General features: G+C 32.4%; 6 protein-coding genes across 35 annotated transcripts in view; 2 read left to right on the top strand and 4 right to left on the bottom strand.

The window, feature by feature from the left end:
• The window catches only part of LOC126749383 (UDP-N-acetylglucosamine--peptide N-acetylglucosaminyltransferase 110 kDa subunit-like), a 92,628-nt gene extending 30,500 nt beyond the window's left edge, over positions 1 to 62,128 (top strand). For 3 of the 5 annotated variants that reach the window (XM_050459051.1, XM_050459052.1, XM_050459053.1), the window contains 9 exons: positions 23,352 to 23,547; positions 33,723 to 34,002; positions 40,277 to 40,635; positions 40,871 to 41,053; positions 44,523 to 44,744; positions 50,350 to 50,937; positions 53,152 to 53,366; positions 53,819 to 53,986; positions 61,523 to 62,128. In XM_050459051.1, coding sequence (XP_050315008.1) covers positions 23,352 to 23,547; positions 33,723 to 34,002; positions 40,277 to 40,635; positions 40,871 to 41,053; positions 44,523 to 44,744; positions 50,350 to 50,937; positions 53,152 to 53,366; positions 53,819 to 53,986; positions 61,523 to 61,694 — 2,383 coding nt within the window. In that variant the 3' untranslated portion in view covers positions 61,695 to 62,128. Of the gene's footprint in view, positions 1 to 12,599; positions 12,738 to 15,535; positions 15,704 to 23,351; positions 23,548 to 33,722; positions 34,003 to 40,276; positions 40,636 to 40,870; positions 41,054 to 44,522; positions 44,745 to 50,349; positions 50,938 to 53,151; positions 53,367 to 53,818; positions 53,987 to 61,522 lie in introns of those variants that run through there. The other 2 variants (XM_050459055.1, XM_050459054.1) reach the window with 2 other exon arrangements.
• Positions 62,129 to 65,792: 3,664 nt separating this feature from the next.
• LOC126749397 (uncharacterized) lies at positions 65,793 to 67,844 on the bottom strand. The gene is made up of 5 exons (XM_050459086.1): positions 67,439 to 67,844; positions 67,261 to 67,382; positions 67,110 to 67,202; positions 66,711 to 66,768; positions 65,793 to 65,930 (listed from the first exon to the last, which is right to left on the bottom strand). Exons 1-5 carry the CDS (start codon positions 67,439 to 67,441, stop codon positions 65,865 to 65,867), a joined length of 342 nt encoding a protein of 113 aa, XP_050315043.1. The 5' UTR covers positions 67,442 to 67,844; the 3' UTR covers positions 65,793 to 65,864.
• Positions 67,845 to 84,317: 16,473 nt separating this feature from the next.
• Positions 84,318 to 195,347, bottom strand: LOC126749386 (proton channel OtopLc-like). Of its 18 annotated transcripts, none has more exons than XM_050459058.1 (17): positions 195,052 to 195,347; positions 172,604 to 172,714; positions 148,704 to 148,883; positions 145,840 to 145,970; positions 121,709 to 121,931; positions 121,505 to 121,657; positions 117,904 to 117,987; positions 110,171 to 110,263; positions 105,858 to 106,206; positions 103,146 to 103,306; positions 102,611 to 102,788; positions 96,954 to 97,208; positions 95,647 to 95,946; positions 95,257 to 95,518; positions 92,223 to 92,504; positions 90,492 to 90,708; positions 84,318 to 84,938 (listed from the first exon to the last, which is right to left on the bottom strand). In XM_050459058.1, exons 2-17 carry the CDS (start codon positions 172,688 to 172,690, stop codon positions 84,630 to 84,632), a joined length of 3,264 nt encoding a protein of 1,087 aa, XP_050315015.1. In that variant the 5' UTR covers positions 172,691 to 172,714; positions 195,052 to 195,347; the 3' UTR covers positions 84,318 to 84,629. The 18 variants fall into 18 exon arrangements, with proteins under 18 accessions (XP_050315015.1, XP_050315017.1, XP_050315023.1 ...); XM_050459060.1 differs by having other exon boundaries at positions 90,492 to 90,672; XM_050459066.1 differs by having other exon boundaries at positions 105,858 to 106,071.
• An 18,055-nt stretch (positions 195,348 to 213,402) lies between these two features.
• LOC126749389 (proton channel OtopLc-like) lies at positions 213,403 to 268,201 on the bottom strand. Of its 7 annotated transcripts, none has more exons than XR_007665047.1 (9): positions 267,815 to 268,201; positions 261,054 to 261,260; positions 259,412 to 259,531; positions 251,670 to 251,899; positions 224,661 to 224,834; positions 224,311 to 224,471; positions 224,067 to 224,254; positions 215,439 to 218,250; positions 213,403 to 215,257 (listed from the first exon to the last, which is right to left on the bottom strand). XR_007665047.1 is itself a non-coding variant. In XM_050459077.1 (8 exons), exons 1-8 carry the CDS (start codon positions 268,033 to 268,035, stop codon positions 217,272 to 217,274), a joined length of 2,280 nt encoding a protein of 759 aa, XP_050315034.1. In that variant the 5' UTR covers positions 268,036 to 268,201; the 3' UTR covers positions 215,385 to 217,271. The 7 variants fall into 7 exon arrangements, 1 of the variants encoding a protein (XP_050315034.1); XR_007665052.1 differs by lacking the exon at positions 267,815 to 268,201 and adding an exon at positions 262,412 to 262,537; XR_007665049.1 differs by having other exon boundaries at positions 213,404 to 215,078.
• LOC126749391 (neprilysin-4-like) lies at positions 233,530 to 246,207 on the top strand. Of its 3 annotated transcripts, none has more exons than XR_007665053.1 (10): positions 233,530 to 234,112; positions 234,169 to 234,607; positions 235,516 to 235,691; positions 239,163 to 239,369; positions 239,443 to 239,589; positions 239,640 to 239,778; positions 239,833 to 240,014; positions 241,029 to 241,226; positions 241,285 to 241,381; positions 245,507 to 245,606. XR_007665053.1 is itself a non-coding variant. In XM_050459079.1 (10 exons), exons 1-10 carry the CDS (start codon positions 235,568 to 235,570, stop codon positions 246,097 to 246,099), a joined length of 1,578 nt encoding a protein of 525 aa, XP_050315036.1. In that variant the 5' UTR covers positions 234,889 to 235,567; the 3' UTR covers positions 246,100 to 246,207. The 3 variants fall into 3 exon arrangements, 2 of the variants coding, with proteins under 2 accessions (XP_050315035.1, XP_050315036.1); XM_050459079.1 differs by lacking the exons at positions 233,530 to 234,112; positions 234,169 to 234,607 and adding exons at positions 245,678 to 245,826; positions 245,876 to 246,207 and having other exon boundaries at positions 234,889 to 235,691; positions 241,274 to 241,381; XM_050459078.1 differs by lacking the exons at positions 241,029 to 241,226; positions 241,285 to 241,381; positions 245,507 to 245,606 and having other exon boundaries at positions 239,647 to 239,778; positions 239,833 to 239,974.
• A 9,303-nt stretch (positions 268,202 to 277,504) lies between the features above and the next one.
• On the bottom strand, positions 277,505 to 284,790 carry LOC126749396 (vesicle-associated membrane protein 7-like). The gene is made up of 5 exons (XM_050459085.1): positions 284,557 to 284,790; positions 284,295 to 284,498; positions 278,723 to 278,951; positions 278,304 to 278,371; positions 277,505 to 278,034 (listed from the first exon to the last, which is right to left on the bottom strand). Exons 2-5 carry the CDS (start codon positions 284,496 to 284,498, stop codon positions 277,951 to 277,953), a joined length of 585 nt encoding a protein of 194 aa, XP_050315042.1. The 5' UTR covers positions 284,557 to 284,790; the 3' UTR covers positions 277,505 to 277,950.
• Positions 284,791 to 288,358: the final 3,568 nt, after the last annotated feature.

Here is a 288,358-nt window from a genome sequence, read left to right as displayed (position 1 = left end):
TTTTAATTCATACAATTTAGCTTCAACCTTAAAAGAAAAAATAAAAAATCAAATACTTCAAATAAATCCATTCTCTCTTAAAACTCGCGAGAAAAGAGGCCTTATAAATGGATTAGGCAGTATTGTCAAAAGTATAACCGGCAATTTAGATAATGAGGATGCTCAGCGCTATGATTCAGCAATAACTTTAATTATGCAAAACGAAACTAATATAAAACTTTTAATGCAAGAACAAATTACCATAATAGATAATTCTAATAAACTTTTTCAAAAACTCTCAAAAAATTTAACTTCCAATCAAAATATTTTGCAATCACAAATAAAAGAAATTCAAATAGAGGTCCAAAGACTTAACAAAATCAGTTTTGAAGATAAGCATTTCTTTCTTTTGCAAACAATTCTATCTCATGCTACCACATTCTTACAAGAAATGTATGATGTCTTAGAAGATCTTCAAATAGCAATAACTTTTTCAAAACTAAATACCTTTCATCCATCGATCATTAGTCCAAAAGACTTATTCAAGGAAATTCAATTAATTTCTACGAGTTTAACATCCGGTAAACTCCCATTTGATCCAACTTTTAAAAATGTATTTCTTTTTGAGAAAGTCCTTAATATAAAAAGTTACGCAAAGGAAAACAAAGTCATATTTATCATTGAAATGCCGATCGTAGAGAAGAACAGTTATCTACTGTACCATTTATCCTCTACCTACACCTTCAAAAACCTTCCACGATGTAATATTTCCGCAAACCAAATACCTAATCCTTAATGAGCTGAAGTATGCAAAATCCAACCAACCATGCAGGAAGATCACCACCAACGAATACGTTTGCCAAGACTTTAACCCCTTGCCTATAGACGAAGATGCATCTTGCGAAGTACAGATGCTAAAATTTAGAGAATCAATATCCCAATGCCAGCAGACGAAAATCCAAATTACCACCAACAAAGCAGAAAAACTGGAAGAAGGAAAATGGATGCTAATCGTACCTCGACCTCTTGCAGCTATCCAGACTTGTGGTTCCAATAAAGACAATATCCCATTAAATGGCACCTACATCGTAGAACTGGATTCTACTTGTGAACTTCGTGTCGGAAACATTGTCATCAAAAATTACAAGGATCCAGAAACCCATTACAAAAACATCGAACTACCTCAAATCAACCTATCACCGCCTAGCAATGAAGCTACACCAATTATCTTTAATAATTTGGAATTAAGCTCACTGGACCTAAATGAAGCCAAACATCTTCATAAATCCATCGAGATTCAGCATCAAAGACTTGACCGGGCCCTGAACCAACCTGTATACTACCACAGAACCAGCATTTATACCGTATTACTTTATATTCTGCTAGTAGCAATAATTAGCTACTTTATGGTGCAGAAATTCCTGATGCCAAGAATATCTAAGAGAAGCCTACATCCAGACGAATCTATGACGAAATCCTGTTCAGAAATCGTCATATAACCACCTCACCACTCCTGTACCATCCGTAAGCTCGTTTCTTAGGAGGGAGGAGTTATGGAACATATAACCCCTGACTATAGTATATTTTATTCCTTAGTTTATAGAATATGATCTTTTGCATTGTAATCATTTTTACTTTAGCTAAGAAGTAATTTGTATCGTTTTAACCAGATAGATTTAAGCATTAGTAGAGTTAAGTCACAACGCTGTAACGTTCTTAAAATAAATTTTTAAAAAAGCCTTTTCATCTTTCAAATCTATAACTTATTTGCTTATCCTTATTTTATGAGGAGCAAAAGTAGAGAAACATTTTTAAAGTTCTTAGTTTATGTTTGCTTATTGAAAGCAATATACAATAATATTTTGTTAATTAATAAAGAATAACCTGTAAATATGCCTCGAGGTATTACTTTGGCGTTATGTATAAAACAGTTGATAATATTATCAAAATATCAATCTGGTGTTAAGCAAGCAATAATTGCTAAGCAGTTAGGATTAAACCGCTCAGTCGTTTCCAAAACCATAAAGTTACACCGCATTAGGAACTCATTAATAAGTCCACCTAAAACTGGTAGGCCTAGAAAAACGACGCCTAGACTTGACGAGAAGATTAAATCCTTAGCTCCTAAAAATCCATTTAATACAGCAGTGGATATAAAATGTCAATTAGACGATGTAAATATTAGTGTCCACACAGTTCGAAGACGTTTAAGGGACAGTGGCTTGCCGGCAAGAAAACCATCCAAGAAACCCTTCATTTCGAAGAAGAATCGAACCGCCCGACAATTTGCACATGACCATTTAAACTGGTCAGAAGCAAGATGAAATACAGTATTATTTTCGGATGAAAGTAAGTTTAATTTATTTTCTTCTGATGGTATTTTATGGGTTAGGCGTCCTAAAAATAAAAGAGTTGATCCAAAGTATACTTTGGGCACTATTAAGCATGGAGGGGGAAATGTACAAGTGTGGGGCTGTTTCTCTGGTATGGAAATGGGCCCCATTGTCAAAATTGATGGGATTATGGATCGGTTTAAATATTTAGAAATATTAACTGATAATATGTTGCCATATGCAGAGGAAAACATGCCATTGCAATGGAGGTCACACAATGATCCGAAGCATACAGCTAAAATTATAAAAAAAAAATTTTGAGGACAAAAAAATAACTGTTGTTAAGTGGCCAGCTCAGAGTTCTGACCTTAATCCCATAGAGAATCTAGTAGACAAAAAAAAATCGTAAGGAACATCCCGAAAAATTTAAAAATGGAGACGAGTTGTTTGAAGCAGTTGAAGCTCCATGGCATTCTGTACCCAAGGAGACCTTAGGGAATCTGATTGGATCTATGAAAAGGAGATGCCTTGCAGTTATTAAAAATAAGGGATATGCAACTAAATATTAATTTGTTGTTATTATATATTTTCTTTAATTATGTGTATCTCTATTTTTGCTCCCTGTTTTTTTAAATTAATTTACATATGGCTTTATAATAAGTAGAATTATATTGTTTATGTTTTATTTTTATTATCTAGTTTGGTGTAGTATTATAGGATAAAAAAATTTTAGTTAACTTTAATAAAATAAATTTAAAAATTTAAAAAAAAAAGTTTCTTTACTTTTGCTCGGTACTGTACGTGCTAGTTGCTCTGTAGCTCTCTTCTGAAGTCCTCTCTAAATATATTTTAAATATAAAATTCCTGTTCCGAACGACTGGAACTAACTTTTGACGTCAAGCCCCAGTTGACGTTCTCGCGTGGAAATCTGAATTTTAAAAGCAATTTAATGGTTTCTATGTACAATTTAAAACAACTAATTCTGGACCATGCAAGGATCCTAATAATCCCACTTCGTATTGTATGTTGGTAAAATTTTTATTTGAAGGACCAATATAGTCGGTCACAGTATCTTCATGTCTGGTATTAAAAAATGTTCCCAAGGATATTGTTAACCTTGTTCATATGTAACAAAACAAATTAATCAAACTAGGTGTAATCAAAGCAATTTATTTTTAGAGGCTTAGCGGAGCACTTTCGGCATATGAGCCATCATCAGTGCTAACTGAAAATGAGTTGGGTATAATATGCGTAAAAAAACTAGAGATCCCCGACATTTTTAAGGTTTTTCAAAATATCTTTCAATTTATAGGTATATGAAAAAAAAAGGAACAAATATGAGTTTATTTAAAAAAAAAAACAAATACCGTCGTAACTCAAGCTCCGATCGATGAAAGACTCAAAAATAACCACTGGCGTTTGTCCAAATAATGGATTAAAATTTCCGTCAGATTTAAAAACAGAAATCGTTTTGTGTAATAATAATTGATAAACGGGTATGACGCAGTCGGCATAGGATATTCGTTTGGCAGTATTACATATTAGTGTCATCTAAGAAATATCGCAGTTGGGAAATTAATAATTTGTATAGAATTTTATGTGGCATCTTTTATTAAGTGTTATTTTAAGAATTCAGTTTTCTTATCTTAGCTTCCATATACATTTTCTGGAAAGGGTCCAAAGTCGTTTTTTAGACATAAACACTTGTCGAGTTATTTAACTAAAATTACAATTATATTTTTTTAAGATCATTTTTCCAGACTTGGCCAAGACGTGTGACGTTGTTGCTCATCCAATTCTTCTTCAAATTAAGGGAAGGGGGAGTCAAACAGACTCAAGCACTATTTGTTAAACTGTGACTTATTTCATATCCTGAACCTCATTGTCAATATGCAATCAATATATATATATATATATATATATATATATATATATATATATATATATATATATATATATATATATATATATATATATATATATATATATATATATATATATATATATATATATATATATATTATATATATATATTCAAGATGCGTGGTATAAAGATTCTCGCCTAAAGTGAAACCACTAAATATTCGATGTTTAATTTATAAATTTTACTTCCTAAAAGTCCTCTCTATTGAGGTAAAATAAATAGGATTATATGGGCTGCGTTTTTTCCTTTATCTAAACATTTAATCATTTGTAGATCTTTGAGGTTGAGTGATCTGCTTTAAATGTTCGCCAAATGTTTGTCCCAGTATAATGACGTCTTCCAGACAAACTAAGCATAGTTTCCAAGTCATTCCACATAACACAGTTTCCATAAGCAGCATTTTGAAGGTTACTGGAGCATTAAGGAGTGTAAACTGCCAAAGTCAAGCTGCAGTGGAGAATGCAGGCTTTTTCTTACCTTCTCGATGTATTTACACTTTTTTGTTGGATGTGTCGCCAACTGTCTTGGTAATATTTTCCTCTTAAACCCAAATTGGCACAGGGTATAAAAGCAATCATGGGACTTAAAGAATTAACACACTGACAACCTTTTTCTCCTGCTGTATTTGGGGTTTTCTTAAGGTTTTTTTCAATTTTTTTCCCTGTTGAATAGACCATATGATCTTGAACACTGGTAGTAGTAATAGGAGTGAGAAATTGCAACTTACTTAAAGGCATTTTAAATTTATATCTTAAAATTGATTAAATATTTACCCTAGCACTTAAAAAAAAGAGTGTATCTAAAAAAACATCCTAAAAATACCATTTTAATCCTGTCAAAGGGGATACAAAACAAAATATTCGGATGATTTTTAAATAAATGCAGAAAAAAGCAAGTGTTCTTTGAAGAAGTCCAGGCACTGAAAAACTGTGCTGTTATCTATTTGATCCAGAAACATATCGGTCCTCTTGGGAAGTAAGCCCTCTGTGGTCTTTATTTTAAATCATTTTTGAAAATTATCGTATTACTGCCTTTCCAGATAACTTTGTATTCCAAAAACTCTGGAAAAGCTTCTTGAACTCGTCTGATATTTTCCATTCTTGCCTTTACCCTTTGATGGATAAAAAATGGAAAATCTTTGATATCTCCAAGGTTTTTAACTGCCTTTCATGTAATACAAAATGATTTTTCTTCTACTACTAGGTGGAAGTTATTGCTCAGTTGACTCCCAATTGTTTTCAATTGATTCCCATGGTTTCCTAATTGATTTTCAAGTTGATTCTTAACTACCAACCACCAATTAATCCTTTACAGAAAGCATATTAAATTTATATCTTAAAATTGTTTAAATATCCTTACCCAAGCACCTAAAAAAACAGTGTATCTAAAAAACACCCTAATAATACCATTTTAATCCTGTCAAAGGGGATACGAAACAAAATATTCGGATGATTTCGAAATAACCGCAGAAAAAAGCAACATAAAACTGAAAATCATCGAAGGACAGAAAAATATAAATCACCCGAGTGTCGAGGCCATAAATCACGAGTCAGACAAAAAGGTCCTGTCTCGATACCCGTCGAGTAAACAGGCTGACGTAAAACCCACAAAAAGGACGTAAAGATACAGGAATTTAACCAGTTACATGTGTATTATCCCTTCTGGAAAATAATCGTTTAGGGGCATTTCCTCTCTATACATTTTAAGGACCTTATTTTAATTCCTTTATCCTTTAAATCCAAATAGTTTCCCTTATTGAGACCAGGGATATTCTCTGAGGATTAACTAATTAATAGTCTAGGGTTTATATTGTTCTTTCAATTGTATATCCTATGATTTGCTTTAAAAAAAGTTTGCTGGAATCTACTGCTAACACAAATCGATGTGAGAATCTCCTATACTCTCTTCGTAGATGACACAACATTCACCTTGTGTATTCCTGTGCAGGAATCTAAAAAAGGATACGAGGTTGGATTGGTGAAACTCGAAGCATGATTTTTTTCACAAGAACTATGTGTTTTTTCTCTTTCTCTTGCATATAAGCTGTCATAATGCGGGTGTCATGAAGAGTGAATGTTCCTTCTTAACTTGATCACTTAACAGGTTAAATTCTACTGATAAGATGTTATTGGATCTGTAGAGCATCTTAAATACTTGAAAGTGGATTAACTCTTTAAGCTTCTTATTGCTTTTCCAGATAATTTTGTGTTCCGAAAACTTTGGAAAAGTTTCTTGGAGGCCTTGGATTTGCTTAATTTATTTATTTTCTAGTCTTGCCTTTGTCTTTTGATTAACCTCCATTGGAGTTTCCATGATTGCAGTTGGGAATTTTGGGTTTCGAAGTGCCTTATTTGAAAGTTGCTTCCTGTAAACTATATCCGGCTTTTTGGCATTTTAACCCAATATTCGTGAAGATCTTAGAAATGTGATACAAATACTGCAGTGCATTGGGTTTAATTGTCATTGAATAATTGGAAATGCTTGATTCTTCCTTTCTTGAGAAATTTGCAATTCTGCAATCTTCTGAATAAGTCTGTCCTTTCTGACGACATCTCCAGTCAACATCCGCTTCATAATTAACGTAAATGATTTTTTTTTTGAACAAGGTAAAAGTGCATATGACATGGAGACATCGTCACTATTTTCTAAAAAAATAACTTTTATTCTTTTTAGATTATGATAGCTCCAAGAAAACAGCCATGGAGAGTTGATAATCCAGAAGTCTATTCAGAGAAAACAGTAAGAGATAATCAATGGATGTCAGATCCGAGAGCCCCAGTTCAGTTATACATTACATTCAAATGCTCTCTAACATTTCCAGAATAATATAACGAGGGATCCTATTAAAACGTAATATCCAATTTAAATTCCAATCGGTTTTGACCAATCACAAAGGGATTAATGTGCGCCCAAGTATGAAGAATACTAACTTCTTTTGTCTTTCTCATAGTTTCTGAGATCCCAACACATCATGAAAAAGGCCTCTCCTGTGTAATATCGATAGTCTATTGGGAGAAAAAATAAATTATGCGAGGCAAAGTGGCCCGAGAAGTAGGTTAGGCCAAGGGGGAATACGTGAAAAAAGAAAAGGGTCGCCTAACCCTTATCCTCTGATAAGATCTTATACAAGATTTATTACAATTAGGTTCTTATAGTGTAGACTTTGGGGGTAATGACCCACATTTTTTCCTCTGGAATAACTTAAATTTGGAATTATAGTATAAAGTCTTTTATTTGTCAATAAAATGCTTATCATTCCCATGGTTTTTGAACTGATTCTCATATATTACCAAGTGATTTGGATACTGGCTACATGAGACAAAGTGTCCTTTAAGGAAGGAAGGCCTTTATATTATGACCAGCATTTTAAAAAAGTCCAGGCAGAAGGAAAGCTTTGTTGTTCCCTATTTGATCCAGAAACACAACGGTCGTCTTGGGATGCAAGCGCTCTGTAGTGTTTAATTTCAATTTTTTTCGAAAACCGTCATCCTGTTGCCTTTCCAGATAATTTTGTATTCCAAAAACTGTGGAAAACCTTCTTGGGTGCTTCTGATCTGCTTAATTTATTTATTTTCTATTCGTGTCTTTGCCTCTCCTAGAACCAATAAGGGAAAACTTGCCAGGAAAACCGATTAGAGTTAGAAAATAGAACAGACAGTAAAAAGTCGTAAATACAAGTGACGAGTCTTAACGTTTAAAGTTTATGTTGAAATATTTTCGTATGGACCAAAGGAGTTTTTCAAATTATTCCTTAGAGAGTTCATTGCCCCTAATACCCTTAAATGGCTTGTAAGTAAGTGGTTTTATAAAGTTAAGCCCTGAAGTTATTTTTATAGAGTACTAGAAAGAATATTTCCTTGTTTTATTACAACTCTCCTTGTATCAATAATTTTTTAGTATAATGGTACTAAGACCCTGTAGAATTTTTTTACAAGTGCAACAGTCATTGAACAGGTGAAGATCAGAATGTTAATTTTTTAATGAGAAATTTGCTTTTAATCCGGATCGTTCAACTACTCATCTCCCTAACTTTAGAAAAAGAAATAGAGAATGAGTTACCCTCCTGATCTTTTAGATCTATTTATTTGTTAAAATGATAACACATTCCATAAACCTTGGGTATAACAACATAAAAACAAGACTACAAAAGAGGGTCTTTATTACAAAAGGAGACAATAAAAAAAACCTAGAAAGTCGTAGACTTTTATGGATATGAGAGACAAAAATTCCATTCAGGTTTTACACGAGAATAAACAAGTCTTTATGGACTGGAAGTGTTTTTTTCCCCTGGGAATAAAAGAACATTTTCTTGCTGTAGCCTAAGAATGGGGTTCGTTACACCAAGATAATTTTGCTCTCTTTATATGCAAATTAAATAATTATCCCAAGTTTTCAAAGAGACTCTCTAACATAAAATAATTAATTGCTTATTTTTCTGAAATGACCCAATTAAGGCTTTAAGAGCTCTGCCCTATTTTTTTTTTTTTGACTAATCATGAACCATGTCTTCTTTTAAATGGAACGTAATTAAGAATATTTTCTTACAGACTCTTTTTTTTCATTAGTTTTGTTCTTTAAATAATCGTATTAGGTTCCACTTCTTCTTAACGTTCCTTGGATGACCTTTTTGTTTCTGTGTATTCCATGTTACTTATTATGTAAGCTTTCTTTTCTTTCCAGTCCATTTTATCCCAAAAAGATTAGAACATAAGATGCATCTCTTCATCCAAGAACGACCTACAGAAATTTCGTGCATGCTAGAGATATACATGCACCTGTCTCCATGCCTTCTTCTAGATTTTATTGCCTACCTGTTCCAGTTTTCCACATCTCTCTTCCTCTTTCTGCGACTTACTCTTATTTTTTTATTTACTTTATCTTCATCTGAGTTCCTCATAGTGTCTGTTTTTTTCTTCATTGTTGGCAGTTTAATCTGAAGAAAAATCGGGATCTTTTCAATGATATAAACATTGTCGTTTTGATTGGAATCCTGAGAATTGCAGTTAAAATTCAGATTGCCTGTTTTGAATAAACAAGATTGCTCTAAATAGAAAGTACCTAAATTAGTACCTTTTTTTCTGTTAAATAAACCAAGGATTCTTAAAATTTTTGATTATATGTGGCGTACTATTTTTTTTTATTAAAAAATTACTCTAATGCCTATCTGATCTACGCCACTGGTTGAAACTAAAACATTTACTTTTTACATTTAAAGCATCTTTATTAGGTAGCTTTATTGAGAAAATTTGACACCGATATGTTAAACAGTCAAAAAACTAAAAATTAATTTATTAATTTTTTTAAAAACTTTAACCCCCTGTATTTTGCTTCTGAGGTATTTCCGACCCATAATGTCTTATATCAAAAGTTATATTTGAACGTCCCCTATCATCCCCCAAAAGCATGATCTTCTTATAAAAATCACCTTGATGTGGGGCCGAATTTGTTTCTTTGTCCTTGTGTAGGCGTATATGCTGTCAGATATTCTCTTTATTTGTTGCTGGTTGATGTGCTCTTTATAATTTATAGCGTTTATATTATTCCTATTTTGAAACTTAGTATAGTATAGATAATTAGGTTAGATGGAAGAACAGGCATTTAGATATCTGAATCTTCGTGCGCTGAATCTCGCCTTTAAACTATTTGTAATTGTATTTTTTTTCCTAAATAAAAGACTATTATTATTATTATTATTATTATTGATCCTTGCCTTGCGGCAATCACACTCCCGTTTTACGGGGAACATTCACTTATCGCAGATATCTAAGATATTAAAAGGATTAAGCTCTGAGTGTTCGGTCTTCTGTACCCATGAACTTTTTGACGACCCGTGCTGTCCCCAGTAGCACCGCTTTTTGCATGTTTTTGTAGTGGTGCTCACTTAGTCCCAGTTGTTTAAGGTTCTCTACAAGGGTTTTTGGTATAAGTCCAGTTGACGAGATTATTATCGGAATTGTTTGAACATGCTCCATCTCCCATTGCCGTCTGATTTGCCCTTCAAGATCTCGATACTTGATGATCTTTTCGTTGTATTTTCCTTGGAGGTTATTGTTATTAGGTATAGCAACGTCAATCAGCGTGGTTCTCCTTAGTCGCTTATCCATCAGGATAAGATCTGGTCTATTGTTGACAGTTCTTTGGTCGGTGAGAACAGTTCGGTCCCAGTACAATTTATACTCGCCATTTTCAAGAACTGGCTCTGGAGTATAATTGTAATATGGAACTTTGTCCGTCCTCAAGAGGTTCAGTTTAACTGCAAGTTCTTGGTGCAGTATTTTTCCCACGCAGTCATGACGTGCCTTATACTCAGTTTGGGCAAACGTTTGACATCCTCCCGTTATGTGTTGGATGGATTCTGTCACTTGGCATCCATATCGACATTTGTCAGTCTGCACTAAAGGATCCGAAATAATGCACTTCAAGTAGTTTCTAGTTGGAATAACTTGGTCTTGTATGGCCAACAGGAAACTTCCGTTTCGGGAAACAGTTGTCCTGAAGTTAACCAGTAGTTCGACGCGTTGGTGTCGACATGTCCCTGGCTAACCACGTTGACGTGTCTCCCGTGCAGTGGTTTTTGTACCCATGATCGATGTTTTTCTTCATCAGTGGCGTGGTGACTTTCGATTTCGCGATTCTTCAGTTTCAGAGGTGTAGAGTCATCAACATGAGGGTGGTGTTTTTGAGCCTTAGTCAATAATGTTCGTGCCTTCCGTTGCAAGTTCTGGATGTCCGTCTTGCTCCATCCCACAATTCCAAAGGAATATGTTAGTGCTGTACAGGCATACGTATTCAACGCCTTAAATAGATTCTTACTGTTGAGGCTCGTTTTCACTATGTGCTTTACTCTTGTTGTAAACTCAGCAGTGAGTTTATCTTTCATTGTTCGGTGATCTATTCGCGCTGCTTGCACCATTCCCAGGTATTTGTATGTATCACCCTCTTCCATGGCATCTATAGTTTGGTCATCCTGCATCTCGAAGGATCCCGGCTGCATCTTTCCTCGTACAATGTTGTTAATACGACACTTATCCAGCCCAAACCTCATTCCGATATCAGCAGAGAATTCCTCCACGATGTTCACCATCTGATCCAGTTAATTACTAGTGGCACCCATTAGCTTTAGATCGTCCATATAGAGCAAATGATTGACTCTTGCGATTTCCCTACTATTCTTCTTAATAGCAAGGCCGTAAGAGGTGGAATTGAGTCGAGATGATAGAGGATTCATGGCTAGACAGAACCAAAGTGGACTCAGAGAGTCGCCCTGGAATATACCCTTACGGATCGGTATTGTGTTTGTCTCAATACTCTCTCCAGTAGGTAGTTGTAGATGCATGGTTGTTATCCATATCGCCATTGTGCTCTCCAGTAGAGTCACAATGCGTTCATCTATTTTATATATCCTAAGGACATCAATAAGCCATTCATGTGGGATAGAATCGAAGGCCTTCTTGTAATCGACATAGGCGGTGTAGAGATATCTCTTATTACTATAGGCCTGGTTGCAAATTACGGAGTCGATGGTCAATTGCTCCTTACAACCCATGTCTCCCCTAGCACATCCCTTCTGTTGAACAGCAATAATGTTGTTGTCCTCGCAATGTTTTTATTATTATTATTATTATTATATAAGCTTCATGCATAATACCTTGCATAATAAATCCCTAGAACCTATTTTGAAGTACCAAAATGACAAATTTGACATTTTATTGCATGTTAGCTTACGAGGCTTTTATTTTTGTACACAAAAATAACGAAGAAATTACAGAGGACAAGCTTAATTCTTGAAAAAGAAATTATTTTTATTATCTTTAAACAATAACACTTTTAAAGATTTTGAGGTTTTGTCCTATAATTCTTCGTCTAAATTCACTTAACTGTCATTTTGATCCTAGATAATCCTGGACTAATTTAACCCTCAAAATCAATCCTTGTAAACAGGGCTGTACTAAATAAAAATATTCATTTATCATTTGATCCATGGACCTAATAGATCCGCATGTTGTAAACGTAGCTCATGTGGATAAAATGTCAAATGTCAGAACGGATTCAAATTGGTTAGGATCCATCAAAACGTAGCAAACCTGTTAAGTAACTTGAATATGCCAGCGATAATTTAATAAATATTTCAGTTTGTCCCAATTAAGCCCTCTCCCTTACTGATTATTAAATAATCGAATTAACCGAGTTTACGGAGCCCTCCACCTTAATATAGAGAGACATTACTGGGGTTTCAATGCGTAACCCTTAAAATCCGCAACCCCACCCCAAACCGGCCTGGCGAACAGCCGCGTCGTCAAACGCGATTCCGACGATTCTTCTCGCGGAACTTTCGGGCGTCGCGACGCTCTTTTCATCCTTTCGGTCCGCAGTCGGCGTCGGGCCAATGTCGGGAGCGTCCGCGGCGCCCAGCACCAGGTGACGGTTTCCACGCGGTGGGTCGTCGTCATGCCCACGCTCCAAGAAACGACGCTCGACGACGCTTCCTAGTCCAGGGAATAGTTAGTTTTTTTTTTTTTTTTCGTTGCAATTGGTGAGGTATAAGTCTGGTGTTTTTCTTTGAAGATCATTAGAGTATTGTTTTTTTTTTAAGTTTATAAGAGGTTATCTTGTAAGCTATTGACTTTATAGAAAAAAATGCAAAAGACCTTTTTTATAGAGAACTCATATTTCAGTCATGTTTTACTGTATAGTTAATAGTTTATGAGATATTAAGCGTCAAAGTTACATGTAGCTCTCGGTTATCATTTGTAGAGAATTAAATTCTTTACAAAAAAAGATCTCTTGCATTTTTTTCATAAAGTTAAGAGTCTGCAAAGAAAGTTGGAATATGGTACAGTAAATCTGTCGAAAAAAAGGCCGTTTTGACGAAAAGGTACCTACACACTTTTTTTTGCGGAAATCGTTAAAACAGCATACAAAAAGCTTAACTTGAAATTTGTGACCTCGACGCGTACCGGGTTTTTGAAAAAACTCAAAAGTTTTTTTTGGATTTCATTTATTTCAAGAATGGTAGGTTTTTGGAAAAATTTGTAAGAGCAAAAAATGTCGGAGACATCATTTTCATTTCATTATTTTCTACAACTCAAAAATAGATGGCGACAAAGTACAAAAAAGTACAAAAAAGCGTTTTTCACTTTTTTTGGGATAGAAAAAAATTATTTATCGCGGCATTGTCAATGAAAAAGTTGTTACAAAAACCTACAAAATTCATTTGAAAAATTTTCAAAAAATAGATTATGCACAACCGCTAATACATTGTCGAAAAATCTCGTACTCTTGGTTACTTCTTAATTACGCTGCGATTCTGCTCAATAATTGTAAGACAATTGTTGCATGTACATATGTATATGACCGACTAAGTTGATTTAATTTTATTAAGTTTTCCAACTTTGTTGCACTTACACTACCGCTCAAAAGTATTTCCTACATATGACTGTTTTAAAGTTATAACTAAAAATAATAAACCCATCAGTTATTCTTATGAAACGGTTTATTTATAACAAAATGAATATAAACAATACATTTTTCAATTAATTAAATTTAAAAAAATCAAATTTTGGATTCATCTACATGTCCGCCTCGATTTTTAATAACAGCTTCACTGAGTTTCGGTAGTCTTCTAATTAATTTGTCCAAAGTTTCCCGAGGTATCTTGTGCCACTCTTCTTGGATGGTCCTCCACAAATTTTCTTTTGATGTGGGGCATGATTTTCGCACTTGTCTATCCAGTTCATCCCACAGTAATTCGATAGGATTGAGGTCTGGTGATTGTGGGAGCCATACCATAACTTTCAGAAGATGTTGCCTTTGTAATTGACCTAAATATTGCTTGCACAATTTCGACGTGTGCTTGGGGTCATTGTCATGTTAAAAGATGAAGTTTCCTCAATTATTCGAGTACGAGAAGGAAGTACATTGTCACTTAAAATTGTTTTGTAACCCTCTTTTCGAAGAATTCCCTCTATTCTAATTAGAACGCCCACTGCAGATCCTCCAAAACAGCTCCACAGCATCATCGAACCACCACCGTGTTAAACCGAGGCCACCGTACAGTTCTCAGCGACATAACGGCGAACAAAAACTCGCCTCTTCGTTCCAAAAAGCTCGAATATTGACTCGTCACTCCAGAGAACTTTCTTCCAGTCATCAATGGTCCGTTCTTTGTGTGATTGGACCCACTCAAGGTCTTTTCTTCTTATTAACATCCTTCAGTAGCGGTTTTGATACAGCTAAACGTCCTTTAAGACCAGCATTATAAAGTCGCCGTTTTACTGTCGAAACACTGACTGCCTTTTTACGCTCCTTGTTGATTTTTGCTGTGATTTCAGGGGCGGTAAGGCGTCTATTGCGTTTGCTTGTAATTATAATATTTAAATCTTCCTTTGAACTTGTTGCCTTTGGCCTTCTCGACCGAGGTTTGTTGCTAATAGTCCCTTCTCTGGTGAATTTCCTAAGATTATAATCGACAGTCCGCCTTGGCATTCCCAAATCCGTCGAAATGGTTAGAAAAAAAATATTTAGACTTTCTTGAAAATCACTTTAGAAAATGTCACTTTAATGTAAGACGAAATATTCATTCGAAGCGTACTACTAACTACAGGGTAGACATTTTTTTTAAACCAAAACTTTTCAGTCCAGGTGGTCCGTATGATTGGCCACCCTGATCGCCAGACCTTAATCCTTTTGATTATTGCTTTTATGGTATATTCCACTAAAATAAATACAAGAGAAGCATTACTGGATCGGATCCAAATAAAAAAAAAACCTAAAACCAAATTGTGGCATTCTATAAAACCTGTTGACTATGTTTTGTTGAACATAATTTAAGGACTATTTATGTAAACTGTTTATTATTGCTTTAATAAAATCAGATGCGTGGTAATTGTTTTTTAAATCCCAATACCTCGAAAACCGTGGCTCATATCAATTTTTAACAGGTACAGCTTCTTGACGTAAAAATATTATTTAATTTACTTAAAAATGTAATACAGGGCCGTACCACAAAGTTGTAATCGCTCAAAATGGTAAAAAGACATGTAGGTGTCACCCCTTCCAAGTAACAGTGTGTGTGTACTAAGATATGTCACCAAAAAACCGCCGGATACCAATTTTAACTGCAATATTTACATTATCATAGATTTTACCAAAAAAAATAGAAGGATTAAATAAAAACTTTAACTCTTTGTATTTCGGGAGCGAACCGGAAGTATTGACATTTCCTCATGAATCACTCTGTATACAATACTCTAATGATTTAAAATAACCAGACTACGAGTACCTCATGAACTATCGAACTTTCTACTCCAAAGAGCTCTATTCCCTGGACTATCCTTAGATGAGATATTATGGACTATCAATGCGTGGTTGTTTACACGGTCATTTATATTCCGGAACCGGTACATGAGGACTGGGAACTTGCGCCCGGGTATGGGTGTGTGGGGTGGGTCAGGAAGTTTATTAAAAGGTGGGTTTTCTCTTTATTATAAATAATATAAAATAATTGACACTTTATTTATTAACGAAATACCCCGTACGAACTTTCCCGTCAGGGAAGTTAAAAACGAAAATCAAAGTTTTACAGTCGTTCAGATAAGTTCTTGCAATAATTTTCTTTCATTTGAGAATTAAATCTGATTTTGAACTTCCACAATAAAATTGAGGGAGGCATAGCAAATGCTTGAATTACATATGGAAAAGGGGGATGTTGATTTGATTTTTTTACAAACAAAACGTAAATGTTCAAAAATAATGAATAACTAGAAACAGACATTTTGTCACACCTTGAAACTTGATAAGTGTTACAAACAAGTTTTTTATCAATTTCACTTATGATTTTTTAAACTATTTAGGACTGCTGCATCCCCTGAGAAAACGAGTGTCTCTGAGATATATGGTGTATTTTATATTCTTTTCTCCATGCACCTAAATTATTTATTCTTTTACGAACATTTATAGTTTCAAAAAAATCAAATCTACACTTTCTATATGTAACTCTTCCCTATAGCTCTCCCTGTACTTTTTTCAACTTTCTTCTTTAGAAGTTTAAAATCAGATTTTATAATTTAATACGAAAGAAAATGTTTGCGGGCAGAACTTATCTGGGCGACTGTAAAAATTTGATTTTCGTTTTTGATTCCGTTGCTAACTTCTATGACGTAGGAACTTTGCGTTGCTTTTTCTTAAACTGATCGCATGTATAAATATTCGCATTATTTTTTTAGTCATTATTTTTTCGCATAATTATTTTGGACTGTGAGAATAAATTCTGCTTATTGGATATTTGAAATTGTCACAGGGAGTGTCCTGATTGCACAACTTTCTGACTTTTGTTGGCTCATAATAAACGTACCTGTACACCGATCTTTTCCAAAAACTATACAGCTTTCAAGCCTCCATTGAACTTTTAGTCCTGAATATTTCAACTCTTTTGAATGTTTTAAATTTGAGTTATAGCGTCCCAATGTACAGATTCTTGCCTTGTAGAGACTACTGAAGTATCAAAACTTAAGCAAAATTGGTTAAGAATTCTTGGAAAGCTTGGACTAAAGGTTTGTTCTCACTGCAAATTTCTTACAAGTTTGAAACTAATTCCAAACCATTCTTGATGAGCATGCGTAAAATATTACAACTTCTGATCGATCAATCATCAAATACGGGTTGATTGGAAAAGAAAAATAACCTCACTTTTTTATGCCAGTGGGAAATGGGAAAATAAATCAAACATAAACAAAAAAAATTATACTACAACCTTGAAATAGCTGTATGTTATTAATGGAGTTTAAGGTTGTGTGATTATTTGCTACTTCAAGACTTACCCTAAAATAGTCGAGAAATTCTATTCTAGTAAAGTGGGACACAGTTTCATCAAAAGAGTTTTGTTTTTTGGGCTTTATCCGTTCTTCAATTAAATTTTCTTTAAAAGTCTGTGTCGGAATCAACAAAATTCTGATCAGATCCTTCCGACGATTCAAAATCACTATTTTCTTGTTTATTTTTAGACTAATCCAACAATTTAAAATACAATTTTCAAAACGAATATCAAAGTATACAAAACGACAAAATACAAACAACAATTTAGAGGTTATGTTCATATGCCGAAGATCGGCGTTGACTGGCTACACGAATTCTCGTGACACTTTGCTTGAAATAAATCCGAAAACAAGTCTGACTATCAGATGACGATCAGAAATTTGTGTAAGAACATCAAACTTTTGATTTGAAACCGATCAGAAGTTCCTGTGCGAACGCATTTTACTCTATTGCGCATGTTTATTTGTCGAAAACTTGTTTCTTACTGCTGTGAGAACAAACCTTAAGTAAGAACATGCAAAGACTGGAAATTGCACAACTTTCTGACTTTTGTTGGGTCATATAACCCTCCCGGTACACCGATCTTCTCCAAAAACTATACAGCTCTCAAGCCTCCTTTAAACTTTTAGTCGTCAAAATTTCATTTTTTTTAAAGCTTTTGAATTTGAGTTATGACGTCCCAAAAGGATTTGGAATTTTTATTCATGTTTTAATCAGTGTACAGATTCTTATCTTGCAAAGACTTCTGAAGTATCAAAAACTCGCAGATCATGTTGGGTTACAAATCCGAAATCCTGGACCAAGAACAGTCATGGATGCATTCAAATTGTGCCCCTGAATGTACACAACTTAATGATTACTGATATACAAAAAAATGGAAATTTCCGGGAATCGTAGAATTTTTTTTTTAATATCTTAAAATATTCAAGACATTTTCCCAAAAAAGTCACTTTTTCACGCTCGATTTATTGTTCTTGCTATTAATATTACGGTTCTCCAGACCTAAACTAGGCCAATATTATGCACATAAATCCAAAATAAATTCTCATACACGTAAACGCCCGAATTTTTGGGTTACAGCTGTATAAACTGCCTTACTGAAAATCGCATATCCTGAATACCCGAGTTGTGAAATTGTATCCAGACTGGCTTGGCATACGTTTTATAAATGAAACTTTTCCAGGTTTTTTTTTTTTGAAATACAGCGTTTACGTCATGTGTCAAATATTTGTTTGAATTTCCTTTGAGAGTGGGTTTAACTTTTGTTTGCCTTTAATCTTCGAAACGGCTTTTCATGCGATAAAAGAAAATTTATAACCCGTACCTGCCAAAATTTAAATTATGTTACACGCACTCAATTGACGACGCGACTAGACTGCTTAAAACTGGCAATTTTTCAAAGTAATAAGCATATTAATTATTTTAAATTACTTCCACATGCCAATTTTTTTTTTTAACTTAGTGAACGACTTCTTTTACGAGTTTGCCAATATTGCGATAGTTTTAATGATGTAAGAAAATATTTTCGGATTGCCAATAAAACCCTCAAGGTCTCCTGATAAGTGTGTGTGTGTGTGCTTAAAGTTTTTGGCGAGTCGTAGATAAAATTAATTTGGTTTTTAACGATTTAGGTAAAATCTGGATTGGGTTTATTAAAGACGATAACGAGTTTATTTTCGAGCAGTTTGTTTATTTTGTTATTCAAATAAACAGTGGAATTCCTAAAATATCCTAAAGCAAAGGAAATTTAGGTTAAAGGAGGATATTTTAGGAGAAACCCACGGTTACGGACAGGGTTCATGACACTGTCTGTTAAGGGAATTCAGTATTACGGAATACTATATCACTTGCCACTAGATTACCTGAAATTTAAAAATTTATACAAGTTGAGTACAAAAGTATATGACAACTCTTTGACAAGTTAATGGCATAAAATTATTTAACCCACACTGCTATAAAGTGTTTATTCTAACTTAAGAGTTGTTTTGTTTAAAAAAAATGAAGATTAAATTTAAAGTTATATAGTATTAGAGTACCTGTACGTACATAACTAGATGAATTAACCATATCCTGAATTATTGTCCTGTCCCAGACCTTAATGGTAGATTGCTTTTGTTTAATCTAGATTTCCAGGTTATGAGAAATATAGATATGTCTACCTCAATTCGTTTCCTTGTTGAAACTAAAACATGAATATGAAATGCTTTACAGTATTGTTGCACTGACCCTAACTCACTGCTAGTAACAAAAATGCCTGCACCATAGATGAAAGATTTATAAGATAGGCAACTGCTTGCTCCAGCAGAGTTGTTACGTCTGCCGCGCCATCTCGCGGCCTTAGTAATAATCTCCACCAATAAAACCGCGGGAAATTTAAATGTTGAATACCGTTTTATAAAGGAGCCCTGATTCTAAATCAGATTTCGATCTATTGAAACGTTTAATGATAGCATTGAGATAATTTCGACTTCGAATCAGGGCTGTGGTTTTTTATTTCAAAATTCTTCTCCAAAATTCTGTATAGGCTTGGGCTAAAATGAATAAAGGAAAGAAATAAGAAATATTTTTTAAATTTCAAAATACGCTAAAAATAAGTATATAATAAGTTAACAAACTGATTGATCAAAAAATGCTTGATAACTTTGCTGAAGTGCAATTTTTTTTCTCAATGATGTGAATTTAGCATGCGATGTTGATGGCAACTCATTTAAACTGTTTATTTCTTGTCAGTCTCTGCTATACTCCTCTTCAAGATTTCCAAGTTTAATGAGAGCTTCTGTCAACTTCAAAGAAATAATTAAAAGTACTTACATATCTAATAAACTCAATGGAATATCTGAAGTTCTACATTAAGACACGAGAGCTCCAATATACAAAGAGCATTGACAAAAATGCTTAAAATTCAAAGAAAATTAGAAGAAGTTACTTGTCATATTTATTTTATAGAACAAAATTAATGTTAATTTTCTAAAAACACAACAATGTATGAATCTACCTTTTAATTGATTTTGGGTCAAAGGCCAATTATTTTCCTAATTTTTCTGTATAAAAACTAATCACAGAACAATCCCATGCGATCAAAAAACCAACATTTATATTAGAAAATATGGAAATTAGACCCAATGTGGAAATTTGTCAGAAAACAGTCAATTTTTTTTATCATATAAAAACGTCCGTACTAAGGTAGTTCTTATAATACGTTATTTTTTTCCTAATCTATGCGAATGTCTCCTTTCTTCCCTCTCACTTTCCTCGCCTTATATGTTCAAGTTGACCTATAATTCCTTTGCAATTAGAACCAAAAAAAATCTTCCAGTTATAATACATTTAAGAATTATTCTCAATTAAATTACAACAAAAAAAAAAAAAAACGATCTTGCCCACCCGAACTCTGCAGCTTCATTACACCCCATTATCAAGGGAATCAAAAAAAAAAAAAAAAATACCACCATCTAGTTAAACCTAATAGCCACATTAAGGTAATGAAACTTACCTGGTCGTGCGTGTGGCCCAGGTATAATTACATTAAAAACTTATTAAACTTCATTATGAATGTTTAAAATACAACTTGCATGCATAGAAATTATTCGATTTATTTAGTCTAGTCTAGTCTAGAGGAAATATGCAGATCTAAAGCATATCGACATCTGGGGTTAAATCAATTTAAATTTGAGGCCATTGGAGACACGAAAATTGGTATAATACAGATATTTTAAAGAAGCAATGGAGCTATCGGGGTTTTTATTTCTATTGTTTGAGTTATTCTTAGGATTCTGGAATAATAACTTGATTTTCTCAACTTGTTTCTCCTTATGGAGTTAATATAGAAGGAAAATTCTCTGCGCTGTTGGTTGCTCTATTTACAGATGAAATGCTGACGAGTACTGATCAAAGGATCATGTGATTTTTCAATTTGGCTTAATTAATGGAATATATCGATTTTAAAATATATTATAGCAACTCGTTAATTCATGTCTAAATTTCGTAATTGAATCTCTTGGCCAGGCACCTCTAGTTTTCTCGATTATTTATTAACGAAGGTTTTAATATTTTAAATCACAGCCAATATACCGTAGATCTGACATTTTCCAACTCTTAGAGAGAAGTTCCGTCCCCCATATGTACAGTATACAGGTCGGGTAATCAATGATTAACACGAGAAAGGAAAAATATAGCAGTGCAACACTTGCGCAACAGTAACTTTTCAGCTTCCTGGAATAAATCATAGATGACTTACTTGAACAACTTGGCATAATTCTTAAATAACTATAATTACCTCGAGAGCACCATTAAAATTATGTTCTTTTCTAAATATAGTAACTTATACGTACCACTGTTTTTAATGATTTTCGTCCATCTTATCTGTTTCTTTTATTTGCCTTATTTCTAAGAATGTCAGTATCAATAAAACTATAACATTAAAACATGATTATCTGCATAGTTAAATCGTTTGCGTAAGTCTGTACGCTATGCGCAGAATCCCAACATAACGCAGACATAAGGTTCATATACAGTATACAGGTTGGGGTATGCGTCTAAAATAGCAAAATATTCTTGGTTAACGTGTGATGATCGTCTGTAACGCAATTTTAGTTTTAAGTCACTTTTCGAAAAAGTATGCAGGATAATCGGGGAAATGTTAACCTTATTATCAGTAGCATTACAATTACACATAACAGTTTCTGTTACAAATATACACATATTTACATACAAACATTTCCATTAGACAATAAAATTCATGGATCGTAAAAGTGGCTCATATTTTATGATGCTTTTTGAAATAATGTCATAAAATTGATCTAACTGGCTTATTGCTTGATGATGACGCAAATTTCGTCATACTTTCTTACTATAATCATAAATTGAATTAAAAAAACACATTTTGTAATAGATTTTATAGTTTATTCTAACTTTGCAACCTTGAACCCTAAGGAGTAGGTTTTAAATATCAATATCCTGTAAACGAAATTGAAAATAACTACGTGTCTCATTTTGCCTTTAAATAGAAGGAAGGAAAGCTATAGGTGTCCGATTTTCAACATAAAAACCTCACTGTTGTCTCATCCCATATTATTTATAATGCTTACTCTATATTTCTATGTTCGTTCATGTCTTCTAACCATATCTTTTTAAGCAAATTGTAAACTGCTTAATCGATCATGTAAAATATCTGATTTGCAGGTACTCCAGTGAATTAACTCCAAATATTTAAAAAATTGGTTTAATTTCTCTGTAAATACCTTTTTAACCTATGGCTTGATCTTCCAGATACATTTCTAGAAGTAACTCCAATATTCAAAATATTGCGTTGGATTTTCTCAGTATCCCATCAAACTAATGTTGCAGAGAGTCGATCTTGACAACTTGGAATCCAAGTTTCTTGATGAATGTAAATGATTTTTTTTGAAAATACCTATGTAACCCAAACTTTTATCTTCCAGTAGACTCATGAATGGAAAATCTATTTCTTGACAAGAAAATTTGATATTCCATCACACTAAGGTTGCAGAGGGGTGTTCTCAACAGCTTGCAATATTAGTGAATCAAATATTCATTATAGTGACAATCTAGTAAACTTTTAATTCCTACAAGCTTCCACTAAAAATTCACCTGGAAGAATATTGATCCTGAGTATCAGTTGCATCACAACCATCTTTTGATTTCTTTTGTTCGAGAAGCAGTAGTATTGTTAAGTTCCATTACAAAAAAACCGTTATTCTTCTCATTTGCAAACTCTCACAAGCTGATACCAGAATATGATAGTGAACAAACAAAGTAACATCTATTAATCAAAAAAATTAATTTAATTTAACTACTAATTAAACTCGAAAACTTTTGGAGAATCGTTAGTAAAGTGGAAAATTAACTATGTAGCTAATCGTTGCTCTGATTTACGACCCGATTTAAGTACGTACAAATCGAATTAACCGGATTAAATTTGTTAAGCTCATATTCCCAGAGAGCTAAAAATAAAGTCGATGACAAAACTTTTCCGTTCCGGATATTATAACTGTATCCTTTAATATTCTCGCGTTGACGTCATGCGTCCCAAGAATATAGAACATGTTGACTAGTAGACATATGATAAACAATTTTTTATTATGCTGTTTTCAATTTGTAATTTTCATTTGAAGGGCTTTAGCGATAAAGGAAACATTGTATTATGCATGCAGGTCTGGATTTGAGAGCAGCAGGAATTTCTTGATTATTTGCAAGTCAAATGAACCAAAGTTATCACTAGTTTATTAGAATGAATGTTTTAATTAAATACACATGATACGATTTTTTTCTTTTTAATTTAGGGCGGTAGCGGCTTATCTTAGGGCCCTCAACCTATCCCCGAATAATGCGGTGGTACACGGAAACTTGGCATGCGTCTACTACGAGCAAGGACTCATCGATCTGGCCATCGACACATACAAGAGAGCCATTGAATTGCAGCCAAATTTCCCGGATGCCTATTGTAATTTGGCCAATGCCCTTAAGGAGAAAGGACAGGTAAAAGAATTTCATTAATTCGTTCGGTATGTGGTCAATCAAGGACCGTTAATATACAGTATTGGACAAATCACTTAATAGCCAAGGAAGGTACACATTTGAAAATTAATGACAAGTTGGATGCCTTGAAAAAGCCTACAGGAAGTGAAAGATGCTACAAATTTTCTGTCATAAGCACTTGTTTGTTAGAAAATAATACAATATCCCTTGAAAATTCCCAATGGTGGTACCTACTTATTTTGTTAGAGATTGAATGCTAAGCGAATAACAAAAATAATGGATATCTCATCTGGTATCCGGAATGACCCATTATCAGTTAAGTGTGTAGATTCAACGTTTTCTTGCCTCAAAACCCTATGCTCGTAAGTCACTTGGGTCCAAAGATATCTGGTTTGGAGTTTCGGGTCGACCCCCCGAGGCTTTACTACTGTTGATCCAATCTAAATGATTATAACGCGAATAACAAAAAAAAAAGAGAAAGGTCTTAACCACCCTGAAGGTACAATTGGGAGCCTTCCAAAAAGAATTCCTTCCTTCTCTATTTTGTCATTTTCTGTTTTATAAATCTTTACTTTCTCAACATATAAATGCAATATAATGTAACACAAGAGTACAGTTGTATTAGAACCACTCCTGATTAATGTGTAGAAAACCTGGGAAGTACCAACAACCTTCCCATTACAGCGAATAAAAAACATGGTGGATATCTATCTCAGTTGGTATCGTGCTAAGGAGGTTCATGATTAGTCGGCCTTATAGATTCAACGTTTTTCTTTCCTCGCAAATTTATTTTATGGTCGTAAGTCACTTGGGTCCAAAATCTAGTCGAGTTTGGACTTTCGATCAAATGATGTCGATTCTTTGAGGTCCTTACTTTAGTCATGCTTTACACACCTATCTGTAGAGCATGTAAGGTCACTTATCTGTAGAACCTTAATAGATATACACTCTGGCTGAATGTACTCACTCTACAAAGAATTTTTGTGCATTGGCAAAGACTGTTTTGATTAGCAATGTTTCAATGGATCATTTGTCTAAGTTCATATCTGGTACTCCTGGTAGTAATTAAATTGCCTGGAAGAATGTTCTTATTTCTTCCAGGCAGTTGGGTGTAATCCGCCCGCTATAATCAACTCAATCGCCTGTTAGATATTAATCAGTATATATCGGTAGAAGTTCTTGGGATGTTGATCTTTTTGGTTCTGGAGCTTTGAGGATTAAAGAGCTGCAATTGCTGACCCGAAGACTGTCCTGATCTTTGGCCATCATTTGTGCCTAAATTAATACTATGGCTAAGTTGAATGAATATGATTAAGTTGAATTCAATTGCTTTGAAGAATGTTTTTGTTTTTTCCAGGTACTTGATTGATATACATAGAGCATCAAATATAAAATCCTCATCCATTTTTTCTCCAAGAGACCACACAACTATTTTGTTTATTATTGTTGTTCGTTTTACAGTGTACGTGTAGGTCCTAAGGAAATTTTATTTTATTTTGCAAATGGTTGTATATTAAACACCCCTTTTAATTGTTTGTAGGGCTGATGATGCCCTGCTTATAAAATTTGCTTATGAGCCCGTGACATTGTTTTTTGTTTGTTTGTTTACATAGAGCATCCAAGTTCAATGAAATCAATTGCCTGGAATAATGTTTTTATTATTAAACGGAATAAATAGCATCTGAATGCATCACCGAAAAAAACGCTTTATTTTCCGCTAAGAAAGCATTCTAAACATGCTGAAGAATAGTCTGATCAGGAAGCAGGAGAAGCAAATAGGAGGAAGCTTTAAAGAGGGCGATTAAGGAACAATTTTTAAAATATGTGGTGACACCCCGATGAAGAACTTCCAAAAATCAGGTACATACAGCCTGCAAACAATATAACAAAGAATCCAGTCAATATGGTCTGCAGCTGCTACTGCCCTTTTTTGCTAAATAATACCAGCAGCCATGCCTTGAGGTTCTCTCCGTTCCTCAGGATAATCCCGATACTAATGTCTGAAACCTACAGGATTTGTACAGTTCCCACAGTTCTTCAGTTCTTAAACAATCAAATTTTAATCTTGAAAGTGACCAGTTCGATGTTCACACAGAAGGCGACCACCAGTTTATGGATGGTGATCGATCAAAAGAAGTACCACACCTTTTGAACAGTTGTGATCGTCGATTTGGAATGGATTCAGTTTTTCGCATGGATAAAAAACGATTAAGGACCTTTTGGTCCATGATTAAGTGCACCATCTCCTCTTCCAGATAAACGAAGAATAACTTGAGACAGAACATGAGTTCTGACAGGGGTTAAAGAGCTATCGTATCTCAGGTTGAAGATGGTGAAGAGAAACATTTCGTTCAAGCTAGATTAGAGCTCGTTATTTAGAATTCGAATGTTATAGAGTTAATGGAGTTCCTAACACTGAAAATGACTCCTTAAAACCGACAGTTCGTTACAATTCGGACCAGACTGGATTTTAACAAAGCAAAATCTCATTTGCGAAAAAAAATATTTGACATAATTTACATAACGAATGCATATCACACTAAATGGATTTTTGTGTTCAGCAAGAGAACTCAATTTATTTCTGCCGCACCGCGTGTGAATATTAAATAGTGCGAATATAATTTATTATGAAGGTGAAAGAAAATGTGTCCTCGTAAGTGCATTTGAGCTGAATATTCATTATTTAGTTTAATGAAATCGTTTGGGATACTGAAAAAAATGGGTGTATAACTACAAGTATACAATTAAATAGATTATTCCGGTTTTAATCGGGACGTATCAATTTCCTAAAACAATTACGGTTCCTCTGTTCAATCGAAATTGTAAAATTGAAACTGCATAGCATACCGATTGCGTTTCGGACGAAACACGATAATAAAAACGAAAAATTTGCAATTTATTACGTTCGGAGCAATATTTTGGATTTTCAAATATGTACTAATTTCACCAACTCTCCTGGAAACGCATAAATTCACTTACCACATTGGCTCTCGTTTCCTGAAAAGCGTGTGTGGGGGAGCAAACATAGGCATTTCCGTTGTTTTGGATATGGGTCCAAACATCCATTAGCAAATCTATTTTTAATGGTCCCCGTTTCGTTTTCATTCAACAGTCAAGGTTTCGAGGTGTTGCCATTCCTTCACGCAATATATCCACTTTTATGTTAATACCTTTTTTTATTTAGCTTATTATGTGTTCCATACAGTAGTGGAGAACAGTATGAAAACTTCTTTTAAATACCTGGAATAAAATGGAAAACGTCTTCAGAATTTCAAACAATATTTCCAATCCTTGGAAGAGGAAAATTACGTAAAATGCCTGAAAGACATCGAAAAATACATACTCCAAAAGCTTTTGTAAAACATAGAATAGTGGCAACATGTAAGAAAACTTTCGTTAGTCTATTGGTTGACTTGTTCCAAATGCCTGGAATAAAATAGAAAATTACTTTAAACATTTAAAAAAATGTGGAACAATATTGTCAATCTCTAGAAGGCCAAAGCCTGAAAAAAGTCGAAAATTACTCTAATTAATAATATAAAAAATTAATTCCTATTCATAAAAGACATGGACTCATTAAAATCCATTACTTGAGTGCCTATATTAAATATTGCTGGTGATTATGATGTCATTCATTAGAAATCCCTAAGGCTTTTTGTACATTAAAATCAATACATGTAGTAGAAGATAAAATAGTAGACTGCTGACTTAGAAAATCCTTCTCTTTTGAGGATCTTATTGATTTCTAATGCTTAGATCTTAGAATGTTAAAGAACAACAATAACCACTCTGTGACAAATATAATAAATATTAGGTGAGCACTTCATAGACAGAGAATTTGTGGTTTGCTTCAACCTTTGATTGAAAAACTACAGGGAGAGGCATTTGAATTTTTATTATAGGAAGATGTATCATATTTCTCCTAAGAATATATTTCTTGTGGAGAGAATCAAGTGTTTGGTGGAATTCCTTGATTGTTAGTACTACAACAAAAGAGACAATTGAAATTGATAAAGGGGTACTAGGAGTTGATTACAGGAGTCTACAGAGAATCTTTTGAATCTTTAATACTTTACTAAACAAATATAATAGGAGATGCGGTATTTGATATTTACAGGAACGCCTGGACTATGTAGAATCTTAAGTTTCTTAATTTTCGCTGCTTAGAGTAATGTGCATAGTAATATATGTCATTCTCTGTTGCAATTCAAGAAACCATTAAAATTATCTTGTTTTCTAATGAAAATGAAGGGAGGTATAGTCTGCGTTGACATAAAACAGCCTTCACAATATAGCTTACAACGAGAAATTGGCCAAAATGATAATAGCTGGTGATTCTTCAACCTAATAAAAATTCCTTGGTAGTTTCTAATTTGAGTCTTAGAGTCAAATGTATTGTGATTCATGGAGTGTGATTAACATTTTCCGTTATCATTGAAGAAAAAGCTAATATCTTGATTAAACTGAGGTGCTTTGTAAGATTCCCTCAAGGTTTCTTCTATTATGATTGAAATAATCATTTAAATCGATATAGAAGTTTTTTTTAATTCAAGCATTAGACATCGTCTAAGCAAACTTGCTGAAGTACTGTAAGGAAGACGGTGCCAAGCCTTTCTCTTTCATGACAAACAATTATATAAAGAAAAATCCATAGGAGTCAAATCTGGAGAATGGGAGGGAGGCCATTTATAGGGGGTTTCATTTACCTATTTACCTAGGCATTTCTACTCTAGGCCTATATGTGCAAAAAAAAATGTATATTTTTTAAAAAATTATTCGACATGTAGTTCCTTAAGACACCATTGGGCCTAATAATCTCTTCCTACTAGAAAAATTCAAAAAAGTTCCAAATCGTCTACAATAAATATCCTAAAGTTTTTTTTTATATCAAATTGGGGAAAAAATCTTGATTTTGCAATTAATGAATGGGACAAAACGTAAACAACCATTGCTATTATTAAAGAGCCCTGAAGATAAACTAAATATGATTCGAGACAAATAAAAAACAAATAAATCTCTTTTGTTGTTTGTCCCCAAACCTCATTTATGACACACACAATAGGTTGGTCACGATACTTTGATATTAATTTTTTTGGGTTCATACAACTTGTAGCCTCTGTTTTTCCAATCAGTTATGGGTAAACTTGTCCTGTCTGTTTAGAAATTCAACCCCCCAATCATAGAAATGACCGAAATATGGAACTATGTACTTTAATTAGTTGGGACATGCAACTAGCCCATTTATGTTTCTTATACATACGTCCTAAATCTAATAATGCAATAGTTTTGAATAAAAAAATAACCACTTAACTTATGGTCAAGTAAAACCAAAAATAAGAGATTAATTCCATTACAGTTTATTGATTGAAAATGTTCATATAAGCTGACGAGTCGCATAAACCTTTAAATAATAAAAATAGACACTTTTTGTACAATAAAAGCTAAAAGGTTTGACTAATGCTTTCCTGATAAATCGTCATGCATGTATTCGTACGTAGGTAAACTTTTTGCCAATTGATAAATCAAAATTTAGCTGTAACACATGTAACGGATTCGTTGTTTTGGTTTCTAACCTCGCTACGGTCAGTCTATAAATTATCTTAGTAAGTTGTATTTTAACAATTTTTTAGTGAGAGTGTTGCTTATTACAAACATGCCTAGAGTAAGCATAAATATTCTTGTTTGTTTAGATAACCCTTGGAAATAAATGTATCAGTTGAGCAAGCTATAAAAACCTTTAAGTGAGTCGATGAGATGTATTGCCTGAAAAGTTAGCCCGGAAATAGCGTGGTCCCAAATCAATACTTTCTTAGTAAATGTTTCGTCTTTCACAGCTCTCAACTTTTCCGTCTGGTCGTGATATTTCTTTTTTCTGGTAATTTAATAATTCATGCCGAAGGAAAAAGTGCACGTGCCTTTCTTTTCTGTCTGGACTGAACTTTTAATGAAAAATGCCTCGAGGAATAAAGCGGGTACTAGCAATCAGATTTGACGTATTATATCATTACTTTTTATTCAGAAAATAGTCATAAGAGTAGTAATAATTTGACTTATTTGCAATTTTTATAGTCTTATCGATTCGAAGTCTAGTAAATTGACCATTTCCCAATTTAAATTGACTTCTGTTACTAGCGAAGGCTTGAGTAGATAAGTACTTGCTACCTGTGAACAGAATATAAATAATTTAGTGCATTTAAATTGCGTGAATCTTCCAACTTGTTAAAATTTTCACTTTATTTATAAACTAGAGTATATTGATCATACCTCAGTTTGAACGTGCCTGTTACCTGTTGGTAAGAATATAGATCATTTACTGCATGTTCAGTTGAATCGCGTGAAATATCCAACCTGAGGGCGTTTTCACTTATCGTTATAAACTTTTAACAAACAAGTGAAAAACGTAATTTTCCGATATTTTCATTGGTTTCTTTACAGTTTACCCAATATAATAATTATGGTAAAACAAACACGTTATTATGGTACGGTAATTGCAGCTTATGCGATACAAGGTTAAGTAGGAAGAGGGTTATTGTCATTTTAATTGCGTCATATCTTATAATGTGCATCGTTGGATTTATTTTTAATCGTTCACCGGTGATCAGTTTGTTTCGATTCTCTAATTATGTGCTTTTTGTTTAACAATTCGGTAAGACTTAGTCGTGGTCATAAAAACAGATTGACTATATGATATAGTCCGGTATACTTGTTGCTTATCAAATGTCAATACTTTTTGAACGCCAGACTTTAAATTATTTTTATTATAAGAGTTATTATTAATATATTCAACGTTTTACCTTATCTGCTTTTTAATTTTCTTGCTGAAATATTCATTTATATCCCAGAATAAATTCAGCCACGTGATATTTTTTTGCAAATACCTTGAAGCCCTACTAAAATTAAAACACTTTTTAATTGTGCATTTTTTTTTATATTTCCATTCAATTTTAATACTGAATTTTAAATAAATACAAATATTTATGAAAATTTGGAAATGAGCTTCAACCACCAAATCAGTATCATCTGCAAAACGCTATTTCAAATACAGGGGGTATTCATTTGGACATTTTTAAAAAATTTGATTTGGTTTAAAAAAAGTACAATTTAAATTAAATATGGGTCAGATTCTAGTTATGTTAAATAAACATTAACTATTTCAGTTTGTACTGTATTGTTTTTCAATACGATTATAAACGGTTAATTTAACATAATTTTAAACGAACTTTAACGTTTTATTTATTGTTTACTAGTCCGATCTTAGACATGGTGTAGATTTTAGAATTCAATTCTGTGACAGATTTACTCCTGAATGTAGTTTTTTTCTAATGTTACAGTTAATAAACAACTGTAGATACTGATGTAACGAAAACCTCCATGTTTCCAGGAAAGAACACGCTCAGAAAAAATAAATGTATGACCAGAAATATTGGGTGATGCTACTATTAAGCTTTTATTAATGGTTAACCTTAATAGCAAAACTTACTGTCGATACCATTCATCCTCTTATAGTTGAATGAATAGAAAATCAGTGAAATCGTAATAGTAAATGAAAATCTATTACCTTTTCAAGAAATGAAGCGCCACCTCAGTATGTTCCTCTTGTAAGACAATATTTACATTTGTATATCAGTGGATTGGAAGATGTCCAATAGAATGTCCGCCAAGATCATCAGATCTAACACTCCCTCGATTTTTTTCTCTGAGTAGGTCAATTGCAAACTGTTGCATTTAAAACACAACCAGATCCCTCGATGATTTTCGACAACGAATTGCAACAGAATGCGCATCTATTGCATGAACTGGAAATTAAATCCATTTTGAGCAAGCATTTCATTTAATAAAAAAGCATTTTTACAAATTTTATTTCTTTTGACCCTACTATAGTAAAAACATATATTATTATATACTTAAAACGACTTTTAATTTAATGTATCACAAATCGAGTAGTGTCATTTAAGATTTAGGTGTTGGGAAGCATAGAGCCCAAGAGGGACTAAAATTTGGTAGTTATTCTTCTCCCTACCTCTAAAACATTTGTACAAATTTAGGTTTATTAACTGTCTTATTTTGGCAATTAAAGTTCTCAAATTGACATCCTTTATATTAAATTACATTGATCCAATAAGATCCTAAAGGGCTGTTATCTGGTTAGAAATTTGTTCCAATTTTGATTCTTTTCGCTAGGCCTGATCAATACCCAAGTAATATGTATTTGCCTTTATGTCATTTTATTATATTTTTATTAAATATTACATATATGTTTGGCAACTTATAATACCTTACAACGCAAGTATTCATTGTTGCTGCTTTGAGTTGTTTTTCTTCATACATCGCTGTAGCGTTTACTGGTTCGAATAAAAGAAAAATTTGCCACATTATAGTCATATACTGCTTTAAGTTAAGTGCCTTACCTGGGGTGCCAAAAATTTTAATTTCTCAAGGACTACTATGTGTAGATGAATGAAATAAACAGTCGGGTATTAAGAAAACGTTGCTCTACAAACTTTGTTAAGGGTTTTAAGTGATTGGAATACAACCTTGGAAGCCTTTGACCTTTATTTACCCCTAGTTCGAATAACTTGATTTTCAGGCCAAAGTTTCTTGTAAATGAATTTTTTTTTTAGAAATTACTGGTCCTAGATAAATTAAATCATCAGTAAAGTATTAAGATAATATTGTTTTATAAACTCTCTTAAGGACTTTGGAATAGAACCTCTGAAGCTATCGACCTTCATTACCCCTAGATCGAATAATTTGATTTTAAAGCCTAGGTGTCCCAAACATTCAATTTTCTCAGGAACTACTAGACGTAGATGAATGAAATCAATAGTGGGGTATTATGAAAACATTGCTTAACAAACTTTGTTAAGGGTTTTAAGTGATTGGAGTAGAACCATTGAAGATATTGACGTTTATTGACCCCTAATTCGAATAGTTGATTTTAAAGCCTAGGCGTCTCAAAAATTCAAATTTCTCAGGAACTACCGAACGTAGATAAATGAAATCAACAGTAGAGTATTACGAAAACATAGTTTCGTAAACTTTCTTAAGGATTTAAAGTTATTGGAATAGAACCTCCGAAACTATTGATCTCCATTAACCCCTAGTCTGAATAATTTAATTTTAACGCCTAGGCGTCCCAGAAGTTCAAATTTCTCGGGAACTACTATGAACGTAGATGAATGAAATCAACTATTAAAAAAACGTTGCTCTACAAGCTTTGTTAAAGGTTTTAAGTGATTGCAATAGAACCTTTGAAGCTAATGACCTTTATTGACCCTAGTTCGTAGGCTTAAAAATGCGTTTTTAACTGCTTGGAATTAAAAAAAAACTTTTTTTAGAAAATGAAGCCACCCTTAGCCTTTTCCTAGAAAGGAGTTTTTTCCAAGGTTTGTTTATCCAGTTTAAGGATCTTTTAAATTTTTCCACAGATTATTCTACTTGCACTTTTACACTTTCTGCGTTTAATTTTCTCAGTGTATTCGCCAGTATTGATTATTGCAGATCCCATCTACACAAGCTGACTTACGACGGCAATATTCGTTGTTATCTGCATATCTCAGATTTAAATCTTCCTTCCACCAATTCTTCGTATATATTGAATAGTATTGGACTCGGCATGAAGCTTTGCCTCATTGCCTTAGTAACACATAAATTCCCAGTTAGTTCCCTCCAGTTTACTCTGACCCGAGTGCAGCCATCTTTATACAGATTTCTAATAAGTAGAATCAGATGGAATGGCACTCCCATTTGAAATAGAACTCCCCTCAACTTAACCTCCATTTTACCCAGGTTAAAGGCTTTGCTATAACCGATAAAGCACAAGAATGGCGTGATGTTAAATTCCCTGGATTTTTCCCATGATATGTCTTATGCTCAATATTTGGTCTCTACTGCCGCGTCCTGGGACGAAACCTGGTTGTTCTTCCGGAATTTTAGGTAATAGAAATGCTTTTAACCTTGCTAATATGTTCCTGCAATGTGTGATCAGTGATATTGTGCGGTAGTTGCATACGGTCCTTGTCCCATATTTTTTTGGCAGATTTAATGCATTCCGATGTTATCTAGGGCCCAAATCATTATCTATAGTATTATGGCTAAAAACTGGGTAGTTTAAGATATCCCTAACTGATTTGACTTGTTGACATGATCCCTAACAATGAAATGTTCATCTTTAGGTATCAGAAGCGGAAGACTGTTACAACACGGCCCTAAGACTATGCCCGAGCCACGCGGATTCCCTGAACAATTTGGCGAACATCAAGCGGGAACAGGGCTTCATAGAAGAGGCCACTCGCCTCTACTTAAAAGCCCTCGAAGTTTTCCCGGAGTTCGCGGCCGCACACAGTAACCTGGCCTCCGTTTTACAACAGCAAGGAAAACTAAACGAGGCACTCATGCATTACAAGGAGGCCATCCGGATTCAGCCGACCTTTGCCGACGCTTATTCTAATATGGGTGAGTGAGTGTTTCGCAAGAAGTTGCTTCTACTGAGCACAAAACACAAAAATATAGAGAATTATTAACGGGAAGAAATTCTTTGGTCCTCTACTTGAGGTGCAACAATTGGAACTAATTTTGACATTTATAAGTTGTAACTCTATTGGCAACCCGTTTTACCAAGCAATTAAGCGCTGGAAAGTATAAGACAAGCTCAATTTGAGAAAACTACTAAATGTTACATACAGTCACTCCATTAAAACAGATTAGTGTTAAAAAAATTTGTTCTTTCCAATACATTTCGTTTTCCATCAAGCAGAACACCGACCAACTATGCAAACTAGTTGCCTAAATTGGGCAATTCCGACTAGGCGTTTTATAAAACGACCATGACAACTTTGCCAGAATGTCAAACGGTAATGTTTTCACCGTTTAACATTCTTGCGGGTGGAGTATTTCAGTCGGTTTGTAAAATACGAATTCTATTTAAAAGTATTTAATAAAATATAAATTATTCATATCAATATACATATTTACAGCACTAAGCAGATAAAAAATTGTCCTTGTTAGCTATAAGACAGTTGTATGAATAAAAATTTATTATTTATTAATAAAAAACACTAAACATACAAAAATAAATAAACATTTAATATTCTTATTATGTATTATGTATACATAAGCATACTTAAATTAAAAAAAAAACAAAATAAGCGTTGATGAAAAAAAAAGTTCATTTATTGGAACATGGCCCACTAAAATGGCACCTACTGGTACATTTTCGGCGAGCCTTAAAACAAAGGCATCTCTTAGTGCAGCATTGCAGTTTACTAGGTTTGCACTGACATTTCTTAAAACCTTGTCCTCCAATTTGCGAAACCTTAGAAACTGCTTCCCTTAGAGAGATATTAACATCTGGTGTGACAAACGGATTAAAGTTAGAATTGCCAACTGGATTTAATTCGTCTCTGGAAAACCATCGATTAAGGCGACCATGCTCTGTACCTATCTGGTATACCCCATTTTGTATATCCAGAATATTTCCTAGTACCCCTTTTGAGTCAAGGGGACCCCTATCAAATTTTGGAACTTCCACAGATATAGGCTCCCCCACTTGCAAATCCTTGAATTTTATTTTGTCATTTGGGCCATTTGGTCAGCTGCACGTTTTTGGCCGATTGTAAATTGTGTTCTTTGTGTTTTTATTGATTCTTCTTTTTCACAAAGATTGCATATCGCTTCGCTTTCATCACAGGATATGCACAGTTTTCGTTTTGCCCCATTTTTTTTTAATTAAAAAACATTTTCATTTTTGGTTATACAGTTAATTTGTTGATCCTGAAGTTAACCCATTACCCAAAAAACTTGGAAATTCTTCAACCTGATTTATTTCATGCGTCGTCTGTAAAATAATATTACCATCCACATAATTATTCTCTTAGACATTGTCCTGATCTATTACTACCACTTCGGAAATACTTTGATGCCCATTACAAGGCTCTTCTTCTCTCACAACAATATCCTGCAAGACAACTGGTATGTCATCAATGTTAAAGATCTCTGAATCTGGTTTTAGAATATTTTTTACCATAATGTCGCTTTTCTCGAAGCTGTTTACCGAATTTTCCTTTATCATATCTTCTAAATCCTCTTCTGTCGAAATGCTTTTAACTGTTTCATGCGGTAAGCTACTTGAATAAAGCCCAACCTGAAAATCCACACCAAACTGGCCGCCGTTTTTTAAAAGACTAAAATGGATCACTCGTCACAATGTCATAATATCGAACGATGAAATGTCTTTTTAGCGTTTAATAATCGGGCCAAGCAGTCAGCGTAGTCAGCTAACCAGATAGCAAAATAATGAGTTGACAATTAATATTTGACAATCTGGCCGCCGTTTATAAAACGACAGATTTTGTAATCTGGCTACGACATACTTATATAATATATAACCTGTAAATTTAACCATAAAACTCCTTTGTACCAATTAACCAGTTTTGCACTTTGTCTACTTCAAAAAATGTCCTCAGGTAATATTGACAGGCTAAACTACCCCACGATTGGCACTCTAAGGTAATGTTATTGATAAATGCATTTTTAAAATTATAAATTCAGCACTACGCCAATAATGTTAAATTTTTCCTAATTATTTAAGACCGGTTATTTAGATATGTTTTATTCGCCAAATTTAATAAAATCTGTTCAATATCTAAAAATTTCTAATTATTGGCACCAAATATTTTGTGGACAATAGCGAGATACCTACCTAGAACAACAATATTGTTTTCTGGTAAAAATTGCGTTAACGAAAGTTCAGGATTTTCTGGAAAAGAATTGGTTTTCAAAGTGTCTGGTACTGGAGATTTATAGAAATAGGTACTGTTCTGGTAAATTTGGTAAATCAGAGCCATTATTATCAATTAGGGTACCAAAGTTTTTACAAGGAGTGGACCCAGATTTGGCATAATATCATTAGATGTGTCTAATTTGTTAGAAAGACTGTCATATTTTAGAGTTTTTTTGATAAATTTTCAGGTTTTTTATAGGTCGTCTCTTTTGAGTCTTCTCTTTATTATTTTGTTGTTGCTTTTCTAATCTTTTTTGTTTATTCTCTTCCTTTGTCTTTTCTTTTTTTCCTTTTTTTCATTTACATTTTATAATTAGTTGATGTAAGCATAAATGACGTTCTCTCAGTTTATCTTTAGTTTCTTCGTTTAGGAGTTTTTGGATAAATAAAAAAATAGAATCTCTCTGGCTAATATACTATTGACTGTTTGAATTGCTGACAACTTGATCATAAATTGTCTAATCTTTCTGTTTGATAATTTAAATCATGCTAAATATTTATTAATGTATATCAGGTACTTTAGGTAATCTAGAGAGGTCAACAAGTGCAGAAGAGGCTTTTGTTGCAATTTTATTTTTTATTATGATAATTTTTTCTATACTTATGTTATGATCTATTGAATTATTCGTCACAAAACACAATAGGTTTATTTTTATATTAATTTGGTCTACAAACATTTCGTCTTTGTAATGTATTAGGCTGTCGTTTAGATCTTCTATTTGTATATCTATCACATGGTTATCTTCATTAGTTTCGCTCTTAACATTTTAAATACAATGTCAATTTTTGTAATAAGAAAAATTCTCACAGTTCTCATCACATCCAGTAAATGAGCCACCAGAATAATCGAGTTTTAATAATTTACTCGAAGTTTAGTCAACTTTTGATAAGTTAGGAACTTATTATTATCAGTCTCATTTCTGTCTGGAACTTGCTATTTTTTGATAGTACTTACCTAAACATTTGATATAATCCTTTTTTTTTTTAATTAATTATTTTTCATAGAAATAACCTTGCTCTTTTGTGCTTCGTGTTGGAATCTTAATTTGAATGCATACATACATTTGGTAGTAAACAGGGTGTTACAAGATTCGGTGCAAATATTTTAAGAGCATACTATTTGAGTCAAATAAAGACTTTTTGTTCCTATATACGTGTGTTCTAAAATGCACCCCTTAGAGCTACAGCCTGCGCAAATTATTTAAAGAAAGTCGATTATTTGGACCACAGACTGCAGATATGCGTCAAATCTTTTAGAAATTTGCAAGTTCCCGTTTCTTTGGGTGATCTTAAAATTTTCTCTTCCAAAAATGGCGTAAATCAAATTTTAGGGAACGATTCAGGGGGATTTACCCTTATGATGGCCCATATCTTAGGTTTCCGACAAGAAATTTGAAAATCTTGAACACCATCTAGTTAGCTATGAAAAAATCAAAATTTTTCGTTTATTGCATTTTTTACAATTTTTTTTGATACAATTAATTTGATTTAAAAAAAAATTAAAGCAATCGTGGCCCACTTGGTTTTTTCCAATTTGATAGGCTAATTGGGTTTAATAGTGTTTCCTTTTCGTTTATCAGATATTCTCGAAAACGGTTAATTGTATCGAAAAAATGCTAAAGACAAAAATTTTTTCGTGGATAACTAGATGGTGTCACTAGATTTTTAAATTTCTTATCAGAAACGTAAGACAGACTAAATCAGAAAGGCAAGTCCTCCTAATCCTCCCTTAAAATTGGACTCACACTATTTTTGGGGCAAAAAAAGAAAAGACCACCCAAAAAAACGGGCATTTGCAAGTTTTCAGAAGATTTGATGCACGTCGAATCCGGATTCCAGGGATATAATTCGCAAGCTTAAATCCCAATTTTTAATCTGTAGGATTTAATGTAAACAGAAATATGTTATTTAATCATCTGGAAAATAAAAATGCAAGATTTTAAGTAATTATCCTAATCCAATATAAATTGTGATATCATCATCTTGGACATGGTTTGTTCGTACCCCAAAGATTGAAATGAATAAATAATTACTTCCTGATAGAACGAAGTATGAAAAATCCAAAATTCTGTTTAATATCAATTTTAATATATCATTTTCTATTAGTGGTTGCTTTGTGTCACTAATATAGGAGGTTGTTTAATTCGAATACCACATCACAGCGAACGAATCTGTTTCGACGATTATAAGACCACGATGAAATTACATTTAATTTTAATAAAAACTGTTTCTGTGGTCAAAGTGTATTAGGATTAAAACGAGCCTGATCGATATTATTATTTATCTAGCGTGTGCATACATTTATGTATAATGTATGAAATAAAAATAAAATACAATATTTGAACTTAAATTCACCGCTATTTGGATTCAACTGTGCGTAAAATAGAAATCGAGAGGCGAGCGCGAAAATGGCAATTTTCTGATAAGCGAATTATTATTTGCGATTTTTGACATGCGGCGACGGTGCATAAAATGAAACCAGGGTATTTTTTTTTATTTTTAAATCTATTGACATACTCTGTAGCAGATCTGATAATATTAAAGACCATTTGCTTCCAAATTTTATGGGTTATTAGCTAAGTGGTGTCCCGCCACATGATAACATACTTTCTTTGGCTATAAATCTTCTAATTCCGGGCCTTTTTATTTTGCTTCCTAGAATGTTACGACTTCCAACAATATAGACAACGTTCTTAAACTTTGCATGTTTGTCTAATATTTAATAATTCTTTCCCAACTTTTCTTTTTTACAATATACAGGGTTCAATATAGTTCTATTTATATCTTTCTACTAGACAACAGACTCTCTTGTAAACAGACCTTTATCGGAATTAATTAATTAAACATTTTGCTGCAATATTGCAAGGGAATAATAACGATGACCTCGTTTACCAATAATGCTCAATGATTCAAAATGGATCATCCACAATTAGCGAAAATATTTTTACATTATTTGAATAAAGGCTTTGACTACAGGAAATAACTTAGCTGACCATTAAATGCCATGCGATACTTTACCTCTAAAGTCTTTAGTAATTAAAACATGCAGTATAAATATATTCAAAATTTTAAGAAGGAGATCAATATATTAATATCCTGGAATGGTTTGCCCAATGAGGAAAATAGTGCTGATGTTTAATTTATTTGTTAATTGTGTCCGGGAATCCTCGCCGTTTTCAATTAGTACGGCTTGTAGCAAGTTCGAGGAAGAAGGATTCAGAACGATATCAATAAACTATTTTTAGTATTTTCTTGGCATATGGACTGAAGTGAAGTAACTTGCCTTAATTGAGTTATATAGGCATAACCCAAATTTATGGAATTCTAAAAATTGAGATTAACGATTAACGGATTCGAGCAGAACTAAGCCAACGAGAGCACTTTGAAAATTCGGAAAATTTAATTTTTGTACCTCGTTTTGGAGCCCAAAAATAGACTCTAAAAATATTTACATACGTCCAAGCGTCTAACTTGATTTAATTTCTTATTTCGCATACTCAATACAGATACTTGTAATCGATTAAGCCTATCTGAGAATCACACCAAATAAAGTAGCTTATATTTGGCTGCACCACTACATAAATTATTTTAATGAATTGGGCCCAACATAAGAGCTCCGATAGTACGAGCCTTATTTTACGAAAATAAGTTATCTGGTCGACTGGAAATGATTTATTTTCAATTGTAATTCTCCTGACTTATATGTATACGCTTTCCGAATGAATACAAGGATATGATTGCTTTGCCTTAATGTTAAGCTCATCTCACTTTATATTTTTGTGCACCTGTTGCGTATAGTTATTTAAATATTAAAATAGCAAGAGTTACTGTTTGTTTCGTAGGCCTGTCCTTGTATTACACCTTACATTTACATATTTATCTTATATACATACCTTAAGATAGTGACTTTTTACCAACAAATCTTACAAACTCACTTATATCTCACAGGTAACACACTAAAAGAAATGCAAGACGTCGCTGGAGCTCTCCAATGCTACACGCGAGCGATTCAAATTAACCCGGCATTCGCAGACGCTCACAGCAACCTGGCGAGTATCCATAAAGATTCCGGTAACATACCGGAAGCCATCCAGTCCTACCGAACGGCACTAAAATTAAAACCGGACTTTCCCGACGCTTATTGCAATTTGGCCCACTGTTTGCAGATCGTATGCGATTGGTCCGATTACGATTCTAGGATGAAGAAGTTGGTCAGCATCGTTGCCGATCAGTTGGACAAGAATCGGCTGCCTTCGGTGCATCCGCATCACTCCATGTTGTACCCGTTGACACACGAGTTTAGAAAGGTGAGAGCGGTTGAGTATTGGTATGACGGGCAGATGCCCGTATTTAAAAAATATTTAATTAATTTTAAAGAAAGATAGTATGCACGAAAAGTTCTATAATAGTAAAAGGATTAGGTTTATCGGGATACTCACTTCCGTAAGCTGAAAAGAGAAGAAGAAGTTTAATTCTTCTGCTTTCAGTCTTACATAGTATCCCGATAAATCTGTCCTCTTACCATTTAATTAATTGTTTTAGGCTATTGCGGCAAGACACGCCAATTTATGCTTAGAAAAGATAAACGTGCTGCACAAACAGCCATACAGATTCGTTCCAGAACTTAAAGGGAGACTTAGGATCGGTTATGTAAGCAGCGATTTCGGAAATCATCCCACATCCCATTTGATGCAGTCGGTGCCTGGTTTACACGACAGAGTTAAGGTATGCCTTAGGTTAAGTTAATGTAGGTTCCATTATTTTTAATTTGACATGAAAATATGCCAAAGACACCATGCTCAATTCAATGGCGGAATGCCTATCAGTAAATGCAAAAGAAATAAATATTCTTATAGTTTCTGTACTGTTTTGCTGTATTTTGTAGTTTAAGTTGATTTATTTAGGGTTCTACTTACGTTTAGTTTATACGTTTTTATTGGTCCCCAATAGAGCTTATCGCGATTATATTGTTGTAAATCCTTGCCATTTAATTTTTCTAGAATTTGTATACTTCTAGTCATAACTTCCTAAACTGTTAATCCTATTGGAGAAATTTGAAAAGGTTCTTGTAGATGAGTAGCCATTCTTCAACTTTCTTTATGATTACTGTACATTAACTTCCAAAGAAGGTAAACGTAATTTTTGCCTCGTAACTGCTTTAAAGAATTAAAGTATTGGACTTAAAATTTTAATAGATATTACTAACATTATAGACTGAATCATTCTCAATCTAGCTAGTTTGATGTTTCAAGGGTCTACTAACATGAAGTATATAGTTAAAGCAAAAAAGGAGGACAAACAAAGCAATAAATCATAAAATCAAGGAAGTCAACAATACGTTGAAAAAGACTATTAAAATTGGAAATAATTCTCGTAGACTGTACCTTGAATTCCTTATGTAGACTATCCTGCCTTAAAAAGCTAACTCCCTAATATTAGATCCACAATTAAATATGACTGGGACCACCGAACATAAACTAGAATAGAAGGATCACTCTAAGCGCCGCCCAAAATGTTGCCTTTCTCACTCGCTTTCTGATGCTACTCTTTTTTGCTGCCCGGTGGCGACTGCGTTATACAGGGGCGTCTTCAATATTAGAACTATAATAGCGTTGTGCGGAAATTTTGTACTTTAAAAATGCCGGCGATATGTTGCGTAGATGGCTGCAGGAGTAAAAGGGGATATACTTTTTTTTTTAAATAAAAATGGATTAGTTTACAGAAAAAAATACACGCTTTTCTTCAGTATTTCTTAAATATCTCGGAAAATTGAGATCCTACAAAAAAATTCAAAAAGTGTCAGCGATTTAGAGTACATATTTTTTTTAAATCGTGATTTTAATCTAAAAAATTTTTGGTAATATTCTGTTATTAGTGGTGGTTTTTAATAGTGAAAGCTATCCGATTTATTATTAGTTGCATTGCAATCATTTGAATGATATAAATTTTAGCCACTTATACCGTCTAACCATACTTAAAACTGCATTTTTTTCGTCATTAAGGGTGGTTTTTAAGGGTTTAAGTTTCAAAATATTGATGTGTACTATAATCCCCAATGTAAAACTATATTTATTTTGAATATTTATATGAATTCTAGGTTGTAAAACACCTATTTTCGTTTTATTTGAATTTTAGTGGTTTGTCTTTCATCCCCTATTTAAAAAGCAAATAATTAGGCATTTAATAAGTTTTTTTTATTTAACTGCCTTTTTATATTTCACTCTTACCGAGTTCCATATGCTGAGTGTTGTTATCACATTATTATGTAAATTTTATTAAATATTTAAAAAATGGGCATATTAACAAAGTTATTATTAATTAAGTGTATGTAATATTAGGTAGGTAGTTTCTTGGTCAGTTAAGAAAAGAGCATGAAAGGAACGTAAAGCTAAGATTTAATTGTGTACATTCTAATAAACTTAATTTTAAAGCTATCTACCAAGTGTTTTTCTTACAGTTATTTGTTCAAAAGAGATAATTAATAATATTCTTTCAATTTCATTTTAACAATAAAACAAAGTGCCTTTAATTTCAAAAAATTCCATATATTACACGCTGCCCGCCGCGATGTACGAAAATATTCCTTATTAAAAATGTTTCAAACACCCCCCGTATCGTAAAGGATTGCCGTCGAAACTAAATAATGATTTACGACCGCGTAAAAAAAGTCGGCACTGTTTAGAAGTCCCTACTTCAAACGGCCGCAAGAGAGTGAACCTACTGTCTTGTTCTTTATACTGTGCTGGGACGTAGAAAATCAGTTTCAAATCTGATCTGAATGACTCTGAACAATTAGCTGGTACAAGAATATGTATCCTACAATCCTGATTTTGATTGAAATATCATTTGCCACCATTATCTGGGTGCTGAATTCAATGGTGGAATGTCTTACAATGAAAGCAAACTTATTAGCTCTAGTGAAGATATTTACAAAAGATCGAAATTAAAACCATAAGTAAATGTATTTTCTGATAATGTGGTGCTATATTTTAAATAACTCTACAGTTGACATACTGAAATATGCTATAGCTGATTCAATTTTCTTTGTTTAATAGTAAATACATAAATTTCTAAAAACCCTTAAATACAATAACATTTAGAGTAATATAACTACAATAATATATTAATAATAGTTTACTCTTAATTACTCCCTAAGATTTCCATAAGGATCCATGCTACTTTAACTAATTTGTTTTGATTTTATTTTATCCTCTGGATTGCTTTCATTCAACTCCATTTCATATTAACCTTAACCTTGTATTTGCAACCTAACTTTGAATATTGCCTTATATCTGTTTAATGTATGTCTAATAAGACACTTACACAAACACTGCTAGGAACAATGGTGAAATAAAAAGTGTAGATAGTGGGGATTTCCCAGATCTCATCTCGTCTCTTTTCATTGCATCTTCTACCATCTCACCTCGTCTTGCTTAGTTTTCTCTTTTTGTTTAGTCTTTTATTATACAACTTGTTATTATTTATTTATTTGTTAAATAATATAATATTTTGCTTTTAAATAATTAAGAATTTTCAAGTTAAGGTTGAAAAAAATCGTAAATTTTTATTCTTTTATAAAAAAACAAGTTATAAACACATTCTTGCTTCAACTGTATCTTTAAAAATAAAATGCTCCGGAAGAAAAAGTAGGAGTGTGTAGTATAACATATAAGGGTTCATAAGTCTTGAATATCGTACTTGAACCTATAAAGGCACAAATGCAAACTAGGGGTTTGTAGAAAAATTAGTAATAGATTATTAGCGTACTTCTAAAGTAAGTAGTCGTTTCTTCAGATATAAATAGGAGAATTTCGTACTTTAAATATGAAAGTGTATAAATAACCAAACTAAGGGTTTGTGAAAGTTACCGGTGACTCATCACACTTTAAATAAAACATTTATCGAGAAACGAACTGGCTGTTTCTGGAGATATAACTAGAGGAATTTCGTACTTTAAATGTGAATGTGTAAAAATAAACAAACTAGGGGTTTGTGAAAGTTACCATCATACATAGAAGATAATTTAAAGTGTAATGAAGGTAGAAACTAGCGGTTCCTAAAAAAATACTAGTATGTTATATTATGTTTAAAATTAAGGAAAAAAAACTAGAAATTTCTAAAAAAATTGCTATTGGGTCACTTTAACGACTCTAAATATAGACTTTTTATTTATTTTTTTTTTTGGTGTTTGTAGGTTGAGGTGTTCTGTTACGCCCTCAGTCAAGACGACGGCACCACCTTCCGTAGTAAAATCTCCCGAGAATGCGAACATTTCATAGACTTGTCGGGTGAGCCGTGTAACGGTAAAGCGGCCGATCGCATTTACTCGGATAACATTCACATCCTGGTGAACATGAACGGATACACAAAAGGAGCAAGAAACGAAATATTCGCCCTCAGGCCGGCTCCCATCCAGGTAAGCCTCACAATAAATATATAAATAACGCGTCCGTTGGTATTAGAATCTAAACTTAGTTGATGGCCCTTTATTATTAAGGGCTTTGCGGGGCGAGCATTATTATTATTATTCATAATATATAAATGCGGAACGTGACATTTCTTCTAATGTTTTCCTTTCGCGGGTATCGAGGGTCATGTGTTCTCTAAAGAATTGAGTTTAGGTGTTAATTGAATTCTCTGTTTTGCCTTTATTGTTTTTATGGTTCCTTGTTTAATTAACTTGGTGGTTTTATATACAGCGTGTTTCATTAAACTTACTTCTATACCTCGATTGGATTTAGATCCGGTGGCTAAGGAGGCCACCCATTCAAGGAGCAGAATTTTTTTATTTTCTTCCAGGAGATTTGTGGTTTGTGGCCATATCTTGTTAAAATATGCATCGAAAAGGTATGTCTTCTTTAATGTATGACAGCTGAAAAGGTTTTTATAAACAAATCGATTCATAATAGTGACAATGTTAACCAAAATCCGATGCCACAGTAAGAAAAATATCCCCATACCGTTATAATTTGAGCCGCCAAGGTTCACGGTGGTTATTTGATATTTTGGGTCATACATTGTACTGAATACAATGTATTTCTTGAAAGTACTGTCCTGGACCAGACTCTGCTGATAATGTAGTCAAATCTTAACCCAGTTTAGCGTAACAATCACTTGAAGCATCTTGATTGTAAATATACCAAATAAAAAATGTTTGAGCCCTAACATATGGACGAAGATCAGATCAGCTCTAGTTCGGACGAATTAGATTTTGCCACTTTGGATGATGTGGAAAGAAATTGAAAGGGAAGACACTGTCTGTAAATTCGATATGGCGAAGAAGTTCTGGACAATTTACCAGAATATTGGTTGAGGAATGACGGCAGTTTAATTCCTTTCTATTTGGATCCATTAGGAAGAGATACATTTAACTAAATATTTTCAAGACTGCTTTTTCTGAATACAAAAAAGAAACTTTTTAAGTAATAAAAGCCGAAACATTCATTTAGCAAATTGTTTTTATTACTTTGGCAAAAAAATTACAATTTCCTTTTGTTTTATATTTTTCTTTTTACCATTTTTAAAGCTGAGTCTCGGAAATTGTATACATTTCTTAAATGCTAACACAAACTCTCTTCGAATATCATTATTTTCGTCAAAGTTTTTTACCTTGACTAAAAAATCGCTTCTAAAATATCTTCTAGTTGCACTGTCTCGATTTCCATCATTTTTTTGCTAATCTTGTTAATGGAATATCGAATCTAATTCTAGAATTATTTTATCCAAAGAAAATTCAACATTCTTTAAATTTATACCTTGTAGTAGTACTCAATTCATCAGGATAATATTTACAAATTTGCTGAAAACCATAATCTTTAGTTAAAGGCCTCAACGCTTTGTATTATTGATTCAGTCCCATAAAATGAAATTTGCTTTGTTTCTCAGATCAATAAAAAAAATAGTATTGCCTATTTGCAGGACTAAAGCAATTATGCAAACTTAAGATCCATCTTTCAGAAAAAAACACAAAATTTTACTTATGCGATTCGTTAGTGTTAAACAATAAATAAAAGCACTATTTTGAAATTTGTATTATTATTTAATTAAATGCTAAAAATGATTTCTGTTATTTTGAAGACAATAATAAAGCCTACTTTTGAATTCTTCTCGTATATTTACAAATGTTTCTCTGTATATAGTAGTTAGGCATTAACGAACTATTCTATGCTGCAGTCATTCAGGTTGCGTTTTAAAAACCACATATTTTAGATGACCTCACAAAAAGAAGTCAAGAGGTGTCAGGTCCGGGGATCTAGGTGGCCATTCAGTAGGACTTCTTCTTCTTCCTATCTACTGGTTAGGATAATGATCATCCAACCATTGCCTAAAGGGAACTACATAATGAGGAGGTGCTTCAACCAGTAGTAAGCGTTCTTGTAAAGAAAAATTTCCATGTATGTCTCTATGATTTTCTAATTCCCGCATTATTAGTGGTTCCATAAACGTACACTCATCACTGAAGCAAATATTTTTGACTAGTCGAGGTTCTGCCATTATATCACAATACTGGACTCTTGTATCCGGGTCGTAATTATCAAGTTTTTGCAGTTTATAGAAAAGTGTAACCTTTCTTATTGATTCATGAGATAATCCAGTTGCTACAGCTGCTTGACGAGTTGATAAAGTTGAATTCATTGCAAACTGACCCAGAATTTCAATTTGCGCTGTTTCCTCGACTAATTTCGGTTAATTTCTCTTTTTATTCGTCACAGATTCAGTTTCTTTAAACTTGTTCTACTAGTTGGGCTTACATTTCGACATGGATGCCTTTAGTTAAAACTCTAAGCTGTCTTTAAGAAACATTTATTCTTGGAACCATAAAACAAAATAATGCCTACATGTTCAGCTATATAGTACATCCGTGTTAGAGATAAGAAGTGCTGCTTTTCGTTTAAACTGAAGCGAACGTCAACTGTTCTTAAAATAATATTACTAGTACAAATTATGGTTTTTTTTAATAAAACCATAGCAAATGAACCAAAAAAAATATCTATCATTTTGAACATTTAATTAAATAATAATAATAAATTTCAAAAATGCAATTTCATTTATTGTTTTCCTTGATAAACAGAAGAATTGTCTGCCTGAAATGTGGCTTTCTATGGTATCATTTGAAAACATTTTTTAATAGGTTCAAGATGATGTATCACTCAATCCCTTTTTATTTAAGATTTTAGGGGTGTACCTCATCCTGTCCAAGGGGTTGCAGATAAAAGTGAGATAATATGCTTGTTTTTGTTCTCCCTTCGTTTTATAGAAACTGTTTTCAGCGGTATTTAATTCAGTTTTTCGTAACTAATATATGACCATTTTTAAGACCAACTTTTTAAATTGCTACCGTGTACATTTCCTATGCAGTTATTTCAAGGATGCATCACACATAGCTTTTTGCTAAGGTGTTTTTGTGGAACTGTTTTCTTTTAATCCAGATGCGCTCCTATTTGCCTCGTTCATTAATTTATGTCGAATATTGTAATCTGTAACTTTTTTTTGGCACATAAACGTTTATTCTGGCTTTCTTGACAAATTTGGATTCGAACCTTTTACAATAAAATAAAACACGCCCACTTTTTTAATACTTTCCCAAATGCCGGAAAGAAGCCTTTCTCGTGCCATTGCCGAAAGTGCATAATCCGACAGATTTTAGTCAATTTTTAGATTTTAGTCAGTCCCGAACGCATTCTAGACTCTCAAATTCGTAGTTTTCTTAATAATAATGATATTTTACCACCTAAGCAATCTGGATTTAGAACAAATTATAGTTGTACTTTGGCTATGGCGGACGTTATTGATGACTTAATTCGGGATAGGGATGATGGTAAGATTTCTGCTCTGGTGTTTTTTTGATTTCGTTAGAAAATTTTTAATATCCATTCAATTTTAAAGTCTTTGTTTCTTTATATTGGTTTTTCTGATGCTGCTATTAATTTAAATGCCTCTTATTTAAATAATCGTATTCAACGTGTTAAAATAGATAACGAAATATCTGATCCTTTGGAAGTTAAAAGTGGTGTGCCTCAGGGTAGTATTTTAGGACCCTTGTTCTTTATTATTTACACGTCTAGATTTTATCTTCAATTAAAGCATTGTGCCCATCATTTTTACGCAGATGACACGCAGTTATATTATTCATTTTTACCAGAAGACTTTCAAATGGCTGAGTTTAAAATGAATCAGGATTTACAAGCTATTTGTGATGTTCCTTCAAAGTATTTATTAAAATTAAATCCTTCGAAGTCATCTATAATATTCATAGGTAATCGAACTAATTAATGTAAATAATATTTTAAATGGTGTAAACATTAAATTGGGGGACGAAAGAATTCCAGTTGTTGACAAATGTAAAAGTTTGGGCCTTATAGTAGATAATAATATTCGTTTTAAACATCACGTGTCTAATATTCTTAAAAAGGCATATCTTGCTTTAAAATTAATTTATTTGCATAGACACTATTTAAGTAACGATATTAAGAAGCTTTTATGTGATTCATTGGTCCTTTCACAATGTAATTACTGTGATGTAGTGTATGGCTAGTGTCTTGATTATGAGGATAGGGGTAGACTGCAAAAGCTCCAAAATTCTTGCATTCGACTAATGTTTGGCATTCGCAGGAGAAACCGCATTTCCCATAAACTTCACGAATTTGTATGGCTTAATATGCATAACCGAAGAATTGCTCATTCTTTAACATCTTTTATAAAATTTTAATATATCGTAGTCCGCCCTATCTCTATCAAAAAATAACTTTTAGAAATGATGTACACCATTTAAATTTAAGAAGAAAGACTATTCTCATTCCGAGACATAAAAGACAGTTATTTAAATGATCATTTTCTTACAATTTTGCTTATCAAATAAATTCTTTAAATTTGGATCCGCACCGATTATTAATTTCTTGTAATACCTTTCGTAATAGGATGATTGTACATTAGGGTTGAGCAAAATTTCACTACCTGTGAATCATTCACTGTGAATAAAAAATCACATTCACGACTTGATGACAACTTAAAAATAAACTGTGAAATGTCAAAATGTGAATGAGAAAGGCGCGTTCACATTCAGACAAACGAATGCGCGTTGAAATTTGAAAAACCGAAAGAAGTAATTTATTCATCAGCGATTAGCCATCGTTAAACAGACTATCTGACTCCCATCGTCTATCCGTCTCTCTCGTTTGTGGGGAAAAACGAGAGAACAATTATTTTTTATAAATTATTTTTATTGCACATATATTATATTTTATATTGTCATGCTTATTTAGTTTTTTTTTACTGGATTTTTATTATGATAGAATATTTTAATTTATCTATTTCTGCGGAAGGTCGAATATTAAAATATGTTTGTTTTTATCATTATTTTAAAGTTTTAAAGACAATTATTTCTTATTAAGACATCCTGATATTAGCTTTAAAAATGTCTATGAAAATATATATCTTTTCAAATGTGACAACAATGAATTCATTGTCAATGATATTGTCTCCAATTTTTATTTACTTTAGGCCCCCTTAATATTTGTATCTGGGTATGAACTATCCTTAACACAATAAACACAGAATAGTAATACTTTTCTTATTATTACGCGAATTCACTGCCATGATATTAAACTGCACGATAAGCAAACTCGCCAACCGCTCGCAACCGCAACGGCGCTCAATCGTGAATTCACGTTCACAGGTTATATTCACAGTGAATAGAAAATCGCGTTAACAGTTATACCTGTGAATTCAAATTCACGACTTAGCTCAAGCCTATTGTACATCTAATGAATCAGCAGGGTATATAATTTAGGTTCTTCTTTTTTAACTTTTTGAATGGTTGTTTTCTTGAGTAATTTATTACAATTTTTAAAGACCAGAATCTGCCATGGCAGAATTCTGAATTTGTAGGCCTTTTATTTGCGTAAATTTATTACTAGATTTTGTAAACTTGTATTTATTTTTTTTCTTTCTATGCAAATAAAAAATATTTATTATTATTTTTCATTGGCGCTGGTATATTAATAAATTAACATAATTCGCAGGTTATGTGGCTCGGATATCCGGGCACGAGCGGTGCCAGTTTCATGGACTACCTAATCACCGACGTGGTGACCTCCCCCTTGGAACTCGCGAGTCAATACAGTGAAAAGTTAGCTTACATGCCGTACACCTACTTCGTCGGCGATCACAAACAAATGTTCCCCCATTTAAAAGAACGTTTGATCGTTTCCGATAAAAGTGGACTCGGCAACGGTCTCGCCGATAACGTGGCGATAATTAACGCGGCCGATTTATCGCCCCTGGTCGAAAACACCGAAGTCAAAGAGGTGAAGGAGATCATCAAGGCGGCCAAACCGGTCGAGATCAGTCTTAAAGTGGCCGAATTGCCCACGACGACTCCGATAGAAACGATGATCGCTTCGGGACAGGTGCAAACTTCATTGAATGGAGTTATGGTCCAGAACGGACTGGCTACCACGCAGACGAACAATAAGGCGGCCACCGGCGAAGAGGTGCCTCAGAATATCGTGATCACCACCAGACAACAATACGGACTTCCTGACGATGCGGTGGTTTATTGCAATTTTAATCAGTTGTACAAGATCGATCCTTTGACCCTGCATATGTGGGTAAGTTCAATTCGTTATGTGTTTCGTTCGAGTGGTATTTTGATTAAAACGATATTAGCACTCTAGAATATTCACAAAATCGATCTTTTTTTGTATTAATAAGTATAGAAGTGGCCGATAATAAAATTAAAACAATGTGGACAATCTGGAATAAAATTTCCGGAAAATGCCTAAAAATTGTGAGTTTTCAAAACGGAAATCCTATCTAACTTGCAAATGAATACGATCATTATATATTATCAAGTGGACCAGAGTTGCTGAAAACCTTAGTTAAAAATTAGTTACAATACATATATGTTTCACAAAATAAATACATAAATGTTTCAAACACCAGTTTACTCAAAGATATACCGTTGATCTTTTGACCGCAATAAAACCCTAATTATTTGTTGGGTCATAAAAAAAACCCAATATTATCATATCTGTGGTCAGAGTCGGATTAGAAACTTAATATTTACCTGCATTTCACAATATTAAGTAGATACAATTAATGGTATATTCTACTATGTATTTTCTACTTTTTGTTTTATACTCATAGAAAAAATATATTTTTTTTATATTTTAAAATAGGGTGCCATGAATGCGTGGAAAGTTTTAATTTTTAATCAAGTTATCACGGAAAAATTATTTTATTTATTATTTATTGTAATCGTCTCTTGTTTTGCAGCATCTTTGCATTTTTCTTTTACTTTGTTGGCCTAACTCTAAAAAAACTTTAACGATTAAATATATATTGTTAATTTTAATGAATTTCTCTTCTTTGCTGTTGTCAATCTCGGATATTTCAAGAGATTCGATACACTCGGGGCGACACATTTATGATTTATATAGCGCTACCATTTTTGAATAATTGTCAGCAATAACAACTTTTTCCGCTACAAAATGTGCATTTACTGAAACAGTTTGTCCCAAAACCCATTCTAAAAGTTTTAACTTGAAGATCTTGCAAATGGGTAAAAATTGTTTCTGCATCTAAATAGCTGGGCTTCAAATTCTTTAAAAGTAGAAAATAATGTTGAAGCTGGTCATTGTTTATTACTCAACTTCAAAAAATCGTAAACTTTGAAACTTTTGAAAGATAAATATATCTGTCAATTGGGTAAACATAGAGTTCAATTTCTGTTGTTTAAACTTGTTTTTCGGAAGGATTCTGTTCATATTGAAATTTGAATTATTAATATTTCAAATTTCGTTAAAGCCAAATAGAAACCAAACCAAGTGGCTCCACATTTTTCCAGTTAATTTTTTTAAGGATAGAGAGAGAGTAGTGACATACAACTTCCTGATATTTAGTTTAAGTAGCTATAAAAAAATATAAACAACTTTCGTGTAAGTATTATAGTTACCAAATTGAACACGTTTGAATGTGGCTAACGTCAAGTTGAGACTAAACTGAGTGGACCACATATTTCGAGATAACTTTTTCCAGAATAAAGATGGAGTAGTAAAATAAAAAATTCCTGATGCCTGTCCAAGTTCCTGTGAAAAAAGTGTGAAATAAACAATATGCGAAAAGTGTGAAACAAACAACAAAGTGTGAATCAAACAACAATACCAAAGTATACATATTTAAAATATGCCTAAAGTCAGGTGTAAACCACACAGGGGGTCTCAACATTTTTTCGAATAACTTTCTTTAGAATATAAATAGAGTAGTGAAATCAAATGTTCGTGAGAGTTAGTCTTATGTACCTATTAAAAATGATTAAATAATTTTCCTCTAACTATTATAGTTATCAAATTAGACATTTTCAGGTGGAGACCAAACCGACTGCCTCCACATTTTTTTAGATAACTTTATCTAGTATAAAGATCAAGTTGTAAAATATATATATATCTGATAAAATTTGATGTGGTTTTACCAACAACGATGTTATTTAATATTGGCCCCATTCGTTCTTTTTAACCGACTAAAAGCCCTTAAAAAATAGATGTTTCGAAATAATCCTATGCTATTTACCATTTTAAACGTTACTTAGATAGAGTTTAAGCCTAAACTTAATAAAATAGTTCTATACGATTCACACGAATTACATTAATCTAGGATTAAGTACAACCTAAATAATTTAATTAAAAATTAAAAAGAACTATATTGACGTCCATGCGATTGGTCTGATTTTCCACTTTTTCAATATTACAGAAATCTGTTTACTGTTCAATCAAAAATGAAAATACAATAATGTTTCCCAAATACAAATTTTTTATTTTTTTCAGGTGAACATTCTTAAAGCGGTGCCAAATTCTGTTCTTTGGCTGTTGCGGTTCCCGGCCGTAGGCGAACCGAACTTGTTAAACACGGCGCAACAGTTGGGCCTACCGCCCGGTAAAATTCTATTCAGCAACGTGGCCGCCAAAGAGGAACACGTTAGACGAGGACAATTGGCCGACGTGTGCCTTGATACGCCTTTGTGCAACGGACACACCACAAGGTACGAATTTTTGTTTGGAAAACTGCTTTGAATTGTGTAGGTGAAAAAATTAAGTCTATTCTCTATTAGTTTTCAAAATAAGACAATGCGAAGACGTTTTAATATTTGCCATTTTAATTGTATATTGTCAAAATTACACATCTATTAACTGCTAAACTTATCGTCAAAGAGTTGATTATTGTTTTGTTTTTCAGTAAGTTCCGGAAAAAGTTATTTGACTTTTGACATTTTGTCTGTTTTTGTAAAACTGTATTTTTCCAATAAAATCTAGCAATTCCAATGGATTTTGACCTTTAATTAATGATTTCTAAAGCAACATGAATCAATGCAATTAATTACGGATTATATGACATTCCTACTATCAGTATTAAATTTGACCAACATTTCTTAAAATAACTAAATAGTTTTACCAAACAGCATTAGATTTTAATTGTTTCTTCTTTTGGATATAGTATGGACGTGTTATGGACGGGAACGCCAGTGGTGACATTCCCCGGTGAAACTTTGGCATCCAGAGTGGCCGCTAGTCAACTGAATACCCTTGGATGTCCCGAATTGATCGCCAGATCGAGACAAGAGTATCAGGATATTGCCATAAAGCTCGGAACGGACAAAGAATAGTAAGTATTTGCTACATATTGATATCGCTACAAAATTTGGAATTAAGGTAAAAGGTTTGGGTTCCACCAACATAATGGCCCAAAACGCAAAAAGTGTTGCCATCCAAGTCTGCCGTGCCAAGGCAAAAGAATGTTCTCGCAAAAAACAAGTTTTGAGAAATTAAGGTTTTCCTTATTTTCCACCTAACCTTTTTGTGCCCTGCGGTTATTAGTTGACGTATCTTTATAAAAATTTGCGAACCTATGTTTTTTTACCATACCTTTTAGACTATACTAAAATGAAGCTCTATAAATATCAATTTAATGCAGTTATGTCGCTTACATTCTTTTGCCTTGGTAATTATTTTTAAATACCTAATTTTAAAAAAATGGCAAAATAATGTGTTGGCTTGTACATCATTTTGCCATGGTTTAACATGCGTAGAAAATTCGTAAAATGTGTCAAAACAGTGTATATTTTATACATTTATATCGCACTTCTGGGATTATAAATAAAATTAAAGGTAAGATAAAAGGTTTTTATTAAGTAATATAAAATGTAGGAAAGATTAAAGGAACATAAAAGTAAAACCCTTAAAATAAAAATTAAAAAAAAAATTCTAACAAAATAAAAACATATTTGGAAAATGCATAATAAACAAAAATTTAAATAGAAAATATGCCAACAAAAACACGTTTGAAAAATACATTTAAAAAAAAACAAAAATTCTAACTTTTGCGTCTTATTAGAAGTAAAATAAAATGTAGGAACATATTAAAGAAACGTAAAAATAAAACCCTAAATATTTAAATAGAAAATTCTAAAATAATGGCACATTCTGATGCTCATGCATATAATAATATATCAGATAGTATTTTATTCTTTAGTAAAATATCACAAAGTTTGAAATAAAACGGGAAAAATAAATCTTCCGCTTCTGTTGAAGAAATATCTTCCCAAAATCTTTTGCGCGAGGGTTTCACATATAAAGCCAAATTCCTTAATTTTTTTTCTTCCAGTCAGGACAGCGAAAGTCTGTTTTATAAAAGAAGTTGTTTTCTCCTTTCATAAAGGATATTTCGACAATTTCCTTTATTAATATAGTATCGCTGGACAAAAATATTTTGAACATTAAAAAAATCTGAAAAAGTCTTTTGTTTTGGCACTAAACGTTTAGAGGACTTTTCTACGACTTGTACAAAATCATCCATATCTTCAATTGTCTAAATTTTTTTTGTCGAATGTTCTATTTTCCCATGCAAACCATCAGCCGAATTGTATGTATATCCCTTCAATAAGTATTTTATTGTTACAGAGTGTAATGAACAACATTCGTTATTAATATATAACAAAAGCATGTAAAACAAATACTAATTCTTATTTTGTGCTGTACAATTGTCTGCCCATAAGATTATATCTGTAGCATCTCTACACAAATCTAAAAACCTAACAAAGACACTGGCTACATCTTCACCTCTTCTTCCAACAATCGCCTCGTGCCACAATATGGCAAAATGTTTGGCATAATTTTTCATTAATGAAGCAAAAGTCTCAGTAAAAACAATAAGTCTTGATCTTTTATTTTGGGCATTCTTGGCAGTAAAAACACTTTCTGCATATCCACGGCATAAACCTTGACGGCTGGATTTTCTAGGAACTGCTTGGCATCTTTCTGTTATAAGGAACGACGTAGGTGATACTAAAGAAAAATAACCATAACAGTTGTTACTCGTTAATATTATGTTATTAAAATAATTATTTTATAATTAGAATCTGATGCATTACATTTTATTGAAATAAGACAAAAGGCGGAAATATTATAGGTAGATTCAGCTGCTCAAAAATAATAAAGTATTATCTGAAATTGAGGACAATAATTTATTATATTTAATTGCAGATACTGTATGTATATTTTCTAGGAACTTTTCTAATCTAGGAGTTTTTTGTTAAAGAAAAGCAAAAGTAATAGTTAAAGGGCCGGTAAAAGGGTATAAAAATTACGTCTACTATGTGCTCTTCTTTTTTAAGCTGACTATTCTCATCATTCTGAAGGTCCAGTTGAATACAAGTACCACACTTATCGGCTTCGATTTCATAAAACCCAATATTCATCTTGTCTATCTCTTTACGGTAGGTTTCGTAACAGACTTTATTTCCCGGGTGCCTTTTATTGTAATCATCGTGCATATCTTTAATTGATATTTCAGTAGAAAGGTATTTTCTATGCAGCGCGTGCTCCCTCCGGTAATGAGAAGGTTTTGGATTGCAGGAATTTATTTGATCTTTAATGGGTGTTTTGGATTTTATGTTAGATGGGGTGCGCTTTTCCCTCTGATCGTTTGAAGGGGTTGACAGCTTTATCTACTTTTTATATACAAATTCTAAACTACTACAAATTCTCGAGAAATTTTTACGGCTCTCTCGAACCTGTCGTTTAGCCTTTTTCTCAACAATGTGGCAAAAAAGCCACATATTTTGGCAATTTCTTTTCAAGTAACCAGAAGTGGTCGTGAATATTTTTTTTTCTATGTTCATTATACAAATTTGTACACCGTTTAAATTCGCAAACTGGATTTCTAAGAGGTGATCTAAAGTTCATGCACGCTTCATTTTTGTTAACTATTTTTTTTCCTCCATTATGACTTTATTTTCTTCATCAACTCTATCATCCTGTTCAGGTTCAATTTCTTCAATGTTTCTTTTGGTCGCACTAATGTTGGGTATGTAATCTGGATCCTGTTGATCGTCCGGATCGAAAAGGATCGTATCTTGATCCACTATTTCTTCCAAAGCACATTTTTCACTTGTCTGCATTTCCAAACATTGATCAACACTGCTTCTTGTCTTGACATTTTCAGAAAAAATCAATTGTTTAGATAAGTCCACTTACCTTATTTCTTAACAATTCTACCATTCTCCGTGTCCTATTTGAATACATTTTGATGTTACTAACGGCACACAGCACGAATTACGACAACGAAGACCGCACTTTGCAGAGGATTACGAAATACTGAATTAAAACAATGGCAAAGCAGGGTATATGAAACGCATGCCTTATTCTGTCTTAATTCCGTTGATAAATATTTTAAAGTGTTGCCATGAGCACATACATTATTCTGCCTTGGTACAAATCCCAAAAAAATGTCGAGTACATTCTTTGCGCATATAAGCATAATGCATGCATATACATTAATTTGACAGGACCATTACCTCCCTTATTTTTTAAGCTATAAAAATTTTAAAAATATTCACTTATGCAGGAAACAAATCCGATTCCAAATATCCAAAAAACTAATTTTCGCATTTTTTGCGAGTACATCCTTTTGCCTCGGCACGGCAGAAGTTATCGAACCTCTGGGATCATTTAAAAGTTCAAGGCAACAAAAATAATAATGTAATAATAAAATATTTGGTGAAGAAATTGTCCATACTTGCAGTGGAATCGTAGATTAAGGTAAAATGAAAATCCTGCAGTCTTCCTCCACTCACTCCACACAATCATTAAAAATGATTGAGTTTTTTAAAATTGCCGACATGTTTCGGACACACTGGTGTCCATCATCAGGGGATAAAATGTTTAAAATTGGTAACAGTTATACGCCCCAGGGTTTGATTCATTGTCAAAAATCCTCTATTTATTATTATTGTTTTTTTTTTATTTGTTTACATACTGTGGTTGACGAGGACCGAGGGGTAGAGTAGTATAATAATAATAATAAAAATAAGACGTTTATTAGTCCCCAAGCAATTAAAGCAATTAAGAACAAAGAATAAAACTAATAGGTAGATGTATTAACTTTTACAAAATTCCACTAAATATTGACTATTTCACCATTTACCAATAACAAAAAAATTTGTAACTAAATAAAAAAGCTAATAATAAGTGGAGGAAGACTGCAGCATTTTAATTTTAATAAAATAAATTAATAAAATATGTATTTTCTCCAAGGAGAAAACCCGGCAAATAAATATTTAGCTATAAATAAATATAAGCAGGTACGCGCAATAGCACCAACACTTTTCTCACCATTGGTGGGTATTGATATCGAGGTCGTACAAGGAAAATTTCGTCTTGGGAGGTGGAAATCGTATACTCATTGGTGCCAAGACGTTAAAACAACTACCGAGGGAATACTTCTAATTCATCAGGCCATGCGTTTTATGTTCCTGGTTGGTCGTGACGCAGGGACTGTACACACCTTTAAAATTGAATTGTTCTGTGCTACGTTTGAAATCACACTCATTTTGTTGTATAAACTTAAATATAAAACACTTCCTTGTCCTTTTCTCAAATGCCTGAACTGGAAATGTGAATTTACAAAGTCAGATGATTTATTTGCATAATTAAACGGTAGCAAATAGTTCTTAAAACTATTGGCCCAAATTTCATATTTATATATACCGCTGGATACGGTACTTGGCCCGGTGCTTTTCTTATTGTAGATAAATGGTTTTCTGAAAATTTAACACTATTTCATCACTTGACAGATGACAGTTATCCTGTATGAAGTGATTCGTGACAAGGTGTAAAGGAGTTGGCTCAAAATAGATTAAGTTTATTTAAAAAATGGTTTGATGCGATATCTTTAACTATAAATTTCGAAAAAATAAAATCTATAGCATTTAGGTCAATGAGGAAAAATTACCCAACTGTTAAACAATTGAAATTAAATATCAAGAAATAGTACATCTTTTCTCAAAGAGACCGGCTTACATTAAATAGTAATGAAAACAAATAATGTCTATATAATTTTAATATGTAGTAACTAGTCTCTTGAACTTAATTTCTACCCTTGATTTGTATCATGTAGTATTGTTCTCTGCTTCTTTTTTTCGTTCTTTTTATTAGTGGATCTGATGATGCCTAGTATGGGCGAAACACGTGTAATCCTCTGACTTGAATTTAATGAATTTGAGACCTGTGACTTGGGAGTTTGTTTTCATTACTATTTAATTGAAATTAAGTTGTCTCAAGGACACACAAATATTCAGGAAGCAAACTCTATAAAATATCTTGGCGTGGAAATTGATCGCCTTCTTAAGTCGAATGAACCATTACGTAAACGTCTTGGTAAAAAAAATAAGGAAGGTTCTTCACTCAAAAATATACCGTTGACTCTTACTACCCTAAATCAATTAGACCATTAAACCATATTGTGCAAGGTCCCATGTTTTTAAGAGGTGATAAAGAACACAGAGTCGGCTTGACAAGAATTCTAAAGGAAACTTACTAATTAAATAAATAATAGTTAAGAAAAAACTAAAAGAACACGCTTTTATTGTTATTCGAACTAAAAAGTAGAGAATCATTTTTAATTACAAAGTTTTTATTACAGTAATAGAAGGTCGGACGATCAATCATAATTAATGAAATAAAAATCATAATAAGTTATTAACAAAATAATTGAAGTCAAAGTAAAAAGCGTGCGGTGCATTTTACTACATTTTCATAACTCTTCTCTCATAGATAGTTGCCAATAGAATAATTATTGTCGTATTTAATACAGTGACCGCCTAAAGTTCCGCATAAATTCGATAAAAATTAGAGACATGATTTTTTGAGAAAACGCTCGGACACTTCGACCTTTATTTTAAGTTGAGCATTATTTCACAAGTAACAAGAAAACAAATAAGTACGTCTATTTACAAATTAAGTTAAAATCGAGGATATAAATAATGTCATAGACATTGCCAATTGTTTCTATTTCCATGGTTGCACTTGTAAAGAAACTCCATTTTCGAATGTCATTGTCAGTTCGAAAATTAATAGTTTTTATCAGAATAAATTATGGCTAATTTAACGGAAACCCAACGAATTCAAATTTTGATGATGCATGCGCACGCAAAAAGAAGTAAGTGAACTGTTTAATGCCAAATACCCAAACCATCCTATTTCTCAGTCAACAGTTAGTAGAATAGAGTACAAATTGATTTGCTAAGATCAGGTCGTCCAAAAATTTCTGAAGAAACAAAATTAAACGTTCTGCTCTCCGTCGAAGAAAATCCAAACAATGCAACTTCACCAATTTCAGTTGATAATAATAAATAATATAATTAAAAGCAAATGAATACCACCCTTATAAAATTAGACTAATACACGAATTAAATGAGGACGATCCTGATCGAAGAAACCAATTTTGCGAGCAAATGATGAACATTGATGATGATATGATGAACAGCAATAATAACCGTCAGTTTGTGTAACAAGTTTTGTTTTCGGATGAAGCAACTTTTTGTTTAAACGGTGTCGTAAATCGGCAAAATTGTCGGTACTGGTCAGTGTCAAATCCACACTGGGCAATTGAGGCTCATACACAGTACCGTAAATCTATGTATGTTTGGGCTGGTATTGTGGAAAATAAAGTAATAGGGCCATGCTTTTTCAAAAAAAAACTTAACAGGACAACGCTATTTAAATTTAAAGATCTTATCCCTGCTTTGGCTGCACTATACCCAGACGAACAAGACCCTGCTGTCCCGACAGATAATTTGTGGTTTCAGCAAGACGGCGCACCGCCACATTTCTTTCGAGATGTCCGTAATTACGTGGACAGAGTGTTCCCATGAAGATGGATAGGACGAAGAGGGCCAAACAACGTTAAGAAGATTTAAAAAATAGAATTAGATATAAAACTAGACATATATCACCCGAAATAATTGATAGTCTTTTACATGAGTTTGTAAACCGTCTTGCTTTCTGCCAAGAAGTAAATGGGGATCAGTTTGAACACTTGATACATTAATAGGAGTTTTCACAGTTTATAACATTTTATCCACCATTTTATCTTAATTTGTAAATAGACGTAATTACTTGCTTTCTTTTTGGTTAAATGTAAATATTTCTGAAACAGTTGAGTTTTGAGATAAGGTGTGTAATACGAAACTTGCTTGGAATCATTTAAAAAAATGACCGATGACGTCATATCTTTTTTTTTGTTCCACTATGTATACAAAAATTTATGTGAAATAATGCGCAACTTAAAATAAAGATCGACGGGTCCGAGCGTTTTCTCAAAAAACCATGTCTCTAATTTTTATCGAATTTATGCGGAACTTTAGGTAACTGTATATCGAGTACCAATCCAGGGAAGAGTCTGCTATATTTTTACCTGAAAGTAGTAGACAGTTTGGAACGAAGCCACTTTCTCAGCCTGCATTTATTATTGTTATCCTCGTCCCTTTATTTGAGTTGGTGTTACATTTTTTTGAAGCATTACTCCGTCCTTTTTGTTCAGTATTATGAGTGTCGCACCAAGTGTCATCAAGGTAAATTATTGGTCGATTTTCATCCCTGACATATACAGACCTAACATCACAAGTTTTAATTCCTTAATTTTTTGTCATTATTATAGATACTTCTTTATTGTTTATAAGAGATATTATTAAGTAAGGTTTATATTACTTGCTATATTTGTTAGGTTTGATGAAAATGTAATATTTGGCAAAGCGCTTACTTGTATTTAAATTCATAAGATATTTCGTGCTTTCCTGTTATTGAATTGCTTAGTCTCTCTGGAGGAGAGCCTTGTACTTAATATATCTTTTTTTTGTTCCAGTTTGAAGGCCATGCGACACAAAGTGTGGTCCGCCCGATCTACCTCGCCCTTATTCGATTGCAAAGTATACGCACAAGGACTGGAGCTGCTCTACTCGAAAATGTGGGAGCGGTTCTTCAACGGTCTCAGGCCCGACCATATCACCGACACGACCGTGAAAAGGTGGCCGTAGGTGACCGACGACGACGACGTTTTCCTCAACTGATTCGATCCGAAGGAGTTTTTTGGCCCGCTCACCGTCATCGCTCTACTTATCCTCTTCGTGACCGTCTCCTTGACCGGTTACTATTTTTGGTTTTAGTGGGCAATTTTTTTTGTGCCAAAAAGCTCCTTTTGACGTTTAGAAAAAATAAGTTGATTTGTATAAAGCGAGAATATTTTTTATTAATATTTATAGGTACTTTTAGTGACAATGTTGCTATTTTAAGAGGACTTTTAAGAGGACTTTAAGACCACAAGAGTTGCAAGTGATCGATGATGTGAATACTTATTAGGTTCGTTAAGTATATTAAAATGTATTATTTATTTTTAAGTTTTGAGTGCGAGCGCGTGTTGTATGCCAGGTTGTCATTGCGAGGATTAATTATTATATTCCAGTGATTTCAAGTTTGTTTTGGGTTTTTTTCTTTTTTGGTACCTCTATGAATGTTATCGTCAGATCTAAAAGAACTGTACCTCTAATTTAATATGTATGTTCCAAAATGAATTATATACAGTGTACTCCGTCTATAACGTACATGGGATGTAACGTACTTCCGGTTATTACGTACTTATAATTCGGAACCCGACCAAATAGTCTTGTCATTTTACTGGATATAACGTACTAACTAAAATTTTAACTCCGGCTATAACGTTCAATATTTTTGCCCGATTGACAGTAATTTTCCACCTCTGTCGTCGCGCGTTGGCACCGAGGCCGCCGGGGATTTCCAGTTCTCGACTCTGAGAATTTTTATAGAACATGCAAAATGAGATGACCGGTAGTTTTAGATTGGACATTGCGTGTTATTGTGCGAGTGCTAGTTTTAGTAGTTTTTTTGGTAAAATGACAGATAAGCGCATAACTATAAATTTGAAAGAAAAAATAGACATCATTAAAAGTATTGAAAGATAAATCGGAAATTGCGAGAAGGAAAAATATGTCAAAAACAACAGTTTCTACAATTTGGAGCAATCGTGAAAAAATCAAGCAAGCAAGTGAAAATAAATCGCAAGGAATTAAGAAAATTACGAATCCGGTACGCCCAGTTGTGGATCAAGCTCTTATTCGATGGTTTGAGGTGAGAAGAACCGAAACCACTTTTAAAAGCGGAAGATTTATCTAATACCCGGTTTACATGCAGCTCATTTCCACGGCAGTGAGCAGGGAAGTTGGCAACGCGAGTATGTAAACACGTCGCTCGCGCTGCCGCTGCCTATGCCTGCCACTGCCGCACGCTCCCTTCGGTGGCTGTTTTTTGGACGGAAGTCGAAGGATAGACAGCACGAGCAGCAACGTCGTGTTTACTTGATGCATGTGAATTACGCGAGGAACTAGGGGATTCACAGCATTTTGTCTGTTTTGTTCAGTTACTCAGTTGCATGGAAGGTAGAGTAGCAGCACGTGGATTTTAATTTTTATTTCAATTTTCGTGTATGTGATAAACCTATGGAGTAGATAACGAAAAAATTTTATTGTTTTTGGAGCTGTATGAAGCTGAGAGGTTGTTATGGGATGCTTTACACATTAACCATAAAAAAAACATATAGTCCACGATGCGTGGAAAAGAATCAGCAACGCGTTGGAAACTCCAATACAAGATTTAAAAACAAAAAAAAAATCGCTAATGGCAACTTTTCGGCCATTAGTAAAAAAGAAAAAAGCTTCAATGAAGACAGGAGCGGGTGCTGATGAGGTGTTTAGGCCTCTAGAAAAAATATTACATATGTAATTAAAATAAATTGAAAAAACGGCAATCTAATCTATTTTTTCAAAAAATGAAGTAATTTTTGTTTGCTTTTTTGTTTTTAGTCTTGTTTACACCATCGTATTCCTTAAGTTTTGTAAAACGAGTATACTAGAATATTCCACTTTATCTTCATTTTCTTCGGCCCATTGAAGGATGTTGTTAATCGACTTTATTGCCGAATTTGTTGTCACTCGTTCCTTATTTACTACCATTTCTTCTTGTACTCCATCATCTTGATCGTTTCCTTCACTTTCACTTTGGTCATTAGTTTCTTTTGTGTCAGGTAAGTTATCTTTATTCCAATCGTCTACATCAATAGGTTGAATATGAACTTCTGGATTAAAAGTCCGCAATAAAGTAATGATTTCTGATCTCACTGTGTCAATGTTTTCATTTCTTATTCGGCTCCGTAAAACACTTAAGGGGATGTTATCTTCCTCATCGTCAACTTCGTCGGCTAATGGTGAAAGTAAATTATACCAGCATTTTTCTATAACTTCAGGACTTAAATTTCTCCACGCCAAAGCCAAAGTCCTTTAACGAAATATGTTTTAGAGCATCTCCGATATCCTGGTTAGTTCCAATAATTTGTGATAACAAATTTTTTCGATAAAATAGTTTTGTGAGACGAATAGCGTTTTAGTCCATTGGCTGGATAAGCGGAGTAATGTTAGGTGGCACATAAACAGTGAAAATGGAACCATCATCACTTCTTAGCTATTCTGCAGGTGGATGGCTTGCTGCGTTGTCGAACAAAGACAAGACAAGAACAAATGCTAGAATAATGTGCAGTTTAAATTCTTAAAAGGAATAAAAAAAGGGCGTAAATTTGAAAAATCGTATCCAAAAGGACTGAAACCATTTTTTCTAATTCTCGAGATACAAAGATGGTAAAATTTAAAACGTCTTCCTATGACAAAACTTACCTCAGGAATAAACATTCGATGAAACCATTCTTTGAAAGTTGCTGCCGTCATCCAAGCAATTTTGGAGTTTCTATAATGGACGGGACAGTTAAAATTTCGAAACGAACGTGGATTTTTTGCTTTCCCAATAATTAATGGTTTTGTGAGTACCTGCCGCGTTTGTGCATGCTAGAAAAGTCACTCTTTGTTTCTCGGTTTTCCTACCTGTGGCAGTTTTTTCTTCGCGAGCTACATATGTCTTTCCGGGCAGAAGTTTCCAATACAAACCAGTTTCATCGGCATTGTAAATCTGTTCTTTTGTTAGCTGAAGCTCATTTATTTTTAGGCGTAAAGTTCTTTTAAAAGGATCAACAAGCTCGGGTTCTGATGATTATTTTTCTCCTGAAATCGTTAGGAAGCGTATTCCAAAACGTTTTTTATACTTTTGCATCCAACCACTGCTCGCATTAAAAGGAGATTCCTTGTATTGACTGTGAAGTAACTTGGCCTTCTCTTGGATCATTAAACCAGTTACCGGAAAATTTCTCTCCCTTGTTTTTAAGAACCACTTATATAAAGCTTTTTCCATTCTAGGACACTCCGATTATCTCAAAGTTTTCGCTTTTCCAGGTCCTGTGAAAGTACTGTTGACTCGTTTCAAAATCTTTATCTTTCTGTGACGAATCGCGCATATAGTGGATTTAGCAACACCATATTGTCTAGACAAAACGGTCACTCCGACACCTTTGTTTAATTCTTCTAATATTTTGGCTTTATCGCTTAGGGTTAAATGCTTTCTAATTTTTGCCATAATTATTCTGGCGGCGTGACGCGACCCACTGCACCCAAATACTAAAGAAGACTAATTGCCCGAAAAGAAACAAACCGTTTAACATCTATTTCTTGTCTTAACTTGTTTGTTTATTTAATAAAACTATTGGGTTTACTATTTCGAGAATCAATTTGTTCACTTGACAGAATACATTAAGGAAAAAATGCCTCTTCACTATTTAGAATAGTTCACTAGACAGTGTGTTCAGTATAACGCGAGTCTACTGTATAAAAGTACTCTTTGAAGAATATAGAACTACTTAACAATACTTTCTTACCACTCAAAAATGTATTTTTTTTTTAAATAAATATAACTAATATTAAACAAATAATTACAACGGTTTTTTAGGATTGCCTCACTAATTTTTTAATAAAAATTTACTTATACAGAATTATACGAAAACATTGATAAATGATCAAAAAGTTGCAGTTTTGTAATCCCGAACACCAATTGTGAACCAGTGAGCAGGAACTCGTATTAGAAAGTACTATTATTACTTTTTCTAACTCGTCAATCAACTTACATCAAACTTACCTGGTTTGGAAGAAAGGAAAATAAAAGTTGTAGTGCTAAGTAATATTTTTATTGACTGATAACACTTTTTATTTTTCCTATTAAAGAGTCTCCCTTGCTATCTTATTACATATTATAAGACATTAACTTGCATACTCGCCATGTTCTTCTGCTTCCATTTTCAAACGGGTCATGCTTCCAATATTTTCCTAATAAAAAAATGAAATATTAAAACACGAAGAAAGATTTTAAAAATTATAATAGTACAGTTAAAGTCTATAGTTTATTACCCTATACGGGGTGTCACAGGCAAGTCATTCCTATAAATAACTTATTTTTTTAAATTTGTTTAGACTAGTCTAGAGAACAATGAAAAACATGTAAGTAAATTAAACTTTAATTTACTTACATATTTTTTTTTAGAGGGGGCATTGTTGATCCCAGACAACGATTTTCTATTAAAATAAGTAAACACATATAAAAAGAACAATGAGATTTATCCGTACAGATGTATGTACGTATATGCAAATTTGAACATTTTCTTAGTTTTATATAGTGTTTTTTTTTCAATTACTAAATAGTTTCATTCATTGTTTACACTGCTTGAATTTGTTTACAATTTCATAAAATCTTAATATTTAAAGACAATTAGTTGGTTAATAAGGACATCGACAAACGTGAGTTAATCGGTGAGTTATTTTGAGTTTGTATAGCATTTTTTTTTAATTGAAGCCTCTTAAAGTGTATAAGCATCTTTTTATTACGATTTTAGTAGTCTCAGATAGATAATCCTATCTAAAGTGTATTGCATATCCTGTCTAAAACTGCATTTAAAGTAATTTTTTTTGGGTTCCTACTGAATTTAATTGTTCAATTATCTCCTTAAATTATGGTTTCTTTCATATTATTTTGCTTACTAATAACAATTATGAAAATATTTTTGAATCAGTTTTTTCAAAGGAAAACTTAAATAATAAGTCAGTACTTACAACTAGAGCATTTTTAAAGTCGTTGTCGCTAGCATAATCAAGATCTGCTGCGAAGAACCTGAAAATTAAAAATTAAGGATTTTTAGTATTCCATAAGAAATACTAAAATGATATAAATGTATATGGAAATTATGGTATTTCAGTAGGTGGATTTCTAACAGTTAAGATATTGTTAATGTCCTAATAGCACAATATTTTCCATAAACATTTACGTGAAAACTAACAAATATTAAATGAAAATTCTAAATATTATCCCAGGAACATGTAGAGAAAGATTAATTCCTGATCTATTTAGAGAATATAAACACCACATGGTAGCAAAATTCCTTAAAGGATTAAATATTTACAATTATGTTTTAATTTAAATTCACTTTTTAACACAAACTATCGCTTCTTTACCTTGGATCACGGATTACGTTGTCCTCTATAACTGATACAGGTAAGTTGCGTTTGGCTGCTACTCCTCTACACGCAGGCGAAAACACGAATCGCCTAAAAAAATACCGCTTAGGCACATTTTAATTTGGAATTTGACCAATAGAAAAATTACCTGCAGCACTGCGGTAGGGGTCTACAGTTAGCAACTTTCCCTTGCAGAATCGTCACTGATAGCATAAGAGATAGCAATACCAGGAGGGTGAGTTTTTGGCATGTGTTGCTGCTTTTGGTTTGCTAACAAATATTGATTGGTTAGAATTGTTTAAATAATAGTTTCTAAGTGATCTTACCATATTTGTATTTATTTATAAAGAAGATAGAGAGAAAAGGAAACGGTATCTTTAGTGAGATATTTGACTGAATGAAAGCTACCCTCAGTCGGTCCAACATTTATACTCCACAGGAAATATACGCGACATTAAACATTAAGATTGGATTACGTTCAGTAAATTTATTTCATATGGCTGAGTTCACGTTAATATTTAAAACATTATTTGCATGTTTCTTGTAATGATTTTTAGCAAATTTATCGAAGAGATTTAAACTGGGATTTCTCGGTGGTCACTCCATAAAACTCGTGAGGCAATATTTGATCCAAGAATTACTTCACTTATTGCAAAACGTCCAGGAGTTATTTTTTGTAATTTTTGTATTAAATATCCTTAGACCTTGCTGATTATTCATCATAATATATTATAAGTTTTGTTTCTAATGCAGAAATTACGGAAATCAATTACAGAATTAGAGCCCATAAACATGTATAATAATTACGTTATTAAGAGGACCTTTCCTAATGCCTCATTAAATTTCCGATGAAATTAGCATTAACTCAAGACATTTAAACTTGTAGTAATAAAATCACTTCACTTCTCTACCTCATACGATCTACACCATTAACCATTAGAGTTATTAATACGATAATAGCAAGAGGGGTTTAGGGGTTATATATGGGCTAGAGAGAGCATTATCTTAATGTCAATGTCTTAAAGTTTATATGAGCTTCTTAGGGAAATAAACTTTTATGATTTTAGTTCGAAATAATTTTAAGGTCCTTCTTGGGGTATTCGAAGCAGTTTTTATATGTTCCTAAAGAGTCCTGACGTCTTGAAATAATTTTCTATTTTATTCCATGTAATCTAATCATTAGAAATATCTTCGGGTATTCATATTCGTTTGAAGCAGTTAAAGTCGTAATTTATTACTGAACGGTATTTCAAGCATTTGAAGCGATATTAAGTTTTATTTTAAGGAATTTCTTACTTCTTCTTGTTCATTATTGGGATACTCATTCTAACCAGTGAGGATGTTTCCTTGGATATTTAAAATAGGTATTAAGAATTTCAGTTATCTGCAATTATTTTCCAAGATATTCCATATCATTGGTAGCCATTTTCACTTGTATTCCAGGCATTTGAAATTTCTTCCTAGTAATTGAACCCAGTTATTTAAAGCAAATTGAAATCAACTTATTTCTGCATTTGAAGTATTTAGTGATATTTGAATTATTTCTTTGAGGTAGCTAAAAGTATAGCAGACATTTAAAGCCATTAAATTCATAATTGTTTACCCGGAATTTAAAGATATTTCTATACGAAATATATACACTAGAAATCAAGATATTGATATTTTTCTTACTGGAGTACCTGTATGTTGCAATTATTGATTCTAGGATACTCCAAGGGCTGTTCAAGTAACTACTGAAAAAAATATTGAAATCCATTTACTAAAAATGAAGATATTGAAATTTTTCCTTCAGGAGTACCTGGAAGAAATAAAATAATTTGTCTCTTACTGGCAACTGAATATCTTGATTTCGAGTTGCTTAAATGATTCAATTATTGATTCTAGGATACTCTGAGGGCTGTTCTAAAAACTGCTGAAAAAATTATTGAAATCCATCCACTCAAAATGAAGATATTGAAATTTTTCCTACAGGAGTGCCTGGAAGAAATAAAATAATTTGGCTCTTACTGGCAACTGAATATCTTGATTTCTAGTAGCTTAGATGTTGCAATTATTGATTCTAGGATACTCTGAGGACTGTTCAAGTAACTACTGAAAAAATTATTGAAATCTATCCACTAAAAATCAAGATATTGACATCTTTTTTACAGGAGTGCCTGGAAGAAATAAAATAATTTGTCTCTTACTGGCAACTGAATATCTTGATTTCTAGTTGCTTAAATGTTCCAATTATTGATTCTAGGATACTCTGAGGGCTGTTCAAAAAACTGCTGAAAAAATGATTGAAATCCATCCATTCAAAATGAAGATATTGAAATTTTTCCTACAGGAGTGCCTGGAAGAAATAAAATAATTTGGCTCTTATTGGCAATTGAATATCTTGATTTCTAGTAGCTTAAATGTTGCAATTATTGATTCTAGAATACTCTGAGGACTGTTCAAGTAACTACTGAAAAAATTATTGAAATCTATCCACTAAAAATCAAGATATTGACATCTTTTTTACAGGAGTGCCTGGAAGAAATAAAATAATTTGTCTCTTACTGGCAACTGAATATCTTGATTTCTAGTTGCTTAAATGTTCCAATTATTGATTCTAGGATACTCTGAGGGCTGTTCAAAAAACTGCTGAAAAAATTATTGAAATCCATCCATTCAAAATGAAGATATTGAAATTTTTCCTACAGGAGTGCCTGGAAGAAATAAAATAATTTGTCTCTTACTGGCAACTGAATATCTTGATTTCTAGTTGCTTAAATGTTCCAATTATTGATTCTAGGATACTCTGAGGGCTGTTTAAAAAACTGCTGAAAAAATTATTGAAAACCATCCACTAAAAATTAAGATATTGGAATTTTTTTCACAGGAGTGCCTGGAAGAAGTAAAATAATTTGTCTGTTATTGGCAACTGAATATCTTGATTTCTAGTTGCTTAAATATTCCAATTATTAATTCTAGGATACTCTGAGGGCTGTTCAAAAAACTGCTGAAAAAATTATTAAAATCCATCCACTCAAAATGAATATATTGAAATTTTTCCTTCAGGAGTGCCTGGAAGAAATAAAATAATTTGGCTCTTACTGGCAACTGAATATCTTGATTTCTAGTTGCTTAAATGTTCCAATTATTGATTCTAGGATACTCTGAGGGCTGTTGAAAAAACTGCTGAAAAAATTATTGAAAACCATCCACTAAAAATTAAGATATTGGAATTTTTTTCACAGGAGTGCCTGGAAGAAGTAAAATAATTTGTCTGTTATTGGCAACTGAATATCTTGATTTCTAGTTCCTTAAATATTCCAATTATTGATTCTAGGATACTCTGAGGGCTGTTCAAAAAACTGCTGAAAAAATTATTAAAATCCATCCACTCAAAATGAATATATTGAAATTTTTCCTTCAGGAGTGCCTGGAAGAAATAACATAATTTGGCTCTTATTGGCAATTGAATATCTTGATTTCTAGTAGCTTAAATATTGCAATTATTGATTCTAGGATACTCTGAGGGCTGTGCAAGTAACTGCTGAAAAAATTATTAAAATCCATTAAGTAAAAATCAAGATATTGACATTTTTTTCACAGGAGTGCCTGGAAGATATATAATAACTTGTCTCTTATTGGCAACCAGATATCTTGATTTCTAGTAGCTTAAATGTTGCAACTATTGATTCTAGGATACTCTGAGGGCTGTTCAAAAAACTGCTGAAAAAATTATTAAAATCCATTAACTAAAAATCAAAATATTGACATTTTTTTCACAGGAGTGCCTGGAAGATATATAATAATTTGTCTCTTATTGGCAACCAGATATCTTGATTTCAAGTAGCTTAAATGTTGCAATTATTGATTCTAGGATACTCTGAGGGCTGTGCAAGTAACTGCTGAAAAAATTATTAAAATCCATTAACTAAAAATCAAGATATTGACATCTTTTTCACAGGAGTGCTTGGAAGAAATAAAATAATTTGTCTCTTATTGGCAACTGAATATCTTGAATTCTAGTGGCAAAATTATTGATTTCTGGAATACTGTAATAATTTATTAAGCTCTAAAATTAGCGTATGGGCAATATACTGTAAACGCGCACTCAAATAAAGAACCAAAATTTATATTGAATGCTTCACGTATGTTTGAGAGGAAAATTACTTCGGATGACGTGGAAGTGACGAGAATTTTTACGAACAAATTAATTTGCCTTTAAAAAACATTGGAATTTCAAGGGGCAGTACGCTCATAATATATATCTCTAAAAATATAATAGCTAGAGATTTTCAGCTCTAAATTGTGGGTGAGAAGCAGCTTAAAAAAGATGCAGGTAAGATAATATGAAACTTATACATACCATATAAGTCCATTAAGTGAGAAGTTATGTAACATAATATATATATTTTTTTTAAAAGTACGTTTCATATTTCACAATTGGATGTCCATTGAATTTTGTATTTGGACACACTGGATAATAATTGGATAACAACCAGTGCTTACCTGGATACATGCGCATTCCTACGGGTCATTTAATTCTATATGTTGCTATTATAGATTTTTTAGCAGGAAATGCATATCACGTTATTTATGTTCTTTTTATGAATATTAAATTGGAGAGACTCTTGTAAACACATTAAAGATTAATTAATGGGGTAAATAAATAAGACCATACACGCACAATTTTCAATATTTTATTAATCTAAATAAAATAAACAATGTAAAATTTAATAAAACGTATCTAGGTACCTGTTGAAAAGTTTATTATAAGACATCGAGTTCCTTAATACCTTATATAATTAATTTACCGAATTTTTAAACGATTCCTGCCGTATGAAAATGGTCAACTAGCACATTTGACTGGCTCTTCCCTTATGCTGGAAACACTTAAAGATTCTTCTTTTAACATTGCTGTAAGATCTTTTTAAGTAAAATAATCTACTAAACCGGGCTACACTAATGTTTTTCCTAAAGAATGACGTAAGAATTAAATCGGCAGTGTTTAAGTACGATTCACTTAAAGTCCACTTTAAGCGACAAGAACCTTCTTTTTTTTTGGACAATTATTATTTTTTGAGCTTATACAGGGGTGACCCAAGCAGCCTGATAAAATATTAAAAATTTTAATGGTTATAATTACTTTAATTCATAGTGGAAATATTCACAATACTTCAATGTACCTCTGAAGTGTTCTTTAAATATTTCTAGGGTCTAAAGATAGTAGAATCAGTAAAATGGACGTTAGTGTATGTTTGGATAATTGTAATAATTTTTTGTATTTTTCTTTAACCTTATATTAATATATCTGAAGTAATTTAAGAATTTTTCCATTTTTTTCATAGAAAATGGGAACTGTGGACATAAATTTGTTATAAAAAAATATATTAATAATTAAATATATGTCATATTTCTCCTTTTTTTAGGAGAAAATGTGATGGGAGTAGGAGGAACTAATTTAAATAAATATTTTTGATGGAAAAATGTAGAATTTGTTGTTTCTGTCTTGTTAATTTAATGTTTAAAATATTTTTCCAGTATAGATCACAACATTTCAAAAACCCTTAAGAATCTTGTATTGTGCTGATTTTTTTAAAAATTACAGATTTTTCCAATTGCAAATTCTCGTATTTCTATTTTCTTGGCACTCCTATATCGGGTGGCGCATCGAAAACGAAACAGAGCCAATTACGGGCAGTCCATTAACTTTTTAAAAAAACGCTCGGACCCGTCGATTTTATTTTCGAGGGGGGCCCTAAATAATCACAAAATCACTTTCCCACCTACAACCCCCTAAGCGGGGGTGGCACTACCCCTAGAATCTTAAATGGGAAAGGGGGTCGAGTGATATCTCATTGGAAAGGTCTTTTAATTCTCTTTACAATGGTTTGACGCAATTTAAGTAAGTACTTTCTAAAATTTTCGCATTTAAACCTTAAAAGGTAATTTTCAATATTTTTACTTTATCATAGACTACTAAAGGTACTTTTAAGAAAAACAATGGCAGGCAGTAGGACAAAACCATCAAGTATTATTAAATTATGAGACAAAAAATGGGATAGCTCTATCATATTACAGAATATTTCGATTTTAAGTCTAGTCATTCAAAAAGTTATCGCAAAAATAGATTTAAAAAGAATTTGCTTAAGTGTTAGCTTATAATAAATATTAAAAATGGCCACCTCCATTCTCCATACAATAAAAAAGATTATGCTCAAAGCGTTGTCGCACGTTCTGCAATACTTCAGGCGTGATTTAAAGACATTCATTTACAATTCTGCCATGTAAATCTTCTAACGAAGTGGGTTCAGTCTCATAAACTTTGCTTTTTAAGTGACCCCAAAGAAAAAAGTCTAGAGGTGATAAATCCGGCGATCGTAGAGGTCATTAAATAGCTCCTCTTCTTCTAATCCATCGTCCTGAAAACGTCCGATCCAAATATTCTCGCACGAATAACGTATAATGTGGTAGGGCACCATCCTGCTGAAACATCAATCTATCCTCATCGTATCTGTCATTTTGAGTTTCAATTATAGCTGTCAATGCTGGATCAATGGCCTGTTGTAATAGCTCTAAGTACATTTCACCTGTCAGATTTCCAGGTAAAAAAAATGGACCAACCAAATTATCACCAAAGATACCAGCTCAGACATTTAACTTTTGTGGGTATTGGGTGTGTACATCACGATACACTCTAGAATTATTGTCGGACCAATATCGGCAGTTATGACGATTGACCAAGCCATTCAGGAAAAAAGAGCTTTCATCAGAGAAACACGTATTAAACAAAAAATTTGGGTCATTAATAATATGTTCACTCATCGAATCGATCGAAATCATTTTCATTCAGCCCTTGCACAAGATGTATTTTGTACGGATGAAACTTATGAGCTTTTAGAGTTCTTTGGATACTACGTCGACTAATACCTGTGACAGTTTCCAATTGACGGGTACTTAATGTAGGATCTAGATTAATATGCCCTAGTACACCCACTTCCATACCTTCATTCCTTACGGGATTTTCATTATTGCGTTTGCGATTCGCTACTGATCCAGTTTCTCGAAATTTGGAAACAAGCTCCAATACATACTTTCGCTGCACCTTGCTGTTTTCATGTCGCTCATTAAATAATTCCGCCGTTCTATTAGCACATTGATTATTTCCAAAAAATAATTCAATTATTTCAACTGTTTCTACCGTTGTACGCACCATTTTTATTTTTAAAAATAGGTATTACCTAAAAAAAAACAAAGTCCCGCACTATAAATCACCTTTTTAACAGCGTACTACATTTAGAATAAATTGAGAATAATTCAATTTTTAGTAAAATTTGTTGGCTGACCCGTTCTCTAGTTCATCCGTATTATTCTAATGACATTTATTACCTGTCGTAAATAAATTAATATTAATACCAACGTGGTCTGTGATTGAGATAGTGAACTAAGGCAAATTCTTTTTAAATGTATTTTTGCCATAATTTTTTAAATGTGTAGACTTAAGGTCATAATATTCTCTAATATGATAGAGCTATCTAATTTTTTGTCTCATAATTTAATAATACTTGATGGTTTTGTCCTACTGCCTGGCATTGTTTTTTTTTTTTTTCGTTTTTTGACCTTGTGCTTGCCACATTTAGGTCCAATATAGGAACTCATTCATAATAGAACAGGTTGCTAATATAGTATTTAAATAATTATACTATTGGGTAGTATGACATTGTATCTAATAAAAAGAGTACAAAAAAAGGAATAGTGCAAGAAAGATTAATACTAGGGCACACGCTTCTCGTCCTGGAGCCAATGCAGGACATTTTTTAAAACAGAACATAGGGGGGCTCGGATAGGTAGGTAAACAATAGGGAAAGCACAAAGGGATCTCTAAGTAACTAAAATTATTAACTAGTGCATATACGTTCAAGTTATATTTTCCTTTTGGACAATTTCAAAAATTTTATGAAAATAGACTCCATTCTATCGTCGGCAATTACGTTAGCCATAAGTGAAGTATGACACATAGGAAGCAAGCCAAGCTCTTTCAATTTATTATGCAGAAACATCACTGCGTCCATTTAATTTTTACATTCAATTAAAATATGGTTCAAATCATCAATTGACTGGTTGTCACAGTCATTTATTTCTAATTTATGTAAATATTTATTAAAATTACCATGACTCACTAGAAATCTAAAGAAAGATGTCAAATATCTTCGAAAGTTACATTCGGAAACCATACTATAACTGCTAAGGGACGCTTTTATTGAAGTGTATGTACTTGGAGTATTTGCTAAAACTGCAAGATATTTTTCGGATAATTGGAACTATATCACTAAAGTGTACTTTGGAAAGAATCCTATCTGTCTTAATTGCTTCCTTGGCCTCTTTATCTGCCAATTCATTTCCTAGCAATCCTGTGTATCCTTTTAACCAAATGAATGCTACCTTAGTATTATGTTTATCAAGATTACTGGTAGCCTCTCGAATCTTAAAAATAACTGGGTGTTTAAAATTATGTCCATTTTTTAGTGATTGCAAAACTGATTAAAAAGTTTGAAATTATATTAGCATCACCAATAAATTCCAGGGCCTTTAATATTGCTAATACCTCTGCAGTAAAAATAGAAGCATAATCCTCACACTTGTATTTTCTTTTAATATTAATTTTCGGAATAATAAAGGCACAACCTGTACTTGTTTTTCTTAAAAGTACCTTTAGTAGTCTATGATAAAGTAAAAATATTGAAAATTACCTTTTAAGGTTTAAATGCGAAAATTTTAAAAAGTACTTACTTAAATTGCGTCAAACCAAGTACCCTTGTAAAGAGAATTAAAAGACCTTTCCAATGAGGTATCACTCGACCCCCCTTTTCATTTAAGGGGGGTTGTAGGTGGGAAAGTGATTTTGTGATTATTAAGTGTCCCCCTCGAAAATAAAATCGGCGGGTCCGAGCGTTTTTTTAAAAAGTTAATGGACTGCCTGTAATTGGCTCTGTTTCGTTTTTGATGCGCCACCCGGTATAAAGTCAATCTCACCTTTTTGAGAGTATAAGAATTTCTTATGTTTCTTTTGCTTACACGTTTTTGAGAAACATTTCTGTCTTTTTTACTTTTGCTCAATCTATAGACATATTTGTCATATAATTTGGAAAAATTCTTTATTCTTGATAAGGAATTATCAATTATTATATAATTTGGAAAACTTATATTTTCATTAAAAAATCCCACCGTTTCTCAAAAATATTTCCAATTTTCTTCAATTCTCTTCTCTTTAATCCTTTTCAGCTCAATGATGCCATATGGCATATTTAACTTTTGCGCATTACGTACAGAAATCTGTAATGAAGATTCATCTGTTGTCTGGTTGTTTTCCTTTATGTATAGTAAAGGTAAGTGCTGCTACTCTTGCAAAATAACCAATAAATCAATACGAGACAATTATTTTGATTTGTTCGGTCATGCCGGTAATTTTTGCAGAGTTTCTGTGAAGTTTGTGTGTATTTTCCAAGGTAAGTTTGAATGATTCTATGACAAAAAAAATATAAGTAGTTAGTGTATTTATACCAGTATCTGTCACAAATAAATTATTGATTCAATTACTTTTTTGTAAGTCTTAGTGATTTTTTTTTCTCATGATTCCATTTGGCGTCAGTGGGCTTCAAGGGTAATTATGTATTTTTATAGATGTCCAGAACCGGTTTGACAGAGGAAGATGAAAAGAGGTTACTGCTGTTACTGGAAGGTGATGAATCAGGCGCGGACTTAATAAGTGACAACCATGACCTTGATGACAATGAAATTGATGAAGTTTGCAGGTTGCAACGAATTCTCGACCCAGATAAAGAACAGCCAACCCCACAGACGTCAGAAAATGATAGTCATTTTGAATTAGAAGACCCCGAACGAGACCCTGATGAGCATACACATGAAGAACTATTCGATGAAAAAGATGACATACCATTGACTGTACTATTCTCTGTCCAAAGAAAGAACAGTGGTGTAAAAAAAAAGTCTAAGCCCATTTGGAAACAGAAGAACATAAATGAAAGTAATAACCAATGCGATGTAAATTATAGTATTTTTGAGGATGAATCATGTCCCCTTTGAGCTATTTTAAATTATTTATAAATGACGATATGATAAAAAATATCGTAGAACAAACCAATATGTATTCGTGGCAAAAAAAACGGTGTATCTTTGAAAACTACTTCTGCCGAAATTTCAATGTTTTTTGGAATGCAAATTTTCACTGGTATAGTCAAAATGCCAAACTACAGAATGTATTGGGCCAAGGAAACTAAATATCCGCTAATAGGAGATGTAATATCTAGAAATATACACCTCAATGATAATACCAAAATGAAGACTAGAGACCAAGAAGGCTACGATAAACTTTTCAAAGTCCGTCCTTTTCTTGACGATGTGCGAAGTAATTTTTCCAAGATAGAACCTGAAGAATTCAATTCTGTGGATGAGATCATGATTCCGTTCAATAAAAAACAAACCTCACAAATGGGGAATAAAAATGTTCGCCAGAGCAGGCAGCAGTGGATTTGTATATGATTTTGAGGTTTATGTAGGAAAGGGTACTATAAAAAATGAAAGTACTCTGGGTATCAGTGGTGATATTGTAGTGTGGCTGTGTAAGGAGCTGCCTAGAAATGAAAATTTTAAGGTTTTTATGGACAACTGGTTTACTTCATATGACCTTTTATGCCACCTAAAGGAATTGGGGTTTTTAGCCATAGGAACTGTGAGAGTTGCACGTATGCCTGGCTGCGAGTTTATATCAGACAAAGAATTAAAACTAAGAGGCCGAGGTTCACTTGACTATAAAATGGATACCAATCAAAATATAATAGTCGCCAAATGGTATGATAATAAACCTGTGCATGTTGCCTCAAATTACAAGGTAATCGAACCTCTGGATTGGAATGAGTGAGAAGATGGTCTGTTGCTGACAAGAAATATGTTGAAGTTGAACGGCCAGCGATAATCAAGGAATACAATAAAAATATGGGGGGTGTAGACCTAAATGACATGCTTGTGGCATTATATCGAATTAGATTCGGTGTTAGGAGATATTATTTACAAATAATATTTTGTGAATGCTTGGCTGCTGTATAGAAGACACTGTGATCAAAAGAATATATTAACCTTTAAGAGGTTACTGGTATTTAGATCCAAAATTGCACACGCCCTGATATATCAAGACCCTATAATTAGAAAAAGAGGGAGACCTGCATCATGTACATCTGCAAACTCTCCGGTACTTTTTTGGAAATCAAACTCCTGAGCCTCCTAAAAAAAGAAAGGTTAATTTTAATCCAATTGATGACCTACGGTTTGATAACATCAATCACTGGCCCACACATATTGAACCCAAAAAGAGATGTCGAAACTGTATCAAGGCTTATAGTAGAGTTCGATGTACTAAATGTCAAATTGCTTTATGTCTGACCAAAGACAAAAATTGTTTTATAGACTTTCATACAATGTAGGGTGTGCTTTTTGGTTTTTTTATTACTTTGACTAAAGAATTTAGCCTGTTACTTTTAAGAATTTTCAAGAAAGTTTCTTTTCTGAGATAACAATAAATTGCAAAAAAAATTATTGGTACTTAATTTCTACCCACTGACTCCATATGGAATCATAATTTTTTTTTCTTACCAAATATTAGAAAAAATTATTTTCACTATATTTTATCTAGATACAGTCCCTGTTACATAGTTAAACTACAAAAATTTTTTTCTTCGAAAAAATAATAATTTGGGCTGGAAAGGGCTAAGAATTCAATATTTTAGACCCTCATAGAACATTCAAAAACCATTAAAATTTTAACAATTCAATAATATCTTAAGCCACTTATCTGGGACCTTCCATTACAACTTCATCATATTTTTTAATCGTCACTTTTAGATGTTTAAGTAACAATTATTATTAATGCAATAAAAAATTTACAACTAAATAGATTTTCCCTTAAATCTACCGGGCATGTTTATTTTTAGTGAGAGAACAATGAAAACGACTTACATCTACTATGACTGATTCAGCTGCCTAAAATTAAAACCATATTTCTAAGAGATGTATATAAAATCACTTAACAATAACATTTTTATGTACAACAGTTACGGGTTTTCTGTTAATTAATTATTTTTATATATTAACACACAATGAGATATTTTTTTCACAACACTATTTTACTGTAGGGGCTTCGCATTTGACACAAAATGCAACAAATAATAAACTCTAAATAAATAAAATAGTATTAATAAATAATAATGGTTGAAGCCCATACAGCAGTTCTTATATAATTACTAGGTAATATTCTTATATTTAATAGACTTGTAACAAAATAATAATTTAAGTTTTTGTTTTGTTTGTAAAATATTCCCACATTAAATGTTCTTTTAATTTGTTTAAAAATGATTCGTTGTGTAAATGTTTCAATTAATGTCAAAATTACGGAAGAATTTCGAAAAGCATTTTATGTAGATTTATTTTACATTTTTCTACGTGTAAAGGAAATATTTAAAATAAATTTAGTCTTGGGCGTGGTCCACAATAAGTCACAATTAAATAAAAAAAACATTATATACTCGAGTTTATGATTGAATATTTACATATATATTTTTTCTTCTATCTAATGGTAAGGGATTACATGATGCGTTTGTATATATTTTTTTAAATTAATATTTCATTTTGATTTAATATCCGAAAATTCTAAAGGGTTATTCTATGTACAAAGGTATTTCATAACACATAATGTCATGTAGTTTTTTTAAAATTAATATTATAATATACCAGGAGGGCCATTTTGATGGTATTCGTTAATTTTTAACCTAAAATGACCCACCATCAAATGTTATATTGGCATTTGTTTTGTTAAACTCCATATATTTTTATTAAAATTTTTTAAATTTTCGTTTTTCTGTTAACTAATTTATGAATAATTACTTTGAAAAAAAAACAATGAGATATGTATGTATATAGACGGGTGAATTATAATAATAATAATAATAATAATAATAATCTTTATTTAGCTTTTAATCTTTATTTTTTTCTTTTTTTGAATTCATATTTAAAACAACACATTGATTATCCAATCATAAGTTTTAAAGAGTTTACGTGATACTTTTATTGAATGCAACAAATGTTTCGACTTGATTCGGCATTAAGTTGCTGGAAGAGATCTGTGACCTCTGTATAATATTATTGCATGTAAAACATGCGACATCTAGAGACCAACGCAATTCCTAAAGAATTTATAAACTGGAAAGTGTTTACTCTTGTTGCGCGACAAATCTTGCGACTTCATTGAGCATTAAGTCTCTAGAGGTAAACGTGATTTGTGTTTAAAATCTTGAACTAATTTTTACTATGTCCTGAAGAAGTCTGAACCTTAATGCATGTTCTAATAATTATTTGAAATGCATTATGTGTTGCGCAACAATAACACCATCTTTAGCACCGTGTTGCGGTACAAAAGTATCAGGTGGAAATCCAAGATACATAATACCACAGGATGTTTCATAGTCAAGATGCAATGTAATTTATAATGATTCTGAATAGAAAGTAATTATTTGTTTGCCAACAAAAATCACCCCATGACTTTCTTATTTTTGTTTTTTTAATTTTATTGTAAACCCTCTGAAGTGAGACACAAAAAAACTTTTTTTTAAAACATACTTTGGCTTACGCAACAAATGTTGCGTATTTATTGCGAATTAAGTCTGCAGAGACAAACGCGATATTTGTTTAAAATTTGAAACTGGTTCCTACATCGCATCTATGTCCTGACGAAATACGAACTTACATAAACAATCTAAGAATTATTTTAAATGCAATATGTGTTGCGCAACGAACAAGACCACGTTCTTCAGCACCGTGTTGGGCCACAAAAGTATCAAGTGGAGATCCAAGAAATATTATACAGGGTGTTTCAAAGTCAGGATACATTGCAATTTATATGATTCTAAGTAGAAAGTCAATATTTCCATTATATGGAATACACTATACTTATTTTTTACTTTTTTGTAAACCCTCTAAAGTGAGACTCACAAAAATAAAGACTTTTAAAGGGTCTATTTTTTCTGCGCAACAAACGTTGCGTATTTATTAAGAATTAAGTCTCTACAGACACACTTGGTTCTTACATCGTATCTATGTCTTGAAGAAATATGAACTTACATAAACAATCTAAGAATTATTTGAAACGCAACATATGTTGCGCAACTAAAAACCACCACGTTCCTCAGCACCGTGTGGAGCTACAAAAGTATCAAGTGGAGATCCAAGAAATATAGTACAGGGTGTTTTAAGGTGAAGATACAATCTATATTTCCATTATATGCTTGCCAAAAAATGCACGTTCTTAGAGCAATTAAAAAACTTGCTTATTTTTTACCTTTTTGTTATTATTATAAACCCTCAAAAATGGGACTCAAAAAATAATAACTTTTAAAGGGTCTACTTTTGCTGCGCAACAAATGTTTCCTATTTATTGAGAATTAAGTCTCTAGAGACAAACGCGTTATTTGTTTAAAATTTTAAACTGATTCCTACATCGTATCTGTCCTAAACAAATATATGAACTTAAGTAAACAATCTAAGAATGATTTGAAATGCAATATGTGTTGCGCACCGTTTTTTAGCACCGTATTTTGCTACAAAAGTATTAAGTGGAGATCCAAGATACATAATATAGGGAGTTTGAAACTCAAGATCCTTTTTTTTGTTTTTATTGCAAATCCCCTTAAGATACACTCTAAAAAAAACTTTTAGGTGATCTACTTTTGTTGCGCAACTACTATTACGCATTTATAAAGAATTCGATATTAGAATGAAGTAAATGACTTATAGTTCGTTTCCAAGGGTAAGATTTTTAATGGAATCATTAAATAACTTATTTACATTGTTGTACTGGAAGACCCTTTTAATTTTTTTAAGGTGCACCAGCTGTTTCGGTTTAGTTTATGTATGCCTTTTATATTTTCTTTTACACATTAATATTATGGATTTACAGGTTGTTCCAAGTAGATTTTATATTAAAGCGTAGAAAACAAACATTCCTGAAAATTTCCAAAGGTTTATTAAAATTAAATTTTTTTATCCCATGTCAAAAACCGACTTTAGTTTGTTGTTATTTAGGACACCCTGCATATACAGTTTCTCTCAATAGTCTGTCAAATGAGCCCTAGACGTTATCGGCAATGTTGCCAAGTTTTTTGGATATTGTAGGTTAACTGCTTTTGACTTGACCAAAAAAATTACACAACCTGTTAATTTGACAGCATTGTCTTGCAGACACAAATAGATTTTTAGGGGGAATTCACTTTTTTCTTCCAGGCAGTTGATAGGAAGATATAAAGTACTCCTGGACCGTTTTTAGATCAATCGTTGAGCGTAAATAGACCTTTTTCGTTCCTCAGAACAAAAAAAACAGGATTTTTTTATTTTAGGACCTCTGGATTTTCTGGACAATTTATTTCTTATTTACCTGTCTTGTAGGTCTAAGAACATCTAGGTAAAACAACGTTTCAATTGCCTGGAATAAATTAAACTATTTGAAAAGCTTGTAAGAAAATGCTTCCTTTTGGTAAAAAAAGACCCTTTTAACTGCCTAATTAAGGTCTTTTTCGGGTAATTATTGATATCCAAAAAAAGTAATTATGCCCATCTTCAGTACTGTCTCTGGATTAATCCTGGAATATTTAGTTGAAATATTTAATTGAATTATTTTTCCAACCAATTGAGTACAAAAGTACCCCGTTTTTAAACTATTACAATCTTGGAAACAGTTCAATTAAGCATCCCTTGTGACATACGATTTTTTTCCGGAATTTTATTAAAAAACCGTCTTGAAGGCTTTTAAAAAAGTCGTTGAAAAGGGAATTTTTACTTTGCTTTCTTCAGAAATTTGAGTTCTGTAGTTGCTTGGTAAGGGTGCTTAAAAAATCAATTCTTGTAAACGAAAATTTGATTTTCATTTAGTTTTATCATTAACTGCCTGGTCGAAAAGCTATATCCTGATAAGAGTGTGTAAAATCAAGGGTTGTTGTTCTGGACTTTTCAGATTTCCTGTGATATATATATTCGGTTTCTGTCCTTTGGAAAATTGCAAGGAAACCCTCCAACTATAGTTTGCTATTTATGATTTCATCTTCAACTGCCTGGAAGAAATTTTCAATTTTTGTTCTTCCAAGCAGTTCTAAAGGAAAAAGTCCCGTTTGTGTGTTTTAGGTTGATTATTTAGATCTCCTTACAGGAGCAATTCCTTCATATCAACTGCCTGTAAGGGATAATTAATATTTTTCTTACAGGCACTTGAAAAGGTCGTTGGAAACCACCTTTTCTCGATTTTTTTATTGACTTTTTACTGATTTGAATAAAAGGAAATTCTGAAAACAATCTTTCAAAATAATTAAATTTCGTCCAGACAGTTAACGAAAGGACTTTTTTGAAAAAAACGTCCCTTTAAAATATAAAAAAACAAGCATTTTAGGCAACTTAGCAACCACACAGTTAAAAAAGGTGATCAATTATCCAAAAAGTCTAGAAGAAGTTTTCTTCTTTTAATCAATTTTAAAGAAAAAAGTCCATTTTGTGTAGTTTTTTCACATTACAAATTCCTTCTTTAATTTAATATTTTTTGTCCAGGTTTTTGCAACCCCTTTCTCTAAATTTTAAATGTAATTTTTTGACTGTTTTCGGTTCAATCTTCGATATTTACATGCACCTCAACTGCCTGGAAGAATTTTTTAATTTTTCCTCGCTCGAAACCACTTAGAGCAACTACATAAACTTTCGAACGACACTGTATTATAAATCTGTTATACAACTTATTATATTGAAATTGCTCCTCTGTTTTACATGTGAAAAGAAGGGGGTGACTAGTGGGATCAGTCTTTTGTAGAACAGTATTCGAAAATATATTATTTGGTTTATAGTATACGGTAGAAATATGTAAATATAATTTCATGTAAGAATTTACTAATTGTTCAATGCTTTCCTGTCTATTTAGGGTTTAATAACAATGTTTGCGATAAAAAAATCCCTGCTAGTGGCGCGCCCTCGCGACATCTTCAGTCAGTTGTCTTGTTAATTCTATTGAAGCATTGAAGATGTTGCAAGATGCTTTAATGGCGTATGGTAATATGTAATTGTTACATAAGCTGATACAAAACTATTTTTACATAACAAACTTTAGTGCTTAAGAGGAAGAGGGAAAACGATTTTCTTGCAGCTTTATTTATATACAAAGGTGAGCAAAAATATCAGACTTGTCTTTAGGTAACGAAATTTTGAAAACGCTTGTATAATCCAAACTCTACCATCTGGTAGCAAAATATATTTCTAACGTCAGTTGTAAACGCCGATCGAAAACGTTAAAAAGATTTACAAATAACGAATATTATATTAAAATATTAATCTTTTTCTAAATTTTAGAAAAACCGCGATAATCGTAAATGAATGGTATATGTTCAATGAATCCTTTTAAGTACCATCTGCAATTCAAACCACATTGACTCAGCAGCGTTTGATTTACTCCAATCGGGCTTTGTAGCTGGTCTTCCAGATTTCGGCGAGTGTAACGGCCGAATGGAATCGATGGAAGATGCATAACGGAAGAGTGACTCTTTGCACTATGGCCCATGTCAGAAAACCATAAAATCGTTTTTGTACCGGATTCGCCTCGACTTTTTGGGTCTCGAAGGTGTAGATGATCCACATGGTGATGTTGCAAATCAGCAGGAACGTCACCACTTGACGGCCCGGTTTGGTGCGATCGTGTTCCGGAAGATGAACGCGGCGACGCGACACGTCAGCGATGAATAGAAGTTGGAGCACCACCTGAAAATTATTCAATTTAACAACTATTTTATTGAGTTTATAGTTTCATGTGAAAGCAAATCACAAAAAGTTTTCTGGTAAGTACAACTGTTTTGGATTTATGGAGTAGTTGCAAATCTTGATTCTTCGAGTCTTTTATTTAACAAATAAATAATTTACACTTGTGAGTATCATACATAGAGTAAGGATGATAAATATGGAATAGGTCAGTTAATTGCACGTTGAAAGTATCGAATTGAATTCATCTAAGGTTTTTTTTCGATCGGTCCGTCTCTAGTTTGTTGGCTCACCATGGACAGTCGTTTTTTTTACAGCATCATCAAAAGTTTTGCAGATCTTGCTGTTTCCGTATGTTAGCGATAAAATACTTATTTTTTATTCAAACTGTTGTGCATTTGTGACAGTTCAAACATCATAGTTTACAATAGTTTTTAGGTAAGTTTGTTTAACATAGAAATATTTTTTTTAGAATATTATAAGATTAGGTTATGACCGTCACTAATATGGAATTTTTTGAGCCACAAATATGGAATAGTATTCCATATTAGTATCCCATTAAGAATACTAAAATAGAGATATTTTGTTGCTATAAAAGCATTTCTAAATTTGCTTTTATACTAAATAATATATCAATAAGAATTATTGTAACTAAAAAAGGAAAAAAAAGTAATAAACAGAAGAGAGGCCATTGTAAACCTATTAAATTTTGTGCTTGTACTCTGCGTTAGAAACCTCAATTTTTATATGATGAAATAGAACTATGTGATTTTTTTTTAAATTTCAGTATGGCGTCAAAAAGTAGTCGAAAAAGAAAATGATATGATACAAGCAACTTGTGCTATTAAGGAACAGAAAATGGGGTACCTGCAGGCAGCCAAAACTTACAATGTTCCCAGAACAACCCTTTTTAGACACTGTCAGAAAAACGATGATCCAAATATCTCTGCTGAAACAAAACTAGGTCGACCAACAGTGCTTACAAAAGAACTAGAAGATGAACTTATAAGGTACTTACTTCATATGGAAAGTAAGTATTTTGGTTTAACCAGAAACGACATAAGAAATATGGCATATCAGCTTGCTGTTAAAAATAATCTGCCAAATCCTCTTGGCAAAGAAACAGCTGGAAAAGGCTGGCTTAAGCTGTTTATGAGACGGCACTTAGATACATTGTCATTTAGAAGACCTATAGGCACATCTTTTGCTAGAGCCAATGGCTTTTCCAAAGAAAACGTTCAGTCATTTTTTACTATCTTAACGAATGAATATGAAAAACATAACTATTCAACAAACCCCTTTTTAACGTTGACCAGAAGTAATTGCACGTAAAGGTAAACGACAAATTGGTAGCATGACTTCCGCAGAACGAGGCTCACTAATTACAGTAGTATTTTGTATGAGTGCAGAGGGCAATTTTGTTCCACCCTCAGTTATATTCCCCAAAAAAAAACTTACGAAGGGGGCTCCACCTGGGACAAAGTTCGAATGTCATCCATCAGGGGGTGGATAGAAAATAACATTTTTACAAAATGGTTTGAACACTTTGTAGCGACAGTAAAGCCTTCACCTGAATCTCCAGTTATGCTCGTATTAGACGGTCATAACTCGCATACTCGCAATATTGATGTCATTAATATGGCCAGAGAAAATAATGTTACGATTGTGTGCTTACCGCCACAGTCAACACATAAACGTAAAATTGACAAATCTTTTAATAGGGACCATTCAAAGTGCATTACAGTGAGGAGATAAGAACGTAGGTACGACAAAATGCCAGACCAGTAACTGCATTTGATGTGATGGAAATTTTCGGCAAGGCTTATTTAAGAGTTCAGCGTGGTGAGATTGCTGTTAATGGTTTTAAAGCCACCGGAATTTTTCCCCTTAATCCAAATGTCTTTTGTGAATCTGACTTTCTTGCCTCCGAAACTATCGAAAAAGATGAAGTTGTCCCTCTTCCAGTACCTCAAGAAACTGAAAATCCGACGCCACTAACAAATATTGTAAAACTCCTGAGATGGTCTCGCCTGTCCTAATCATTCAAGGACGAAAAGCAGGGAAAGCTGCCGTAATAACTGCGTCACCTTACAAAACAGAATTTGAATCATCCGCAAAAGCATCTGTTTCGACCACATCAAAACTTCAAGTTAAAAAACAAATTGGGCAGTTTAAAACAAGCTTGACTGATTCCGATACTCCCTACACGTCAACAGCCATCTCATCAAGAAGTCAAGCTAAGCGAAAGACAAAAAATTTGGGATACATTTCAGAAAAATCAAGTAGCTCTTCTGAAGAAGACTTTGTGGCAGATGATGACTCAGATGATTCATTATGTACTGGCGAAAATGGTGAAAAAGTTCCGGATGTTTCTGATAATCCAAAGTGCTTGTTTTGTGGTGGACAGTTTTTGGAAAGAACTTCATTGTCATTTGCAATGTACCTCATATGTATCTGGCATTTATATTTGCGATTTCTGCCAATAGATTTAGTATTTTGTTTAGTTTTCTAAGTATTCCATATTTGTGACCCTATTTTTAAAAAAGGAAATATTAATATTTTAGTTTTTTTATTACGATTTTTGAAACGTTTTTATTTTTTACAAATACAAGTTATAATAGCTTGATATACCATGTTTTTTAATTACTTTTAATATTTTTGTGTTAAAAAAATAAAAAAGTTCTTATAATCTTGCAGTTTTAAAAAAGGATTCCATATTTGTCGCCCTTACTCTACATTTATATGTGATATAATTTACAATTTCCAATAATGATAAAAAGAGGAGTGGTAATAAGTTTATATGATCGTGCAAACATTATTTGTAATAATCAATATTTAACAACTGAAAAAGATTTTATTAAAAATATCTTAATACAAAATAATTATCCCAAAGAATTTTTGGAAAATTGCTTTAAAGAGTTTGATAATCCACGTATAAAATTGAATCACCCAATTTTTAAGACAAACCTTATTTTACCATTTATTCCAGTTTTTTTTGATTTACGACCCATTCGCTTATAAAAAATTCTTTCCACTCAGACTTTTTTAAATTATTAAACTGAATAATGTCACCTAGGAGTGATCAGTGAAGTATTTTCATAAGGTGTAGTTCACTGGCAACATTTTTCGTACTCACAGTTACACTTAGCTCCATCTGTGAGCTTAGTAAATGACATACTCCTCTAGTGTTCCTTGCAGTTTTCCGAGCATTGAAAAATCTATCAGCTGACCGACAAGTGACAAATATATGCATTACTACATTATTTGTTCAATTCAATTATCAATAAGTAAGAACCTGCAATATAGTGAGTATAATATAGGAATCCAAAGGACCTAATCCACTTCTCTACGTCCACCAAATAGATGCTTAAGCTATCAATGACATTGCGATTGGTTTTTTTTGTAATGGTTTTTTAATTTTGTCTTCAATTCCAAATAGGATATGTACATCAGATTGCCAGATAATAGTTAGGCATGAGGTATCTCACGCAAATGAAAGATAAATGTATGTGAATTATTTCCTGTCAACGTGCGAGACAATGAAAGAGTTTGTTAGGCCCTTTCGATTTTTGTTGTTTAATTTAATTTACATCACCTTTTGCGAAACTGCAGTTGAAGCTTTTGTACGGACGTTACAATTTATCGACCAATCCTATTGCAAATATTATTGTCTGTTTTATGATAAATCTTCAACAATCAATTTTTCATATCGGAATATAAAGTTTTCAGTATTAATTATTTGTCCATATACTGTGACCGCTTTTACACAATTTGTCGAGCTGACTATCACACTTTGTAGGACATTATTCACTTTTGCCGTGTACATTTCCAAATTCATCAATAAAAATGTTGAGTACATTGTACTGTTGCATAGGTGAGCCTTATTCTACGATATGTTGATTCAACTGAAAATGGACCAAGCATCAGAGAAGATTTCATGACGTCTATTGATGCTTTTTTGGTGAACTGTCAAAGAATAATTCTGCAGAAAGTAGTGACTCTGACGACTCGGAAGAAGAAACTGAAGTACTCTCTACTAAAAACGCTCAAGAAGGCAGCCAACCTGATGTGGAATTATCACTTACCGGGATTGCTCTCGGGAAAATCGTCCTCGCAGAAATGAAGAAAATGAATCTCAACTCAAAACACTGCATTGCAATAGGAACTGATGCGTGTGCTGTGATGCTATCAGATCGTGGAGCTGTTAACGAAATCCGGAAAGAAGCGGAAAACGCTGTAGTAACACCCTGTTATTCTCACAAACTGAACAGCACCATATCTAAATCTACCAAAATTCGAGTGATTGAATTGGTATGCAGCACTATACGTGAGGTAAACAAGTTCTTCAAGAAGTTCTTTCCTAAACGTACGACTGCATTGCCAAAGAAACTTGGAGGACACCTGGTACAGTTATGCGAAACAAGGTGGGTTCAAGATCATGATGCTGTTGTTCAATTTGCCTCCAAAATCTCGTTGATTGTAGAAGCTTGGACAAAAATCAGTGAGTGGAAAAACAAGGAAACAGCCGGAAAAGCAACAGTCCTAATAGCAGCTTTGTGTAAATTCGAATTTATCGTTGGACTTTTCTGTCTTTGTGACACTTTATCATTGACTCATTCACTCAGCGTACTGCTCCAGAAAGAGTCCATCGATAATGCAAAAGCATCAATGATGATAGATACGCTGCTTGCAACGTTTCAAGATCGGAGAGAAAAAGCTGATGCAAATTTCAGAAGTATTTATTCAGATGCGAAAAAACTAGCACAAAAACTGGATGTTCCTGAACAAAAACCGAGAACTTGTGACCAACAAACGAAACGCGATAATTACAGCGTTAGCAGTTGCGAAGATTACTACAGGGTCTCGGTATACATTCCTTTGTTGGATACCATCTGCGAAGATCTCAAGACTCGTTTTTCGAAAGAAGTTCTAGACGGTTTTCAATTGAGTATGCTGCTGCCTACGAAAGTATGTGAGCTCAATCCAACTGAAAGCGAAAATCTTATCAGCTATTTGACAGAAAGATTCAAAGAGACTTCAGCGAATCCACTTCCAACTACTGCATTACAAGCTTTGGAGAACTGTGATGTTGAAATATTCCCTACTATCAATGCTTATCTTCATATATTTTGCACACTGCCTGTGACAAATGCAAGCTCTGAGCGCTCTTTTTCTACTCTTCGCTGCTTGAAAACGTGGCTGAGGTCAACGATGCTACAAGAAAGACTGATTGGATTGGCTTTACTATACATACACCAAGACATTGAACTCAGTCCTGAAGAAGTCATTGAACGATTCGCAAAACTGGGGTCTCGTCGTTTTGTTCTATGAAATAATTTTTCTGTAACATTTGCATCAAAAACAAGGATTTGTGGCTGAATAAATGAACATTAATACATCAATTACAATATATTATAATTATGCTGATCCACTGTGTTCAAAAAAATTTTCCCCACCCAAAAATCAGCCCTGGATCCGCCCCTATCTTAAGATCTATATACTGTATATGGATTTAAAAGGTTTCTACAAGCTGCATTGAAATGAACATGAACTTACCTGAACAACTGATAAAATCCCAGTTACCATAACGAGCATGTTGGGTTCAACGGAAAAGGCCTTAAAGTGGCCGGCGATGACGCTAAATACCGCATAAGTGAAGAGTCCAAATGCGGAAACTCTCAGCAGGATGTCGTTCAGGTCGCTCTGCTCCTCAGTCCTGAACTTCAGTCCTTGGACCCTGCAATTTACGTGGGTTGTTTTCACCGCGCGCATTCTGATGACGTTTCGCGAAAATAAGCATGTCGGGTTAGCAGGTAGGGTGAAAGCGAAGCGATGAAAACATGTAACAATTATGAATGATATACTATAGGATATAATGAGGTGCATGAGCAAAATTAAAAATAACTTAAAAAAAAAACGTGATGGTATTGACACGTCCCAAGCAACACATCATACATTATTCTCGTTAAATAAATATTTATTCAGCGATTTTTTAGGAAATTTTTGGCTTTGGTATATGGTCAAGGTGTATTTATTAGACTGTATAATATACGTACATCATATACGATTTTGTTTGCAAAAAGGAGAAAATTTCGACATTTAAAAATTGATACGTGATTTACTATCTAGTTTATAAACTTGATTACTACTACACCTCAAATATTTGTTATAAATTCTTTTGAAAAATCACTGAGTTTCGTCTATATTATCCAACTTAATAACTTTATATCAAATTTAAATAGACAATGTTGTTAAGTTAAATATTGAATATATATTTTTTGCAAAAACATTGTTTTTCATCAACACAACCCTTACCCCCCCACCCACCCCAAACATTTGTCCAGTAAGAAATTCTTTTGAAAATCACCGTTTTTCGTCCATATTATCCAACTGTTTTTGTATTAAATATTTATTAATATACATGTATATAATTATATTGAATTGAAATAAACAGTGTTATTAGATTAGATATTAACGATGAAACCAGCTGTTATGCATGCGTATTATTTTGGGAAACAATGATTTTTGAAAACAATTTCTTACTGGTAAGTTGTGTGGGGTGGGTGGGGGGGTAAGGGTCGGGTTAATGAAAAACATTTTTTTTGCAGAAAATAATTTCCATAGAAAAAAAGCTTTTAACAAAATTATAGGTGATAAAAAAATCTATACTTTTAGTTTTTAAATTAAAACTATTGGTATATTTATCAATAACCCTATATAGTCAAGGTATATTTATTCAACTATATAATATCCGTATATCATATACGATTCTGTTTACACAAGAAAGAAAACATTGGCATTTAAAAAAAATACAAAGGATTTACATAGCTTTTACGTAAGGTAATCTAATATCATTCGTTAAGTAAATATAACTTATTTTAGGAGTATGGTGACGTGTAAAGATACATACACTTGATTTTTTAATAGATATTTCAAAACCATTTATGACTGACCAGCTCCTAATAATATTAAACATATTACACAAACTGTTCATATTTTTTATCAATACTGTATATACAAAAATCATCAGCATACTGTACTAAACTATATTTACACAAAAAGGTGTGTACGTATGTTATGTGTGTATGTTAAGAATATAAACATCTTGTTAAACGTGAATAAAACATAAACATAATATTAAATTCCTCAACATACATCATGCGGACATTTTTCCCAATATTCATAGATAAAGGTCAACCAAAAATTTACATCTGATGTAAACCAAAAATAAACGTTTATTTAACCATCGAGTGTTGCTTTAGACTTTGCATACTATAAAAGACTCACCTAATAAATCCAATGATAATGGCAACGATACTAAGCACCATCAGCACACAATGTGACACGTCAGCCAAATAAATAGCCAATAATCCGAGTTCTTTATGATGTATCAGCACAAAGAACAAGATAAGGCAAATCAGGGAAGCGACAAGCATAAGCAGTCCGAAGAATAAACCTTTGGAGGCACCAACGCAATCGACCCGTCCCTGCTGAGCTTGAGCCATCGCTACAGCACGACGGCTCAGCATTATTTCTAAGCGATGTTCCAGATCTTCTTGAGTCACATATCTGCAAAAAAGAACAATTGTATTTGATTATCCAGGTCATACAGACATTGGGCACAATCTACTTTAACTAGAGAGGAGAATGTCTAGGACTTTAGTCCTCTAAATTCGGTTTACTTAGTAGCTTCTCCACTTGTCATCTTATAAGAGATAACAATAGAGGAAATAGACAGTAGATTGAAGCAAGCCCTACGCTAGCTTCAGTATTGAGCAGGTGCGGAAAAGTAAAAGGTTGCTTACACTGGTGGCAAACTTTGTGAGGCTTTAGTGAGCCATAAACTCATATGACTCATATAGATCTGCAGCAAGAACTTGAGGTTCTTTCAAACTATATATCTCACAATTAGGGTTAGTTTAGAACGTACCAACATTCTCAGATGATAGAGACAATTTAGGAAATGATGCTTGCCTAAACCTGGATTCCCTAGAGCCTTACAGGTGTAGATCCATTTTCCCTATGTTAATAGTTCCTTTTGACGAAACATCTTTTGCATCTACAAGACTTATAAAACAAATTGGAAATAATTAATGCAACACAAGGAAATACCACAGCAGCCATTTTGATCTGATAATCCATTTTACCGGAAACAACAGACTTAAGCTTCCTTCTGCTAATATGGCAAGTCCTGGTTATTAGGCATCTCTTTTCCACGTAAACAAATCAAGTAACAGTCCACGTTCCAGAGATCCAGAGCAGCACAAAAGACCTTGTGTTGCAAATAACATTCCTTTGGTCACACATTTGTTAATGATATATCAAAACGTGTTTTGTTTCCTTAATATTGTTCTTCTTCCTAAAGGAAGCTGGTGGAGAGACAGAGCATCAGTCTCTTCTTCGAGATATTTTCTTGTAATAGAGTGAAACAATCGAAAACGAATGAGATTCACATCGCCATCTACTGGAAATAAATGAAGCAAGAATCTGAGGCTTCTTCTAACTAGTATTTTACAGGGTTAGCTTAGCATGAAGAAACATATAGTCTGAGAATGAAGAAAGAAGTCTTGATGATGGAGTTTTTAGAACTAAGCCCTCTACTTACTTATCAAATATATAAAAGGCTTTAAATGAAAGAGAAAACTTGATGAATATAGTACCTCCCTTTCCCAAAAGATCCTCTGTATCAATTATAAGACCTATAAAGCAAGCTGTAAATAATGAATGCTGCATTTCAGGGACTCAACCAATTGAAGAAACTCATCGTAATGGAAGCTCATAAAGAACCAGACCATTAAGCCCTCTAAGTTTTTTTTTTAATTCTAAGATTCTGTGAACCAAGTAAAATAGTTCAATTTTCTCATCGATATCGCCATTTCAGTCTGAGGCATTACAAATCATAGCATTAAAATGATGTTTTTTGTATATAATCCTGACTTTCAATGCACTTAACTACTCTAATCAGTAACAAATGGTTTAAGTTGAATAATGCCAGAATCTCAAGTCCAAGTGTCTCAATTAACTCCAGATGATGTAAAGATGTACAATAGAAGCAAGCAGCCACTTTGATCTGAAAATTCAATTTACAATGGACAATATACTTAAGCTTCCTTCTGCATAATAAGGATTACAGTGGACAATATACTTAAGCTTTCTTCTGATAAGGCAAAGATCAAGCCTTATCATTGGCGCATCTCTTCCATGTAAACAAATCCAGTGACGAAGCAGTCCATATTCCAGAGATTCAGAAAAAAAAGGTTGTGTTACAAATAACAATTTTTCGATGATGCAAGATATTAAGACTTGTATTGTTCCCAAAATATTCTTCTCCTTTTGGACATTTCTACTTCTATTCCTGAGAAACTATTCAGTTAACACAAGTCAGCAACTTCTTGAAGAAATCCGTCACGCATTGTTGTTCCACGAAGATCTTTCTCAGCTAATAGTTTATGATGATGCAAGGAATGTGTCTGTCATCAACTTCTGAATTTGGAAATTCAATCTGAGTTTGTGCTGACCAATAAATTGGAAAGTTCGTTGAAAGACTTGAATGCCAGGTCATGGACTGTTTAGTAATGATTAACTTGTTACACTGGTGCCTTACAGATAAAATGGTAAAGATCCATGACTGGATGGAGTTTTTGTCGTAAATCCTTTATATTAGCACCAATGTTGATAAATTTGGAAGCTTGCTGGATGCCTTTTTTGACACATGGCCCAAATAAACCAACTAAAAAAAAGTGAAGTGGGATGGATGGAAGCTAGTGGAAGGATAGAACATTAGTCTCTGCTTCGAGATATTTTTATGTAATTGGGATTGTACTTGGATTAAAAATCAGACCCATATCACAATTTTAGCGAAAAATATCATGAGATATCAAATTTTTTCAAGAAATAGTGTAGCAAGGACCTGACGCTTCTTCTTCTCCTTCTACTAACACGTATTTTATTGGGTTACCTAGTCTAGGTTAGCCTTCTTCTACTTCTTAATGCATTTTCAAAAAAAATCCTTTTCCTGGGAAACGATTCAAAAAATACAAATTATCTCATTCAGCAACTTCTAGAAGAAAACCATCACACTAGATGTTGTTCCACTCACATCTTTTCCAGCTATAATGATGATGATGGCAAGGAATGCTGAAACCTGTCCTCAAATCCTGAATATGAAAAAAAATTAGTACTGACCAATAAATTGCTCCTTTGAAAAACTTGCGCCTGGTCATAGATGATGTATGCTGATGATAAACTCACTAGGAATCGACAAATGCGAATAGACTTCATAAGAACCAATCTTAAAATCCCATTTGCTTCATTATCTTACCTTGGGTTCCTGCCAATATGCTTCCACATGCAATAAATCACAGCAGCTCCGATTAACGAATATTCAATAATAAACGGAAACAGGTAAGGAGCAGAATCCTGCACTATGGTGCCCATAATGTTAATTCTTCCGCAGCTGTCGTTCTCATAACTAATATTCCTCATAAAGTAGTTGTAGTTGATTAGAGCTTCAGGCTGAATGTCTTCGAGCATTTCTGAACTATTAGCAGCGAAGTTATCTACGACTTCTGGTTCATCTACAACTGAAAATTGCACTTTATATTATTAGATCTAATTCATATCAACGTAAGGCAACACAGACATGCATGAGAATGTAACTATTATGGCTCTAAGAGGTTAGCGAGCAAAAACATCCTAAGGGACCACATACCGTTAGCGATTTCGTTAGCAACAATGTTATTAAAGCTTCTAAGGTCAAAGAAATCCTTAAAAGTAGCATAAGTCGAGGACGATAAGCTCCTCGGGGTGGTGGGCGTAAGTGGTCTCTGCGTAGTGAACACTTGCCACGAATGCGCAGCAGTCGTTCTTAAGGTCGACATAGTGGGAGGGGCGAACGTAGTCGGAGCTCTAGTGGGCGCAGTCGTCGTAGGATGATTGATAAAAGGGGCCGCGGTCGTTTGGATGGTGCGATACATCGTTGTCGGGATCGTTTTAGCGGTAGTGAACACTTCTTGGTTGTTATAGAAATTAATGTTAAATAGGTTAGTTTCATAAGCATGCTGCATGCAAACGATTTGTGGATTATCAATGAACTGATGATGCAGGCAGTTTTAATTCGTTTATAGACTTTTATAGTGTTACCAAGTTTGTAAGGAGACCTATGCTCACTATGTGGCAGTCAAAAATCCTTTTTTGTTTCTAGTTTTTCAAAAGTATTGACACATACAGACTCAACCCTCAACCTCAACCCTCGTGGGACAATAGCTGTATAGATATTAACTTTAACTCTACTTTCTGGTCTTTTTAAGTAGGTATATATTTTGTAAAAAGATATAGATTTCAGACGGTTCTTGAAGGTTCATCGATAGTTACTTACTGGTTACTTGAACATAGTTATTATGCAAATGATAGTCTTGAACAGACCAACCAGGTGTACCTTGGAATTGCCAGCAATAAACGAGCTCCAAGAGCATCGTATGAAAGGTATGGTATCACCCTTCTTGTGCTTCACTGGTTGTAAAGCAAATGTTTCAGAAGGGAAATTCCTTTAAAGCGAAAAAGGTTTTAAGTTTCTTGAGATTTGAGATCTTGTTCTTCATTAGACGAGAAGAGAAGGCTCCAGATATTCAGCGTCATTTTTCTGCTTCAAGTATGCCTCGAATCCTTATTTCTGCTGAGTCCTATGATTATCTTCTGGAAGGGGTACTAGACCCGAAAAATGGTCAAAAGTTGATTGAAACTGAATTTTTAGACTTGTGCTATGCCTAGAAGTCTACTAGAGCTGAAGAATTACTGTTGGTTGAGTTAGGCAAATATTCTCTGATTCATATAAGAATCGAAAAAAAAAACTGGAAATTCACAGGTTTCTACTTGCTTTACAGTGAGCACAAGCCTTTTAACCCTTTCTCTGGCCTAATTTCCTTTAACTACTACTAAATTTCCTGAACAAAGATTATGTTGATAAATTGTCTAGATCTATCACTATTTGCTACTCTACAAAAAACTGCAACCACTTACTTCTGGTGGTAGTGGTGGGTAAAGTCGTCGTCGTAGTGATAATATTATTAAAATAAGGGTAAACCGAGCGTGCGGTCGTAGTGACGAACTTTTTAACGTTATATGGGGTGGCTGCTATAGTGGCAGCCAATAAGCTGGTGGCCGTAGTGGTGGTAGTGGTACTAGTGGTGGTGGTACTGGGTAGTACGTCGGGTTTCGCAAGGTGGGTACCCAAAATGGTGTTTGCATTGCGAAGCGTGTGTTGTTTGATGCTTTCTGGAAAAAGTAGGCGCGGACTAAATAATTTGATTTTTCATTTTTTTCTCTCTTTTCTGTTGGCCTTTTTTGCTTTATTCGTATAATATAAACAAAGCTAAAAACGGGGGATTGATTTATCGCTATTTGGTTTCAATTAAAAACAATGATTAATAAAAATCAAAAATTTAGGTCGAAACTAGATGCAAGTTTTTGCTTCTTGTTTAAGATAAATTGTATCTTGGTTTTGTTCATGGAATAATCCGAGTAGCAGAATAATAATGAATAGGTTTAAGGCTAGAGAGAATCTAACTCAATTATTAGAGATTTTTATTGGAAAAATTACGGGAAGAAGAAGGGTTAATTCTACGTCACAAATGACAGCAACTAAAAAAAATTGTAAAGGAAACGCTAAACGTGCCAGAGTTTTGGGGTCAAGTCCTCACTCAAATGGTCTATTTTTTTCTCGATCATTAAAAGTTTTCTTTGAGATTAAATTAAGGATGATTGTTAATGCAGAAATTAGGATTAAGATTATATTTTTTTGGAAAAAATGAATTTTATTATTTATACTATTAGCATGGCTATTTTTTGATTGGAACTCAAATATAATGAATTATATTATATAAATAGGTTATCTTTCTCATCAGTAAATAGAAATATAAAAGTACTAAAAAGTACTGTGTAATTTCAGTGGTTGTAAAGAAGTACCAAGCCGAAATCAATGAATAAGTATTTTATGTTTATTGGCTCAAATACGATATCTCGTCAGTGATAACAATCACAGTAATTATCTTAAAAAACATTTAATATCTGTATACTGTATGGGAAAGATCCATTTAAGAATCACACTATTAATTCTTGGTATATTTCAAATTAAAATTTATCTCTGCAATGATTTTTGCAGGTAACCAGCAATTTTCTTTCCTTTATTGTCTTGGTTACAATAAGACCGTCATTTTCAATGATTTTAAAGATGTATCGACTAAAACAGTAAAAAAATATTTATTTATTTGTCTTGTTGCATTGGATAGGATAACCGTTTATCTCTACAGTGATTTTTAAGTTTTATCAATATACTTAGCAATTAAAACCAGTAATTTTCTTTAATTGGCTATTTGAGAATTATTTATCTCAATAGTGATTTTTATCTTGACAGTGTTTTTTTAAGTACAAGCATGTAGAGACGCATAAAAACCAGTAAAATATTTTTGTTTTATTGGTTTGGATCCGATATTTAACCATCACAGTGATTTTTGAACTTAGAGGTAGATTGGAAAATTATTATTCGCTTAAAATAAAGGTTTGTCAATAATCAATGATAAAATATTTGCTCTTACGGTTTGGGTACGATAAATCATTATCTCAACAGTGATTTTTTTAGGCTCAATTCTGTTCATTGAACTTAAAAGATCTCCACGGTGATTTTTAAGGTACGATGAGTATTTTGTTGGTTCTACTCTACTGGTGATTGACTTTTTAGACTCAAATATGTTCGTCGAATTTTAAAAAAATTAACGCTGATTTTCGAAATTCGATGAACATGATTGAACCTAAAAATCACTATCGAGAGAATTAATTATTAGAATATCTTTTATTATAAATATCATCAGTGATTTTTAAGGTAGGATGAGTATTTTATTGGTTCTAGTGGTGATTTGCAAGTGCGATTTATCACGTCTAACTATGCCTATCAAATCTTGAAAATATCCGATTTTCATGGTACGACTAACAAAATTGAATTTCATAATCACTTTTGAAATAAATAATTATTATCGCATCCAAAACCTATAAAAATATTTTTTAATCTATTAACATCTAAACAGTTATTTTTTAAATTCGATTGGTTCTACTATGGATTTTTAAGGGTGACCTAAACAGTGACTTTTTAAGTTCATATATGTTTAACGTACCTTAAAATTCACTGTTAATATTTTTAAAGGTCTTATTGAGCACAATTTAACCCAGAAAAATCACTGTTGAGATAACACTTAGTATATCAGAATCATCTTTGTACCCTACATCTACTTAACCATAAAAGCCAGTAAAAATCGATTTTTTCTGATTGGCTTAGATTCGATAATTAATTATCTGAACAGTGGTTTTTAAGGTTTATTGAGCCTTAACATATTTCTCAATCTTTCTTATTAATTAACTGTATTTAAACTATACATCGAATATTTGAATGACAGCTAATTATGTTCATGGTACTTTTAAAAAATCACTGTTGAGGTTTGTAATAAATGATACTTCTTTTTAACATTTGATGAGCATAACTGAACCTAAAAATCACTATTGAGATAATTAATTATCATATGCAAAGCGATAAAAGTTACTTTTAATACGAATCTCAACAGTGATTTTTAAATAACGATTAGATCTTTAGTGGTTTTATTGGTGATTTTTAATCTCAGAAGAGATTTTTTAGCTTCAATTATGTCCATCGAACCTTTCAAATATCAACGGTAATTGTTAAGTTACGATGTACATAAGTGAACCTAAAAACCACTTTCCAGATAATTATTTATCGCATCTAAGCCGATAAAAATAACATTTAATAAACATCTCAACAGTAATTTTTTAGGTTTAACCATGTCCGTTGAACCTTTAAATACCAACTTTATTTTTTATAGTCGATGAGTACTTTCTTGGATTTACTGCTGATTGTTAAGTGAGATCTCAACAGTCAACAGAATATCAGCAATAAATTTTAAGGTTCATGAACATAAATAAACTTAAAAATCACTGTTGAGATAATTGAAGTTGAATATAAGAACAATAGTGATACAAACTAAAATTACCGATGATACTTTTAAAGTTCGATAAATATAACTGAACTTAAAAAATCACTGTAGAGATGTGCATTGAAATCACTATCAAGATTTGTATTGAATAGTTTTTATCGGTATGGTAATTATTAAATGAATTTTATCGATTTGAATACAATAATTGATTATCTCAACAATGATATTTAGATCCCATTATATTCATCAAACCTCAAAGAATCCCAACAGTATTTTTTACGTTCTATAAGCCTAACTAAAACTAAAAAATCACTGTTGAGATTAAACTTAATGATCACCAGTAAAACCAATTTAAAAACCACTCTTGAGATTTGTATTAAAAGTAACTTTTATCGCGTTGAATATGATAATTAACTATCTGAATTGTGATTTTTAGGTTCAGTCATGATCATCATTTTTATCGCAATGGATTCAATAATTAATTACCTGAACAGTGGTTTTTAAGGTTTATCGAGCGTTAACACATTTCTTAATCTTTTTTATGATTAAACTGTAAATCGAATAACTCAGTAACAGCTAATTAACTCAACAGTGATTTTTAGGTTTAATTATGTTCATGGTACTTTTAAAAAAATACTTTTGAGGTTTGTAATAAATGATAACTGACCCCAAAATCACTATTAAGATCATTAATTATCATATTCAAAGCGATAAAAGTTACTTTAAATACAAATCTCAACAGTGATTTTTAAAGAACAATGAGATGCTCATTGATTTAACTGGTGATTTTTAATGTTAGAAGAGATTTTTTAGCTTCAATTATGTTCATCGAAACTTTGAAATATCAACGGTAATTTTTAAGAAACGATGTACATAACTGAACCTAAAAGCCACTTTCCAGATGATTTTAAAGTTCGATAAATATACCTGAACGTAAAAACTCAGCGTTAAGACATATTTACAAATCACCAATAAAACCACTCTTAAAAATCACTGTAGAGATGTACATTAAATATTATATCTATTGGTTTGGATACGATGATTAATTACCTCATCAATGATATTAAAGGATTTGAATTTCTCTAAAAATCACTATTAAGATTTGTATTGAATAGTTTTTATCGATATGGTAATGTATTAAATTAATTTTATCGATTTGCATACAATAATTGATTATCTCAATAATGATATTTACATTCCATTATATTGATCAAGCCTTCAAAAATTCCAAGAGTATTTTTAACGTTCTATAAGCCTAACTAAAATTTAAAAATCACTGTTGAGATTAAACCTAATGATCACCAGTAAAACCAATAAAATACTCAATAAAGTAAGTTTTATCACGTTGAATATGATAGTTAATTATCTGAATAGTGATTTTTAGGTTCAGTCATGTTTATCATTTTTATCGCAATGGATTCAATAATTAATTATTTTAACAGTGATTTTTAGGTTAGTTATTTATGTTTATTAATTATGTTCATCCTTAAAAATCACCGTTGATATTTTGAAGGGTTCCATAAACACAATTAAATCTAAAAATCGCTTGTGAAATCATGATTGAAAATTATGCAGTAAAATCAATAAAATACTTATTCTACGTTAATAATCACTGTTGATATAATTAATTATTGTCACTCAGAAGTGAATTTTACACGTTTAGTTGAACCTAAAAATCACTGTTATAATTGAGTATCGGATCTAAACCAATAAAGCACAAATATTTTGCTGGCTAAGTATAACGATAAACATTAATAACTGTTAAGATAATTAAAGTTGAATGCATTTTTAAGGTTCGATCAGCATATTTCAGCGTAAAAAATCACTGCTGAGATCATACTTACAGTAAAACCAATAAAATTATTGTTGTTGCTACATCGGCTTGGATTTATTCACTAATCATTTTCACGGCAATTTTTAAGGGCCATCGATATATAATAATGTACAACTAGTGAAATTAGTAGTTTTTCCTTCAACGTGTTTTATATCTTATTGGTTTGCATACCAATTCTCTACAGTGATTTTAAAGTAACCATAAAAGCCAATAAAAAATTATTGATTAATATTTATCACGACAGTGATTTGTAAGGTTTGAGTCAGTAAACCTAGACATAGGCTTTCCCATCTTTTTTATGATAAGTCATACATCAAATAATTGAACTCTTTTCGGTTCGTATTCAGTGATTTTTTCTCTCAACATCGATCAGGGATTTTCTCAAAAAAACAACATTCTCCGATGAAAGTCTTGAAAGCTATAGTTACAGATTTATCTCAGTGGTGATTTTTTAGTTTCATTCATCCAATAAACACAATTTCTGAATCACAGTATTGACTGTTGGGACTATTTATCTCAACAGTGATAAGTTGAAAGCTGGTAGAAATTGCGGCTTTATTATCGGATCGGTTGCAACAATTAATTATCTTAGAAATGAGCAATAACCATTTATCTTGGAGGTGAATTTCCTTTATTCCTTTATATGCGAAAAAATATCCATATCGTTAGTGATTCTAAACGACAAAGGAGTAATTTTTTCTCTAATCAATTAAGCTTATTCATTAAGTTAATAAGGGTGAAACTACCATATGATCCAATGAAAATGACATTTTTGTTAGTGCATTCACGACGATTACCCCCAGTATTCAACTATTAAATGAATACGAAGCTTTCAATAGACTTACCTGCAAAAGGAGCGGTATTCGTAGGCGACACCGAAGTACCATTCAAAAGGTCCCTATGATAAATGGTAATCTCCTTAATATATTCCAAGACGAGAGTCCGGATCCACACACAAAGATTGGTGGCTACGACATGCATAAGACCAAATCGTGCTACCACTTTGAATCGATGGATATTTAACTAAAAAAAAAAAGATTTAAAAATAATATAATTTGGCACCTACTTATTAGATATAAAGTAAAGAGTTCCTCCATAAAAAATAATCAAGTTGAATTGCTGCCTAGTTGTCCTCCTTGCTCCTTCAACAGCAACATCGTCTCAACTTCTTCAATTGCTGGTATTTCATATTCTAGAGATCAGTTTCTTACGATTCTACATCATAGAGTGTTAATTTCAAAGGAAGTATTGCTAAAGATGTAATTGGAGTCTCAACTTCAAAAAGTAAACTCAATCAACCCCTTTCGCAGACTAAGGAGTATCCCAATTCAAGCTTCTGTACTACTGGGATAAACTACTTGACTTGATCGTGGTACTTACCCTCGAATTCATAAATATAAAATACATTTGCATAAAGGTGAAGATCATCTGCAGAACCGGGTTCACCCCTCTCAAGATCATGTAGCACGGTGAGTTAAATGGGATCTCGAAGAACACCCCGAACTCCAGACCGTTGTAGATCATCGTGCCCAGGCCAAAAGCTGTGAAAGAAAAAGGAACATTATAAGGTGATCTTTTATCTCAGTCTATAAATGGATTGAACGAATGCGGAGAATGGCGATGATGAGTGTGATTAGAAAATGATAATAACAACGTGAATAAAAAGAAGATGGGGAAGAATATGAAGACGAGCAGGGTCTACGTTAAATGCAAACTTAAGTTTAAAGAAATTGAGTCCAAAAATTCAGAGAGAGGAAGAGCATGGAAAAAGAAGATAAGATAAGAACAAAAACAAACGTCCAGGAAGTTGAGGGTGTGTTGGCGTTTCTCTGTCTTTCTTTTGTTCCTGAAGAAAAAGGAAAAGAGGAAGAAGAAGGAGAAGGCGAAGAATAAGCTAAAGAAGAACGAAGAGAAAAAGACCATCAAACTGCAACAATCAGTTGCTTCTAGTACATTAAGTTAACCTTCTTTTTATTTTTGCTAAAAAAGATAAGGTAAATATATATATATATTGTTATAAAAGATAAATATTATTAAAAGACAAGGAGTGATAGAAAAAGAAGACCTTGACGAAGAAGAAGAATAGTGAGAAGAAGAAGAGAAAGGAACAATAGAAGAAGAATTCCGACGTGTTTTAACAGTTTATCAAGGTGCAACTCCTAGTTGTCATAAATTGATTAATAAAACTGTTAAGAAAAACAAAAGATGATTAAGAAACAATATCAGTTACAACTTGACGCATCAATCATTCCATTAGTGAATAAGAAGAAGGTAAAGATAAAGAAGAAGAAGAACATGAAAAAGAAGGAGACGAACAAACTACGTCAACTACAAATTTGAGTTTAAAGAAATATTTAGGTAACTGAGTATTCCAAGTATATTAGGTATATTATACATTTTGATCTTGTTCTATTTAATATATCTATCTTTCTTACTCTCTTGTGGCTCTTATGAAATAATGACAATCAAAATGTACAACATTGGTCTTGAAAGAAATTAGAGAAAAAAATGAATTAACACTCAATAACTTCCTCAATTTATTAATCTGTGTCTGCTTCTTGAGTATGAGTTGTGAATGTTTCTCTGTTTTTCTTTTGTTCATGAAAAAGAAGGAGAAGAAGTAAAAGCAGAAGAAAACGGTGATGAATAAGCTAAAGAAGAACAAGGAGAAGAAGATGTATAAATTGGAATAAATTTGAGGTTAAAAAATAAGCATTTCAAACAGTTACTTCTATTACATTAATTTAACTTTCTTTATAATTTTACCAAAAAAGCATATCTATTGGTCGAATTCTCAAGAAAAAGTTAATCGATGATATCTTGATAGATAAAGGTGGCATCTATTCATCATATTTGCTTACTCACACCTTATTTATTGAATATATAATGAAATAATTTAGGAAGGGCGTCATGTCATATATGTATATGAAATTACATAGATGTTGTTCCATTGATGTAATGCAAATAAGTTCTTGGCAATAGCTAATCTCTTTTCTTCGTTCTCTCATTTCGGTTGCATCAATCCTTCTATTCATGAATAAGAAGAAGATGAAGAAATAGAAAAAGGTGAAGATTGAAGTATATAATGGAAAACTTAAATCATTTGCAAATTCAATTATTGCGAGCTTAAAACAAGAAGTAGAAGACAAACATACTGCAACTACAAATTTCGGTTTAAAAAATTGTTTAGGCAAGTGGTTACTTCAAGTACATTATGATCATACAATATGATCTCTTTTGATTTAGTGGATCTATCTCTCTTTGTCTCATGTAGCTCTGATGGAAAAATTGTGAAAGCTTCCATTTGTGATTAAGAAGAGGATGAAGTAATAGAAGAAAGCGAATGAACTCTTCGTCAATTACAAATTTCAGTTTAAAAAATTATTTAGGCAAGTGATTACTTCAAGTACATTATGATCTCTTTTGATTTAGTGGATCTATCTCTCTTTCTCTCATGTAGCTCTGATGAAAAAGCTGTAAAAGCTTCGTGATTAAGAAGAGGATGAAGTAATAGAAGAAGGGAGATATTAAGAAAAAGAAGAAGGCGAATGAACTCTTCGTCAACTACAAATTTGAGTTAAAAAAAGAAATTAGGCAAGTGAGTAATCCATATATTAGGTATGTATGACACACCTATCATGTAGCTCCTATGGAAAAAAGAAATAAACTGTAACTGCCAGACGAAACACACATGAGAAAAAATTCATACAGAGGAAGAGCATGAAGAAAGCGAAGAAGCAAAAAAATAGAAAAGACGAAAAATACCAAGCAACTAACAAAAACAAACTGCCAGAGATTTGAGGGTGTGTTGATGTACCTCTGTCCTTCTTTTGCTCATAAAAGAGAAGAAGAGAAAGGAGAAGGAAAAGCTAAAGAAAAACAAAAAGAAGAAGTCGGTCAAGTTGCAAAAGCCATGTTAAAGCAAGTCATATGCATTTCAAACAATTGGTTTTTTTTTTACTGAAAATATGTTAAAGAAAAAGGATAGACAGGAGAAAAAGACCACGACAATGAAGCAGAATAGTAAGAAGAAAAAGAGAAAGGCTTAATCTCTAGTAACTATACATAAATTGATAAAACTGTGATACAAACCTATCGCTCCAATTCTCAAGAAGAAACTCCCGTGACTGTGGTCGTTCTGCGTCGTCTTCCTCTTGCACTTGACCTTCGGTTGCTGCGCGGGATTCCGTTCGGGTACGACTGCGGCGCCGCCCTCGACGTCGACGTTGTTGACGTGCGCGGCGGGCGCGGACGGGGGCGGGGCGGGCGGCGGCGGCGCGCCGGCTCCCTCTGGCGGCTGGGGGCCCTGTGAAGAGTTGTGACGTAGTTGGTCATGTGACGCGCCCTTTTGTCGGGCCTTTTCGGTAATTTCGATCACGGGCACCGGCACCACGTCCTCGGCGTCGACCACGCCTTCGCTGTTGCGTCGGTACGTGGTGCTCTATGCGACGTAGGGACAACGAACGGAAAAGAAACCAAAAATAAGGAACGAAAACGAACGAAAAATTAAAAAAAAAAAAACGAAACAAAGTAAATGTAATGTGCCGGTATCAAGGGAGCTGCGAGTAAGAGGTAAATTAGGATTAACATCATCTTATTTAAGTGGTCAAGAGACACCACTATGTCCTCATAAATCTTGCAGATCCATCTTACATCCAATGGAAGAAGTATTGCAACTTTTCTAGTCACAAGAGGTGCTTTCGATGTTTCAAGTTATTTGACCAAGTACTATTGAACTATATGATTCGGGGAAGTAAGTCCAGGTCACTCTTAATGTATGCTCTAAAGGAGGAGTTTAATCTGCCTCACTACTAGACTGGAGGAAGTTTTTGAAGAGCTAAGGGTTAATACTTCACTTGTCGTTGAGTTGATGATACGAGGTCAAAGAAAACTGAGGAAAAGTGCAACGAATTTGATTATGAAGCAATTTTAACAAAATCTTGTCCAGGAAGCCAAGAATCTCAATTTGTTAATAAGAGTAAGATCATAAGGTGATTTCCTCTTCACATAGAGTGGTCAGATTAAAAACAACATGTGGATCGAGAGTATATATTAAAATGGGCTTCTATTATATCGATTTGAGTTGTCTGGATTTTAAAATCTCCATGGACTCCATGGAAAAGTAGATAAGATGTTTAATAAAAATCTTTTTTACTTGTATAATGGTAACTTAGCAGTATCCATGGAGATCAACAAATCACTCACTAAATCACTCAATCTTTCACTACTTCACTTGCTGATTAAATTGGAATTAGAGTGAATATAAATCAACAAAATTTAATATGATGAAATATCAAGGAGTGAGATGGTAGCATTTTAGGATTATTGTTTTATCACAGAATTACTTGATATCTCTCTTATATTTCCCAAGCAACACATCGTATATTATTATCGTTAAATATATTGATATTTATATTTAATTCATGATTTTTTAGTACATTTTTGGATTTGGTATATTCATCAATACATCATAACTAGTTTTTAAACGCGTTTACTACACCTCAAATATTTGATGAAATTCTTCTGAAAAATCACCGTTTTTCGTCTATATTATCTAATCTATTAACACTGTTTTTATAGTAAATATTTATAAATAAAATTATATCATATTTATATAAACAGTGTTAATAAATTAAATTTTGACTATATATTTTCTGCAAAAATTATGTTTTTCACCAACACAACCCTTAGCCCCTCACCCACCCCAAACATTTGTCCAGTAAGAAATTGTTGAAAAATCACCGTTTTTCGTCCATATTATCCAATCTAATAGCACTGTTTTTTTATTAAATATTTATTAATATACGTATATATAATTATATCAAATTTAAATAAATAAACTGTGTTATTAGATTAGATATTAACGATGAAACCAGCTGTTATGCATGCGTATTATTTTGGAAAACAATGATTTTTGAAAACAATTTCTTACTGGTAAGTTGTGTGGGGTGGGTGGGGGGGTAAGGGTAGAGTTAATGAAAAACGGTTTTTTTGCACAACTGCCTGAGAAAAAAATTCTTTTTAAGAAAATTATAGGTGATAAAAAAATCTATAGTTTTTGTATCTATACTTTTCTCACATTCGAGTAAAACGTGAAAAAAGTTACAGAAAACATTAGTATATTTATCAACCGTATATGGTTAAGGTATATTCATTAAATTGTAGAATATACGTGTATCCTATAGGATTCTGTTTACACAAGAAAGAAAATTTCAAAAAATTGAGAAGGGATTTACATCGCTAGTCATTACACTTGATCGCTACACCTAAAATATGTGATAAAATGACCCCGATATCACATATGCGATATACTTTTCATACACATATATTATCCAATATTTATAGTTGAAGTTCATCCAAAAATGTACATCTGGTCTAAGCCAAAAATAAACGTTTAATTAACTATCGTGTGTTGCTTGGGTTCTTTCACTTTTGAGTTTACTCGGTCATATGATTAAAAAGATCTGATATTGATTCAGAAAAACTGGTGAAGTATGGAATTTGGACTAAATAGTGAATAAGAGACATTTTCCATTGAGTAAGTGACCTCTCAATATTATTTTCTGTATCTCCAGAGCAACCTACAACGCTCTCACTAGCAAAAGAAGATGAGACGACAAAGAATTGATGAAATACACCATAACGTGTATTGGTGATAGACAATTAAATAGAGACAATTGAAGAAAATATATCGAGACCTTTTAACAGAACAGATGCTTTAAGTGGTTCACAATATTTACATTCCTCCTAAGGCCTGGGTAGAATGAATGGAATATGGAAGAGAAAACTTCGTCTATAGATTACAATTTAATGAGTATAAGAAACCAATGGACTTTTGGCTATATAGAAGGACTCGAATATACTTAAAGAAGATGCTTAATAGAATACCGAGTAAAATAAGGAAATATTTTCAATCAAAAGTACCTTTAACATAACTAGGATACTGGGGTGAACTCAAGAGGTCTATTGATCTCTCTGTTACTAAGTAGCATGAATGGAATCCAGAGGGTTCTCCTAAGGTCTTTTAGACTTCTTTAAAAATGACTGGGTTAATCGATTAAAAAGGTTTCTGAGAATTACTTGGATTACTGTAGAAACTCTTCTAATCCAGGTTCTTTTTTAGAGTAATAATTGGAATATTACGGAGAATACAATAGATAGAGTTTAGAGATAACTGTGGGGCGAATGGAATACTGGGATCGACACAAAGAGTCTTTTGACCTTTAGATGCTAAATAGAATGATTGGAATACCGAGGTAAGTAAATTAGGCATTTTGGAAACAGAGCTTTAATGCTATAGAGTGAAATAAACTGAATTACTTCTATTGATTTTGATTAGTGACTAACTTATCACAGCTCCCTAGAATAAAAATATAGAAAATAGTGATGTGGTTGTGCGTGTGTGCTATAGAGGATTAAGGAATGTAGGACAAGAGCGAAGAAACGAAAAGTGCGTAAAGCGATAAAAGCAAAGAAGCGGATATTAATCATTTTTAGAAAAAATTTAAGATAGCCCACTAAGAACATTTGTAACAGATTTCTTTTGTTTTTTTAGAGCCATATCTTAATTAAAACGTTTTTCTAGCAATACGTTCTTAAATTAAGGAAAAAAGTGAATTTAAAGTAATTATTTCGGGCAGCATAAAAATCAGTCAAAATATACATAGTGATGTGAGCGTTGATGCCCTAAATTGAGAACACAATCACCCTGTATAACATTTGTAAGTTAATTCAGTAAATCTGTCATTAGATTTTAGATGATGGAGTTTTTCCACCAGCGGTAATGAAAAAAATACGAAGAATAGTGATGAAGGGTTAATGAGGGAATAGAAAATTAATGATTCCTTCACAGAGAGTGTTGACGTTGAAGAAAGATTATCAAATTTATACCTTGGTAGAGAATTTTCCTTTAAGCATTAGGTCAGAATGTTATTTTAATAGGAAGTTTTTGTGGCGCCATCTAAAAGTGACGCATCAAAACATAAATAATAAGGTCACTGTGCCTGAAAACGTTATGATGTTTTCGTATACAGTGACAGATTGACTGTGACAGCAATAAGCTATTGTAATAAAAATACGTAAAGTGATCGAGAATTAATGAGTGAATAGATAATGAATGAATCCTTAATGGAGAGTGTTGCTGTATGGAAAATTCAAATTATTTAAAGACAAAAAATATTCAAATTGGTACCTTAGTGAATTAAAAATGACACCTCAAGGCATACGTTAAGGTCTCTGTACCTAAAAACGTAATCGTCGCTGACAGATTTACTGTTAAGTTCTAAAAAGGCTTTAGACCTTATGTAATTAGGAAAACTGATTTTCTCTTTAAAATCTACCTTAAATTCACAAATTCTACAATTTTTTTTCAATCTACAAGCGACCGGATCACCTTCAGAGCTCACCTTTTGGACAAAAGCGCGACCATTAGTGCCATTAGTGGTGATCTCAGCTTCGGCTTGCACCATGTCACGCATCTTGCGTGGAAATTTCTCCCTCTACACGCACAACACAATGCTCAACGTAAGAACACAAAAAGCAAATAAAAAAACTAAAAATAAAACTAAAAATTTATAATTGATTGATGAATTGATTGTGAGGGAGGCAAGGGAGAGGGTTAGATACGTTAAGAAAGGCCATTGGGAGTACATATATTAACATTAATATATAAAATAGGGTTTATTGCTTATGTATAAGGTTTTTTAAAAGTTATTATTAAAGAATATCTTAACAATTTTCACATACTTTTGACTGTTTTTTTTTTATGCATCGCTAGTGGCGTGCCCTTAAGGTGTTGGCGCGCAACATTTTCAGTCAGTTGTGTTCATATTATCTTTATCACAAAAAGTCAAAAATTACTACTAATGAAACTTAGAAGGGAACAAACGCATTGAAAAGTCTTAAGTAAGAGGAGTGTGACTCTCCATTGCTTTCGATGGAAAAGTCTATTAACAAACGTGTCTGAACCAAAAATTAAGAACGCAACACTTGTTGGCAACTGACTGAAGATCTGAAAGAGGGCGCACCACTAGCGACGAATCGGACAGCTTGAAACGCACTTAAAGTTAAGTTGGTAGAACTTTTCTGTTTTTACAAGTTTGAAGCTACATACTTTTTTTTTAAAGAAGATTTGGCGCGTTGGCAACATTGCATTACAGTTTTACTTTTACGATCAAAATTAATGTTGCCAGATTGACTTATAACTCGGATGTGTTTGTAAAATGTGCATAAAAATCTCAGATAGATGAACCCAAAAAAATCTGGGAAGAAGTGATTTGCTTGCAAAACAATTATATTTTTTCATATTTTACAGTACTCAGCGTGCTATTCATTATAGTCCAATTTTCTTCCAGCTTTTTTTTGCCAACTACAGAAAGAGATACGAATACACTCATTGCAAGTGGTGTACTAACACTATCCAATAAGATCCTAAGAAATCATTGGAAGAATAAAAATATTTCAAATGTATCGGTAACGTTAACGTTGTGATCGAATCATTTCGATCACAAGTGTTGCTGTACAGCCTGTAAGTCTGAACAGCGGTGATATGACTGAACGACAAAAAAAGATCATGTAACCTAATGGTCTTCAACTTTACAGAGAAAAAAGTACAGAGAGACAAAACTGAGATTCAATTGTTCTCATCCCAGCTCAACAAGACCCTTTGGAAATCAATTATCAGGATTACGAGGAACAACGTTCTCTGAGAATCAGACTAAGTAAACCTGGACAGATCTCTAAAAGTTTTTATAGACCAATCAGAGACTCCAAAATCTGAATAAACTCAAAACTGAGATCAAGGACATGCTTAGGAGGCTCAACATGGAGATCTCGGAATCTATAGGAGATACGAAGATGGTTAAATTGGGACAAAGTTGAGAATTTTTGTGTGAAAATTTCGAATGGATCCGAAAAAAATAAGAAATTTTGAAAAAGAGTTGAGTTTAGTTCTGATCCGATTTTAAAATAATTCACACATTTGCGTGTGTTACCACTTTTTTTGTGTTACATGATGCTGTTTTTAGATTTTTATTATGACGTTTCGTCTTTTGCCTACCATCATCAACTTTGTTTTTTCTTATAGGGGCTATATTCGGTTATTACATTTTGAAAATCATTGAAAAATTTCCTTTTTAATGATGCATCAGAAGTAATAGTTTTTATTCTTAAATACCTGAATTTTTGAAAAAAACCAAATCTACCGCAGCAGGCTGTGTTTTAACTGGCTAGACATTTAAACTATCAATAAATATTACACGTTATTATTTGCAGTCATTTTCTATTTTATTGTACAAAATTAAGATAAATGCCTGGAAAACAGAAAATTACTCAAAATTCCTGTAAAATATGTAAAAAAATGATTGAAATCCCTAGAAGGCGTCAAAAATTCTTTCAAATACCTGAAATATTATAAAACATTAATCAATTTTTGTGGAAAACCTAAAGAATTACGTAAGGAGTATGGAAATCATAAAAAATCATTCCAAGCGTCTGGAAAATTCTTAAAGCCTGGAATAAAACAAAACTTTATTTTAAATGCCTGGAATAATTAAAAAATTACTCCATTAACCTGGAAAACTATAAGAAAATCAAAAAACATGCAAATTTCCCAAATTTAAAAAAAAAATCTTAAAAATGCAATAGCCTTAAATTAAATAAAAAACCTAAAATTAAATAAAAACATTATATTGCAATGGTATACATATATTGCAAATATATATTTTGCAAGACTTGTAAAAATTTAGAATAAAATAAAATTTGATTACAAATGTCTGGAATAATATACAAATACTTAAGAGCCGTGGAAATTGTAAAAAGTTATTTAAAAAATAACTATAGAAGATATAGAAAATGACCCTAGAATTATATTTTATTCCAAATGCCTGGAACATTGTATAATATAAATCTACCGCAGCAGGCTGTGCAAAACAAACATTTATTTTAAATGCCTGGAATAATCAAAAAATTACTCCATTAACCTGGAAAACTATAAGAAAATCAAAAAACATGCCAATTTCTCTAATTTAAAAAATGTTCGTTATTTTAAAAACAAACCTTAAAAACACAATAGCCTTAAATTAAATAAAAAACCTATAATAAATAAAAATATTATATTGCAATGTTATACATACAGGATGTCCCGGTTCATGTGGGAAATCTCTCGGATCCAGGTAGAACATCAAAAAATAATACCGAACGTTCCTATGAAAAAAAATTCCTGCATGAACGCAATTCCTTTATGATATTTATATATTGTCTTGTCAGTTTACCACAGCCAAGTGTGGCAAATTTAGTTTTTTTCAAAAATTCGGGATTTTACAAAAAAAAAATTAATATAACTTGTGATACATCGTTAAAAAATTGCACAGATTTTAAAAATATAAAAATCCAATATACGAGAAAAAACAGAGTCGATGATGGCAAAAAACGAGACGTCGTATTAAAAATCTAAAAACACCATCATGTAGCGCGAATCAAGTGGCAATACAAAAGCGCAAATTATTTTAAAATCGGATTAGAAATAGGCTCAGAAAAAATAAAATCAATTTTTTCGAATATATTCGAATTTGAAACACCCTACGTATATGAACTCTTTGAAGTATTGTACCCCTTGAAAAAAAAAACAAATAAAAGTAAAAAACTCCACAAGTCAGGGTCTCATTAAACATATGTATATATAATTTCAAAAGCTACACGTGTTTCCCTTCTATCAGAGCATCATCAGGCCTAAAAGTAAATAAAAATAGTACAAAAAGAACACTTATAAAATATGCTAAGAGAGTCTAGATAAAAAGTTCTTTTAACATATTTTATAAAAGTTTTTTTTGTACTTACTATTTTGAGGCCTGATGATGCTCCGATAGAAGCGAAACACGTGTAGCTTTTTAACTAATTAATAACAAATACTGTCGTTTTAAAACTATTCTACTCTGCACTGGTGCGTCCTTATCTAGAGTATGCTTCATGTTTATAGTGTCCTTTCTATGCGGTTTTCTATGGGAACAAACTTTTAAAACAAATAGCATATAAATTAAATATCTTTAATAATAACAATGATGCAGTTTAATATTTTTTTGTTTTAATAATTTCCTCACTAAAACAATCAGAGTAGCAAATGAACTCTTTTGAACCCTATCGCAAATTCCTGGGTCATGTTTTAGTAAGCATTTATTAATTATTATTACTTAATCATTATTTATGTTCCTGTATGCTACTTAAATTAAATTATTAATTACTGTCGTGAATTCAAAAGCTTAACATAAATATAATTGGGTTTTGCCCATTTATAAACATATTGTAACCGATACTGTCAATAAAAATATGCAAGGTTGCCAAAGAACAATTAATTATTTTAAAAAAAATAGCTTCAGATTCAAGTGCATTTCAAGCCATAGAGACAATAATATAAATAAACTATATTAAATTACACACTAAAGCCCCGTTCATTCATCTTTTCGTCCTTATTTACATTTTTTAAGCCGACAACCTCGTAATTGATCATTTCAAGGCAATTACGTAGGCCTACTTCCCATGGAAAACAATTTAAAGCGAAAACGGTGCAACAATATACACCCACGATTATTTTGCGAAAAAAAAAATGTTAAATTGAGTTTATCTAGTCTGGTGTCATATTCATTACCTATCGGAGGCATCGGTTGACAAAGGAAGATCGCATAACAGTTTTCAAGTTCACTGATTAAAAAAGCGACAGAGAGAGAGAAAGAGAAAAAAAAAACAAGGGATGTCGGGACACAATGCAATTGTTGTTTGGGCTTGGTGTTATTATTATTATTATTGTACATTGTCATCGAGGCAATGAGATCTTTCATTTCTGCACGACTCTCTTTTGGATATATCATATACAGGGTAGTCCGCTTTAAGCGTTTTATAAGAAAGATATTCAATAAAAGATTAGCGCATAATTTGGAAAGGAGCCTTCTCTCTCTGAAATGATATCTTCACGTCAACGCAATTTTACTTTGATTTTTAAGGGTTTTTTCGCGTTTTTGGAACCTCCAAATGCTTTTAAACCTATTGCTGAACAGCTAAGCCAATAGATTCACTGGATGTGTCTCTTGAATGAAAAAATATTTCAATTGAGCTAAAAATTACTCTTGAGAGTACAAAAAAAGGCCTTGAAATGTCCTTGAATGTGGCCGTTAAGTTACAATATTTATTTGAAGTATTTTCCAACAATGAGCTTCAATCAGTTAAATGGATACAATACATGAATTATTTACAAACGAAAAGTGGATTTCCGAAAGGGCCTACTATGGAGTCATTAATCCTTCAAATAAATCTACTACTCATATCACCAAGTACTATAATTTCTCTTGATTTTCATCACTGAGTTATTCAAAAAATTCATTAAGTTGAAAGATTCATTATAGTCCAATGGTTGTGTTTAGTATACCCAAGCAACACATCATATATTAATATCGTTAGATAAATATATTTTTTATTCAACGATTTTTTATTAATTAAAAGTAATTTTTTGTGCTACTGTAGTAAATTCCTCTAGTCTTTCGGTTTGTTCCAATTTATATATTTTATTATATGTTAATTCTAATACCGCCTCTACGTAACCGCCTTTTAATTACGTTTTTATCCCTGTGATATATAATTTTTTAATTTGACGAAAGGGAACTACGACGTCGAGCCCTGAAGATGAATTAAATAATTTTTTTACGAAACGTTAACTAAAAACAAATAGTTTTCTTTAACAGTTAATCAATACACCCACAAAATCTCACTTCTAATATACAATCTCTGGTCACAAATTCACAAGAATATATTTCATATATCATATACTATTCTGTTTAAAAAAGAGCGAAAATTTCCTCATTTATTAAAATTTACATGAGATTTAGATATCTGGTTTTAAACTCGATTAGTAGTACACCTTAAATATTTGATGAGATAACCCCCATATCACATCTATACCCTTGTGTAGCATACGATACACTTTTCCTACACGTACACATTTTATAGTGTAATACTGGAATATCATATACAGGAACTAAAAAAGTATGAAACACAATAACTATACCAAATAAGATACAAATTTGCTCGAAATTAAACAAGCATTTAAAAAATAATATTTAGTTGAGAAAAATGCAGTGATGTACTTTTTTTACCCCTTAGAGACGCCACTGGTAAAAATGAAAAACCAATTTTTTTCTTCATAAAAAAAATGCTTATTTATTACTAGAGAATAACCCTGTAAAGTTTATCGGTAAAGTTTTTGCACACCCGGTATAATATACCACGACTTAAGCTTTAATATCCCTATATTAACAATTATTTGACTATTAAAATAAAGGTTTTATATTGGTTTTATATAACTAAAAATTCAACGTTTTATTGATGATAAATATATTTGTTTAAAAGCAGATTCTATTAAACGCATTTTATAAACATCTTTAAATACTATAAAATACACCATATTTAAACGTTTAACTTTTGTGAAATAATAATCGTATAAAGTGTTACAGAATAAGATGCTAATTCTTAAGGGTGTTAACCCTTAGGTGATTGAATTTCCTTGATATCTTTATGAAATTTAGCACACACCCTTTGAGTATTAACAGACATTTTTTAATGTAGCAGATTTTCTTAAGGCTTAACCAGTGGCGTCCGTACAGGAACGCGGTCCAAATATTTTTGAAAAATATTAGATACGCCACCAATTTTCCGCAAAATAAAAATTATTTTTATAATCCCCATTCATTTTAGGAGAAATTTGATTGTTTGACTTTTTTTCGTCTGACATGCGACTACCGCGAAAAAAACATTTTTAACCAAAAAAAATTAAATTTATTTATTTTATAAACATATGTATCTACATACATTATTTTACTATTAAATTAATAGAACAATACGTGAACAAAAATGAAATTAGTTTAAAATAGCTGTTGACATCTAGGACATAGCTTTATTTGAACCTTTCTTCTTAAAATAACCTTAGGTGTTACATCTGGGTTAGGTGTTACACGTTACATCTGGTGTAAACCAAAAATCAACGTTTATTTAACTATCGTGTGTTGCTTGGGTAGCTCTTGTATTATTTAATTTTCCCTGTAATTCCTTGGACAATATTCATACTTTTTTTTCGAAGCTTTGGTGCTTTTCCATTAAAATCCGGTCCAATCCCTTTAAATAAGTTAAAGTTTTTCAAGTAACAGAGAACTGACTTGAGACCTCAACCTTCAATCTGTAGAGTCAGATAATTTTGATGTGTCAACAACATCTGCTAAAAACACCAAATTGGTGTTGTTACACTTGCGGCTCATTATATAGTCACAAATTAGTCAAGTTGACAGATAGCAAGGAATAGAAAAGTGCAGCACAAACAATCGACCAATATAATGGTATACAGTCCAATGTTGTACTGGAACGGACTAGACGAGAAACTTCTTATTATCATCAATTATTGCCTTCCATAGAATCTTTCATTTTTCTTATTATAGTTATTCCACACCAGCTGATCTGAGTAGATGCTTCTGAACAGTAACCAAAGATATTCATTTAAAACTATTTAAAGCATATGCCAAATTCATTTAGATCTTTAGAGCTATTGAGAAGAAATAACAGAACTATTTAGAGGAATTAAGAGATTTCTTTGGAGATGTTCAAAGCTGACTAGAATAGTCACGAAACTCGTTTAAAGTGGTTCAAAACAAGTAGCGGAGCCTTTTGGAGCTGTTCTGTCAAAGAAATTAAATTCAAACGTATTCCAGAGAAGCACTTAACAGGATTGCTCCAAATAAATTGCATCTATCGCTTAATAAATTTGTCTTAAGGAATTAAATGATTCAAATATTTAAACGGGTTTTTTAAATTAAATTTACTTAAATACTTTATGTTTATCAATAATTAACTAAATTAGTTTTAACCGTTTACTATTAATTATACCACTCGAAAACCAAACTTGACAAGTTTAGTGCTATAAAATATAAGCGATTCTAATCTACTTTCCACACAATTAAATCATTAATTAAACAAGAAAAGGACAACATTTAGTAATTATCGAGAATGAAATAGATGTTGTTATCCTCGTCAGTCCGGCCTTGTTTAATTAACAAAAAACAATGACAAAAATAGTGCCAATTAAAAAAAAAAGTATGTTAGTACATACCTTAATATCTTCAAAACTAAAAGAGATGTTGAAATCTGGATCGCGCGACCCGTCCGGTTTGGTTTTGGAGCTGGACGCTTTTTGCTGAAACATCCTCGACATTAGGAAGTTTTAGCAAAATATACAGCGACTCCGGAGTAGATAGATTGTCTCTTATTCATCTTAAAATATTTATACACGTCCGGTAAACTTCCTTCTCGAGGGCCCACATTTCTGCACCCAAGAACTTCGTTTGCCAGGCGTGTATACTCGATAGCTACGCGGCCGTATGTAATGATAGGTATATCTAAGTACATATGCCTACAAACAAAGAGTGTTCGATGGTTGTGTTCAATGTTGTGAAAGTACATTTTGTCAAATTTCATTTGCTACAGAAAATTCCATTTTTGACACCAATTCCAAGTTTTCTCATGATCTCATTGATCAGATCAAAGGTTTCACCTTTATCAAGGGCCTCCAATTTTCAGTATTCTGAGCCTAATAAGCAACCCGATATGATGTCAAAGGCCTTGGAAACATCTGTGTGTATTAACGATGAGATCCTTGAGGAACAGTAGAGGCTGGAGAAGAAATTATACCAGGAGATCAAGGATGTTTTGGGCAACTGGTACGTGATATTTATTTAACTCCTTGAAGATCCGACAAGGGAAATTCCATAACAGAAATCACTTAATTACATTGTCTGAAGTTAAATTGGTGAACAATTGGAAGAAGATCGTTTACGGGAGATGACAAACCAAAAATCACACTTTCACTTAACCTAAAAATACCAACTTGAAGAATGGTACGATTAGTTGAAGATTTTGTAAAGGGGCTAAAGTTGCGGAGAAGAGAGATCCAGGACTTCTCAATTTCTAGAGTACATACAGGTAAGGTACTTCAGAGGCTAAAGGAGAAATTACACTAAGAGTACGCGGAAGAATCTGGAAGTAACCTCTAGGAAACTTTGTTACCAATGTCCAGCTTTTGGAGCTTATAAAGCATCATACTATCAAAAACTTTGTCAAACCTTTTAGAAAAATCAGTGTAATTGACCAAAGGTGAGACCAGAAGCTGGAAAAGTGATTGCACCAAGAGATTAAGAGTAGATGCGAAAAAACATGGAATTGGTGAACCTTTAATTATGGAAGTATTTGAGAGAAAATTCATATTATAAACTCATTTACGAGGTCCATATACAGCTGTAGCCAAAAAAATAAGAGTGCATATTAAATTTCAAATCAAGCTGAATTAGCTTCCCTATATGTTGGAACTTGCATATTCTTCCAGCATTTAATCTGCTTACTTAGTAAAGTAAGTCTGTCTGCGCATACGTTCTCAAGAATAAAGGTGATTCTACCAAGTACTGAATCACTTATCTAGTGCTGTCGTTTGTTTTGCGGTACATTGTAATTATAATTTTTTATGGCTATTTTTGAAAAATACTCCTTTTTTTTATCCACCATAAAACGTGTAAGAAATAAATTATTTATATACAGGGTGTTTCACAACTTATCTGAAAAATTTTAACCACATATTCGCTGTTACGAAACAAGTTGATTTCTCAAAAAAAAATGTAATAAAAGTCCTACAGAAATTAAGTTATAAACCTGAGTTTCAATAATAAATTGAAAAATAAATATCTGTATTTTGCGTTAATCGCCGTGATATTCGAATATGCATTAATAATTTATTGTAGCAAATGTACCAAACAACTGACGAAAACAAAATACCAGGAATTTTTTGCCTTTTCATACTGCTAAGAACCTGTAAATAAGGTTTAATCTCTATCCTGGGTGATCTGAATGAAGTACGGTCCATTTTTGTGAATTTATTTTGCGAGTTTAATTTTTAGTTATTTATTAATAAAAATGGCACATGTGTACACTAATGAGGAGTTAGTGGACATTGTTTTAGCGGCGTCTCGTTTGTATGCACACCGATTTCCGACTAGGCACATACCACATCACGAAAGATTTAGTGCAATTGGTTTACTTGCAACTGGAGATTTGCGCCCCAGACGTGGAGTAGATGGGCACAACGCGTTTTAAATGCCGAAGAAGAAATTTTGGATAAATTGGAAGAAAATCAATAGGGAATCAGGAATAAGCACAAGGAGGTTAGCCCAACAGGTCCCAGAAGTGTCACATGCAACAGCGTGGCGCATATTAAATAAGGCCCAACTGTACCCTTATCACGTCCAGAGAGTCCAGGCGTTGCTACCTACAGACTATCCCCTAAGAGTAACATTTTGTGAGTGGTTTTTGCAATCGAAATGCGCGTTTAACAGCTGATATTTTGGCCACCGACGAAGCTATTTTTACTCGTAATGGTATAACCAATCTTCATAATACACACGTTTGGTCCTTTGAGAATCCTCACGCAGTAGTCCAGACAAATTTCCAACATCGTTTTTCTTTAAACGTCTGGGCAGGTATTGTCGATGAACGTGTAATTGGACCGTTCATATTGCCAGATCGGATGGATGGTCACCAGTATTTGAAATTTCTTCGGAATGATTTGCCGGTCCTTCTTGAAAATGTGCCATTGGCGGTCCGAGCACGGATGTGGTTTATGCACGATGGGGCACCTCCGCATTTTCGTTTAGAAGTTCGTGATTTTTTGAATCCATGTACACCAGATACGCTGGATCGGAAGAGGTGGACCAATTGCCTAAATCCTCTGGACTTCTTTTTATGGGGACACTTAAAAACAAGGTATACCGTACTCCAGTTCAGAATATTGAAGAATTGCGTGACCGAATCACAGTGGTTGCCGATAATTTGAGACTTCAGGAACAGCAGGAAGGAGGTGTATTTGAATTAGTGCGCCAACATTGGATTTGACGTGCCCAAGCTTGCATTAGAGTCAATAGAAACAATTTTGAACAGATTTTATAAGTAAGTAAACTGTTAAACTGTATCATTTTATTATCTCGATATCTGTAGGACTTTTATCACATTTTTTTTTGAGAAATCAACTTGTTTCGTAACAGCGAATATGTGGTTAAAATTTTTCGGATAAGTTGTGAAACACCCTGTATAATTACAAATTAAACTGTCAAAGAATAACGTGTATTTATTTTTTTATTACTGATAGCATATGTTGTACAAATATGAAATCGTTATTATTTTTTTCTCTATGTAGCACAATATATTATTAAGAATATTCAAATAAAACCAGACACTCCTAATTTTTTTGACCATCACTGTATGTTAAAGATACTTACCTTTTAGGCTTAAAATACCTTAATTGATGTTGTTAAGCATGACTGTTAGATGACGCTACACGTCCCCGTGCGATAAAAAATATTCTCGCACTGTCATATGTACTAGTGCAGATGAAGAAGTACGAGAGATAAAAGAGATCAAAAGAGTAATTTCATAATTATGATGCGCAAATAAAATTTGACAATGTTGTTATTGTGTTACATGAATGAAGCAATGTTAAAAAAACGACAATCAAGCATCCAATCCGGAATCTACAAAAATCAACAGAACACTTCACTAACAAAATCATGATAAATCAGATGGGTGATGGGTGGGTGTACATGAGCATAAGCGATCTTCCTTTGTGCGTTAAGGGTTCATTAACTTATCGGTTAGTTAATAAGAAGATTTACCTTGTCTTGCTTCTTGCTCTTCTTGTCTTTTTCTTTTTTCTTCTCCTTTTCCTCCTTCTTTTTCTGCTCCTTTTCTTCTTTTTTCTTTTTTTCTTCTTCTTGTTTTCGTTCCTTTTCTTTTTCTTTGGCTTTTTGCTTCGGCGGTTGCTTCACCTAAAAACGTATATAAATATGCAAGTCAAGTCATATAAACAAAAAACGTACCTTTATCTCTTTCTCGTTTCCGGCACAGCAAGAGCTTTCTTGCAATAGAAAACAGAATACGTAGAGCAAAAACAGGATGCTCATGCCGTAGAGGTAAGTGAAGAATCCTTCGTAGTAGTAAAGTGGAATGTTGTGAGTGACTACGTCCGAGAACACGTACGCTATACATACTACGACAAGCAGCTTTGCGTATACAAAGCTCATGATAATGAAGAGGGATGTTCTGAAAGAAAAGGAAATTTGTGTCATTTTTTTAAAAATTTTATATGAAAATCAGGTCGTAACTGTATGCAGTAGAAATCCAAAAACTAACAAAAAATCGACAATTAGGAAGGACTGGATACTTCTTCATAGAAGTTCTCCTTCTAATTTTATGACCTTAGGTTAGGACAGCCTTGAACAGTTGTCTACAAAACTTCCCTTTTATATTTTTTTAGTTCTAGTTCTATTTTTTCCTATTTTTCTCCAAGTTTAAAAAGGAACATTGTAAAATTCTTTTGTACAGGCCTTGACAGTTGTACAGGGTGTCCCAAATTCAAGGGTGGCCATTGGAATCTCGGAAACCGTAAGAGTTACAGGGTCGGTTAAATGAAAGCAAAGTTGCGCAATTTGGAGCTTAATAAAATGACGTTTAAATTTTTTTTAAATTTCGGATACTTCCGGAGTTATCCGAAAAAAAACCGAAATTTGTCAAAATCATTTTTACCTTCTACCGACTTTGTTTAAGGAGATATCGGAGAATTAAAAACAGTTTTTCATTGCCACTTTTTATGTATTATAACATGACGCAAAAAAAAAATTATTCCGACGTTTCGTTTTTTATTACCTCATTTTAAAGGCAATTAAAAATTACTTTTTAAAAATGAGCAAAATCCAATATAGTGTCCATAAGAAAAAAATAAAGTTGATGACGATCGAAAAAAAACGAAACGTTGGACAATTTTTTTTTTTGCGTCACGTTGTAAATACATAAAAAGTGGCAATGAAAAAACTGTTTTTAATTTTCCGATATCCCTTTAAATAAAGTCGGTAGAAGGTAAAAAACGATTTTGACAAATTTCGGTTTTTTTCGGATAAGTCCGGAAGTATCCGAAATTTTAAAAATTTTTAAACGTCATTTTATTAAGCTCCAAATTGCGCAACTTTGCCTCCATTTAACCGACCCTGTAACTCTTACGGTTTCCGAGATTCCAATGGCCACCCTCGAATTTGGAACATCCTGTACAGGGTAGTTCCCCTTCAAATTTCACTCCTTTAGGTAAAATAATATTTATATTTTTCAATTTTATGACTTTAGGTTAACTAGATTAAGAAAAACATTGATTTTTCTTGCTTGTTTAGTCTAGAATTCCTAGGCGAAGACCTCTTTTGTATATCGTTCCTAATTTGGGACAAAATTTTATAAAATCTCTTTTCGCAGCTCTAGACAGTTGCCTAGGGTAGATCTCCTTTGAATTTTATAGCTCTAGCTTAACAAAAACTTTAACAAAAACACTCATATTTATTCCAGCGTTTATCTGTTTTAGAAATGACTCTTTACAGGAAACTTTATTAAGATAAGAGTCGTATATCAAGTTAAATCCTCCAAAAATCTCACCAATTATTCTCTAAGAGACCAACATACAAAATTAACGAAAAACAAAGAAAAACATAAAGTCACGGTCTCACAACGTGTAATAAAACGGGCTACACGTGTTTCGCTTTAGTTAGAGCATCATTAGGCCTAAAATAAAAATATGACTAAAACAAAACTTGTTTATGTAAGTTTTAAAGGTGATGATGCTCTAACTAGAGCGAAACACGTGTAGTTTTATTACATGTTGTGAGACCGTGACTTTGTGTTTTTCTTTATTTTTCGTCAAGTTAAATCCTATCAAAAACCGTTTAAACAATTTTGATTAAATGAATTGTTTATAAGATGTACTGCCTTAAAATTCGGTAGAATCTCCCGAGAGCCCCAACCGTCAACCTGGGGGTCTTTCGTTGATAACTCTTGATCTACAATAGCTAGTAACATAAAATAGACTTTATTTAGTAGACTATAACGTGCTCTACAGAGAAGCTTTTAATGGCTTTTGCTGTAGAACCATCCCTAACGAAGATATCTTAGCTGGATAGGTCAGAGCGGTATGAAATACGAAAAAATTATTTTTCATACTATAACATAATACTATTTCTTAGATTTCTTTAAGTTTAAATTAAAATTTTATAAAATCCTTTTGCACAGCTCTGGACAGTTATACAAGGGTAGTTCTCTTTTAAATTTTACAACTCTAGCTTGACTAGTTTAAGAAAAACACTAATTATTCCTACTCATTCAGTGTATAATTCGTAGACGAAGACCTCTTTCTTAATTTTTTCATAGTTTAAGATAAAATATTTACAAAACTATTTTATACAGCCCTGGACAATTACTTAGGGTAGCTTTGTTTCAAATTTCATGACTCACGATTAACTAGTTTAATTAAAACACTAATTATACGTGTTCGTTCAGTCTGGAATACATAGGTGTGGACCTCATTTCTCTTTTTATCCTAATTTCGGCTGAAAATTTATAAAATTCTTTAGCACAGCTCTGGACAGTTATACAAGGTAGCTCCCTTTTAAATATGATAGCTCTAGCTTAGCTAGTTTAACTTAAACACTAATTATTTCTAGTCGTTCAGTCTAGAATTCGTAGACGAAGACCTCTTTCTTAATTTTTTCATAGTTTAAGATAAAATATTTACAAAATTATTTTATACAGCCCTGGACAATTACTTAGGGTAGCTTTGTTTCAAATTTCATGACTCACGATTAACTAGTTTAATTAAAACACTAATTATAGGTGTTCGTTCAGTCTGGAATACATAGGTGTGGACCTCATTTCTCTTTCTATCCTAATTTCGGCTGAAATTTTGTGAAATTCTTTAGCACAGCTCTGGACAGTTATGCAAGGTAGCTCCCTTTTAAATATGATAGCTCTAGCTTAGCTAGTTTAACTAAAACACTAATTATTCCTACTCGTTCAGTCTAGAAATCGTAGACTAGGATCTCTCTCTTAATTTTTTCCCAGTTTAAGATAAAATATCTACAAAATTATTTTATATAGCCCTAGACAGTTATTTGGGGTAGCTTTGTTTCAAATTTCATAACTCAAGATTAACTAGTTTAATTAAAACACTAATTATAGGTGTTCGTTCAGTCTGGAATACATAGGTGTGGACCTCATTTCTCTTTTTATCCTAATTTCGGCTGAAATTTTATAAAATTCTTTAGCACAGCTCTGGACAGTTATGCAAGGTAGCTCCCTTTTAAAAATGATAGCTCTAGTTTAGCCAGTTTAACTAAAACACTAATTATTCCTACTCGTTCAGTGTAAAATTCGTAGACGAAGACCTCTTTCTTAATTTTTTCCCAGTTTTAGATAAAATATTAAAAAAAAAATATTTTATACAGCCCTGGACAATTACTTAGGGTAGCTTTGTTTCAAATTTCATGATCCTAGATTAACTAGTTTAACTTAGACGCTAATTAATTTTGCTCGTTCAGTCTTCATTCGTAGACGAAGAACTCTTTCTTAATTTTTTCCCAGTTTAAGATAAAATATTTACAAAATTAATTCATACAGCCCTGGACAATTACTTAAAGTACTTTTCTTTCAAATTTCATCACTCTAGATTAACTAGTTTAACTAAGACACTTATTAATTCTGCTCGTTCAGTCTACAATTCGTAGACTAGGATCTTTCTCTTAATATTTTCCCAGTTTGAGATAAAATATCTACAAAATTATTTTATACAGCCCTGGACAATTACTTAGGGTATTTTTTTTCAAATTTTATGACTCTAGCTTACGTGGCTTACGAAAAATACTAATTATTCCTGTTCGTTCATTCTGAAATCCTGTTCTTCCTCCAAGAAGAACTCATTTCTCTTTTTTTTGCTAGTTTGGGATGATATTTTGTAAAATCCATTTGCACAGCCCTGGACAGTTATACAGAGAACCTCCCCTTTAAATTTCACAGCTTTAGCTTAACTAGTTTAAGAAAAACACAAATTTTTCCTGTTCGTTTAGTCTCAAATTCGTAAGTGAAGCCGTCATTCCTCTTTTTTCCCTAGTTTGGGCTGAAATTTTGTAAAATACTTTTGCACAGCCCTGGACAGTTATACAGAGTAGCTTCCCTTTAAATTTCATAGTTCTAGCTTAACTAGTTTAAGAAAAACACTAATTATTCCTGTTCGTTCAGTCTTGAATCCGTAGGTGAAGACCTCATTCCTATTTTTTTAGTAGTTTGGGATGATGTTTTGTAAAATTGTTTTGCATAGCTCTACACAGTTGTACAAAGTATCTTCCTTCTAAATTTCACAGCTTTAGCTTACCTAGTTTAAGACAAACGCTAATTATTCCTGCTCGTTTAGTCTGAAATCCTAGGTGAAGAGCTCATTCCTATTTTTTGCTAATTTGAAACGATATATTGTAAAATCCTTTTGTACAGCTCTAACTAGTTGTGCAGGATAGGTGAATTTTAAATTTCACATCATTGGCCTAACTAGTTTAAGAACAACACCAATTAATCCAGAACAGTGACTTCGTCTTCGTCTGCAGTGACGATAACTACGTAAAACGTAAAAAAATGTATATTTAGACTTAGAAAAAAACAATAAAAGAATGCAGTTGAAGCAATTAATTTTGAATACAGAAAGAAACAATTTCAGAAATAAAAGTTTCATTTAGAGACAATAATTGTAAAGAAAATAATGATACACTATTATAATATAAAAAAATAAAAACTAGAGAGAATTAATCATCAAAAATACTGGACCTTCCTACTTTTGTTTCGCAAGGTCTCCTGGACAATAAAATCCAGTTTCGATGTCCAAAAAAACCCAGATTATCTAAGGACCAAACAAATTAAATTATTTTAAGCATTTAATTCATTTTTCAAAAACAATTTTTGAGTAAATTAAGGCAACACTATTTTATTACTACTACAGCAGACCAATTTAGCAAAGTAACTCATCTAGAATTACCAGAAATATATTTTTAATGATTAAGTGACATCATAAATTAAAATACCGCATATTTTGGAAAAGTGCTTTGCATAAAAAAAGCACTAATGCAGCCCTACCGTGATTAAAAGTGGACTTGCAATTAATATGAATTATTAATAACAAATTAAGTATATTATAAAATGATCAAAAACAATCTGGAAATAGACCCAGACTGGTGCTGAACTTGACATAATATTTCAATAAAAACATACGTACTTTGGCTCGTCCGCAACACAAAAATATTTCATAATATTCGTATTTCGAAACATCGTTTCTGTTTTTTTTTTTCGCAAATTTTGATTCTTATAAACTACCGGGATCACTAAAAATAATCTCGTTTAACCGGAGTAAACAAAACGACTAAATCCACTATAAATCTGGATATCGTAAAATCCCGCTGCTGGTTAGTCAACGGGAGCAAACATCATTCCCCACCGTTTCGGTAAGCAGGCATTTCTAAAATAAAATTTAATTTGCTGCAGCAGTAGTAGTAGTAGTAGTAGAAATGTGATTTTTCAATGTTGCAAGGTAGGAACTATTAGAAAGAGGTCTTAAAAAGGTTGATAAGGTTACATACTCTCTATAGTGTAACAAATTTAAAAAACTTTGAGGAAGAACGAAGCTTTCAGAATTCTGAACAGGAATTTCCTTTCCACTTCTACCTCTTTATCAAAGAAATTAGAAACATCATTACTATCTTCTTCCTTATCTTCTTTATCTTACATAACAGATTCGTTGTGTTCCCGATAATTTTTCTCATTAAAAAAGCATCTGTCTATTTTGACATTTTGGGTTCTTTCAGTCTCCTCAGCTTTCAACATTCGAGCACAGATCTCCTTCTAATTTAAATATACCCACCCTGTCTGTCTTTCTTTAGCTTATTTTGTTGTTTTGCCATCTTCACTTTGCACCTTGCTCTCTTTGAATGAATTTTCATTCATTCCTTGCCATCTCCTTCCTCCATTAAAGAAATTTGAAAACAGGCAACGAGATTTAGGTTCCGATGTTAAAATGAAAGAAGAAAATGCATAGGAACGCAAGGAGAAAATGAAAAACTAATTGAAGATAGCCAAGTCTATGATGATCAGAATATTCAGATAGCAAGGAGATATATGCGTTTAAATACTGGAAGTCAAACCAGCTGATCTGGTGAAAGAAGAACACTAAGCTTATAATAGTTTTCTGCAAGAAACACACTGATAGGTCTATAATATCTTTTACGTTACCAGACGAAGATGGAACAACATTAACATTTTAAATATTGCCCTGATAAAAAGAAAGAGGAAGTATTTTCGAATGACATTCAAATTCTAAATGAAGCTGATGTAGTGAAACTGAAACTAAAAGAGGTGGACACTCCTTCCATTTCAGCTACGATAATCCCCAAGGTTTATCATTTACAGACCTTTCCAGATTATTCACTATTCCAAATTTCCTGGATAAGCCCCTTCTTTATTAAAATTAAAATTTTTTATTCAGAAAACTGACTCTACCGCTGTTAACATTTAATCTTTCACACACATCTAACTCGTCCAATCAATAAATAGTTTTTCCTTCGTGGTTTTGTCGCGGTTAAATCGATCCGGAGAACGTGTTAATAAATATCTCTTTTCATACCTAAAGCAAAAATCATTTCGGGTTTCTTTCTATTTTGTCTATAATTGTTTGTTCTGATCTTGAATTTTCTGTTGTTCCTATTTTTATTTTTCTGACTTTTTTTATTCGTTTCTTTACAACGCCTTTTAAGAAAAAAACGTTCCATTTAAATAAATAAAAATAATTAATTTACAATTTTATTTTCATATCTGTAAACTTTGATGGATTGTTTTTGATATTAGGCCACAGATATAGACAGACTCACAGATAAAAAAAACGTTGATTTGATCACCCTTGTATTATAAGCAAAATTCAAGGAATCATATACGGGTTTGGTCAACTCAGGTCTTGAATGCGATACAGACACAAGTAAGGATCTCACTGATCTTCAGTGCGTACAGTTGGGGAAGATTGTTAAATTTTTGTTTATTATAAATTATATATTTTATTCAAGAGCTTGTAACTTGAAATCCAAGGCGAATTTCGGTATATACCTGAGGATCTTTTTTTTTAGCAAATTTTACGAGCAACATTTTTTAACAACAAATTTTTCCGATACGACCAATATTTTTCAAGTTATTTGCATTTAAATAATTTAACTGTTTATAAATATTTGTTGTCTGTTCTGATTAAACAATAATTATTAATGTCGTGTTCAGCATCTCAAAACACATAAATTAAGATGCTTTTTAGCTGCTAAATTTGTACCTTTTGCTCTTAGCGAATGGAGTATTAAGGTTGTTTCCAACTTTTTTAATAACTGGGTGTTGGTAAATATAACCTGTTTGTTCAATTGGCTTTAACAATTTCCATTAGTTAGCGGACACCCTAAATAAATATACATTTTACAGGCGAAACAAATCGACACCCATGACCTAAAGCCATTTTACCAAAGCAAAGTGTTCGAAAGCAACCACTTTGTGTACGATGCAAAAAGAAAGGTAATAATCCATACTGTTCCAGAACTAATGGCCGAAGATTAGAACAAGATTTATTTTCCCATTCATCAAATCACATCAAATTACTCAGTGTTGCAGGCTGATGACGCTTTCGGCATCACATGTTACAATTTTATACATTTCTTTGTTAAATTTTTTAAATGATACCACCGTAAGTTAATTTATACAGTTTATTTTTTTATATAAAATAACGTTTTTTATAAAAACTGTCTCGTTTTGTCTGATTTGTCGCTGAGATCATTTTAGAAATATTTCATTTATTGGCCTTTTCAGAACATTTTGTACTCTCACAAATTATATTAATTAATTAATTATAAATATTGTATCAGAAGGCCTATATAGAAAAGAATTTCTGACTCAACTGCCTGGACAAATTAAATGCTATGACTACGCAACTGCCTAAGATAAAAATACATTTTTGTCGAGACAATTGAATCGTGAAGAGACTTGACTCAGTTGCCTAAAATTAAGGAAATATTGGGCTAAAATGGACTAAATGGAGCAATAAATTACCTGAAACAAAACAGCAATTGGCTTTAAAATATCAGTAAAGTGCCTGAAAATAAAAGCGAACCTTTGGCTCAACTGCCTGGACTAATCATATGGGAAACTTCTTCAATTTTAAAGAAAAATATTAATCGTAGAAAAAGAAATATACCTAATATAAATCTTGATTGATCCTACCGGTATATACTCGACTGCCTGAACGAAATAAAAATTATTTTCCAGGGAATTGATATTAAGCCTCAAGCTCTTTGAATGTTGGTGATATGAACCAGGTGATATAAATGGTTATACAGGGTAGGTCTTTTTTAAATTTTACATGAAATGATATTTTTCATTTCATATTTTTAGTTTAAGAAAAACACTAATTATTCCCGTTCGTTCAGTCTCAAATCCGTAAGTGAAGACGTCAATCCTATTTTTTGCCTAATTTGGGATGATATTTTGAAAAATCCTTTTGTACAGCCCTGGATAGTTGTACAGGGCAGCATTCCTCTAAATTTCACACGTCTAGCTTAGCTAGTCTAAGAAAAACACTAATTATTCTTGTTCGTTCAGTCTCAAATCCGTAAGTGAAGACGTCATTCCTATTTTTTGCCTAGTTTGGAATGATATTTTGTAAAATCCTTTTGCACAGCCCTGGACAGTTGTACAGGGCAGCATTCCTCTAAATTTCACACGTCTAACTTAGCTAGTTTGAGAAAAACACTAATTATTCCTGTTCGTTCAGTCTCAAAAGCGTAAGTGAAGACATCATTCCCATTTTTCGCCTAGTTTGGATTGATATTTTGTAAAATCCTTCTGTACAGCCCTGGACAGTTCTACAGAGCAGCCCCCCTTTAAATTTTACAGGTCTAGCTTAGCTAGTTTAAGAAGAACACTAATTATTCTTGTTCGTTTAGTCTCAAATCCGTAAGTGAAGACGTCATTCCTATTTTTTGCCTAGTTTGGAATAATATTTTATAAAATCCTTTTGCACAGCCCTGGACAATTGTACAGGGCAGCATCCCTTTAGATTTCAGAGGTCTAGCTTAGCTAGTTTAAGAAAAACACTAATTATTCCTGTTCGTTCAGTCTTGAATCCATAAGTAAAGACGTCATTCCTCTTTTTCCCCTAGTTTGGGATGATATTTTGTAAAATCCTTTTGTACAGCCCTGGACAGTTATACAGGGCAGCACCCCTTTAAATTTCACAGGTCTAGCTTAGCTAGTTTATATAAGCTCTTTTTGTAACCTGGTCGAACGAACTTATTTGTCTGAAAATGCTACTTTAGGCATTTGCATACTACTGCCTACTGTGACCTACACAAATGCACTCATAATAAAAAAAATGTTTCGAGGAAGCTGAAGCAGGAACTCATGGAACAAACATAACAGTCTGAAAGTGAAATAAACTGTGCCCTATCGGTATACACTTGTCTGTTTGTAGGAAATAGATAATGTTCCAGGGCATCAAGCTCTTTGAAAGTCGGCGGAATGAACCAAATTAGTTAAAGGAACTTTTTTAGACACCACAGAAGATTTCTTGGTGTTTAAGGACTGACCCTGTCTGTAATTTTAGGAAACGCACTCAATTGTTCGGAAGGAATAAAAGATAATTTACAGGGAATCGATACATATAGCCTAATGTTTTTTATAAGTTAGTGACTTACTGATTGTGAACTGTACAAGTGCACTCATCTGCAAGAAAAAAAATCTAGAACATTGATCCAGAATCTGGTGGAATGAAGCCATTGCCTAGAAGAAAACCAACTTTACCTGGAAAATTATTCATTCCTTTTCCAGACAACACAGTCAGTTATTTAGTAAACTAAATCCTAAGGTACCAGAAATAACCGAATACTATTTCCTTTTTAAATGATAATTCATATATAAATTCAATCAACCGCAGTTGAAAGAATGACTCTTTCAACTGCCTGGAATTAGTCAATAATTATATATTTATTACAGGCACTTATAAGAGAGAGAGCTGGAGAGAACTGCGTCCAAAAGCATAAAACCCTTTTGTCGTTCTATTTCTTCCTGAAAATATCAAAGAGGATTTAACAAATAACCTGATCAAGTGCTTGGAATTAGTCAATAATTATATATTTCTTTAAGGTACTTAAAAGAGAAAGAGACAGAGAGAACTGTGTCCAAAGGCATAAACCCGTTTTGTCAAATACATTTTTTTTAATGCAATTTTCAGAAACTTGAAAGCCTTGAAAGTTCTAGAAAGATGAGGACTATTGATGTTTGACAGTGGCATGACAGATGACACTTGAAATGTACGGATAAGATTGACAATTGACATTGATGACAGTTTAAAGTAATTATTAATTCCGAATAATTAACGTTGGTCTGACAGTTCACAGAGGACATATATCAGTTTTAAAATCTATCAATGATGTGTTATTTAAGGGTAATTTGTCCAATATAGAGGGCATGCGCGACAATATGGTTTTCTTTTAATGAATGACTAGTAAGAATATTTAAATAATTCCAAAAAAAAATTAAATTTTCTGAAAATTGTAGGCTCAAAAGACCAGGATTGGAGGTGATTTTCAGTGAATTTATTATTGCACCTTTCACTTTCTCTGTAGAATAAGGAATACAATTATTTCCCGTATAACAAGAAAACGAAGAAGAAGAAGACTTTTGATGGTTGACATTGGCATGAGAGATGATACTAAATGTACGGCTAAGATTAATAATTGACATTGATGACAGTTTAAAGTAATTAATAATTCCGAATGATTGACGTTGATCTGACAGTTCACAGGTGACATATATCACTTTTAGAATCTATCAATGATCTATTATTTAAGTATATATTGTCCAATATAGAGAGCATACGCGACAATATGGATTTCTTTTAATGAACGACTAGTTAAACTATTTAAATAGTTCCAAAAAAAAATTAAATTTTCTGAAAATTGTAGGCTCAAAAGACCGGGATTGAAGGTGACTTTCAGTGAATTTATTATTGCACCTTTCACTTTAACTGTGGAATAAGGAATAGAATTATTTCCCATATAAAAAGAAGACGAAGAAGAAGAACAAGAAGAAGAGAGGACTTTTGATGGTCGACATTAGCATGACAGATGACATTTAAAATGTACGTATAAGGTTGACAATTGACATTAATGCCAGTTTAAGCTAATTGTTGGTTCCGGGTGATTGACCTTGGTGTGATAGTTCAAAAGTGACATATACCGTTTTTAAAATCTATTAAATGAAAAGAGTCCGATATAAAAGGTATACGTAACAATATGGGCTTATTTTAATAAATGACTAGTTAACATTTCAATAATTTAGAATAAATTAAAAAAAAAAATGCAGTTTACTGGAAATTGTAGGCCTGAAAGTCCAGGATGGTAGGTAACTTGCAGTGAATTTATTATTGCACCTTTCACTTTCTCTGGAATAAGGAATATAGCTATTTCCCATATAAAAAGAAAACGAAGAAGAATAAGAGGACTTTTGATAGTCGACATTAGCATGACAGATGATACTTAAAAGGCACGTATAAGGTTGACAATTGACATTGATGACAGTTTAAGGTAATTATTCATTCCAGATGATTGACGTTGTGATTGACGATCGACATATATTACTTTTGAAATTTATTACCGCTATATTATTTAAGTGTAATTTGTCCAATATAGAGGCAATGCATGACAATATAGATTTCTTTTGATAAATGACTAGTTAAAATTTTATGATAAAGTGACGTATGACACTAATGACACTATTGATATAAAAGAGCAAATTAAGTTAAGTGGATCTCTTCAATCTTTAAATTTATGCCAGTTTCTGTGGATGTTTAGTGTCTAGACATATGTATAACGGGTAAACTGTATCTGGCATTGCCATTTTTTACCATCTCGAATCTGGTCATAATAAAAAGTTCTGGTTTATCTCCTAATGATTTTTTTTTCGGTGATTATCATGAATTTTTATGGGATCTCGTAGTAAATTAGGGACCTCTTAAGTTCTCAAGTGTTTGTTGTAATAACAGGCTCTGTTACTAATCATAAATATTATGCTATAACGAGTTGCCGAGCGGCGTTTAAAATATCATTTTAACCATGTCAAATTGAACTTAAATTACAATAGGTTGGAATAACTTTAGCAGGACGGTTTATTTTGAAAACGTTACCACGACTAATGTATAGTAAGTGGGCAAAAGTTACTTGGCTATTTAATAAAGAAAAAAATTCTCTCTGAATTACCACTGCTATTTTCTATAATACTCTAGGGCAATCTAAAAACTGATATCGATGAAATCTTAGAAACGTGGAGGATTTACTGTGCAGATCTGTTTAGGCATGAACAATTTCCACAAGAGAGTTTAAGGCCAAGTAATTATGTCAGAAAATCAGTGTTGCTATTTGCCTAAGTACATAAATTGATGCAATCGTTAAAGAAAAAAAAGATCTCCAGGACTCGATACCATACCAGGATAATTTTTTCAAATGTTGGTCAAAAGGGCGTACAGATTTCTTTACTCTATCAGTACGGCCATATGGATCACAGAAAAATTGCCTTAACCTGAGATAATTGACTTTGGGCCATCCTTATAAATATGAGAACTCCTATCCATCTGGTATCACTTATGAGTGGCACTAGGAATGAGGCAATGCTGTGTAGCATCACTCGATCTTTTTAACATATATTTGTGAATAGAATTCCAGTTTCTAAATATTTCACTCAAAAATGTTGTTACAAATTTTGGAAAGCCAGACAAGCTAGCAAAAGAGTTTCATTATACAGTGGTAGGCAACTAAAACGGTTATTGATGGTAACAGCTCCTAATGGGGTAGATAGCATTAATCTTAAATGATAGATGTAGTAAGGAAACCGCAAAGAAACAGTATAAAGCAATTTTAATCTGATTGAATTAATTAATACAAGGAATTGAATAGAATTTTTTTACTAGATATGTTTGTAAAGTCAAAAGTTGAATTTGTTAATTCATTTTGTGATCTTAAGGCACACTTCACCATCTTTCTAACCTCTACTTTTTAAAATACTTAGAAAAACATTTACTATAGAAAAATATTTTCTTCATTAGGGATTATAAATTATTCATAAGGCTTTTGGCCCTAGGTGGCGCCGCTAAAAAATTATTTAGAAAAAGGTACAAAAAGGCTATTTTCAAATAAACATTATTTACCCTATATAATTGATAGCGTTATCTTTATACGGCGTGTTATTATTCACAAAAAATGCAGTTTTATTTAATTTAATTTTTTTTTTATTTTTCATCACAAAAATGTTATAAAGATGATAGAAAAATAAAACTAGATAAAAAAATATTTTTCTCCTGAAAAAAATATAATTTTTTAAAGTAAAACGTTAATAAAAATTGTAGTTCTTAATGAGAACGCATATATCTTCTGTGGGTCATTATTTCCGCAAAGATACGTCAAAAACGACGTTAAAATAAAATATTTCCCGCACGCTAACAATAGCCAAAAAGCATACAGCAAAGGCTCACGTGAATTTTAATCGGCCCCTTAAATTTCATAAAATTTAAGGAACCGTTGCGACCTGATCGAATTCCCATTGCAGAAATAGAACAAAATTTTTTTTCGAATTCTAAGAATTTTCCTTGTTCTAAACACCAAATGAAAATATGTAAGTAATAAAGTTGTCGCTTCATATTTCTAGATTATAAAAAGGTAAAGATCATTCCTCCATCCTAATTAGAATCAGAGTTATAAGACGTTGAAAATCCGAGATTTTCGGCGAGAAATTACGAAAAGGCCATTAGAGCTTCGCTCTAATAAAAAGTGCTTTTTTAGCACTGTATAAAAATATGTTGGGATAGTTTGGTTACATTTACACAGGTAGGTAGGTGATGAAAACTATATTAAGAGAGAACAGGTAAGGCCTAAATGAATCATTATTTGAATTAACACACCTTTGTTTCTGGTTTCGAAGATTGTGTCATAAAATTCAAATATTTCTTGCAGTGTTAACAAAGTCTCTCTGGCAAAAATATACCTCTTCAAGCCAACAAGCCGTTGTCAGAAATTAGGATTAAAACAAGTTAATAGAAGTAAAGAGAAGCAAGAATAGTTTTATTGGAGTATATAAAAAAATTGTCTCAGGTTCATTTAAGTTATGCATAAAAAATTAATTTATTCGAAATAAGTAACAAAACAAATATGTGTTAAAAAAAACAACTGCTTTCTAGAATTTTTTTGAATATAACTGACGGAAATGATAAATTGGACTTCTCAGATATTACTCTTAGAAAGATATTTGAACCACATTCAAAATTATTTTTAAAATCTGTATCTATTGTAAGTATATAAAAACAATTTTTTATTTTTAATATTATTCATTGCACTTCATAATTTTGTTTTTAAAGATGTTTTTTAATAAAACCAAATGTGGAATATTTGTTCGTGACTTTTTTTCTATAATTATTATCATCTTTTTCTTTGTCTTTTTATACAGGGTGTTAGCCGTATATGGAAAAAACCAGAACGTAATTTCCATATCACCTGTTTTCAGAAAGATCAAACGTGGCATCTTTCTGAAAATTTCGTAGCCATAATAACAGACCCTATCGGTCTAAAATATTTGCAGCGTTGCCGCTTATATAGAAAAATGGCAACACCTTTGATTTTTTTAATAGAACATTCTATATATTTTTAGATATTTTGATGATTGTAAGTCTCGAGAGAGTGTGTTAAATTTTCCACATGTTCTTGCTATTATTTAAATACACTTGCCATGACAAATAAATGGTCACATCAAAGCTTTATTTGAGTGTTAGCAAAGAGAACTCCGTCTCCCATGCGATCTGAATGCTAGGAACCGATGTTGGCGGGGAGGACTACGGTACTGAGCTACGTAGACGAATGGATGTAATTCATATTCAAGTGCACATTTCCACTCAAGATGCCAGCGATCGGAGAAGCACCGGTTCCAGCTGATATCGTCTGGCACATTGTGTTTCTAAGGATTTTTTATTATTTAGAGAAATAGCTGAGGTTTTCTGTAGTAAATTAAGAAAAATCTCAAGAGCTGCATCGGTCTAATTTGTGAGTCGGGCAAGCACTCAGGATCCGATAAAGAGACTAGGAGACAAATTTTCTACCTGGTTACCAAAGAGGTGTCACGTGTTCCTTTTTTTTAAATAGTTTATTAAGCATAATGGTAATACTATAAACTGTCACTATCTTTTATTAAACCATTGTGACATTTTCATAAAGAACTAAGTAATTTACAAAATAAAAATGTTTAAAATTATTAGGTATAGGAATATATTGTATTAAATTAAAGGTATTTTAACTCTCCATTAGAATAAGAAAATAAAATATAGAGTGTTTCATTTAAAAAATGCTAGGTTCCGTTTTCCATATATAGTAACGCTAACGTAGATATGACCCATGGGGTCGTCAATCCTTTTACATTTTTTAAAATTTATTAAATACCTAGCAAGCATGCTTAATTGAAAGAACTCGTCCATTATCTCAAAGAGACCTACGTAACTAGAGAAAAAATAAAAATCTCTGCTTGAGACTTGGAGTTTTTTATTTTTTCTCTAATCATGCTTAAGCCTATAGGTATTTCCTTTAATTTATCCTTATACAAAAATTATTTAACATAATTAAAAAAAAAACTGTAAGACCCATACCTACTCGTCAAAACAGTTAACCATTACGAACTCACTTAACCAACTATTCTCTTTTACTCATTTTAATTATTTTAAATTTTAGTTTTTTCAGGGTATTGAACTTTTTATTTATTAGTTTTATTAAGATATTGTGAGTATGTTTTATAAAATTGTAATTTATATTATTGTATTTGTATGTAGCAGTATGCTGAATAAATAAATACTACTATTATTATTACTATTTTGTTTTCCAGGCAGTTGAAGCATTTTAATTGTAATTTTTTCTCTGATGTTACTTCAAACTTAGCAGTCGTAACCAGAATAAAAAGACCTTTAAAATAAGCTTATTACTTGAGCTCCACTTCTATTTTAGATTTTGAGGGTGGTTGCAACCCCCGTCAAGGGATTAAAATTATTAAAAAAGATTGTCCTCCTAAAATCAGAAATCGACGAGTACAAGCATTTTAAAATTTTTTTAAACAAGGGACTCAAACCTTGCTGAACTACTTTCGATAGTTAATTCTAAGCTAACATCATTGTAAATTATTTTTCTTGTCAATATATTTTGATTTTTACACTGAAATATGCCCAGTTGGTTTTATTACCTGTATTATCATTTTGTTCTACATAGAGAGACTCCTATAGTTATAGTACTTTTAAATAATGAGGCACTTTGTCATAAGGAAAAAGAACATAAAATATTAAAATTTATTTATTTAAAAGACATTAAAATCTAGAGTTTTAATTGGCACGTTTAAAAGCAAGCAAAAAAAAAACGAAATTTTCCCCGTTCTTAGATTGGCCATCTCAGTCTAAAAAATCTAAGCCAATCATGCTAAAAAAATACTCAGCACCTCAATAGCTATACTTCAAGTAAATACTGCGCAATCGCCATAATACCATAAGAAAAAAAAAGGCCTACAAAACCAACAATTATGTACCTTTCATTCGGTTTCTCTTGTACAAACCGATATTCGAGTTCTTTGTTTGCCTACTCTAATTTTGAAGGTTTTTTTTTAATAAAAGAAACGTTATTTTTTAAAGTAAAATGTTAATAAAAATTGTAGTTTTCAATGATGCGCATATATCTTCTATGGGTCATTATTTCCACAAAGAACCGTCAGAAGAGCTAGAATATCACACATTTCTTAAATTTTTCACTTTAAAATAAAATAGTAATCAAAAATTATACAGCAAAGACTCTAATCGACCCCTTAAATTTGCATAAAATTTAAGGAACCGTTGCACAAATAGAATAAAAAATTTTCTCGAATTCTAACGATTTTCCTTGTTCTAAACACCAAAGGGAAATATGTAAATAATAAAGTTGTCGCTTTATATTTCTAGATTATAAAAAGGTAAAAATCATTCCTCCATCCTAATTAGAACCAGAGTTATGAAAATCCGGATCCAATAAGCCAGTCATACCAAAAAATACTCAGCACCTCAATAGCTATAGTTCCTTTAATCAAATCTATTATACGCAAGTAAATACTGCGCAATCGCCATTATACCATAACAAAAAAAAAACACCTACAAAACCAACAATTATGTACCTTTTATCCGGTTTCTCTTGTACAAACCGCAATTCGAGCTCTTTGTTTGCCGACTCTGGAAACCGTTCACCGGATCCGTCGTCGTTGTGGTGGTGAACCCGCGAAACCGGAAGCGTCGCCATATTGTTTTCCGACTCCACCTCGACCGTGGCCACTTTAACCTCACCGCCGGACATTTTTAACCTTCTGGTACCTCAAAACAATCACAAGATCGTTGTCAAGTGATCAGCTCTCGTTGCCTTCCGTTCGAGATATCACATCACCTCAATGGTAAAGTCGATGAACGTTTTAGGGGTGGATACAAACGAAACGGACGAGTACTATTTAAAACCCTTTTGAGCGGTTCAAAGTTTACGAATCCTAGATGTAAACTAGGAGGGAATCATCGCGAAATAATAAGGAGAAAACTCGCAGGAATTGATAATATTATATAAAAGTTCCAACCCGGAACCGAGCGATACGAATGGCGGGTCGACTGGGTAACGGGAGTTTTCGGGAGGGAGCTTGCAGGAAGAAGGGATGCTGCAGTCACGTGACGCGACACGAGCCGTTTCGATTGGCTTTCGAGTGGCTGCGTCCCAGGGATTTCGTCCCAGTGACCCCGCGCGTGACCTCACCTCACCCTTAACACGATCTCGTCGAACGATTGTCCCTCTAACTCTTACTTATTGTTTATATTTAAGTCGAGCTGATTTGATTAGTTATAAGGGGTCGTTTAGGGGCAATTAGGAGATCCTGTCAAATGACTGAGGTTTATGTAGGGCATAAAATGGGGCGTGATGCTGTTTTGGTTTACGCGCAAGAGCAACGAAAAGAAATGTAACAAACATGGGCGGTACGATTAATTATTTAATTGTTAAAAATTTCAGAAAAGTATGAATCCTAAGAGAGACTCTTATCTCCAAGGTCTTATTGTACATATTATGTGTAAAGAATGTTATTTTTACAGAAATTTAAATTGCCTCAAAAAAAACCAATTTTCAATCCTTGTTTTAAGTTCTTGATAATGATCAATGAAAGAGTAACTTTAAAATTTTTAATATTTTAATTTTTTAAAAATACAACCAAAATAAGGCTATCTAATCAAAATTAACTATGTCATCAAGAACATATCCAGATAAGTGATTTTCTCGAAAGCCTGACTGGATAGGGACAATTAATTTACTCTTGTTCCAGTAATTACCCAAGTAACACACGGTAGTTAAATAAACGTTTATTTTTGCTTTAAACCAGGTGTGCATTTTTGGATGAATTTCAACTGTAAATATCACTATAAAACCTTTACTTTTATCGTTAAATCATTGTTGATATGGCATTTATAATAAAGGTATCTATTTAAGGTTAAATTCTGGTATATTTTGGGTGTCCAGGAAGTCTACCAACAAACTTTACATTTATGATAAATATTTTTATAGAAGTATACCACTGCATTTTTCTAAAATAATAATAATAATAATAATAATAATAATAATAATAATAAAATAATAACTATAAATTATTTGTTTGTTAAATAAACGTCTTTTATTTAACAAACAAATAATTTACAGTTGTGATTATCATACATACATTTCTATAGGAATATAAGAGAGGCGAAGTCTAGCCATGTGGCTACTCTTACTTAACCTAGCTAATCCCTCTGAAGTGAAAATAAAACAATATCATGCAACTTATTAGCGAACAGCTCTTTAAATGTACGCATACATTGTAGAAAAAAAAAGTTACTTAAAGAATTATTATACACAACGACAAACTGTGCGATACAAAAGACCGTAATATAGCTTTATCCAGTAGCAGGTAGAGATTTTCTTTAAAAAGTAGATAGTTATATTTTGAAATAATTTTAAAGCCTAGTCCAGCTCAGCATAATGCCAATACCTGTTTATAAATTCTTCAAATATATTATAAGGTTGGTTTATTACACAAGTTAGATACACTTTTCCTGGTTATTCTCCCATTTTTTAATTTTTTTTATTAAGTATTACCTCAACATGCTCATTTTAAGTGTCTTTTTGTCTTTAATAAGAAAGAAAAAAAATCCTTTCTTATTCATGGTGAGTTTATTGATTAAATAGAAACAAACGCATTTTGTATTTAAATTTATTAATATTAAATATTTTAAAATTATCAGGTATTATATGAGAAGGATCTTTTACACATAGATGTTTTATGTAACGGGATGGAGAGTTTGTTTTTGTTTCTAATATTTTGAGCATGCATGCTTGTGCTTGGCAGAAATTTATATTTAAGAGTATTCGAAGTGTTAGTGGTATTGAGAAGCTTATGCACAAAATTTGAAAGATGTAGTTTTCTACGGCTTTCCATATTTAGCCAGTTAGATTCTACAATTTTATGAGTAATGTGGTCATGCTTCCTGATTCCATATATCAATCTACAGCATGCGTTCTGTACCCTTTGTATTTTTTGTTTATCGAGAGCTGTAAGACATGGACCGTATATAAATTCACCATAGTTAAAATGTGAGAGTATATAATGTGTCGCATAAACTTTTTTCAACGAGTAGTTAAGAATGTGCCGATTATTATATAATAATTTCAGCACACAGAAGCTTTTTCTTGTTATATTCTGAACGTGTGCACTAAATCTTAGATCTTCGTCAATAGTTAAGCCAAGATTTTTTGCGCTGGATACAAATTTTAATGTAGTATCATTTATTTTTAATTTTAAGTTGTTTTTAATAGAGTTTCTTTTGATTTTGCTGCCAATACATAATAGTTTAGTTTTGTCAGAATTTAAGTTTAGGTTATGTTCAGCAGATAATTCTTTAATTACCTAAAGATCAGCGTTTATTTTATCGGCCATTTCTTGCGATTTGTTATAATCAAAAGAGACATGGACTTGTGTGTGATCCGCGTATGCTTGTGTTTTACAGTATTTAGGTGCGAGAATTATATCAGTGGTTTAAATAATAAATAGAAGGGGCGACAAAATAGCTCCTTGTGGCTCATCCGACAGAACATCCAATGCATTCGACGTAATATTGTTATAGACCACCTTTTGCGACCGTTTGCTTAGAAATGAATTAATTAATTGAACAGAGTCCGCGTCGAACCCATAATATTTTAGCTTAGCTAATAGGAGACGGTGATCCAGAGTATCAAAGGCCTTGGAGAAGTCTAGAAGTACCAAAATATTTATGTAGCCTTCATCGCAGGCCCTGAATATATCAAGCACAGATGCTAAAGCAGATACTGTACTAAAATTCTCTCGAAATCCACATTGATTATCAGGCAGGATTTTATTAACAGTAAAATAAGTGAATATTTGGTTATAAAGGATTCGCTCAAAAATTTTTGACAGGGTGGGAATACTTATGATTCTCAACTCAGAAAAATGGGAGGGCTGACTGTTCTTTGGTAGTGGGATTCCCAGAGCAGTTTTCCAGATTGTTAGGACTTGTTTCTTCTCTATAGCCGTGTTAACAATGTGTAAAGTTATATGATCTATTAAGGGGCTACATATTTTTAGCATTTTTGCATTAATTTGATCTGTACCAACAGCGTTAGAGGTTGGATATTATTTAGAGCGGAGTGTATTTCATCTATTGTAGCTAAAGAAAATTTAAAGTTTATTTCTGGGTTGAATATATGAGTGTTATAATATAAAATTTGATTATTTGAGGGATTTGATATGGATTGCAAAAAGGATGTAAAATAACTATTAATTTCATTAGGATTTGAGAAGTTACTTGGTATAATGTGTTTTTTTTGTGAGCGAACATTTAAAGCTTGAAGAGTTTTCCAGAGTTTAGCTGTATTGTTTAATTGATAAGTATTTATAATATATCTCTTTTTTGCAGCTCTAGTGGCAGATAATGTCTGGTTACGAATATTTTTATAGAGTAAATGGTCAGCGTCCGATGTAGTTTTTCTATACCTTTGCCAACTTTTATCTCTCAATACTAGGTGACGAATTTCATCATTTAACCAAGGAGCTTTTGGTTTTGTTGCTCGGACCTCTATTAGGGAAGCATGTTTATCAAAAAGTACTATAATGAAATGGTTGAAAAGTTCTAGTTTACTTTCTAAGTTCTCTTAAAATTTGATGCCACGACATATTTAAAAGATCATTTTCAAAATTTAATTGATTAAAATTTCTAAATGATCTAAATAAATTTAATTTTTTAAATCTTTGTTTAATTTTAAACCTTTTTTTATATCGGGATCATTTTATCACACATTTGAAGTGTAGTGATCAGGTTTAAAGACTAGAAATGCCGAAATTTTCTCCTATTTGTAAACGGAATCGTATATTATATACGTATATTCTCACATATAATTTTCTTAAAACGCACTTTTCTCTCACGCAATTATTTACTAGAAAAAAAAATTTTTATTAACCTTACCATTATCCCCCCACCCACCCCACTTAACTTACCAGTAAGAAATTGTTTTCAAAAATCATTGTTTTCTAAAATAATACGTATAAATACACAGCTGGTTTCGTCGTTAATATCCAATCTAATAACACAATTTGTTTACATAAATTTGATATAATTATATATTTGTAATAAATATCTAATACAAAAACAGTACTATTAGATTGGAAATTATGGACAAAAAACAGTGATTTTTTAAAGGAATTTCTTACTAAGCAAATGTTTGGGGTGGGTGGAGGGGTAAGGGTTATTTTGATATAAATAAATATATATACATATTAATAAAATAACAGTGCTATTAGATTGGGAATTATGGACGAAAAACAATGATTTTTCAAAGAAATTTCTTACTAAGCAAATGGTTGGGGTGGGTGGGGGGTAAGGGTTATTTTGACGAAAAACAATGTTTCTGCAGAAAATTATTATTATCAACAATATTTAATTTAATTACACTTTATTTAAATTTTATATATTAATTTTTAGTATAAGTACAGCGTCATTAGATGGCATAATATGATCAAAAAATTGTGATTTTTCAGAAGAATTTCATCAAATATTTGAGGTCTAGTAATCAAGTTTAAAAACTAAATATGTAAATCCTGTGTCAATTTTTTTAAATGCCGAAATTTGCTCACTTTTGTAAACAGAATAGTATATGATATGCGTATATTCTACAGTTTAATAAATATACATACTTTGATCATATACGGTTGATAAATATACCAAAACCAAAAATTTACTAAAAAATCGTTAAATAAATATATATGTAACGATAATAGTATATGATGTGTTGCTTGGATAAGAAGTTGTTCTTTGACAAAAGCTTTAAATCTAAACCAATAAAATAAATAAAAAAATAAGCATTTAGAAATATCTTACTAAGTTTGTATTGCTTGTCGCCTTTCTTAATAGATCCAGAAATTTTTAGAGTTTAATTTGAAATATTCATATATCAAAGGTCTTATTAATACCATGTTTATAGTCTACAGTATTTAATTTGGAATGTATTGTAATTATTTTTATGCGTTTTAAAGCCCTTATGTCAAGTTTGTTTCAATTCATCTTGAAATAATATATTTAAAAAACAAATTAGTTTTTTTTTATGTAAAATTTATTTCTCATACATATAGTGCCAATTTATAATTATTGGTATTTATCTCTATCTTCAAAGTCCAGACTTAAATATCCTAAATAAAGCAATTTCTTGAGAACTTAATTTATATCAAATATTTTTTTAATTTTAGAAGAAAGTGATCGCTCTTTAGTTAACGCATCAACTTCTGTAATTCTGCGAATAACTTCAAATTCAAATATCGCGCAATAGACACAGGTTTAAATTTCCCGCCACACGCCACCCAATTTGATCGCTCTCCTTCTTGTCAATAATGTCAGCGGCATTAGGCAACACGCATTTCTCTATATTTGTGTTCTGTAAGTGCAGTGGTGTTTGCACCACCTCTGTAATTACAGATACAAATTTCCGATGGAAATATCTTTTACACCTATTATGTTGTATTATAGTTTTAACATCATCAAACCCCGATTTACAGTTGGCGCAATTTTCTATAAGATTACCATTGCCCATATAATCTTGTCCAGCAGTAGCATTTGAAAAAAAGAAAAAAATATCACACTAGAACAATTAAAACGTAATTAATCAATATAAAACAAATGTTTATTTACTTTTTAAAAACACGACTAAAACGATCGTGTTGTTGAACGTGGAATTTAGAAAATAGAATATATTTATTAAAAAAAATAGGTTGTAATGAATAAATTCGAAAATAAAATCAAAGTAATTGTATTGAAGTGTTTTTCCCGTTCGTTAGATGTCAATTAAAACAATCAAAAATAGTCAACTAATTTGTTTTACACACTGACACTACGAAAACATGATCACTTACATAATTTTTACTGAATTTATTTACAAATATTTAAATCTCGCGCCAATATTTCGAACATTACTTCAGTGAACTGCCAACTCTCGGTGACGCGGCGCCTTATATATTCAGCTGAACCTTCTAGACGTCGTGCAAAATCAGCTGATTTCTTGATGTTTATAAGATCCTTACAGTATATAAAATTATGTCGTTTTTCTCATAAATTGTTGATATTTTAACAATATTGGAAACGCCGAGTATATCAGCCGATTCTCCGTCATTTCGAAATAACAGAAGTGGCACATCGCACGACATCGCTGCAGACACGTGGAAGGTCAGCGAATCTTCCGGAATCATAGTCAGCTGAGTATATAAGGAACCGCGTCGCCACTGAGAGTTATTTGACAGTTCAGTTCATTGGCGCGATATTTAAATCGGACATAAATACGGTCACATAAATAGTCACAAGTGATCGTGTAAGTGGGGAAATAATACAGTTGACTATTTTTCGAGCACCTTAAAAAACGGTAAAACCGATATAATAATTTCAAATTCTCATTTCGTTGATATTTAAATTAGAAAAACCACTTACTTGGCATTCTTAGGATATGCTTTGGTATGATATACGTGAAAATCGTCTTCGGGCTGCTTTGGCATTAACGGGGTCCTATCGGGCCTAAGATGCGTTGGCGACGTATGAGATCCGTACCCATCTGGGTTTAGCTGAAATAAAAAAAAAATTGCACACATTTATTAAACCTTAGTAGTGATCATAACCTAACTTTTATCAAATTAAACAAGCAACGTTGCCGAGGAGTAAATAAGTCTTTTATTCTGCGAGCAATTTTATTTATATTCAGATTTTATTTTTTTAGGGTTTTTCATTTCTTCCAGGCATTTAAAGTCATTTTTTCTCAACTCTAGTAGTTAAAGCATTTTTTTTTTACAGGCATTGCAAGTCGTTTTTTTTTAAATTAATTTCAGACACTTAAAGCCATTGGATTTATCATCTTTTTCAGGTATTCGCAGTTATTTTCTTTTAATTCCAAGCAGTTGAAGCAATTAAGAAAAAAAAAATTAGATACTTCAAGTCATTAATTTATTGAATTTCTTTCAGGAATTCGAAGTCGTTTTCTCTTAACTTTAAGGAGTTGAAACAATTTCTCATTTTTTACAAACATTTCAGGCGGTTTTCTAATTAATATTAGTCACTTAAAGCTATTAAATTTCTAATTTCTCTTAAGCTACTAAAGTGATTTTGCCCTGTGAGTGACTGTAACTCTAAGTGATTAAAGCAATTTTTATTTATTTCAGGCATTCGAAGTAATTTTCTTTCAATTCTACGTAGTTAAAGCAAGATAAAAAACAAATTTCAGGCACTTAAAGCTATTAAAATTTTCAGTTCTACCAGGCCCTTGAAGTCATTTTATTTGAATTTTATGAAGCAATTTCTTAGTTTTTCACAGGCCTTCAAACACATCTCGTGAGAGTTAGATACTTAAAAGCCACGAAATTCTTATTTTTGACAGGTATTTAAAGCCGTTTTTTATTTTCAGTTCTACCAGGCATTTGAAGTCATTTTATTTGAATTTTATGGAGCAATTTCTTAGTTTTTTCACAGGCCTTCCAAGTCGTTTTTAGTTAAGTTTAAATACTTACTAAGCTACAAAATTCTTATTTTTCACAGGTATTTAAAGCTATTTTTTTAATTAATTTTCAGGCATTTAAAGCCATTCAATTTTTCATTTCTTTCAGGTTTTTTAAAGTCATTTCACCTAAGCAATTGAAGCAATTTCTTATTTTTTCACAGACATTTAAAGTCGTTTTTTTAATTTATTTTAGACAATCATGACAATTAGATTTATCATTTCTCTAGGCATTTTAAGTCATTTATTTTTAATTCTAAGCAGTTGAAGCAATTGAGAAACAAATTTCAGTCACTTAAAGGCATTAATTTTTTTATTTCTGCCAGGCATTCCAAGTCTTTATTTCTATTAATTTACGATCCTTAAAGCCTTTAGGTTTATCGGTTTTTTCAGGCATTCGAAGTCATTTTCCTTCAATTCTACGTAGTTAAAGCAATTTAAAAAACAAATTTTAGGCACTTAAAGCTGTTAAATATTTCCTTTTTACCAGGCATTTGAAGTCATTTTGTCCTAACTTTGAGTGGTTAAAGCAATTTCTTTTTTTTTCCAGGCACTTCAAGTCTTTATTTCTATTAATTTAAGACCTTAAGATTTATCAGTTTTTTCAGGCATTCGAAGTAATTTTTCTTTCAATTCTACGTAGTTAAAGCAAATAAAAATCAAATTTCAGGCACTTAAAGCTGTTAAAATTTTCAGTTCTACCAGGCCCTTGAAGTCATTTTATTTGAATTTTATGAAGCAATTTCTTAGTTTTTCACAGGCCTTTCAAGTCGTTTTTAGTTAATTCTAGATACTTAAAGCCACAAAATTCTTATTTTTCACAGGTATTTAAAGCCGTTTTTTTAATTAATTTCGGACACTTAAAGCCATTTAATTTATCAGTTTTTTCATGCATTCAAAGTTATTTTTTAAATTCCGAGCAGTTGAAGTAATTGAATAAAAATCAGACATATTAAAGCCATTCAATTTTCATTTCTTTCAGGTGTTTTAAAGTCATTTCACCTGAGCAATTGAAGCAATTTTTTATTTTTTCACAGGCATTTAAAGTCGTTTTTTAATTTATTTTAGACAATCATGACCATTAGATTTATCATTTTTCTAGGCATTTTAAGTCATTTATTTTTAATTCTAAGCAGTTGAAGCAATTCAGAAACAAATTTATTTGAATTTTATAAAGCAATTTCTTAGTTTTTCACAGGCATTCCAAGTTAATTTTTAATTAATTTTAGATACTTAAAACCATTAGATTTATCAGTTTTTCAAGCTTCAATTGAAGTCATTTTTTCAAAAAAAAATTCAAACACTTGATGCCATTAAATTTTTCATTTCTACCAGGCATTTGAAGTAATTTTATTTCAATTTTAAATAGTTAAAGCAATTTCTTAGTTTTTCACAGGCATTTGAAGTCGTTTTTTAAATATTTTCAGACATTATGTTTTATGTAAAAAGAGAATTACATAATATAACCTGTAATTTTTAATACATTATTTGGTATGTGAATTATTAATTCACATAGTTTATACGGAAAATTTGAACTTTAAGATCTAGTTTTTATATATAAAATATAAAATACACAATATCAACTGTAAAACCGGAGATTATTAAAATTTTACTTAATATATCAAATAGCAATATTATTACTTAAGATATTATGTAAAATGTACATGACTTATTAGTTAATATTACTACCATTTTTATCAGTGCATATATTAAACCTTAGGAGTGATCATAACCTAACTTTCACCAAATTAAGCAAGCAACGTTGCCAAGGAGTAAATAAATCTCTCATTCTGCGAGCGATTTATCTTACCTTAACTACGGTTCCTACAGGTTGCTGTTGAGGTAGCAACAGTTGCTGCTGGTCCATTTTGGAGGAAGGAGGCGTCACTGGTTTCTTGGCAGGTTGAATCTGCTCGACGGGCGGCTGTTCTCCCAAAAGTCGTTCTTTCATTTCGTGGATGTACGGACACCGTTGCATGTTTGTCTTATACTGAAAAAATTGAAAAAGATACAGTTCCTGAACCAAACGAGCATTAAAAAAAGAGTAAGACATATGAAATTATTAATAGGTTCTATTTAAAAAATTCCAACATAAAAGTAATGACAGAGTGTACATCAACGTGCCTAAACGAACTCATTGGTATCGTGAGTATTTAATTGATTGCTGGTTCCACTATTGATTGAACCCCATTATGTAACTCCAACCAATATGTCACGGTCTGCTACCGTCGCGTCAGTCACTTCCACTCTTATTCAGTTTAAATAAATTAAGAATTCATAAGGCGAAGCGTCCGCGTGCCCTTTTAAAGCCATACACGATGTGTTCAGGCACATCAAACTGAATCGATTATGGCACACCATAAGCAAATGTATGCACAAACCCGTATAAGGAGAGCCGATTCCGAAGAGGAAACGCTTCGATTATCTAAAAATCCGTTTCGTTTGGGTTTTATAGATTCATTGACTTCATAGAAGCTTTGAATAACCCATCGAATGGCGGAGTGGTCTAATAATTTAGGACGACGTCAATGGGGCGAATTTAAAAGTCGATTAGCTCGTTTGATACGTCAACAAAGTTTGCTGATGATAATGAGGTATTTGTTGTGAAACATTAATAGATCTTAATATAAATGTGATGAATATTTTAATAGTGACATATCATATTTGAATATTTAATTTTTACTGGCTGGTGAGTCCCTAGTTGCTTCACTTGCCAAAGTCTTTGATTTACCAAATTTCCTTCCTCAACAATTATTTCAAATTGACCATCTCTGTTTATTTGTTGGGTTGTGTGCTGATTATCCAGAATTCCAGGGAGCGAAATACATATTTTCTTCAATAGAGCTTTAAAGAAATTAATTTAACCACTTTGTCCAAGAATTCCTCTAATAGGAAATATTTTTCTCAGTATATGCATCCCTGAGAATCTGGAAACTTCCAAAAGAAAATCAAATGAAAATGTAAATTCTTCTTGAGATTTCTTACTGCTTATGCTGGAAATAAATCTGCTGACCGTACTTATATTAAGCCTATATTTCAAAATTTTATACAATACTATAGTGAGAACGAAATTTATCATCGAAAGAAGTGAATCATCGAAACTTCACTGCCCAACATTTGCCAGAGTGAAAAGTCCAACAGGGAGACATTGGAAAGACAAAGACCACAGACCACTTGGACATTTGAGCTGGTACCTAAACCTATCAGAGACCAGTGAAAGAAACATTTGTTCAGCTGCACTTCTGATACTGCTTCATTAATATCTTAAGCACCATGAGAGACCTAAATCTAAATTCGCATTAACAAATAGAAGAACTCGCTCTAGAATTAATAAGAGATTTTACACGGAAGTACAAGTCCAAGTGGAAAGTGGCAAAGTATTCAATTTCGATTTAATGATTTTGGTTATTAATTATTTCAATTCTTGATAATAAATATGAATTATTGAGTAATTCTCTTTCATTTATCATAGTGTTGAGTCGTTCCGTTAGTTCCGCAAGAGTTTATCAAGTATGTGAATGTGGCTTTACTTTGACAGTATGGTGACATTTCTCGAACTGCGTGACAGCAGGGCCTTGAAAATGCTTCTACTCCTCGATATATAGATGGCGGTAAGAGAGCGAAATTACTTGGATCCTCGAGACTACACGGACTGTCAAGCGTCTGATATGTCAGGTTATAAAATGCGGCCATTTTTCATAGTTCTTTAGCTGCAGAAGCTTTTTTTTTACCTATGCCGAAAAATTAACTTTGATTAATCAAATTTTGCGAAATAGTTATATTCTATAACAAGTGAGAATTAAGCAAAATTCTACACGAGTAGTACGGCTCTACGAGTCTAGAATTGTCTATTTCGCACATGTTATAGACTATACTTTTTCTACGACTATCAAATAAAACAACAGGGTGTTCCAAATTTAAATGTTAAAAATTCAAAGATAAAAGGTCAGTAAAATTAGGGTAAAATAGAGTAAAAAAACCTTACAAAATCTATTTGTTATATTTCGCACAAAAGTATTCCAGGTGCTTAGTTCAGTTTATTGTGTATCATCTGTAATTAACTTTTATTTAGGTGTGCTGACCCGTGGTATTGAAAAAACAATTTCTAAAAAAGCAGTTAAAGAACTACTGAGAAATAAAAAATTAAAACTTTAAATCGAATATAGACATTGACGATATTGCATTTGCATAAGTAATGTAAGCAATTAAAGTGAGAAATTGATTTAATCTGCCTGCTATAGTTTTTGAAAGAACCACGCATTTCCAACAATTTCAAGCGCACGATATAGTAAAGCGAAATTTAAATTTCGCGCCAGAATCGAATTTTAAAGTTCCCGCTATTGTCACGTCACAAACTTATCATTGTTTCCGGTTAATGCTACTCCTCGACATGCAGATGGCGCAACATTCAATCATTGATTCTTATGGGAGATTCCTATCTAAGAAGTATTAATCTATGTTTATACATTCGAATCGCGTTTTGTATTTTGGATTGAGTTGTTTGTGTAGTTTTTTGTAGTAAATCGTGAGTATTTAGAGTTTACCGATGTAAAGACATTTGTGCTTAATTAATAAATGTGGTTATCCGATGACTCTTAAAATTAGTGGGAAATCTGTTGTTTTATGATGCTAGTTTCAGAAGTTATCCTTGCTAATATAAATTAATTTATAAAATGTTATTATTTGTATATTCACCCCCAAATAGTAAGTTTATATTAAGTAGCTTATTATACTTAATATAAGAATTATTTTGTGTCAAAGAGAAACTGGTGATTTTCGATTTCATCAATTATATGGCCATAGTAAGAGATACAAGGTTTCGTTTGATAATCCAACACTTTAAAAACATTTAGTATTAAAAAAAACGTTTTCAATTCACTTATAAAGTCAGCAGATGTTCAGCCTCATGCTAGCTACAAATTATTCTTCGATAACTATTTCTCATCGCTAAATTTATTTGAACCTTTGGCTATGAATATGCCTACGATTAAGGATAGTAGAATAATGAACTGCCTTCTGCAAAACTCTAAGCAAATGAGTAAATTTCCAAGAGTTGATTTTCAGAGCGCTACTGATATTGACGTATTACTTTTACGTTGAAAAGACAATAAAGTTTACACTTTAATAACAATACTATGGAAGAAAAAACTGTTTCGAGATGATCCAGAGAAGAAAACAAGAAAATAATGATACCCCAACTCCATATAAGTTGATAGTGTGTTATAGGATTGCGTAAATAGTGGTAAATTTGATGTTATGATTGTCAATGTTTATCTTCTGATGAAAAAACTGCACCCTCAAGACGATTGCATTGTAAATTTATTGACATTTCGAAGATATCTAGTACTCCATTTTTTAAAGACCTATGGGAAACCTTCAAGTCGTGGTAAAATAATGCCAGATTCCCTCCAGGATTAGATTGTGTAAATTCAAAGCAAAATTTATGTGTGTAAAGTTGGACTTCATCTGAAAAACTGCTTTCTGCAATATCATTGCAAATAATGTCATAATGCATAGTATCCGTTATAACGAACGTTCCAGAGTAAAAAGACTAACAGAGAGAGATTGGAAGGTCATCCGGACAACAACAGATCATCCGGAAATTTAAGCTGCTGTATAAGCCGATCACAGATAAATGAAAAGACTGATGGTGTAATGTGTAGAAAAAGAAAGATTTGTTCAATTGCACCTTTGATACTGCATTATAACTACCAACCATCAAGGGAAGCAAGGCATTTGTGTAGAATGAGAGACCAAAAGCTAACCTGGTATTACCAGATAGCTACAAGTCCAAGTGGAAAGGTGGCAAATGGTGTATTCATAGGGTAGTGTTCTAGTATCCTCTGGTGATCTGCTTGGAAACTAAATCGAGCATCAATAACATATTTTAGTGTGGAAGTGCAAAGAAAAAAATATTAAAAGGAGAAAAGTGAGTAGATCTGATATAAACGTATGACAGGCTGGTGTATACAGAGGAAGCCTGAAAACAAGATTAATTTTTTTCAGCTGTCTAGCATATTAATCCCTAACCTTCTATTTTCAAGGCATTTCACTCTAATGATATTACTTGTGAAGGACCTCGGTAGAAAAAAATTCAACGCAATCCAGTGCCACATTCTTCTTATTCCTGGTGTAACAAGTCTGGATGTGCTAAGAAATAGCTGATCTAAATGAGGTCCCTTACTTCCTTCTATGTCTTTTCTTTATTGATTTCTCTGCCAATCAAGTCACTTATAACTGCCCTTCAAGTGCCACAGGTTGACCTAGTTTATAGCCTATGAGCACTTCTACTTTCTGAATGTTATTAACACCATAAGTTATTCTTATACTATCTGCCTTGAAAGGTAGACAGTTGCTGAACATTGAAGACTGATACAGAATAACAATTTTTCAACTGACTTATCCTTCAGTTATTGTCAAAGTGGAGCTATGAACTAAGCTTACAACAACGCCCCTACACTATTGGCAATGAGACCTTCCGTCAAACCGAACATTTTGCAGACTTCCTGGTTTCTATTTCGGTTCATATTCATGAAGAAAAAATTATTAGTTACCAGTTGGAAATAGAGGGCCGTATATATGTTTTCATCTATTTGGTTTATTTGTTCGCGACGAGGAAATTACCGAGTTGTTGCCGCAATTATTTAGTTTAAAAATAGGAAAGAACGGAATCGCTTCTGGTCCTAAGTAAAATTGATTGTTATTTTACGGAGCCGTAAAATTTTATTTTTATAGGCGATAGTGAGTGGCGGTACGTTGATTTCTTTCGGTTGAGTTAATTAGGTTTACTGGGATAATAGGGAACCAAGTGAAACTCATACGGATTCTGCTAAATCCTTAAGAAGCAAAGCAATCCAAGAAGGTCTGAGGTGTAGAGTAAACCGTATTGGACTAAAAGATGAGGAACCTTTCAAAGAATAGAACCCGTAGATATCTACGCAACATACAGTCGAGGAGTTGAAATGAAAAAAGGTTCATGCAAGAAATAGGAAGGAAAGAGATATACTACAATAACTTGGACTCTTTAAGAACTTATTACACTGGACTTGCAGGGGTTCCTTGGATAATATCCAGAGAAAATGAAGGATTTGCTCAAAAAAATTGTTAGATAACTACGAAATTGAAGCTACTTATAATCGAATAAGTAAAACAAAAGTTACTTACTCTAGAAGTTATAAACTCACTGGGAATATTTACTCTGTGAGCTAAAGAAGTAGTTACAATATCAGAGCAAGTAAATCACTTTTAGTGAATCAGGGCAACCTTTAAAAGGAGTAGAAAAAATAAAAGCCAACCCAGACGATGCTCATTAAAGGTTGAAGGTTTCATTACACTGATGCCAAAGAAACCCTCTAAAGCTAATAAGAACTTGATAAAGCTAGAAGTAACCTTGGCAAAATAAGAGCTATATTGAGAACTTAATGGAGGTTCAGATGCCCTTTGGGCAAAGTAGTCATACATGGGATAAAAGAGTGAACAGACAACCTTCATAAGAAATTCAGGTTGACCAGAAGGATTTTAGCAAGAGATTAATATTTACCAGAACATTGGAGTATATTTGTCTAAAGACGAGGAGGGAATTGCAGGTAGTGACAGAAAAAAAGAGGCGGATATTGGTATCCTCTTGGTGAGAAGAGGGCATGAACTGTTTTGGGAGAATCATGCTTGAATTTAGGAATAACCTTGCTTGAGGATATAAACGGATAAAGCATGCATCTGAGACAGAATTCATAGACAACCAAGGCAATACATTTATCAGATAATGAAGTTGATGCTAAAAATCTTACCAGTTTAAGGCTATAGAGTAGATTTCTCCCAAAGTAGAGTGCAAATTAGAATGCAGAATCCTGGTCTGATAGACAAAGAGAGGCAGATTACTTTCTAATCTTATTGGGATAATGTTAAAAAATATGGCATTAGTTGCACTGGTTCAATTCAATCAACGCACATTTATCTAACTTAAATAATTTAATTGAATAAATTGAACAAATTACGTAGGAATACAAAAAAACCCATACATCCTGTCAATGATTATTAAAATAGTTATAAATAAATAATTGAACCTACACGAACCCATATATCGTAATGGTATACAAAAAAAACCTGAAATATATAAAATGACCGAAAGGCGTGACGCTAATGGTCACCAAACAAGTTGAGATGATCAAAATTATGTAGCAGGTTATCGTAAAGGTTGATGTAAATGGTAGGAAAAACGTGAAAGCTGTGTAAACGAGTCGTTTAGAAATATCTATTAGGTGTCCTAGTTTCAAATATGTTTAAAGGAATTGATAGGTTTGATGTAAACAGGTGTTTTTTCCTTAGATTGGTCACTATGACCAAAAAGCTATTTTCTGTTGGGCGCCAAAAATGTTCAACAACATTTCTTAGCAATATTTAAATATTTATTTCAGTATTAAGCAAATTGCTAGGCTACGTTAGGGACAACGACAAAAAGGCAAAAAGTCATTTTTTTTTTAGATTTTAATAATTTTTTTTTCAATTTGATACAAATTGTACCAAATATCACCAAGACGTTTGCCTATAACATTTTTATTTATTTTTCTGAATTTTGAGCGCGAATTTATTCGTTGCATGTTGGAGAAATTGCCAAAAGGATAAACGAAAAAAAACAAATAAGGCTCTTGAATCTTTGAGAGATGTTGAGCATTAGGCATCTAGATCGAAAAAATTCAGTTTTTGTCGCACATTGTAATTTATTTGTGCGAATTTTAGAAAAATTGTTAGACCCACGTTGGGCGCCAAACACTTAAGCAATATTTAAATAATTCTTTAAGTATTAGGCAGATTGCTGGAGCATGTTGGGGACAACGACCAAAAAGTCAATTATTTTGATAGATTTTAATTAATGTTTGTTCAAGTTTTTACAAGTTGCACCAAGTGCGACAATAAACAAGAAATTTTAGGTTTTTTTTGTGTGAATTTTAGGCTTAAAATTATTTGTTTTAGGTTGGACAAAGTGCTTAAAAATGTAAATGAGAAAATATATATAGAGTATTAGACATCAAACACCTCGATCCGAAAATAATCAGTTTTTGCCGCATATTTTAATTTATCTTTATAAATTTTACGAATAATTTTAGACTCACGTTGGGCGCCAAATGTCATCACCAAAAAATAAGATTTTATCAGGAATATTTAATTTATTCGTATGATTTCAGGTGATTTGTCGACCCCTATTGGCAATTACGAATAAAAAATTAATATTTTTTGCAAATTTTAGTTTATCCCTATTTATTACTTTTTGCCTCTTACCTTAAGGTTGGACACTAAGAGTTATATATATTTTTTTAAATCACGGTATTTTAATATTTTTTGATCAATTGTATATACAAAAACTTATAATATATCTAACCCAAACACATTAGTTATGCCATTCTGCCATTGAATTCAGCACTTCTTTCAATTTCTCTACAGATATTTCGAATTAACCCTGTGAATCCTTAACGTTTTCGAGTGGACTCGACGAAAGACCGATAATCAAAAATACACAATTTCAAATCTAATGATAAATAAAAAAATGACTACGGAGTTAGCTTACTCTGTTTTTTATGTACTTATGTATTTGGCACCAATACAACCTGAGAATATTAAGAACCATAATCTGTAGCACCAGAAGTAAAATAAATAATCTGAAACCAATTATTTAAAAAAAAACAATCACATAGAATTACAGATAAATAGAATAATCCTATTTTAGACACCTGATCACCAAGACATGGCGTTATTAAATTGTTCCTCCTATTAGGGAGTTACGACTAAAAAACTAAAATCTCCATAAAATGTAAATAATTTTGGTTCTATAACCAGAAACCCAAAATTTGTCGTAAAATTACAATTAATTACGTGAATATTAGATAAGTTGTAAATTATGAATTGTAGATTAATTGGCGAACCCACGTTGGGCGCCAAACATTACTACCAAAAATATAGACTAATTTTATCAATTAGTTAGATGATTAACATGATTTAATATTGTCTAAATTATAAAGCTGAACTCGGTACTTATAAAGAGGTATTTCTCTTGCTTACGCTCTGAAAATGTAAAGCTTAAATCAGAATTTATAATATACCGGAACAATTAACCAAGCAAAAAAAAATTGTTGTTTTAGGTATTACTGGGCTTATATATGTTTTAACCATGCAAAATGATATATGAGATAAACACTCTGGAAAAGTGGCATGTAGGCTGGAAAGGCTCTGGGGTCAACAACGTCCTAAAAATAACCATTTACGCCTTATTAATTTTTCAATATTATAAAAAGAGCTGAGGATCGCACTTTGACGCAAAACGCCAGTGTTTAGGACTTAACTAGGTCACACCCTTGAATGCATTATTGATTAACCAATTTCGAACCCTTTGCCAGCATAGTCGATACTGTCAGCAATATTTAAATGGAAGTTTTAAATATAGACTTCTAGCAGGTGTTAAAATGGCATGAGTAAGGTAAAAAATATCAATAAATATAAGGTTTTTTAGATTTTTATGCAGTGCTAAAATGAAATTTAGTACTGCATAAAAATCTAAACTAATTGTGCAAATTAAAACTTACTAGCTATTAGCATAACAAACTTTTTTTTTTTTTTTTTTTAATTTGAGAAAAACCAACCACTATCTATCTGATGATGACCGTATAAATGGCCTAATATTAAGAGACCTAAGAACACTTATTAACAATAGGCCTACCTTCAAGATTCCGTAACAAGTGGCAGTTTTTAGTTAAACAGTCGAACACCAAGGGTAACCGAGTAACGATTTCTAGAGCCAAGATCACCACCCGGGATGCGTAAAGGATTTAAAATAAAAGCCGGAAATGGCCCGTTTTTTGTTATTATGAAAAAACATTGTGCGACATTTGCGTGAAAGAAAGCGGCCTACTCTACTAAATAGACGCCACAACTTGTAGTTTAATGGGTCGACGGACTCGCGTCTTCTTCGGATGCCGTAGCAGGGCCTTATGCGCAGCAGCGTCCTGCGGTCTGATGGGAAATTTGTGAGGAAATGCGAGGGATGTGGGTGGGTTAAAGTTTTTTCTCTCCCTTTTTTTTTTAACTGTGTCAGAGGCTGATGCCCTTGTTCTATCGTTCTTCGAGAGCGGATTAATTAAGGTTTTTGGGTCCAGAGTCTTTTTTTTTCTATGTGGCACAGAAGGTAGGTTTCACCAAAATTAAATCCACACGTCCAAATACAATAGGGTCGTAGAATTTGGTGGCCTAATAATAATAATGATAACTGGTATACGAAATCAAGTTATAAAAAACAGAAAACTATTAGATATATATACTAAACCAAGAAATACCAACAGATAGAGCATTTTCTATTTAGCTGCAAATTTTAGGTGAAAACAATAGGTACCTAGAGCGGCACACTAAAGTGGCTAATATAGTCTACCTACAAACGTGAAAGCTGTGTAGACGATCGTTTAGAAATAACAATAATGTGTTTATTATGTAAATCATATAAAACAATTCGATATATAAATATATATAATATTAATTTTGTCACTGATTTACAAAAAGGAGTCAAAAACAATTAAAAGAAAGATCAAGTCTGACTACGAAAACAAAAAAAAAAGAATTGAAAAACAAATATACGATTGAAAAATATTATATACTACTGTTGCTATACTATTATATACTACTACTAACTGTTGCCCGCGGAAAACTAAGCAAAACGTACAAAAAAAAATACATACATACATATTATAAACCTTGATCAAAGCATCACATAAGACGTAACCAAACACCATGCTACTAAAGCAGTAATTTTAACTTTTTTTTTCAAAAGAGCCCTCCGATAAAGCTTTTAGATCTGTCGGAATGTCATTATAAAGCTGATAAAAGTTATAAGAGAAAGATTGCCAAAAAAAATATCTATTAGGTGTCCTAATTCCAAATATGTGTAAAAGAATTTTAAAATTGATAAAGTTGACGTAAATAGCTGCTTTATCCAAGATTTATGACAAGAATTTTAGGATGGATATTATGGATCACACTTCAAAAAAACTTTATATTTATTGATATTTTTTACCTTACTCATACTATTTTAACACCTGCTAGAAGTCTATATTTAAAACTTCCATTTAAATATTGCTGACAGCATTCAAGGGTGTGACCTAGTTAAGTCCTAAACACTGGCGCCAAAGTGCGATCCTCAGCATTTTTTATAATATTGAAAAATTAATAAGGCGTAAATGGTTATTTTTAGGACGTTGTTGACCCCAGAGCCTTTACAGCCTACATGCCACTTTATAAGTTAAAACATAATATATAAGTCCAGTAATACATAAAACTGTATACATAAAACTACAATTTTTTTTGGCTTGGTTAAATTGTTCCGGTATGTTATAAATTCTGATTTAAGCTTTACATTTTCAGAGCATAAATAGGAGAAAAACCTCTTCATAAGTGCCGAGTTCAGCTTTATAATTTAGACAATACTAAATCATGGCAATCATCTAACTAATTCGTAAAATTAGTCTATATTTTTTAGGTAGTGGTGTTTGGCGCCCAACGTGGGTTCCCCAATTAATCTATAATTCATAATTTGCAACTTGTCTAATGTTCACGTAAATAATTGTAATTTTACGACAAATTTTGGGTTTCTGGTTACAGAACCGAATGCCTAGTCAAAGAAAAATTATTTAAAAATATTCACATTTTATGGCGATTTTAGTTTTTTTGTAGTAGCCCCCTAATAGGAGAAACAATTTAATAACGCCATGTTTTGGTGATCAGATGTCTAAAATAGGATTATTTTATTTATCTGTAATTCTATGTAATTGTTCTTTTTTAAGAATTGGTTTCAGATTATTCATTTTACTTCTGGTGCTACAGATTGAGATTATTAATATTCTCAGAAAGCTTCTACTCAAAGAACAGAGTATAGATATGTCTATGAAAAAATTATTTAATTTTTCCTGGCACTCAAAATCTCTTTTATTCAGGGATATTTTATTTACTTTAAAGTAAAAATACAAACAGAAATAGATATTAAGGAGAAAATCCACATATGCATTTGGACCGTCAATTATTCATAATGGTCAACAATTTGAACATAGTTAATGATGTTTTATATTTTTTTAGAATAAATTATTTAATTCTTCCAGGCACTAAAAATTTCTTTTATTAAGAAACTTTTACTTTAAAAGGAAAATATAAACAAAAATGGATATTAAGGAAAAAATCAAGAAGATAGAAAAATCAACAAGATCAATTAGATAAGCACCAAGGAATAGCAAATGTTAAATTTCTAAAAGGAAGGCAATGACATTATTAATGGCACAATTACAAAACACGACTTCTACTCGACGAAGCCTTTACAATTTCTTACTTACCACAAGTGTAGAAGAGCTTAAACAATTAATGGTTAATATTAAGAATAAGAGTTCATCAAGTTGGGATGGGCTTTCTCTTAAAATATTTTCTGCTTTACCTCTTGTTGCTTTGCGAGTCTTGGCCGAGTCAATTAACTTTTCATTTATGTCTGAAGTTTTCTCAGAGTTAAAAATCAAAGACTGGTGTGAGGCAAATTTTTTGATATTTAATGTTTCCAAAACAAATAACCTTAATTTTAAATGTAATACAAATGATATATGTTTAAATAATGAAGCCATCACCGTGCCACCGTTCAGTAAGTTTTTGGGTCTTTCCATAGACAAGTTCCTTAAATTTGAAGACCATATTGTGAATGTATGTAGAAAAGTTTCATCAGGCTGCTACGCCCTAAGGGTTATTGTCACCAGTCTTAATTTCTCCATCGCCAGATCTGCAAACTTCGCGATTATCGAGTCGCACCTTCGATATGGAATTTGCTTTTGGGGTTCATGTTCAAATTCACTTTTTAGTTCAGTGTTGTACTCCAGAAAAGGGCCATTAGATATCTATGTGGGGCCAAGCCTCGTGACTCATGTCGCCCGCTTTTTGTAAGTCATAATATTTTAACCCTGTGTTGTATTTTTATTTTGTTGTATTAGTTTTTAGAAAATATAAACAGGAACTCTACTTAGGAAGCCCCTATAATACGCGACAAAATTATTTGTTGAGGCTACCCATTCATCATTTTGAACTTGTCCGTAGCTCTATCATATATGGAGGTAGAAAGCTATTTAATAAACTTAACACTAGAAATAAGACAACTTAAGACTGAAAAAAGCCTACGTACAAGGACGAAAATATTTCTTGCTAGTAAAGCGTGCTATAGTTTAGGTGTTTTAATATTTTTATAATATAATATTTTTTTGTTTTAATATTAATTTTTTTATTTATTATTAGACTCGAAATTGTGTATTTTTGATTATCGGTCCTTCGTCCAGTCCACTCGAAAACATTAAGGATTCACAGGGTTAATTCGAAATATCTGTATTAAAGAAATTGAAACAAGTGCTGAATTCAATGGCAGAATGGCATAAATGGGATTTTAACAGTTTGGGATAGATATAAGTACTTGTATAAATATTTATATAAAAACAAAATCACTTATATAAAAAATTTATAATAAGAGAGTTACTTCATATTATTGAAATATAAAAAAAAGATCTTTATTAAGTTAAATGGTCATTTTTACAAAAATTGTTGCTCGATGAAAATACGACTTTTTATCAGTTTTGCAAATAAAATTGTGTAATCCACGAATTAAATCACAAAAATTTTTAATGCGCTCTGAGAGTTCTTTCGAAGTATTTACTGCTGCATGATCATACACCAACTCTTTCAAACAGCTTCACAGAAAAAAATCGCACGGCGTTAAATCTGGAGAGCGAGGAGGTCAAGAAATGGGTCCATTGCTCCCTAAGATATATTATAAGTACTTGTGTAAATACTTATAATATATAAACGTCTTTTGCTTCAATTTAGTTGGATTAAATAACTGTTTAGCTTTTTTTATTACTTGAAAAAATCTTCAAGTTTTCACTGTGCCCCTGAACGTAAATTCCATAATTTAACTACAAATAAAAAAAAAAAAAGGCGCCAAGAGTTATCAATTAAAATTCATCACCTTTTGGCAACATTTAAATAATTTTTTTAATATTGAGCAGGGATTGTTTATTTATACATTGTTTATTTATGTACTGTGAAGTGTGTGGATGTCTTCCAAAGGCCTGATGATGCTTTAACTAGAGCGAAACACGTGTAGCCCGTTAAATTACATGTTGTGAGACCGTGACTTTGTGTTTATTTGTTTTTCGTCAATTTTGTATGTTGGTCTCTTAGAGAAGAATGGATGAGATTTTTGGAATTGAGCAGGGACTTGACTACGTTATGAATAAAAAGACAAAAAGTCAATTTTTTCAATGATTTTAATTAATTATTTTTTCAATTTGATAGAAATTGCACCAAATGTCACCAAAAAATCAATAATTTTTTTTTTTATATTTTTACTTATTTTTCTGAATTTTAGGGTCGAATTGTTCGTTGAATCTTTAAGAGGTGTTAGACATCAAACATCATTGATTTTTTCGGATCAGTTTAGTTTTTGTTACATATTTTAATTTATCTCTATAAATTTTAGACCCACGTTGGGCGCCAAATGTCATGACCCAAAAATAAGATTTTATCAGGAATATATATTTTATTTATTTAAAAGGATTTCAAATGATTTGTTGACCCCCATTGGCGACTATTAATAAAAAGTTATTATTTTATGCAAATTTTACAAAACATACCATAATAGAAAACGAAATGCTAAAGATTTATTGGGATAAAACGACGATCACGACGGCTGTTACAGTACAACATATAGGCCAGATATCGCAGTGAGTTACAAATAAATGAAAAAAGGTCTTCCAATCGACATATTAATTCTAAATAACTTTAATACATAAATTTACACGCGTGATGTGAATCTTTGTGAAGTGTATTTTGGGAAGTCTATTAGAAAATGTCCGCCTTAAGTCATCTTCAACCATTCCCAATTAATGTTTTGTGACTTCCATATCCTCATTTTCAACGCTTTCGTAGTCATTTTCAGGCACCATTGTTTCCAGGCAATTAAAATTTTTTCCCGATTTTTGTTCCATGCAGTTTGTTTCATTTAATAAAAATCTAGTCTTCTGAAAAAATAAATTAACGGCATCTGCCTAGAGGAAATTAATAAAGTCATCTACGTAGTGAAAATTTAAAATGACTTCAACTGCCTGGAAGTAATAAATAATTACATTAAAAAAAATTTAATTTAAAACTAATGCAAGAATTAAAAATTGACTGCCAGGAAGAGATAAAGAAACTAGAAAAAATTAAAAAACAACTTTAACTGCCTGGGACCTAATAACATAAACTGCTTAAAAAATTAAAGTCATTATTAACGTTTTTTCAGGCATAATTAACTTTATTTTCAATTACTTTGAGGACGTTATTTTCAAAACTTTCGAAGTCGTTTTTTTGACTTTTAACATCAAATTATTAATTAGAAGGGATGTCTAGGGTGGTTAACCTACACACCCTCTTCCTATCCGTCCATTCTCATCCCCGGATATTTCAAAATAGAGCCCTAACATGATTTTTAACCAATCTATCTGGTTTCCGGTTCATCCGTTGTCAATCAAGGAAATCAATTTCCAGTATTGACTTTTGATAATGGAAAACGAGCAAAACGTGAAAATTCACTTAACATTATAGGATGAGAAACTATATGTCTTTCAATTTTTAACAATGTGAATTTTCTAACCCAATATAATTAATTAAATATTGAACACTTTAATATATAAAACATTTATCAATAGACTGATCAACTACACTGTCAAGTTTTCATATTCTCATCTGTACTCTGGATTAATCGCTTCAGGTTTCTATTAGTATTTCTATGGGATTAAATAAACGTACCTTAAGAAACTGATCAGGAGGAAAGTTCTTCAGCCTTTCTATTTTGGCTAAAAAATACCTTTTGACAGGGACTTGTCTAAAGCTTTCGACTATGTATATCACCTCTTTAAAAAAGCTTGAAGTTAGAGTCCTAGAAGACGCTCAGAAAAGAAGTGAGGGTATTTCTCTTGAACATTCAGACTTTGACATCCCAAAAACTCCGTTAAATTAAATGGAGAATTGATCACACTTGCCCACTATCGTTCTCTTTTTAACTTGTAACTTTGACTTGTTATTGCAAGTTATGCACTGTTGCATTGACTTGCGCACCTAAGACCTTCAATGGTCAGGGGCCCAAGCAACACATCATATATTATTATCGTTAAATATATATTTCTGTACCTGGGAGGCAAAGAACACTATGTCCAATTTTTACCAAAAATTAGTATGTTATGTAGTTTTATTCAGAAAACTAAAATCTTTTGTGAGGCATACAACGCCAAGTCCAAATAATTAAAATAGCCGAGAAACATCATAAGGTTTTAACACTATGTGCATTTTAATCAGAGGCTTAAGACACCAAAGTAATAATATCTGTATGCCTAGTACTATCTTTGGTAACTCATTTAGAGGCATAGAACACCATAATCACTTGGTGTCATATGCCTCTAAGTAGAGCTATAAAATAGTAGATGGTGATTACACATAATGTTAAACCCGTGCCACATGTCAGTATGATTTTAGGCTTTGAAGGCGGCAAATTAGTGAGTGCTATGTTTATTATTGACTGTGTTTATTATTCTTAGTTACAATAGTTTTGAAAAAAACTTAAAAAAAATGGAATCAAGAGGAAAACGAATCTTGTCACTTCCTAAAAAGCAAGACAAACAAGAAGGTAAGACTACTTTTTTAAATTAATTTAAGAAATAGTAATAGATAACGTAAATGAATTCGTCAAAATTTGAGGTTATAACAAACGTTTTTGTGGAGGTAAGGTTGAGCACGCACTGGCGTTGTTTGGCGCGATTGTCGCTAAAAAATTAAATTTTAATTATTATAATCAATTTGAATGTGATTATTTTGGATATAATATAGATACTAAAATATAAATGTTTTATGATGATATTTTTTTAGTGTTTCCTCTATTCCTAATAAATTATAAAAACCTATTGTAAAACTTTTATGCATTTTTATTAAATTTTAGAATTGGTACAATTAAGCACTACCACTAATAGATGCTTATCAGCCACGACTGTGAACACTACAGATCAAGGACTGTGCATAGAGACTCCTTCATCATCGGGTCTAGAAAATACGGTTACTACGTTTACTACGGTTATACCATAGATAATTTGACTATCGAGTCTGATGGTTCACTAGTGGTTCTAAGGAATGTAGAAGTTCCACTCTTTGGTATGTATCCCAAGCATTTGTATGATTTTTTAAAAAATCACTACAATAGAACCTCGCTAATTCACACCCCGTTAAAACGCTTAAGAAAATTGTACAAATTATGTATAATGAAGAAAGTACGAGTAAAATAGTGTGTACAAAATAAAATTACTTATGAACTAATTTGTCCTGTAAGTTTATTAACTAAAAAATAATTTAAAAGGTATACAAAAAAGTTAGTTCAAATAGTTTTGCACAGAAAAAAGTATAATTCGTACACATTTGAGCAAATGTCATGCTGATGACCAAAAACGTATTTAATGTTTATTTTTTTAAATGCCACTAACTCTAAAACACTCTAACACTAAACACAATTAATTTTTTAGGAGCTTTAAGTAATTCAAGGTGACGATTTGGACGATTATGATAGCGACGATTCTTTGAAAGATCGCCGATCGGGATTATTCACCACGAACTTCGTCGCCATCATGTGGTTCATCTGTCGCAGAGGAGTTGGATAATCTGCCTGTAATACCAGCTAATCTAAACCCAAGTATTTCGATGTCAGAGAGTACTCAAAAAAGAAAGATAATACAAAAAACTCTTATTAAACAAAGTGGGCGTAAAAGGATGCGCCACAAAGAAAATTGGCAATCATCAATCCGGAAAGAGCGGTATGCTAGTGGCCAAGCCTATACCAGTAAGAAAGGCAAAGAAGTATTAGCAAGGCAAATGAAAGATGCATGCAAATGTCGGATGAAATGTTTTGAGAAGATTTCAAAAGATGAGAGGCAAAATATTTATGAAACTTACTGGAGCAAGGAAAAGTCCGTGGATACTAAACGACAATACATTCGTTCATGCATTGAAGTCAAAAATACTTAACGTAATAGAAGCAGGGATGGCGTCCGAACAAAGAATAATACACTTTTGTTATTAGAAATAATGTGACCATCAAAATTTGCAAGCTAATGTTTTTGAACACATTAGCAATATCTAATACAGTAGTTGTTAATACTTTAAAAAAAAGTCAGAAGGGAGTTATGGTGGAAGAAGATAAATGGGGTAAACATATTTCGGGAAATAAAACACCTGAAAATATACGCCTGCATGTTAAACAACACATCGAGGGCATACCATCCTATGAGAGTCATTACTCTAGAGAACGGACTGCAAAGAAATATCTGGGCTCGATCTTACATTGGAAAAATTATACCAGCTTTATCTTGAGTGGTGTACAGAACATGACATTTCAAAGGAATTGGTTGCCAAAAAATGGTTTTATTCAAAGGTCTTCAACACAGAATATAATTTATCTTTTAAGTCACCAGAAAATGATACATGTGATGATTGTGATACCTTAATTGCAAAAATAACATCAAGCAAATCGGAAACTGACAAAAATAAATTGCAGATTCAACATGACGCTCACATACAGGAATCGAAAATTCGGTACCATCTAAAGCATGATGACATAGAAAGGTTTAAAACTGAAAACCATGTAAGAATTCTGACAGTAGATTTATAAAAATGTTTACCCACTCACAATCTACGACGCAACTACAGGTCTGGCGCATAATATGATGTGGGATGAAACTAAGGCTGCTCGAGGTGGTAACGAGATGGGATCAGCTTTAATTAAATGGGCGACACAAAATATCGGAGATACCAAAGAACTGACCATATGATCCGATAACTGCTATGGGCAAAATAAAAACTTATCAGTAGTAATGGCACTTTTTTGGATCATTGGAAAGTATCCACGAGTTGAGGTAATTAATCATAAATTTTTATTAAAAGGCCACACCCATATGGAGGCAGACACAATGCATGCTGTTATTGAAAGGACGAGAAATAATTTATTACGCCTAGAAATTACTCCGTGGGACTGACAGCAATTTATTAGGCAATGCTCCCCAAAATTCATTGTAGAAAATATGGAAGTGCAAGATTTTTTTTAACTTGAAAGAACTTTCCGGGACTCTCAAAAACTCACCATTTATCGCCAGAAAAATCGACACAGACAAACAGGCTGTCCTAATCTCAAATGCAGTACAACTTCAAGTGAGAAAGGGTGAGATTGGAATTTTGTACTTTAAGACAAAGTTTGAGGATGATTTCCGAAAAGTAAATCTTAAAAGAAATGCAAGATCATTGGACTAAATCTACCAGAAAAACTTCAACCTGTTACTGAGAGAGGAAAAGATATCACTGAACAGAAGTACAAGGACCTTTTATCATTGCTCCCATTTACCAACTCTTACTGTCATGATTTCTATAAGAATCTTAGGCATAACAAACTCGACAATAATCATTACCCTAGTACTGACGAAGACTAACTGTTGTCCGCATACTGATAATGTAATATTAACTAATAAAAAATTTTGTTTTATTTTGTCTATTTTTTACAATACTTTTAACCAGAATACACACTATTTCCATCATTATAAAAATATGTTTTATATTTTTTCAGAAGCATAGAACACTATGTCCTTCAAATTCCAAATTTTAATATTTTTGAATTTTTTTCAAAAATTCCTTTAAAAAGAAAACTATATAGTTATTAATTTGGGTAGTCACAGTAAGATAACATATTCACAATTCAACACTAACCTCTAATTGTGTTAAAATTGTTGTTTTTACTGAATACTCACAAATCAAGCTAATGACACATAGTGTTGTATGCCTCCCGAGTACAGATTTGTTCAACGATTTTTTGGTTTTGGTATATTTTTCAACCGTATATGGTCATGGTATTTTAATGTTTTGGCAGTAAACTGCTGAATATATAACATAAAATTCTGTTTACAAAAGGGAGAAAATTTCGGCATTAAAAAAAAGTGACACAGGATTTACAAATCTAGTTTCTAAACTCGATTACTACACCTCAAATATTTGATGAAATTCTTGAAAAATCACTGTTTTTCGTTTAAATTATCCAATCTAATAACGCTGTTTTTATACTAAACACTTATATATAAAATTATACTAAATTTACATAAATCGTGTTACTAAATTAAATATTGAATATATATTTTCTGCAAGAATATTATTTTTTATTAACACAACCCTTAGCCCTCCACCCACCCCAAACATTTACCCAGTAAGAAATTCTTTTAACGAATCACCGTTTTTCATCCATAATATCTAATCTAATAGCACTGTTTTTGTATTAAATATTTATTAATATACATATATATAATTATATAAAATTTAAATAAACAAACTGTATTATTAGATTAGATATTAATGACGAAACCAGCTGTTATTCATGTGTATTATTTTGGAAAACAATGATTTTTGAACAAAAATTTTTATTGGTAAGTTGTGTGGGGTGGGTGGGGGGGAAGCAAGGGTAGAGTTAATAAAAAACGTTTTTTTTGCAGAAAATAATTGCCGGAGAAAAAAATACTTTTTTAGAAAATTATAGGTGATAAAAAATCAACAGTAAAAACAATACTTTTCCCACATAACCTTAACGTTTTCGTGTAAAATGTGAATAAATCCCTATTTTATTTCTCAAAATGTCACACCCTACTCCACATTTATGAATGCCAAGTGCATTCATCTGCATTGTAACCACTTATGGATTTATATGGCAACAACGCGAATGCGATCATCCACGACCTCTAACGAGTCTACCCGATCGCTAACTGGTATTTGATTTTAAACCGGTTTATTCTGGTGTATTAAGCCATAATTTTTTTATATGACCCATTACTGACTAAATTGGTCCTTAAAGGCTTATTTTACACTCGAAAAACAAAACAAAAATAGGCAATATATCGGTTTTATAGCCCTTTAGGCTTGATGTAAACAAACAAAAAATATAATGACTGTTTAGGTAATTACTGTCGGCTTTTATATATGGTTTAAGTGATTTTTAAGAAACTGATGGTTATTTTGGTTTATATATATATATATCGGGCAAAGTTATTTTTGATTTATTTATATTTTGAAAATAATGGGAGTTATGGATTATCGAACAGTCACGACTGAGATGAATATTCTCGTAACAGAACAATTATTTCCAAGCAAAAACAGGATTTTTTTTTAATTCAAAATTAAAGTTGATTAATTGTTAATGAGAAAAACTTATTTTTTTACGAAAATCACTAATTTTATCTTGAAAAGAAGAGGAATAAAAAATTCCCATTTTACTCTATTGAACAATCCCTGCTTTATTAATGGATTTGCAGTGACAACTCCTTAAAATCATTGCTAATATTTTACTAAATTTATCTTGACTAAGCTTCGTTATCACATTTAATAGCTAATCACTGATTAACAAATTATTAGCTAATCAAAGATTAATATTTCATCAATTTCAAGTGGTTAAGGACAGAAATTATATTTTCTACTACCGGTGTCTAAATTACCAATTAATCCAAGGTACCGTAGTAAAAGAAAAAATAATTCCAACGTTGCCACGTAGCACGTAATCTTTCTCATATCATCGAACTATTCTGTTAATTAAGTTTATTATCACTTCACATAGACATAAAAATAGCAAAAAACGCGTATACCTTCCGTCATCCTCTTTTTGTTAAATCCATCATAAATACTCGTCAATTTCTCCTTAATGCAAAAACCAGTCCGATAAAACCCATACGACTTCCCTAGAAATCCGCTCTCATTCGCGACCGCACATAACATCCGTTCTTTTTAAACAATTCCCTCTATTTCCTGCTCTTTTCACGGTTTTCTGCTATAATACATTCGGTACATTAAAGGCGTTTGAGCCAAAGCCATCTGAACGCGGAACTTTTCTCGACACAAGAATTTTAATTATTTATTTCTCATGTAAATTGGGCCTTAATTATCCGTGTTTAGATCCTTTTAAGGTTAATTTATAGATTTACGAGTTGACCTATCGTTGCTCTTTCAAACTTTTAGTCTATAAAAGCTAGGCCGCACCAACGTTGCCTATTACATCCAATGTCATAAGAGCAACGTTGCCGAATAACTTTTAAGTTTAGCATAGTGTTTTTATATTTTAGGCTTCGCGTTAGAGTGAGAACAACATAATGTTTTTTGGACCATCTTTGGTTTTCCTAAGGTCACAAACCTCGGCTGTCCACTTAATTTAATTCTATTTGAAGTACACGTCAAGCTAATGTCCAAATCCAACGTTGTCATTTTTAGAAGTTGGTCTTTACCATACATGAAAGAACACGCGTTCTTGACAATCGTGTCGTGACGTTTTCTGGGTCTAAACTTAAAGTAAAGGGTAAATCTGACGTTCAAATCCAATATTGCCATTTTTAGAGATTTGTCTTAACTGGACGTTTAATTCACCTTTGACTAAAAGAAAATTTCTTATCTGTAATGACATTAACAGAAAAAAATAAGTTCTTAGACAGTTGAATGTTTCATTCGAAAAATAGAATCATTCAACAATGTCATTTTTGTTATTAATGTCCTAAGCAGAATGTCATACAACGGAGCCACCTGTCGTTGCTCTTTCAAACATTTAGTCTATAAAAGCTAGGCCGCACCAACGTTGCCTATTACATTCAATGTCATAAGAGCAAGAGTCGTTAGAGTGAGAACAACATAATGTTTTTGGACCATCTTTGGTTTTCCTAAGGTCATTAGGAGACCTACATACACAAACCTCGGCTGTCCGCTTAATTTAATTCTATTTGAAGTACACGTCAAGCTAATGTCCAAATCCAACGTTGTCATTTTTAGAAGTTGGTCTTTACCAGACACGAAAGAACACGCGTTCTTGACAATCGTGTCGTGACGTTTTCTGGGTCTTAACTTGAAGTTTTATCTGACAATAAGCCGACGTTCAAATCCAACGTTGCCATTTTTAGAGATTTGCCTTAGCTAGACGTTTAATTCACCTTTCTTATCTGTAATGACATTAATAGAAACGAATAAGTTCTTAGCCAGTTAAATGTTTCATTCGAAAATTAGAATCATTCAACAATGTCAGGTTACCGCTCTAGTCACCATCTAAGGTCAGTCCAATATTCAATGAACGTTTAATCATTGCTTAGACTTTGTATATAGTTCAAGCAACGCATCATATATTACTATCGTTAAATATATATTTATTCAACGATTTTTTACTAAATTTTTGGTTTTGGTATATTTATTAAACTATAGAATATACGTATATCTTATACGATTCTGTTTAAAAAAGGGAAAAAATTTTGACATTTAAAAAAATTTACACGGAATTTATTTGACTAGTTTTTTAACTCTATTACGATAGGTCAAATATTTGATAAAATTCTTTTGAAAAATCACTGTTTTCGTTTATAATATCCTTACTGTATTTGTATTAGATATTTATTAATATAGATACAAATATACATATAATTATATCAAATTTAAATAAACAAACTGTGTTATTAGATTAAATATTAACGACGGAACCAGCTGTTATTCATGCGTATTATTTTGGAAAACAGTGATTTTTGACAACAATTTCTTACTGGTAAGTTGTGTGGGGTGGGTGGGGGGGGGGGCAAGGATAGAGTTAATAAAAAACTTTTTTTTTTGCAGAAAATATTTGCCTGGGAAAACATGCTTTTTAAGAAAATTAAAGGTGATAAAAAATCACCAGTTTTTATATCTATACTTTTCCCACATAACCTTAAAGTTTGCGAGAAAAACGTAAAAAAACCCTATTGGTATAGGTATCAACCGTATAAGGTCAAGGTATATTCATTAAGCAATAATTGTACCAAAATCTACAACTAAAAAATATTTGCTCAAAAATAAGCAATTACTTGAAAAATTAAATTTATTTTAGAAAAATGCAGTGGTGTACTTTTTTTCTATTAAATAATATTTACGATAAATCTCTTATGGACGCCATTGGTCAAACATTATTTTTTTTCTTTATGCGTCGAAAAATGCCCCTTGATGCATAAGCCACATCTGCAAATATAAAAAAATATCTGCATTGATAGTAAAGTTATTTAAAAAAATAAGTCTCATTCCATTACACGTTTTTCACAAGCCTGTTTAAATAGTATACAATATACCATATTTGAACGTTTAACTTTTATGAAATAATAATTGTATATTATTAACATGCAGTGTTAAACGTGAATAAAATTTAAATGCCTCAACGTATATCAAGCGGACATTTTATCCGATATTTATAGTTGAAATTCAATCAAAGATGTACATCTGGCGTAAACCAAAAATCAATGTTTATTTAACTATCGTGTGTTCTTCCATATTGACTAATTCACTTGTTGTTGACAAAACGTTTCCTGTATAATCTACCGTTAATATGACTTGGCATCAACTTCTTATGTTTCACACTGTAATACTACCGATTTAAATTTCATTAAAATAACTATCTTCAACGAAATTAATAAAGATATAGCAGAAGAGGTAGAAGTAAACGGTGCGTGCAAAGATGAAGTATGATTGCATAATAAATATCATGAAAAAGATGATGATAAAGCCGGTTAAGACTACTAGAGAATCTACCATATCGTGTTGTTCACTCTCACTCTAAAAACTTACAATTTTAACGCGGCATTTGACGACCTCGAGATTCTGCAACCGTTCGTCGCATTGACGGTCTTGGACCTTATGCTTCAGCATGCTCATTGATAGTTATTTCATTAATTTATTCTGAAATTGAGGGAACGGGCTTTAATACTCCTATAAATGAACGGGGTTAAATCAGTAAATTCAGTCGCGTAGATGTAGACATGTGATTTGATCAATATATTCCGATTTATTGAACATTAATATAGATTTCTGTTTGGGTACACTTTTTCATTAACAACCTGTACTCGTTGGTAGAAAAAGTTGACTAAGGAAGGAACTGATAAACCGAATCTTAAGGCTGAAGGGTATTAAAGAACGAAAGATGAGAAACCAGAACAAGTGCTAGAATTCTGGTTTACGGAGAAGAATCTCTTAAGGCTAGGATTTCTATAAAATGTCTTCTACACTAACTAAGAAGGAGTTGATTATAGATAATAGTAGTAGATAATCTTAGAAGTTGCACTTATAGGCAATGCAATCTATTAATATCATTGGTCTTACAGGTTTCTTAATAAAACTGAAGAAGTCTGACCAAGAACTTGGATTGTTCATGTAATTGCTGAGTCTGCGTTGCTCTTCATTTTCTCAGCGTAATAAGGAGCAAAGCTTTAAAGAATTTTGTAAATGCCTTTTTAACCAAAGGGGCCCAAAAGATGATATGATAACGTCAGCTGTATTCACATAGTTTCAATCTTACGTCACTTATGGTGGATACTATAGCACTTGAAACCACTAAACGACTTTGTACTATTCTTTTCCATATACGTATTGAGGGTTAGTCATGCTAAAGTATTACAAGGGACTTAGTGCTCATATCAAAATTACCCATTGCTTTATTAGACTTAGTTTCTTAAAAGGAGAATAAGGATTACTCTGGGCTTGAATTATAGAAAAGTGTGATGCATCTAAGTTATCCTACATGCTTTCATGTCTCAAAATCTTTTTAATCAGCAATGGCAACTCTAGCAAAAGAACCCTAGAGTTAAAATGCTGTATAAACATGTTTTTTCTTTTACTAGGGGGTTAGCTCAGGATTAGAGGAAGGTATCTTTTATGCAATTGATTCTATAATAAAGCAAGAAAGGAAATAATAAAAGATTAAGAAGAAATACAGGAAAAATCTAATAAAAGAAAAGAGAGGCCGAAGAAACTCAATATAAAAATGACTAAAGAGGAAAAAGTATTAAGAAACTCATAAAGGCAATAATGAAAATAATTTGTTATGTATATAAATGGCCAAAATGTTGAAAGAAATGTAAAATGATAAAAAGCATAAAAATAAAAGAAATAAATATTTTAGTATAGTTAAGGCTGTTATAACATGACAGTTATTCCTGGGATAATTAAACTCTTGCTCTCACATAGACCTAGTGTAGTTTAACCTCAAAAATTTCCATTTCTATAGCATCAAATGATACAAAAGAGTTATTCCTGATATAAGTCTCAACTAGGGCTACCTTTGAATTAAAATCTTAAAAATATCTGTGAGAACAACTGTTTACAAGAAAGTTATCTCTGGGATAAATTAAGTTATTGAATCTGAGTTAACCTCGAAAATGTTCATTTTTATAGGATCAAATGACAACAAGACTTTTCAGTTTATCAGTAAAAGAGCCCCGTCTGGAGACTTTCAATTTGGTTGATTAAAGCTTAGTAAACCTGAGATTAACCTTAAAATATCCCGTAAAATTTAGGATCAGGTGGTAACATAAACGTCATTTAACATTTAAAGAACGTCAACGTTACTATAGGAGGTGGTTTAAATGAGACATTTCCAGGTTTTTTTAAGATCTATAAATTTTAAGGAAAACTAATTAAATTCATTGTTCAACTGCCTGAAACTAATAAGTTGGGTTTGGGACCACAGTTCATTGAGGATCAGTAAAAAAGACGAATCGCTACTGTTTTAACATTTGTCTTAAATAATTAAAAAATTTGTATTTGATACCTAATCCGGCTCTGCTATTAAACTTAACAAACACTCGCCGAAACCCGTGACGTAGCTATAAGTTACATCACGTCAATATTAAATAAATTCTATTTCTAATGTTATTAATTAAGTTTTAAGAGGTTTTCGGTTTTTAATTAGACTAGTTATTTTAAAATACGTTTAATTAATTTTATATGCCACGACTAAACAACTATATAATGTTGATTGATCATTAATGAACTGACTGGATTGAAAACAATGAATTTATTCGTCCAAGCAATCAACGTCTGGAATTACAAATAGTTCATTACCTGAAAAACTGCCTGGATTTAAAAAGCAGTTTATTTTTTCTATGCAATTAAAGTCTAGAAGTAAATTAAATTAATTGCTCAACTGCCTGAAATTAATAAGAATAATGAATTTATTCGTCCACTCAATTAACGTCTTGAGTTACAAATAGTTCATTGGTCTAATGAACTGCCTGAATTAAAAATAATGAAAATGAAAGTAGTTAATTTTTCCAGGAAATTGAGATCTGGAATTTAAAAAGAAAGCATTGTTCAATAAACTAGAATTAATACAAATAATGAATTTATACGTCCAGGCAATTGGAGTTTAGAATTAAATTAAATTAATTACTCAACTGCCTGAAATTAATAAGAATGATTAATTTATTCATCCAGTTAATTAACGTCTTGCGTTACAAGCAGTTCATTGATCTGGATTGAAAATAATGAAAATGAAAGTAGGTAATTTTTCCAGGAAATTGAGATCTATAATTAATAAAAATAATGAATTTATTTGTCCAGGCTATTGACGTCTTGAGTGACAAAGTGTTCATTGATTTAAAAAACTGCAAGGATTTAAAAAAAATTAACTGAGTTAAATTTTTCAGGAAATTGAGGTGTCGAATTAAAAACAAAATCATTGTTAAACTGCCTAGAATTAATAAACATAATGAATTTATTCGTCCAGGCAATCAACGTCTGGAATAACAAATAGTTCATTACCTGAAAAACTGCCTGGATTTAAAAAGCAGTTTATTTTTTCTATGCAATTAAAGTCTTGAATTAAATTAAATTCATTTTTCAACTGTTTGAAATTAATAAGAATAATGAATTTATTCGCCTAGTCAATTAACGGCTTGAGTTACAAACAGTTCATTGGTCTAATGAACTGCCTGGATTGAAAATAATGAAAATGAAAGTAGTTAATTTTTCCAGGAAATTGAGATCTGGAATTTAAAAAGAAACCATTGTTCAACTGCCTGGAATTAATAAAAATATTGACTTTATTCGTCCAGGCAATTGAAGTCTGGAATTAAATTAAATTAATTGCTCAACTGCCTGAAATTAATAGGAATAATGAATTTATTCGTCCAGTTAATTAACGTCTTGAGTTACAAGCAGTTCATTGGTCTGGATTGAAAATAATGAAAATGAAAGTAGTTAATTTTTCCAGGAAATTGAGATCTGGAATTTAAAAAGAAAGCATTGTTCAATTGCCTGGAATTACTAAAAATAATGAACTTATTCGTCCAGGCTATTGACGTCTTGATTTACAAAGTGTTCATTGATTTAAAAAACTGCAAGGATTAAAAAAGAAATTAACTGAGTTAAATTTTCCAGGAAATTGAGGTGTCGAATTAAAAACAAAATCATTGTTGAACTGCCTAGAATTAATAAAAATTATGAATTTATTCGTCCAGGCAATCAACGTCTGGAATAACAAATAGTTCATTACCTGAAAAACTGTCTGGATTTAAAAAAGCAGTTTATTTTTTCCATGCAATTGAAGTCTGGAATTAAAGAAAATTCACTGTGCAACAGCCTGGAATTAATGAAAATAATAAAAATAATTCGTCCAGTTAATTAAAGCCTTGAGTTACAAATAGTTCATTGGTTTAAAAAACTGCATGGATTAAAAAAAATAAAAATAGTTTGTTTTTCGAGAAAATTAAGGAAATTGCAAAAAATACATTCAACTGCCTGGAATTAACAAAAATAATGAATTTATTCGTCCAGGCAATTAACGGCTTGAGTTACAAATAGTTCATAAATATTATATAGGCTGAACTGAGCTGACAAGAAAGTTACACCTGGAATAATTTAACTTATGCTCTTACGTAAGGATATTGTAGTTAAGCCTTAACCTTTAAATCTGTATTTCTTTAGAATTATTTAATAATAACTCGAAAGTTACGCTAATTTGATTCACGCTTTCCATTACGTGGGGTTAGTGGAGTTAAACTTAGATTAGCCTTAAAATCTTCCTTTCTTTAGGATCAGGTGGTAATATAGAAGTTATTTCTAACCTTAAAAGAAGGTTATTTAGGTTAAAATACTTGGACATATACGTTCTTTCTTTAAACAGAAGGACTTATCTCATTATAAAAGATGACACCTGGTCAATTAATCCAGGGAGTTGCTCCATGAATAATTGATTTATTGACGGTTGATTAATTCGCGAATAAATTTTTACTTGCTTTAGCAAGTATTTAAATTTTTAGGTTATGTTGAATACACATGCTGAACGTATTGAAAAAATATTAGATCAAAAAAAATGTTTGAGTTTTTAGAAATAAAAATTAAAAATTAACAAATTTAGGTCAAAGTAGTGAAATAAAAAAAATTAAATAATTTAAGGTATACGAATATTTATTTTAAAACAAATACTGCCCGTTAATTAAAATTAAAATGTTTATTCAAAATTAGCAAAATAAAAATTCTTTAGATATTAAAATACAACAATGGAAGGCAATTAAAATAAACAAAATAAGAAAAAAATATCCACCATACAAATGTAGACCACAATACGGACAAACCCCCCTCAAAAAAAAATTATTTATTAGGATCGCCCTATTTATACCTCGTCCTCTTTTTAACCCAATAATGTCTCCCTTAACCTAACCCAACTCACCATTAAATCCTTGCACTTACCTAACCCAACTTACCATTAAATCCTTGCACTTTTTCACGTGAAACTACGTCCATAAAACCAGAACTAACGCGACTCAATTTAGACTTTAAATATCGAATTTTCCCTAATAACATTCACTGTTTCCATGGCTGAGAAGAGGCAACTATGAGCTTGACCTATGAACGTGTTGCTCCGTCTTTCTCTGGCTGTAGCGTTCCGCTCTGGATCAAACCGGGAAATGCGTTGGAGTATCCAGAACCGACCAGGGACAAAGGCCTGGACCCGCCAAAACGAAACTGGGTTACACTTTATAGACATTTCAAACGCGAGTGGTGAAAGAATATGGTTAGTTTGTTTGGATTTTATTGCGTTAAAATTATGGATGGGGGATATTAATAGTTACGCTTATAGTTTGTAGGAATGATGATTTATTTATGTGGTAAAATAATTGTTTTTAATAGTCAGCTGTAGTGCGTTAGTTTCATTGCCTTACTAAGTCGATGGACATAAAGAACCATCTTCAAGTCGTAATTTTTTTTTACAAAACACTTCACCCTAAGTACCACTTTATTAAGAATTAGCTGAAAAATTCTTAAAGGATTTTATTGGATTGTTAATTCAGGCCTCAGAATTAGCCTTTTAAGAAGCAAAGCTTGACTGAAACTCTGGACGATTTAAATGATTTAAAGTTGAAGAAGGATTTCAAGGTTCAAGGCTTTGATACTAAATCAGCTTGAAGGTACACTTGGTAGCAGAAATTATGTTATTAAAACTCAATATTTGAAGGGACTTGGTGCTAATGGAGAAAATTCAAGGTGCGTATGACAACTGCTCATTAAGTATAATTCCCAAGTTTTTAATTTGGGACACACTAATCAAAGGACATAATTATAAGATTTCTTCATGTTTAGCTCCATAACATTTTAATCACATAATTAAACCCAGCGGTTCAAATCCGACTGTAACTCAATGCAATCATCCGTTCTGTGAACTCTCAAGTTCAGACTCCACGTTAAAAACTGACTATGTATACCACTAACTCCAAATTAAGTTTAATATAATAATAATTAAATTTATTGCTATAAAATATTACAAAGTAGCCCAATAACCTTTGACAACTACTGGTAAAAATAAATGAAGTTTATCCTATACATTTCCTTAAACATTAACATATAAAGGTGCTATAAGAATCAGAAATACCTTTTTTTTTAATGACATATACCTGACGAATATAATTATCCACAATCAAATCAAATATCCATTTCTGATGTCCATAACACAGTCTAACTGCTCAGATGATCATGAGAATCGTCAACCGCCTTGACTGTTTACTTTTGAAGTGTTATCAAGGAAAACAGCAAAACTGATCTCCTTTCAATCAACATTTAAATGCTTGGAAACTTTTGCAAATATTAAAAATAAAAATGAAACAGTACAATAAAACTCCCTTACTCAAAGTAATGTTAAAAACAACAGTTTGCACGTCCTCAACAAGGTCTAATGAGTCGAGGGTGACTTTTACTGCAACCCTCTTATCATGAGCTGGTTATTTATGCACCCCTCTGTTTCAGAACGCATCATTTTCATGCATTGAGAGCCAACATGCATAAAATGACTTCACATAAGATCAAGTTCTTCTATTTGTTAAGATTTTTTGTGAAATATTAATTATCTTTATAATGAAATTGAGAATATTGAAAATTCGGACAGTGAATTGGTAGGCATCCCATCAGATATCGACTCGGATAATGATAGTTGTAATGGAAATGATGTAGACGAGCCAGAAATCACAAATAATTTATCAGAACCGGATAATATGGTAATATCATCATCTGATGAAGAACCGGAGGAATGGGACCCCGAAGACCTTATTCCACTGAGCGAATTAAAAACATTATTCAAAATACAGTGGAGTAAGAATAATAAAACGATTCCACCTATCCAATTTATGGAATATTCAGGACTAGCCCAAGTCATAAAGGAACTAGATAGGGTGACACAATATAATATTTTTAAACTTCTGATTTGAGACAAAATTGTCGACCATATGGTGTTTCAAACAAACCTCTACGCAGAGCAAACTTTTCACAATTCCGGCAAAAGTTATAAGCCCACCGATAGTGTAGAAATGCGTATATTTATTGGTATAATATACTAATGGGTATCAAAAAGCTGTCGTCATATCGGGATTACTGGAGTACAGATCCAATTTTATATGATCCCTATTTATTAGTAGACTAATAACTGTCCATCGCTTTGGTTGGCTCCTAAGTAATGTACATCTTAATGACAACAACTTCATTCCCAACCGAAATTCCGATAATTTTGATAAATTATATAAGGTAAGACCATTTTTAGAAATGTTGAAAGCCAATTTTCAAGCCAGTCTGCATCCTCACGAATTTTTATCAGTGGACGAGTCTATGATAAAGTTTAAAGGCCGATCTACGATCAAACAATACATGCCTGCAAAGCCATAAAGTGTGAATGATAGCTGACAGCACTGGATATTGCTGGGATTTTGAAATATATTGTGGCAAAACCGGTCCTGTTGCAGAAAAATGTTTGGGTACCAAAGTAGTGCTTCAGATGACACAAAATTTAAAACATAGGTATCATAAAATTTTCTTTGATAACTTTTTTACAAATGTAGCCCTAATGAATCAACCATATCAAGAAAAGTTATATGCCTGTGGTACTGTTAGACATACCAGAAAAAATATGCCCCAATTTCTGGAAGATAAAGCAATGCACAAAGGTGACTGTGACTGGTACGTGAGTTCTACAGGACTTTCAGCATTTTAATGGCGCGATAAAAGAACAGTTCACCTTCTTTCAAATTATCACAACCCAGATGACAAAACTGAGGTCAAAAGTAGTGTAGAAAACATACCTTGCCCAATAACACTGACTGATTACAATAAACATATGAACTCAGTAGATAAATTTGACCAAATGAGGGCAGTTTACGGCCTCGACCGAAAAAGCAAAAAATGGTGGCATAGAATCATGTTTTTCTTTATTGATGTTGCTGTTATTAATGCTTACGTGCTTTACAAGTTATCTGAGGGGCCTAAAATGAACATGAAAGAATTTCGTTTGAATATTATGGAGCATCTAGTTGCTGACAAATTGGTAACATCATTACAGGGTACCGAAAAACCATTACCAACTCCCATCAAAAAAAGGAAACCTTCTCAGCAAGAAACGATTAGACTTACTCAAAGTACACATCAGCCAGTACGAACCAGTAGACGAAGATGTGCAGTCTGTAGTTCCAAGGAATTTGAAATACGCGCAAACTGGACCTGCAGCATGTGTCAAGTTCCCCTATGTTTAGGAAAGAACAAGTCTTGTTGTCAGTCCTACCATACAAAATAACTTTAGGCAGTGGTATGGTGGGTCAAATTATGTACCATGGCTTTTTTAAAGAAAAAGGTAAAAAATGTGATATTTCTCAAGTTATTTTAGAGCACCTTGAATAAGTTTTTATGTTTTTTTGTTATAAATAAGAATAAATTTTTTTTGTACCACTTGGGTAAATTTTTACCATTTTTTCTGTACCTCAAAGAGTTAAGCATAACTCTTTCAACTGATCATCATGATGTTTTACAATCAATCTTGCTTGAAGGTAAGTAGCTTTTTAGTTTGAGCACAAGTTTTAGTTGATTGATAGCTTAAAATGGATTATTTGAAATTCAATAATCAATAAAAGATCACGTGCGTGACATTCCATTTGATACACCCTTTATTTGGTGCTTAATTTTTCCTGTCTGCTGTTGAGATATGACAGCATCGTAACTATTACTTTTACTAGTGAAAAAATAGTCCATACTTGCAGTGGAGTCGTAGGTTAAGGTAAAATGAAAATCTTGCAGTCTCTCTTCATTTATTTATTAAGCATTTAGTTATTTAAAATTTCCTATATGTTTCGAACACAGTCGTGTCCATCATCAGGGGATAAAAGATTTAAAATTGGTATTGGATATATGCCCCAATGTTTGATTCCATGTCACCAACCTATTTGTTATTATTCTTTTTAATTGTATTTATTTAGTTTACAACAGAATGTAAATAATTATAATTAAAAAAAAAACAATAATAACAAATAGGTTGGTGACATAGAATCAAACCCTCGAGCGTATATCCAATGCCAATTAAACGTTTTCTCCCCTGATGATTGACGACACTGTCCGAAACATGTAGGGAATTTTAAATAACTAAATGCTTAATAAATAAGTGGAGCAGGATTTTCATTTTACCCACAATTAACTTATTTAAACAATTAACAGTCCAGTTTGGTTTTAGGTAAGCTGTATTAAGGTTCCCAGCTTTACAGCATTGCTTTACCAAAAGAGTTAGAAACTTTAGACAAATGATACAGCCTCGCCTTCAAATCATGTTTTAGTTGAAATTTATTTGGTGATCTATTAATGCCACTGCTATACTGAACAGGCTGAAATTCTATTCTGTTATTAAAGTTTATTAAGAGAATTGAGTTTCATTAAAGGAAGTAATACTGAATTTTCTGAAATCTTGAATAGAAGATATCAAATGCATGCATGACTTTCAAACGATACTGCACTGATGGATACAGGAATTGTAAATCTGAAATTGACCTTGCAGTATGCTTTAGACGTAAACTTTCATTAGAATTATTTACTAAATAAGACCATACATACATTCCTGCAATTTTCTTAGGTAATACACATTAGTTCTTAGGTAAAACACATTATATTCAAGTAATATCTACTGACTTATAAAGTGAAAATGACTAATAAAGTGAATTTCTTCAAAAGTTGATTTACCAGAAGGAAAGCTTAGTTCCAAAGGAAATTCCCTTAGTAATGTTGTCTTTTGACTTTGATATAGACAGAAGCATGATTCTTCTATAGTCTAGGAGGTTGATCAAGTATCATGGAGTTTTCATAAAGTTGTAACCAGTTTACTGATCCATCATCTACCAAAGGTAACTGGACACTAATTGAAGCGCAATCAAGTTTCCGGCAATCTGGAATTTCAACACTTGGATGAAGGACTCAACTGATTTTTAAATACCAGTATTTTTTTATCTGTATTTAAATAAATTATAGTGAAACATCACTAACTTGTAATACAATTGGCATTCCCTCTACAAGGAAACCCCTATACGTAAAAGAAAACTCGACTGTAAGGATGCATGTAAAATTAAATGCACGTTCACGAGCTTTAATTTAATATGAGAAGTTGCAGACGCGAGGGATAATATACAGGGTGTTCGACAAATAAAAGTTTCTATAAACATGGGTCCGGTAATGCACAGTTTTCAAGATACAGGGTGATAATTTTTTTTTTAAATATAATTTTTTTATTAATATTAAAAAAATATGTACTCGATTCTTTTGAAATTTGGCCGTATTACTTGTTGCATTAAGAGGCTAATTTAGCCCTAATTAGATTAAAATTATAAGGTCCAGTGGCGTCCCGGGGGACATCATCAAAGCAAATGTTATTGGCAAAAAAATGTACGTCACTGTCTTTTTTTCAACGTTAATATTTGTTGTTTGATTAAGAATTTAAAAATAGAACTTTTTCGCCTTTTGATTTTCTTTCGTATCTCACTTTTCTTTTCTCTTTTTATCTTCACGTTTTCGACAAAAAAAAAATACAGTAATTATTAATTTTTGGTAAAAAAATCACAGGTGTCTTGGAAAACAAAAAATCATTTCTGCAAGGAGATTTGACATTGACAAGTGTCAGTTCTCCTATAAAAATAATTATTAATAATAAAAAAAATTATCACCCTGTACCTTGAAAACTGTGCATTTCCGGACCCGTGTTTATAGAAACTTTTTCTCTTATTTTTTTACAAGGAATCACCCATTGAAATATCTCCGTCTATTTTTCGAACACCCTGTATATCATAAGTCGATTTCGAATGTTCCTGACACCAGTGGCGTACTTACGGGGGAGGGGATAAGGGGGATATACCCCCCCCCCCCCAAGGCAATACAAAAAATATAAAATTTAAAAAAAATCAAAAAACTTAAATTTTAAACAAAAAATTAGATTATTCTCTACATGTCCTTTTTTTTTAAATAAAAAATTATGCAATTAAAAAAAACACAAATTTTCTTTGCTTGCATCAGCTGCAAGAAGACGGACGCGATAAGAATTTTCCGTCTCCGATTGCGATTGCGTAATATGTATGTGGCAGTGGCTTAATTTTGTTGTTTAAAACGCAGAGTGTGCGCTCTCGTATGTTGCGCAACACGTGACACGTGAAAGCAAAAAAATGAAGCAAGGAAACCTATTAAGTTTTTTTAAAAGAAAAAATAACGTGGATGATGAAGAGGAGGCCTCTACATCAGGATTGGATTCATCTATCAATGTGAACAAACATTTTAAAGGTAATTCTGAATCTGCCTTATCTTCGGAAGTAAATCATCCGCACCCGCAGGATATTGCAAATTTTCTGAATTCTGGTTCCGTATCAGATAAAATAAAAATAATTGAAACACTTTGGATCCCGCCACCATCATACACTTTCCCTTTAATAGATAGATTTAAAGACAATTTATTTTTTGCTATTACTGGAGGTGTCAGAGGGCAAACATTAGGTGGATTAGTGAATATAAAAATGGACAATTGGAAAAAGGCAAAAGAGGTACGTGAGTATTAACGCATTATACAGGGGGTCGCGTCGCTTAAATAATATTTTATAATATCATTATTTGTCAAATAATTTATACCAGTCGAACATACATTATGTATAATAAGATAATAATACAGTACTTTTTTGTTTACAGATATTTATTGCCGAGGAGTCTACAAGATATCACAAAGATTGTATATGTGCCTACGAAAATTTGGAGAAAATACAAAAAGGGGTTCAAGAAGAAGTTATAGGTTTACTGGATGAAAAAAGAAAAAAACAAGCAAAGCAAAATCGGAATAAAATTCGGCCGATTATAGAAGCAATTATATTATGTGGTCGTCAAGAAATGTCGTTAAGAGAACACAGAGACTCGGGAGCCTTAGAAATAGACGATAGCTCAAAAAATGAAGGGAATTTTCGGGAAATATTAAAATATAGAGCAAAGGGAGACACACAGCTACGGGAAACTCTGGAAACGTCAACAAAAAGAGAAACTTACATTAGCCCGAGAATCCAAAATGAAATTATTAGCAGTGTAAATGTCATTATGCTAAAACAACTTGTTTGCAGAATAAACAAGGCAGAGGCGTTTGCTATTCTTGCCGACGAAACAACAGATATTTCTACAGTCGAACAAGTTAGCATATGTGTAAGATACGTGAGTGATAATAACAACATAAATGAAGATTTCTTACACTTTATTCCAGCTGATAGTTTGACAGGTGAAAATTTATCAAACACAATCTTAAATAGCCTGGAAAGTTTTGGCGTGGATATAAACTACCTGGTGGGGCAAGGGTACGATGGAGCCAGTAACATGTCTGGAAAATTTAATGGAGTGCAAAAATTTATTCGACAAAGATGTCCAAAGGCTATTTATATACATTGTGCTGCACATTCATTAAATCTGGCCATTTCCAAAGCATGTGAGGTTCAACAAATAAGAAATTGTCTTAGAGTTATTGAAAAACTATATACTTTTTTTAATACTCCAAAGCGCAAAAATGTGCTTTTAAGTAAAATCGAAGAATCAAATGAACATCCATCTGCAAGAACCCTAAAGAGATTATGCGCAACTCGATGGATATCCAAATATGAAGCAGTGCAAGACTTCATGGAACTTTACAAATACGTCGTTAAAGCTTGGAAGATATATCTGCTTGGAGGGATTCTGGGGATGCACCAGTTTTGCGTAATAGTCTTTTTGATTCCGACTTTTTAATAGCCCTCCAAGTAGTTCTTTAGTAGTTCGTAACCAGATCTTTAGTTTTGGTTTGCCACTTTGTCGGGTTCTGCAAAAAGTAAATATTGATTTAAAAGAGGCTGTAATGGTGACTGAAAATGTAATTTTATGCTTAAGGAAGCTGCGACTAGATGCTGACAAACAATTTGAAGGGCTTTTTAACAAAGCAGTGGTAAATTTTGTATTCTTTTTTTTAATTTGAGATTATTTCACTTTTGTATTAATTTTTTAGGAAGTGGCGTCGAGTGTGGGCGTCGAAATTAAAGTAAAACGAATAACGCACAAACAAAAAAATCGAGCAAATCCCAATATCAATCCAAATGCCGAAAATTACACGGTCGACTATTTTAGAACTACTATGTATTTGCCATTCATGGAGTTTTTCATTAACCAGCTGGAAGAAAGATTTACGTCTCATAAAGAAATTTTTCACGGATTTATGTGCCTATATCACCTTCATCTGTTGGAGAATCAACTGACTCAAGCAATAAGTTTAATAATTTGCTTGATTTATATTTACCCGATGTTCGAAAAATTATCACAAAATCTGAAATAAAACTGTGGCATGAGCATTTAAACAATTTCCCAGAAATAAAAAACAAACGCCAAGCATTAGCTTGTTTGGAAGTTTGTAGTCAGCATGCCTATCCCAATGTACACAAACTTCTAAAAATTGTTTGTACATTGCCAGTATCAACTTCGACGCCAGAACGTACATTTTCCACGTTAAAACGGATAAAAACGTATTTGAGGAATACTACCACCCAAACGCGGCTTAATGGATTTGCCATGCTATCAATTCATCGAGAAGAAATAATATCTGTTGATGAAATTATTGATGATCTCGCTCTGAAGGCACGGCATTTAGATTTTGTTTTGTAATTTCAAATTTAACGTAAAATAAATAAATTATTTTTATTCGTTTTTTTTTATACCCTCCCCCCCCCCAAGCCCAAACTCTGGGTACGCCACTGCCTGACACATGAGATGTTGTTGTAGACTTAAGTACCTTTACAGTAGTTCAGTACAATGCGCAATTTGTTATATGGGGAATAATGCATGCATGCCGATGAAAAATGCTAGGGTAGGAAAAATGTAGCTTAAATAGTAAGTGGTGACTTTGGCGCCCTCTAACTTTGTTCTCGTTGGTTAGACAGTTTCACTCCCAAAAAGTGACTTAAGTAGTAGAGAATTTAATTATATTTCTTGTACGATTTACAGTTTAGTTAGAAACCAATATTATGAATAGACAACGCGGAGGGATACTTCAAAAAATCGACATTTTACCAATAAAAGATGCCATTCGTGTTCAAGGCAACTTAAGCAGTTGTTAAAAAATTAATTTAAAGGTCGTAGGAATTCAGAAAATTGGGAAACATTGACTTTTAATCCATTTTGAAATAAAAATGTCCAACTTAGACCCAAAAATCGTAATAAAATCAGGTTTTTCGTAAATATAATGAACCCAATGGAGTAGAAAAATAATATGTTAAAACGAATCAAATAATTGTTGATGCCAATCAAACAGAAATGATATTTCTCACATTTTCGCGTAAAAATGTTCATGTCAGACCAAACAATCGCCTAAGAATGTCATAAAATTATGCTCCTCGTGTGTAATGAACCCAAATACTTCATCAAATTTAAGTTTTGTATCTGGGCAACAGCTTTTAAGTTTTTTTTATTACATATTTCAAAAAGCATTTCTTATTTGTTCTAAATTCCCTAAACATTGCATACAAATCTTTTGATACAATCAGAAATTTTACCTTAAAGGGTATCTGACTTTGGCTTATGATTCAAAACCTTTACAAAAAAAAAATCGTGATGATGGTAATTCTAATGTCGAAACGTCGAGTCAAAAACTGGCTTAGCATGTAATTTAGAAGCCAATAAAAGTGTAACCAATACAGTGACTTTTATAGTTTCCGAGTAGCTTACAATTGAAAAAACTTTTTATACAAAAATAGGAAAAATTGAAAAATTTTATGCCGTGACTTACTTTATGTTATAAGAAAATCAAAATTTTAAAAAGATTCAGTCTGTATTCGAAAATTAAATTTACGCAGATATGACGAAGAAATGCCCAAAAATGTTGAATATTTTACCAGTTTTTTGGCATGATAACCATCTTACATGCAAGTATTATTGTCAAACCTATTGAAATGAGAATTACAGTGGTGGCCAAAAGTATGGAAACTTTAAACAATCAAAAATATAAATAAACAGCTTATCAGCAAATAAAGAAATTCGAATGGAGGAGGAGTTATTATAGAGGAGTTATTTCTCTGTGGCCAAATGTATGGAAACCTTTAATAACATCTTAATAATTATTTACTACAAGCTGTTTAACGGTAAGATTTTGTTTGAGTGAAGACAGGCATCATGCCTAAGTGTAAATACTTATCTAGTGATTTAAAAAGTAAAATAGTTGAACTATACCAGAAGGGTTATAAACAAATTAAAATAAGTAAAAATTTAAACATTTTTAAAGGCACTGTTTCAAAAATAATCAAAAAATTTGAAGAGAGAGGTACACAAGCAAGGAAGACCAAGAAAGTTGGCCAAAAGAGCTATGAAGGTAATGAAAAGAATATCGATGAACGACCCAAAGAAAACTTCTATAGATATTTCTGGAGAAACGAGTGAAATGGGGATTTCTGTGTCTGCTCGCACGGTGAGAAGAAGGCTAAATGAAGTGGGGCGTTTTGGAAGAGTTACTGTAAAGAAACCACTAATATCAAAGAAAAATTGAATGGATCGCATGAAATTTGCACGAGATCTTACCTGGTCTCACCAAAATTGGAATACTGTATTGTTTAGTGACGAAAATAAGTTTCAATTATTTGGGAGTGACGGGAGACGAATTATGTCCGGCGACCAAAAGGTACAAGATACAGCCACAAATACCAAATGCCTACGGTAAAACATGGTGGTGGAAGCGTAATGGTGCGGGGTTGTTTCTCCCGATCAGGTGTTGGCCCCCTGGTTAAAATTGATGGAATAATGGACCGTTTTCTAAAGACATATTGGAGAACAACATGTTGCCTTATGCTGAGGAGGAAATGCCATTGAGATGGTTGTTTCAGCAAGACAACGACCCCAAACACAAGTCCCAATTTGTGAAAAACTGGTTAAATGAACAGAGCATTGCTTTAATGGATTGGCCTTCACAGTCCCCAGATCTGAATCCCATAGAGAATTTATGAGATCATTTGGACAGGAAGATTCGAAACCATTCGATTTCAAACAAGGCTCAACTGTGGGAAATACTGCAAACTGAGTGGGCTGCCATTTCCAGTGAAGACTGTGCAAGACTTGTCGATTTTATGCCACGAAGATGTAGAGAAGTAATTTAAATGTAATTTATATAAATAACTTTTTTCAGTTTCCAAACTTTTGGCCAAGAAAATATTAATTTTATTTAATTTTCTTTTTATAATACGTTTAATTTCAAATTTATATGTTAAGTTAGGTAATATATTATATATACTTTATCACAATATGAGTAACTTTATTATAATTCCTGGTTTCTTAAAAAAAATACAAATTAAATTTCTAATTTTTCTACATACATCCTGAACCAAAAAATAATTAATTCCTGTTGAGAAATTAGTTAATCTTCAATGCTATTCAAACGTTTACTAGAAATGCAATTTTTTATGACATTTTGACCATACTTAATCATAAAACGTGCTTTACAAAATATGCACAGCATTTTTATAGGATGTACCATATAGTACCGTTGGTTGCAAAATTTATTTACCAAATCTCGTATATACCTTTACCGTAACCGTTGGCCTTTAACATAGAAGAGTTCACAATCATTTACATACTGGGAACATTTTTATGACTGAAAGACTTTAAACCAGTTTTAAAAATTTTAATAAAAAACCATAATTGCTGTTATGTAAAGTACCCGTCGTATAATAAACAATACAAAACCCATTTAAAATGAATGATTGTCCGCTTTTCATATAAGCGAATACAATTTTTACGCCGTCAAGGTCGGTCTAACCTAAGTGCGTTAGAACTTCATTTTTCAATAATTTATAAAATTATTTTAAACGTTTTTAGAATTGTTAGTAAATGCGAAATGACGGCGACGCCTCGGCATCGACCCTCTGCGTCCTTATTTCCACGCTTTTCCGGGCATGCGTTTCCCAGCGTCCTTTGTTTCGTACATGTGATGTGGAAACAGGATCGGAAATGTTATTTACTTTTTAAATTGTGATTTACTCTACACATGAGAACTGCTATTATCTCGAAAACTGTTAGTCTAAGAAGAGTTTGTCTAGCTAAGGAAAGGTACACCAAAGTATATAGATTTCAACATATATATGTATATAGATGTTAGACTGTGATACAAGCATGTAATCGACGTCGCATTGATTGGCGGACACGTTCAAAAATTCCTGATGTCTGCTGAATTATGTCACAAGACGTTATAATGGGATTACACAATTCCTCCACATTATCAATTGGATTTCTATAAACCAGTGATTTAAGGTGGCCCCACAAAAAAAATCCAGCGGATTTAAGTCGGGAGACCGTGGGGGCCAAGGGTGAAAACTTCCCCGACCTATCCAACGATTTGGATACGTAATATCCAAATACTCTAAAATGGGCTGGAGCACCGTCATGTAAAAAAAATTTGCTGTCCCAGCTGAATGGGGACATCTTCTAGCATCGCTGGTAATTCATTTTCAAGAAATTCTTGATAACCTCAACCTTGCTGGTAAAAAAAATGGACCGATGAGAAAATTTTCAATAATGCCGACCCATACATTAAGTGAAAACTGGTGCTGATGGCGGTTTTCTGCCACAGCATGTGGGTTCTCATAATGCCATATTATGTCGTTATTGTGGAAGTTCATAATTGCGTCCCTGGAGAAATTAGCCTCATCGGTGAATAGTATTTTTCTTATAAACGGTGCATCTTGCCTTATGCGTTTCTTGCATCCAACGACACAAAGCCGTTCTTTCCCGCTGAATATGATACGGGTATAAAAGGTTTCTTTTAAGAATATTCCAAACTGTAAAGTTACTAATGTGTACCGTCTGAGCAATTTTCCTAGTGCTTGTGGTGGGATCTTCCTCGAATTCATTGAGCACCTTTTTTTTAGCCTAGGGTTCAAGGTATCCAAATTTTTTTTTTTTTAGACTTTAACATACAGGGTGTTAAAATTATACGCATTAAAGTGTACAACCTAGTTCGCCCCTGGTAAAGAAAACAAGGTAAATGTATTTTAAGGATGTTATTTTAAGAGGTCCCTAATAGTGTTCATCACCTAAAATTTTTATTAAATTCTAAATCTCCGGGTAGTTTAAAAGTGATTTATGAAAAACCATTTCCAGCAGCGTCCTTTAGGAGGCTGTAAAACTCATATTCAATTATAACCTAACCACTAATTTATTGTTTGCTATTTATATATATTCCTTGACTGAATACTAATAAATAATTAAAAACTCGTGTGTATGGAGTTATTTCTTTTTCAATGTCTGTCTTATTTGTTTCCTCAAGAAAGAATGAATTAGCCTTTTTTTCAGTTTGTTATGGTTTGGTTGAGCTAAGGGTATTTTCTCTGCTTAACTTAGTCCAACGTCAGCAAAGTAATTATTAAATACATTCTTCGATATTTCTTTTGGATCTGAGGTTATTCGGTTTCTATCATACAAGTCTTTAGAATCAACATCTTTTTTTTAAATTATTTGTTAAGGTATTTATGGCATTCCAGAGAGATTTGGTATGGGACTGACTATTTTCGATTTTTTCATTTATATAATCTTGTTTTGCTTTTTTATCAGATCATTAAGATAATTTTTATATTGATTGTATTGTATTTTGATGGCCTAGTGGTATACATTAAAAATAATATAAAATATTTAACAAACATAATATCTTTTTCGGAAACAAGATGTATACAAGTAGGCATGAAAATAGATAGTGTTGATATTTGCATGACTTGTTGTTATAGACCTCAGAACTAATTTAGATGTTTTTTTAAACGACTTAGAGCAATATCTTGGGACTTTAGGTAATCATCACTTAGATATATTTATTGAGTCTCTTTAAAAACCACGGAATATATAAATTTAATGAACGAAAATGGTCTTTTTTCTTGTGTAAACAAGGCTACCCGCGTGACTGCAGTGTCATCAAGCTGCATAGATCACATATTTTTGCGTTACGACAAACAATTAATATCTAAACCAACTCCATTTATATTTCAAACCGATATTACTGATCATTACTTGATAGGTTTAACTTCTAATATAAAATTAGGTAAGACAGTAAATAAACCAGCACAACAAAATATAAAAAAAATAAACTATGAAAAACTAAAATTGCAACTGTCTCAAGAGAAGTGGGCAGACTGTATCACCTTGGACCATGCTCAGAAGGCCTATGAAAAATGTATGTTTACTCTGAAAAACCATATAAAAAAATGCACAACTAATTTCACTGTCAAAGAAAAATTTAAAAGGCTCAAACCTTGGATTTCTTCGGGATTAATTAACTCTATCAAACATCGAGATGCTTTAAAACAACAATTGTTAAAAAATTTTACCATCGAGAGAGAGAGGAACAGTATAAAAAAATACAGAAACTTTTACATAAATTAATTCAAAAAACTAAATTTCAGTATTATAAAACTCAAATACAGGATGCAGGCAAAAATTATAAAAAGGTGTGGAAAATTATTAGCGAAACAACAAATAAAAATAATGAAAAAGGGGTGATAACAATTAAAGATGAAACCGGCAATATTGTAAAAAATAAAGAACAAACCTCTAATCTTTTTAATAACTTCTTTTCAAAAATTGGAGAAACAATGGCAAATAACATTATTTCAAAAAATCAACGCAATAACGACAATAAAAATAATATAGATAAAACTCTCTTTGTAGGACCAGTAAATAAAAAAGAACTTATAATGCACATTAACTCCTTAAAAACAGATTCATCTCCTGGCGATGGTATAACTGTTAGATTAATTAAAACAATTCATGTATATATTTTAGATCCTTTAGCACATATAATTAACTTAACCTTTAAGACATCTAAGATCCCTATAGAGTATCAAGACTCGCCTAATTTCATTTTTTGAATCACAAAATATAATTTTTAATGCACAATTTGGTTTTAGATCTAATAAAAGCACCGATGATGCAATATTTTTTTGGTTTAAAAAAATTATGTCAGTTATGCAAGAAAATAAGAAATGTCTTACAGTATATATGGACTTTGCAAAGGCTTTCGATACAGTCTCCCACACCTTGCTGTTAAATAAATTAGAAAATGTTGGAGTAAGGGGTCAAGCTCTAGAGCTTTTTAGATTCTACTTGGAAAATCGAGTGCAAAGAGTGCGATGTAATGATATCCTAAGTAGTGATATGGTTGTAAATACTGGAGTTCCTCAAGGGACAGTTCTGGGTCCAATTTTATTCTTGATCTATATTAATGATTTGGGAAAATTACTACAAGATAGTTCGGTTATTTGTTACGCCGATGATACTGCAGTCACATTCACAGACAACAGCTGGGATGGTGTATACTCGAAAGCAGAGCAAGGCCTTTATGTAATTCAAAACTGGATAAATGAAAACAAAATCACCTTAAATATAACAAAGACCAAATTTATAGCTTTCTCTTTGACAACTAGTGATCAACCTAAAAAAAGTAATATTAAAATTCACAACCCAACTTGTAATTTATTAAATAATAACTGTCCTTGTCCTTGCATACAAAAAATTAGTAAAATTAAATACCTAGGTTTATACATTGACCATTATCTAGGCTGGAATGAACATGCTTTTGAAACGTCCAAAAAACTTTATTATAAATTTTATCAGCTTCGTAATATTTTAGATAAGAAAACACTAAAAATAGTATATACTTCACTAGTAGAATCAATTTTAAGATATTGCTTAGTAATTTGGGGTGTTCTGAATGATAATGCCATGCAAATGTTAAAAGTATGCCAAAATAAAATACTTAAGATTATCCTAAGCAAAAGCAATCAATATCCTACAATCAACCTTTATTCGAAACTAAATGTACTAAATTTAAGAGGATTGTTTGTGAGTGCATGTCTTTGTTACTACAGAAAGGTTAAAGATATTTTTAGGAAACTAGACCATCAGTATTAAACTCGTTCTAAAACAAACAAGGATTTGCAATCGCACTTCTTCAGCAAATCACACTTGCAAAGAAATATGCTGTTTCTACTGCCCAAATTTCTTAAGCTTCAGCCCACAGGCCTAAGGTCTAAAGTCGAAGTAAATAAGCATAGAAAAGGTTTAAATTTTAAGATAAAAAACTTCGTCATTTACCATTACGAACACTTTAAAAGATTAATGTAAAAAAAAAAGAACGAAACGTATTAGATAAATGTGTATTACACTATAAAAATAATATTAGAAGAACAGAAAGACTCTTCTTCCAATGCTTCTCTTGTTTCTGCTGCTTCATTCCGGGTTGTTTTGTCTCCTTGTCTCCTCTCTTGCGCTTCTCTTTATAGGAATTATTTCTTTTGTATATAGGTGGAATTAACTATTTAGGGCATATTAGTATGTATTATATAGATTATTTAAATGTTATGATATGGTCTCATTTTAATTATTTATACTTAATAGCAAAAAACTGCCACACAGGTCGAGGGATGGGAAATTTCGATACAGGCCAAGCTAATGGTCTAGTGAAATGTTCCATTCCGTGATAGACGTTACAATAATATTAAGGTAATTTTGTTAATGGGATATTGTACCAATATAGACTATTGTATTGCTGTCTATTTGCTATTGAATGATTTATATTTTGTAAAATTGAATTAATATATTGTATTGTATTGTATTCAGCCCTATAACTATCAGGATTTCATTTAAATTTCTGTTACAATAACTCCTTTGTTTGAAACGACCTTATAAGTCCTGGAGTAATCCAGATATTTCTGGGTATGTCCTTTTTTTTAACACGTATTTCGTTTGTGCTGTCCACAATAATTGTTTTTAAAACATCAATGAAATAGGCATAACAATCTTGTAGATCAGTTATTTTATACATAGAGGTCCAATTCATATTACCTAAATAGTCTTTAAGTTTATTATATTCTATATAAGTTTTTACATTATTTGGTGATGTATAGTGAGCCTTAGGAACTAATGGTGTAAAAATAAGTTATAATACTCTTGTGTAATGATCTGTAATATGCGTCTTTATAACACTAGAATGACTATCAAAATTTTCTTTAAATATTTTTATGAAGAATATCAAATTTAATTTTTGCATTTTGCAATACGGCCCTGTTCGTGAACTTTTTGTGAACGAATTTCGTACCGGTTTATGTTCGTGATAATATCGGTTATCCATAATCGTGAAATGTTCCTTTAAGTACATTTTGCATTATCTTTTTCAGTATGCAATGTATTCCAGGCTAATTGCACCAAATTAAATCGGGAAAAAAAAATCAATTTTGCAGGTAGTTTTATGGGTAAAAAAAAAGTGAAAAATAGTACTATTTTGGAAGTGCCCAATATAAAAGCTGTAAATCTTGTGAATTTTTTAACGTAACCGAGCTTAATGCAAAAAAATCGCGTGTGTCTTCTAATTTTTTTATTTTACATTTTCGCCAAAATACCTTTAATGAAACCTTTCATACATCTTCAAAATAAACACTCGTACTTACATCATCATTTTCATCCACTTGCATTTAACACAAATAATAAAAGCACGTCGGTCAGCTAAAAAAATGAAAAAAAAAAAAAAACGTCCCGCAGAAAAGCTCACGACCGCGCGCGCTCTTTGTTCAAAAGCTCACGAAACGCATCATCCAAGAGAAAAAATAAAAGCACCCGAAAATCCCGCGCTATAATATACAATCGTCCATTCAATACAAAATCGTTCGGCTTTTAATTCAAACTGGGCTCAAGTTCTGCTCAAGCTTTCCGTGTGTCGTCGAATTGCATAGACCGGAGACCATTATAGCGGTATTCAAAGCTCGAAGTAAATCATTCTTGGAGTCCGTATAGTTTGTTGTTGATGATGGGCTTTCGTACAACGTTGTCGCATTTCCTGAAACATCAGAAACAATAGGGAAAAAGCCTGAAACAGATCATAGAGTTTCGTTTGTTCCAGGCTTTTGGAAAATTGTATTTTTTGGATAAGTGTTTTTCCTTCAACTGTTGAAAAAAAAATCGTATTTGTATACTTTACACCTATTTTGTTAATTAAATCGACATTATTGGTACAAATTCTAAATATACAAATACGGTTAAGTTTTAAAACCTTGAACCTAAGAGTTTTTTTTTTAATTATTTTAACAATTTTGTTTAAAGAGTTATGTTTTTTGTTTTTTTTTTAAATTTTTATTTTTTTTTAGTTTTTATAAAAATCTTTTCTGCGAAAATGAATTTTAAGTTCCAGCAAGTTTATATTAAAAATTAGTATATTTCCACGTTCTTTAATTTAAACCCCAATATCTTCCCATTTCTTCAAATTTAGTGTATAAATATACACTAGTTTACCAGTTCTTATCTATTTTTTCATGACCTTAGTACCAAGGCAAAGTAAGTGCTTATACCTTAGTTTGCCATTTTTTTAAGGCCCGTTAAAAAAAAATACAAAGGCAAAGTAGTGTAATCAACAAAACACTGTTTAAATATTGTTTAAATCAATTTAAATTTATTTGGTTGAAAAGAGAAGTTAAGAAAACCCTTGAAATAAAATTTTCATGCAATTCGGACAAATAATAAATACGTGGCCTTAAATTTACCTTTAAACTCGTTTATCTCGAAACTTAATTTTTGCGTGTACCTTCTTTTGCCTTTGTGCGGCAGAATTGTCTCCCTGTTTTTAAGGCTTAATAAAAGAAATTTTATTTGAAATACAAAGATTTTATTTTAAAAGTACAACTAAAACATTTTTGTCCTATGTGGTTTTGAAGAGAATATCTGGCAAGTGCCGCCCACCATTATCGAAGCACTGGTGCAAGCGACTTCTGAAGTTTCGCATAACTCTTGCAAGCATTATTTCTTGGGGTATTCTGCGAATTTCCAGGCGGATTGCATCCTTTAGTTGTCTAATAGTCGTTGGACGATGTTTGAAGATTTACTTTTAGGTAACCCTACAGAAAGAAGTCGCAGGGCGTTAGGTCCAAACGTCCGGGGAACATTTCTCTCAATACTTGCATTGAAGCTCGAGATGTGTGAGCTGTTGCCCCATCTTGCTGAAACCAGGCATCTTGCACATTGAGTCCTGCAAAGGCTGGGGCGAAAAAATTGTGAATCATCGCTATATAGCGTTTTGAATTGACAGTAACAGCGTGATTTTCTTCTTCAAAGAAGTAAGGGCCTCAACTGCCTCTTCTCAAAAAAATCACATATCTTATATAGGCACTTTTAGACAAGTACTGCCATTGCATATGTGTACAAGGTGTCCCAAATTCAAGGGTGAGCATTGGGATCTCGGAAACTAAAAACAGTTTTTTATTGCCACTTTATATGTCCTACAAAATGACGAAAAAAAAATTAATCCGACGTTTTTCGTTTTTTTCAATCATCATCAACTTTATTTTTTCTTACAGGCGCCATATTGGATTTTCTCATTTTTAAAAAGTATTCTTAATTGCATTTAAAATGAGGTATCGCATTTGCATGTCCGATTACTCCGTCTAGTACTTCCCATAAGAACTCCATGAGTGCAAGAGAGAAAGATATCAGATACACAGTATTTTATAGTTTCAGCTTATATAAAATCAATTAATTTGGAAATCCCATTGATATACCTTTCTCTCTTGCACTCATGGAGTTCTTATGGGACGTACTAGAAGGAGTAATCGGACATGCAAGTGCGATCCCTCATTTTAAAGGCAATTAAAAAAATCCAATATGACGTCCATAAGAAAAAATAAAGTTGATGATGATCGAAAAAAAACGAAACGTCGGATTAATGTTTTTTTGCGTCATATTGTAGGACATAAAAAGTGGCAATGAAAAACTGTTTCTAGTTTTCCGATGTTTTTTTTAAATAAAGTCGGTAGAAGGTAAAAACGATTTTGACAATTTTCGATTTTTGTCGGATAACTTTAAAATTTTTTAAACGCTGTTATATTAAGCTCCAAATTGCGCAACTTGCCTCCATTTAACCGACCCTGTAACTCTTGCGGTTTCGGAGATTCCAATAGTCACTCTCGAATTTGGGACTATTAAAGATACAAGATCTTGATAGTCAAAAGCTTTACAAAAATCTAAATACGTAGAGTCTCGATAACGTGAACTAATTAGGGATGACTGTGTTCATGTTTTTGAGGAGTTCATGTTACTGGATAAAGTTAATCGCATGATAAACTAACACGTATATGTACTTTGAATATATATTTTATTGGAAAATCAAACAAAAACATGTTATACAGTTAGTAATACATAGTTGAAAATGTATATGTATATGTTTATACATGGTATAAAGAAAAAAATATTTATTATATAGGTAAGTAAGAACAATGCACATTATTTATATTTAATCCGTTGTTTTTAGAAAAAAGTTATCTAACTTTGTTGGACGGATACGTTGTTTGTTTAAAAGAATATATATTGCACATTCACGTAATTTGTGTAAAGACTAAATATCCTCGAAGTCGGCATTGTTTTGCTCCGCCCATTCTAGACCTCTGTTAAATATACGAACTGCCTCAACGTGAGTGACTTTATCCATAGCCTGAGAAACCTCTGGATCTTGATCCTGTTCAGTTTCTGAATCATTAGACACTGCAGTACAATTCTCATCATGTTCAACGAAGTCATCTTTATTCCATTCTTCGATATCTCCACGTTCGAAGTCTTGCCCTGGATCAATTTCTTCTAATAAATTGAGGTTAGTCTCTACAATGCTATTCAGGCTTAGCAATTCTTGACGAAGAGTTACCAAGGGTATTTACGATCACGATCATCATTGCTTGGGCTTTCGAAAATATTTTTGCAATACTTTTTAATGGTTGCTGGTTCTAATTTATTTCATGCTCGTGATAAGTTTAAAATAGCATCCCTGAGGTTGTATTGTTTGGACATTCATGTCTTAGATTTATTATCTAAGGGCGATATTATTAGCGATAATGCAGTTTAGTCAACCTAATAACGTTTTGGTCCATAGGTTGAATTAAGGGTGTCACATTGGGAGGCATATACATACCTTGAATTAGTCCATCATCAGATAAAACTTCCTCTACTGGGAGATGACTGGGGGCATTATCCAATAAAAGAAGTACTTTCTCTGAAAGACCTTGTTTCTTAAGAAACTTTCTCACCTAAAATTAAAACAAACTTTTAATTTTGAAATGTATAGATATGGCAGGAAATTTACCTCAGGAACAAAAGTTTCTTTGAACCATTCCTTAAAAATTCCGGCTGTCATCCATGCAGATTGTGAGTTTTTATAGTGTACAGGAATGTAAGGGTTCTTAAAGCTTCGTGGTTTTTTAGCTTTCCCTATTACCAAAGGAGTCAATTTATGTAGTCCAGTCGTATTTGTACATGCTAGAAACGTTATTCTTTCTTTGGCTGTTTTTCTTCCAGGGGCAGTTTTTTCTTCACTGGATACGTAAGTCTTTCCGGGTAAAAGCTTCCAGTACAAGCCGGTTTTATCGGCGTTGTACACTTGGTTATAGTCTAAGTTTAGGTCCTTGATTTTTTCTTCAAGTTTACGTAAGAATGGTGAAACCAAATCTGGCTGAGAAGATAGTTTTTCACCAGTTATTGTTAGGAAGCGTATGCCAAATCTTTTCTTGAACTTTTGCAACCACCCCGAGCTCGCAGAAAAAGTGGAATTTTTGTCGTACAGTTTTTCGTGAAAATATTTGGCTTTCTCTTTTAAAATTAAACCACTTATTGGTGCATTCCTCTCTTGTTGTCGCAAAAACCACTTATACAAAGCTTTTCAGAAGTTCTAAGATATTTTCGTTTACCTGGTCCAGAAAAGTCAAAGTTCAACTGTTGAAGTAATTTGGTCTTTTTTCTTCTTAATTGCACATACCGTGGATTTGGCTATTCCCTACTTTTTTGCTCAAAAGGTAACTCCGCAACCTCTACTAACATCGGACAAGAGTTGGGCTTTTTTTCCAGAGTTAAATAATTTACTTTCGTAGTAGACATCGTGCTTGTTTCGTATTGATCGTCGAACAAACACTGAATAAGACGCAAATTTCATATCTCTTCCAAACATGTACAAACAAGATATACAATTTGGCGACGATATGCAAAAGCACTAAGTTAGTACTTAAGTTGCCGACAAAGGGAACATAGGAAATGCCGCTTAATGCCTACGAGTAAAACGATATAAATATTTTTTTGTTCACGTTTTAGAATAGGCTGAATACCAATTAGGCTGTTCACGTTTAGGGATGTTCACGTTATGGGACGTTTACGTTATCGAGACTCTACTTATTAAAACTTAGGTAACAATTTTATTAAAGTTAGTTCTCTAGTCCGTAGCTAAAACGGTAGTTCAAGTTTCCATGTGCATATGACCGCTCTGGCTGAAAAAATCTCGATACTGTCAAAAGCTTTATAAAAATCTTATTCATGTGTTTCTTTCTATAGTACCTATAAGAGAAAAACTGCTGTTTCTAAACTATAGACACTGCTGTGGATACTTCTTTTATTGATTTTTTACTGTACGTACATAAATCCTATTCTAAATCTCTCTTGGAGAATTAGTATTGTAGCGTTTTTCCCGTTCGAAAATAATCGGAAGTGGCCCACTAATTTATTTATACGCTTTATTATGAGAAGACGATCACTCACGATTACTAGAGGTATTTATTTTTACTGTATTTATTCACAATTATTTAAATCTCGCGCCAATATTTCGAACTTTACTTCACTGAACTGGCAACTGACTACTATCAACGATGCTTTTGTCATTTCGGAATGATAAAGAATCAACTGTTTTCTAGGTGCTTACAATAACATTACACTGCCCTCTCCCTAAGCTCATTTCCTGCCGAACATAAGAAAATAAAAGAGAGTTCAGAAGGATACTCAGCTTTGACCCAGTTATTTTGACATATTTAACAGTTATATTTGTTCAGAACTTGGTTTCGAGGGCGCTACTAGATAACAGTTCGTAAAAGATCGTGACAGTTGACTTGACCTTTACATTAACGAAAGTGGAAAAGGGAGGGAAATTCAAGGAAAACGGAAAGAATTAAAAAAACGTAAAGCTGCATTAGTTTGTAGTATTTTCACTTTTTTTCTGATTTGTGTCGTGTCTCTTTAGCTATTGTCTTTTTTTGTATATTTTATTTTTATTGCAGATAAATTGAATACATATAGTAACCTTCTGTATCTGCTTCATAAAGAAATAAAGGTGATAAAATAAATAAGGCGCAACCACCTAATGCATTTACACTGTATATTCAACTGTACACAAGTCTGTAGCTACAGTTATTTACAAGGTTAATTGAGTTTAAGGATCTACAGTTTCTTCATTTTTTCTGAAAGAATTTATCCTTTTGGTTTTTGCTTTAATTGCCTTTTCATCGTGATAAATTAAATAACCAATCCTCTTTTAGTTCTAATTAAAGCAAATCCACTTGGTTGTGATAGAAGAAAACAAGAGGTTCTTAGGTTAGGTTTATCTTTTCAAGTATTTTAATTTTTGGCATAGAATATCTACTTTTTTTTCTTATGTAGCAAACTACTGTCTGGTTCTTATTTTTGTACCTAGATGTGTCTACGGTGATGAGATCATGTTTGATATACCAGCAATAAACAGAAGCTGTACGGCTCCAAATTTCCTTAATATTCATTACCATTGTAGTCCAAAGTATTACAGAAATAAAAAACCTTTTTTTAAATTTCCAAGTGATCATATACAACGAAATAAATGGTTTGAACTTTTGTATTTACCTATTTGTATAAAGACGCAATTTTTATGTGAAGACCACTTTAAGGCAGACAGCGAATTTGCGAATACTTTTCACAAAAGTTCAAATTTTAAGTAACGTACAAATTGGTCCTCCAATCATTGAAATAAAGCTGGGCTAAATTCTTTTATCAATATTGTAAGGAACAGAATCATGAAATATCACCAACTCTAAAAATATATCTTATATCTTTTTACAATTTATTGCATGACCATTAGCTTTCAAATATTTTAGAAATATTCTATCAGAAATACACATTTCAGCGAAATTTATTTTGGTTACACTTAAATAAACCGCTACTAAATAAATTTAAATTTCGTAGTTAGGTGTGAATTAAAACAGTCGAAAATAGTCTACTAATTTATTTACACTCTTCACTATAAAAAAAACAATCACTCACAACTACTAAAGATGTTTATTTTTACTATATTTATTCACAACTCTTGACTGACTCTGACTGACCGACTGTCTGAACTGACAACTGACTACTATCGGTGATGCGGCTCCTTATATACTCGGCAGAACGCTGTTCCGGAAGATTCTCGCCAACCTTCGAGATGTCGTGCGGTGCCAATTTCACGAGAATCAGCTGGTTCCTCGGTTTTTACAATATCGCAATACATGCCTGGCAAATATCTTTCTTGAGTGCAAAAGAGAACGTCAATATTTTCGATTGCTCCTAAGACGGGAAATGCAATACGTCTCTATGGATTGTAGTTAGCAGAGATGAAGTAAGACTATCGATCTCTCTTTAACTGATGGTTTAGCTGATTGCAAGTTAATATATTTATGCACGTGAAACATTGGTTGATTCATAGTCGTTATTTGCTTCGACCTATCACAGACCATTCATAAAAAAATCATTATTTATTTCATTAGGTGCAAAGGTTTTTGACGTGGAAAATTTAAATCGCCATAACGGGAAATTTAAATTATTGTTGATTTTTTTTTTGTTTTTGGTTGTCCGAACTTTTTTTTATCCATCCGTCTCACTTCCACTCACACACTAATTGTCAAACGTAAACGACGTGACAAAAAAGTCAAATCAACATGGCACATGACGCAATTTAACGGGAAATTTAAATGATCATTTTCATATTCTAAATTTAACATTCCCCCTGTACAAACTCGATCACCGTTTCGCATAAATAACGGAAATACAAAAATCAATACTTTAAAACCAGACAATAAAACAAAGAAAACCTACCGTAATCCAGCAGGAATGAGCCGGCAACATGGCGATGGAGTTTTACGCAACAATCTGTTTACATCACGTGATCGTCGTTTTCCCCCGTCATAACACAAGGGAAGACGGTGTGGCGGCAGGAGTAAAGAGGGAGAATTCCCTACGCCCTCACCCTCTTTTATTTTCAGGACCGAATTTCAGATTTATGGGGGGGAAATAAGGGACTCGATTAAATTTCTGCAGGGTATCCTGAGTAGAGGGATGCTGCATGGATTAAATAATTGAACTAGTGAGTCATTTTTTAAGGATCTGTAAGTGTCAATGACTCAACTGATAGATCAGACAAGTTACTTTCAAGCAAATAAAAATTTAACTTTTGGTCAAAAAAATTAGCGAGCTTTTGTAATGTTTTTTGATTAATTTTGTCAAAAGCTTTATTAAGGTTAGTGTAAATAGCATTAAACTTGCAAACTTTATAAGGAAACGATCGTAGATTAGCTACATAAGATCTACTAGTGAAGAATCCAAGCTGATCAACTGAAATTTGAAAATGAATTTTGGATAACATTTTGCATGGATCGATTAGTGTCCAATTAAGCTGCCTTCTTATGATACTATAGCCTGTCAGGAAATACTCCAGTTTTAAGTATCAGAATAAAAATATATATCACAAAACAGATGAAAGTATATAAGCAAAATGAGTACGTTAGACTAGTACATATTGCCTATTAATGGGTATATATAGAATCTCAGATTTTATTGTCGTTTTACGAATGGCCGTTAGTCGGTTTTCCTATTTTTGTGTTCTTTCTGCCTTTATTTCTCTATGGCCACCGTTTTTTTTGGAATCCTAAATATTTCTATAAATAATTTTTTTGTTTTCCCTATGTTTTCATTTTTTGATTACTTGTCTTCCTCCCTTCTTAATGATCTACATTTTTCTCTTCCGAATTCGATCGTTATGTTACAGATGAATTATTCTGTCATTCTAAGTAGGCATTCCAAAATCAACTAATGTCAGGTTTGACAATATAATTGAATGTGATATTGCTTATAATATCCCTCTTCTTATTGCAATTTTATGTGTTTCAATGTTAATGTTGGTGACTTTAACTACCTGGAAGAAACAGAAGATTTGCCTGAAATGTTCCTTACAGGCAGTTGAATTTTAATTTCTGATCAAAGTCTAACTTGGTATACTTGAAAGAGATGTAGGTGAAGACAATTATCTGAAAGAGAAAGAAGAAATTCTCTCTCTTTAAACTCTTTAAAGGATTTTTGCCTAGAACAGAGTTTACCTTAAAATTTTTCCACAATATTTAAGATTCGTTAATTTTTAAAATATAAGAGATGAGAGACAAATTAATAAATTAACAATTAATAATTTATGGCGAGATCCAATTTCCCTGGTGTTATATTAAAACCAAAAGTGGATGAACACCATAAGTTTTTGTGATTTTTCATGAATTATTATTCCCCAATGGGTAGTGGTGGTTTTAAACGATATTGTTTTATTTTAAAGTAATTATACATATAGGCATATATTTAAATAAGAAAACAAGGAGACGAAAAAATTAACAAAATAAATGAAAATTCTTAGTGTTTATCAATAGAAAAGATACTTGACGTTTCCATCTGTCAATTATTAAGCTGCGTCCACACCGAGTCGACACTGTCGATCGACGTTGTCGACTTAGTGTGTACGTTGCAATCGACGATGTCGATTACTAAATGATGATCGACAAAATTAGTCGATCGACATGTCGATTTGTTTTCCATCGCTTGTCGGTAAACATGAAAGAGCAGTCGATCGACTTTACTGTGTGGACGTGTTTTCAACGTTCGACCTTCGACAAAGTGTTAAAGTAGGAGTAGGTACTCAGTGACGTCTTGCCTTGTTGACATCGTGGCCGTGTGTTTTCGTTGGAGAAATGGAATGGGAACAAGCTAAAGTCATAGCCTTTATTGAGGTATACAAACTAAAAACAAATCTATGGGATTCTAAAACCAAAAACTATAAGAACAGGAACTTGAGGCACGATGCCCTTATGGAAACTGGTAAAGAATTTACCATCGAGAAGCAAGCGGTAAAACAAAAAATTAAAAATCTTCAAAGTCAATTTGCAAGAGAAGTAAAAAAAATAAAGGACAGCAAGAAATTTGGCTCTGGTACGGAGGATGTGTATAAAAGTAAATGGTTTGCTTTTGAAAGTATGAAATTTTTACTAGACAAAAATAAGCCCAGGGAGATGTTGGATTCACAGGTACGTAGACTTTGAGAGCTTATCTATGTATTTTTATTTTTAAACGACAGGTTGTTTAGAACACTGTTACGCCTTTAACATATTTCGTATTGCCAAAGAACTTCTCCATCGGGTGTCTATTATATAAACATATTAAGAGACTATATAAATAGTCTCTAAAACAGCAAGGCGCTTCTTTATGGGAATGGCAGGTCTATAATAATTGGCGTCTTCTTTACAAATTTTTGGCCCGATTTTTAGTAATAAATATTCAAATTCACCTTCTGACATTCGAAAAAAAATTCTAAAACCACCATTGCACCTGTATTCAAGGCTCAATATGTTTATGTCATCTTTTTTTAAATCGCCTATCAAATTACTAGCATTGTATCTAGTTCTACTTTGAAGACTTGGTCGAACCCAAAATCTTTTTTTGCGCGCAATTTTTCTTGTTTTAGTCGCGATAATAATATACGCGGCACAAGCAAGAATTACGTCTTCTTCGTCGGACATGTTGATTTGACTGATCGACAAACAGCAGCTTTAGGGAAAATAACAAACATATACCAAGAAACCTAATTCAAATCGAATAAAACGAGAAAATCTAAATAGAAGTGGGCTAAAATAGACCAATGAGCAAGACGCAAGTGTCAATCGACTCTGACTTTGAACTAACATTATAAATTTTTCTTTACCTTTTTTTTTTTAATTTATTAAATACATTTCAGTCAAGTCTTTTTTTTTACAAATTGTAGTAAATTTTGTTTTATTTGTAGCAAAAAATCCTATGAGCATATGAAAGCAAATCTGACAGTATTATAAACTCGTCAAGTGGTAATTAGTCCAATACTGAGTCGCATATTTTGCTACAATGAAATCAGAAAATGCGTCAAAGTGATTGAGAGAGCTATTGCTTTTAATATATTAAGTCTACTCTAAGTCCTTGTTAAAAGTTAACTATTTATAGAAAAACCTTCAAAAATAATATTTTATGTTTATATAAAAATTATTTTTTATCAGAAATTAATTGGTAGTTTTCCTTAGATGTTACGATTAAAATAAGACTGATCAAATAAAATTTGATTAGAAATTGCCGCCTTAATTTAGCATTTTTCCGGCATCCTGATTGGTCGAATTAACCAGGCATACATTTCCATAATAATATTGTATATTATAATAATATTATATATAACTATAAGACATTTAAGATTTATTTAATTCGAATCATTATTTATGAACTATTGCGTAGGTATATTCATGCAAAAAAAATTAAATTGTAATGTTTTTATATTCAATAACAAATACTTATCGGTTCCTCCAGAATGTGTATAGGAAGGACATTTTTATCTATGAGAAGAAACTGAAAGTTATAAACACCAGTAGTGTTTCTAAATTTTTATTATTAACGCTGAAATACAATGAAAAAATTTAGGTTTAAAGAATAAATAAATAGAAACCATAAGGCCACTTTAAATAAAACCGAAAAATTAAAGAAGAAAACATAATAACTAGATTAGGATCCCTTATTCAAAATACTTGTATTGCTTCCTATTCTTATTGCTTTCCTATTACTTGTATAATTTCCTATTCTTATGATTCTCTATCAGCCTTTACACTCACAGCAGCTGAACATAATTTATAATAATAACAATAATAAATATATTTTATTTGCATGGAAAGAAAAAAAATACAAGTTTACAAATTCTAGTAATAAATTTACGCAAATAAAAGGCCTACAAATTCAGAATTCTGCCATGGCAGATTCTGGTCTTTAACATTGTGGCCCCACACTTCATTAAAAAAAATGGTAATTTCAGTAACGCTTAACTAATAACTGATTAAATACAGCTTTTTCTTTAATCATATACCTAATAAACCTACATATAAAAGTTCTAAATTCTAAATTTGACAGTTTTACATCAAGCAAAACAAAACACATTGCAAACACTGCACACACCTAAAAACAGATTAAATTTTTTGTTAAATAACAAAAAATAGAAAAATTATTATAGACAGTAAATAAATAAATAAAATGATCCCAATACCAAAAATTGTATTAAATTACTCAAGAAAACAACCAATCAAAAAGTTAAAAAAGAAGAACCTAAATTATACCTAAAGTATATACCCTGCTGATTCATTAGATGTACTTAATCATCCTATTACGAAAAGTATTACAAGAAATTGATAATCGGTCCGGATCCAAATTTAAAGAATTTATTTGATAAGCAAAATTGTAAGAAAATGATCGTTTAAATAATTACTGTGTTTTATGTCTCTGAATGAGAATAATATTTCTTCTTAAATTTAAATAGCGTACATCATTTCTAAAAGTTATTTTTTTTTAAGAGAGAGGGCGGACTACGATATATTAAAATTTTAAAGAATGAGCAATTCTTCGGTTATGCATATTAAGTCATCCAAGTTCGTGAAGTTTATGGGAAATGCGGTTTCTCCTGCGAATGCCAAATATTAGTCGAATGAAAGAGTTTTGGAGCTTTTGCAGTCTACCCCTATCCTCATAATCAAGATACCAGCCATACACTACATCATAGTAATTACATTGTGAAAGGACCAATGAATCACATAAAAGCTTCTTAATATCTTTACTTAAATAGTGTCTATGCAAATAAATTAATTTTAAAGCAAGATATGCCTTTTTAAGAACATTAGACACGTGATGTTTAAAACGAATATTATTATCTACTATAAGGCCCAAACTCTTATCTGTTTATACCATATAAAATATTATTTACATTAGTTCGATTACCTATGAATATTATAGATGACTTCGAAGGATTTAATTTTAATAAATGCTTTAAAGAAACATCGCAAATAGCTTATAAATCCTGTTTAATTTTAAACTAAGCCATTTTAAAATCTCCTGGTAAAAACGAGTAATATAACTGCGTGTCGTCTGCGTAAAAATTAATGCTTTAATTGAAGATAAAATCTAGACGTGTAAATAAGAAAAAACAAGGGTCCTAAAATACTACCCTGAGGCACACCACTTTCAACATCCAAACGATCAGATATTTCGTTATCTATTTTAACACGTTGAATCCGATTATTTAAATAAGAGGCAATTAAATTAATAGCAGCATCAGAAAAACCAATATAATGAAACAAAGACTTTAAAAGTGAGTGGCTAACGAAATCAAAAGCTTTAGTATAATCCAACAACACCAGAGCAGAAATTTTACCATCATCCCTAGCCCGAATTGCGTCATCAATAACGATATACACAGGTTATTTTGGAAAATGAGGTTGATAGAGAAAGCCTGGAAAATATGAACATGGAATTCTTAAAAGAATTCAAAATTTGGTAAATATTGGTCCTAGGGTGAAGATTTAGACTTCAGTATGCCTTGTAATATTGTTGATTCACCAGTCAGCAAGAATAATGTAGGTAAATGCAGTCTTATAGTATAAGTGTTTTAAGACTCATATAAGTAAGAAAAGATGTTTGTATAGAAATCTCCAATTTTAGACTTTAAGCAATATAGCAGCACCATCAGTTATGTTAGTAATATTAATGGAATTGTGAAAGATAGAGACTAAAAGTTCTTATTCAAAAACTTCAAGTAATAATTTTTTATCAAGATTGTTCCTTGATTAATTTAATGAAGAAAAATTGATCAATGGCACGAAACTGAAATCTGGAAAATGGTCTGGCAAGGAAAAGGAGTTCCTATGAAACAAATTAGTGGCTCTTATCATAAGGAATGAACTTAAAATAATGATAATAAAACATGCTTTTGTTTAACATAATATATATTAGTACATTTTATTTCAATGAAATGTTTGTGTTTCATTAACTCACGCTGTAGGTTTGTGCAATTAGCTGTCAGAAATTCCTGATATTTTTTAACATGATAGTCCAAAGATTTTTTTTATAGCAAATAGACAATCCCTGAATTGTGACTCTGTTAATCACTTTGATTTTTTTCGCCAGTTTATAAATAAATAGTTGAATTTCAAACAATTTGTAAGTTTTATATGCATTAAACATTTTTTTGTAGAGTGAATTCGTCTTGGGGCTCTCGAACAATAATGTACCAGAATAATAATAATGAAAGAGAAAGATAATATCTTACAAATACTAAGCTGTCTTTTCATAAGATGTGGCATCAAACTTTTCAATATTATTTAAAATTTCTCTATTTTTTGTGTCATCTATGATTATTCAATTTTGTGACTTTTAATATATCAGATATACATTATATAAAATTTGTTACCAAATTGCAACGCTTTAAATCACAACCTTAAGGACATAAGGAAAATTCCTCTAACTATAGCATTTATTTTTACACATTTTTTTCCAATGTCTTTTAAAAATAAACCTATTTATTCCCTTTATCTTACTGAACCCTCCATCAATTAAAAAGGATTCCAGCTCAACACCCAATTAAGTCTAAATCTATTTTTGGGTATTCGATTTCCATATGTGAAAGAAAAGCACTCGAACTTTCTTTGGGATACATTTTATTTTTGACTTTTTTTTTTACTTGGCGTGATCAGTTTACAATGTAACATAACGTAATATAAAGTCTATATAATAATAATAGTAGTACATTAAATAACTTTGTAACAATAATACGTACAACAAAATATAATATGGCACAGATTATTATTTATTACTAAAAAAGGGAAAAGAATAATAGTGATACGGATACTCTCTGAACTTGAACGGAATCTATTTAGGGTCGGATTTCGTATGTAAAATTGAATTATTATTAGTCACAGCTGAAGGATTATGTTACCAAGAAAGATTATTAAATCGGAGATATTTGTTATATGATATGCTATAAGCCGATTTAAATAATTAATATTAATTTAAATAAACATAATATACAGGGCGCATATATTAATTTTCTTTGAAGATTACTGAAAAGAGCCCTTAAGATGGCGTTTTATTGCTTGATTTACTCTTTTTTTTTGGTGTTTTTTTTAAATTATAATGAGTTAGGAAAAGACAAAATTGTGTCTAAAGCCATGTGTGAAACAGAGATGGCTACAACTTTTGTTCCCATTTATTTAAATGGTTTTATTTGTCACTTAATACGGGTCTGTTTTAAGTGTCTTAAGACAAGAAAGACACATATTAAATTAGACATATACGCATTTCTGTCTTACGCATTAGAGAAACTGGGAGAACAGGAGATTTATTTATATTTATTCAAGTTAAAAAGTTTAAAATAAAAATTTGCTGCTTTTTTACTGGATAACGAGTCTAACAGAGATCAACTTATGGCAGAAATAATGTGTCAGAAAAGGATGGTAGGTATATGATTTTTCTGTTAGGGTGCTTATTAAGCCTAAAGATAGCAATAAATTTAATTAAAAAAAATCCAGAGCCGCATTTAAAATTATTTTTTATTGTTAATTAAAACTTAAAGTGACGTTTTAAAAAAAAACATTAATACGGCCCTGCATTCCTAACACGTGAAGTAAATTTCGAAAATATATGAGTTTTTATAAAAAAAAAATATTTAAATGATGATATGCCCATCTCTGTCTGACACATTATTTTTGCTATAAGTTTATCTCTGTCGTGCTCTTTATGCTGTAAATAAACAATTATTTTCAATAGTGTTTAGGAAATTCAAAAAAAAATCCAGGACTGTTTTTGAAAAGTTGTAATTTTTTAAATACGGCCCTAAATTATCTAATAGATAAAAGACATTTTAAAAATTATTTTATCAAAAAAAAATCCTTATTTAAATCAGGATATGTCCATCCCTCTCTGACACATGATTTTTGCCTTAAATTTATCTCTGTCCTGTTCATTGTGCTGTAAATAAACATTTAGTTTTCTATCATGCTTAGAGAAACCGAATAAAAAAGTGTATAAGAAATCCAGGACTGTATTTGAAAAATTTTTGTTTTTTTAAATAGGCTAACACATGAAGGACGTTTTAAAAATTATTTTATTAAAAAACTCCTATTTAAATTATGATATGCCCCTCTTTGACATATAATTATTGCGATATGTTTATCTCTGTCATGTTCATTATGCTGTAAATAAACATTTTTTGTAGTAATTAAGAAATTTAAAAAAAAAATCCAGGACTGTATTTAAAAAGCTGTTATTTTTTAAATACGGCATTTTAAAAATTACTTTATTAAAAAAAAACCTTATTTAAATCAGGATATGTTCATCCCTCTCTGACACATGATTTTTGCCTTAAATTTATCTCTGTCCTGTTCATTGTGCTGTAAATAAACATTTAGTTTTCTATCATGCTTAGAGAAACCGAATAAAAAAGCGTATAAAAAATCCAGGACTGTATTTCAAAAATGTTTGTTTTTTTTTTTAAATAAGCTAATACATGAAGGACGTTTTAAAAATTATTTTATTAAAAAACTCCTATTTAAATAATGATATGCTCCTCTTTGCCTGATACATAATTATTACCATAAGTTTATCTCTGTCATGTTCATTATGCTGTAAATAAAAATTTTTTTTCTATAGTGTTTAAGAAATTTAAAAATAAAATCCTGTATTTGAAAAGTTGTTATTTTTTAAATACGGCCCTGAATTAACTAATAGATAAAAGATATTTTAAAAACTATTTTATCAGAAAAACTCTTATTTAAATCACGATACGCCCATCTCTCTCTGACACATGATTTTTGCGATAAGTTTATCTCTGTCGTGTTTATTGTGCTGTTTTTAATTATTTTTTCTATAGTGTATGTATAAAAAAACCAGGACAGTACTTAATTTTTTTATTTGTTAAATACGGCCCTGCATTATCTATTGCATAAAAGGCATATTAAAAATTATTTTACCCAAAAAAATCCCGATATGCGCATCTCTGTCTGATATGTGATTTTTGCCATAAGTTTATCTCTGTCTTGCTCATTGTGCTGTAAATAAATATTTTTTTTTTCTATAATGTTTAAAAAACCAATTCAAAAATTGTTTTAAAAATCCAGGACAGTATTTAAAAAATAACCATTAATGCAGTTTAAGTCAAGTTTAATGCTGCATTTACATTTAAATTTCTTGCTCTTGCTTTTATATATTTAGAGCCAGAGAAAGATGAACTTATATCTAAAACAATGTGTTAGATAGAGATCGGTACAGTTTTATTAAATTTTTAATTTTTTGAATGAGACAAAATATTGCATAAAGAATTCAGGGCCGTATTTAAAAAAAAATAATAAAAACTGACGATCATTTCCGCAATTCGAAACATCGGAATTTCAATTTCAAAAAACGCTTTTTGCAGTAACTGAAGTAATTTAAACAATTATTATGTGCTGTCATAGTAGAACCCAAATTAACTAAAAATATACCCATCTCTGTTTCATACATAATATGCACCATAAGTTTATCTCTCTCAAACTCACAGTAATAATAAATAAAACATGATTTAGTTAATCTTTTACATACAATAAGGTAGAAAGAGACATACCGATATGTTGATGATGGTACCTTGAAGACATATTTTGGATTTTTAATTTAAAAAACCGGCAACAACGAATTTGAGCCACCCTGTATCATACCGAACGTTCCAGAGAATTTACTTAATATATACACATCTTTAAACTGCCCGGCAACGTTTCGTAATCTTTTGTCATCATCTGGACGAAGGTGTCTATAAAAAGTGAAAAGTATAATGGGCCCTAATGATGAAAATATCATATTCGAAACGTCGTTAACCAGTTCGGTTGATCCGCTATTAATTTATTATCAGACTTACGCATTGACATCACTAACATATGGGGATTATCGAGATATTTAATATTGCTAAGCGTACACGTAATAAAATATTACAAAATAAAACACAACAAACTATAATAATAATAATAATAAGCTAAAATTTAACAATATAATAGGTAATAAATATAGCTTAGTTTATAAATTATTACTAATCCTTAAGTTAATATTGTGTAAACGAATATGTATGTTTTTTGATTTGTATGTAAAAATATTATATAGTTTATTATCTTGTTTGTGCATGTAAAATTGGGAGGAAAAGTACCTACTTTATATATTTTTTTGTAAGCCTAGAGTCTACAAGAGTTACTACTGTATATTAGTTAAACTGATCTTTATTTGCCCAATCCTGTATATTTTTTAACAATAGTAGCTTTAAAAAAATTATTGTATTAATATTTTTTTCAAATTTAATATACAGAAAGATACTAGAGATAAAAGTTTCCGAAACTTCGCTAACAAAAATGAACAAAAAAAATATCTGAAACATAAAATTGCGCAACATTTTTGCAGTGTTTTACAAACCGACCATGGCAATTTATGACTTTTTAAAACAGGTATTTTCAAGTATTCAAAAAGTTTTGGTTTTCCTGTTATTTGAATCATAAAGTCGCGCAACATCTGCAGTGCTGTGCAACCGACCATAATAATTTATACATTTGTAAAACAGGTATCACCTTTTATATCTTTTTTCGAAAGGTTCTGTTTTACCGTTATTCGAAGCAATTTGTACAAAAATTGCGCGACATTCTGGCAATTTTTTACAATCGATAATCGACAAATACTCGTCTCGAAAAGTACAATCATCGTTTACCATAAAATTTATTAAAAACACAATAGTTAATAGCAAGAAAGAATTAATAGAAGAAATTAGTAGCATAAAATTTGTTAGTTAGTACAACCAACCAGAAAAAACATATTGTTCTATAAAGTAGGTACTTTTCAATTTGCCATAAAACAACTAAATATTAACTATTTGTACTATGTGTCTATACCTATATTATTTGATGATTCCTTAATCTAGTAAAGTTATAAAAAAGCGTATAAAAATGTAAAAAATACTTTAATCTAGTTGGGTTTTTTTTTTCATTAATAAATATTGGAATATTCCATATATCCTAAAATACTTGTATGATTGTTATTATAATAGTGTTTGTAGATAATAATGGCATATATTTGCTTGAAGGATATCGAAGTTACTATAATATAGGAAACTTGCATATATACATATTGTATATAAGTTTGTTGTTCTCTTTTTATTATATATTGCACATGTATGACAAGGACAATGATCTATCAGCTAGAACTTAAAAATAAGGGTCCATATACTCGCCAACTAAAGCGAAAATGTTCCTTCATTGGAAATGCAAGATATCTATTCTGTATACGATTCATATACCTAATTTAATAGACCCAAAAGAGAGCATAAACATTATTTTTAATAAATACGCACAAATGAATACGGTATATTACAATAAGACTTTAAATATTTGAGCAAAAAAGGTGTTTAGCATCTCAAATGTACATACATTATATTTTGAAAATTATATTTGTGTGTAACGAACTATCATAAACTATTAAGACCTGTAATTTAACTTCGTAGCATCCCCACCCTTGTCTGGTACCGAGAGAGTATCTGTCCTATAGCACGTGGTCATATGTATTCAATTAATTTAAGTTTAGTGTGTATTTTATGTATTTTAACACCTATTATTCTGGAGACGTACTATATGGGTCACAAAAAAACACCGTGAGACATCTATTGGACGTTCTGGGTGGCATTGTCAGATTTAGGATATTCGTGGCATGGCTCTTGGATATTTATGTTTATATCGAGTGTTAGTTAAGCAGTAATCGCGAATGTACATATGACTTTTCTAACAATTTATAATTTTTTATTAAAAAAATTGCAAGACTATATAGAAGTAGTTAGGAATTATTGGGATTCGATTTGTTCAAATAAATAAATATCATTTATTCTAATTACAGAACCTCCATATTTTGCCATAAAATAAAATTCAAATTTGGCGCCTTATTCTGGAGTAACCGTCAAACCCCGTTTCCGTTTAGTTCTATTCCACGACATGGAGATGTCGCTGTTGTCGACAATTCTCTCAGTTAAACAAACAGTAACACAGTTTTTGTATATCGTGGTTCAGTTCATTGCGTTATTGTGACTTTTTTGATTTTTTTATTTAATTTTTGGATTTTGGACGTTTAATCCCTATCGACTATACTTTTATGTTTAGTGGTTTGATTCTACGCTGCTATAGTATAGTGCTAAAAGAAGGTTAGTACCTGAATAATATTTAAAGTGCCTAAAGATGCAATAGTAATTTAGAGCAATTTAAGCATGATTATGAATTTAAATTTATTAAATGCAAAAAGGGTAAGAAATGATTCGAATGCTTAAAAGTTTGTGCAAAATATTCAGGTTCAAAGTTCAGACTTAAATGTACCTCCTGCAAATTTCGTTCCAAGATATCTTGAACTACGTTGATATTACGTAAAAGTTGTATAAGAGTTTTTTGAAGGAAATTTATTCCAGTTTAATTCTTAATAAAAAAAAATCATAAGATTAACAACATTTGAGATATCAAGCAAAATATTCAGGTTCAAAGTTCAGACTTAAATGTACCTCCTGCAAATTTCGTTCCAAGATATCTTGAACTACGTTGATATTACGTAAAAGTTGTATAAGAGTTTTTTGAAGGAAATTTATTCCAGTTTAATTCTTAATAAAAAAAAATCATAAGATTAACAACATTTGAGATATCAAGCAAAATATTCAGGTTCAAAGTTCAGACTTAAATGTACCTCCTGCAAATTTCCTTCCAAGATATCTTGAACTATGTTGATATTACGTAAAAGTTGTATAAGAGTTTTTTGAAGGAAATTTAATCCAGTTTAATTCTTAATTAAAAAAAAAAACTTAAAATTAACAACAATTGAGATATCGAGCAAAATATTCAGGTTCAAAGTTCAGACTTAAATGTACCTCCTGCAAATTTCGTTCCAAGATATCTTGAACTATGTTGATATTACGTAAACGTTGTATAAGAGTTTTTTAAAGAAAATTTAATCCAGTTTAATTTTTAATTTAAAAAAAAATCCATAAGATCAACAACATTTAAGATATCAAGCAAAATATTCAGGTTCAAAGTTCAGACTTAAATGTACCTCCTGCAAATTTCCTTCCAAGATATCTTGAACTATGTTGATATTACGTAAAAGTTGTATAAGAGTTTTTTGAAGGAAATTTAATCCAGTTTAATTCTTAATTAAAAAAAAAAAACTTAAAATTAACAACAATTGAGATATCGAGCAAAATATTCAGGTTCAAAGTTCAGACTTAAATGTACCTCCTGCAAATTTCGTTCCAAGATATCTTGAACTATGTTGATATTACGTAAACGTTGTATAAGAGTTTTTTAAAGAAAATTTAATCCAGTTTAATTTTTAATTTAAAAAAAAATCCATAAGATCAACAACATTTAAGATATCAAGCAAAATATTCAGGTTCAAAGTTCAGACTTAAATGTACCTCCTGCAAATTTCCTTCCAAGATATCTTGAACTATGTTGATATTACGTAAAAGTTGTATAAGAGTTTTTTGAAGGAAATTTAATCCAGTTTAATTCTTAATTAAAAAAAAAAACTTAAAATTAACAACAATTGAGATATCGAGCAAAATATTCAGGTTCAAAGTTCAGACTTAAATGTACCTCCTACAAATTTCCTTCCAAGATATCTTGAACTATGTTGATATTACGTAAAAGTTGTATAAGAGTTTTTTGAAGGCAATTTAATCCAGTTTAATTTTTAATTTAAAAAAAATCCATAGGATCAACAACATTTGAAATATCAAGCAAAATATTTAGATTTAAAGTTCAGACTTAAATGTACCTCCTGCAAATTTCAGTTAAAACTTACCAATAGTAAATGGTTAAAATGCAGAAATTCTCTTAAATTTTAATGACATAAAGGTGATACGTCAACGGTATCTGTTGAAGTCACTTGTATACTACAGGAGCCTTTTGTTATAACACCTTATGACCATCCTAATTATTATTGTACTAAGTGATATTTTTAATTTTAGGAGGATTAACGCTTGTCCCAAAAAAATACAAGTTGCACGAAAATGTATTGAGTTATGGTTTTGCGAAGCCCCTGAAAGGCTGAAATGGTAAATACAAATTATTATTGTTATTATGGAAATAAAAGTGTCTTTTTCTAAAATATACATCCCTTTGTATAGTTCTGTTACCACATCTTTTATTTCCTATATAAATGCTCGAAAAACACAAATATTAGTGTCTTATATACACCTGGACAGTCAATAAGTTCCCAGTACGTTTATAGTACTAACCACAGGACGTCTATGTGAATTTGGGATGATCCCATTTGTGGTACGTCCCTGGTTCATCCCGCAGACTTGATGTAAAAGGACGTCCCTCGCATTAGTCTCATTGTTATGTAACTGGAACGTCCAAGAGTCGACATTTACGGTTAATTTTTCTTTCCAAGATATTTATTATATTATCAAAAAAACCTGCATTAAAGTTCTCAGCGCTTTCCAAGTTACAAGATGTTTCTTATAGGGATCAAAGATTGTGAATGGGCTGTACACAGGTCGGGCCAACTCAGATTAGGAGTGCGGAGATCAATAAATTAGTTCACTGTAACGAATCTATAGTTACAGCAATAGCGTTTCTCCAAAGAAAGGAGGAAACGGGGAAGCACGCTGTTCTCTCTCAAGAAAGAAATTGGCCAGTCGTTTGTGTAGACTGTAGTGACCATTTTAAGGTCATCCTTGTCAGTTCTACTTGGACTACATATAAGTAGGTTTCATTTTATAGGCCCTCTTCCAAATCTCACACAAACAAACGGTAGAATGAAACCGATAAAAGATCGCCAATGGCATAGACACGTGAGTTATGATGGTCCAAGCCCAAAGTCCATAAAAATGGAGCTGTATGGGATGCGATTCGGCTCTGGACTTCTCCAGCGTGTTGATAGCCCACATGGCCAAGTTGGTCACAAGTAAAAACGTGACGATTTCCCTGCCGGGTTTTTTCCTGATTTGATCCGGAGTGGCGCAGCTCCGCCTGGAGGCATCCAGTATAAAAATCGTTTGGCAAGTGGTCTGTAGCAGCGAAGCTACAGCCGTGACTAAGACTAAGACGGTGTTTTTTTGAATAGTGAACTGACCTCCGATGATTGTGAAGGTGCTGTAAATGTACATGCCAGTCTGTGCACCAACCAATAAAATATTATCGAGCTGTAGATTCTTGGTGCCGTCGTACTTCAGTTGTCGGACTTGCCACATGCCTATGACCGACGCAAACGTGGTTAAACCGTACAAAGTCAACTCGCAAATGTTCACCTCGATCACCGCAAGACCGACGAACTCGGAACGTGAAATCAACACGAAAAATAAAATTAATGAGATAATCGTTAGGACCAGCAGTAAAATGCCGACGAATAACCCTTTGTGCGCCCTCGCACAGTCCACGGAATAATGATGGGGACTTTTCTTGTAAGCACTTAGGTCCGTTCGGGTTTTTAAACTTTGACTTCCGGAGTTTGGTAGCTTCGATATGCTCCTCCACATGACGTAGAGAATGGCGGCGCATATTAAACTGTACTCGATCGTGCAGGGAAACAAAAAGGGCGAGGCGTCTTGTACTAAGGACCCAATTATGTTCGTGCGTCGGCATTCGTAGAGGTGATGAGGACCCTTAAGTCCCCTCGCTACGATGTGATGACCGTGTGCCTCCGGGGGATGTTCGCTGGTGACTAATGGAAGACTGGAACAAAGAAGAAAAATGATCAGTGCTTTTTTTGGTAAAACAAATCAAAGATAGGAATGAATATATAAGGGCTACTCGATGGAAATCACTGGCCAGTTCTAGAAAATGATTCTAAATAAAACAGAGATAAATTTGTCATTTTATGTAGGGCAAGATCATTTTTTTAATAGTTATTTACATCTAAACTGTCCGAATTTTCAGCATCATCATTCGACCTTTATGTAACTGGCTCATACCAACCTGGCATTTACCTCTAGTACAGTAAATCTGTCAAATCTGTGACGAAAAATTACCTACACACTTTTTTTGCGGAAATCGTTAAAAGAGCATACAAAAAGTTTAACTTGAAATTTGATGATAATTAATTTATTTTTATTTTATTCTGTTATAATAATTTACACATCATTTACTTTACTTTTACTTATTTTGCATATAATGGTCCGCCTGGTATAACACATGCGTTTTTTTTTGGTACATTATTCACATTTTAACTCGACCCATCTTAAATTTTCTTACTCTCTTACTTCCATGCTCTTTTCATAAACCTTGCATCCTACTTCATCTTATGGACCCTCCGGGGTAAGAGGAGTAAGCTATTTGAATCAAAATTTGACGACGGAACCGGTGGGTAGTACCGATCGAACCAGTAGTGTAGTAAAATCAATCAAGCGCTAAGTAATTATATACAGGGTGATTGAGTGCAAAGATTTCAAGGGCGTAATTACAAGCCAAAAATAAGAAGTTTTTTTTCATAAAAACGTATGTCCTTACTACTTGTTTCGTTTTTTAGATACAAAGTGTAAAAGTTTTTTATTAAAATTTTTTTTTTATTATGAAAATCTGCTGTTGTATGTAAATTTTGAAAAGAAATTAAATGAATCTCAATAATCGATGGGAATTTAATATTTCTTTTAATAGGGTCAGGCACAGATTTTAATTTTTTACCTGGAAACAAAGCTAGATACGACTAAGGCTCAAGAGGCAAGAAAGTTACATTATTGACTGCTTAATCAAAAAAAAAAATTAAATTGTCAAAAAAGCGATGGCGTATCATAATTTTACCTATAAGTATCAAGTAGGTAGCCCCCTGAAACGCCACTGGAATTAATAAATTTATTTTATTCCCACCAAAGGAGGGCCTTTATGACGACGAATAAGCGCCTGCCAAATTTCATTTAAATCGGCTGAAAGGATTTTGAATAATTGATAAAAAACCGATTTTATTAAAAAACTTTTACACTCTGCATCTAGAAAACGAAGCGAGTTAGCAAATACGTTTATATGAAAAAAAGTTCTTATTTTTAGCTGGTAAATACGCCCTTGAAATCTTCAATTTTGAACCACCCTGTATACACGGTGTCCCAAAAATATATGGGAGACATCAAAATACATATTTTTTGTCCCAAAAACATATGTCCACAACTGAGCCGTTTAGGGTCTAGACCAAAAAACTGCTTTTGGTACCAATATTTTCCGTAATAAATGAGAATTCAGTTAATGCGCATAGTACCTTGCATTAAAATGGCATTTCTTATTTGACGGACTTGCCGATATGCTGCTCTGTGCAATTGAAGAAAAACAGCTTGCTTTTATGATGATAAATATTCAAATTATAGGCTCCTCATAATATCTCATAATACAACCTTTTCTTCTATCCATCGTCATCTTGGAGAAACTGGAACACTTCCTGATGGAGCTAGTCGCTTAAGAACAGCTCGTACAGCTTAGGTTAAAGAAGAAATATTACATCGTGTGGAAGATAACCAATCTACAAGCGTTCGTGCAATTAGGATCGTTAAGACATTCAGTACATCGAATTCTCGAGAAACAGCTTTTGTACCCTTTACATTTACAACGTATACAACCTTTAAATCCTGAAGATTATCCTCACCGATTGGCTTTTTAACAATGGCTTTTGAATCGTAACGAGCCTGATTTTGAAATAATATTGTTTTCACACTAGAAACAGCCGGGGCACCTCCACTTTTTGGTGAAAACGTATACTCGTATTTAGATCAGCGATTTCCCCAACGACGTATTGGAAGAGGCATACATTATGTACGACGTATACATTAAATTGTATATTTTATAATACTATATTTGACTACTTACAATTTCTAAATTGTATTAATCTGTATATGTTGTAGATAATCTATTCTATTTATTTATTTATATTTTTTTAAAATTTTGTTTTGTTTTTCTTTTTTTTTAATTGTGTTTTGTTTCCATCTTTGTGTCTTTTTTGTTTTACAGCTTTGTCTACAAATTGTAACAATTTCTTGACAATAAAGCATTGATTGATTGAGGAGGTCTCGTTGTCTGGCCCGCGCGTTTTCCTGATCTAAACCCCCTTTATTTTTTTCGTTGGGGTTATCTGAAAAGATTGGACCATGAAACACCTGTTCCTAATGAGGCAAGGATAATGACCGTCTGTACCCATGTAGAAGTTATTCTTGAAATGTTCCAAAGAGTTCGCGGCTCAGTGACCCAATGGTGAAATCTGTGCGTTGAAGCAAATGCTCGATATTTTAAGTAACGGTTGTAAACAATAATTCATTTATTAAAAAGCAAAATATTGATTAAACTCCACTGCAAGTAGAGATTCAGTTAATGAGCAAAATAATAGTATCAAAACCAGTTTTTCTGCTCTAAACGGCTCATTTTCGGATATAAGTTTACTAGACAAAAAATATTTGGTTTGATGTCCCCTACCATCCCTTAAAGTTTGTCGGTATATTTTGGGACACGTGTATTTTCTGATAGAGGAGGTCTGATGGGGATGTTTCTGTGACCGGTTATTACTACTACTAAAAGTAAATCGAGTACTTTCTTTTTTTGCACTATTATTTAATTAATTGCATTTTTTCACGTTATTACATAATTTTACGTTACGTAATTTTTGTATCATAAATAGTCCCTTGATTTCACTGTGTTGAAGCAGCGTCCTTATTTGCTACAGTTTGGCCTTGGTAAATTTTTTTAATTTGTTTTTCTAACCTTAATTAATTAACTCGAAACAATAATCAATGGATAAATTAAAAGAAAAAACCTTCCCAGTTAGAGTCTCCATATTTATATTCATCCTAGTGGTCACTGGTCTGCCTTTTAAATATTTTACTTCTTCCTGCTAATCCTAATAATAAAAAGAGAAATCCCTCAGGTACAAATCTGTTTGCTATCACACCAACATCGACATCTTTGGTGAATTATTTCGAGAACTTGGTCTAAGGCGTCCAATATAATGGAATTTTATTGTAGTTGTTGTTCCTTATCCCATTTTTAGTGTAAGTCATCATTGATTGGATAAATTCGGCATACTTCAAATGCATGCTGCTCATTAGTCTATAAATTTCTTAATTCCCGACTCCAAACTTAATTCGACACTAGTTGTAGCCAAAAGTCTAGATTAGAGTATAATTTATTACAAATTTAATGTTTGTGAAACTGTAACAAAAGCATTGTTGACATCTTGAGGTGCTCTAGTCCCAGAAGTACCCGACCCAAGAAAGAAAACACGAAAATTTTGAAAAAAAATTAATTTATTTTTCAACATAATCTCCTTTCAGCTCTATACACTTTTCCCAGCGATTTTTTAAAGTTCGATACCCTTTTTATAATAAGAACTATCTTGCGCCTCGAAATAGCCATTAACTGCAGACATCACTCCTTCATCGTTGGAAAATCTTTGACCACTGAGCCAGTTTTTTAAGTTTAGAAACAGAAAATCATCTGAGGGGGCTAAATCTGGCGAATAGGGTGCATGAGGTAGCAATTCAAACTTTAATTCGTTAATTTTGGCTATTGCAATAAGGGATTTGTGAGCTGGTGCATTGTCTTGATGAAACAACACTTTTTTCTTAACCAAATGCGGCCGTTTTTGCTTGATTTCTTCGCTCAAACGTTGCAATAAGTTCGCATAATACTCGCCGTTAATAGTTTTACCTTTTTCAAGGTAGTCAATGAAAATTATCCCTCGCGCATCCCAAAAAACCGACGCCAGCAGATGAAACGATTTTCGCCTTCTTTGGAGCCGGTTCTCCCTTTTGAGTCCATTATTTTGATTGTTTTTTTGTCTCAGGTGTGAAGTGATGGACCCATGTTTCATCCATGGTTATGAAACGACGCAAAAATTCTGCTTTGTTGCTATTAATTTTTGCTAAACACTCAATTAAAACATCTTCACGACACTGTTTTTGCTCGAGTGTGAGCAAACGCGGCACCCATCTTGCACACAGCTTTCTCATGTCAACATTTTCAGTTAATATGCGATGGACCGCACTTTTTGAAATGCCTACTATGTCAGCAAGCTCGCGCACTTTCAGTCGACGATCATCCAGTACCATTTTGTGAATTTTCTTTAAAATTTCTGGAGCCGTCAGCTCATTTGGTCGTCTTGGCAGGTCGTACGGCCTCGTTTAAACTCTGCTACCCAATATTTTACTGTTGTTAACGAAGGAGCAGACTCACCCAGAGTAGAATCCAGTTCAGCTTTTATATTGGTTGAGCTGAAGCCTTTCAAATAAAAGTATTGTATCACATAACGATGACCAATTTTCTCCATTTTCACAAATTCACTGAAAACGTTCACTATTGATGGCTGCCAAAAAAATACTAAACAAGGTGGCGTCTTCAAACTTGAAACATATGCTTTATAGATTGTATACTTCCTAATACACTGATATTTTTCAAACTACTACCGACATCTCTATATAAGCACCCTCGTATATAATAAACATCATCTCAAATAAATATGGAGCTAGTTTAAAAAATAATAAAAGTCCGCCTATCTCGTGGTTCGGTTACTGGTGCATCCATAAATGTTTCTAGTGAATTTCTTCGGTACCCAGATTAGTTTTTTTTCAAGCACTCAGCTTACATTGTTTCTTGACACTGATCGCTTTATTAGACTAGCGGTAAATGATAAATTATTAAACGAAAATTATCTGTTTAATTTAGTTTTATGCAGAAGCAAATTATTTTTTTGAAGGAGAGATTGTCCACCAATGATGTGTGTTTTTACCGCACAAGCTTGTCCCTTCTTCTTAGGCAGACTAACAATTGTTTTCGCGGCAATTTAAGATTGTTAAAATTTTATAGTAAGTTTTTTTGATTTTTTAACCCTGAAAAATCATTGCCAAAATAAAAGTGTTATTATTGTATCCAAGTCGATAGGAAAATTCTATATTTTTTCTGGTTGGCATAACTGTTAAAAATCACCAACAAGACAAATATATTTTCCTGTCTAAATTAAGAAAAAAAAATTTTCTTAATGGACTGCATGTTGATTAGCATTTAAAATAACTGCAGTGAAAAAATGTTATGGCATCCAAATCTACTGCGTTAATTTATAAATAATTATTTACTGGTTATAACCTTAAATATCTTTGCTGAGATATGCTTTAATTTCACTCACGAAAAAAATATGTTACTACATCCAAACCCTTGAGGAATATTTTTTAAACCGTTTTTTACTACCTACTGATAGTATAATTATGTATAATAGATACTACCTGTTTAGGCAAATATTCTCATTTTATCCCACCACGCGAATATTTTATTAAAAACAAATGATATTTGGTGATCTTGACAACCTATCCTAACTTTTTTAACTTTCTTTGTAGTGAAATTAAAACGTTGAGTAAAAATACTCGTCAAAAACTGTGGCAATGGATGTGCTGATCTTGAGTTCAATTTTCAAAAGGGTTAGTCAAGTTTCAAGTCAAGAATCAAACCTGAACGAAATTATGCGCCTGTATGATCTCAATTCTGAATTTCAATTTCCAGTATTTTTGTAAATAAGCATTAACACTTACCCAAGCACGTTTCCTTTATAAGGTATCCTATGCGATATCCTCAAAGAATTATTCTCTGGATTATAAAAAGTCAATATTTCATGCTTAGTTTCCTGAACGAGTACGTTCAGCCAAACGGATAAATTCGTTCCAATCATATGCATTAGACCGAAACGAGCTGCCACCTTATGTTTATACACGCGCATTTGCTAAAAAATAAAATTTAATATTAAAAATATATGAAGTCTTAAATGAGTTATATTACCTCATTATTTAAAAATATAAAGTACATTTGTATAAATATAAATGCCATCCTTGTAGCTGGAGTTAAAGCGAGCAAGACGTTATGGCACTTCGTATTTCTTTCTACTTCAAAGTATTGGCCAAATTCTAGACCTGAGTAGATCATACTGCCAATTCCAAATGCTGAAAATGTATTGACTTAAGAGTAAAGAAGGTTGGATGAGCCACTAAGAGTGAATTCAACAAAGAGTTAGTGAAAACTGAGCAACGTTAACTATACGAATCTTTTCTCTCTCTTTTATCACTGAACATCAATTACAGAAAGCACTTTACTGATTCGACTAATAATGCACTTAATATCTATTGTATTACCAACTGCTCCCATCCTCAAATAAAAACTTCCATAGTGATTTTGTTTCGTTACGGAAAACGAGGACACCCTGGCTCGATACTTGGGAGCTTCCGATATTGTCGTGGCACTTGTCGTGTTTGAATCGTTGTCCGACTCCTCGTCTGATATGATTTCTTCCTTGGTTGCCGTCGATTCTAGAAACAAAAAACGCATACGTTAGAAAACCAGTAGATCAATAATTAACCTATTATGCGTTAAAATTATCGATTTCATTTATAAATATACATATTAAAGTATAAATAAGTGGAAGTTTCTGCTTTTATTTATCTGCTTGGGTTTTCGTCCCTCTTGGTGTTAAATCATCCAATCAACATCGTCTATCTTCATCATTGTTAGAAGCTTCATTTTCTGATGATTTCTTCTTTGTCTTCTCTTCAATAGGATGTTCTTCTCTATTTTTACCAAAATCCTTCATTGCTTTTTTGATACTGCTCTTGTTAAGCCAACTATTATCATCTGCTTATAAAAAAAGTATTTTCCTCACAAAAAGAATTCGAATATCTCTTAGTGAATAAGATTTAGTAAACGGAAAATCTGTTAGAATTATTAGGATTGAGGCCTTAGATTTGCCGCATACCTCTTCCAAAGTTAAGGAGTTGGTGTCACCGTGTTCATCATAGACAGTTTTTTCTTCTTCTTTCTCAAGTGAATCTGAAATGCCTTCTTGGGACAACTTCTGTTTCAAGAAGGCATTTCAGGATCAAGCTTCAAAGAGGAATCTAAAAGCACAACTTAATAAATAAGAGATTCTTTGCAGCTTAAGGGGTAATATTGGTTCAAAGCCAATCTAAAACCAACGTTGATCAGTAGTTTTAATGTTTCACCAAACGTTTGGCGCTTAAGCAAGGGCTTACGGACGCAATTGAGGTGAATATACCAGTTTCCATCAAGCTGACCTGTCGTTCGACTTAATCAAAGTCGCGGCGACCAATAAGAGCAAAATTCATTTGTCAAATTTGACATTGTTGACACATGACTTGGGTTCAGATTCTTGGGTTTGAGCTATCGTTTGAAGAGTTTAACTCGTGGCAGGACACTTCTTGTATATTGAAGGAGAAGATGGTATGTATACCTAAATATCCAAATAATGGTCGAAAGGATTACTTAGAGCACGTTTGTGAAGATTAAGCAAAATCTGTACAAGGTATAGAGCTAGAAAACCCCAGAACACCAGAAGCAAATGCCATTTCTAAGAGTTAATCATTGAAAAATATATGGCGAGCATATACTGGGTGTCTGAGGTTCAAGTCAGTGACTATCCAAATAATTTGTTTCATCAAAATTCCGTACTAACGGCTTAGAAATGTGCACATTAGTAGTAAAGCAGTTGCAGTAATACACAAGATATAGTGACGTGAAATTTGAGTTAAACTAAAGATTTTCTAAGTATATTGTAGAAGTTGTGATATAATCTGCAAGTAAGCATCAAGGTTGATAAAATTATTTAGGTACAGGGTCGATATTTTTGCTCGTCGAATTATTTGCCATAATTTAAATAGTGTTAGATGGACGCAGCAATATAAACGTAAAAAATGGACACCTTATTTGTTCGAGTGACCTTAATTAATGAATAGAGCATTTCTCATAGATGGCACCACAGATTCTTACTTATTTCAAATTAGGGGCGAGATTTAATATTTTTACACTCAGAATATTGGATCATAAGCAGATTATTGGAAAATTCTCTTTAAATCGTAATGGACTTGATTAGTGCGTGGCCTGATCGTACGCTAAACTATTCTATCGTTGAACTTTTTATGTTTTTCTTAATTTTACATTTCTTAAATTTATCTTACAGTTTACGCAATCTAAAACGACTCCAAAAACCTTAATTCATGTTTTAAAACTTGACTGTTAGAAGGTGCCACTGTATAAAGTTGAGAACTGGACACATTATTTGTTTGAGTGACCTTAATTTGTGAATAGAGCATTTCTCATAGATGCCGCCACTTTAAATTGTAATGGAATAGAAAACTATGTGTGGCCAGATGTTACGTTATACTATCCATCCATTCTGATCAAGTTTTCTTAGTTTTAAAGCTTTCCTTGAATACGCAAACCGTACTTATTCTTTCTTTAAATATTAAAAAAGTACATCTCGTCGTTAAATAAATAACCACTGCAAAAACCTATGAAATGTAGCTTAACCATACTTGAAAACTGAAGATTTAGTTATAAGTTATTTGACCAAACTATAGAGCCAACTCAGGAACTTTAGACCAGAAAACTTCGTGAGGAAACAATGATAATAGAAGAAGTAATAGAAGTTAATCTGATTATTGTACATTTTCACTTTCCTTCATTTGTATCTTCAATTTTGCCTTCATTGCTGCAATTGAACTTTCCAATTATTTACATCATTTACATTATCGTCTTCTGCATTTCCGATGGTCTTTTTTTACTCTTTCCTCTACTGTTTTCTTTCTTTTCTAAATGCCTTGTTTGAGTATTTTCTGATCAATACAGAGTGAAAGTTAGACTGACAATCTATACAGCAATCACGTTTGATAAATCCGAATATAGAACCAGAAGACGAGGATGTGAGAAGAAGAGAACTGGAGGTCCAGCAAGACTATTGAGCACGAAAAGTTTTCATTATGGTACAGTCAAGAATTGAAAAACAAATTGCTTATAAGAACGGGCTTCATAGAAAATATAAAAGGTCAGGTCTACAACGGGACTACGATAATTATTCTGCGGTTAGATTAGAGACAAAGTACCTCTTAGATTTGTGTTACTTTATCTTTGTCACTAATACAGAACAAATGATACCAGATAATATGAAGTATTTTTGGTCCTATGTTAATAATCTGCGTAAAGATAAAGGAATACCAAAATCTATGGAATACATGGGGATGACTATGGGGACTCCCGAGGAAGTATCTGAGACTTTTGCAGACCATTTTGAATCCTGCTATTCGGATTTTTCTACCTCTGCTTCAGAAAATCTGGTGTCTATTCTTTCACATTATATTTTTACCAGTGAAGAAATACTAGACAAACTTAACTCATTGGATGCCAATAAAGGATCAGGACCTGATGGAATAATAATAATAATAATAATAATAATAATAATAATAAAAATTGTACTTAATAAACTTAAAATGTTAATATCATGTAGATCATACTCGCTGAGTCTGACTTGAAAACAATATATTCCACGTGCTTTTCCTATACCAATCAAAGGAAAACGAATAGTCGACAACATTATCCATAGCCACAGCCACATTGTAAGTAAAAGACCTTTTAAATAATTTTTTCCTATGTCTTGGTATAGTTACGGTGTTTCTTTGTCTTAAATTTAAATTGTGAATGTCGGTTCGAAATGTTAGTCTTTCAAAAAGATACTCTGGAATTTTCTCCTTTAGGATTTTATAGAAGAAGCATTTTTTTTGTAAAATAAACCTGTTCTGCATATTTAGCCACCTAATTTCTGTAAGCTTATGTGAAATCGGGTTTGGACGAGAAATTTTAAAGATTAACCTCCGGTAGCTATTCTGAACCTTTTATACTCTGTTTCGATCAGCATAATCTAAACATGGGCTACAAAAATTAAAATGAGATAAGACTAGAGACTCGCAAAGCATGGTTTTTATTTTTTTACTTAAGCAAAGTCTTTGTCCATAAATAATTTAATGATCCATAGGCTTTCTTTAATAATAATGAAATGTGATCTTTGTATCTCAGCTTTTTATCTAATAAAATACCTAAACTTTTGCAACTTGTCTTAGAAGGAATCGTATTGCCACCAATAGATATACTATGGTTACTATATGGAAGATACTCCTCACCAATGATCAAAAAAGCTGACTTCATTTTTAGAGCATGCTCCTTAGATTTTAAATAAATATTTTGCAAATCTGAATTAAGATTTTTAATTGCATTAGCATACTCAGATTTTTTAAAAGAAATATAGTGGTGCGTATCGTCTGCGTATAAGTGATAATCACAAACATTTAGACAAGAGTAAAAGCTTGCAGTATATAAAGTATATAAAAGGGGTCCTAAAATACTACCCTGAGAAACGCCTTGCTCAACCGGAAGTGATAAAGAAAGGCTATTATTAAGTTTGACTTGCTGTGTTCTACCTGAAAGATACGAGAAAATTAGATTACATGAATTGTCGGAAAAACCAAAAAAATGAAGAATAGAAACTAAAATTTTATGATTGATAAGATCAAATGCCTTCGTATAGTGCAGCAGTACAAGAATGGAAGCTTTCCTTTGATCTAAGGATCTTAGTATAGTTCAGTTCAAAGATCTATTAGAATCTTTGATGTGCCGCGAATAGCCCGTGTGCCAGTGTTGCTTGTATTGTCACATGACATGCATGTTTAAATCGCAAAATTTTATGTGGAAAGAGTCATAAAGTAATATTCTAATTTATACATTTGATTCGTAAAATTTGACTACATGCGCCCACGTACTATTTTGTTAGACGCCTGACTCAGTCACAGCCACTCAGGCGTCAAAAGTTGCACAGGTCCGGCCTTAAAATGTATTTGTATTTAAAACTTTAATATTCGGGATTTTTGGATTTAGTTTTATTAAGTTAGAAATTCAGGATAGTTGATAGCAAGATTAAGTACGTAAAGTTTAACCAAAAATTTTAATTTAATAAGTTTATAGTGAAGAAATAGTCCATACTTGCAGTGGAGTCGTAGGTTAAGGTAAAATGAAAATCCTTCAGTCTCCCTCCACTTATTTATTAAATATTTAGTTAGCTTGAAATTCCCTACATGTTTCGGACACAGTGGTGTCCATCATCAGGGGGTACTAAAAGGAAATAGTTCCGAACAAAAGACAAACAGACACAGAAAAAAAAAATAGGTACACTTACAAAGGTTTAAAATTGGTACACAGGCACACGCCTCAGGGTTTGATAACATATCAAAAACCCTCTATTTATTACTATTGTTTTCAATTTTAATTTTTTTATTTTTATTGGTTTACATTCTGTTGTTGCCGAGCACAGTAGGTGACATATATGGGAGAAGTTCTAAAAGTGCCATGGTACCTGATGGTGTGTTACTACAATTTATTATGTCGTCCGGCACTGCGGCCATTGCTGTGGCGCATAAAAAGCCTGATCGGAAGCCAGATTGTTTTGCAGGTAATATCGCAAATTTTTGAAGATGACTACGTATTTGAGAATCCAAAACTTTTGAAAATGTGACCGAAGATCTTTAAATTCTACAGGAGATGAGTTTTTCGGAATTGGTACAAGAAATGCGAGTTTCCATTCTGTGGGAAAAAAAGGAACTTAAGATGCTACAATTAATAATTTGTGTGATATAGGGAATTATTTTAGGGCAAAACAATAAAATAATATCGATGTTCAGTTGAATGAATCTCATCAGTGTTTATCAAAAACTGTTCATCTGTGTCGGTTGAGCCTCTTCGGTTAATTTTTCGGAGGTCATTTGATTTACCTTCATTTCCCACGTATTGGAAGCTGTCAGTTCTATTCCCCGTTTTTAAAAATGGACACAAAACTGAGATTGGAAATTATAGGGGTGTTTCTTTGCTTTCAGTTTTCTCCAAAATATTTGAATCAATTTTGACTGGTGAAATATTTAACACATTCAAATCCTGTATTTCTCCGAAACGACATGGCTTTTACAAAAGTAGATCAACGGCGACAAACCAAGCGGATTTTCAGGATTTTTTAAGTGAAAGTATCGAAAAAGGTTATCAGATTGATGTTGTTTACACCGATTTACAAAAAGCATTCGACAGTGTATCTATCATGGTCTGTTGATAAAGAAACTTGAAGCATTGGGAGTACACGGATCATATCTGAAGTGGATCGATTCATATTTGAATAGTCGTACTCAACAAGTCAAGCTAAGGGGAGCAACTTTAAGGGAAATTCGAGTGATTTCTGGAGTGCCTCAGGGATCACATCTTGGGTCAATTTTCTTCCTCTTATGACGCTGTATCTGTTTTTAAACAGTGTGAATGTTTTTTTGAAAAATTTTTTCGAACTATTGACTGTGATGAAGACTGTTCCTTAATTTTTTGAACCTTAATGTTAAAAAATGTAAAGTTATGTCCTTTCACCGGAAAAAAGTTCCTTATAGTTTAATGTATACATTAGGCGGATGTTTGCTGGAAAGTGTAGACACTTTTAATGATTTAGGCGTTATTTTTGACCATCAATTGACTTTTAATGCTCATGTTGATAACATCACGATGAAGGGTTTTAAAATGCCAGGTTTTATTAGGAGACATTGTGATCAAATCAGTGATATTAGCACCATAAAACGTTTATACAATAGTTCAATTTTTTCATTTTATAACATACATATTAATCGTATAGAAAGAGTTCGAAATAAGTTTTTGCAAATTTATACTTTATAAACGTAGGTTCCCTTACGAAACTATTTGTTATAACATTAGGTAGATGTCAGCCAGTTGGGCTGCGAACTTTGGAAATTAGAAAAAATAATGCCAGAATCTATTTTTTTTTTTAATTACTTAACGGTTAAATAGATAGTTCTTATATTTTAAATAGGATATTATTAAAAGTCCCAAATAGGGTTACACGTCCATGGATCCTTTTCTATGAACGATCTCACCGTACCAATTATGGATTTAGAGGGGTAACAGACCAACTAATAAAATTGTATAGTACGCACTATAGTTCGTATGATCTTATTTATGGGAGAGTCTTTTAATAGTTTTAAAAATAAGGTTATAAGAGGAACAAGGGGATAAGTTAGATAATATATTTGTTTGATTTAGGTATGTTGATTTATAAGTTTATTGCATATTATTTGTGTTTTTTTTAACATTTACATGTAATTACCTGTTAAGGTGTTTGTAATTGAATATATAAATGGAAAAATGGATTGGATATGAATGACGATATATGACTGAAAGAACCATCTCTCAAGCAGATGAAGATACTGTAAAATGATCTTAGATCAATTTTAATGGACTTTTGACAAAAATTTTTGCTCTACATGTCGTTCTACTTAAAGAAATACACACAACCGCAATGTCTAGGGATATTTTGAATAAATTTGTATATATATTTTTTAATATGATCTTTTTTTTAAAATTTATTTGCAAGTTTAAGAGTAGTTTATAAGGTAATAAAAAAACCCAAAAAATTTTAAATAATTTATATTTTTTCTAAAAAAATGCAAAAAAATTAAAGTTGTTGAGAAACTAGGTTTTACAAAAATTTAATTCTTAATTTTAAATTAACAAAAAATAAACAAAAACAATATTCAATAACTTGTATGACCTCCACGACTGTTCACAACTGCTTGACATCGTCTGGGCATGCTTAGAATTAAATGATCAATATCATCTTGGGGTATCTCATTCCAGGCTTCTTGAAGTGTCAGAAACAAAGTTCTTCTATTGTCTCTTGGTCTTTCCATACGAAGAACTCTTCTTTGAAGCATATCCCACATGTGTTCAATGGGGTTTAGGTCCGGGGATTGAGGTGGCCATGGTAAGACATCGATATTATTCATTTCTAGAAACTCTCTAGCAACCCTTGAAGTGTGTGGTCTGGCATTGTCGTGCATGTAAACAAAGGTTTGACCAATTGCTGCTGCATACGGAATAACAACAGGTGCCAGTATCTGATCCACGTATAATCTGCCAGTTAAAAAGTTTTCTAATAAAATGAGGTCTGTTCTTCCTCCAATACTAATGCCTCCCCAAACCATGATGGTTCCGCCACGAAAAGAATGCACTTCCTGGGCATTGCACAGGCGGTTTGCGTTTCCAGGCTCTCTCCACATGCGAACTCTTCTTGAGTCGGGGTAAATTCCAAACCGAGACTCATCAGTGAACAGCACATTTGCCCAACTTTCATTTTGCCACAACAAATGTTCTTCCGCCCACAAAAGTCGTACTCCTCGATTACCCCAGGACAACGGTTGCACCCTTAAAGGCCGACGACTACGTAGGTTGTTTTCATGCAAACGTCGGCGTACAGTATCGGCTGAAACCTCAACGTTATGCACTTGCTGTAGCATGATTTGCAATTCTGGTGCTGTTACAGTGGGGCGTCTTCGAGCATTTAAGTGTAAAAAGCGGTCCTGTAGAGGGGTTGTAATACGTAAGCGACCTCTATGCCTTTCCGCCACATCGCCTTCTTCTCGATACCGTGCATATAAGCGTGAAATTACGCTTTGAGTAGTGCCCATGTTCACTGCAACCTGTGCTTGCGTCATACCACCATCTAAAAGGCCCACCGCTCGTATCATTTCTTCTCTCGTTAAATGTCTGCGCTGCATGATTAGCAAGAACTATACTGAGCTCTATGAACAAACTTTTTTCCAAAAAAACGCAAACACTTTTTTTTGGTAAAAGAATTCAAGACAATAAATAACGATATGTGTATTTGTTTATTTATTTGAGATAAATAAATTAAGTAGAAAATTGTACAGTGTGGTCTAAGCAGTCTAAAATAAGGATAAATTCTAGATATTTTTATATTTATAGCAAGTAAATAAAATTTTAACAAATTAAAAAAAAAATTAAGAAAATTCTAAATTATCCCTAGACATTGCGGTTGTGTGTACATTGCTTCACTATAAACAAATAATTTCATTCCATCAGATTCAACTTCTTTATTGTCCTCACACGCTCAAAGGTAAGTCAGAAGATTCTCAGTGAAGATACATATGTAACCTAACATCCATCTCCTAAAAGCTGGATAACAGAAGCCAATGGTATCATACTCTGATTTCCAGGGAATACTACCATCCTATTAGGGAAATAATTCTGTTCATTGCTGTTTTTTTCTGACAATACCTCCAAAAAAACAATACTTAACCTAAGCTTTAATATGGTTAACATATGCCAAATACGTTTTACAAAATGCTACTCCACGTAACACTACTGCAAACCCTCTTTATTCTCCTGATACTAAAACACTCTACAGAGCTCTACGTCAAAACATACGACCAATTTGATAAAACCGAAATTCTAGACCATGAAGATCACAGAGATATCCTTCGTGATTCGAAGACCGTCTTCCTTCCAGAGATGGCGATATATTTCGAGAATCCGCAGGTGCGTGAAAAAAGGAGAATCATTTGCCAGATATATGGACCCAAGTCAGAACTTTGCTACAAAATCTTGATCAATCAAGATCCGATAGATACTAGTGATTATGTATTTATGGGTGACGATAGCTTCTCGAACAACACAACCTCTTCGACCACTTTACTTCCAATAAGGCCAGACATTAAGCAAGAAAATGATACTAACGACAATGATATTGAAGGCGATAAGACAATACTGGTGGTAAATGTGAACATAACAAATCCTGAGGAGCACATTTTGAATAGTACTTTTGAAAATCAATATTCCAGTGGCAATGATGAACACGAGCTTTATTGGAATAGTCATCTGAATAAACAGGCAGTAAGAGAGTTACAGAGTAAGTATGTTAACCGATAGTTCACTCACGTGTAGATTAAACTTACTGATTTTAAGGTAGGATCATGCAAAAATATATGAACAACAAAATAAACCCTTGCAATGACTTTTACGGATATGCGTGTGGAAACTGGAAAAAATACTTCAAGATCCCGCCAGACAGATCCTCATTTGATACGTTCGAGATCATTCGAGAAAATCTGGATCACGTCTTAAAGGAAATCCTGGAAGACCGATCGGAAATGCTAGCAACCCCGTCCAATCACACAGAACCCGTTAGTCTGGATTACTTATTCCATAGCGGCGTGGTGCCTAATAACACCATGGATGCCTCAGTGAAAGCCAAATTGTTTTACGCCTCCTGTATGGATGAAGCAATGATTTTGAAAAAAAGTAGTCGGCCTTTACTGAGTGTAATTGAGCTTCTTGGAGGCTGGCCGATGTTGTCCCAGAATTGGACCGAAAGAAGATACGATCTGTTTCGTTTGCTGGCTAGGTAAAGTATTTAAAGAGGTCAAATAAGTTAGTTTAAACCATCACATAAGCAGGCAGGCATTGATTTTAGGTGCCATATCAATGTACGTTTTGCTTAGGTTACTACGCAGCGTGCATATTACAGGCAGAAACATCGAAGCTTCAAGAAAACTGAAAAGATTTATGCGAGTGACGGTTTTTTATTAAATTGATCAACGATCAAATGATTTGTTGAAGACAACTGTAACAATAGATCTATAGTATCACAGATATAACTAGCTAACGCAAGTTGGCATAGCTTGTTGGCTTAGCAAGTTGTGTTAGCAAATATGCAGATGATTTGAAGTATAGGTGCCATATGAATGTACGTTTTGCTCTTCTTACTTTGCTTTCGTACCTTGCATATTCCACGGAAAATCACCAAACCTTTAAGAAGACTAAAAAGGTCTATGCAAGTGACGCTATCCATTGAATTTATCAACGATCGAATTATTAAGGAAAACTTTAACAATAAATTCATAACATCTTAATGTAGATGAACATTGAGCAAATATGCAGATGATTAACATTGTAAGTGCCATAATAATTCATACATATCTTAAGGCTGGTACAGAGAAACTCAAAGAGAATGTTTTACTTTATCTTTCACACAGAACCACCAAAGCGGAAGAAGAAGAAGAATGATAGGAAGAAGAATAAGAACTGATCGAACTACTCCAGTGATTGCACTTACTGCGAAGAAATCTTATTATGATAAATGAACTTATAAAAAAATTCAAATCAATCAATTTATGAGGAATGTTAAAAAGAGAGCAGATGATGTCGATATCGACACATAGACGGAGTTTATGCTAAACAATGAGAAAAAAGAAGAAAGAAAAAACGCCAAATTATAAAAAAGCCAACTTAAAAAACTGCTCTTTTTTACAGGCTTCGCCTGATAAACAATGATCTGCTTATATCCCAGTGGATTGGACCCGATATGAAAAACGCGAATCAATATATCGTCCATATAGATCAGACAACGTTAGGACTGCCAACCAGGGAATATTTTACCGATCCCAAAAATATTAAATACGTCAGTGCGTATAGGACCTTAATTATGGGTAAGTAAACTTTTTGTTAATGTTAAAAAGCATCTTTGGGCTTTAAAAATACGTTCCACATAACCTTAGTTCATTCAGTGACAAGAACAACAAACGACAAATGACGCATGACTTGACAAACGTCTAAAATCCATTTTGATTGGTCAGATCTTCTCAGAAACATTGACACAATTGATATTTTCTTCCAGGTAATTGGGGTCATTATATCAGGAGATCTTTAGTCTTCATAAGGTTTTTTTGAAATTAAATTTTCTGCTTCAACTGCTTGGAAGAATGAAATTGATAATTTATTCCAGGCAGTTGGGGTCATTATGTCGGAAGATCTATAATCTTCAGAAGATTTTGTTGAAAATCAATTTTTTGTTTTAACTATCTGGAAGAATGAAATTGATAATTTATTCCAGGCAATTGGAGTCATTATGTCAGGAGATCTTCAGTCTTCATAAGGCTTTTTTGAAATTCAATTTTCTGTTTAAACTGCCTGGAAGAATGAAATTGATAATTTATTCCAGGCAATTGGGGTCATTATGTCAGGAGATCTTCAGACTTCAGAAGTTTTTGTTGAAATTCAATTTTTAGTTTCAACTGCCTGGAAAAATAAAGTTGATAATTTATTCCAGGCAATTGAGGTCATTATGTCAGAAGATCTACAGGCTTCAGAAGGTTTTGTTGAAATTCAATTTTCTGTTTCAACCGCCTGGAAGAAGGAAATTGATAATTTATTCCAGGCAATTGGGGTCATTATATCAGGAGATCCACAGTCTTCAGAAGAATTTTTTGAAATTCAATTTTCTGTTGCAACTACCTGGAAGAATGAAATTGATAATTTATTCCAGGCAGTTGGGGTCATTATGTCGGAAGATCTACAGTCTTCAGAAGATTTTGTTGAAAATCAATTTTTTGTTTCAACTGCCTGGAAGAATGAAATTGATAATTTATTCCAGGCAATTGGAGTCATTATGTCAGACTGAAGATCTTTCAGTCTTTATAAGGCTTTTTTGAAATTAAATCTTCTGTTTTAACTGCCTGGAAGAATGAAATTGATCATTTATTCCAGGCAATTGGGGTCATTATATCAGGAGATCCACAGTCTTCAGAAGAATTTTATGAAATTCAATTTTCTGTTGCAACTGCCAGGAAGAATGAAATTGATAATTTATTCCAGGCAGTTGGGGTCATTATGTCAGGAGACCTTCAGTCTTTATAAGGTTTTTTTTTAATTAAATCTTTTGTTTTAACTGCCTGGAAGAATGAAATTGATAATTCATTCCAGACAATTGGAGTCATTATATTAGAGGATCTTCAGTCTTCATAAGGTTTTTTTAAAATTAAATCTTCTGTTTTAACTGCCTGGAAGAATGAAATTGATCATTTATTCCAGGCAATTGGGGTCATTATATCAGGAGATCTTTAGTCTTCAGTAGAATTTTTTGAAATTAAATTTTCTGTTTTAACTGCCTGGAAGAATGAAATTGATCATTTCTTTCAGGCAATTGAGGTCTTTTTATTAAAGGATCTTCAGTTTTCATAAGGTTTTCTTGAAATTAAATCTTCTGTTTTAACTGCCTGGAAGAATGAAATTGATCATTTATTCCAGGCAATTGGAGTCATTATGTCAGGAGATCTTTAGTCTTCTTAAGGTTTTGTTGAAATTTTATCTTCTGTTTTGATGTCCTGGAAGAATGAAAATGATAATTTATTCCAGGCAATTGGGGTCATTATATCAGGAGATCCACAGTCTTCAGAAGAATTTTTTGAAATTCAATTTTCTGTTTTAACTGCCTGGAAGAATGAAATTGATCATTTCTTTCAGGCAATTGAGGTCTTTTTATTAAAGGATCTTCAGTTTTCATAAGGTTTTCTTGAAATTAAATCTTCTGTTTTAACTGCCTGGAAGAATGAAATTGATCATTTATTCCAGGCAATTGGAGTCATTATGTCAGGAGATCTTTAGTCTTCTTAAGGTTTTGTTGAAATTTTATCTTCTGTTTCGATGTCCTGGAAGAATGAAAATGATAATTTATTCCAGGCAATTGGGGTCATTATATCAGGAGATCCACAGACTTCAGAAGAATTTTTTGAAATTCAATTTTCTGTTGCAACTACCTGGAAGAATGAAATTGATAATTTATTCCAGGCAGTTGGGGTCATTATGTCGGAAGATCTACAGTCTTCAGAAGAATTTTTTGAAATTCAATTGTCTGTTTCAACTGCCTGGAAGAATGGAATTGATCATTTATTCCAGGCAATTGGAGTCATTATATTAGAGAATCAGGAGATCCACAGTTTTCAGAAGATTTTGTTGAAATTCAATTTTCTGTTGCAACTGCCTGGAAGAATGAAATTGATAATTTATTCCAGGCAATTGGAGTCATTATGTCAGGAGATCTTCAGTCTTTATAAGGCTTTTTTGAAATTAAATCTTCTGTTTTAACTGCCTGGAAGAATGAAATTGATAATTTATTCCAGGCAGTTGGGGTCATTATGTCAGGAAATCTTCAGTCTTTATAAGGTTTTTTTTTAATTAAATCTTTTGTTTTAACTGCCTGGAAGAATGAAATTAGGAGATCTGCAGTCTTCAGAAGAATTTTTTGAAATTAAATTTTCTGTATTAACTGCCTGGAAGAATGAAATTGATAATTTATTCCAGTCAATTGGGGTCATTATGTCAGGAGATCTTTAGTCTTCAGAAGATTTTGTTAAATTTCAATTTTCTGTTTCAACTGCCTGGAAGAATGAAGTTGATAATTTATTCCAGGCAATTGGGGTCATTATGTCAGGAGATCTTCAGTCTTCAGAAGGTTTTGTTGAAATTCAATTTTCTGTTTAAACTGCCTGGAAGAATGAAATTGATAATTTATTGCAGGCAATTGGGGTCATTATGTCAGGAGATCCACAGTCTTCAGACGAATTTTTTTAAATTCAATTTTCTGTTTCAACTGCCTGGAAGAATGAAATTGATAATTTATTCCAGGTAATTAGGGTCATTTTAGCAGATCTCCGATCTTCTTATTTTGCTAAAATGAAATCTTCTATTTTAACAGGCTAGAAGAACGAAATTACTGATTCCTTCTAGGCAGTTGAGGTTATTTTATCAGAAGATCTTTAATCTTCTTAAGGTAAAGATCTTTCATATTCCTAAGGTTTCGTTAAAATTAAATATTCTGTTTCAACTGCCTTATTCCAGGCAGTTGGATCTTTCTGAACCCTCTCTCTCGCACTTGATTTTTTCTACATTTAATTTGGATTACACTCTGGTTAGTAGAAAAGAAATTAAAAGAAACGCTATCACTCTTTTCTTAATACGCTTGTTATGGCAAGTTGTTTGCCTGGCCGGTATATTCAAGTTTAGATGTGTATATGTAATACTTCCTATGACCATCGGACTCACTCGGGTATTTTTGATTCAACTTTTCTTAATAACAAACGGACTTGTGATTTACTCTTAAAATTATCTTTTAATTATTGTAGGTACTGTTCAGTTACTAGGAGCTGAACTAGTAGACATAGAAAATGACGTGAACGATCTGATAGACTTCGAAACGAAATTGGCAGATATCATGGCAACAACCGAAGAACGAAGAAACGTTAGCGACATTTACCTTAAGACCGACCTGTCGTCCATGACCTTGTTTTTTCCACAATACGAGTGGAAAACCTATTTTGATATTATTTTAGGTATATTGTTATACAACGTTGTTAAACAAAACCACGTGAGTGAAAGTTTGACAAAATAATTCACAAATTTCAGGTCCCAAAGTAAGTCTTCGCACTCCCGTTGCAGTTTATTGTGTGAAGTACCTTTTGGACCTGGTGCCACTGCTAAGCACCACAAGCCATCGCACCATCCAAAATTATTTGATATGGCGTTTGGTTCGTCATCGCCTTAATAATTTAGGTAATCCGATGAGATATTTTGGAAATATTAAACTGCGTCTTTTAATCCAGATTCCAGATTTCTCGAAATTAAACAGAGATTTAATTTCGTGTTATTCGGAAGGGAAAAGCAGCCGCAAAGATGGCAGTTTTGCGTTAGTCAAGTGAACACTCACATGGGCATGGCCATTGGGTCGCTTTTTGTACAAAGGTAAATGAAGCGCATTTTTAATGATTAAATCTGTATTTTTTTTTTGTTTAAAAGATACTTTGATGAGTCCAGTAAAGACGACACAATTAAAATGACCCAGGATTTAATGGCATCTTTCAAAGACATATTGAAAGACAGCACGTGGCTGGACCCTCATACCAAAGAATATGCCCGAATGAAAATCGATAAAATGGACTTAAAAATTGGATTTCCTGATTTTGCTTTAAATAAAACTGGTGAGTTGGTGTGAGAAGCAGTATTGGCAATGCTGTTTTTTCCGCAAGTATATTGTCACTGACCAATAAGACGTATCGTAATAATTTACTAGCAAGTAATCTTTTAAGAAACATACCTGTAAGAATCAAAAAAATTGCTCAGTTTTTCCTGGCAGTATTTTATGATACTTATCTTTACTACTAAGAATCAATGCCTGGAAGAATCTAAAAAATTCTTAATCTTTTCCAGGCAGTTGAAATATTTGTTCAACTTCTTTTAGGCAATGGTTTTGATCCTAAAGCCCCGAAAGAATCCAAAACAAAATATATTATTCATGCTATGGCAACACTGCTTTGCTCACGCGTATTTGCGCATTGGCGACCAATAGGGGTCTTGAGTTCCAATTGGGCGAAGCAGTGACTCATGGCGCAAGCACTGTTGTCATGTATTAGAAAAAGGGTGCAATTTCAGAAAAATATCGTCACTTTATTTTTTTTAAATTTATTAGAGTTTTGTGTGCCTTTAAAGGTAATTTTCTGCTACTTCTAGGCAGTTGTAGTTTTTTCCAGGCGGAGTTTTGATATGTAAACATACAAAAGGTGTTATTCCATAACACCTGATTACAGCAAATAAAACATACTACCAGATTTTACAATTTATAACACTAACAATTACTATACAAACATAAAAATACAATAGGTCAAGTATCAAAAATACAGCATACAATATATGGGACAGATCAATTTGTTGACGCGCTAATAACATTACTGAACTCACCAATTACGACAAAAATATCATCTTCACTCAGATCTATGGTATTTGTTACCTGTTCATTTAATATAATAATCTCATGAGCCTAAAATAACCTAAAATAAAATATATTTGTCATGTTTTGGCAACAATGTTTTGCGCACAGATATTTGCGCATTGGTGGCCACTTAGGTTAACGAACAGCAATTGGACAAACTTGTAATTAACCGTGCAAACATCGTTGCCATATGATGCAAGAAATACTAATATTTTATGCTTTTCAGAGCTTGCGGCAAGATACTACGACGTGAACATCCAAGAAGAGACGTTTTTCGAAAACGTCTTGAGCATTTTAAGGCATCTGAGTCGAGCTGAGCAAAAGAGGTTGGGATCAGAAGTGAACAGAACCCTATGGAGCACCTCACCGGCTGTAGTCAATGCCTACTACAGTAGAAATAAAAATCAAATTATGTTTCCCGCCGGTAAGAGTTGTTTTTTGGATATTTTTATATGCAGGTTATAATTTTAGGTATTCTGCAGCCGCCCTTTTATCATAAGCATTTTCCAAAAGCGTTAAATTTCGGAGGTATAGGGGTCGTGATTGGGCATGAAATAACTCATGGATTTGACGATAAAGGTGAGAGCCATTAAAATCATGTTTATTAATTATATATAGAGTGTCCAATGTTTAACTGGTCAAAAATACTAGAGAATATACAGGAACTATAGAAAAGTAGTTTAATACGTAGGCACCGATGGTTGAAAGTGGGTCGTTTTTAAAATACAGGGTGCTGAAGTTTTTCAAGAAAATAGAATTTTTTCCTTTGTATTAAAATGGCGTTTAACGATTGTAATTTATAGGTTATAAATGAAAGGTGGTGAGGACAGTTTTTCAGTGATGTAAGTGTTAAATTTTTTTTGGAAAAAGTGGACGCCGCTGTTTTTTTTACCAACCATTACCATTACCATTTTTACCAAATATTCTATTAATTTTTAACAAAAAGGGACCCTTGAATTTTTGCGCTTTGATGCACCGTTTTCGCGTAAAAATATAACTTACTACTAACAAACTTAACTAAAAAAAGTTAAAAAAAAATTGATAATTTTTAAAAGAATCCAACATAAAAAAGTCCAATTAATTCTGAACAATTTAATATATAAACGTTTTTTGTGCCTCAAAAACTATTTGAATTAAAGGCGATTTAGTCATTTGAGGTCAAGAAGTCACCAAATTTGAAGATTTTAAAACCAAATTGTAATTTTATAAATTTCATTACTCGATGGACATTTTTGGTCGTAACCTAAAAACTACTGAAAATATTTTAATAATTTTTCTATAAAACAAATTATAAGGCATCTGAGGATAAATATAAGAGTAGAAACGCTGTAGTTGCAACTTAAAATTAACAAAAATTAATGACATACGAATGACACCTTGGACTACAAATGGACAATAAATTAAGGCGTAATATTTAACTTTTCTTAGTATGAGGACACTTGAACAAATAGATATCAAGCACTAATCGGTTCTAAATTACGGTCTCTGTATCTGAGGAAGTTGTTATGACAAATATTATGGTAAAATCAAAAGTTTGTAAAAGTGGCTTTCTATCGTCGATAAGCCAAAAATGTTCCCGACTTCTGAGCTTTTTAGATTAACATCTTTAATAGATTTTGAAACCCTCGACTAGTCGTAAAATTTACATCATCAAATGAGAAACCATAAATACGTAACTAGATCTAATGATAGTGTACATTTCGAGATACCTAAGCTCCAAATAAATCCACATATTTAAAATTTATTAACTATATTATTTATTGGCCTCAATATCTACAATTTGCTACCATCGGAAACTACATCAAACTCTTTTTTAATTTAATTAATTTTAAATAAAATACTAGTATAAAGAGAGAATGTTTAAGAGTGCCGAACTCCTCGACGGAGTTACGAAAGGTGCTTAAATGAATATCATAACACGCCAGAATCTACAGCTCTCTGTTGGGATATTTCATATTTATTTGCAAAAGAACACATCAATTGTACAAGGAAATAATAAAATAATAAAATACCTTGAAAGCTAAGAATTAATGCATTAAAAATAGTAGAACATTAGCTGTTTAATTCAATGGTGCTGAAACCCACATTACAATGTCACAAGCTAAATTGAACGATGATAAAAATAAATAATATTAAAAGGCCTTTATTTTATCGTCGGTGAAGGGTCGCAATGCTGTTAGCTTAATTGAGTATAAAGATCTACCACAACTTTTTAATTAAATCTTTTATAAAAAAAGTGGCACAATAATTCCATTATGAAAACAAAAAATATAAAAACAACCCTACGGAATAAAGAAAATCACTAAAAAACTACTGCATGTACTGTTCCATTTTATTGTTCAAATTTATGATTTATGTACTTTTATTGATCCTCGTTTTAAAACACAAGAAAGATATGTAGATGCACTATTCAGCGTTAAATTGCACCTTAAAAATTTATTGGAATCAGGTAGTGAACCATTTAACAACCAAGATTACCAACCTACTCCAAAAAAGACTGCCTTGGATGTTTTATTTTCCAATGAACCATCAATCAGCTTTGATGAGGTAGATTCATATTTTGCTGAACCTATTTTATTATTACAATATGTGCTACATATTGTTGTTGTCATTTGACATTTTGTCATTTGTCGTGGTGTAACTTTTTAGCTTTCTTACGTACCCAAGTCGTTAATTTAGTATTGTATCGTTTCTGTAGTTGTTATTGTTATTGTTAATACTGTTGTTATTGTTGCTGTTAATTGAGTTTTTATATTGTTTTTGCGACTTTCCTTATTTTCGTATCATTATCGCCACAATGGCTGCATACACTACCGAAGAGTACGCCGATATTGTTTTTGCTTATGGAAGAGCCAAGAGCCAATAGTAATACGCGAGAAGCACAAAGAATTTATGAGGAGCAATACCTTAATAGGCGTGTGCCTTACCACAACACTTTTGCTTTTGCCAAGTCTTTCCAAACAAGATTCAGTGTTAATGTTTGGGCAGGTGTGATTGGGAGACACCTCATCGGTCCACACTACTTGCCGAGAAACCTCAACGGGGACAATTACTTACATTTTTTACAAAATGATCTCCCACAATTATTAGCTGATTTACCCATATTTAATGAAGACGGGCCAATCGTCTTCCAGAATGACGGGTGTCCAGCACGCTCTCGGGTCGCCGTTAGAGAATTTCTGGACAATACTTTTCCCAATTCGTGGATCGGAAGAGCAGGTCCCATCGCATGGCCTCCACGGTCCCCTGATTTAACCCCTCTTGATTTTTACGTATGGGGACGTGCGAAAGAACTCGTGTACGAGGTGGAAATTGACAATCTAGACCACTTAATTCAATGAATCAAGAGAATCAGAGTAGAGATGCGACTTCGCCTTACGACAGTAGAAATGCGACGGCGATGTAGGGCATGTATAAGAGCCAGGGGAGTCCCCTGAGGGGAGCGCAGTTTCAACAAAATTTGTAATTTTGAAATAAATACATAAAATTTAAAAAATATTTTTTTTACGTCAATTATACGACAAATAAGTCATGAATTGTGGCAAGTTAGTCGGCTTTGTGTTACACATCGTATATCATTGAAAAGAGTATTAACTGGAGATGTTTTTAAAACTACCTGAACATCTTGATAGATTTTAGTTTTTTTTTGCCTCAAGTTAAAATTACCTTTCATAAGTTTTTTTGCTACTTGTATTAACTTTTTGAGTTCAAAACGAATTATTTCGGTATTATTTGTACTTGATATTGATTTTTTTAGATTCAGGATACATTACAGACTAAATACAAATGTAAAAAAAAACGTGAAAAATATGCTGAAAAAATTTAAAGATGTCAAAAAGCATAATTTTTTGAAAATCCTCCACAAAATCAATGATATAAAAAAACCCGAGACTTTTAGAACACAACTTTATTAAGAAAATATCTTCTGTCTGAGCCTATCTATATGCCCACCAAGTTTGGCTAACCCTCCGCCAAACACCCTATATCATATTTATTTATTAATCTTGATGCTTATTAATGCTTTAATAAATAGACGTTTTCAATCAATTAAATACCACTGTTGGGTGCCGAATTCAATGGCGGAATGCTCAGAAGCTTCTAACATCCGAAAGAGCAATTGTTAATAATTAAGTACTTACGGTATGGCTTCTAAGGGTTGTTTTAAAATTGAAGTTAGTTGTGCAAGGGCTTTCCAGAGTATTACGCTTATTCGGGTAAGAGAGTGGTGAATTAAATTTAGTGTTAGGACTTAAAATGTTGAAAAACAACTTAAGAAAGGTGCCTTTTAATTCACCTCAATATTCAATTTATTGACCTTATTAATTGAACAATTTTAATTAAATATGTAATTAGCATTATATTTTTCGGTCACTTATGTGATTGATATAATGCCCTTTAAGTGTGTTTAACTTTCCGTGAATAAAAATTTATTCATAAATGTTAAACGACTTGATCGAAAGCCTTGAGGAAATCCATGTTAATTGTGTAAACCTTGCACTTATTCTCCAAGGAATAATCCTTTTTTTATGTCTCTCATTCATATGTTTAGAGGAACACCTTAAGAAAAAGTACCAAGTCAAAAAAATATGTATTGGATAATATAGTGGATTTTATTTAAGTATATATGTAAGTGAATTGGTTCGTGACTAATCAAGCTTAAATTTAAATTGGCTTATATTTATCGCATAAAAACGTATTTTTAAGGACGATTATTCGATGCCCAAGGAAATCTTATGATGTGGTGGAGGGAAACGTCAATTAGGAATTTTTATGACAAAGCTCAATGCATGATAGATCAGTACAGGTATCACCTGATCCTATACTATTAATTAATTAGATAATCAAAAAAAATTAATAAATGAATTGGGTTTACAGCCAGTACATGTTACCACAAATAAAAGCTCCCATCGACGGTTACATGACCCAAGGTGAAAATATCGCAGACAATGGTGGAATAAAAGAGTCATTCAGAGCATACAAGACTTGGCTAAAAAACAACCCTAAAGCCGATGAAACCCTGCCAGGTAGGTTAGATATAAATACTTCATAATTTTATTGAGAGGGTTGTTTTAGGTATGAACTTAACGGGAAAACAGTTATTCTTCCTGAATTTCGCGCAAGTGTGGTGCGGACAACAGAAAGTCGAAGAAGCCAAGAACCGAATGAAAACGTCGGTGCATTCCCCCGGGATTTTTCGTATTATTGGGGTGCTGAGCAACTCTAAGGATTTTTCGAGGGAGTTCAATTGCCCCAAGAATAGCCCGATGAACCCGGATAAAAAGTGTACGATATGGTAGTTTCGCGTTTAAAATTAAACCATTTTTCGAGCAATAATTGAACTAAAAGACATAGCGAATTTATTATATAATATTTAATTTATTATAAGGTATTTCAAAATTAAGAAATTACGAGGATTTTATTTAAAAACAAGCAATTGAGTGGCAATTTTTCATACAAAAGCAACCAGTTTTCATAACAAAATTCAAGAGAGAATTACATTTAAATGTCAATAGCAAAATTATATTCAAATATCAGGTTCTATGCCAACATTGTATTTAAATATTTCAGTTTTTGCTTCAAATACTGTAATAAAAGTCAACCTTCATGCCAAATTTGTATTTCACTCTCAGTTTTTATGTTAAAATTATATTTACATCTAAGTCATTTTACCCTTTATCAAGGTGTGAATTAAAACGATCGATTACACAAAAATAGTCAACTGATTTATTTACACACTTAGACTACTTACTAAACACCACCATGTTCTACGACTACTAGAACTATTTATTTTCACTGTATTTATTTACTACAATTTTTTCTGCCCGATTTAAATATCGCGCCAATATTTCGTACTTCACTGTACCGAACTGTCAATTGTCTCTCAGTGGCGATGCGGCTCCTTATATACTCGGCTGACCATAATTCCGAAAGGTCGATCTAGTTACTACGAGAGAGAAAGAGTGAGAAATATAACTCCATTATGATGTTTCATGATTCCTGGAGATCATGTGGGTTTAAGGCAGTCATGAAAATTTGTTCGCTTTCTCTATAATGAACTGCCTGGTAGAAATGAAATTACGTCACATTTCCTCCAGAAACTCAAACTAGTCCTTGGCATAAGCTTCCTTTTCTGAATTACTTAGACAGTTCATCTCTTCTTTAACTGCCTGTAAGAAACAATTTTTTTCTTCTAGGCCGTTGAGAATTAAACGTAGTATTTCTGAAACTGTTTTAAGGACAGTCTTGAATAATTTTTCTGTTTCTCTATCTTATTTTGCCGAGGCATAGGCTCCCTTTTTTGAAATACTCAGACCGTTGATCTCTTCTTCAACTGCCTGTAAGAAACCTTCAATTTTTCGCTTCTAGGCAGTTAAAAATTAACATAGTCTTTCTGAGATTGCTCTTAGTACAGTCTTGAATATTTTTTCTATTTCTCTATTTCGTTCGGTCTGAAAGAAATGAAATTACGTCACATTTCTCCCAGAAACTCCTTCAAATCTTTGACATAAGCTCCCTTTTCTGGATTATCCAGACAGTTAATCATCAACTGCCTGGAAGAGTAATGTCGTGCTTCTTCCAGGTATTTTTGATGCAATGCAGGCTGTCATTCTTTTAATAAAATATTTCCGGGCATCCTGCGGATTACTTCATTAAAACTTATACAAATTCCCGAATGTTTGAACAGCTGAGAACACCATAAAATATTGTATCATAATTTTTGTTCATCTAGGAGTGAATTAAAGCACTTTATAAACAAAAAAAACTTGCAAAAAAAATTATTGCATCGATATACACTAAACACAACGACTTGAAACTGCTAGAAGCACTTAATTACACTGAATTTATGTCCTAATATTTAAATATCGCGCCAATATTTCGAACGTCACTGTACCGAACTGTCAACTTTCTCCCAGCGGCGACGTGGCTCCTTATATACTCGGCTGACCATAATTCCGGAACATCGATCTAGTTACTACGAGAGAGAGAGAGTGAGAAATATAACTCCATTATGATGTTTCATGATTCCTGGAGATCATGTGGGTTTAAGGCAGTCATGAAAATTTGTTCGCTTTCTCTATAATGAACTGCCTGGTAGAAATGAAATTACGTCACATTTCCTCCAGAAACTCAAACTAGTCCTTGGCATTAGCTTCCTTTTCTAAATTACTCAAACAGTTGATCTCTTCTTTAACTGCCTGTAAGAAACTTCAATTTTTTTCTTTTAGGCAGTTGAGAAATAAACTTAGCCTTTTTAAGACTGCTCTTAGGATAGTCTTGAACAATTTGACGGTTTTTCTACCATTTACTGCCTAGAATTATGTCACATTTCTTCCAGAAACTCAAACAAGTCTTTGCCATAAGCTCTTTTTTCTGGATTATCCAGACAGTTAATCATCAACTGCCTGGAAGAGTAATGTCGTGCTTCTTCCAGGTATTTTTGATGCAATGCAGGCTGTCATTCTTTTAATAAAATATTTCCGGGCATCCTGCGGATTACTTCATTAAAACTTATACAAATTCCCGAATATTTGAACAGCTGAGAACACCATAAAATATTGTATCATAATTTTTGTTTATCTAGGAGTGAATTAAAGCACTTTATAAACAAAAAAAACTTGCAAAAAAAATTATTGCATCGATATACACTAAACACAACGACTTGAAACTGCTAGAAGCACTTAATTACACTGAATTTATGTCCTACTATTTAAATATCGCGCCAATATTTCGAACGTCATTGTACCGAACTGTCAACTTTCTCCCAGCGGCGACGTGGCTCCTTATATACTCGGCTGACCATAATTCCGGAACATCGATCTAGTTACTACGAGAGAGAGAGAGTGAGAAATATAACTCCATTATGATGTTTCATGATTCCTGGAGATCATGTGGGTTTAAGGCAGTCATGAAAATTTGTTCGCTTTCTCTATAATGAACTGCCTGGTAGAAATGAAATTACGTCACATTTCCTCCAGAAACTCAAACTATTCCTTGGCATAAGCTTCCTTTTCTGAATTACTTAGACAGTTCATCTCTTCTTTAACTGCCTCTAAGAAACCATTTTTTTCTTCTAGGCAGTTGAGAATTAAACGTAGTATTTCTGAAACTGCTTTAAGGACAGTCTTGAATAATTTTTCTGTTTCTCTATCTTATTTTGCCGAGGCATAGGCTCCCTTTTTTGAAATACTCAGACCGTTGATCTCTTCTTCAACTGCCTGTAAGAAACCTTCAATTTTTCGCTTCTAGGCAGTTAAAAATTAACATAGTCTTTCTGAGATTGCTCTTAGAACAGTCTTGAATAATTTTTCTATTTCTCTATTTCGTTCGGTCTGAAAGAAATGAAATTACGTCACATTTCCCCCAGAAACTCCTTCAAATCCTTGACATAAGCTCCCTTTTCTGGATTATCCAGACAGTTAATCATCAACTGCCTGGAAGAGTAATGTCGTGCTTCTTCCAGGTATTTTTGATGCAATGCAGGCTGTCATTCTTTTAATAAAATATTTCCGGGCATCCTGCGGATTACTTCATTAAAACTTATACAAATTCCCGAATGTTTGAACAGCTGAGAACACCATAAAATATTGTATCATAATTTTTGTTCATCTAGGAGTGAATTAAAGCACTTTATAAACAAAAAAAACTTGCAAAAAAAATTATTGCATCGATATACACTAAACACAACGACTTGAAACTGCTAGAAGCACTTAATTACACTGAATTTATGTCCTAATATTTAAATATCGCGCCAATATTTTGAACGTCACTGTACCGAACTGTCAACTTTCTCCCAGCGGCGACGTGGCTCCTTATATACTCGGCTGACCATAATTCCGGAACATCGATCTAGTTACTACGAGAGAGAGAGAGTGAGAAATATAACTCCATTATGATGTTTCATGATTCCTGGAGATCATGTGGGTTTAAGACAGTCATGAAATTTTTTTGGTTTCTCTATGAAGAAATGCCTGGTAGAAATAAAATTACGTCATATTTCCTCCAGAAACTCAAACAATTAAACCTTTTCTGGATTACCCAGACAGTTCATGTCTTCTTCAACTGCCTGTAAGAAATCTTCAATTTTTTTTTTCTAGGCAGTTGAAAAATGAATGTATGTAGTCTTTTTGAATGTAGTCTTTCTGAGATTACTCTTAGAACTATCTTGAATAATTTGTCGGTTTCTCTATCATATACTTTTTGGAAAAAATGAAATTCATCTCCAGAAACTCAAACAAGTCCTAGGCATAAACTTCCTTTTCTGAATTACTCGCACAGTTTCTTGGATTGACTTTAGATAGCTCTTTGCGGTTGTTATTTGAGAATGCGTATGCTTCATGTTAACAAATTAATTTTAAATTATAAGACTAGGAAAAAACTTACTGAAGCTTTCGTTTTATCCATTATCCAATATTGTTTAATAGTTTATTATCCCTGTTTAGATCAACAGGCACAGTACCGTTTACAACGTGTTCAAAACACCTGTTGCCGATTTATTTTTAATTTAAGAAGGTTTAATCATGTCTCTTAAAGCATTTATAATTTAAAATGGCTCAATATATTGTATTTATTTAAGTTTTTATTGTCTACATTTCTATACCGATATAATACTCTCACTATGCCACAACTGCTCTGTTTACCCGTTCTTTTACGTACAAAATTGTTCTTTTTTATAATAGTCAAAAACCTATGTTTAATTACAGTTTGTATATATTTAAAAGAAATTTTAGAAATTTATTTTTGGAAGAATCAATGGGATGAGTTATCTTGTTTACGGTTTATTGGGGGACTGCTAGTATGGAAGTTATAGGCATTAATTATTATTATTATTATTATTATTATTATTATTATTATTATTATAGTTGAGCTCATCTTTAACTGCCTGTAAGAAATAATTCAATTTTTTTCTTCTAGGCAGTTGAGAAATAAATGTAGCCTTTGTGAGACTTCTCTTAGGACTGTCTTATACAATTTTTCGACTTCTCTATCATCTACTGGCTAGAGGAAATAAAATTACGTCACATTTCCTTCAGAAACTCCATCAAATCCTTGACATAAGCTCCCTTTTCTGGATTATCCAGACAGTTGATCAACTGCCTGGAAGAGTAATATCGCACTTTAAATACAAAAAACTAGCAACAAAAAAACTATTACATCGATACACACTAGACGCAACAACTTGAAGCTACTAAAAACATTTAATTACACTGAATTTATGTCCTACTATTTAAAAGTCGCGCCATTATTCAGACTTTAACTCGCCTCCTAGCGGCTCTAACAAACATTCGCTTACTTTCCACGTGCGTCCCGAGATGTCTCTAGTTACGCTCGCAACTCGTTTTAACGAGATGATATTGGTTCTTGTTATTTGATAAGGGATTTGCAAAAAAGTAGGTCTTTTTTGCTAGAAAAATTTAAAAAATAAGCACATTTTCATCCCTATCAAATAAGCTAATTAAGAAAGTCACTCCTATAATCGAAAAACTAGCTGATTCTCTGTCATTTCGGCATGACAAAAGTGGCACAGCGCATGTCAGCGAATCTTCCAGAATCACGGTCAGTCGAGTATATAAGGAACCGCATCGCCGCTAGTTGTCAGTTCAGTGAAGTACAGTACGGAATATTGGCGCGAGATTTAAATCAGACTTGTTGAAAACACGATGAAAATAAATATTTCGAGTAGTAGTAAGTGATCGTGTTTCGTGTGTAAAATATATTAGTTGACTATTGTGTTACAACGAATGGGAAAAATGCCTCAATATAAATATCAGTCTCTAAGGAATAAAAAAAGGATAGTCTTAAGATACCACTTTACCATTTGCTACAACATCGTATCTGATAAGCTATTTAAATTGTACGAAATACTTACTTATACTAGTCAACTCCCTGTCTCTCTTCTTCATTTTTCGTTTATCCCGCATCAGGACCATATACATATAAAGTAGAAAAAGCATACTTCCAATATATAAATAAAGGTAATAGGCCTCGTAAAACGACGGAGGGATGTACGTTGATATGACTTCCGCCATGGGAAAGGCCGTGCCCATGACGACGAGCAGTTTTCCATAAAGGGCCGAGAGGGTGGTTGCCAGGGCGTCACTGGAAACCAATAATTTAGTCAATTTAAGTATTAATCTCAGTATATGTAAAAACTGTGTTAGATAGTGAAAGTGTGGAGTCATTTAATCAACATTTAAAAAATATAATATTTTAACAATGCCCGGAATTTATACATTTAAATTATTGGTATACATATTTAAAAATCAAGAACATTTCTCCAAAGTAAGTGATTTTAATAAATATAATGTTAGATGTAAGGATGCTTCATAAAAGACTCCCTTTTATGAAGTAATTAGCTTATTTAATCAACTCCCTGCTTCGTTAAAACAAATAGATAACTTCAACATATTTAAAAATAGACTAAAACGTCCTATTATAAGTTCTGTTGTCTATGATATCAACGAATTTAGCAACATGCTGAAAGTCACTCCTGCCTAGTCAGTGTCTGTACTTTGTTTGTACCGTTTGTTGGTACTTTTGTGGTTATTATAGTTTCAAAGTTTTACATGTGTGTAATTAGGTTTTTTTTATAATAGTGTTACTCTTTTAAATAAGTTAATTAGGATTATCAGTTTCTTTCTCCTGACTTGTCTTATTCTATTGTATATGTAGTATCAAATGACCAAATAAATCAGTGATCACTAATGGATATAAACTGCTGTCTGTTTTAGAAAGAAGTGCTGTCCAAATATGTCCAGGACACAAAGTCATCCAGTGATTATTTTCGAGATATCCAGCATTGGATCTTTAACTAACTCACTCCCACTTGAACTTCAATAACTTAAAATCTTCTAGACATATGTGAATAAAGTAAAGAGCCTTGTGTAGACCAAAAGTGCTTTGTAAATGTTGCTTATTCCCATACCTTTACTTCTTGTAAATGGATTTTAATGATTTCCTCAAAAAACACTAAAAAAATCTTCGATAAAAAAATCAATAATTTCAAAATTTTTGACTACTAGAACCCAAGGTATTCACTTGCCTTGAATGTTTGTATTTTTATTTTATACCTTAGAATATATAGATATATTTTATTAGGAATAATAATTAAAGCTTTAAGACAAAAAAGCTCAAAACCTGTGTCAATAACCAAGGTAAAGTTCGAAGTTGTAAATTTAAACGAAGTGTCTGCCCTTACAGCAGCATGTATACGGTTTAAAAGCTTTGTTTGCCTGCAACCTCGTTTGAAGTGAAACGGTGTTTTGGGTAAAATGTTAGACTTGCATTCTAAAAATTCGATGGGTTCGAATCCAAGGGATTTATATCCAAACAGATCCAAATTTAAAATCGTAAAATAAAACTATTAATTTCTAACTTTACTTTCAGATTTTTCACAGTTTGACGATTCTGATGCTGACAAAACATATTTCCCTGGTAATGATTCAAGCGATGGAGGTTCTGAGAACAGTGACGATTTGCCATTGACAGCACTGAGCCACACAAACAGTCCAACTATTGAAGGTATAAAAAATAAAGGAGAGAAGAGAGTTAGAAGAAGCAAGTGCGAAAAAAGTTGCGGAATAGCGGCAAAGCATACGTGGGACATCGAAATCAGCCCAAAGGTGCTAAAAATTTTACTTACTTTGTCCATACAAGTGTAATAACATCTCTGAAGTAGACGCACGGCGAATTTTTGACGGTTTTTTTGGAACTGGGTAATTGGGATTTACAGACTGAATTTATCTCGTCTTGCATTAAAATTGAAACTCCCCTGAGAAAGAAAACTAATGCAATATCCCATAAGTTGAAATCTGTTAGTGTGACCTTGAAGAATCAAAGGGTTTGCAAGGATTTCTTTTTAAACACGTTAAAAATAGCTCACGAGTTGTTAACAAAAAAACAGATGTCGGGTTTGTCATAATTGATGGAAGAGGAAAGGCGCCAAATCCTAGTAGAATTTTAGACGAAGACCGCGATTTGGTCAAAGATCATATTAACCGATTTCCAAAATATACAAGTCACTATTGTAGAAAGGATAACCCCAATAAAAAATACCTGCCTTCTTACCTAAATGTCAAAAAAATGTACAAATGCTATTTGCATTTTTTGTGAAGAACAAGAGAAACGTCCTGTTAAAGAGTGGCTTTATGGTGAGATTTTTAATACGGAATTTAATCTCTCATTTCATCAACTATACACTGATACATGCAATAAATGCGACAGTTTTGATATTTAACTGAAATCTGGAGATGAGGAACAGAGAAGGAAGGTACAAGTAGAAAAAGACGTTCATCAACGGAAAGCAGAGAATGCACAGTAAGAAAAAAGACGGGCGAAGAAGCTTGCTCAAGAGTCTGCAGGTGAAACTGTGGCCATTTGCTTCGACCTTCAAAAAACACTACCAACTCCTCGTTTAACGACGAATAAAGTATATTACCTGAAAACTCCACGACCTTGGCAGTAATATTCCGAGGTTGCGTCTTGTAAGTTTGTTAAGCAACTGCTAAAGACGACAAAAAATATGATAGCCTTCAGTGACTTCTGCGGGGGCCAAAATAAGAATAAGAATGTATTAAAATTTTGGATGTACGTTGTTCAAAATGTTGACATACAATCTGTGGACCATAAATTCTTAGAGCCGGGGCACACTTATATGGAGTGCGATGAAGACTTTGCATTAATTGAGAAGCACAAGCGCCACGTTCAGTACGTATATGTACCTACTGAATGGAATGAAGCCATTAAAGAGAGTTGCAAGAAATTCTCTGTAACACAAATGACATCGGCTGACTTTTTCTGCTTTTCAGAGCTTGAAGGTATAACTACCATTGTTCGCAATGACAAAGAAAAAAGGAAGATTGCCTGGAGACAAATTAGATGCATAAGTCAATCAACCATTTACAATGAAATTTAAAGACACTCTAAGTGCAATAATTGAATTTTGAATAATTGATTTTTACGGTACTAATAAAGTAAATAATCTCTCTGATTATTATTTAGTATTTGGTCAGTCTTATTTTAAAAATGTAGTAAACACCTACAAATCTATAGGGTCAAGATGCTTAAGTAAAATAGATAAACAAAGCGTGCTCAACTGCCTGGCTGTATCTCCTTTAAATAATACTTATTATATAAATAATCATGTGTTGAAAGTTGATTTTTTTACTAATACAATACTTAACTTATTTGATCAATTAGCTCCCTATAAAACAATTAACTATAAACATAGAAACCAGCCATGGTGTACTTATGCTGTTCAATGTTTTATCAAGCGAAAGGATCAGGCTTATAACAAATTTAAAAAAATAAAACCCCTCTAAATTGGAATTACTATAAATACATTAAAAACGAAACTACTAGTATTATAAATAGAGAAAAAAGAGCCTACCTAGAACACTTACTAGAGAATAACAATGGCAACGGAAAGATTTTATGGAAAACTCTCAAGAATCTTAATATTTTAAACAAAAAGTCCGGTGATACCATTCTCAACAATCTTAATAACCCGAATGAAATAAACAACTTTTTTCTTCAATTTTCTCAACTTGAACCACCAGATCCGGACTTGATTTTATTATATACTACTAGTACGGCAAAAAACTTTATTGAGCTTTTTTCTTTTAGATTGACGGATGAACAGGAAGTTTACACTGCCTTACCATCAATAAAATCAAATGCCGTTGGTCCGGATGGTCTAAACAGTGAAATGCTAAAATTATGCTGCCCTCAGATTCTAAATATTTTAGTTAATATTTATAACTCGTGTATTCTTGTATCTAAATTTCCAAACTCCTGGAAAATTACTAGGGTTTTTCCATTGCCAAAAACTAAAACCGAGCCCACAAACCTTTCAGAATTAAGACCCATATCCATTTTATCACCCTGCTCGAAAATATTTGAAAAAATCTTAACCGCTAGAATAATAGAACACCTGAATAAACACAATATCCTTCCCTTGAGACAATCGGGATTTAGAAAAGGTTACAGTTGCTGTACAGCATTGTTGGACGTGGTTGATTCAATAATGTCAAATATAGACTCTGGAAACTCATGTGTTTTGATATTGTTAGACTACACAAGAGCGTTTGATAAGGTAAACCACCAGGTTCTGTTCGCTTTGCTATTGCATATTGGATTTTCACAGAGTGCTGTCGATCTAATTAAAAGCTATTTATCTAATAGGGTTCAATATGTAAAAACTGATAAGGGATGTTCGGACAAAGGGTCGCTTCACTGTGGTGTTCCACAGGGCTCCGGACTATCCCCGTTACTATTCTGCATATACACCTGTTATCTCACACATGCCCTTGAACACTGTATTGATTATAGTTTTGCTGATGATAAACAATTATTATACTCTGTCACACCTAATAGCATAGCACAAACTCAATTTAACATAAATAAAGATTTGAATCAACTAGTTCGAAACTCAGAAAAACACCAGTTAAAATTAAACCCTTTAAAAACTAAAATACTTGCTTTTGGAAAACAAAAAATTGACTTAGAAAACCAACTTAAAATTAATTTAAATAACTCAGAGCTTACCTTTGAAAAAAAATCTAGGAAGTTGGGGGTAATTTTAGATACAGATTTAAGATTCAGCGAACATGTATCTGCGTGTGTACAGAGGGCGTATGCAAATTTAAAGCTGTTATATCCACATAGGCGTGCACTAAGTCAAAAACTAAAATTAAGATTGTCAGATGCTCTTGTGTTAAGTCACTTTAATTATTGTGATGCATTGTATGGTCCATGCCTAACCAAACAGGATAGGGACAGGATACAGCGAGTTCAGAGGTCGTGTTTGCGGTTTGCATTTGGCATAAGGAAGTTTGAGCCAGTAATTCACAAACTCAAAACTTGCAATTGGTTGGATATGGAAAATCGCCGTACATTTCACTCCGCTGTCTTATTCCACAGAATAATATTTAATAAAAGTCCACCATATTTGTACAACAAAATAAAGTTTAGAACAGATGTTCACAACTTAAACCTAAGGTATAGGGGCTTAATATCTCCTCCTTTCCATAAGACTGCCTTGTTTGCAAGATCTTTCTCTTATAATGTTTACCTATTATACAATCATATTCCTCTCGAAATGAAAATACTCACGCCAACAAAATTAAAATATCTATATAAAAATAACTTGCTAACACACCACTAAGTCTTGTTGTTTTTTATTTATCTTTTTTTTTCATACGGTATAGTGTACTTGTGTTTTGGGTAGGTACAAACGTCTACTATAAGTATAAGAACTAGGAACTATTAGAATGTTTTAGGTAAAAACAGTGTTGTAATTTACTTGTGTTGAAATTATAAAACTACATACTACTTATGATTTGCTATTGTGCTAACATTGAATCTATATATTAATTTAATATTCTTTGTTGTTAGTTACAGTTACAAAATTTTCACGGAGTTTATTCAATATCAGTTTTACTGCCTTAAACTCCATTTTGCAGTAATACATTTATCATATATGAAGAATGTATACCAATAATGCATTGTAAACTTGTACTATTACTGGCAAATAAATTTATTTATTATTATTATTATTATTATTATTATTATTATTTTATGAAGCAGATTGGGCCCTAAGAAGCAAAAAAAGACCATCGGCACAAAAACTTTGCCCCTTGTATAATGAGACAGCAAAAATAAAATTTCTTAATAAAATGGAAAAATCTTCAAGAGCTGTTGCAGTTTGTACCTCCGGTATACCACAATTTTTACAAGAACTTGGCACATGAAGATTCAAAAAGTCAAAAACGGACCAGGCAAGAAACGGCACCTAAAAAGAAAACCAAAGCAGGTGCTGGCAGTACAGAAGAGCGACGTGACAGCGACGAAGATATAGTAGGTGAAAGTGACAGGATTATTTTAGAATCTGATGAAGATTAGATAAGACAAACTGTATTCATTATACTTTTTTTCACTTCTTTATTTCAGAATGTTTAAATAAAGTATCACCCTAATAAAGTATACCCTTATACCCAAATCATCATGTATGGCAAAATGGTACAAGTGAGAAAAACTAAGTTTTTTAGAAAAATACAATATTTTTAAAACCCGGATATATAAGTCCAGAAAACATTAGAATTTTTTAAATAGATATACGTAACCATTCTTAGATTTACTTTTACTAGGGTTTTACTATTAGCTTTTAACTTTGACCTTAGATTACTCAAAATCATGTCAATGTTACTTATACCCCTTTTCCACTGACCCCCTCATATATAACTTTCAAAGCCAAAAAGTAGAAAAGTAGAAATAAAAATAATAAAGTTATGAAGCAATTTAAATTTAGGATATTTTTATTTAAGACAAATATAAACAAGTCAGTTTAAGTCATAAAGTGATTCAGTGATACCTTTCCAAGACTTATACCCAGCTGACAGGTTGAAACTCTTTCGTCTTTATCTGACTCATTTCTTACATAATGAAGAGGTTATCGATCGGTTTCTCTTGAGACAGCCATCCCGAATATCTACCGACGTTTCCCTAATTCTCTCTCTCTTAAAGAAAACCATAAAACTCCCCCCCGGAGCAACACAGTTAGAACCCGCGACACCCCAAGATCATAAATTATTTTTCATGCCTGAGGGAAAGAAGTGGCATAAAAATTTCCATCACGCTTTACGCCATACTACTCTATAACACGCGAGGGCTTACGGCGCATTCCTCCGCATTTCCTAGTCTGCGTGTCGCCCTGTCGTGACCCGGATGAAACCCCTACCAAGAAGTTTTTTCTGTGAAAAACGTGAAACGAAAACTGGCCGCGTTTCTTTGTTTTATCGTAAACCGACTGTGTGTAAAAGAAACGGATTATGCAGAAGCGAAATTGATCGAGAACTTGCGATTTATGAGGTACCAGAGATCCGTTATTCAGATGATCCAACTGGAGAACTCATTTCCTTGCTCCTGTCGTCGCCATTCAAATTCTAGAACAAGACGGGATAGAACCCGTAGAAGCCAATCAAAGACATTCAAGCAGATGGAGTTACAAGAGAAAATCCAGAAATAACTAGATGAGGGAGAGGAGATCTAGAAGGAGGATCAATTGATCTAGAAACACAAAAAAAAATTATCTTGGCAGCGATTTGATAGCATGATTCTTTGACCATAAATTAATTTTTTTAAAAATCATCTCCCCGGTCAACTTTGATATTTTAATCTTTGCAGGAATTTCAAAAGGTCGTCACAGAAATCCTTATTACATTTATTTCAGAATCTAGTTCTAATTCAAAAATACAATTATATTGCTCTGCTTGCAGAAGCACAATTTGTTATACACGCTCTATAAACATCATTAACACTGAGAAACCAGCTGATTCTCCATCATACCACAGTGACACAAGTCGCACACTGCACGACATCTCGAAACTTATCGAAAATTCGCCCGAGTATATAAGGAGCTGCATTGCCGATAGTAGTCAGTTGAGTGCAGTAATGTTTGAAAAACTGGCGCGAGATTTAAATAGCTTTAAATAAAAACAGTTACTATTAGTCGTGAGTGGTCGTGTTTTCGTAGTAAAGTGTGTAAATAAATTAGTTGACTACTTAGGGTTGTTTTGGTTCACAAAATGCTACAATATTTTAAAGATTACTTACGCTCCGAGCTGCCTCCATTCAACTTGCCTTTCAGCCCTACTCAGTCTTCTCACAATAGGAAGAGGCTGATGCTGATAATAATATCCGGCCATGGTAAGCGTGGGTGCTGCGGTTATTGTTCTGGAATAAAAACAGTAGGATAACTAATGTGGCAAAGATCGGAATGTTTTAATCAGTCAGGTCACTTTTGCAATAAGTTTAAAAAAAAAACTACTTTCAAGAACTTCTTTGAAATATAAGGGTCATTCCAAGTCTTTCTCTTTATTGATGATCGATATGCTTGGTTGAAAAGAAACAGGTCACTTATTGACATTAGAGCTATCAACAAGAGTGGAATAATTATTACTGAAAATTTCACTCTTTGTGCCATGAACATATCCTCAGTATTTCTTGAGATTTGAGACCGAGAGCCTACTTTAAAAAATCTTAAAATATTTTAAACATTATGGCTTGCGGCTACTGGTACTCAAAGCAAAATTTGTCTAGAACATTTGAGGGAATACACCACTTTTTGGTTTATGAAAATATTCGCAGTAGTTCTTCAGATTTCAGACTTTAAACAGAATGACTACCTTAAAAATCAAACACTATACTTGGAAAATGGACAAAATAACGTCAAATGCCAGGGAGGCTAAAAATATATGTCAAATAACTAGCAGATTTCAAATGCCTGAATCATATAAAAAAAATAACTTAAATCCGTGCAAAAACATACAAATTTACTTCAAATCCTTAGAAAATGAACAGAATAACGTCAAATGCCAGGGAGGCATAAAAAAAAATTATGTCAAATAACTAACAGATTCCAAATGACTGGCAAAAATTAAAAAAATATTTAGATCCTTGGAAAACAGACAAATTTATTTCAAATCCTTGGAAAATAAACAAAATAACGTCAAATGCCAGGGAGGTATAAAAAAATTATGTCAAATAACTAACAGATTCCAAATGCCCGAAAAAAATTTAAAAATATATTACTACAAAAAAACTAAAATATTTGAAAAATTATGGCTTGCGGCCACTTGCACTCAAAGCGAAATTTGTTGTGAATATTTAATGCAATACACCACTTTTTATTTCATGAAAATATTCGCAGTACTTTTTGAGATATCAGAGTTTAAAGTGAGTGATCACCTTAAAGATCTAAAACCTAGGAAAGCATTTTAATTGGTTTGAGATTAGTATAAGAGAAATATAATCTTTAACTAAGTTAAGAGCTCTTAAATTACTTAAGCACGCCACTCTATAACTGACAGTATCAAATGCTTTACTGTAATTATAAAATATTAAGTATCTTCTCAGTCGCTTTCTGCTAACTAAATTATTTTTCCTGAAAACAAATCCAGTTAAAAAGAAACTTTACCAGTTCTACAAAATTCTTTGGGGCTTTTGTTTTAGAGACTCACAAGCCTTAAGGTGAATAACATTTGCAGATCAGTCTTTTTGACCCTTGAAGACTTCACCACCTGGAAGATACTCAATAAGACTACACCAGAACACTAGTTAAAATTTTAAGTACCTCAGGCAGAGGTCTCATTTCTAATCTAGCCTTGACGAGTCTATTTTGAAATGTACTCAAAGAAGTTTCTATGCATAGTATCCTTTGGATTCAATATAGTTTTTTTTTTTTAATAATGCTTACCTATGAGTTTGAATTTGGACAGTGTGCCCCGAGGAGTTGACATGTTTAGCGGTAGATTTGGACGGCGAAGAGTGGCTTAACGTTTCCGGTGACACTATGACGGGATGTGGAGAAGCAGGTGAGGGTAGAAGGGGGTCTTTACCACCCAACAACACCGCGCTACTTCTACTACCACCGCTCATATTTTGTGGTGGAATCATCGGCCAACTGAAATAGAATAATTAGTTAATAGTACAGATAGTCTATTGAATTACCAAAAAATTCTACGTTAGATTATCCTGCCTACTAATGCGTAGCGTTAAATAGGCTGTAGTCATGTTATTTTGACAATGGCAACTTCGCGAAAGAGTCATATTTAAATCAATAAAATTATTATTGAATAAGGTGCAAATATGGGTCGCCTTGACGTTGAGGCACTTGTATGTTAGAGAATAATGCAACGTCGGATGTAATTATTATTAATAATAATACTAATAAATTAACACTAATAGCTCAGTAATTTCCAATGGTGTTGTTGAAATATTTGACTGAACTAAGGTGTATTAAAGTAAACCTCAGCAATAGCTGGAAAAGTCATTTTGTGACCAAATATTTACTAAATTTAACTTAGATTGACCTGTAATCAACGTTATTACAACGACTTTTTATATTGAATTAAAGGTGTGTATAAGAAAAGAAAGCCTCATTAAACAAACAGTGCTGAAATAACGTTGTTGAAATTTCTTAATCCAAATTTGATAATGTTTAAAGTGCAACAAATGACGTCATAAAAAACATTTCTAGACATGGAGGTCACTGCTCATGCTCCCTGACACTCGTTGAATTTTTTAATGATGATTTATTAGAAAAAGAGAGTAATAAAAATGATAGACAGTGACAGGATTAAAACAGAAAAAAAATTGAAAATAAAAAACAATAGTGAAAGATAGTAAGTAAGCAATTTATTTCATACCTGATCAAAATAAAATAGTTAGAGATAAACAGGCACAAAAGCAATAATACATAAGACAAATAACAGAATTAGGAAACATGGAAAAACACAAAAAAAATTAAGATTATAATTAAGACATTGATTACGTAGCAGTTAAAAATTACAAATTTTTAATAAGAAAATGAACAAAAAATAAATGGAGACCCAAAGATGACAATGAACAGGGACAGAAACAATAAACAAGTGCATATAAGATGAGCATAAAAAATACCAGAATTAATTAAAAAACATGCAAAGTGACAAAAAATTAGATGAAAAACTCATTAGTTTTATGTACTTAAAAATTAGTTATAGCAACGGATTCGGCATAGAATTAATTTTTTTAATTTTAAATATATAAATGTAAACCTAACCAAATTTCACTTACAGAACAATTGCCCTCTCGTATTCCACTAAACGATTTAATAAAAAACACTTAACACCAACTTAAGATAATGATACAGAACCATACGAAGGGTACCCCCTAAGCACATCATAGATCACTCAAGTCCGTGACAGGGTAAGAAGCCGAATACGCCAAAGTTAATGTTATGCGATTTTGTAATTATGCTATTAAGCCAATAAAGTGTAACTGGTGTAAGAATAATATGATATATTTATTTAAACGTTTCCTAAAAACTCCTAAGAAATTTTTATTAAATCAAAGCAACTTCATGAAAATTTAACATAACATTTGGCCAAAATCTATTATATTAAGACGTCAATTGTTGTGATGTTTGTTTCGGTTTTTGTGAATTAAAAAAGTATTTTTGTATAATATGTTAATCCGACATGAGACTAGCAATCTCAGATTTCTATCATATTATACATTGACATAGCTCTGTTTGTTCCTCTTAAGAGATTTAACATATTCCAGATTTTCGTTCGGCTGAATTAAGATATTTGGTCCAACAAAAGAAAATTGCCCATAGATATTATCAAAATAGTCAGAGTAGGAACTCCTGTACATTTGTAATTATATATATGCAAAATATGACTGCAGTGTTATACAAACTTCCTTGTAACAACTGTGTCAAGAGTTATGTAGGACAAACTGCTCTCTATCTCGAAGAATGTAGTGTAACGATGTTGTAAAAAACACAAGTGGCACACGCCACGACGTCTCGAACGTCAACGAATCTTCCGGAATAGACAGCCGAGTATATAAGGAGCCGCGACGCCGCTGGGAGCGAGTTGTCAAGGACATAGGTAGCTCTTGACCAGTAAAAATTCTTAATTAAATGCAACATAAGTGAAATGTTACGTATTAAAAAACTGCAAATTCCGTGGGTAATTTAATATGTAAATTACCCACTTTGAAAATGTATTAAAAAATTATTTTTCAACGGTTTTTTATTTTACGATGTATTTTTTTTTCTTTTTGATAGAAATCCATCCTTGACTTTAAATTGGAAAAAACTGTTTAAGAGGTATGAAAATTCGTATTTTGTTTCTCTTGAGAAAGTGATGTCTTGTCGTTAATTTCACTGTTTCAGTTTTAAAAGTTTATAAAAAGTAATAATTTGTAAATTGTTTGTAATAAATCAACTATTTACCAATAGCTACGTTTCAAAATAAAAACGATTTATTTCGTGACAAAGCCCTAATTGATGGTAATATTCTGTTGGTAAACTACTTTAAAAAAATCGGCGTAATTAATTGAATTTCGTTTATCATCCTCTTATTTTAGTTCTTCAATATATCTGCGCCTTGTAGCATAGACTTTCCCTTTAGGGTAAAAATCAAATGGAGTAAGTCAGGTTGCTGGATATTCGAATGTCCCTCTCCGTTAAATCTATTTTATACTATTTTTAGTTTTAGTGAGGTGTTTACCAAAAAAAAAGTAAAACTTTTGTATATATACAGTATGATATACAAAATCCCTTGTGACAACTGTGGCAAGAGTTATGTATGGCAAACTGCTCTATATCTCGAAAAAGTCGAAAAATGTAGTGTAACGATGTTGTAAACAACACAAGTGGCACACACCACGACGTCTCGAACGTCAGCGAATCTTCCGGAATAGACAGCCGAGTATATAAGGAGCCGCGTCGCCGCTTGAAGTGAGTTGTCATGGACATAAGTAGCTCTTGACCAATAAAAATTCTTAATTAAATGCAACATAAGTAAAATGTTACGTATTAAAAAACAACATATAAAAAAAAAACTGTCTGAAAGATTTTGAATTTCTTGATATCAAAATGGACAGAAAACTAAATTTTGTTTATCACATAAGCGCTCTAGCTAAAAAACTGTCTTCAAATTGTTACGCTTTAAGAGTTATTTCTAGAGAGTTGAATCAAAGTTCAGTTAGAATGGCGTATTTTGCCTTAATTGAGAGTAATTTGAGATATGGTCTTCCCTTTTGGGGTAGCTGCAGTGGTTATCTCTTTAAGTCTTTGTTTGTATTACAAAAGAAGGCAGTTCGAATTATGCACAATGTTGGATTGAGGGAACCATGTAGGCCTGTCTTTTTAAATAACAAACTTATGACCTTGCCGTGTCTGTTAATTCTTGACAGTGTATGTTTAGTTCATCGAAGATATAGGCATCTTATTACATAAGGGCAATATAATACTCGTCAAGAACAACATGTACCTTTACTTATACCAACAAATGCCCTTGTAAAGAGATCATTTATCTATCATGCAAAAAATGTATAACCATTTGCCCTCACAACTTTAAAAATGAATTAAAGAAGAAAACCACAAACAGAGTAAAAACTCCTATTTCTCCAGAAGAAAAATTGGCTCTGACACTAAGGTAAGACATATTTTTTGAAAAATTTAAAATGAGAACAAAAACTATTTATTATCACCAAGAAAATTGAAACAATACAATTACTGTACCTATCTAAAAAAATTATATTCTTCATAGTTCAATAGTCTCATCATCATATATCATATCATCTTCATAGTCATACAAACAGAAAGCTACCTTATGTAGTAATCGGAGATGAAGCGTTTAGCTTATATCGACATTTAATGAAACCATAGAGCAAGTTATCGGCTAGAGGCGATAAAAGAAAAACTATTTACAACTACCTACTGTGTAGGGCCAGACGTGTCACTGAAAATGCATTTGGTCTGTTGTGCCAAGTCTTTCGCATCTATTATACACCAATAGCTGTTAAAGCAGTATGCGATAAGTTGATTATGGTGACTTGTTGTCTTCATAATCTATTAAGAGATGGATTTTTGGAAAAAACAATAAATCTTATTACGGATATGATTCAAATATTCCATTGCCAAAGAACATTACTCCATTAACAGAAGGTGGAGGATTTGCAAATTTCTTTAGCGAAGAGGGAGCAACAGAGTGGCAAAACGACAGAGTCTTTAGAATTTCTAGTTAATATATGTGTCCATATTTTCGTATTTTAATCTTAGACACAATTTGATAATTATTGAGCCAATGTTTTGAAAAATATACATACATATAATAAAAGATGTTTATAGATAAAAACAGTTTTGTGTTTTACTGTTAATACTAACAATTATATAGTGTCCACCATAATGTTCGCTACACATGGGAAATTCGAGCATTTGATCAAGCATAATACATTTTCTCATATCCTACAAGTAAAAAAAATTCCCATATGTAGCGAACATTATGGTGGACACTGTATAAAATACCAATTGAAATATTGGGAAAAATTAATCGACCGACTTGACCTAATGCAACCCTACTATTCGCAAAACTTGATTCATCTATATGGAGCGGAAAACAATGAATTTATTCTTAAATACTTACGATTCTTGGATAAAATTGCAGCAATTTCTTTCCATACATTTTCCCGAATTTGGTAATCTTTAAAGTCTTTATTTTCATGGTCATAAATACAAGGATATTCACGTACTTGATAAATCAATATTTCATCATCAGCATCTGTGAATTTTTTCGACATTTTGTGTTAATATCTTCAGCTAAACTCTGCTGCTGGACGTCGCTAGGAAATCACACCTTTAGATGGATTTTTTAATGATCGACTCGCATGAGTAATGTTAAGATTTATGTACCCACCTTATCTTATTTTGTTGTTTTATTTTTTGTTTGTGTCAAGTGCTATATTTATATGTCAATTTTATGTTAATTTTTATTTCTACTCCAAATTTTGACCTATCTATATTATTTTATAATTTTTAAATCTTTCGACAATAAAGCATCTTTTGAGTTTGACTTTGACTATTCCATCGAATACTTATGAATTCGATGGATCGATGAAATATTTTTTTATTTCATCTATCATTAAAATATGAATTGATGAAAGAAAAAAATAAAAATAGGGCTATGTAGACAATAAAATTACCTTTAATTTTTTTGTGTTTTTGTGTCTCTTTTAGAGTCCTGAGCAACTTCTGCAAGTTTCGATCTCTATATGAGATCGAAACTTGCCAAAACAGAGGAATCGAATTAAAAAAAAATAATCAAACATAAAAAATGTAATTTACAGTGGTGGCCAAAAAAATAAGAGTGCCTGGTTATATGTGAATATTCCTAATAATATATGGTGCTACATACACACAATACCAAGCTGCCTGAACTTCCTTCAATAAATCTTGCTTATTTGTTATTTTTTTACAAGCTACTCGGCTTTTCAGCTCCTTCCACAGGTTTTCAATAGGATTAAGGTCAGGCAATTGTAATGGCCATTCCAGAACCGAAACCCTATTTTGTGTAAACCATTGTTTAACAATCCGTGCCGTATGTTTAGGGTCGTTATCCTGTTGTTACACCCACCTTATAGGCATGTTTTTTCAGCATATGGTAGCCACGACTCTATCCAAGATATCCAAATAAATTTCTCTTGCCATGGTCTCTTTAATCCAAAATATGGGACCTACTCCATTGTAGGAAAAACAGCCCCACAGTTTGATATTTCCACCTCCCTGTTTAACTGTGCCTATTGTGATTCTAGGATTAATTCTTCATTCCTCCTCCTTCTAACGAATCATCTTCCATCTGATCTGAATAAGTTGATCTTCATCTCATCACTAAAAAGAATGTTGACCAACCAATTTCTTTGAAAATTTGCATTAAGATTATTCTTAATGAATGCCAATCTTTTTTTATATTCTTTTTCCTCAGAAATAGGACTTTTCTGGCCACTCGACCATACAATTTTTCGTCCTGCAAACATCTTCTTATCGTCCTAGTGCTAATAAGTACTTAGGCTTAAGTTTCGTTTTAGAGAGGTAGATGTGGAAAAAGGCTGTGGAAAACATTTTGCGTTTTATTTTATGTTTTTTAAAACTCTGGAGATTTCACAAGGTGATCTTTTAAGCACATTTGCAATAAATTCATAGGATTTATTTTGACTCTTCAATTGCAAAATTAGACGCCTTTCTTCGGGGCTACAACGATCTTGTTGAAACTGACTTGCATTTATGGAAAATATCACAAACAAATCTTTTATCTGAATAAACAGAGACCAAATAGTAACAATAAAAAAATACCCTTATTTTTTTGTCCACAAACAATAACGAAAAAAAAATTGCTTTTAAAAGATAAGGCATTCTTGGTTTATTTATAAATTTCACCAAGTAAGCAGATTAAATGCTGGAAGAAAATGCGTAGTATTTTATTTGCAAATTCCAACATATAGGGAAGCTAATTCAGTTTGATTTGGAATTTAATATGCACTCATATTTTTTTGGCCACAACCGTATATAAACAATGCTCCAAAGCAGGAAGCCTCTCAGACGCTCGCAAAATAACATCATTAAATTTCCGCGGCTCTCTCTCCCTCGCAACCCGTCACTCATTAAGAGCGACAGAGATCCTCACTTACCCGGCTCCTTCAGGTTTAACCTCAACCGCCGTCGGGGTGATGAGCGTAATCTCACCGGTGGTATCACCCCCAAAATCCGCCCCCGAAGTAGTCGCCATCTCCTCGATGTCCGAGTCAATCCCTTTATCGAAATCCATATAAAAAGAATCTCTGGAGTCGCTCGATCCCCTTCTCAACTTAAGGGAGAGATCCGGAGAGCTGTCCAGCTGATTCTGATCCATGATGGTGTTTGTTTATTAAAAAAAAAAATACCGGTTGTCTTTTATCACATTTTTTTGTATGTATAATTTTGTACTATACGTTGCACACTTGAGGGTCCTGTTGCACGGGCTACATTGTTTAAACGGAAGCGGGAATTCGATAAAAGCTGCCGCTATGCGTGTGGCAGGATAGGCGGCCGAATACTGAAGAGCGCGGGAGCTTTAAGGCCGTTTGGAGTCCTGCCTCTGTTATTGCCTTCCTTCGTATATTGTATTTTACGTGTTACGCCGCTTTCTATATGTGCAGTTATTCGGCAGGATTTTTCGAAGCGACGCGCTCTTTCAACCCTGTTCGATCATGTACTAAAATCTATCGATGGGTGTTATAATTGGTTTTTTATGGTTTATTAACAATCGCTGCTTACTACAACGAGGAAAACGTCCTACAGCATAAGGTGCAAATATGGAATACAATTTTTTGTTTGGTACATAATTTTTGTTCTAAGTAGATAGAATCAAGCCAAATGTAAGGAATTCTTCCTGTTCGTTAGGTATGAATTAAAACAATCGATGCAAGAAAATAGTGAATTTATTTACACACTTACACTGCTAGACATGATCACTTACCAGAAATATTTAATTTCGCCGTATTTATTTACTAATATCCGATTTAAATATCGCGCCAATATTCCGAACCCAACTTCGACTGAACTGTCAACAGCTTCTCAGCGGCGACAAGGCTCATTATACAGATTGGCGAATAGAAGACGCATAGGCATTATGAATGGTCACACCGCTTCTCGCTTACTTTCTGGTTGATAAGCAGATTCCAATCGTCTGAATTGCTATTTTTGAAACGGCACAATCAGCAGACCTTATTTTTATATCTGGGTTCTGTGTACCCCACTGTTGAGTCTAGTCGTTATGGCTGTTCCGAAAAACGTCAAATGATTTTATGGGGGCAATTCGGCAATACAATATACAGAGATTTATTCTCTCTAATTTCAAAAATCGACCGAACTATTTTAAAAGTCGTGTCAAATTTTGAGATATCTTTTTGCCTCTAAGAATGTAGAAATTGTCACATCAATGAGCTTTGATACTCTCACCTGTTGAAAGGGTCCAGGAGATAGAACGGCGGAAAGAAATGGTTTGTAGATCTTTAGTTTTAAATTCAACACGATTGAGCAGAAGGGTTGAAGAGGAACTGAGTATGCACTACAAATACATATGTTTTAAATATTCCTGAAGACCAGTGGCATTTTGTGAAACTATGATGAAAAAAGCAAATAAAAATTAAATTATTTTGTTTTCAGATGAGTCCTCTTTTCGATCGCATGGTAAACACAATCCTTCCGTTGTTCGTTACAGGTCTCAGGAAAATGAGCATAGAAGTTTTCAGTTACGTACTCAGTACTCTCAAAAGTTGAATGTTTGGGCGACCCTATTATTGGGCCATTTTTCATTGATGGTACTCTAAACGCTCTAAAAATATCTTGAGTTGCTACAAAACCAAGTTCTTCCTGCCGTGTAGCTCTTCCCTGATATAGACCTGGGATCAATCCTATCCTGCTCATATTGCGGTTAGAGTAAAAGAATTTTTGACAAATACTCTTCCTAACCATTTTACTAGTGGGACTGGCAATATTAAATGGCCTCCAAGATCTCCCGATCGGTCACCAAATGACTTTTATTTGAGGGGTTATCTTGATAGGAGACTATTTATAAACATCATAATAGTAGGATAAATAAATTTTGAGGAGTTGAGAAACAAATTTGTTGAATCTGCCTATTTCACTTTACCTCAAACTCTTTTGGGAGTAAAAAACAGCTTTTACGATAGGCTAACCTTTTGTTAAAGAACGAGGTCTTGTTGAGCCTCGTCTTTAAATAATTATTTGTTAGGTTTATTATTTATAGTTTTTTTGTATAATGCTTACATTCTATTTTTATTATAGTTTGTATTTTATTTTAATAAGAACAGCGCTTTAATTTTCAATATGCAATGCACATCATAAAAAAAAATTATAATTACGAATCTATGCGGGCTTCACACATGTAATTCCTGCATTAGACAAAATAAAGTTTAAAATAATCGAGCACTTGCGTGTTGTCGCAACATCTCGCCTGTTAGGAACTTTGTACGTGTAGTAACCCATTCGCCTATCTGTATACTCGGCTGACCATATTTCCGGATGATTCGCTGACCTTCGAGACGTCGTGCGGTATGCCACTTGTGTCATTTCGGAATGACGGAGAATCACTTGGTTTCTCGGCGGTATGAAGGTTTGATATGGCGGGGCGGAATAGCCAGCCATAGCCGGCTTAAATGAACAAGCTATATAAGAGGGAAAATCATCAACCTATTAAGAAATTCTTAAATTAAAGTGTTTTTTGACTTTAATCCGTGGGATCCAGTGGAATTTTTTTAAATTTTTGTTAATACTTAAAAATAAAATTTATCTAAAATTATCCAAAGGGTTGCCCTGGCAACGCGGTATGGAAGAAACCTGCGGTATTCTTGAAAGGCTTTAAGTTCAAACCATAGCCTCGGCATGGTCCTCAGTTCGACTTTTTTTTAGTACTTCGAAAAAAATTGGCGATATTAACAGCGAAGAGAAAAGGGACGGATTCTTTTAAAATAAAATTAATTTAAATAATTATTATAAACGAGCTAATTATTGTAAATAGTAAATTCCTGACTATCATGCTTTAGGGAACCATAATACGCTTCTTTTTTAAGTTACTCGCAAAAATATAGCAAATAATCAATGATTACCATCTAGCTTCAAAAACACCACAGATATAAGGATTTTAATATCCATGAGGTGTGGTTCCACATCAGAAACAGTTGGATCTCATAACTATATGACAGAATGATCAAAAAGTAGAAACTTTTAATATGTATATGGTTACGCAAAACGATTTTGACATAGATAAAGTAAAAATGCTTCAATTTTTTAAACTTTCAAACCAATCATTCAAAACTACCTAAGCAAAGTCAACATGTGGCTGTGAAATTCTGGACTGAATATTGAAGAACAAAATTAAACAACTTAACAAGTAATAACAAAACACGGAAAACCAAACAGAAAAAGCTATAAACATAATGATAATGAAAACTTTAACAAAGGTTTGGTGGTACAGCAACCCTAAATTCTTATTAACAATATATAAAGAAGTAGTAAGAACTCATTTAGATTATGGAACTCAATGCATATTTAAAAACTCCAAGGCCAACTGGAACAAATTAAATAGAACACAATACATGGGCATTAGAGTGGATTTAGTCTTCAACACCAATAAGGCCAATACTCTCAGAAGCAGGAGAAATTACACTAGAGAAACATAGTATTAACATTTATGAAGATCAAAACATTCAAGAATATCTACTTAACATTGATGCAAGTGTTAACAGGAGATCATCGAATTGGAGAAAATACCAAACACCAGCAACTAATGAAAGTCTATACATGATGCTACTATTTATCCCAAAACGATACTGCCACGCTATAAATTCCCATATTGCCAGGAATTCCAAACTTATGTTAACTTCAATAAATCCAACTTTAGAAAAAAGGAGGGAAAAAAGGTTTCTTCTGTAGATTTGAAGCCGTACTGGAATTAAAGCAACTGACAAAGTAGATGAATTGGCGCAGATAGGATTAGCCAGCTATAGCCGACTTAAGGAAGGCAGATATAATAAATTAGTCAACTTAACCTCGTAGATACATCGCGATTCTTCAATGAGGAAAAGCAGCCATAAGGCAGAAATAGGAATATATATACACAAATGTATATATATATATATACATATATACACAAATGTATATACACAAACTGGCCAATGGCAAAAAGGCTGGACTACGCAATACTTGAACCAAAACCCTTGAAAAAACTATGGCTCCTTGCCAGCATATACAAAAATAGGAAACACTCCTCCCTAGAATAAGATCGAATCATTATCTGGCGCCAATACACTAAAAATAGGAATTATAGTGGACACCAGGAACCCTTAACGATATTTTGTTTAATTGCACCCTGCACAAATAAATTTCAATATAAAAACTTGCTACAATTAAACAGAGGCCCAATAAACGGGCAAATCATCCAAAACTCTTAACCCTTAATGTCGAAAAAGCACATTTTCTTACATTTGCAACCTCTTCCAGAACCTTGCCAAATGCTGAACAACTTATCCTTCATGAATATTTTGCTAAAAATATTTTATACATATGGAACTACAGCTTGGGGAAAAGCTTTTATACAGTGTGTCCCACTTAAGGGTTAGCCACCCCTCTAAAATGTTTGTTTCTTAACCAATTTTCAAAAACTTTTTTTTGTTGGATAGATGGTCAAAAATGGCACTTATGAGCCAAGTTCGATATTTAGAGAAAGCAGGTAATGACCTACTGTATTCAAGTTTGAAGTGCGAAAAATCGAGAAGTAGTATTAGCGATATTTATTTTTGAAAGTGGTACTGGATTACTGTTCAGGATCACTTAAAACATAAGTGTACCAAATTTGGTTATGATAGTATACAGGGTGTTGAAATAAATAGTTGGAGTCAATTTTTTAAAAGGCGCAATAACATTCTTAATCAAATACGAATATTTTTAAAATTTTTGACTAATTGGCATGCGTCTTGAGAACACAAAGGTTGGAAATATCCTTTAGTAAACAACAATTGATCATATTATCATACTGTTTTGGACTTCACAGTAATTCAACTTTATTTATAAATTTTTTAGTTTTATTTCATTGTTAGGTTGCAATTCACACTTCACTAGTTACTTAATAATGTAATATAGGCTAAGCAGCAAAAACTGAAAATAAGTACCTTAAGGAATTACCTAACACCAAAGATAATAATACTACTAGTATTTTATCTTCGCTAACACTCAAATTTAAAAATTAATGCCACATAATTAAATATTAGTTCCTTCAATATGTCCTCCATTAATTCTTATACATTTTTCTATGCGTCTTCTGTTGTTTACTACCACCTTTCTTAATTGTACCCTGTTTATTTCATTACACTCTTGTCTAACGCGCTCACAAAGATCATGTAAAGTTTGCGGTCTTGATTTTGTACACTTTGTTTTTAAGGGTTCCCCAAAGAAAAAAATCTAAGGGAGAAAGGTCGGGGGAACGCGCTGGCCACTGGATTAATGGACTGTTTCCTCCTATCCATCGATTCGGATAATTCTGATTTAGCCAATTCCGCACCAACACTGCATTGTGGATAGGCGCACCGTCAAATTGTATGTGTAAGTTCCTTGTTTCGGCTAACGACAAATCATCGATTACGTCACTAAAATCACCTTCCAGGAATCGAAGAAAATTAAGTTCATTTAGATTTTCATTAAAGAAAAACGGCCCGATTATACGTTCGTTCAAGATACCGCACCATACGTTAATTTTCTGCGAATACTGCCTTTTACATTGTATCGCCCAATGGGGATTTACGTTACTCCACATTCTAATATTTTGAGATGACACAATGCCGTTTGTAGTAAATGTTGCCTCATCGGTGTAGAAAATATTTTTCAAAAATGTAGGGTTAGCCAAATACTCGCCTTGTAACCACAAACAATATTCCATCCTGCGTTCTTCATCCCCGTGTTCCAAAGTGTGAAGTAATATAGGCTTGAAAGGCTTCTTGTTATTTTTCTTTAAACACCTCCATATATGCAATTTTTGGAAATATTTAAGTTGGCACTAGCAACTCTAATGCTAGATTGCGAATTAGCATTAAAGTATTCAAGAATTATTTGGTTATTATTTGCTCGATTACGATGTAAATGAGGACATACTCCTACTGAATAGGACTGATCAAACCTGTAGTTTATTCTGGCTATTGTTGAATGCTGGATGTTTTTACCAGGATGTCCCCTGTTAAATTCCGCCGCAGCTTCACGAAATGTTCTAATTCCATCGCCAACTAGCCGCACTACTTCAACTCTTTCGTTTAAATTATAATCACCCATAATTGTTCGACAAGCAGTGAAAATGAACTAAGTGCATGAAAACTTTGACAAACTGTCAGGAACATTTTCTTTCATAGCATACTTGGGTAAAATTCCCACAAAATAATTTTTAACCAGACACAATCATATCTTTGGAATTTAACAAACAAACTCATAAAAAAAACAAACAAATTGAGCCCAAAATAGTATGATAATATGATCGATTGTTGTTTATTGAAGGATATTTCCAACCTTTGTGTTCTCAAGACGCATGCCAATTTGCCAAAAATTTTAAAAATATTCGTATTTGATTAAGAATGTTATTGCGCCTTTTCAAAATTTGACTCCAATTTATTTTAACGCCCTGTATATTATCAAAACCAAATTTGGTACACTTATGTTTTAAGTGGTCCTGAACAATAATCCAGTACCATTTTTTAAAAATAAATATCGCTAATACTACTTCTCAATTTTTCGCACTTCAAACTTGAATACAGTAGGCCATTACCTGCTTTCTCTCAATGTCGAACTTGGCTCATAAGTGCCATTTTTGACCATCTATCCAACAAAAAAATGTTTTTGAAAATTGGTCAAGAAACAAAAATTTTGGGCGGCTAACCCTTAAGTGGGACACACTGTAGAATCGAACTTGAACTGCGAAATACGGAGTTGTTAAGAACTTGTTAACAATGCACCATACGATCGGAGCAAGGTCGCTCAAAATGTCAATCTTAATATTCCAATTGTACTAATTGCTTTTACTTAAAGAGATATTTCTTTTATGCTACCTAAAATAGTAAACACAAAGGAAATAAAAAATACCCAAAATTACCGCAAAATAAAATAGATTTTTATCGTTTATATATCGTTTTATACTTATATTTGTAATCGAATAACATATTTCAATAGTGTATCAATGTAAATTCATTAGCTAATTGTTTGTACAATTATTTGTCAATAAAAACTAAAATTTTCTGAAAAGTATAGATGAATGCGATAATTTGTGCTCCAGAACTGTACTATACTTGAATCGTTCATTTTAAAAACGACTTAAGTGAATAATTTTGCTTTTTGACATTTCACTACCAAACATTTCTTCGACCATAGACGCACATTCTGTGTTAAAACGACATAAGTCTGACGCTTCCGTATATATATAATTCACAAGTAAATTTTCTACGTTCGCTGCACAAACATCCTAAGTCGTCGACTTGAACAAAAACTGACGAACAGAAATGAAACAAGAACTGGTGTGTAGTCGATTATTGTAGTGTCTGTTGAACTAGAAATGTTAAAATGTCGGGATCTAGTAAATATGGTAATCCTGACCCGCTTAAAAAAAAAGAAACCATATACTGAATTGTATAAAAGAAATATTATAAAACATGCAAAGGTCAAAGGGGACCAACACGTAAACTGGAAAGGTAGTTCTGTCTCCGCACGTCGTACAGGTCCCGATTGCAAGTAGGTTGATTTTTTAAATACTTTTGTTGAGGATAAGTTTTACAATATTTTTTTTATTTTCAGCTGTAAGATGCACTGTTTTCGTACGTTACTTCTCAGTAACTGCATAACAAAACTAAACGGTTTTAATACAAAGGATGAACAGGATATTTACCTGCAACAGTTAATAGAAAAAAAATCTGTAAAATCACACAGACCTCGTAAAGGTAATTTAAGTATTCCCCGTGAGTACGCGTTTAAATATTTTATTGACTTGCCCTCGAAAAACCAAGTTGTTTGTAAGAAAGCTTTTTGTTCAATCTATGGCATTACGATTGCCCGTGTAAAGCGTCTACTTAAACTAAAATCCCAGGCAGTAACACCACACGATAGATGTGGTAAGCACCCCAAGAAGAACACCATACCTCCAAATATCCTACAAAAAATTCATGATCATATTATGTCTTTCCCAAGGAAACAAACCCACTACTCTGGGCGTCATATGGAATATCTAGACGCACGGTTGGACGTCAAATCTAAATACCCCTAAGTTTTATATTAAGTATTTTAAGGACAACTTCTTACTTCGTTTTGGCAGGCCCCAGGTCGACACGTGTATAACATGCGAAGAACTTATGGTGAAAATTAAATGTTCCAAGTTGGGAGATCATGCAAAAAGGGCAGCTGAAGCCGAGCTAGCAGTCCACAAACAACGAAACACATCTCGTGAGAGTATAATAAAATATCTGAGGTCCAAGAGCTTTGTAAATCCCGGGATGACGTCGCAGCAATCACATTCGATTTCATACAAAACTTGCCCGTCCCGAATATTCCCATTCAAGAAATATTTTACCTACGACAGCTTTGGGTGAATTGCTTCGGAATAAAAGATTTCAAAAGCGGCAAGTCGGTATTTTATGTGTATCATGAAGGTATAGCCAACAAAGGGGCAAATGAGATCTGCTCTATTTTACTACACTACTTCGATAATTTTCTGGATGAAAATGTTAAAGAATTGTTTTTTAATTTTCAGATAATTGTCCAGGGCAAAATAAAAATCACACTGTTATAAGGTTTTTTTCTGCCCTAACTGACACGGGGCGCTTTAATAACATTCAGCACTATTTTCCCATCCGAGGTCACTCTTTTTTACCTAATGACCGGGACTTTGGAGTTGTTAAAAGGAAAATTAAAAAAACATGATCGTATTTACGTTCCGGATGAATATTATAGTATTATTGCTAACGCCAGTAATGATTTTAGAGTATTTATGCTTAAATCCAGCCAGATTTATGATTTTGTTCAATGGTGGACAGAATACTATAAGAAGACATGTATTTCTATTGAGTCTGTTGGAAAAAGAATACCTAAGGCTCTAAACAAGCATTTGCACCATCCACGTTTATGTATTATGAATACAAGAACCGAAAGGGAGTTATATTAAATAGTAACTATATTGATTGGTTAAAAACTCATTCTTTTCATTTAATGAAAAATAAAGCTCAACCTATCAGTTTTCCACCTCTCGGAAAAGCCTACCCAAGAAACTGTGTGCCAATAAACCCGACAAAAAAAAATTGACAAGTGCAGAACAGTATTTTAGAGAAACATAAGGGCTTCTACGAAAACATCCTGCGTTGGCCAACCGATGAAGATAATATAGAAGAGGCTGAAAATGACCTTGAAATTGACTGTGTCACAATTTTTTTAAATTTATTCTGTGTAGTATTAGTTTTTTGCTTCTCCTGTAAAATCTATTTTTCTGACTGAAGTCGTTTTTAAAATGAACGATTCAATTATTATTTCTTGGGAAATAAATACTTGTTTAATTCTCAAGAATTATAGAACCATTACGCAACGTACAATAAGCGTAAGCCATTCAGAACTTCACAGATGAATTAACTCGCAATTTACCAAAATTTGACGGCTAAATTCCAAAAGGAGAAACCAGAAACTCTTTGGCAAAGGGTTTAAAAAAAAGTCAAAAAGTGTCCATTGAGCAATTTTAAAACTGATAAATATTCAGACTGTTTCCAGTTTCCTGTTGTATTAATATGTTAAAAAAAAACTAAACCTGCTTCAAGGTTAACACATTTATATTACAAAAATTGAATAAATAAAAAGTAAATATCATCATTATAATTATGTATGCAAGTAAAACGAATTATTCTAAATATCAATATATATGCCTCGAATAAATCTAATTGAAAATATATCAGAAACATAACGGAAAAGCCGCACGAGCCCACGTATTCGATAAATAATAAAGATCAATTTTATAATTTGGTTAGGAATGATATGAAACAAATATTTTCTTATATATATCACATAGACGTTTACTTAACCTAACCAGTTAAAAAAAAACCCGAATTTAAAACTGTAGCCTAACCGTGAATTGCTTGTCCCTTTATGTAATAATATTGTTTAATTGTAAAATTATTCGTTTTTTACTTAGAGACGCATCCTTGCCATAATAGACCTCCGCAAGCCATCGACACTATAAAGTAAACCGCCACAGCTATTACTATGGCGATGATGACGTACAATTGATGTTTTTCCAGAACATGGAGCGTGCCAGGTTTCTGCTCGTTTGCCTAAAAGAAACAGCCTAAAAACGAAAATATTTATTATTTTATTTGAAAATATAGGACTCACTGTATAGGATAGACAAGCACTTTGTGTGAGGGTGATAAATTGGACATTATCATTAATGTACAAGGCGGTTGTGTTATTTATCCATACATTAAAAAAAAGCAGATTTTTTTCACGAATTTTCGTCATAGCAAAACTACAACTAAATCCTTGAGTGTATACAAGAAAATATGATTTTTTTGAGCTTTTTTTTAAAATCCGTGAAATAAGGATTTATGTACTTACGCCATTATTCAAATTTTCGGTTTTGGTCAATAACAACTCCACTTTCTCTCCTCTCAGCGCGACACTATCTGCAAATACAAAAATAGACCATCAATGGTTTTATCAGATAAAGTTCATCTAAAGCATATAACATAACATTGAGCAAAAATAATTTGACGTGGAATTCCTACAAATCAAAATAAAAAAAAACCATATTTATGCGATCATTAAGCAACAATATAATTTCTCAGGTGGAGTAGTTGAATGAATGTCCATACCATAATGAGAGCCTCCCTCAATTATTCCACACCGAAAAGATTAACCCTCGGGTTACTAAATTCCTTTCAAAACATCATTCTTAGCTATCTCTATACAAATTTACACGATTATTATAACTCAATATTCAGGGAAATATTTAAATTAATCAAAATATATCTCACCAATATTTTTCACCATAATGTTCTTCAGTTCATCCAGTTCGCTGTGTACTTTAGAAATGGTATCCACATCGTGACTTTCGGAGTAATGCTTCATTTCGTTCGCTAAAATGCGAGCAAACTCAGCATTGAGCGAGTATGCCAGAGCGGACTCGGCTGTTGGGCCATAATTTGCTTGGAATCGCCTCTTGATCTCGTTCAGGAATAAAAATGCTCGACTTCGTTCAAATTCCTGTAATTAAAAGTAAATCTATCGTTATTTACTGTATGGTCTTGTGAATTAAATTTATAATTTGTTGTAGTGCTTCAAATATGCAAAGAACAACAAATATTGAACAATGTGTATATAATAGATATTTGCCTATCTTTTAATAATTCTACTCTTATATTAATATTGTTGCTGAAAAGCTAAGCTATGATATATATTTGTTTCATGGAGAATCCCAATAACAGATTGCAATTATGTTACATTACAAACATCACAATATAATCTGTTAAGTTACACCCTAAATTTAATTTTATTTAACTCAAAAGAATTTCCCATGGTTTAATGCATATAAAATTAAAATCCCTGGGGGAGAAATAAATTATTTTGATATACAGCAATTACTAAACACTCCAACCTTAGAAAATCGTAGGATTATGCTTGATAGAGTCTCTACAGTTATTGGAAAAAATTGCTTTTACAGTTCCTTAAAGAAAAATTAGGTGTAGAAATTTATTTTATTCAGAAAAATCAAGTACAAATTACTATTGCCAATCTGGCCCTTGATATTGATTTTTTTCCTCCTGTTTAAATTCATTTGAAAGGAAAACTACAAATATTTATAAATAAAATAAATAAAACTGTCACTGTCTTAATCTGATTTTTATTATGTTTTGTATAGCCAAAGTTTTAATAAATGTATTCATAGAATATTATGTTATTTAAAATATAATTATTGTAAATGGTAAATCCCTTAATAAACTATTCTTTTCAGTTCTAGTATCCATAGTTGATTCTGTGGAAATGTACATAATAACAAAGTAAAATCATGTCTTCTATTTCCTGATTCAATGTCAATTTATAAAAGTTTAAGTGGACACTCTATTTTAGCATTAACTAAGTTGTACAGAAATATAAATTTAGCACAAGTCACTGGCAAATTGAATTGTCTTTCTATTTCTTTGTAGTTGTTATCCACTGTGATCAAATTAAATTTACTCGCAAGAATTTATGATGAACCCTTCCTGCCAATGTGCCTTTTATGATTTTCCTGTAGCTGTATTAATATGTTGAATAAAAGATAAGTTTTCATCAGAAATGACACCTTAAACATTCCTTGATTCTGGAAATACATTTCATGAGAGTGCAATAAGTAAAAAGTATTGAACTTTGTATGTTCCTTGAAAAAACTAATTTGACACCATTTAGATCTAAATCCAGTGTTGCTAGTAATTTGGAGAACGCATAAAAGCGAACGAATATAAGCATCAATTCAGTTGCTAAAATATCCAAAAACATGCTTTGTAACAATATTTTAAACTACTTTAAAATAGGTTAATTTTTTAAACATGGTTTTTTGCCAGGGAAGTGCACTGTATCAAATTTGTGTGTTTTTACAAGTTTTCCACCAGAGTCCATAAATAGTAAAACTCAAGGGGATGTTTTTTTACCAAATCTTTTGATGAGGTTGATCACTCTTAACTTGATTGAAAAACTAAGCAAATTTGCTTTTGGTTCAGGAGCATCTACGTTTCTGAGGTCATTTTTATAGTAGGTTAAATCAAGTTAAAATAGAGAAAAGTTTATCTAACCTATTTATAGCAATCTCAGGGGTACTATAACATAGTAGCTTGGACCTTCTTCTGTCTGCTATATTTATATATATTATATTATATTATATTATTATATTATATTATACTATATTATTAACTGTTTACCTCATTTTGTTAATTTTTCGAGTAATCTCAAGTCTTTTGGACTTAGAGAAGTGATTTGAACTTGAGTAACTATGGTTCAATAATAGCAAAATGTTTCTCAAAACTTCTAAGTGGCACGTTTTTGCTATCACTTGAAAAACACAATACAACATTTCTAACTCGATAATTGAAAAAAAAAGATGTTGAAGTACAGATTCAGTAAAATTTTAAATTTAATGAAGATTATTGGATAATTGTAGGAAAGCTGCACAGAACTCTTGCATTTTAAATCATTACTCACAATTTCTTTCAAGAATTGAAACAAATTCAATGTTGATCTGATTGAAAAGGTTCAAAAATGATTCCTAATGTTCCTTAATGTTTTAAAGTGTAAATGTTTTAAACTTGTATTGATCATTGCTTCGTAAAATGTAATAGTGCTGTATATAATAATCTAAATTCTGTTATATTAAAACAAGATTTCACTGATCACTACCCCATTTTATTGAATATCAAACATGATGCAATTAGTAAATCGGAAACTCATCGGAATATGCCAGTGTTTCGGAGGGTCAACTTTACTACTTTGAAACAAAAACTATCTTTTGAAACTTGGGACTCTGTTCTTGAAAATAACAATTCCAACTCTTGTACGGAAAAATTCATGAATCTGTTGCAGCAGTATGTGAAGATGTGTTCGACTGGTCATGAGACAAATAACAAACAATTAAGATTGAAACCATGGATCACAGGTGGACTCTTAACATCTATTCGTAGAAGAGACAAACTAAAAAAAATATGTACATTAAATCCAAATAACGCTGAAGCATTAAATACCTACCGACAGTACAGAAATAGTTTATGCAAATTAATTAAAAAAATCTAAGTATAATTACTACAAAACAAAAATAAACATAAGACTCAAAAAAAATCTGGAAAATAATAAAAGAAGCCACAAATGATTTCATTATTAAATCTGATATAAAAGCAATTTGTAACGATGATGGCATTGAAATTATTGAAAAGAATTTGATGGCAAACGAATTTAATATATACTTCAGCAATGTTGGTAAAAAGTTAGCAGAAAAAATTAATCCTCCATCCTGTGAACCAGGGTTTCAACAAAAAGTAAATAACAGTGAATCGTTTTTTCTATCTCCAATTGAAGAGCATGAAATTGTAGAGCAAATAAAAAATCTTAAGAATGGTGTCTCTTGTGGAGAAGATGGCATTACATCAGAAGTAATAAAAGATAATCATATTTTTTTACTTAAACCTCTGAAACACATTATTAACATCATTTTTAGTTCGGGAGTAACTGTTCTTAAAAAAGCTGAAATTATTCCTCTTTATAAGCAGGGTGATAAAAGGTTAATGAATAATTATAGACCAATTGCAATAATAAGTACTGTTAGTAAAATAATAGAAAAATGTCTTAAACATAAATTAATGATATTCTTGAATAAACATAAATTATTATCCGAAAGTCAGTTTGCTTTTAAAGATAATGTTAATACAGAAAATGCATTGTGCAAAGTGACAGAACAAATTATAAAATCTTTAGATAGCAAAGAGAAAGTAGTGGCAATATTCCTGGACTTGGCCAAAGCATTTGACACTGTGGCACATCACATTTCATTAAACAGATTATATGATATGGGGATAAGAGGAATAGCAAATAATCTATTCAGTTCATACTTGAGTAACAGAACTCAGAAAGTAAAATTAACAGAGGAGAAAAGTGATCCTATAAAAGTGGAAGTTGGTGTGTCACAGGGTACAGTGCTGGGGCCAGTCTTGTTTAACATCTATATGAATGGGATTTTTTCTGTGTTGAATGAGGGAAGGGTTCTCTGTTTTGCGGATGACAGTGTCATTATAGTAAATGGCAATACATGGCAATCAGCTATTAGAAAAGCAGAATTAGCAATAACATACATAAAGAGATGGTTGGATTTTAGTTTGTTATTACTTAATATTGATAAGACCCATTTTATGATGTTTGCATTGACTCAGGCAACCCTTCCTAAAGTTCAAGAGCTCAAGGTACATGATTATCTTTGTGATATACAATCTTTGCACTGCAAATGTCAATATACCGTTAAAAAAGAATGTAATATTAAGTATCTAGGTGTATTCATGGATGAAAATTTAACTTGGAAATCACACATAGAATTTGTAACTGCTAAAATAAGAAAGTTGATTTATAAGTTTTATGAGCTATGTAACATCCTACCAATTAAAATTCTTAAAACTATATATTTATCTTTAATTGAATCAATTCTAAACTATGGTATTATTGTCTGGGGAAATGCTCGAAAAACTTTTATGTCAGCTTTAAATGTAGCACAAAAGTATATAATTAAAATAATGTATTTTAAAAACAGAGGATACCCATCTGAATTGCTATTGCATGAATGCAATTATTGACATTAGAACAACTCTACATAGTGGCAGCACTTAGATTTATGTTAAAAACAGATTGTTATAAACAGGAAATATCTCATCAAATAAATACTTGAAATTCATCTCGGCAAAATGTTAATATACCTTTAGTAAATAGTTCAGCCATACAGAGACATATCTATTTTCTTGGTCCCAAACTGTACAATTTCCTGCCTCTTTCACTAAGAACAGGAAACTATCGTCAAATTAAACATAGATTTAAAAAATGGCTTATTGATAGTGAGGTAGCTATTAATAATCTTGGCTAAATTAACTTGTTAATTCCTTGTCACTAGATTTCTTTTTCCACTAAATTAGCTTAGTCTCCTTCCATAAATTAACATTAAATAACCTCATTATCATTATTATTATTATTATTATTGTTTATTGTTCATTTACTTGAGTATTTCTTAAAAATGTAAGTATTAACTACTGCACACACAGATTTATAATCCATTGTGCAGTTTAAAGTAAATTGTATAAAAAACAAATGTATTAAGTTTGAATAAATTGAAATTGAAATTAAGTTTGATGTATAATCTATACATGATTTCATATAATGCTATGTTAACTTGTTTTAAAATTCAGCGACTGGATTAGGAGAAATTTAGCCCTTTTGATCTGTTATGTTGTACACATTAAATATAAAGGATGCTGTCAAAACAAATTCCTAGTCTGCAAAAGCTGCTAAGTCTTAAAATTTTATTTAGATCTATATTTATTTATACTTGTTTTGATTTTTAAATAGGTACTTATTAGTAGTGGATGTGTTTTTTCCAGGAGTATACATCTTACTGTTGGTTTATATTATGGAGTATCTGTTATGGATGCAAACCCCTAAATGCTAGTTGATGCCAGATTATCACCACTTGGTAAAATACCTACCATTGAACTGATCTCCCTTTGACCCATTACTCAATCTTATTTTTAAATACAAAGTATGTTTTTTTTAGATTCTAAGTATATGCAAACATTATGCAAAATCCAAAAAACACAACAGGAATCTATTTAGTTTATTATCTTGGCACTGCATTATTCGGCATATCATATTTAAGGGTGGAAATAAATCTGTTCGTAAGAGTTAGTTACTAAATATATTTATTGTTACTATTCCACTTTATATTTGAACCAACTAGGGATTAAATATATCTTAAAATTTTCTATTTCTATAGACTTACTTACCAAAATGTAAACAATTTTGAGTATAATGTGTTGACCTTATACTTACATTATCTGTGATGCACATGTAGATAATCCTATTTTCACATATATAGTGAAACAGATAATTGCCATGTGTGTACGTTAGTCGATCATTATAGTCTGGTATTTTTGCAATGACTTGTTCGGTAACTTCAGCGAAATTCCCAGCACAACTAGCATATTTGGCTAGGACCGTTGTGCCTCGGGAAACCACACTATAGAGGATTGGCATCTAAAATTTATGATAATAACGATTTTTTTTTAACTTAAACTATGAGTGCTTAACTTACCCTTTTAGAAACAATGTAGCATTAGATAAAGCTTCCTGTTTGCTTCTGGTATGGCTTGTAAAGTATGGGAAACTACGATAATTTAGACTATTAAAAGTTTTAACAAACGATAAGAAATCAGTATATCAGTTATTTATATAAATTCGTGAACAATAACACCAAACTGGGCTTGATAAAGAAACAATTTTTTTCTTTTTGTTATCAAATCATCATCAGATGAGTCAGATCAGCTGTTTGCTGTTTACTGGTGGTGTTCATAAATGTCAAACTTCTAAGGCCGCTTCTCCAACCTAAAAAACGTTATTGCGGCATAAACCCAACACCAATATATTATGGACCTTTTAATACTATTTAGTATAAGTATACCCCATATTATCATATAATGTTCCATAACTTTCGGTAAAAACATAAAGATATAATTTAATGATTATTTTCAAATCAAGTTAAAGCTCTTCTGAACATATCCTAATACCAAATGACAGTTGCAATGTTGACATAGCTGTCTAGCTGACACTGTCATGCTGACAGTATATTTCTAACGAGGACTACAAGGAGATTTGAGGTAATTCTATCTTATCATTCTATTTTATTCTAAATAATTCGAGAGTTTTTACGCTTTGCCTTGTATGTTACAAGTGTAGAACATCATAGTCAGTCAACAAAATAGAGAGAGTACTCTAGAGTATTTATTTACATAAATAATTACTGATTTAAGCCGGTTAAGATAGGTAAGTGCACCAGAACTGCAATTAAGCATGTTTATTATCTATTATAGAATTTCGGTACTACAAACATTGAAATTCTATTCTTCTTTGCGAAAACTGGCCGGTTTATAAGTTTAGAAACGTGCATTAAACGTTTGTACTGCGTGCATTAAAATATACTAAAACCCTGGAAGTATCTTGAAGGTTTTTATGCATTTTAACAAATTTTGTCAAAATCAGCTTATTTGAATTTAAACCTTGTGCTAAAATGTCTTATTTTAGTTTCTTAGTACAACTGTGGTAAACGAAACTTTTTAACAAGTTTAAGTAGTCATTAAACGGAGAACATAATCTGAAAAACATCTAGTTCAGCAACTTTCCTGAAAATCACACCTAGAATAATGTGCAATTTCAACCTAACCCATCCCAATCCAACCCAGCGGTGGAATTTTATACCTTATAATTTTCGTGCTGACCCATGAGTCTGTCACAAGCTATTTAGATAGATCTTCGACATCTTAAATCCTGGTCTTATTCAAATCTTCTTGTTGTGAATCAGTCTTACCTTCATGCCCACTTATATAGGAGAAGCAACCATTACAAGTTTTAATTAAATATTTTCTATTAATTCCTTTTTAAAATTAATTTAATTATTAAACATTTCATTGTTTAATTTCTGTTTTCATGTTTCACTAACAATGTTAGCATCTTTGGGAGAACATTAAAACTCACAGTAAGTTTTTTTTCTCCCGTAGATGCTAACATTGTTAGTAAGACAGGTGTCAAGAGTACATACAAAGAATTATTTGGGACCATTGTAAATCTTTGTTTGAAAAGGAGAAAACTTTGACTTTCTATGCACCTGTGAGTCTTATATACAAAAATTGCAGAGTTTTATGTCACTAAATCAAGTGTATATAACAAGTAATGCCTTTAACCCTTTAATGCCAATAATTCACCATTGGTAAAAAAATCATTTATATATGTCTGATTGATTTCATTTTCATCAAAATCAAATGAATCAGACCATAGTTTAGTGCGGGATGGCCCTTCTGGTTCAGGTGTTTGCATGTATTATGCTAATACAGGTAGTATGAGAACCAAAATAAAAGATTTTCAGCAGGCACTTAGTTGCTGCTGCTATGATATTGTTATGATTGCAGAGACTTGGTTAACATCTGAATATTCAGATGCTGAAATTGGTGTATCAAACTATGATTTATATAGATATGATTGTCAAATAGGTACAAATACTACCAAGGCTCATGGAGGTGGTGTATTGATTGCGGCTAAAAAGAGTTTATGTACACATAGAATTGGTATCCCACTTGTTTGTGTGGATATTTATCAGATCTATTTGACTTTTACAATAGACAATCAAAGCTTTGTTGTTGGTTGCATTTATATACCATCTCCATCTCCACTTCAAGCCTATTTAAGCCATTGTGAATCCATTGAATATGTATATAGTAGATATTCAAGTAGTTTGTTTGTCTTGGCAGGTGATTACAATTTACCATATGCTAGATGGGAGAATAATGATCTTGGTTTGGTGGTTGGTGGCTGTCTGGAGAATGACAGAGAGTCTGTGCTTTCTCTGGCCAACTGCTTTAGCTTCTATAACTTAACCAGGTTAATGGGGTTTTAAATACCAATGGGGTTGCCTTGGATCTTGTATATTGTAGTAGCTCATATTTAATTAGTGTTGAACATGCAATAGACAAGATTTTTGAGAATAGCTTACACCATACAGCAATTAGTTTTGACCTTTGTTGTGCAGAAAATTTATGATATGATATATGAGGAATATTTTTATGATTTTGGTTAGGGAGATTACATAGCAATTAACAATTGTCTTGCTGGGATAGACTGGAATCAATTGTTTTTGGGAGAGACATCTATGGATGTCATAGTTTCAATTTTCTATAATGTGATCTACTCCTCAATGGAAAGGTTTATTCCTCTAAAGAGGTACAAAAGTTCTTCTTTTCCATCTTGGTTTTCTTCAGAGCTTCGCAGTTTGATCATAAGAAAGAAACAAATTCACAAAAAGTTTAAAATTAGTGGTCAACAGCAGGATTATGATGAATTTGTATTTTTGAGACAACAATGTGAGTACTTAAGAGAATTGTGCTATCAACAATACATTAATAAGGTGGAAATGAATCTTGCTGGAAATCCAAGGTACTTCTCGTTGTATATTCAAAATAAAAGAACTGGTTTTAGTCTTCCCTCCAGAATGACATACAATAACAGGATTAGTATGAATATCTTGGATACTGCGGATATGTTTGCAGAATACTTTTCATCCGTCTATTCAGATGAGCAAGTCAATGACATACCATCTTTTGATTTTGATAAATCAATTTGTCTGAGCACTTTAACTCTGTCAACGCAGGATGTTTATGAGGTTATTACTTCCTCTAAGAATAAGCTCTGCTCTGGACCAGATGGGATTCTGGCATTCATCCTAAAGAAATGTGTTTGTGTACTTACGAAACCAATACTGTTCATTTTTAACAAATCTCTAGGTACTGGTTCTTATCCCACAGAAGTTTTCTAAAACCCATTTTTAAATCTGGTAGTAGAAATGAAATTTCCAATTATCAGGCTGTGTGTAACCAATCTGTTGCCAAAGCTGCTTGACTGCCTGGTCAGTCATAGGATTGCCTGGAGTTTTAAATCTTTATTTAATCCTGAGCAATTTGGATTTATAAAAGGCAGATCTACTGATGCTAATTTGGTGCTGTATGTCAACTACCTCTAACGCTGCTTGGAGAAGGGACTTCAGGTTGACTATATACACATTTTTCCAAAGCTTTTGATCGGGTTAACCATGGGGGTACTCTTGCAGAACCTTAGGGCTTTAGGTATTGTGGGGCCTCTTCTTCAGTGGATCTTGGGATTCATTAGAGGTAGAACCCAGATTGTTAATCTTGGAGGTACATGTTCCTCTGAAATTTTGGTGCCACCTGGGGTGCCACAAAGCTCTCACTCGGGCCCTGTTTTGTTTTGCCTCTTTTTGATTGATTTAGTTTGGAAACTTGAAAATTGTCGTGTGCTAATGTTTGCTGATGATGTGAAGCTATTTAGGCTTA

Source organism: Anthonomus grandis, assembly GCF_022605725.1.
Source record: "Anthonomus grandis grandis chromosome 1 unlocalized genomic scaffold, icAntGran1.3 Chromosome32, whole genome shotgun sequence".
Lineage (NCBI taxonomy): Eukaryota > Metazoa > Arthropoda > Insecta > Coleoptera > Curculionidae > Anthonomus > Anthonomus grandis.
The sequence above is the reverse complement of the archived record's forward strand: the minus strand, read 5'-3'. Positions and strand labels throughout refer to the sequence as shown.

What these genes read in the sequence shown, in the direction of transcription:
- LOC126749397 (XM_050459086.1), bottom strand. An exon ending in CCCCTACCGCAGTGCTGCAG is followed by an intron (nt 67,203 to 67,260) that starts GTAATTTTTCTA and finishes GTATTTTTTTAG; the next exon opens with GCGATTCGTGTTTTCGCCTG. An exon ending in AACGTAATCCGTGATCCAAG is followed by an intron (nt 66,769 to 67,109) that starts GTAAAGAAGCGA and finishes TTTAATTTTCAG; the next exon opens with GTTCTTCGCAGCAGATCTTG.
- LOC126749386 (XM_050459058.1), bottom strand. Translation starts at nt 172,690, where the DNA reads ATGAGCATGCTGAAGCATAAGGTCCAAGACCGTCAATGCGACGAACGG. An exon ending in GAAACGAGAAAGAGATAAAG is followed by an intron (nt 121,658 to 121,708) that starts GTACGTTTTTTG and finishes ATACGTTTTTAG; the next exon opens with GTGAAGCAACCGCCGAAGCA. An exon ending in ACCCACCACTACCACCAGAA is followed by an intron (nt 95,947 to 96,953) that starts GTAAGTGGTTGC and finishes ATAACAACCAAG; the next exon opens with AAGTGTTCACTACCGCTAAA.
- LOC126749391 (XM_050459078.1), top strand. Translation starts at nt 233,548, where the DNA reads ATGCTACTCCACGTAACACTACTGCAAACCCTCTTTATTCTCCTGATA. An exon ending in GGCAGTAAGAGAGTTACAGA is followed by an intron (nt 234,113 to 234,168) that starts GTAAGTATGTTA and finishes ACTGATTTTAAG; the next exon opens with GTAGGATCATGCAAAAATAT. An exon ending in GTATAGGACCTTAATTATGG is followed by an intron (nt 235,692 to 239,162) that starts GTAAGTAAACTT and finishes TAATTATTGTAG; the next exon opens with GTACTGTTCAGTTACTAGGA.
- LOC126749389 (XM_050459077.1), bottom strand. Translation starts at nt 268,035, where the DNA reads ATGGATCAGAATCAGCTGGACAGCTCTCCGGATCTCTCCCTTAAGTTG. An exon ending in TTATATTTTTAAATAATGAG is followed by an intron (nt 224,255 to 224,310) that starts GTAATATAACTC and finishes TTTATTTTTTAG; the next exon opens with CAAATGCGCGTGTATAAACA. An exon ending in TATAAAGGAAACGTGCTTGG is followed by an intron (nt 218,251 to 224,066) that starts GTAAGTGTTAAT and finishes TCTTTGTTCCAG; the next exon opens with TCTTCCATTAGTCACCAGCG.
- LOC126749396 (XM_050459085.1), bottom strand. Translation starts at nt 284,498, where the DNA reads ATGCCAATCCTCTATAGTGTGGTTTCCCGAGGCACAACGGTCCTAGCC. An exon ending in CATTATGGTGAAAAATATTG is followed by an intron (nt 278,372 to 278,722) that starts GTGAGATATATT and finishes TTGTATTTGCAG; the next exon opens with ATAGTGTCGCGCTGAGAGGA. An exon ending in CCGAAAATTTGAATAATGGC is followed by an intron (nt 278,035 to 278,303) that starts GTAAGTACATAA and finishes TTTCGTTTTTAG; the next exon opens with GCTGTTTCTTTTAGGCAAAC.